Below are 263,281 nucleotides of genomic sequence, written 5' to 3'. Positions count from 1 at the left end.
TCCAGAAATTACAAAGCTTCAAAACAAAAAGTGTCGCATCTCTGCTGTCCTAGGTTCTTGGGCTTAAAGCTAATATAACAGTAAGACATTGCAATAATGCATTTTGCCTGCTAAGGCTAATGAAAAAAAAAACCTTAGACAATATCAGTATATAATCTCCTTTAGGGTAATATTTAACTATGTACATTTCCTAGTATTAAGGCTTCATTTGCTGAAGGAATTTCTGATTTATGTGGGATACTGGCTGGGAACTTCTAGTCTATCTCTCAATTTTGCTACTGTGAACCAAAGCCACATGTCCGAGGAACCATAACTGCCTTCTGTGGTAGCTTCCTGTCTGCAGGGAGTGTGGACCATGAAGTTTGAGACTTCTAGTCTCTAGGCTTCAGTGTTCTCCTCCTTGTTGAGTCTTCTCCATTTCTGCTTCTTTGCATTGGCTCCAACCTATAGAAAGTGAAATCCCAGGCTGGAGAGATGGCTTACCTTTGAAAAGTGGATATTGCCCCCGCAGAGAACCTGAGTTCATTTTCTACCACTCACGTGGAGAGACATACAACCACATGAACTCCATCTGCAAGGGATGCAATGCACTTCTTGGGCTTCTGTGGGCAACTGTCCTCATATCCACATATTCAACTATAGACACATACATACATACATACATACAACTGTTCAAACAATTAAACATTCTTTTTTCATATTTTTATTAATTTATTCATATTACATCTCAATTGTTAGCCCTTCCCTTGTATCCTCCTATTCCTCCCTCCCTCCTACTTCCCCCCTCTTCTCCCCTCCCCTATGTCTGTGATTGAGGGAGACCTCCTCCCCCTATATGTGCTCTTAGAATATTGAGTCTCTTCTTGGTAACTTGCTATCCTTCCTCTGAGTGCCGCCAGGCCTCCCCATCCAGGGGACGTGGTCAGAAAAGGGCACCAGAGTTCGTGTGAGAGTCAGAACTCACTCTCCACTCCACTGTGGAGACCCTAGGTCTGGGTAGGGATTCGAAGTTTACTGCCTATATTCTTCTTGGCTGGTGCCTTAGTTGAGGAGGACCCCAGGACCCAGATCCACCTGCCATAAAGTTCTTCTTGTAGGTTTCCAGGATCCTCTGGATCCTTCTATTTCCCCATTCTTCAGTGTTACTCTCACCTAAAGTCTCAATAGGATGTCCTCTCCTCTGACCCACTTTCCTGGTAAGTAAAGTTTTTCATGGGACGTATCCCTTGGATTAGTGTCTCAATATCAGTGAGTATAAACCGTTTGTCTCTTTTTGCTTCTGTGTGGACTCACTCATTATGATAATTTCTAGTTCAATCCATTTGTCCACAAATTTCAGGAATTCCTTGTTTTTAACAGCTGAGTAGTATTCCATAGTGTAAATGTACCACAGTTTCTTTATCCATTCTTCTACTGAGGGACACATAGGTTGTTTCCATGTTCTGGCTATTATGAATAAAGCAGCTATGAACATGGTTGAGCATATGTCCTTGTTGTGTGGTAGGGCATTTTCTGGGTATATTCCAAGGAGTGGAATAGCTGGGTCTTGAGGAAGCCCTATTCCCAGTTTTCTGAGAAAGCGCCAGATAGCTTTCCAAAGTGGTTGTACTAGTTTGCATTCCCACCAGCAATGAAGGAGTGTTCCTCTCTCTCCACATGCTCGCCAACATGCGATGTCGCTTGAGTTTTTGATCTTAGCCATTCTGATGGACTCTCAGTGTCTCAGTGTCATTTTGATTTGCATTTCCCTGATGAGTAATGAGGACGAGCATTTCTTTAAGTGTTTCTCAGCCATTTGATATTCCTCTGTTGAGAATTCTCTGTTTAGTTCTGAGCCCCATTTCTCAATTGGGTTATTTGGGTTTTGTGGTGTTTAATTTCTTGAGTTCTTTATATATTTTGGATATTAGACCTTTGTCAGATGAAGGGTTGGTGAAGATCTTTTCCCAGTCTGAGGCTGTCGCTTTGTTCTCTTGACAGTGTCTCCTGCCTTACAGAAGCTTCTCAGCCTCATGAGGTCTCATTTATTAACTGCAATTAAACATTCTTTAAAAAGAAAATGAAGTTCTAATGTCAGCTGAAGGAACAGCAGTGAATGAGGTTGCTGTATATATTTGTGTAAATATATGCTGTATGGTTTCATGAAAGAGACATGGTGCACCTCCAAAACTTGGGGATGAGTGATGTGTGAATGTATGACTTCTCTCTCTCTCTCTCTCTCTCTCTGTCTCACACACACACAGGCACCCACAGACATACACACACACACACACTTATTTTGTGACTTACAGTTTTCTCAGTTCATTGTGTCTAAATGAGCTTTTTGTTTTGGGGGGATGTTTCTGTTGTGGTTTTTTTTGGTTTTTTGTTTGTTTGGATGGTTTGGTTTGGTTTAGTTTGGTTTTTCGAGACAAGGTCTCTCTGTGTAGTCTTGGCTGTCCTGGACTCGATTTGTAGACCAGGCTGGCCGCGAACTCACAGAGATCCACCTGCCTCTTCCCACCCAAGTGCCAGGATTAAAGGTGTGTGCCACCATACCTGGCTTCTAAATGAGTTTTTAAAATTATTTTTATTTATTTGTATGTATGTATGTTTGTGTTGAGTATTTGCACATATGACTGAAGCACCCGAGAAGGCCACAAGACTGAACCAGATTCTCTGGAGTGGCAGTTGCAACCCTTAGAAATCACTTGATGTGACTATTCACAATCTAAAACACGGGTTCTCAACCAGTAGGTTGCAACCTCTTTGTGACCAAATGACCACAGGGGTCGCATATCAGATATTTACATTATAATTCATAACAGAGACAAAATTATAATAATGAAGTAGCAATGAAAATATTTTTACTGTTGTGGGGGTCACCACAACGTGAAGAACTGCATAAAAGGCTTGCAACATTAGGAAGATTGAGAATCGCTGCTGTATGTAAATAAATGATTTCATGGGTCTATATAAAATACGTTATTAACAAATGAGAGAAAATATTTAATATTTGTCTTCCTGACTTTGATGTAATAGTCTACAGCTCTGTCACTTTCATGCAAAAGAATTTATTCTTCTCTATGACTGCATAACCTCTAATATATATATCCTATGCAACATTGGCTGCCACCTAGGCTGATTCCATAATATTGCCTATTATAAACAGTGCTGCAATGAGCACAGATGTGCAATGATGATTTAAAGTCCTTCAAGTATGCACCTAGGAATTATAAAGCATGATCATATTGTAGTCCTACCTTTTATATTTCTTTTGAGGAACATTCATGCTGATTGCCATAGTCATGAAGGAGTTTCCTTTTCCACCAAGCACGGATAAAGGTTCAATTTTCCTTGTGCTTTCAACATTTGTCACATGATTTCTTAAGGACAGTCATTCCACCTGGGATGAGAGGGAATGTCAATATAGTTTTGAGTTGCATTTCCATGGTGTCTAAGGATTTTATCATGTGTTTATTGGCCAATTTACCAAGAAATATATTCTGACTTCATTGGCTCATTTATTGGTTGGATTATTTGATTTCTTGGTATTTAGCATTTTGAGTTCATTATATACATCCTAGATATTAATTCTTTGCCAGGTGTATAGCTAGAAAATATTTATCTTCATTCTGTCTCTCTTTACTTAATTGATTCTTTTGATGGTCAGAAGCCAAGGTGGGGCCAAACACTTTTAATTTCATGCAAAGCCATTTGCCTATTTTAAAGATTATTTCCCAAGTTTTTAAAGTGTTTTTCAGAATGTCCTTACCTATGCCTGTATTTTGGAATATTATTCCTATGTTTTCCTGATGCACCTTTAGAGTTACAAGTCTTACATTAAAGGCCTTTGATCTCAGTTGAGCCTTGTGCAGGATGAGAGATGCCTTTTTCCACTCTTCAACATGTGGACCTCTAGTTTTGCTGTTACTATAAATTGAAAATGCTCTCTTCACAGCCTGGTGTGATGGTGCACACCTTTAATCCTAGCACTCTGGAGGCAGAGACAGGTGGTTCTCTGAGTTTAAGGCCAACCTGGGTTACAGAGTGAGATGCAGGACAGCCAGGGCTACACAGAGAAACCCTGTCTTGAAATAGAAAAAAGAAGGAAAGAAAGAAAAAAGGAAAGGAGAAGAAAATGCCCTTTTCTTTAATGTATGTTCTCAGTGTCTTTGTCAAAATTAAGTGACTAAGGCTATGTGAGTTTGTTTCAGGTCCACTGTTTTATTCCATTCAACAACATGTCTGTTTTGTGCAAGTATCATACTGGTTCTGCTACTATTGCTCTGTAGAATATGCTGGCATCATATAAACTTATACCTCCAGTGTTATTCTTTTTTGCTAAAGATTGCTTTTGCTGTTTAGAATCATTTGTGCTTCCATATGCATTTAGGATATTTTTTTATTTCTGTAAAATATCCCAGTGGAATTTTGACTATAATTGTTTTTGGTAATTAAGCCATTTCCAATAGGTAATAGCAATAATCAAACCATGTGAGAAAAAAATTGAATCGAGGAATAGCACTACTTCTCTTAATTGGTCACCATTATTGTCTTAATTAGTCACGATTTTCCTCTTAATGCAAGAGGAAGGAGGCAAGTACAATAAAAAAAATCTGCATTTGTGTCCTTACATGACTACTTAAGAAACTGGAAACAGCTGGGTGTGGTGGCACACATCTGTAATCCCAGCACTTGGGGAGGTAGAGGCAGGAGGATCGTGTGAGTTCAAAGGCAGCCTGGTCTACAAAGCGAGTACAGGACAGCCAATGCTACAGAGAGAAACCCTGCCTCGAAAAAACCAACAACAAAAGAAACTGTAAAGAGTTGTTCAGTTTTCGTGACTTTGTAGGCTTTCTATTGTTTCTGTTGTTTAAATACAGCTTTAGGGGGCTGGAGAGATGGCTGAGAGGTCAAGAGCACTGTCTGCTCTTCCATAGATCCGGAGTTCAATTCCCAACAATCACGTGTTGGCTCACAATCACCTATACTGGGATCTGATGCCTTCTTATGGCATGCAGCTATACATGAAGACAGAGTACTCATATGCATAAAATAAATAAATAAATCTAAAAAGAAATACAGCTTTAATCCATGGTGGTGTGATAGAATACAAGGGATTATTTCAATTTTCTTGTATCTGTTAAGACTAGCTTTGTGACCAACTATGTGGTCAATTTTGGAGATTCCATGAGATGCTGAGACGAAGTTGTACTCTTTTGTGTTTGGGTGAAATGTTCTGTAGATATATGTTAACTCCATTTGATTCATGATGCCTATTAGTTTCAATATTTCTCCATTTAGTTTCTGTCTCGATGATCTGTCTATTGGTGAGATTTGGGTATTGAAGTCTCCCATTATTAACGTGTGTAGTTCAATGTATGATTTAAGCTTTAGTAGTGTTTCTTTTCAAATGTGTGACCCTTGCATTTAGGGCATAGATGTTGAGAACTGACACATCACCTTTGTGGATTTTTCCTTTGATGAGTATCCAGTGTCCTTTCCCATCTCTTTTGATTAATTTTGGTTGAAAGTCTATTTTATTAAATATAATAATGGCTATTTCAGCTTAATCCTTGGGTACATTTGCTTGGAAAATCTTTTTCAACCCTTTACTCTGAGATAATTTCTATGTGTGATGTTGAGGTGTGTTTCTTGTATGCAGTAGTAGGATGGACCCTGTTTTTGCATCCATTCTGTTAGCCTGTGTCTTTTTATTGGGGTATTGAGTTCATTGATATTGAATATACTAATGGCCAATGAGTGTTAATTCTTGTTATTTTATTGTTTTTGGTTTTGTTGTTGTTGTTGGTAGTAGTAGTAGTAGTGGGGGGTGGTGGTGGTGGTGGTGGTGGTGTTCCTCTTCTTTTGGTTTTGCTGGTGTGAGATTACTTATTTCCTGTGTTTTTGTGCCTTGGGTTGGAGTTTTCCTTCTAGTACTGTCTTTAATGCAAATTTGTACAGCCACTTTGGAAATCAATAATGTGGTTTCTCAGAAAACTGAGACTCGATCTACCTCCTCAAACCCACCTATACCATTCCTGGGCATATACCCAAAGGACGCTTGATCCTACCACAAGGACACTTGCTCAACTATGTTCATAGCAGCTTTACTCATACTAGTCAGAAACTGAAAACAACCTAGATGTTCCTTAACCGAAGAATGGATAAAGAAACTGTGGCACATTTACACGATGGAATACTACTCCATTACTAAAAACAAGGAAATCTTGAAATTTGCAGGTAAATGGAAGAAACTAGAAAAGGTCATTCTGAGTGAGGTAACTCAGACCCAGAAAGAGACATGTACTATGTACTTTCTTATAACTGGATACTAGCTGTTACGTAAAAGATATTCACACTATAATCCATAGACCTAGAGAAGCTAAGTAACAAGGAGGCCTCAAGGAGAGGATGCATGGATCTCCCTGGGGAGGGGAAATAGAATAGATATCTCTAGTGGAGTGAGAGTGAGTGGGATGAAACCAGGAAGGATCAGGTAGGGGAGGATGGAGAAAGAGACTACTAGGAAAGACACCTGGGGCTGGGGGGCATTTGAGGGTGAAGTAAAAACCTAGTACAATGGAAATTCCCAGGAATCTACAAGAGTAGCACTAGTGAAGACTCCTAGTAATGGAGCACGTTGAGAATGAACCATGTAACCAGGTTACATCTTCTGTAACCAGGCAAGTCTTCCAGTGGAGGGATTAAGACACCAATCCAGCCACAGAACATTCGACCTACAATTTTTCCTGCCTGCAAGATGTGCTGGGTTAAATTTGGTGCACACATTGAGGCAGTGGACAACCGACTGGTCCAGCTTGAGTCGGCTGTAATTGCAGACACCTGCCTAGTCCAATTGTCATCAGAGAAACTTTCACCTAGCAAATGATGCTGATGGGAGCAGATGCAGAGGCCCATGGCCAAACATAAGGCAGAACACAGGAAGTTCTGCAAGGGAGGGGGAGGAAGGATCAGGAGATAGCAGAGGGGTCAAGAACATAGGCCAGAGAATCAACTGACCAGGGCTTATAGGGGATCACAGAGATCAGGGAGCCTGTAAGTCTTGATAGGTATTCTTCTGCCAACAGAATGAGCCAATTAAATATATATATATGTGTGTGTGTGTGTGTGTGTGTGTGTGTGTGTGTATGTATATATATATATACATACATACATACATATGTTTGTACATATGCAGGTTTATTAGGGCGCAGCTGTCAGACAGGTTCAATGGTCTCACAGATGGAGGTCAATGAAGTCACCATGCAGAGGGAGATGGAAAGTGGTGGTGCCATGTGGGGAATGTGTGCAGGCAGAGGAGGAGAGAGAGAGCAAAAATGTTTGGATTATATAGTGAAGAGCCTCTGGGGGAGAGGAAACCCTGCCCCCGGGTTAGAAAATTCGGAGTAGAGTCGGGTATACCAGCCATGCCCTGTAACAGGTAGGGACTGAGCGATGGTGGGAGAACTGAGGTCCACGTTGGTTAAATATAGGCACCTCAGCTGCTTGTCCCGTGTCTGAATCCCAACATCTAGGCCCTCTGTATATGTTATGATTGTGTAGCTTGGTTTCCTTGGTCTTCCTAGCAGTAATAGTTGGGGCTGTCCCTGACTCTTTTGCCTGCCTTTGGAACCCTTTTCCCCTTACTGGATTACCTCATCCAGCCTTAATATGAGGGGAGGTGCTTAGTCTCGTAAATTGTTATTCCATGTCAGTTGACATCCCTGGGCAGCCTGGCCTTTTCTGAAGAGAAACAGAAAAATGACAAGTGGATCTGGGGAAGAGGGGAGGTGTGGGAGACTTGGAGGAGAGGAGGGAGGAGAAACTGTGGTCAAGTTGTAATTTATTAGAGAAGAATAAGTAAATAAATAAAAAGGAACCATAAAACAAACAGGTAAATAAAAAGCAAGCACACCAGTTTCCTTCAGGGTCTCCAAGGGTGAGCACTAAGGAAGACTGAGTGGTGCTGCTCAGATCAGCTTCTCACAGTTTGGGCCAATGTTTGGGCCCCAGTGTCTGCTTTCACTGGCTGAGGCAGTAGAGAGTGAGTTTGAGTTTTGTTTGTTCTTATCGTTCAAGGACCTTGAGATGCATAATTAAAATATTTTGAGCTATCTGTAATTGTTTTCACATTCAGCTAAATGTATCTGGCGAAAATGAAAACTGACTACAATATTAATATTCAGTGGTAGAAATGCCTCCCCAAGTCTTGTGGAAGAGTGGGAGGAAAGATAGAGGGAGCCAGCCGGAGTGATCAAGGACACCACAAAAAGACCTACAGAGTCAACTGACCTGGGCCTGTGGCAACTCACAGAAACTGAACCACCAACCAAAGAGCTTGCACGGGCCTTACTTAGGACCACTTCACATATGCAGCAGACGTGCAACATAGTAATCACGTGAGTCCCCTAAGAACAGGAGTAGGGGCAGTCTCTGACTCTGTTGCCTGTCTTTGGATCCCTTTATTCTAGCTGGGCTGCCTTGTCTGGCCTCTGTGAAAGAGGATGTGCTTAGCCTTGCTGTGACTTGATGTGCTAGGGTGAATTCATACACACGGGGGTAGGGGGCTCCCCTTCTCTGAGAAGAAGGAAAGGAAGAAAATGGGGGAGGAGATGTGAAGGTGGGACTGGGGACAAAAAAAGAATAGAGGGGAAAAAAAGAGAAATGCATCCCCAATACAATGGCCAATTAATAAACTGAGATTACTCCTGATTCTTTAATAGCATAACATTCCTTCTCTAGTCACAGCAATCAGTGTGGGCCGGGAAAGGAAGCTTAGTAAAATAAATAATCTTTTTTATGATTCTAGAAAGTGATCATACATTCTGATTTTGCCAATTGTCCTTATGGTGAGTATTTATAATATCCCTCATACTCCCAAGTGCATCCCAGTTTCACTCTCTACACTTAATACGGTAATCACAGAAATGAGAAAGTAATATGGGGGCTGCAGAAATGGCTCAGTAGTTAAGAGTACGGGTTGCCTTTCTAAAGGATCAAGGTTCAATTCCAAGTAGCCACAAGGCAGTTCACAACTGTCTGTGGCTCTAGTTTCAGGGGATCTTGTGTCCTCTTCTGACCATTGCAGGCATCAGGTCACCCATGTGGTGCGTGGACATTGCTGTAACAGTTGAATGTTGTTCCCACATATAGAATATTTCACTATAAATCAGATATTATGATCCCACAAGAGTTATGTCAGCACTCTCCTGGGTGCTTAGAAATATTTACTTATTATTTGCCATTATTGAGGGGAAACATATTCAGTGAAAAATTGGAATACCTAGTTATAATCATTACTACTATTATGAAGAATTCACTAAACACTAGTAAGATTACACAGCATACCTAGTCAATGAACCAGAACTTATGGTACCTCTGACCTTGCCATCGTTATCACTTCCTTATCTTTACAACCAGCACTGCTGTGTCGCTTGGTGCTCTTTCAATGAGGTGTGACTATAGGACTAAGAGTAAGCACTGACTGAATGGCAGCTGTGCCTGACACTGTGCTAAGTCCTTTATGGGGAATATCTGAGTGACCTCTCACCTTGCTGTGAAGCAAATGTTATTATTAACATTACTTCTTTTTTTTTTCTGTTTGCCCCTTAGACCCATAGACACTTTGTAGGAAATAGATATTCAAAAAACAGTAACACTGGGCTGGAGAGATGGCTCAGAGGATAAGGGCATTGACTGTTCTCCCAGAGGTCCTGAGTTCAATTCCCAGCAACCGCATGGAGGCTCACAACCATCTATAATATGATATGATGCCCTCTTCTGACATGCAGGCAGAGCAATGTATACATAATAATAAATAAACCTTTAAAAAAAATAGGATTTTGTCAAATGCTTTTTCTGCATCTAAGGAGATGATCATGTGGTTTTTCTCTTTCAGTTGGTTTATATGGTGGATTACATTGATGGATTTCCGTATGTTAAACCATCCCTGCATGCCTGGAATGAAGCCTACCTGGTCATGGTGAATTATGTCTTTGATATGCTGTTGTATTCGTTTTGCGAGTATTTTATTTAGTATTTTTGCATCAATGTTCATAAGAGAGATTGGTCTGAAATTCTCTTTTTTTTGTTGAGTCTTTATGGGGTTTAGGTATTAACGTGACTATGGCATCATAGAAGGAATTTGGTAATGTTCTGTCCATTTCTATCTTTTGGAATAGCTTGAATAGTTTCAGTATTACCTCCTCTTTGAAGGCCTGGTAGAATTCTGCGCTGAAGCCATCTGGCCCTGGGCTTTTTTCTGGTTGGGAGACTATCAATGGTTGCTTCTATTTCTATAGACAAAATAGGGCTATTTAAAGATCAATCTCAAATTCATATGGAGAAATAAAAAGCCCAGAATAGCAAAAACAATCCTACACAATAAAAGATCCTCCGGAGAAATCTCCATACCTGATCTCAAGCTGTACTACACAGCAACAGTAATCAAAACAGCACAGTACTGGCACAGCAATAGGCTGGTGGATCAATGGAATCGAATTGAAGACCAAGAGATGAATCCACACACATTTGTTCTCTTGATTTTTGACAAAGAAGCCAAATCTATTCAATGTAAAAACAATAGTATCTTCAACAAATGGTGCTGATCTAACTGGATGTCTACGTGTAGAAAAATACAATGAGACCCTTATTTGTCACCATGCACAAAACTCAAGTCCAAGTGGATTAAAGACCTCAACTTAAAACCAGAGACATTAATTCAGTTAGAGGAAAAAGTGGGGAAGAGCCTGGAACACATAGGCACAGGAGACAACTTCCTAAATAGTACACCAACAGCCCAGGCCTTAACATCAACAATTAATAAGTGGGACCTCTTGAGGCTGAGAAGCTTCAGTAAGGCCTACAGACACTAAAAAGATCTTCACCAACCCTTCATCTGACAAAGGTCTAATATCCAAAATATATAAAGAACTCAAGAAATTAAACACCACAAAACCAAACAACCTAATTGTGAAATGGGGCTCAGAACTAAACAGAGAATTCTCAACAGAGGAATATCAAATGGCTGAAAAACACTTAAAGAAATGCTCGTCCTCGTGAGTCATCAGGGAAATGCAAATCAAGACGACACTGAGATTCCATCTTACACCCATCAGAATGGCTAAGATCAAAAATTCAGCTCTAGAGCTGGGTGTGGTGGTGCACACCTGTATACCCAGCACTCTGCACAGCACTCTGTGAGTTCAAGGCCAGCCTGGGCTACAAATCAAGTCCAGGACAGCCAAGGCTGCACATAGAAACCATGTCTCCACCCCCACCCCCACCCCAAATATTCAGCTCTAATGCATGTAAAAATAAATCAGAAAATAAAAATTTACCAAATCTAAAGGTCTAAAATATCATGCTTGATGTCTGGTGAACCAACTCTGAGGTTAAGGCCACTATCTGCTCTTCCAAATATCATGCCTGATACTCATCTATGTACCATTCATTCTTTAGAAAACCATTAAAAATTAGAATGTACCATGAAAGCCAGGCGTGGTGGTGCACACCTTTAATCCCAGCACTCGGGAGGCAGAGACAGGTGGACCACTATGAGTTCGAGGCCAGCCTGCTCTACAAAGCGAGTCCAGGACAGCCAAGGCTACACAGAGAGACCCTGTCTCGGAAAAAAAAGTGATGTACTACAGGGAGGAATGGCTTAGTGGTTAAGATACTTGCTTTTCAACCCACAAAGACAAATTTAGATCCCAACACCAATATAATAGGTCAGGTGTGATTGCACACATGCCTGTAACCTGTATTATGGGGAATGCAAATAAAAGTGCTTCTGGTGCGTGACTGTAGAATCAGTGGGGAATGCGATGGGCAAGACAGTGCAGAGGCTCCACCATCTTGTATTCTTGCTGAGGCCATTCCATCTTTAATTAGAATCTGATCTCCTTGGTGGAGAATCCCATGGAAAACTAGCCAATCCAAGTCTAGGAACCTAAGTCAGAATATCCTAGCTAACATAGCGTCTGTTAAACTACCTGTATGTGAGGAACCCCTTCCACCTAACTTAGCTTCTGTTAAACTGCCTGCTTGTATGGAACCCTCCTGATAATTACCTTAATTTCTGTTAAACTGCCTGTTTGTGGAAAATACCCTCCAGCCAAATGCTTATCTTAGCTACTGTTAAACTTGCTTGCTTCAAATGCTTACTTTTGTGAAGGCCTGTGGAACTGCTAAGCAAGATTCCAGGTCACAGGCTCTGCCTTAAAAAAAAAAACAACTCTGTGTCTGGACATTCAGGGCTACACTCAGGTCCCCAAACACTTGTGGTCCAAGGTGGCTGGAATAAAGACTTTCAAGTGGCTATACACTGCCTGAATGGTCATCTCTGGAGAGCTCCTTGTAACGTTTTGGAGGTCACACTCAGAGCCCAGAGACTGGACCCAGACACTTTAGGGGGCTTGGGACCCCCAGGAATGACGAAAAGTGCACCAGGCCAAGAGGAATCTTAGGCGGCATATGACCTGAGATTTCCAGAGCCCCAAGAAAATCAATCCTTTCTGATTGATTGCTGCTGAGAGCTCCAGAGTCACCCCGACACCACCATCCCAAAGAGCAAAACAAATGTCATCTGTTCTGAACGCCTCTGAAGGTAAGTTCACTTTATAGAAGGTGCCACTTGAATAGGACACAACCAGTCTTGTAGATCCTGTGTCCAGGTCTCTGTGAAACGTAAGTTACCAGAGCCCCTTGGTTTGTTAAATAAATAATTGCTTGATGACCATCTGTGATTTGCATGGTCATTTGTTGTCTCTGCCTGTATTCTCTTTAAGTCAGCCTGTCACCTGTCCTTGTGAAGGACTGCAAGCTGCCTGAAAAACTCTAAAGTTTTTTTTAAAGACTTTCAGAGTACAGCATGGTAGTGAATGCCTCTAATCCCAGCACTCAGGAGGCAGACACAGGTGGGTCTCTGTGTGTTCAAGGCCAGCCTGGTCTACAAAGTGAGTCCAGGAAAGCCAAGGCTACACAAAGAAACCTTGTCTCAAACAAAACTAAAACACTTTCAGAAGAACTTCTCAGATGAGGGTGATTGTGGTAATCATTTCTACCCAGGAAGATGCACACTATTTGGAAATGTCGGTGGCCCTCTTTATTTTATTTTATTTTATTTATTTACTTATTGGCTTTTCGAGACAGGGTTTCTCAGTGTAGTCTTGGCTGTCCTGGACTCTTTTTGTAGACCATCCTGGCCTCGAACTCACAGAAATCCACCTGCCTCTGCCTCCCTGGTGCTGGGATTACAGGTGTGTGCCACCATGCCGGGGCTGGTAGCCCTCTTTTTAAGATGGGATGTCCATCTGAGGATCTTTGGATGCCCAGGCAGTTAGGGCAACTCAGGACATTGTGACAGCCCCTTATGGTCTTTGGATAGCCATTGCCCTTCATCCACTCCCATGTCTGAAAACTTGCACTCTTTCTTTGGGAGTCACGGTTCTCCTGGTCCTAGTCCAGGTGGAACACAAGGCTACCACAGGCTCTGCTCAGTCTGTCTGAAGAGATAAGACAGTCTGCCTCCTTATGTTCTGATTGACCCAACAGGAAATCTAAGAGGAGCTGGAGTAAATGGTCCTTTCCAGAGGAAAGGCCAGAAGGCCCGCTCGACTACACCTGATCCCTGCTCTCCCCCATGCATTTGGAGGAGCTCTGCCTCTAGAAGGCCAGACCAGCTTTGTCTGAGGCTGTGAGACCATTGTCCATTCTCCCCTTGAAGGATGTACCAAGGCCCTGCTACAAACAAAAGGAAGAAGAAAGGAAGGGAGGAGGGCCCCTGCCCTCGTTTATTGTATGTTTCCTTCATCACCAGTGATTTACTTCTGCAAGGTCCCCAACAGTTGCTGAACGAGATGCCAGGACATGGTTTCTAACTTAAAACAACCATGTTCTGGACACATGGAACTATACCCAGGCCCCCAAACACTTGAGTGTGGTCACAACTGTCTGGAATAGTTTAAATTAGCTATATACTGTGTCTGAGTGGTCATCTCTGGTGAGTTCTCTTGTAACAATTGTGCACGTGCCTGTAACCTATATTATGATTTCTGGTGCCTTCTGACTGCCAGCTTTACCAAAAGAACACAAGCTTGGGCTCAGGGCATGACTCTGCTTCAAATGAATAAGGAGAGGAGGAATATAGGCCAGCCAACATGGTTCTCTGTCCTCCATGGTGTACAAGTATGCACCACCATCAGATCCCTTACACATATGCATACACTGCATTATTACACACACACACACACACACACACACACACACACACACACACACACACACACAAAGTTCAGCAAGGCCAGGCATGGAAATGCATGCCTTTAATCCCAACATCAGGAGGGTGAGGTGGGAAGACTGCTACAAGTTTGAGGCTGACTGAGGTAGAGAGGATATTTGAAGCTAGATTGAGTTTCACGGTGAGACCTTGTCTCAAAAATCCAAAGCATAAACAAATTAAAACCTTAAAAATCAAATAGAGAGAGGGGGAAGAGAGAGAGAGGGAGAGGGAGGGAGAGAGAGAGAGAGAGAGAGAGAGAGAGAGAGAGAGAGAGAGAGAGAGAGAGGGAGGGAGGGAGAGAGAAGAGAGACAGAGAGAGAGAGAGAGAGAGAGAGAGAGAGAGAGAGAGAGAGAGAGAGGGAGGGGAGAGGGAGAGGGGGAGGGAGAGAGAGAGAGAGAATGGAGTCAACAGTGTGGCTCAAAAAACAAAACAAAACAACCAATGTGGCTCAATGGGTAAACATGTTGGCTGCCAATGTTAAAGTCTATATGATCCCCTAAGTTGGTTCCCTATATCCTGACCCCAGTGGTGGAAGAAGCATCAACTCCTTCAAGCTGTTCTCCAACCTCTACATGGGCACTGTGGCTCCCACACTGACACAAAATAAATAAATTAAGACAAATAAAATTAAGAAAGGATATGCCCTAGGAGTACCAAGATTGCTACATAAGAAATGAAAATAAAGTGTGAGAAGCTGCTAAAGTATACAACTTCAGAATGAGGACAAAGCATTATGGGTTAAAACTGGCTTTCACTGTGAAGGGTACAAGGGCTACAATGCACAATGGTTATTGGAAGGTGAGATTACAATCAGTATATGCCATTTACGGACCAGTGAGGAAATTTAAAAGCAAAGTAAACACTAGGTTCTGATTACTGCTTAACTGGGTGCCGATTAACACTTGTCAGGCCTAACAGGTGATAAGCCATCAACAAGTGTCATAAATCTCTACAAACACAGAGGTTTACAAAAACAAGCCTGAAAACCAAGACTGTTTCACATTGTCGAAGTTTATTCCTTGCAAAAGATCCTCATTTTAGGTTCTTTTTAGCGAACTCCTTCTCTTGCTGGATGGCTAGGAAAAGAAAAATTGAGAAAAAAAAACATTAGAGTAGATTTTCTTTTCTTTTTTTTCTTACTTTCTTTTCTTTTTGCTTTTTCTTAAAATGAAGTTTAATTTCTTCTAAAAGACATTTTTACTAAGTCACTGAAGGCTGATAACCATGCCCTTACATTCAGAATGCAAAAGCACTAAACCATTGCCTCATAGTGGATGTGTGCGTGTGTGTGTGTGTGTGTGTGTGTGTGTGTGTGTGTGTGTGGATGTGTGTGTGGATGTGTGTGTGTTTTGTCATCTGTGTGTTAGAACACCTTAAGATAACTAGGATCTATGTATTCTCTCTATAAATTATATATTTGAGTGACAGATTTTGTTTTGTTTTGTTGTCTGTTTTTGTTTTTGTTTTGTTTTGTTTTGTTTGTTTGGTTTTTGAGACAGGGTTTCTCTATGTAGTCCTAGCTGTCCTAGATTTCCTTTGTAGACCTGGCTGGCCTCGAACTCAGAGATCCACCTGCTTGTGCCTCTGGAGTGCTGGGAGACCAGCCCAGAGTGATGGATTTTAAATGTTATTTTCCACAGAGTGTTCTAGAAAAGTGTAAGCAAAGTAATTCCTTCAGCTTTATCCTTATACAATAAGACATATCTTTTCAGATGATTTTGTTGAACTTTCAGGTTCTCAAAGCTGACAAGGCAAAAGTAACACTGAGCTTTAAAGGTTCACTTTCAGTTTTTCCAGGAGGCTGTTAATCCGAGGAGCAAACTGATCTCTGAAGTCTAGGAAGCTTGAACACACCCAAGCGCTAAACTTATTCTTTCATCTTATTTCGTAGTTATGTATAGATGCCCAAAACTACACTGTTAGTTTTCTTATGGATGAAATTATAGATTCAAATTGTTGTATCATAAAATAATGTTTAACATTTATAGTAACATTTCTAAAAACTGAGCAAAATCGAGATTTTTACAGTGTCACTTTTTAATGTACTTTTAGTAATTTTATAAGTGAGATTAATCCATGTTGCCATTACTACTGGAACCTATCATGCAAACCACTTAACATTACCCCAATAAAAATAAAACTAACTATTTGATATTTTAATTGCTGCATTAATTAATTGAAGCAATTTTAATGGAACATAGGTTTGTTAAATGACTATACAAACTTTCAATACTGTTTCTCTCAACTAGAAACCTCCATTACTTACTTTCCTTCGACGGAAGAGTATTTTTTTCTTCCGTTTGAGTTTTCTTCAGTTTTGAGCGGTCAAAACTTTCCACTTCCGACAAGTCTGGGCGGTCACTCATCTTGACTGGAAGGAAGACCCAAAAAGTAATGTTACCTACTAGAATTATGATCAGACTAAGAATAGCAGTTAAAGCATTCATTTAACTATCAATGTACATTTTGCATCTGCTTTTCAACAGGAAAATGACATATCTTGGAAAGTCATGGTTTTCTTTTTTTAATATATTTTATAAATTTATTCATATCACATCTCAATGGTTATCCCATCCCTTTTATCCTCCCATTCCTCCCTCCCTCCCACTTTCCCCCTACTCCCCTCCCCTATGACTGTGACTGAGGGGGACCTCCTCCCCCTGTATATGCTCATAGGGTATCAAGTCTCTACTTGGTAACCTGCTATCCTTCCTCTGAGTGCCACCAGGCCTCCCTGTCCAGGGGACGTGGTCAACTATGGGGCACTAGAGTTTGTGTGAAAGTATGTTTTTCTTATAGTACTCTGATTGTAAAGCATTATCCCATTTCTGTGGCAGTAAATGACAGCAGATGAAGATGCTCTAGAAACTAAGATACTCTAGAAATCCAGGGTGGCGGTGGGGTGGAGCCCGACTTTTACAACCCCAGCAAAGGTAAAATAGAAGTGAGGAGCATTAGCAGATAGGGAGAGAAGAGCAGATAAAGGACTAGATTTGACTAGGGGTGGTTTTTTTTAAAAAGAGAAGACAGGACTATCTGAGCATCTTCACCTTCTAGACAATTACTTTTCGGGTACGTGGGACTGTTGGTGAGCACACAGTAAGTGTCACACAGCGCTGAGCTAATTCCTATTTGAATGACCAAAGTCAGTATATTAGAGCACTACAGTAGGAGTGGGAGGGGTCTAACCTAGTCAGTGCCAATTACAGGAGGGGTCTAACCTAGTCAGTGCCAATTACAGGAGGGGTCTAACCTAGTCAGTGCCAATTACAGGAGGGGTCTAACCTAGTCAGTGCCAATTACAGGAGGGGTCTAACCTAGTCAGTGCCAATTACAGGAGGGGTCTAACCTAGTCAGTGCCAATTACAGGAGGGGTCTAACCTAGTCAGTGCCAATTACAGGAGGGGTCTAACCTAGTCAGTGCCAATTACAGGAGGGGTCTAACCTAGTCAGTGCCAATTACAGGAGGGATCTAACCTAGTCAGTGCCAATTACAGGAGGGGTCTAACCTAGTCAGTGCCAATTACAGGAGGGGTCTAACCTAGTCAGTGCCAATTACAGGAGGGATCTAACCTAGTCAGTGCCAATTACAGGAGGGGTCTAACCTAGTCAGTGCCAATTACAGGAGGGGTCTAACCTAGTCAGTGCCAATTACAGGAGGGGTCTAACCTAGTCAGTGCCAATTACAGGAGGGGTCTAACCTAGTCAGTGCCAATTACAGGAGGGGTCTAACCTAGTCAGTGCCAATTACAGGAGGGATCTAACCTAGTCAGTGCCAATTACAGGAGGGGTCTAACCTAGTCAGTGCCAATTACAGGAGGGGTCTAACCTAGTCAGTGCCAATTACAGGAGGAGTCTAACCTAGTCAGTGCCAATTACAGGAAGGGTCTAACCTAGTCAGTGCCAATTACAGGAGGGGTCTAACCTAGTCAGTGCCAATTACAGGAGGGATCTAACCTAGTCAGTGCCAATTACAGGAGGGGTCTAACCTAGTCAGTGCCAATTACAGGAGGGGTCTAACCTAGTCAGTGCCAATTACAGGAGGGGTCTAACCTAGTCAGTGCCAATTACAGGAGGGGTCTAACCTAGTCAGTGCCAATTACAGGAGGGATCTAACCTAGTCAGTGCCAATTACAGGAGGGGTCTAACCTAGTCAGTGCCAATTACAGGAGGGGTCTAACCTAGTCAGTGCCAATTACAGGAGGGATCTAACCTAGTCAGTGCCAATTACAGGAGGGGTCTAACCTAGTCAGTGCCAATTACAGGAGGGGTCTAACCTAGTCAGTGCCAATTACAGGAGGGGTCTAACCTAGTCAGTGCCAATTACAGGAGGGGTCTAACCTAGTCAGTGCCAATTACAGGAGGGGTCTAACCTAGTCAGTGCCAATTACAGGAGGGGTCTAACCTAGTCAGTGCCAATTACAGGAGGGGTCTAACCCAGTCAGTGCCAATTACAGGAGGGGTCTAACCCAGTCAGTGCCAATTACAGGAGGGGTCTAACCCAGTCAGTGCCAATTACAGGATGGGTCTAACCCAGTCAGTGCCAATTACAGGAGGGGTCTAACCTAGTCAGTGCCAATTACAGGAGGGGTCTAACCTAGTCAGTGCCAATTACAGGAGGGGTCTAACCTAGTCAGTGCCAATTACAGGAGGGGTCTAACCTAGTCAGTGCCAATTACAGGAGGGATCTAACCTAGTCAGTGCCAATTACAGGAGGGATCTAACCTAGTCAGTGCCAATTACAGGAGGGGTCTAACCTAGTCAGTGCCAATTACAGGAAGGATCTAACCTAGTCAGTGCCAATTACAGGAGGGGTCTAACCTAGTCAGTGCCAATTACAGGAGGGATCTAACCTAGTCAGTGCCAATTACAGGAGGGGTCTAACCTAGTCAGTGCCAATTACAGGAGGGGTCTAACCTAGTCAGTGCCAATTACAGGAGGGGTCTAACCTAGTCAGTGCCAATTACAGGAGGGGTCTAACCTAGTCAGTGCCAATTACAGGAGGGGTCTAACCTAGTCAGTGCCAATTACAGGAGGGGTCTAACCTAGTCAGTGCCAATTACAGGAGGGGTCTAACCTAGTCAGTGCCAATTACAGGAGGGGTCTAACCTAGTCAGTGCCAATTACAGGAGGGGTCTAACCTAGTCAGTGCCAATTACAGGAGGGGTCTAACCTAGTCAGTGCCAATTACAGGAGGGGTCTAACCTAGTCAGTGCCAATTACAGGAGGGGTCTAACCTAGTCAGTGCCAATTACAGGAGGGGTCTAACCTAATCAGTGCCAATTACAGGAGGGATCTAACCTAGTCAGTGCCAATTACAGGAGGGGTCTAACCTAGTCAGTGCCAATTACAGGAGGGGTCTAACCTAGTCAGTGCCAATTACAGGAGGGATCTAACCTAGTCAGTGCCAATTACAGGAGGGGTCTAACCTAGTCAGTGCCAATTACAGGAGGGGTCTAACCTAGTCAGTGCCAATTACAGGAGGGGTCTAACCTAGTCAGTGCCAATTACAGGAGGGGTCTAACCTAGTCAGTGCCAATTATAGGAGGGGTCTTACCTAGTCAGTGCCAATTACAGGAGGGATCTAACCTAGTCAGTGCCAATTACAGGAGGGGTCTAACCTAGTCAGTGCAATTACAAGAGGGATCTAACCTAGTCAGTGCCAATTACAAGTCTCATAACACCTTCTCGTAGCCTTACTAAACAGATCAAAGGAAAGAAACAGCTATTCTAGGATCAAGACTTAAAAACTTTAGTGGAATGAGGAGCACCAAATACAACTGAGTCGTATTTCCAAAGATAAGGCAGCAGAACTCTTCAGCAAGTGTCTGACCCTGCCTTGGTGGGAGTAGGACACAGACTAGCCACCAAAGCCAAATGCAGAGTCCCCACCCCCCACCCCACAGCGAATCTTCCAAAAGTCCCAAACACCTCCTTTCTTTTATTTTCCTTTCTCTAGATAGGCTGTCTCTGTGTGCCCTTGGCTGTCCTGTACACGCTGGCCTCGAATTCACAGAGATTCACCTGCCTCTGGCATACGCCACCTCCTTTCAATCCGAAGGCCCTCCTTTCCGAACAGAACAGCGCCAAACTCAAGCTAAGGAAAGGGATTCACACTTTTGTAACTGCAAAGCGGGACAGAGGCATTTGTGTGGATTGTGACCTTTACAAATAATTTCTCACTGCCCAGTGCCTAGCCTAAGGGGCAGAGAGGCGAGAGTCAAACCTAAAAGGCTATTTCCCACTGCCTCAACTCTTCTCTGAACCTTTGTCACGTCCTCGGACGGAGCTGCCCATCTCCTTGAGCATCCCAAGGTGAGACTCCATCAGGAACGGACTCTGTGAGTGGAGGATCAAGATGGGAAACAAAGCCTCTGTAAACTGGTACTCATTTAGCCCAAAAGAGCCACAGTGCCTTTCCCTGGCAGTCCCCACAAGTTCTCACCTGCTCGCAGCAAGGGTCCTGGCTGATCCACACTTGTGGCTGTTGCTAGCTGGATTACCAGACTGGTATTAACTTGTGCAGGTCCCAAAGTTATAAACGCCAAGGCTGGCTCCACCCTGGGCTCCGCCCATCCCTCTGTGATTGGACAGTTGGTTATGACGTCAGGCCTCTCTGATTGAATGGCAGCCCTGGCTTGCTGCACCCCTCCCAGCTTTTAGTTTTGTGGGTGCCAGTGCTGCATTTTGTTCATATTTAGGACCTCTGTGCTTATACAAGTACTTAGACTGTGTTTGAGAACAAGAATAAAGTCTTTAAAATAGTCCCTACTTCACTGTATAACAGTTGGAAATCATTACCACCTAAAAAGACAAATATTATACCTGGATGTAGTTGCATAAGCTTTTTTTGTTTTGTTTTTGTTTTTTGTTTGTTTGTTTGTTTTTTTAAGACAGGATCTCTCTGTGTAGCCTTGGCTGTCCTGGACTCACTTTGTAGACCAGGCTGGCCTCGAACTCAAAGCAATCCACCTACCTCTGTCTCCCGAGTGCTGGGATTAAAGGTGCGCACCACCATGCCCTGCATGCACAAACCTTTAAAACCCCGTATTTAGAAAGCAGAGTTGAGTCCAACCTGATGGGCAGCTCAGGATTCATGTGAATCCTCTAATAAGGGGGGCATGGGCTGTCTCTGATATGAACTCTGATTTCAGTTTTTTTTTATCACTCCCCTGTTGTTGGACTACCTTGCCAAGGCACAGGGGAAAGGGACATACTCATTCCTGATGCAACTTGATGTGCTGGGGTGAGTGGGAAGGGGGCTCCCCTTTTCTGAGGAATACAGGAAGAGGGAGGACAGGGAGAGAAGGTGGGACTGGGAGGAGAGGAGGGATGGGCCTTTGACCAGGATGTAAAGTGAATAAGAACAATTAAACGAGATTGGTATTTTTGGGAGAGAGAGAGAGAGAGAGAGAGAGAGAGAGAGAGAGAGAGAGAGAGAGAGAGAGAGAGAGAGAGAGAGAGAGAGAGAGAGAGAGAGAGAGAGAGAGAACAGAGCAGAGAGCATAGAACAGAGAGCACAGAGCACAGAGCAGAGAGCACAGAGCACAGAGCACAGAGCAGAGCGCAGAGAGCAGAGAGCAGAGAGAGAAGTGGGGGGAGGGAGTCCAGCCTGGTTTTACATAGTGAGTTCCAGGACAACCAGAGCTATATAGTAAGACTTTGTCTCCAAAAAAAAAAAAAAAAAAAAAAGGAAGAAAGGAAGAAAGAATAAAATGAATATTTTCTACTATATGGGAACTGAGATGAGAGAGGCTCATTGGGCTATTAATATTTTCTCATAACATTTATTCAAACAAAATTTACTATTAATTTAAAATATTTTTTAAAAATAAATTCATTTAAAAATATTTTTTACAAGCTTAATTCAGGGAAGATTGTCCCTGGGGTGATCAAAACTTTGTAATAATAGCAATTTATTATACAAGCATCATGTGTGGCTATACTAAATCTTGTTTTACAAAAATCAGCTGCAAAAGAGCCCCTTTTTTTTACTTCTTATGTAACCTATGTTCCAGAAAATTATGTTTGAAAGTTTATTTCAGGGCATAGCATACGAACTAGAGACAAGACTGCAGACCATACAATTGAACAAAAGTAAAATTCCACATGTGTCTTGCACAGTCCTGTACATTGAACTGTTAAGCTCTCCTACTTCAAAATGGTTTCTACAATGGGATAGGAGCAAAGATTTCAGTAAAAGGTAGAACATTAAAGTGGAGAACCAGGTTGATAAGTATCCAGATTAACTATATTTTTACTTCCATTTGTTTCCTGTTTATATTTTTATTTTCTTATTATGTGTACAAATGTTTTGGCTGCATGTATGTATGTACACCATATGCATGAAGAAGCCTGTGAATACCGGAAGTGTGCACCAGATTCCCTGAAAGTGGAGCCAAACCTGGGGCCTCTGCAAGAGCAGGATGAACTCTTACCCACTGAGGCATCTCTTTACTCTGTTTCATGGATTTAAAATCTTATCACCATTAGACCTGTCAAATTACTCACTAGAGCTACATCAAATAATACAGTGAGTATGAGTTTATGACTATGAATTCAATATAGATAATACATCTTACCTGGGAGTGGTTAAGAAAACTCAAATGAGTATTCTTGAAGTTCTTAATAAATGTAGGTTTTAACAAAAATGAATGAACTGGGAAGGACTTGTGCTTATTTGGATGCCATTATAAGCTAAAATAAACCAGGGGCTTCATGGCTACTATATTCAGTTATATTGAGTACTTCTCTGTATATAAGAAATATTATTGGATGTAGTTTTACATTTCTAGGCACAGATTAGTATAACAGTTTCCCTCTCACCTCAGTATTTTAGGATTTTCAAACCTTGTTTACAATAGCGACTTTAGAAACAAAGGGTTTGGCACTGAAGAACTGGCTTGCTGGCTAAAGGCTTATGCTACTCTTACAGAGGACCCAGATTTGATTGCCAGCGATCAAGTTAGGTAACTTACAGCCACTTGTAACTCCAGCTTCAGGGTATCTGATACCATTTTCTGAACTCTGGTAGGATTTACACTCATACATGGAGAGAGAGAGAGAGAGAGAGAGAGAGAGAGAGAGAGAGAGAGAGAGAGAGAGAGAGAGAGAGAGAGTATTAATGCTGAAAAAGAAATACCATGTTTTAAAATTAAATTCTGACTGTGAAACAGTGATGGGGAGATGGTACTTGGGTAAAGAAAGGTCTGGCTGCTCAAAAATGAGGACTGAATTTGAATACCCAGCATTCACCCAAGAGCCAGATCAGTAACCACATCAATAACCACAGTGTTGCAGGTACAGAGGCAGGTGAATCCCAAAAGATCACTGGCCAGAGAATCTAATAAACAGTTCTTGTTAACCGTAAACATTGGTTTCAGAAGACAGCTGCCTGCACCCTACCTCATCCTATCCCCATCCCACAGTAATTGAGTCCAAATCTCGACTTTCTTAAACTGTAATCTTGGGATATTAATGCACTTACAGTGGCTGGTGAAATGGCTCAGTGAGTAAAGTGTATGCACATGTATGAGGGTCTAGGTTTGGATGACCCAGGTAAAAGCTATATGTCTTGACTTGGATTTGTAACCCTGGCATTAAAAAGGGTGGAGACAGATGAATTCTGGCTAGTATAAGCAGCAATCTCTTCTCACTGTGAGACTTTGTCTCAAATAATAAGGTGGAAAGCAACAGATGAAGATACCCGATGTTGACCTCTGACCTCCACATGTGCCTGATTATGCACACATGCACATAAACATACACACAAATAAAACAAAAGATAAGGGCTGGAGAGATGGCTCAGAGGTTAAGAGCACTGTCTGCTCTTCCAAAGGTCCTGAGTTCAATTCCCAGCAACCATGTGGTGACTCACAACCATCTATAATGATATCTGGTGCCCCCTTCTGGTGTTCAGATGAAACACTGTATACATAATAAATAAATAAACCTTTTTTTAAAAAAAAAACTTACAGCACTATGTGGTATGTTTGGCAATTTTTTTATTCACTCCTAACAGTTTATCTCAAATGAATCACTTTGTAAAGATAACCTCAGCTTTATTCTTTATCCCAGGGTACTTTCTATTTCGGACTTTACTTGCTGAAATCTGTCTCCCTCTGCCTCTTAACAGGTAGAATTCAAAGTATTTGTCTAGGTACTATTTTGGGTTTTGATTTTTGTTTTTCGAGACAGAGTTTCTCTGCGTAGCCTTGTCTGCCCTGGACTCACTTTGTAGGCCAGGCTGGCCTCAAACTCACATCAATCCACCTGCCCCTGCCCTGGACTCACTTTGTAGGCCAGGCTTGCCTCAAACTCACATCGATCCACCTGCCCTTGCCTCCTGAGTGCTGGGATTAAAAGCATACTCCACCATGCCTGACTTTATGTACTATATTTTAAATGTATATGGGTGATTTGTCTGCATGTGTGTCTATGTACTGTGTGCTTGTCTTGTGTTTGTGGGGTCCAGAAGAGAATATCAGATCTCCGAGATGTGCAGTTATGGATGGTTGTGAACTACCACGTGGGTGCTGGGAATTAAACTCAGGTCCTCAGGAGTTCTGTGTTGAAAGAACTGTGTGCTTATAGTGGTACATAAGCCTGAAAAAATAGGAATTTCAATTAAAACTACAACTAAACTTCATAAAAGATTGTATTTCACTCCTTATCCTGAGGTGGTAAAAAAGATTAGGGACTATTTGGTTGGGGAGACAATATCTGTTCATTTATATAGGAACCTAGGTGATGTTGTTCTGCAATATTGAAAACATAAGTAAACTGGATGGTGCTTTAATTCAAGCATTCTGGAGGCAGAGGCAGGGGGATCTGTGAGTTTGATGCTGTCCTGGACAGAATGAGTTCTAGGACAGCAAGGGCTGTACAGAGAAACTCTGCCTTAAAAAAAAAGAGAAAAGAAAAAAAGGAAACACACAAACACAGACACAGACACAGACACACACACACACAGAGAGAGAGAGAGAGAGAGAGAGAGAGAGAGAGAGAGAGAGAGAGAGAGAACATAGGTAAAAGGCATGCTCCTTGTGGAGGAAACATCATAAGGCAGCCAATACTCTCTCATTAGATCTGAGGCCTGCTCTGCAGAGGGGAATAAATGCCTGTTAACATGCATTGTAAAGACAGTCAAAAGACTGGAGAGGCCACGGTTGGGGACTGAGGTGCTTACTACTGTTGTTTTTACTAAATTGAAATATAGTCCTTCTGCCTTGTAAATAGTCATGTTTATACCTAAAGACTAATGCTGTTCCCAGCCTCTGGAAGAGAAACTCTTTTTTCTAGTGACCTGAGATCAATACAGAGTTCCATATTGACCAAAGTGCTAAGAGTAAGTGACTCTTGCATCTCAGCTCTAAACAGGACATCTATACCATCCCTCTCAAGGCAAGAGGAATAGCAAAGAACATGGGGGTAGAAACAAGCCCTGTTATTCCCCAAGTGGCCTTTTGTCAGGATATTTTATCATAGCAACAGAAATAAAATGACATAAGATTGTGACAACATTCTCAAGTTGTTGTCATGATGGCGCATACATGCCTCTAATCCCAGCAGTTGGGAGAATGAGGCGGGAGGTACTTTTGAGACAAGCCTACATTTCATGAAACCGTCTTAAAAACAACAAAACAAATAAGCAAAAAAACAAAACAAAACAAAAAGCAAACAAACAAACAAAAACCAACCCAGTCAGACATAGTGGGCTCAGACATAGTGGCCCACATTAATTACAGCATAGGCATATGGATTTGGGAAAATGAAAAGCCAGTCTGGTCTACATAGTGAGTTCCAGGCCAGCCAGGGCTGCATAGTGAGATACTGTCTCAAAAAAATGTTTAAATGCAAAAAACCAAAACCAAATATTAACATCCAGGCCAAAATCTCTGTCTCCCTCTACATGTATGTGTGTGTGTATACATGAGTTATGTATTAGTTTTATGTACACATATATGTGGCTGTGTTATACCTTGCATGCACATAGGTCAAAAATGGTGGCTAGGTGCCTGGCTCTATTACTCTCTGCCAGACTCTTTAAGACAGGGGTTCTCACTGAACTTGGAACTATGCTGGCTATAGCTGCAAGCCCCAGTGATGTTTGGGTCTCGAATCTCTTCAAACTGCACAGCACAGAAGTTAAAAGGATCTGCATAGTTACACTCTACTTTGTACGTGGATACTAGGATCCAAACTCAAACTTTCAAGGTTGAACAGCAAATGCACTTGACCAAAGAGTCGTCTCTTGAGTCCTCAATTAACAAATCTGTTATGATAAACTCCCAGAAGTGTTCCTGCAAGTGCAGAGGCCTGTAAAACATGTAAAATTGAAATGACGAAATATTTCTCAAATACAATTTATACTGTAAAATTAATACAAGGTAAATGCTTAATTTTATGAAGCAAATAAAAATATGAAAGAAAAACATTAATATCAACAATTTTGTGCTTCTTCTCCCCACCCCTGATATCTTTATTACTGTGCGCATGTGTGTGCGCGTGCAAACACACACACACACACACACACACACACACACACACACACACAGAGAGAGAGAGAGAGAGAGAGAGAGAGAGAGAGAAAATCACTCAGAAAGAGGAAGGTTAGAAGTTAGTATCACTCCTTCTATGGGAGCAAAAGTGGCTTAAATAAAAATGTCTCTCGTTCTCACGGCGACATATTCACATTTATCATTTACTCATCTGAGCATTTAATCAGTTTCTAAAGAAAAAATATAAAAGTACACTCTTTTCTTTGATATGGACAATGTCCCTACAGGGGTTAATAAGGAGCTAAGAAGATGGCTCCCTGGGTAAATGTTTGAAACCTGAGAGTAGTAGCCCCCATCCTTAACTCTCTCCTTGGCAGAGGGACAAAGCCAGGCAGATCCCACAAACTACCTGACAAGCCAGTCTAGCCAAAGCAGCAAGTTTCAGCTTCACTAAGAGACTATGTCTCAAAAACCAAGACAGAGAATGATAGTTAAAGACAGCAGGGGCAAGATGGCCGTGGTGGCGCACGCCTTTAATTCCAGCACTCAGGGAGGCAGAGGCAGGTGGATCGCTGTGAGTTCCAGGCCAGCCTGGTCTACAAAGTGAGTCCAGGACAGCCAAGGCTACACAGAGAGACCCTGTCTTAAAAAAACAAAACAAAACAAAACAAGACGGTAGGGGCAAGCCGGGCAGCAGTGGCACATGCCTTAAATCCCAACACTCAGAAGGCTGAGGCAGGTGGCTCTGAGTTTTAGGCCAGCCTGGTTTGCAGAGTGAGTTCCAGGGCAGCTAGGGCTACACAGAATAACCCTGTCTCAGAAAAACAAGACGACAAAAGAAACAACAAAGATAATAAGGGCTAGAGAGATGGCTCCTCAGTTTAAAAGCACTTGCTGCAGCCAGGCATGTTGGCGCACGCCTTTAATCCCAGCACTGGGGAGGCAGAGGCAGGGGGATCGCTGTGAGTTCGAGGCCAGGCTGGTCTACAAAGTGAGTGCAGGACAGCCAAGGCTACACAGAGAGACCCTATCTCGAAAAGAAAAAAAAAAGAAAAAAAGAAAAAAAGAAAAAAAAAAGAAAGAAAGAAAAAAGAAAAGAAAAAGAAAAAAGAAAGAAAAGCACTTGTTCTTATAGAGAACTTGGGTTCAATCCTCTGCCCACATGGTATCTCACAACAATATGTAACTCCAGTTCTAAAGGATTCACCTTCTTCTGACTTCTGAGGGCACCAGGCATTTCTGACTCAGGCCCAGAAAAACTCCCACAGCTTACTAAACCAACACAATTTTGTGTAGCAAGAGCAGCAAGTGATCCTGTATGTTAGGCTTGAGTTCCTCGAAAGAACAGTATGTAGTCTCCCCCTGCCCCTCCCCCCCCCCCACACACACATACACGGCCAGGCAGAAGTCACGGGCCTATAGATTGTAAAAAATCATCTTTGCAGGCCTCCCGAATGCAACGATCCACTTTTTGTAGTCCTCCTGAATGCAAAGAGAGACCTTTGCAGACCTCCATACTGTAAAGAACTACCTTTGCAGGGCCGCTGAATGTGGCAAACTACCTTTGCTGGCCTCCTGAATGTAACAAACTACAGCTACAGCTGTTATGGAAGGCTAGCCGTACATTCCACTGCTAGCAAACACAGGAGATGCAAGAACCGAAAGTTACGGTTTCTAAGAGCGCCCTCCCCCCATCTTGCGCTCCCCCTTGGGAGAGAAGGCATTTCCTGTACCGGTTGTAGTTTCTGTGGCTCCAAGGAAGTGGTTGGCGCCGCCATTGCTCCCGCCAGTCTCTGAGGCGCCAAGGAGCCCGCCATTACTCACGGCCAGTCTCTAAGGTGCCAGATCCCGTCTACACAGTTTAACCTCATAAAAACGCTGTGAGAAAAATGCAGAAGCGTCGCAGACGTTGGAAGGCAGCCGTGGGTGAGTTGATCAAGCTTGAGGGAGTGAGGATTTCGTTTCTCCCTTCTCTTCCTCACCACGCCTTAGAAAAATGCCGGGCATGGCGGTGCATGCGCATAATCCCGGCACTCCGGAGGCAGAGGCAGGTGGATTGCTGTGAATTTGAGGCCAGCCTGGTCTACAAAGTGAGTCCAGGACAGCCTAGGCTACACAGAGAAACCCTATCCCGAAAAACCGAAAAAAAAAGAAAAAAAAAAGGAGCCCATGTGATTAGGGCCCAGACCTGTTGTTTTCTACTCACATGGAGCGACTGAATTGGACAGAATTATCCTGGGAAAACTTCCCTCCTGCATCTAGGATCATGGTTATAGCCAGAGTCATGCCTGAGCTGAGATATCCCTCGGACATTTTGTTTTCTCAAGTCTGCCATTTTTCCCCGCCAGGAAGCCGAAATATGTTTAGCCGCGCGACCTGGATTCGGAAACGGGAGGGCAGAGGGGGAGGGCGAGAGCGGCGTTGGGGTAGTTGGTGGGTGATAAACTGAAAATTAAAGTTCATTGTACCGCACGGAAACCTCCGGCACCTTTGATCTTTTGAATTTCAAAGCTTTACTGCAGCATACTTGGCTTTCTGTCCCACAGTGCGGCAAAACATACACGTTAAAAAAAATCTATGATATGTTATCTTTTGTTCCTTTTTAAATTTTTTAACAGTTTATCTTGAAATGCTATTTTGACACCATTCTCCTACTTTTTTTGTTGTTGTTTTGTTTTTTTTGGGGGGGTTGGTTTTTGGTTTTTGGTTTGTTTGTTTGTTTTGAGACAGGGTTTCTCTATATAACAGCTCTGGCCGTCCTGGACTCACTTTATAGACCAGGCTGGCCTAGCACTCACGGAGATCCACCTGCCTCTGCCTCCCGAGTGCTGGGATTACAGTTGTGCGCCACCATGCCCAGCTTTTTTTCCTGTCCCTTGGAGGACTGTTGTATTTCCAGATAGGATGTACCTGATTTAATTGATTTTTTGGTGTGGTTTTTGGTAGTAGCACGAGGGCCTCCAGAATGCTAAGGAAGCGTTTTCCCAGGACCTTCAAACATGAGATAGATCTGTGCATTTTGCTCGGTTGGCTTTCCTTGGCCTGCCCAAATCCACACAGAGCACTATGACTCTGTGGACATTTAGCATACACTCACAGCGCTTCAGTTTCTTCCATGTCTCCTCTGGAAATTGACTGCTACTCTTTAAAAAGATAAATGTGTGTAAATCAGGTACGGTGGTATACACCTGTAATCCCAGCATTGGGGGAGACAGAGGCAAGCAGATCTCTGTGAGTTCGAGACCAGCCTGGTCCTACAAAGCGCGTCCAGGACAGCCAAGGCTACACAGAGAGACCCTGTCTCTAAAATAATGAGTGTGTGTATGTGTATGTGTGGGTGTGGGTGTTGCCTGTATGCAAATCTGTGAGCAGTGTGTATGGCTGGTGAAACCCTCAGATATCCCAGAACTGGAGGTGCAGTTAGGAGTGGCATGTGGGTGCTGGGAATTGGACCTGGGCCCTCTCTAAGAATAAGTGCTCTTAACTGTAGCTCCCAAACTGCTGAAATTAAAAAAAAATATTTATTTATTTCTATGAGTGTTCTATTTGCCTGTATGACAGAAGAGGGCATCAAATCCCATTACAGATGGTCATGAGCCACCATGTGGTTGCTGGGAATTGAACTCAGGACCCCTGGAAGAACAGACACTGCCATTAACTTGCTGAGCCATCTCTCCAGGCCTGCTGAAAAAAATTTTAAGGTCACTTTGAGAGTTCGTTTTCCCCCAGTCTTTGGCAGTGTGAGTTCTTTGATATCTTGGAATTGTTGGGTTTGGAGTGGGAGCTGAGAAAACTCAGGGTAGACAAAGAAGCTTAAAAGGAAGGCTTTATTTTCTGAGTGCAGGGAGGTGGCCAGTTCGGGATCTGAACCATGTCACCGAAGGGAGATTGTACAATATTTTTTTAAGGATGGGAAAGCAAAGCGAGGGGGCGTTGTAGCACTGTCCAATCATGTTTTGACTCAAGGGGTTCGGCAACGGGGTTTCCCTCAATCAGGACAGGAGCAGGTGCCTGGGCCTGGGAACCTGAACTTGGTTGACCCTGCCAGGAAGATGGAGAAGTTGTCCTTGAGTACCAGGCCTGCTCAGGATGTGGGCAGAAACGACAGTAAGGAGGGATGCATGTGAAGTGAAGCGTGCCTTCCCCTCAAGGCTGCATTGACAACGTAGTAGCAATTTTTATCTTAACTTCACGGGCCAATGCAGGTTTTTCCTGTAACTAGGGAGAGTGCAGCGTAGGGGGCTTCCAGCAGAATTGGGGTGGCATGGAGATTCTCCAGGCCTTTCATCCCTATGGATGAGGAGACTGTGAAGACAAAATGATAGTACTTAGAATGGAAAAAAAAATTTTTTTTGCTCGTTCCCAAGGGGATAACTTTACTTTTTAAAAATTCTCCCACATTTTCTAGAAACTAGTTTAATTTTTCAAGTCCTTAGTTTGATATACAGGTCTTATCTTTCTCCTTATATTTATAAAACAAAAAAAATACATGAAATTTGCCTTCCAAGATTCTCACACAGACCTGTTTAGTAACATATATTCAGTGCCTCTGTGTTTCTCTTATTTCATTGTATTGCTGTTGTTCATCTGCATTTTATGGCCCATCCTCCACTATTTGCTTCTTGCATATGAGAATCTCACGCCTCTTCCAGCCTACAATCTTTCTGTGATTTCAGCCATATGCATTTCTCCCCCAAAGCTCCTGAGCCCTCCTCGCCTGGCTTTTTACAAGGGGTAATTTTCAAAAATGAATATTGTAGTTTCAAAAGATGTGAATATTTTTTTAATTAATTTCTTTCATGTGTATCGTTCTTTTGCCTGCACATATGTATGTCTACTACAGATGTGCCTGGTGGAGACCAGAAGAAGGCATTAGATTCTCTGGAATTGGAGTTACAAATAGTTGTTAACTGCCATGTGGTAAGAACCGGGGTCCCCTGGATGTGTAACCACAGCTCTTAACTGCTGAGCCAGCACTCCAATCCCAACACATTTGAATATGTTGTTAGTAAACTAACTGATGAAGAAAACTGCACAGCTTATTCACTTTTACTGTGCGAATAGACATAATGTTTATTTTTAAATGCCACTTTTAAAAACCTCTTAAAGTGGAAAATTTAACGTTTAGACCTAAACTCACTCACAGCATTATCGTGTAAACTATAAAAATGTACGTAGAGTTTGTGTATAATCCTGTTCTCAGTAGCATTGTTTATAGGAGGTTTTTTGACCTTTTGGAATATATGAAAAATACTTTTTAATTAATAGTATTTATTCTTCATTAACCTTTAGGGCCAGTGAAGCTCCACCCTTAGTTCGTGCTGTATTAAGCAAGTGATGGTAGCTTTAATTTTTACAATGCCTTTAAAGGAAAAGCATATTAATTTAGTAAAGAATAAAATTCAACTAAACAGTATTTCTGAACATACCATGGTATAAAATTATTAAATAAAAAGGCAGGCCACAGATATTTTGTCATATGACTGTAACTTGAAAATATATGTTTATCTCCATGATACATTCAATACAGTGCAAACATACAGCATATAGTAGTCTTTAAAAGACTAAATCATTTATCATGCATCTGATTCACTGTGTCTCTCTGATGATTGAGATGAATAACAAATTGCTGCTAAAGCTTAATCTAATTCAGGTTTAATGTTTGGGGTACAAACACTTCATAAATGCTACCCATAAAAAAGTCATGATATTGGGGCTTGGAGAGATGGCTCAGAGGTTAAGAGCACTGGCTATTCTTCCAAAGGTCCTGAGTTCAATTCCCGGCAACCACATGGTGGCTCATAACCATCTATACATGAGATCCGGTGTCCTCTTCTGACATTCAGGCAGAATACTGAATAAATATAAATAATTATTTTTAAAAAGTCATGATATTTGTTGTTTTCCTTTTGTAATGTGATTTTTTACTCTTTTATTTTTTTAACTTTTTATTGATTCTTTGTGATTTTGACTTCATGTACCCTAATCCCATTCTTCTCCCTATCCCTTTATATCTGCCTTCCACGTTTTCAACCTCCCCCACAAAAGAAAACATAAAATAAAAATAAACAACAACGGCATGGAGAGATGGCTCAGCGGTTAAGAGCACTGTCTGCTTTTCCGGAGGTCCTAAGTTCAATTCCCAGCAAATGCATCGTGGCTCACAACCATCTATTATGAGATCTGGTGCCCTCTTCTGGTGTGCGAGTGTATATGCAGGCAGAACACTGTATATGCAATAAAAAATAAATCTTTAAAAAATAAATAAACAACAACAACAACAAAAATGTCACCATGGAAGCTGCACGCAGTGTGTCCCCCAGCACACCCTTTTGTCCCCACATCTTTACTTGCATATGTTCATTGCAGTGAGTCATCGGTCTGGTTCGAGGCCTCTGGCTTCTGCTACACCATCACCACTGGATCCTCACCAGGACTCCTCTCACATATCCTGTTGTTGCCCTGTGTCATGGCTGTCCTGCCATTTTGGATCTGCAAGACAGGCCTCTTCATGTGCTCCAGCACTTCATAGATGGGGTAGATGTTGGGGTGGGCCAACTCAGAGCCCTGGATCTGGGCCTGGGTGGAAGCACAAACAGCTTGGCTTCCTTCCTTTCCCATCTTTCTCTGTATCATATACTCCCTCTTTCTTTTTTATCTCTCTATCACATATTTGCTTGGGTTCCAAGGTGGGCACTTGGATATCTCTTATGAATTTTTTAAACCCAGGTATTGCTATCCTTTATTTTTATATATCCTTTAATTATTGATTTTAAATAACTTACCATATTCTATTTTAATTTCTTTATGTATTAGAGGAAATATTCTTTTTTTGTTTTGCTTTGTCTCTGTGTAGCCCCGGCTGTCCTAAAACTTACTCTGTAGACCACATTGGCCTCAAAGTCAGAGATCTGCTTGCCTCTGCCTTCTGAGTGCTGGAATTAAGGCATGCACCACCACCTTTCAGCTTGAGGAGAATTTTTTTTTTTTTTGGTTTTTCAAGACAAGATTTCTCTGTGTAGCCTTGGCTGTCTTAGACTCACTTTGTAGGCCAGGTTGACCTCAAACTCACAGCGATCCACCGGCCTCTGTCTCCCGAGTGCTGGGATTAAAGGCATGTGTTATCATGCCCACCGAGGAAATAATCTTATAGCAAGAAACTCTTACCAACAGTGTATCAATTTTTGTATACAGCCTATACAAGAACGGGGGAGTAAATATTTGATTCTTCTCTTATATTTTTCATAAAAACAAAATGGGTTTCTTGTGTTAAACAAATGTCGCCAATAAGGTTTTTTTGGTCACTTTTTAATATGATTTTGGTCATACAGGTTTTAAGTAATAGTCATGGCCTTCAAGCTTCTGAGTAAGATTTGACTTGCAGTTGTGAAAAAAAGTCTCTGTTGTACTATACTGGGGAAAAGAGAGAGCTGGAACAAGTGTAAAAGCAGGTGTTTCAGGTGGGAGTCCTTATAATCCAGGAGATTAAAAGTGGTGGCTATAATGGAGGAGGTGTGATGAGACTAAAGAGACATCTATTTTGGGGGGAAGGAGGATGTAAATTCTTAGTCAGTGTTTACAGGTTTGTTGAGTCTGAAATGAAAACATGAAAGAATAGCTGTGGCATCACGGGAGAAGCTTGACAATGAGCACAGCTAAGGTAATCCCAACTAATGCGTGCCATTTTCAAGACGTGTAGCTAGTATGTGGAAAATATATACTCATTGCCATGAAATGTTTCCCCCAATCCCTGACCTGCTAGTATAGATTGTTTCACCGTGTACGTTTAGACTCCAGAGACTTATTATGGTCCCATGTGATCCATAAGGGTGTGTGGAAGAGCTGGTATGGAAATGTAAAAAGACTGAACTAGAAATTCTTAGGGCAGAAGAGGAAACATTTGAGTTAAAATTCCCACTTTACTCATAAGAGCCAGCTTGCAGTCCTTCCATCTCCCCATCCTCCCATCCCCCACCTTCCCTCTGCTCCCTCTTCTCTCCTCTCTAACCCTTTCCTTCTCCCCATGCCCTTCTCTCCTTTCCTCCTCCCATTCTCACCTCCACCCCTCCCCACTCTTTTCCCTCCATCACTTTTTTTCACCCAATGCTCTCCCCTTCTTTTCCTCCCTCCTCTTCTTCATTTACTTCCCTTCTTCTTTCTCCTTACTCCCCCCCCCCGCCCCTAAGTTCGTGATTACTTTGAGTTTTTGTTTGTTTGTTTGTTTGTTTGTTTTGAGACAGGGTTTCATTATGTAGAGCTGGACATCCTGGTACTATGGAGATCAAGCTAGTCTGTAACTGTTTTTTAGCTCAAACTAGCCTTGGCCTTCCTCTGTAAGTTGGCTAGCCTCCAATTTTAAGATAAAATAAATTATTTTTAATTCTTTACTTTTGATAATTCTGACTTTGTAAAGGTTTAGCAAATGTCTTTGCATTACAATTTTTTTGGAATGGTTCCAGAAAAATTGAGTACATTTATTCTTTAATTGGCTTGTAGAATTTGGCTGTGAACAATCAGATTCAGAACATTTTTTTTTACATAATGTTTTTGACTCTTGCTAATTACACTTCATTTTTTATTCAAATTTTATAGGTTATATGTGTTCAGAAATATATCATTTTCTTGTAGGTTTTCCAGTTTGGGGGTATATAGTATTTTCTTAAGGATTTTTTTTGTATTTTGTTTCAAATGTCTCACTTTTCCATTTCTATTTTTATTACATTTAGTTATTTTTCAGTTCTTAGGTCTTTTTTCTTTGTTAGTCTGGCTAAATATTTATTGAATGTATTTTTTAACCATTCCCCCCCCCCTCTCTCTCTCTCTCTCTCTCTCTCTCTCTCTTTGTTTTGTTTTTCGAGACAGAGTTTCTCTGCATAGCCTTGGCTGTCTTGGACCAGGCTGGCCTCAAACTCACAGCGATCCTCCTGCCTCTGCCTCTGCCTCCCAAGTACTGGGATTAAAGGTGTGTGCCACCACGCCCGGCCGAAACCTAACTCTTTTTTCATTGATATTCTATCTTTAATTCTTTTTACTTTTATTCCTACTCTATCTTTAATATTTCCTTCTATGATGTTGAGTTGGTTTATTGTTGCTTTGTTTTTAGTTATTGTTTTTTGAAACTCTATTGAGTGTAACTCATCAATGTGTGGCTAAATGTCTGTTTTTCTTCTTAATTCTAGCAAAAAATTATAAGAATATTCCTCTCCAAGAAAAGGAAATGGATGAGAGTGTTTCCCAAGTAGGTTTTGGAAAGAGGAACTTTTATGATGCATATTATGAACGTATTCTTCTACGTCAACAACTCCAGGGCAGTTATGGAAACATGCAGAGAAAAGATACCCATAAGAACCGTCAATTACTATAGTAAGTAAGAGGCAAGATGGCTTGCATGTAGTATCCCTTGGGATTGTACAACTTTCTCGCTCTGTAGTTTTTCTCTCATTTCAAGAAAAAAGTAAGCAGTGATGGAAGTCCTTAGAAAGCTTTGAGGGATGATTATTGGTGAATTAACACTGGTCTTTGAATAGATTATGACAATTCTAAATATTTATAAATCTCTTTCTATCAATTTCTCTATAGCAACCCTTATGCCTTCAGAGTCAAAAAAGAGGGTGATGCACTTTGTGCAAGATTCCAAGATCTAACTCTTTCAGAGGAAGAAACTAACAGTACCATAGACGATGATGCCTTTGGGACCTGGTTCAAGATCACAGTGAGTGTACTCACAGGCGACTAATGTGCGAGAGAGGCAGGTCAATGGTGTGACTTCGATCTCATTTAAGGATAGATTCAGAAAAAGGAATAAAAAGACAACACATTAGGTTCACGAAGGTAAGGTCACAGGAGGAAGGTAGTGGTGTAAATAACTGGAGAGAACATGGAGAAGCTCCCCCCAGGTAGCTCAGCGTGCTTCACACTGGACAGCTCTGAAAGCCTAGTGGGAAGACCGGGTAAGCCTTAGTCGATAATCACCCGAGGGCTTGTAAAAGTAAGCAAGCCTTGAAGATTTTAGTATTTGGAAGAGAAGCATTGAAAGATAAAGAAAGCTTAATTAGGAAAGCCACACACAGAGAGAAGGAAACTTGGGAAGGAAAGAGAGAGAAGAGAAGGACGGGAGGGAAAGAAAATTGTGCCGATTGTCTCCACATTGCCAGTCTTTATGACGAGTAGAGCAGGGTACAATATTACATTTGATTTGTTGTCTTAATGTCATGTATCGTTTCTCTCTTATTCCTTGTTTTTGCCCCCAGATTCCAAATGGGAGACACTACAAGAAGACGTGGTTAATAAGTTTACTCCAAAGCCATTGCACTGTAGCCTTCACGCCAGTTGATGTAAGAGATAACACTGAATCCCAGTGTGTGCACACAGGAGATAGGGAGAGTCCAGGGTCACCACCGGATGCTGGCCTCCGGCATCATTGTTATTGTTTTCATTCCTTATAGTTGAAGTACATCAGAAACCGGGTACAGTTCTTCATCCAAAATCCTCAAAGTGCCTTTGAATTAAGGAATATAAGCTACCAGATAAGAGATGAGGAGAACAGAAAGGTCAGTGTCGGTGGAATTCCTTTTAACTACTTCTTGCAGAGATGTAGCCAGGCCAAGGGTGAGTCTGTGCCTGCGATGGGAAATCCTGATGCTAATCCTCCCCTCCTTTCACACAGATCTTTGTCTATGTGAATGCATCTGCTCAGCCTCCATCTGTGCAGTATAAGTTAACACCAGAACAACTGTTTAAATTAAAGGTAGGCCGGATTCAAGACACATTATTGCCACTTCCCCAGATGACCCTCCCCCCCCCCCACACACACACATACACTCAGTGAAGTTCCTGACACTCTCTCATATCTGTCTCTGCAGTTGATCATGAAGAAGCGATATAATGTGTCCAAGAAATCTCTGTGCCTCAAAAGGTTTCGCTTTGAACGAGGTATGACTTGTAGGTGGTGAGTCCTGTTGGGAGGAAGGCAGCTGTAAGCTGTAAAGGAATCTGCACTGAGGCTGGTCTAGAGAGACCTCACTTGGCCTTGTAATTACTTTCTCTCCATTTCCTGAAGAATTGGTGAATTGTGGGATTGACATGCTTATGAGCAGAAGAAGCTGCATGGATGCCACCCTTAAGATCATTAAGAAGCATTTCTCAGAGGTGAGGTCACAGATACAATGATGGTATTATTTGGATGGAGGTCCTGAAGGGATGGCTTTCAGGGAGATTTGTTTCTGAGGACGTGCATAGTAACGATCATGCTCAATCTTGCTCCCCAAAGCTGCTGTCCTTGAACTTGAGCAACAACAGAATATGTTGGCTAGATGGCCTGTCTGAATTAATAGAGAAGGCCCCACGAGTCAAGAGTCTAAACCTTTCAAAAAATTGGGTAAGAAGATAAGATTTGGGTGGCAGGTGGAAGGCAGTATACGTGTGACTGTAAGAGCCAAGAAAAGTGCCCTGTATGAGGGTAGGGGCTATCGGTACTAGGATATATATATACATATACATATACATATACATATACATATACATATACATAGATAGATAGATCTTTGCCTGAGACACCTTTGTCATTTCTTTCCTGTTTTCTCAGATAAGAACAATGTGTGAATTAGAGAAGGTGAAAGCGCTGAAGCTGAAAGAGCTGTGGCTGGAAGGGAACCCCTTGTGCAACACCTTCCCTGACCACTCTGCCTATGTAAGGTACATACTTGCTAACACCTCCTTGCCTTCCTGGATACCATCGCCCCCTGGTGGCCTGAGCTGCTCTCTGTGGGAGGAGGCAGCCCTGGTCCTCTGGGAGGACCCCAGGGCCTGCTCTCTCCCCTGTCTCTGTACTAGGCTGTGCTCACAGGCCTCCTTGGCTTCTGTCCTGTCTGCCCTGCCTCACCTCACATGGGCTGTGTTTCGCTTGTGTGGGCTTTCAGCCTCTTCCAGCAGGATCGGCGGTGCACCTCAACAGCACCAGGCTCCTTCCCCAGTCCTGAGAGGAGCCTCCCTCCCTATCTTGCTCCAGAATGGTCCCCTCATGTGTCCCAGGCTGCCCTAGAGGTTGCCCTGCCCCAGGCTGAGGGCTGGGATCCTGGGTGTTGCTGACACAGACGTCACTTCTTGTGGACTACTTCTGAGGTCTCTGTCTTCCTTGAGGCAAAGCCTGGGCTCTCCAGATCAGAGGGATCCAGGAGTGGGCCATGACTGGGGAGCTGAAGGCTTCCTGGAAGAGGAGGGGAGGGAAGAGGGCAGAAGAGGGTGAGGAGAAAGAAAGACTGGCCTCCTCGGGGCCTCCACCCCTTCCCTCTCTACCTACGGATGGACCAACCCGCCTTGCTCATCATCCTACCTGGCATATAAGAGGAGCCTTGGGTAGCCTGGGACAGGAACCTTGAGTCCTTGGAGAAGACCCCCACACCCAGGCAGGCCCAGGAGCCCAGGAGTCTTCAGGAGAGAACAAAGTGATCATAACAAGAGCCACATGGCCTCCATCCCATGCTGAGCTGCTGACTCGCCCATGTCACTTCTTCAGCTTCTGGAAAATGGTTCTTGCCTCCAGAGATCGCCTTTATCCCCAGCTCACTCAGGAAAATTATAGGCCTGCATGCCCTGCTAGATTCAGTAGGGTGCATGCCTTGGGCTAGGTTCCTGGGCTAGCCAGGCATGAAGGAAAAGGCAGCAGAGGGCTAGGCAGAGCATACCCCACTGCCTTTGCATTGCTTCTCCTGTCTCTTTTGTGCTTACTCTCCTGTCTCCCCCATATTTCCTTCACCATCTCTCCCTTGCCATCCGTTTCTGTCACCACCTACCATTCCCCTGCCATCTCCTTCTTGCTTCCCTGAGCCCTGTCTCCCTCAAATGGAAACACATTTCCGTTTCTCACCGTTCCCCCAGAATCCTGGACACCTAGTAAGTGTGACAGGGCCCTGGGCTCCAGTCTAAAGCCTCGCTCCTCTACAAGGTCTTCTCTGGAGACTCTGAGAAAGACGAGGGAGGCAGGGACAGAAGGAAGGCCCTGGAGCCTGGGCTCCCCATGTGGCTTCTTGGGGCCCTGGAGAAGCAGGGCCAGGGCAGTGTGGGTGGGAGCTACCCAGGCATGGGAGAAAGGTAAGGAGAGGGAGGAATACAAGAGGGAGAAGCTGGGGCATACAGGAACCGGGGAGAAAAACTACTAAGAGTTGAACTGTCTGTCACTTTTTCTGGCTTTTGACTTTTTCAACAGTGCGGCTCTGAAATATTTTCCCGAGTTGTCACAACTGGTAAGTTCCTGCCTTCGTCATTTGCCTCGTTTTTAAACACAAGAGTCCCATTCCTGCTCCCAAGCCTGTTGTGTCTACGTAGGTAACGTGTGCCTCAGACCAGTATCCATTTAAAATGCTATGGATTCTTGAAAGAAAAAAAAATCATGGAAAATTTTCCCTTGGGGAAAAGTATGCCATAAACAGAGAACGAAGGAAGGAGGGGGAATGAGGAGACATCTTTCAAACACTGTCCTCTCACAGCGTGTGAATTCCCCAGATGATCTCATACCTGAAGGCTGGCTCCAAAGCCTTCAGTCTCTTTAGCTCCTTGGACATCCTCATGGGCCCCTAACTTCTCCCTTCATGCAGGATGGCAGGAAATTGTTCCCAACAATTGATGCGGACAACTTGGAAATAATAAAGCCACGCAAGGTGAGGAGTGACTATACAGATTCAAGGAGTTACGAGGGATGTTTTTGTCAGCCACACAGTTAAAAAAAGTGTCTTTCCTTTCAGGAAACCTATAAAGGACTCGAGAAGCTGAAGAGTCTGGTCATGCAATTTATGCTTCAGTGAGTTAGTTGCCTCAGAAGTGTGTGAAAGTACAGGCCAAGCTGGCTTGGGCGATCATTGCACAAGTTTGCATATAAGTCTCTGGATGGCATTTAGGACTTGTCCCCTTTGCTGCACTTCCCACAGGTATTACTTGATCTATGACTATGGTGATCGGCGCCGTCTCTTCACTGCTTATCATGCAGAGGCCTGCTTCTCCCTGACCATTACTTTCAACCCTAAGAAGCCAGACCTGTGAGTATCACAGCTGAAGCTTTATGCCGGAGCAGCAGGTTCCACGTCTAGCACGCGCGCGCACAGAGGCGAAAGCACCCTTAATGACTGAAAGGTTCTCTTGGTCCTCTTTTTTCTCCTAGGAGGGGCTTGGAAGCATACTTTAAGGATAGCAGGAACATCAAGAGGCTCAAGGATTCCTGTAAGGATATAACGAAGTGGTAAAGAAGGCAGTAAAATAGGACAAGGATCACTGGGGGAGAATAACCGCCATCTTTGCTTCTCTCTACAGTTTTGCGGATGGAGCTGCTGAAGTACAAAAAATACAACATCGTGACCTGCCTCTATGAACTGCCCCAAACGCAGCATGATTTAAATTCCTATGTAGTAGACCTTTGTGCCGAGACAGTGAGTACCTGCTTCTCCCTTTAGGCCTGACCAGAAAGGTATGACTAAGTAGGAAATGGTAGAAGAGGAGTCAAAGTCTTAGTTTACCCTTTTCTTTCTTTTCAGGAAAATATGATTTGCTTTTCTGTCAATGGATTATTCAAGGAAGGTAAACGTAGAATCTCAGTAGCCAAGACCTTTTAAGGGCTTCTTTCTTGTGGCAGAGGTCCTTACCAGAACATTCCCAGCTGTATATTTATTCTCGTTCTCATTCTCTCTCCTCCTTCCCTCCTTCTGTCTCTCCCTCCCCCCTCTCTCTCCCTCCTTCTTCTTCTCCCTCTGTCTCTTCCCCCATGTTCTCTTTTCCTTCTCGTCTCTTCTCTACTGATTCACTGTTCCTCACGTGTTCATCTGAGCCCATGCCTGTCTGCCCTGTAAAGTTCAGGCATCAGGACTATAGACTTTGGTTTATCTCATTTCAAGTTCTAGTTTTCTGAACTATGTCTGCCCTGTTAACCCTTAGTTCCCTCCTTTTCCAAATGTAATTAATAAATAGCCGTCCCTTGAGCAGCTAGGAACTAGGAATAAGGTGGACTAATGTGTCAAGGAAAGTAGTCCACATTGAGAGGCCCTACCATGGAAAAGTGGGTGTTTCTAGTGTTACCATCTATGTCCCTGAACTTCCTCTTGCCGCTTAATGAAAGATTGCCCCACTCTGGCTTCCTTCTGGGTGACACACAGTATCTTGTCAGACTCTCATTGCCGAGTAGTGTGTGAGTTTTTAAATCACGTGCAACTCCAATGGATTTTTGTTTTCCTTTCTTTTGTTTGTTGCCATTGAAGTGGAAGGGAGGTCTGCAGGATGTATTCGTGCCTTCACCCGGATATTCATCTTAACTACTGGCAAGCATTGCAGGTGAATACTTTGGTGTGACTGGCTATAGAGATAGCCATTCAGTGATTGAGCCAGTGGTGCATTAGAATATTCTCAAGAACATTTCAATACTATAGAGTACAAACAGGTAAACTCTAAGAAATAGTCTTGGTAACTGATTATGAGCATGGACTGTTTTTTGTTTGTTTGTTTGTTTGTTTTGCTTCTTGACACTAGTTAGCTGTGTGACCTTGGCTAAGTTATCCATCTTCTCCCTGACTCAGCATTCTCTGGAAATGTGCAAGTGATCACTTCTTTTGTAAAGGGTAAATAAGCTAGAGTTGAAATCTACAATTTAGTCAAACTGGTAGGCAATCGCTCAGAAGGTGATCCTATAGCAGGGGAAATGAAGATCAGCTAATAAAGCACAAAAAGAAAGTAGGGGTCTGCTCTGAAAAGCCACCTTTCTTCCAGGCTGTGCATTGTGAACGATAAGATGATTCTGAGGACTGCCAGCCCCGAAGAGGCCAAGAACGCCTTCTTTACCGCCAGACCCAAAATCTCCTTCACCAATCAGGAGATGAAGGATGCCTCCACTCAGACAGATTTGAAGTGAGTTCTGGCTATAATCTTGATTTGAAAGAAGTAGAGACTTAATGGAAATTTACAGCTATTCAGATATTGTGAAGCCAAGTCATAGACCAATTTTTTACAAATATGCATGAATTTTATAATGACATTATAAGCAATTTTAAAACAATGTAATGTTCATATCAGATATCATGATATTCTGTATGTCAAATCATAAGGAAAACATTAGATGGTATTATAAATAATAAGACATGTCAGTTTTATTTGAGGGTTTAAAGTCTATATGCAAAATTCAATTGCATTACTCTATTCTGGCAGTGAACAATTAAGAGATAAGTTTAGAAATAAATTTTCAATATCATGGAAAACAAGTATCCAGGGATATTCTTAACAAGGATGTGGAAAAGTTTTGCAGAAATAAGTAAAACTTAAACAAATGGATTAGAACACTTACTATTGTTCCTATTATATGCCCATGCAAACCATATAAAAATCTTCACCACTGCCTATGTATGTAGAGATTTATAGATCTGTATTAAAATTCAAATGAAAGTAAAGAAAATAGAAAAATAATGCTGAAAATGAAGTAGTTGGAAAACTCAATACAAAGGTACTATGAAGGTACACTAAAGGATAAACAAAGTAACGCTAGGTGTGATACATAGAATAATAGACATAGATACATAGGATAATAGACAAAGTATGAATCCAAAAATATTAAAAAATGTATTTTCACATTGATAGATTTTCAAACAGAGAGCCAAAGATACCAAGAAGGAAAAATCTTTTTTTCAGCAACTGGTGCAGGAACAAGTGGTTATCCCACTCACAATAGAATCAAATTTTACCTTATCACATATCACATATAAAAATAAATAAAATTGAGGCTGGTACCAAGTGTGGTGGTGCATGCCTTTAAACACAGTACTCAGGAGACAGAGGCACACAGATCCATGAGTTACGTTGGTCTACAATAATGAGTTCCAGGCTAGCCAGAGCCACATAATGAGACCTGGTTTAAAAAACAAAGAAACAAGCAAACACACACACACACACACACACACACACACACACACACACACACACACGAAGCAAACAAACTGCAACAACAAAAACCAGCCCAGGCTTCTGCAGTGAGGGAAAAAATGAGCACAAAACCCTGGCACCAATTTGCAGCAGCACATAAGCTGGGCATAGTTGCACACACCTCAAGTCCTAGTTTATAGAACTTTAGTCTCAACTATATCTGCAGAAAAAGTTCAAGATCTGTCTGACTTACATGAAACCCTGTCTGAAAAATTCATGCATGTGTGCTTACATGCATACAAAATTTATAAATATATCTGAAAAGCCAGGATAAAAATTATAAAAGTCTTATAAGAAAAGAGAGGCTCTGCATTATTAAATTAAACAATGGTTTCTGACACCTAACTACAAAAAAATACAAAAGCTGTTAAAATCAGATAAGGTAGATTTTTTGAATCCAGTTTCAGATCTTTTTGCTTCAAAGACATTATGAATGAAATGAAGAGTGATAAAGAAGCTATCTCCAGTTGACAGCCTCTTGCAAAGAAAAGAAAATCAGCATCGAGTCTCACTGGTTATATAAACCATACTTAAGAGTAGACCCCATTCCCAACAGTACATGATCAATCTGAAATGAATTCAATGATGGTTTTGAAGATTTGTTTTTGTCTCATATTGCTTTGTTTGGGCATTTTTTTTAAAAATCTCACTAGTCTTTTGCTGGTATATTATGCTTTCCAATTTTTATCTTTGTGGAGAGAGAGTGTGTGTGTGTTTATTGTACTTTTTCACTGTTTTTTTAAATTCTGGTTTGTTTTCTTTTAAAATTTACCTTTTTGGCCAGGCATGGTGGCGCACACCTTTAATCCCAGCACTGGGAAGGTAAAGGTAGGGGAATCATTGTGAGTTCCAGGACAGCCTGGTCTACAAAGCAAATCTAGGACAACCAAGGCTACACAGAGAAACCTTGTCTCAAAAAACCAAAAAAATAAAAAAATAAAATTTACCTTTTTGTTTTCTGTATATAGAGAAAGAAGGCATGAAGTGGGATAGGTGGGGAAGATATGGGAGGAGATGGAGGCAGAAAACCATAAGATCATACTTTATGGCCTGGCATGTTGGTGTATGCCTTTTATCCCAGCATTCAGGAGGCAGAGGCAGTTGGATCTCTGTGATTTCAAGGCCAGCCTGGTCTACAGAGTGAGTCCAGGGCAGCCAGGGCTCTTGTTACATAGAGAAACCATGTCTCAAAAAAAAACCCTACTGTGTGAAGGGCTGTGGTGACACACACCTATAATCCCAGCACTCAGGAGACTGAGTTAGGTGGATCTCTTGGATTCGAGGCCAGCCTAGTCTACAGAGTGAGTTTTAGGATGGCCAGGGCTACACAGAGAAACCCTGTCCTGACCACCCCCAAAATAACAAAGAATAAAAATTCTAAAAATGAAATGAGAAGTAAATCCAGTGACTGAGAAACATTTGATAGAGGACTTTATTAAAAAAAAAAAACACATGACAAGTTCTTAGAAGTTGATAACAAAAAGACCTGCACTACTTTTAAGCAATTAACCAAATTCATTTATATTTTGTATATGCATGCTTATGAGGAGTGTATTGGACTTAAAGGACAACTTTCAGAAATTAGTTCCACCAGGGTCCAGGGGAATGGAGTTCCGGTTGTCACACTTGGTAGCCGCACCTTTTACCTGCTATCCTTCTTACATTTTCTCTTCCTCTGATGAAACATCATGACCAAAAGCAACTTGCGGGGAAGGGATGGGTTTGGTTCAGCTTGCAACTATCTGGACATACTAAATCAGTAAAGGAACTCAGGGTTGTGACTCAAAACAGGAACTCTGGATCTGAAGCAGAGGCCGTGGAGGGGTGCTGCCAATTGGCTTACAGCCCATGGCTTCCTCTCCTTGCCTACTTAGCACACCCAAGACCACCAGCCCAGAGGTGGCACCACCCACAATGAGCTGGTCCCTCCTCATCAACTATCAATGAGGAAAATGCAGGCCAGGAGTAGTGGTGCATGCTTTTAATCCTAGTACTTGGGAGGCAGAGACAGGTGGATCTGAGTTCAAAGACAGCCTGATTTACATAGGAAGTTCCAGGCCAGCCTGGAGTAGAGTACACCATGTCTCAAAACAAACAAAGCAAAATGAATAAATAAGTCAGATAAGTCTGAGCTTTGTGATACATGCATATAGTTGTAGCACTTGGTAGGTAGAGATAGGAGGGATGGGAGCTTAACCTGATCCTCGTCGGCTACACAGTGAGTTCAAGGACAGCCTGGACTACATGAGACTATGTTAAACAAAAAGGCAGATCTATAAGAGCAGATTAGTGGTTACTATAGAATCTAGAAATGGAAATATAGGAGTGACTGCTAAAGGGTAAGGAGTTAAGTTTCTCCTTCATCTTCTATTTAAGATGAGGAAAATGTTTTGGAGTTGGATAACTGTGATAGTTGTATAATATTTTTAATATATAGAAAAATCACTGAATTGGACACCTTAAAGTAGTAAGTTCTAGGATATGACTAATATCTTAATTTTAAAACAATGGGATTTTTAAATTTTCCACTTGTCATTTCCTTGAGCTTCTTTTTTAATGAGTAAGATGAAAGGTCTGTTATTCTTAGAAATGCCCCTGTGATTTTGCTTTGAATTCTTCTTGGCATAAGTGGTGACAAACATAAGGAAAACAAAGGCCTTTCTTCACCATTACAATCGGGACAAGTCAGGCACACTTGTCCCAGCAAATGAGTAGTATAGGTTAGGTGGTGGCACTTCGTGGTCAGTGCACCTTTCTTGTAGTAATGGAGAGCACCTGTCCTTCTCCCACACCAGGTATCTTGAGGACGAGTGGAACTGCATTGGAAATGAGGATGCCCACTATCCAGTTGAGGTGAGGCCCAGGAACCAGGCGGGTGAAAGATAAATGGCCCTAGGCCTTCACCAAAACAGAGCCCCAGTGCCTGGGGATGGAACTCAGGATGTGCGGCTATTCTAATACCCCAATTGTTTTCCTCCAGACCAAGGACGGAGCTTCAGATGAGTTCTCCAGACAAAACTTCTAAAAGGAGCTCTAAAAGGAGGTCATCTTCCTCTACATTATTGTTTCTTTCTAACAAACATGACTGAAACTAGAGGCCTAGTGACCAAGAAGCCAAATTAACACAGAGGCCAAGTTTTGTTTGCATAATAAAAAGCATTGTTGCACCTTGTGTCCTGAATTGCACTTTTCCTGTTATAGAGGAGCCAGGACCTAATGGCCCCCGTGTACTCCCATTTGTCCCCACATATATCTACCAGGCTGCCTTCTGTAGAAACTTGTGACTAAATCCTCACAGCAAAGGACATATGGTAATTACCAGTGATGAGCCTTTGGAGACCAGGAAATGTGTGGAGATGCTCTATCTGGAGGCTTGCAAAAACCATGTGTGTGACCTGGTATAACCAGGGCCTCGATGGGGCTGCCACCAGGTTAATGGGTCTGTGACAAAGGGAAAGGTGGCAGGAGTGCACACATTCTACATCTTTCTGATCCTTGGGATGTGTGCCTTGATGCGTTTTAGACTTGCATGTAGGTGAATGGCAAAGGGGGTCTTTTCACAGCTCCCCAGTCTTCTCTCCTGCCTCCTTCCATTCTGGAAGGTGCTGTACAAGGACTGTACAAGGACTGACTGCTGGGGTCCAGGAGAGTCAGCCTGCCTGCGAAAGCATTGCTCCCAGAACATACGTAGGCTAGTCCATGCTCCTGTTTGTTTCTTTGTTTTATTGTTGTTGTTTTGTCTTTTGAGACAGGGTTTCTCTGTGTAGCCTTGGCTGTCCTGGACTCACTTTGTAGACCAGGCTGGCCTCGAACTCACAGCCATTCACCTGCCTCTGCCTCCCCCGAGTGCTAGGATTACAGGCATGTGTCACTACCTCCTGGCTACGTCCATGAGGGAGGGCCTTGAAACACTTATTTTCACAGCAGAGGCACACACTCTCACTTTGGGGCCAGTTCTGTGGCCTTTCACAAAGAGAGGACTTAGTAGTTCTGGATTTGAGGCAGGTGTTAAATGGGAAATCTGCAAACATTGTTTCCCAAAACATGGATTTCCTCTATTTCTGTAATGCATGTAGCTGTCATTTTTTTTTTAAAGAAAATGAACTAATAGTGTCACAGAGTTTTCCAGTTACAAGCATGTAAATGGTGACCCTGATGTTGTCCCATCAGTTGACAAGTTATGTCTGCTTCTGGTTGTGCTTGGCGTGATTTCCTATTAGTTGTCATTTATAGTTCTTTTTTCACTTTTTTTTCTTTTTCCTTTTTTTTTTCTTCTCTTTTTTCACGTTTAAGAGCTTAAAAATATGTGATTTATTTAAACTGAGGAAATGGGTTTCAGTATGGAACTCTCACACTTGTTGTTGGTCCTTTTCCTCCCTAGCCCCTGAACCCCTTGTGCTAGTCCCCTCTTCTCCAAAGCAGCCCCCTCCTGTTTTCATGGCCATGTCGCCTATTACCTTTTCTGTACCGTTTGCTTCCCTCCTTCCTTAAGACCTGTTTTTACCCTCCCTTGGTCTCCTTTCTAGTCTGTAGACATATGCTGACACTTGCACATGCATACTGAAATACGTATTAAAATTGAAAGCTTGAGTCCACCTGTAAGAGAAATTTCTGTATTCTGACCCTCTGAATACAAATTACTTTACTTAATATAACAATAATTTTAAATTCTCCACTGCTACAATTTTTGCTAACTGGTCATGTTATTAAACTGCCTTCTAAATACCCATATTTACTTCTGCATCCTCCTTTCATTAGAGAAACTAATTATGGCCATGGCAGAAGTTAACACAGAAACCCATAACCAGCCAAAAGGCTAAGAATAAGTAAGACCAGGAGAGTAAGATGATGAGGATCTGTACAGCAGAAAGACATCTTCTTGGCCTGACACAGTGGTTACATTAGTGAACTGATAGCAATTGTGATTATAGGCCCAAGACCCATTCAAAGTTATCCTCCACCAACATATCATCACAAGTGGGGGAGGGGCCCTGGAGGCCCCATCCCTCCCTGAAAGATTGTTGGCAGTTAATGGTTGTTGAAAGGTTGGTATTTTATTTACTAATTTCAGTGGGTCGTCCATGAAAAGAAGACATAAAACTAAAGCTCATACACAAGAAGAAGAAATGAAATCAGGATGCTTTTGTTGGAAAGAGGGGTTTCAGTGAGAGAGGGAGGGGTATGAGGAGGGGAGGGAAATGCCTCTAATTATTAAATAAATGTGTAAAAACTGTCAAAGAACAAAAATCACCAAAATTGTTCTTCCACCCATTTTCCAAAAAATATTATGATTATTATGATTTTATTTGTCTTTAGAGATGAATACAACTCTACTGTGTATATGTACTGCAGTTTCTTTACCCAGGAATCTATTAATGAAAATCTAGGCAGGCTCAGTTTTCTACCTATTGTGAGTAGTGCAGCCATGAACATTGTGCAAGAGTCTCTGGGGGTAGTACTGATGAGTCCTTTGCAGTCTATACCCAGATGTGGTATAGCTGGGTCATACAGTTTGGAGCAACTGCATTCCAAAATGGTTTTAGTACTTTACATTACCACCAGCAGTGTATAAGGGCTCTTCCCCGGACTCCCCGCCCACCACCTTACTCCCAGTGCTTGTGGTATTTCTTTTCTTTTCTTTTCTTTTCTTTTTTTGTTTTGTTTTGGTTGTTTGTTTTGTTTTGTTTTGTTTTGTTTTGTTTTGAGACAGGGTTTCTCTTCTAGCCCTGGCTGTCCTGGACTTTGTAGACCTGACTGGCCTCGAACTCAGAGATCTGCCGGCCTCTGCTTTCCAAGTGCTGAGATTAAAGGCGTGTGTCACCATGCCAGGCAGTATTTGTTTTCTTAATGTTAACTATTCTGACTGGGGTAAAAGGAATCCAAAAGAATTTTTAATTTCCATTTCTCTGATGGCTAATGATGTTGAACATATTTTCAAATATTTGTAGGTCATTTGTGCTCCATCCTTTGAGAGCTATCTGTTCAATGTATTAGCCCTATTGATTACAAGACGAAGGGTGTGTGTGTGTGTGTGTGTGTGTGTGTGTGTGTGTGTGTGTGTGTGTATTTAATTTTTGAAATTTGTTTTGTATTCTGAATATTAACCCCTGTGTAAAATGTAGCTGGCAGCATAATTTCTTTAATTCTGAAGGCTATCTCCTCACTCTGCTGAGAGTTTACTTTTTACATTTAGAGATGAGCTGTCAACAGTCAGTCATTTTCAGCATTTTACCCAGTTACACATCTCTGCATTGTCACTCACTTCAAACAGAAATCTCTTCTTTGCTTTTACTCCTTTTTGTTTTTAGAGACAGTGTAGACCAGGCTGGCCTTGAACTCACAAACATCCGCCTGCCTCTGCCTCCCAAGGTGCTGGGATTCAAGGTGTTCAGTCCTACTGCCCAGCTAAACAAAAGGATGAGAGAAACAGTACTCAGTGGGTGTACATGTAAACATTTAGGGAAGATGTGCTAGTTGATATCTTTAATCCCAGCACTCTGGACGGAGAGGAAGGCTCTGTGAGTTTGCAGCCAAGCCTGGTCTGCATATCAAGTTCCAGGCCAACCAGCCAGATCCATACAGCGAGACTCTTGTCCAAAATCAACAACAAAATAAAATCTGCAAATATTTAGAAATCTGCTTAATGATGTTTATTTAGGAAGGCAACAATAGAATTTTCCTCCCTTAAACCCGTGACTTTCCTAACCGTGGGGTGTTGAGCAGTGCTATAGTGCCAGACATGGATTCCCTTCTGTAAAATGGGCTTCAAATGCAATCAAAGTAGTTCATCACCCAAGTAGCTGTCTATTGCAATGTTAGGTAAATGTTTTCTGACATTGATGGCTTTTCCTTCTCCAGTAGCCTGATAGCACCCTTTGGCACTGTGAAAGGTAGCCAGCAGGTAGGAAGCAGTCAGTTCACTGCCAGCCTTATTCCTTTAGGTTATATGACAAAAATAGCGAAATATCAGATGTCTTTAGCAGTAGGGGGTTAATTTCTTGTTCGGGTGGATAACCAAGAGAAATAGAAAATGGTTGTGTTACTTGGGAAACCACTGGGACTTCTTTGACCAACAACTCAGTGAGATACCCAATGTCTGGCACAAAGATGATTATGTGGCAGGGGAGGTGTTACTTATTTCATTTTAAAAAATATTTTTAATTGTATGTGTCTCTGAATGCGTGCGTGCGTGTGTCTGCAGGTACCTGTGGAGGCCAGAGGCATCAGTGCCTCTGGAGCTGGAGTTACTGGCATGTGTGAGCTTCCCATGACAGGTGGTGCTGGGAACCGAACTCGGGTCCTCTATAAGACTAGAATCCACTCTTAGCCACCTGCCCATTTCTCCGGTCCCTGGAGTATTTTGCTTAATAATCTATAGCTTCCATTCATAGCATTACTTGTATTTGTATTCTCTGTAAAGCATTTGAACAGATTGTCTTTGTTAAAATACTTTCAAAAGTTATATTTTTGATTAGCTTATGAAATAGTAGATTTCAACATGGATTTTTAAATGCAACTGTAGTTTTGGCTAACACTCTCTCACAGCCTCTCTCTCTCTCCTACCCCCTTCCAAGCCACAATTAAATTGTTGGACCCCCAGTATTCCATGGCCCCCAACACACACTTCAGTTAAGGTCTTCTCCCTTCCCCTATAGTGGCTTTTCTCTAGCATCCTGGACTCTAGAGACCCTCAAATTTAAATAAACAAATTCACAAATTCAAAGCTAAGTTTCACCTATGAGAGAGGACATGTAGTATATTTTTAGTTGCTTCCATTGTTCTGCAAATTACGTTCTTTAATTTATCTGCACAGCTGAATAAAATTTCTCTCTACAAACATTGATTGTCCATGAACATATCTGGCCTGATTCCATTTCTTAGCTGTTGTGAATACAACCACAATGAACATGGATATGCAAGTATCTCTGTAGTGGAAGATGGAGTTCTTTTGGTATGTACCCAGGGATGGTGTAAGTGAGTCATATGGTACTTCTGGTTTTAGCTTTTTGAGAAACCTCCATGCTGATTTCTATAGTGGCTTCACTAGTTTACATGTCTACCAAGAGTGGATAAGCATTCTTTCCCCCATATCCTCACCTGGATTTGTCAAGAAAAGGACTAGGAACAAAAGCTGTTAGAGGGCTGGAGAGATGGCTCCGCAGCAAGACTGCTCTTCCAAAGGACCCAGGTTCAATTCCCAGCACCCACATGGCAGCTCACAACTGTCTGTAGCTTCAAGATCTGACATCCTCTTACAGACATACATGCAGGCAAAACACTAATGCACATAAAATAAAAATAAATAATTTTTAAAAAATCTGTTGAAGATGTGGGTATATGTTTATGAGTTTAAGGATACTTTAAAGTTAAAGGATGTATTAAGGTGAAAGGTAGCAACACTGTATATGCTCCTTTGGCCAAGAAATCTCTGAATCTCATTCTCATATTCTCGTATTCTCTCTCTCTCTCTCTCTCTCTCTCTCTCTCTCTCTCTCTCTCTCTCTCTCTCTCTCTCTGTCTCTCTGTCTCTCTCTCTCTCTCTCTCTCTCTCTCTCTCTCTCTCTGTCTCTCTCTCTGTCTCTCTCTCTCTCTGTCTCTCTCTCTGTCTCTCTCTCTCTCTGTCTCTCTCTCTCTCTGTCTCTCTCTCTCTCTCTCTCTGTCTCTCTCTCTCTCTCTCGTTTTTAGACCTCAGAGATGGCCCATCTGGAGGAACATTACCGCCTATTTTTACAATTACGTTTTATTGAACATTCCACCAAAAATATTTACATCTTACATCTTGTTTCTTGGGTCATGAAGGTGATCTGTCTGGACTGACGTTCCTATAGGCTGGCCAGCCCCTCCAAAATTTAACCTCCTGCTGTTAGGGCCGTGGATGCACTGAAGAAAAGACCCCAGACTCAAATAGTATGCAAGCAACAAAGAACATTTATTCTGTAGAAATCTAGCATGCTGGGATCACCACTTAGACACAGTGGTGACCCCAGGTGAGCTCCCAGGCTCTCTTTACAAGCTTTTAAAATCCAAAGGGTTTTAAGTAATCATTTTTTAAAAAAAGATTTATTTATTTATTATTTATACCGTGTTCTGCTTGCACGTACCCCTGCAGGCCAGAAGAGGGCACCAGATCTCATTATAGATGGTTGTGAGCCACTATGTGGTTGCTGGAAATTGAACTCAGGACCTTTGGAAGAGCAGACAGTGCTCTTAATCTCTGAGCCATCTCTCCAGCCCTTAAGTAAACATTTAAACTAGAACCCCCAGGCAAACTGAGTAAAAGCAGGCCACTCTGACTAGGTCATGAGTTAATCATAAAGCAGGAAATTTCTAGACAGGCCATCTTACTCCAACCAGGTGGCTAGGCCACTTGTGATTGGCTGTCTACTTTCTGCAGCATTTCCAGTGACTGCTGAACCCACCTCTGAGGAATGGAGGCCCAAGCCTGCTCTGAATCAACAGAAACGGAAGCCTTTTGTGGAGTCAGCTTGGCCCCTAGATCAAGCCTTTTGGGCCCTCAGTGTTCCTCAGGGGTCTTGAATAGGGGTCCAGCTGGGGCCTCACACTGCCTATTATCAGGTTTTCTGGTAATGAAGATTGTGGAATGAGGAGTTAAGGGAGTCTTAGAAATCGTTCAAATACAGAGGGGAAAACCATTTACACATATTAATGCAATTTCAAAATTATAAGGATCCCTAAAACAGGAAAAATGCCTTTCACCATAGTCTACTCCTACGACAGCTCAGCTTAGAGTTGAGGCATATAGGACTGCTGAGCTGGGACATTGCTAGGGAGATATGGTATACACGTTAGAAATACTTTCTCATTCTATGGCTTGTTATAATTACATTTATTTTCAAATAGATAATTCAAACATGGGGCCCCAAATTCAAAATCTAAGAGTTTATATAATCACAGATTTGAAGAGGCAAGAAACATGATGGAACAAGCCTGGAAGGAATCCACAGAGCGGGGACTGGTGTTAGTTCATGGATACAAAGATATTTGTGGTATTACTTTTCTTCAGTAAGAAGATAGTTGTTTTCCCTGCGCTCAGATTAAATCCAGGCCACTGCACCTTTAGGTGGTGAGCTCATCCTGGGAATGCAGCTCATCTGCACAGAGTCAGTCAGGTAACCTCTTTTCCCCACCAGTTTTTCCTATATCCTTACCTCATGTTATCTAAGACTATTTCAAGACAAGAAATATGCCGGACAATGAGAACAAAACATTTCACGCAATCGCAACAGGAAAAAGAAAGAGATTGATAACGATCTGGCAGCAGAGCGGTTTCCCCCAGGCTAGGCCCGGTAAATCACACATTTTATGTAAACAAGCGCTTACAAGTGCATCACTGGAGGATTCGACTTGTAGAAGGAACAGTTTAGAATTTTTGGAATAAATTAGAACTTTTATTCCTAACTCAGTATTGAGAATCCCTCCCCCCAAGCCACCTCAACTTTTTTACTTTGGGCTCCGCCCCTGCCTTGGGCTGTGGAGTTTGTTATCCTTCCGCCCTGCAAGGCCACATTTTTTTTTTCCTGACGCCACAGCGTGAAAAACGTATACATTTCGAAACAGGAAGACGTGGTGAGCTTGGTGAGAGGCACTTCTAAGAGGGAAGCTAATATCGACATTTGGTAACTGTCTGCTCCCTGGTGTTTAGAGTTGTTTTCCCTAATTCAGCCACAGAACCTAGTGTCGCAGCACTGTAAGAGCGGCAGTAATATCACTCCACTTCCCTAAGCCGGATCTCCTTAAACACCTCTAGCTCCTCCCTCTGCGGGCTTCCATAATGACGTAGCCACGCCTAGTGCGTCCCGGCGGATGTAGGTCGAGGGTGTTTAGGCGCTTCGTGATGGTTCCCGGGAAACCTTAAGAAGCGGAGAGAGGAGAGCTTATCAAAAGGTGAGAGTAGTTTGCTAATCACGACCCTTCATTTGATAAAGCAATGTCCGAAGTCCGAAGTGCTCGGCAAGCCCCCGAATATAGTCGCCGCCATTGTCTTTGCTCCCTGTGCCTGCCTGCCGATTGCGTTTGCCTGGCTCCTGCATGGCAAGGCACCTTTGGAGATAACGCAAATGAGAAAACAGCCTCGGACTCAAGCACGTTAGGGAAAAGGAGGACATTGCTTTTGGTTGTGGATGCGGGCGCCGTGATTGGTGCGGGATTCGTGACCTGGTTTTAGGAGGCGAGTGTTGAGACGACAGACTGGCGGCGCGGGGTGCGGGTAGGGTGGGGTTAAAAACTACGTTCCCATAAACTCGCCTCACTTCCGACTGTCTTTGGGAAGGGACATGGATGTAATGGCTGGGGAGATGGCGTACTTTTCAGAGGAAGCAAGACAGCCACACCTGGTGAAGGCAGTTGTCTGAGGAGCCTTGAGAATCAGGGAGGGAACCTACAAAGAGGTTGTAAATGTGGGAACATTAAGTCTTGGATTTGACGACTGTTTAACGTTCTTTCTGGTTACTTCTATGACCATTAATTAACCATATCTTACTCACTGTGTTTTCATTTGATTTGGAGCCATCAAACAGTTACTTGTGTCAGTTCTCCACGTTTCAGGGCATCAGACAGGAAGGGGGAGAAGATAAGTTAAGACTGACCTTATTTCTCTACAGTGAGAAAAACTCCAGTAATAGGTAGGGTTCTGGAACAGTTTCTAAATGTCCTCTTTGCCAGACTTCCAGAAATGGCCTCCACTACCCCAACTATGTTGCAGATTGTTATAGGTGTGTGGGGGGGGGGGGGAGAGAGTGAGTGTGTGTGCTGGGGGGATAATCATAAGAACCTCTAAGAAAATAGAAAATGATACTTTTCATTATTTTCCCAGCTTCCTGTTATTGTCAGGCATTTCATCCCTACTGACACCACTATGACTGACTTTGCAGAGATGATTTAGTTGTCTCTTCATGGAAATTATCAGGCTTTAAGAACATTGAGATGTAATGTGAATAAATTAATAAAATAAAAATTAAAAAAAGAAAAACAAAAATAAATATTACATAAATTAAAAAAAGAACATAGCAGAGGAGCATGGAGATGGGGGGAGGGTGGCAAAAGAAAGGGAAGCAGAGAATTCTTTGCCAAACAAGTGTCTGTGTCCAGGAAGCATTTATTCCTTAGGTGCTGTTTTCTAAAATACTCAGCACTGATGTCCTCCATTGGTGGACATATTTCTAGGTTTGTATAACTGTTGTCAACTTGAAACTAGTAAATAATGAAGAGAAAATTGTCTCGTTTCTCAGGTTGGTGTGAAGATAGAGAGACAAGGATCGCTGAGACTAGAAAATTATATCCTTCAGTTTTATCAGTTTAGCAATGACCCCTCTTTGGCCTATGGCTTCCCTTAGGAGCCTTGGTATTTTGGAGACAGATACAGGATGGCGACATCTTCCTTCTATGCCCTCTTCCTTGTCCTGCTCTAATGCTTCGTTATTATTTATTTTTCAACTAGGGAATTACCAGAACAGTCACTGAAGAGGAAAATGGTGGGCCGTAAGGGGGGAGGAGGAGGAGGAGGAGGAGGAGGAGGAGGAGGAGGAGGAGGAGGAGGAGGAACAACAACAACAGCTTTGGAGCTGGGAAATGGGAGGAGAGGAGACTCAGGAAGGAAAAGCTCGACAGACTGTCTGCAAAGGCAAGAGTAAGGGCCAGGGACCAAGGCCTGAGTCCTGAGAGCTTAGATTCTCTGTCCTTTCAATCTGTCTGCAGGTGTGCCAGATCTGCTGCGGGGTGGCCCCCTATGGAAGCAGTGCGAGGAGGAGAGAATTACTTCACCTAAGTGCAGGTTAGTATGAATGTGGAGGACCTGTATGATGGACTAGTCAAGAGTCGCTTGGCTCCAGCCCGGGTCAGGAGGCAACCTCGAAATGTGGCAGCCTCTCGTGTCCATCCAGGGGTCCTTTTCTCTCTGCCCTTACTAGTGACTGCAAAGATGATTGGTAGCACGTGTGGAGGTAGACAGTGGGTGAGAGGCAGGAAGGACTTTGCTAGCTGACCCCTTCTTCGTCATAGAGCACTGAAGTTCCCTACTTAAATCAATCAATCAATCTCTCTCTCTCTCTCTCTCTCTCTCTCTCTCTCTCTCTCTCTGCTAATCAGCATGAGGAGAAAGAAAACTGGAAGAGACTTAAAGCCCCATTTCCTTCCTCCACCCCTAGGTCCAACTTCAGTGACAGATCTGATGGCCTTGGAGTAGCTGAAGACCACCACCCTCCACAGGCCTGCGCCCAAGCACAGCTACCCCTCTTTATCTTGAGTGTGCTTCCCCAGCATTGTCAGAAACTGTAGTTGGAAAGGGAACTGAGTGACCACTGGACTTTATCTGAAAACACCAACGTGGGGCTGACTTTCAGGCAAGGCTGAGGGAGGTTAAGGGGCGTGTGACTTGGTTTTGCCTTTACCTTGAACCATGATTGGCTCTACAACTAAAGGGAAAGGTAGGAAAGAGTCCGGGGCCTCCTCGAAACCTGGAACCGATAGCCCTGCCAATGCTAAAGCAAAAGCCAAGAGCCAGACCAAGAAAGCAGTTAAGGCAGAACCTAAAGAAGAATTGGGCAATCAGGCTGGGGCACAAACAGTGATTTACACTGAGCCCGAGACTGTGACATGGAAAGTGAAAAAAAAGAAAGATAAGACTAAGACGAGAAGCATGGCTCAGGCTATGACAGAACTGGCAGAGCCAGGGTGCGTGCCTCACACCAAGTCAGGTGCTTTGCCTATGTCTGTGCTCATTACTGTAACCAAGTCTGAAGTTAAGGTTGATGCTAGTATCGGAGCATCTGTCAAGTGCTCTGCCAAGACTAATGATCAGCACAAATCTGAGATAAAGAAAGAGGCCTGTGTCAGATCCATGGCTGGGGACAAAGCTAGTATTGTCATCAACACCGCTGAAGAGGATGAAGACTATGTGTGTTCTTGGTTTTGGACTGGAGAAGAACCTAGCGTAGGGTCCTGGTTCTGGCCCAAAGAAGAAACTCCTCTTCAAGTTTATCAGCCCCCACCTAAGGTTGAGGAAGAGCCTGAACCCGCAGACAATTTCGACTTTACTTTAAAAAAGAAAGCAGCAGCATGGGCAAGGGGCAGGTTTATTGTCCTAGTCCCAGTTGAGGAAGCCAAACAGTCTTTACCTCCTGAAGGGAACTGGACTCTGGTTGCGACCTTAATTGAAACTCCTCTGGGTATTCGACCTTTGACCAAGATTCCACCATATGGTGGACCTTACATCCAGACTTTAGCTGATTTAAAAAACCAAGTCCGGGAAAGAGAAAAGTACGGACCAAATCCAATGGCCTGCCGCTGTAAATCCCGCACCTTTAGTTTAGAGCCTTTGGAGTTTGAGAAACTTGTTGCCGTACTTAAGTTAACTAGGGATCCTTTTATTCATGAGATAGCTACGATGATAATGGGCATCAGTCCCGCTTACCCATTTACTCAAGATATTGTTCATGATGTTGGTATTGCTGTTATGATTGAACATTTTGTCAATAATCCAAACGCTAAAAGATACCCTAAAAATCTAAATGTGAACATCAGCTCTGACGCCTCTGAAGAAGTAAGAGAGAATGAAGCACATGTCAATAAAGTTTGTAGGGACATACTTTGTTGTCCTTTGAACTGCTCTGTACAAGTAGAGGAACTAAAATTGTTAGTAAGTCTGAGTGTAAAGTTTGAGTATCACCATGTGATTGTCAATTACGTTCGATATTTCATCAAATTGCTGAACGAAGGAAGTGTCAAGATTAAGTTTCAGGTTTTAAGAGTTATTCTGTGTTTGTCAAAAAATCAAGCCAATACAAGAGAGCTGATCAGTGCTGAAGTATTGGCGTCACTGATTGCTCACTTTGACAAGAATGAGTCAAAGGCTAATATTCTTCATATTATTGAGATATTCGAAAATATAAACTTCCAGTTCAAAAAAAGGGCAAAGCTATTTACCAAGGAAATGTTCACTAAATCTGAACTTATTTCCATATTCCAGGAGGCAAAAGAGTTTGACCAGAAACTACAAGACCTAGCAGAGCACAGTGACCCTGATGTAAGAGATAAAGTTATTCGATTAATACTCAAACTCTAAATAGCTGTATATTCTCACAATGCCTTGACCCTTTTTGTCTTTCCAATATAAGTCTACTGCTTATTATAGTTGTAAATTTGATACTTACGCTCTCTGTGTTGAGGGAGACAATTTATGGATGCAAGTCATCTTGAGAGATTGAATACTTGCTGGTTTTTTATTGTGCTATATACAATATAAAGCAAAGTATTTTTGGTATTTCTGTAATGTAACCTAGTGCTGAACCTATTCATCCAAAATAAGATATATTTCTGTGCATTATATTGATATATAAGTGTATTTTCGTATTCCGTTTACGTGTTTTTAATAAAGTTGCGTGCTAAACCTGATGAAAACATTGTCCCAGTTCTTTAGTTGAAATATAGTCAGAGATGAACAATGTAAAGGCAGTCATGATCACTGTCTGTCCATTTACTTGGGGTGGGGAGAGGGTGGTACAAACAAACAGGTTACAAACTGGCAGATCTTTTAGTTTCAACGTGCTCGGGGAATGCAGTCAAGCATTCTGTGACCAAGAAGACAGGGCTGTGCTTTTAGCTGTATGTAGGTTGTAGATGGCAGGGTTTCAAGTGAGGAATGGTGCTCTATCCAGACAGTTCTGGAGAAGTGGGTGATAACAGACTTAGAAGGAGGCGAATACAGATGCCTTGATGTCATTCTAAGAACTTGTACTTAGCCCTTTAGCCCTTCACATTGGCTAGGATAGCTCACCAGGATGCCATGGAGTTTTTAATCCCCAGGAGATTTTCTGTTTTCACCCTGTTCAGTTAAGTCACAGACAATGGGACGTGAACTTCTAAAGGGATGCAAACACACTATATCCTTATTAGCACCCTCCCTGTCCAGGACTAGCAGATTTACTACTTCCAATAAGGCTTTCTATACCTGCAGTCCTGGGCCTCAGAGTAGGGCTTGGGATCAGCTATAGAAACTGATAGTATCACCTCCTCTACTTTGGGGGTGCTTTGCTTTCATCCTTGCTTTTGTTTTCTTGCTAATATTTTTTGGCTCTACTCCCCAAATCCTTTACTATTCTCAATTTACTGACCAGAATTGGGACTGATAGAGATTATGGTCTGTGGAAGAAGTGTGTGTGTGTGTGTGTGTGTGTGTGTGTGTGTGTGTGTGTGTGTGTGAGAGAGAGAGAGAGAGAGAGAGAGAGAGAGAGAGAGAGAGAGAGAGAGAGATCTTTCTTTCGAACTACCTTTTCCAAATTTTCCATGTATTCTGGGAAGGTCTAAAGAAACATCAGCATGCTGGAATATATCCCAAGTTTTAACAACTAATCCTTGTTTAGTTTCTATGAAAGTCAAATGTGAACCTATTTTTCCTATTTCTAGGAATAAAAATGGATAATTTTCCATATTTGTAATTTGGGGGGAGCAATGATTTGTTTTTGTTTTTCTTGCAATGTACCACTTAACTTTAGATTTTTGAAGTTCTGTATAACTGTTTTTAATTCACAGATCTCCCCTAGCCTATAATACCAGCTGTGAGTACTTCTCTCAGTGGAGATCTTCCCAGTGCAGTTGGACCAAATCCTTTGGAAACATTCTATATCTCAAATGCCCTGTGGAGTACACACATAATCAGGCGATGGCTTGGAATTATCCAGTATCAGCTAAGAAGGGTGAGTTTGGGATATGTATATATTGGTATCAAACTAGAAATCAGTCTTCCTGCCTGCATGGCAATTTTGAGAGTCAGAATCATCTCCCACAGCTTCTGACCTGTCGGCTATTAATGTACACTTCAGTTGTTCCCAGAGTTGAGCATTATGACCAGTGCAACAATGAACACTGGAGTGTAGCCACCTGTTTGGGTCCCCAGTTTCCTTTGCATATGTATTTAGAAGTAGAATTGCCTGGCAATGTGATGATAATTCTGTTTGGCTTTTGAGGAATTGCCAAACTGATTTTCACACTGGATGTACCGTTTTCATTCCTATCATTTGATTTTGTCTACATCCTTTAAAATACTTGTTATTTTCCTCTACTTTTTAAGCATTCTTTTTTTTTAAGAGATATGTAAAAAACATGAATTTATATTTTAAGGGACCAACATGCTCTATTTTGGTATATGTATTGTTTTTGTACTTTTCAAATGGGGTTAAACACATTCATTTCCTCAAACATTTACCTCTTCTTGATGCTAAAATCTTTGACAGTCTTTTCTTCTAGGTTTTTGAAATACAGTGCATTCTTGTTATGTATAGTTACCTTACTGTATAGGAACATACCAAAACTTCTAATTCCTAGTGAAACTTAGTAACCACTTATTAGCTTCCCCCTCATAAGCTTCCTAGTCTTTTATAACAATAATTCTACTCTCAATTTCTTTGAGAGCAACCTTTTCAGACTGCATATATGTGTAGATGATACTGCATTTGCCTTTCTGTGCCTGGTTTATTTCACTTAACATAGTGATCTCCGGTTCCAGTTCTTGTATTAGGAATGGCAGACTGGCATGCTTTGTGACTGAATAGTATTTTGTCCTGTATGTGAACTAAAACTACCCACCTATCAATTTTTGGATACTTAGGGTTTTTCCCCTATATCTTAACTATTGTGAATTATGGTACTGCATTGAGTATGTGATTACACATGCTCTTTAGCATGCTGATTTAATTTCCTTTAGGAGTATACCTAATAGTGGGATTCCTAGATCATAGGGTAGTTCTATTTATATATTTTTAGGATCCTTCTTACTGTTTTCCATGATGGGTATATTAATTTGGATTCCCATGAACAAAATAAAATATTTTTTCTCCACAGTTTTAACAGCACCTCTTATTTTTATTTTTTATTTTTGTACTAGCTATGCTCATAGGTGTAAGGTGGCATCTCATTGTGCTTGTAATTAATTATTGCTAAAGGTAAATGGGGTAGAAGATTTTTTTTCATGTACCTGTTGTCCATATGAACATTTGTCTTCTTTTGGTAAATGCCTATTCAAGTATATTGTTAATTTTTAAATATAGTTATTTAGATAATTTTCTAATGAGTTTTTTTTTTGCAGTTCCTGATACACTCTGGATATTGAACCCTTGCCAGATGTATGAATTGAAAGTATTTCTAGGGGGCTGGAGAGAAGGCTCAGTGGTTAAGAGCTCTTCCAAAGGACCCGGGTTCAATTCCCAGCACCCATATGGCAGCTCACAACTGTCTGTAACTCCAAGATCTGAAACCAACGCACATAAATTAAAATTAAATAAAAATTATTTTTAAAAAAGAAAGTATTTCTACCATTTAGTAGACTTTCTCTGCACTCTGTGGTTCCCTTTACTGTGCAGAAATGTCAGTTTGATATAACCTCATTTTCTTTTTGCTTTTATTTCTTGTGCTTTTATGACCCTGTCCAAAATTTCCTATCTGTTCCAATGTCCTCAAGAATTTTTTTTTTTTTTAGTTTTCTTCTAGTAGTTTCATAGTTTTAGGTCTTTCATTTAGTTCTTTAAAAAACTTGGAGTTGCTTTTTTATAACTGGTAAGTAATAGTCGATTTTTGTAATTTTCAAAAGATTTTTCTGCCTGTGGCTATCAATTTCTCCAGCATTTTTTATTACAAAGACTATCATTGCTCCATTATGTGTTCTTAGCAACTTTGTTGAAAAACAGTTGATTATAAATGCATAGGCTTATTTCTAGACTATGCGTAATTTTATGTCATACTATACTATTTAAAAATAATCACTTTAGCTTTGCAGTTTGTTTTGAAGTCAAGAAATATAGTAATCCATATTTTGTTCTTTTATTCATCATACAGTCGGTTTCTTTGGGACTTCTGTGGTTCCATGTGATTTTATTACTACATTTTTTTAGCATTATATAAAACATCTTTAGTATTTTGATAGGAATTGAATCAGATTTGTAAATTACTGTTGCCAGTACATTGTTGAATCTTCCAATCAGTTAACACAGGGTGTCTTCTCATATTTTTACATCTTCCTCAATTTATTTTAGCAGTGTTTTATAAATTTTACTATAGAGAGCTTTCACATATTTAGTTAAATTTATTTTTAATATTTTACTTTTGTAGGTGTTGCAAATGGAATTGCTTTCTTGTTTTTTATTTCAGGTAAATTTTGCACATTAATTTTACATTTTTCAACTTCGTAGAATGCACTTTCTCATTCTAGTAGGTGTTTTTGGTGGGCTTTTGGGGGACGGGTATTCCATATAGAAGATCATGTTACCTCCAAATAGTAACAGCTTAACCTCTTTTTCAAGCAGAATGAATTCTTGTTTGTTTCTCTGTCCTTATTGCTCTTGCTAGGACTTCTAGCAGCAAAGAGAACATCTCTCTCTTGTTCTCAGTTTTAGAGAAAATCTTTTCAGCTTGTTTCCTTTGACTTTAATGTGAGCTCTCAGCTTATTATAAAGGTCTTATTATGTCGTAGTGTTTTCCTTCTATTACCAAGTTCCATACTGTTATGAAGGGGCGTTGAATTTTATCAAATGTATTTTCCACATTGATGTGATCATTTGGTTTGCAGTCCTTCATTTTGTTAGTGTGGTGTATCAGTTTATTAATTTGAATGCGTTGGACCATCTTGCATTTGTGGAATGAGTCCAATTTGGTCTTAGAAAATATGCTGTAGCATTTAGTTTGCTGCTCTTTAGATGAGGAATTTTTCATCTGTATTGCTCAAGCATATATTGGCCTGTAGTTTTGTCCATATGTTATTGTTTGGATAATGCAGACCTGACAGACACAGGTTTAAGCCAATAGAAAGTCTTTATTAGCCAGCTGGTAACTACATTGGGTGCTTGGGATCCCAGTATAGCCCTGAGCCTTTTCAGGGTGAGCTTTTAAGCAAAAATCCATGCCCTCCCTGGGTAACCTACTTTAGTTAACCAGAAGTGGAACCGCAGAAGGCAAAAGGCAAGGTTAGTACATGTAGAGACTTTTCCCAGCACTGTGGACTGTGACGGATTGGGCCTTTGTTTTAGTTTTGGCAGGTGGTGCTGTCTGTGTGCTGAGTTTTACAGACTGAGTGACACTTCCATCATGGAGTCACTTGTGCTAAGGTCTGGAGGCCTGCTGAGATCTGGGGCCCTGTTACATTCCCCACAGGTCTTAGTGATTGAGTCAAATCATGGACTCATCCTGCTCTAAAGAGGTGTGGTTGGTCCTCAGGACAGTTAATTTGACTGAGCTGACACATAATTGGCCACATAGTTTAAAATGCAGGGCCCAGCCACTTCTCCATTCAGATAGAGAATGCAAGGTCCAGTCAGTGCTGAGAACAGAGCAGCTAGCCAGAGGGGACCAAGAAAACAGTAGCTTGTGCCAATTACCTGATTTATGTCTTTGTCTCTTTCTCTTTTTAAAGTTTTCCCCAACTCTAGAAGGTTTTCTCTAAATACTCCTGCTCAGTAGGCCTAGAAACAACAGATTTTCCCCAAATTCATGCATAGGTCTCCTTTGTATGCCCAGTCTCAGAATAACAGATCTTGGTCTGAGCGACTCAGAAAGTTTTGTGGACCTCAGAGGAGTAGCCTGGTGAAGGTCAGTTACCAGAGTCCTGCCAGCTCTCTCTAGGAGAATGAGCTTTCCCTCTGGTGTCCTCTATCAACTTATGGATTTGAGCTGTCCAATTCTTCTCTACCATGGAGCCTCAGGCAGTACTGGGGCGAAGTGCGTCATCAGAACATCAGTAGGCCCCTCTGGTCTTAGGGCTGTTTGTAGGACAGGTAGGTCAACCCGGGTAGTGGAGGACCACAATCCATAGGGGAAACCAAATAGCTTCGGGGGGCGGGGGGAGGTGTCCAAGATCCGTATATATGGTGGTGGACTTTCCTTTTCTCCAGCTGAGGGCCTGAGTCAGATCAATGAGTTCTGCTCTCTAGGCTGAGTTACCTGACTTGGACCCAAACCTTTTCAGTTAAAGTAGCTCCTGCAGCTCCCACGGACCTGGTTGTATCATGTTTCATCTTGTTACTGTCATGGACGAGCCCCTTTAGGTTGTCATCAGGCAAGAGGGTAGCAGGAATGAAGGTGGTGGGTTTCTCAAGCCAGACTTAAGGGTGGTCCACGAGTAGGGACTGGTAGTGAGTCACACAGGTGTTCCTCAGAGCAGGGCCTCGACCACATCTAGGGGTGCTAATCCAGAGTAAACTTGTTGCTTTGTTTTTTTTTTCCCTCCATTAGACTAACAGCAGCCACCACAGCTCTTGGACAGGTGGGCCATCCTGTGGCTGCAGTGTTTAATCACTTAGACAGGTGTGTCACAGGGTATTCTCTTGGCCCCAAAGTTTGGGTTAAAATGTCTTTTGACTTTCCTTTTATGTGATAAGCAGATGAAAGGGCTTTGAGACATCTTGACATGTTAGGACTGGAGCCAAAGACCGAATTGTTTTCAAAGCCTCAAATGTCTTTTGTTTAGTCTCAGTCCAGATCAGAGGCTCTATGCCCACCCCTTCCCTCGTTGTGCTCCTGTATAGAGGCCTTACTATTTCCACAAACTCTGCTGTCCAGAGGCAGCAATTCTGAGCTGCACCTAGGAGCTGTCAAACCTGTCTCTTAGCCTTTGGAGTTGGGATCTGAAGGATTTCAGCACCCTACTCTGAAGCAGCTTCACTTTGCCTCCCCTCAGATGGCAGCCAAGATAGGGAGCCTCTGATGTACCAAGCTGAGCTTTCTTAGTGGGCATTCCGTAGTCCTGGCTCTGTAACTCTTGCTGCAGCCCCTCAGGGGCCCTTTTAGAATCTATTGAATTGTAGAGGCTAGGAGCAGGTAATCTATGTGTTGGAAGAATATGGCCCCAGGAAACCTTTGGCAGAAGGGCAGGGCATCAGCAGGTAGTGATTTTAAATCCTTAGGGCAATCTGGTCCAGTTGCCCACTGTAATCTCCCCATGGGTCTCTCCGTTTTAAAACTTAGATGCTTTGACTCACCTCTGTCACTGGGAGGCTGAAGAATGCATCTTTCTGGTCCAAGACCGTGGACACCTGTTTCTCTGGAGGAATCAGCTTCTTGAGAACGTGAGGTCCCAGGTTTCTTCACAGGCAGGGTGACCGGCAGGGAGGCAGCGTCCCTGACTCTGCAAGCCAGGCACTATGGACTGCAATTTGCCTTTTTGTTTCCAGGGCCTGTGGGTATTGTTTAATCTGCGCAGGGTTAGCTGAGCCGGTTAGTTGAAGAATTGTAGGAACTTGGTGTTGGGCCAGTCTTGGGGGGGTTGGTTTCTGCTCATACACCTGAGAATCATCGTTGTCAATCTGAGAGATAGTCCAACTGTATCTTTTGATTGAGGAGAGGACTTTGAGCTAGGAGATCTTCTTCCCACAGAGGGTAAGACTCCTCACTTCTGCTGGGTAGCTGGAAATCTAACTTTGTCTCCTCCCCTGAGAAGTGACAGTGGCTTTTCTCTGTCCCAATCAGTTCTCTCTTGTTAAGTACCCTTTAAGCTACCTCCAGCAACTGGGACCTACTCATACCTTTAAATTTTTCTAACTTTTCTGACTTTTTCTTGATACCTGGGGCCAACTAAATGACAGACAAAAGGAACTCTTTTTTTTTTTTAGCAGCTTTAATCCTTCTAATAAAGACCTAGTGAAATTATTTACTGTCTTCTTGGTCATTATTGGGCAGAAGGGAAAATCTCCTGGCTATATTACCCAGCAGTGATTGCCCCTCACCTGGCTCAGTTTTCAGAGAATGGTGCGTTTGGAGTTTTTCAGTTATACAGATCATTGGTTTAAAAGGTGACGTAACTGTGAAAGAGGAAGGAATGGAACTTGTTCTTTGCCCTTTCCTGGGACTGCTTAGAGCAGGCAGGGGAGTGGAGGGACTGAACAGTGCAGAGAACTACTTCCCCTCCTTGTGTGCATTCTACTTAAATGAGAGGTGCAGCCCCTCTCTGACTCCACACAGGTACTGGGACTCAGCCGGGATGAACTGGGACCATATACAATGAAACAAGTGAGTGCTTGAGGAGTGGGACACATGTTTTTTTTGGGGGGAAGGGACGGTGTGTTCCTTGGGTGACCTGGCAGAGCTAAAAGGATTTGGATCCCAAAAAGTCTTAAGCCCTTAAGCCAGGGGTTAGGGTGCAAGTTATCACACTAGAGAAAGCCACTGCTCAATACAGGGAAACAAAACTGAGAGAAAACACACGGGGACAGACACACACACAAACAACACATACACATCCACACCCCCCCACACACACCCTTAGAGACACACAGTAAAGACAACCAGGGTGGCCAACACACATTCATACACCTGAACAGATAGGGGAGGATCCCATGCTGGATACTGGATCAGACCTCTCCTATGAGCCCAAACGGAAGTCCCCTCAACCAGAATTACCTCTGGAAGTGAGGTGACAGGCCAGACACCTTTCCTTTGCGGGTAGAGGTGTCAGATTCCTCTGTAGTGTTAGGTAGTGGTTGATCAAAGGGAGTCCTAGGTCCTGGAGCATCTCAGGTTATAAACATCCTAGGAACCCCTTGATTACCATATTCTTTCTCACTCTGAGGAGCTTTAAGATCCCTGAGACTTGAGGTCTGGTCTCTGGGGATCTCAGTGGAGCCCCCAGAAATGTTGTAGAAGACTGGGTTTAAGCCAGTAGAAAGTCTTTATTAGTCAGCTGGCAAGTACACTAGGTGTTTGGGATCCCGATGTAGCCCCTGTCCTTTCTCAAGGTGAGCTTTTAAACACAGAAGCCATGCCCTGGGTGCACATAGTTTAGTTAAGAACAGTTAGCCAGAAGTGGAACAGCAGAAGCCAAAAGGCCAGGTTAGTACATGTAGAGACTTCCACATAACTGTGGACTGTGATGGATTGGGCCTTTGTTTTCATTTTAGCAGGTGATGCTGTCTAGTTGCTGAGAGTCACATCCACCATGGAGCCAGTTGTGCCAAGGTCTGGAGGCCTATTACATTAATGCCTTTGCAGTAATCCCTTCTTCTTATACTTTTGAAATAAAAAGTAGAATTGGTATGAGTTGTTGAACTATTTCATGGATTGTAATAATCATCTGATCCTGGCCTTTGCTTTGATGGGAGGCTGTTTGCTAGTAATTCAATCTCTACTAATCTCTTCTTTTCTGTTTCCCATGATTCCTTCACGCAAAGGCGTATATGTCTACAAATTGGTCCATTTATTGTAGATTATCAAATTTGTTGGCATATCTTTGTTTCTAATACTTTTAATGATACATTTTATTTCTTAAAGAGAGAACTCTTCTTCATTGATATTTTCCACTTTAATCCATATTTATTTGTGCTCTAATATTTACTGTTGCTTCCTTGTGCTAATTTGAGCTTTGATTTATTATTTGTCATCTAGCTAAGGTGAGTAGTTAGCTGCCTATTTGCATTCTTTCTGGGTTTTTTTTTTCTTTCTTTCTTTCTTTCTTTTTTTTTTTTTTTTTTTTTTTGGATTTTTGAGACAGTTTCTCTGTGTCACAGCCCTGACTGTCCTAGACTCACTCTGTTCTTTCTGGTTTTTAAGTAGATTTTTAAAAATTGGCTTTGGTTACTACAACCCTCCTTAATACTGCTTTTTCCATGTCTCATAGACATAGTTTCAAGAAATATTTGAATTTCCTTCTTGAAATCTTCCTTGACCTAATGGTTGTTCAGATTGTATTCTGAAATTTCCATATATTTGTATAGTTTCTTTTTTTAATTTTAATTTTATTAATTTATTTAGATTACAACTCAGTTGTTATCCCATCACTTATATGTTTGTATAGTTTCTAAAGTTATTTTGTCATTGATTTAATTTTTTTTCTTTCTTTCTTTCTTTTTTTTTTTTTTTTTTTGGTTTTCGAGACAGGGTTTCTCTATGTCGCCTTGGCTGTCTTGGACTTGATTTGTAGACCAGGCTGGTCTTGAACTGACAGCTGCCACTGCCTCCCGAGTGCTGGGATTAAAGATGTGCACCACCACACCTGGCTTTGATTTCTAATTTTACTAAATATGATTAGAAAAGATACTTCTTACAGCCAAGGCTACACAGAAAAACCCTGTCTCGGGGGGAAAAAAGAAAGAAAGAAAAGATATTTCTTATGTTTTTTTAGCTCCTAAAAATTTGTCATGACTACTTTTTGTATTTTGTGTGTGTGTGTTTTGTTGTTGTTGTTGTTTTGTTTGTTTGTTTTTGGACAGGCCTGATCTGGCCTGAAATTTACTATGTAGCTGTAGATGATCTTGACCTCTTGATCCCTTGTCTTCAATTCATTTCCTGAGTGCTTTCAATTACAGCTTGCACCATGCCTGGTTTATGCAGTGCCAAGGGTCAAACAGGCATGTGCTCTATCCACTCAGCTGCATTTCCATTCCTGAGGCTTGTTATTGTGTCTTATTTATCAATATATCCTGGATAATATTCTATATGCTGTTGAAAATTACATATTCAGAAGCTGTGAGGTGCAAATCTCTAGCAATACTTCTTAGCCCAATCTGGTCTGCTATACAGTTTAACTCTGTTTCATTTTCTTTTACCAGAACCTAAGGTTTGTACTGTTTGTTACTCTACCAAGTTTGCATAAGACAGAGATTGGAGATTTATTGAAGGCCAGTCCTGTGGAAAATACAAGACAATTCTCTGTTTCAAATCTCCATCTTCAGGAGTTTAACCATAGTAACTTCTTTTGTGAAACACAGGAGTTACAATGTGGTATTGAGCAGCAGAAAGCCCAGAGCTAGGCAAGATCTCCACAGGCAGGTTCTCTTCTTAGAATGTAGATCTTGGGGCTGGAGAGTTGGCTAAGTGGTTAAAAATACTTGGTACTCCTGCAGAACCCACTGGGTTCAGTACCCACATGGCCACTCACAGCCCTATGTCACCATCTTCTGGTCTCCGCGGCCATTGGGTGCACCTACATACATGTAGGCACAACACCCTTACACATAGAATTAACAAAATAAAGGGCATCTAAACCTCAGCACTTAGCCTCTTGGAGTCAGCACCTACATCTTCTTTTTGAACAAATGACTTTTCTTCATTTTAATTATTATGAAATGAAGAAAGGATACCTTGTGAACAGGATGGGTGATTGAAGCTTAGGGAAAGGATTAGAGAGGTAAGAGGAAAGTAATAGTTCTTTCTTGGTTTGGCTGTCTGTTTTTGAAAGTAAAAAGTTAAAGTTCCATGTTGTTGTACTGTTTTTTCTCATGTTAGGACCCTAGATATATACTTTATATATTTGGGTACTTAATATTATTTTCTCTTGTGGAATTGACCGTTTTATCATGGTTTAAAGACCTTTCTTGTCCCTTTTGATGTTTTGATTTAAAGTCTTGCTTTTTACAGATTTCGTTTGTGTAGAATATTCTGTTTCATACATTTTCTTTCAGTCCATGTGTATACTTAGAAGGGAAGTGGGTTTGGGGTAAGGAACAACTAGTTGGGCCTGATATTTTAAATCCATATAGTAACCGTTTTTTATTTGGATAATTTAATCTTCCTATGTTCAGAGTAATGCTGGTAAGTCTTTGGTGCAGCCATTTTGTGACTTGTTTTCCGTTTTCATTGTCGTTCCTTTATTCTGTGTCATGGTGTTGCTCTGTAGTTGTGATTTAGTCTAGTGGTATATTTTTGATTCCTTGTTTATTTTTGTTCTGTATGGATTTTTGATTTGTGGTTAGCTTGAGACTTAGAAAATAGTGCTGTCTATTTCAAGAGCTGGTCCTTGAACTGCAATGCCAATGCCTGCTTACTCATCTCATAGTTGATAAACCATCCTCCCTGAACGGGCTGAGCTACTTCATTTGTTATATGGCATGCAAACAGAAGCAAGTTTCAAGGCTGTACCTTATAGGCAAATCTCATGAATGTCAAAGAATAGCAACAGAGGGTGAAATTCATCTGCCCACTGATAATCTCTGGAGAGTTCTTTATGTCATTGATAGCGGCAATGGGGAGACCCATTTGGCAATTGGGCCCCAGAAGTGCGTACTCATGAGACAATCTGCTGCTTTCATGCCATTGGCAGTGAAGCTACTATTCTGACAGATGACCTCAATTTTTTGATACATCATTTTATACCTTGTCTATCTCTAGCCATGTATGTGTTATCTTTTAAGTTAAGAGGAATGGTTTACTTACCATTGTGACAGATTAGAGCATTTTAAGTATAGTTTTATAATTTTATAATGGTTTTTTAAATTTCCAGTTTTTACAATTAAAAACTCATGGGGCTGGAGAGATGGCTCAGAGGTTAAGAGCACTGACTGTTCTTCCAAAGGTCCTGATTTCAATTCCCAGCAACCACATGGTGGCTCACAATCATCTATAATGTGATCTAGTGCCCTCTTCTGTCATGCAGGTGTACATGCAGGCAGAGCACCAGATATATAATAAATAAATCTTTCTTAAAAATTCACATATGTGCTTAATTTATACTAATCACACTCACCCCTACCCTCCTCTGTCTGTCTACTAACGCTGTCTACCCCTCTTTACTTCCTTACAAATCTCTTTCTTACACTCACGTCTAGTATTATTTGCAACTCTCAAGTTAAGCAGCACTATCTGTGTGACCGTGGGTGTGGAGCTATCTGCGGGACCTTAGTGAGCTTATCAGTCACTGTACAACTGAAGACAGTAACTCCCCTTCTCCCAGAGTCTATCAATGAACCTCCACTCATGCATGACTGATTGTTCACAGGCCTAGTCTTATATAGGACCAGTTTAGGTAACCACGGTTGTTTATATTCATGACTGCAATGGTTGTGTTTAGCATAGAGGATGACATTTCACAGTCCTTTACCTTATCTTCCACTTCTTACTGTTACCTGACACATCTTCCAAAATGTTCTCTGAGCCGTAGAAGGTATGGTATAAATGTCTTTCTTATTTTTTTTTAATTTTATTAATTTATTCATATTACATCTCAATGGTTATCCCCTCCCTTGTATTCTCCCATTCCTCCCTCCCATTTTCCCCTTACTCCTCTCCCCTATGACTGTGACTGAGGGGGACCTCCTCCCCCTGTATATGCTCATAGGGTATCAAGTCTCTTCTTGGTAGCCTACTATCCTTCCTCTGAGTGCCACTAGGTCTCCCCATTCAGGGGACATTGTCAAATATGAGGCACCAGAGTATGTCTGAAAGTCAGACCTCACTCTCCACTCAACTGTGGAGAATGTCCTGTCCATTGGCTAGATCTGGGTGGGGGGGTGTTGAAGTTTATGGCCTGTATTGTCCTCGGCTGGTGCCATAGTGTTTGAGCAGGGACCCCTGGGCCCAAATCTGCCTATCATAATTTTCTTCTTGTAGGTTTCTAGGATCCTCTGGATCCTTCTACTTTGCCATTCTCCCATGCTTCTCCCATCCAGAGTCCCAACAGGATGTCCTCCCCTCTGTCCTACTTTCCTGGTAAGTGAAGACTTTCATGGGACATGCCCCTTGGGCTAGTATGCAGATATAAGTGAGTATATACCATTTAACTCTTTCTGCTTCTAGGTTAACTCACTCATAATCATTTCTAGTTCAATCCATTTGTCCACAAATTTCGGGAATTCCTTGTTTTTAATAGCTGAGTAGTATTCCATAGTGTAAATGTACCACAGTTTCTTATGTCTTTCTTGTTTAGGGCTCAATTGTCACATATTCTGCAAAGAGAAGTTTTTGTGATTAAGACTGAGAGGTAGGTATTTTTGGCTCTAGGTATAAACAATCATATTTTGAAGACAGTTCAATTCTATATCAATTTAGCTAGATAACAGTGATAAGTTCCTACCTTGGACATATGACTTCCTCAGGTATGGGTTGTTGATTAAACTTAACATAGTGAGCATGAGTTTCTTCCTATGTAGTTGGCCTCAGATCCAATCTTAAGTAATCATAGTGTTTTATACCTTCTCATGTTTTCTTTTTGCTCATAAATTTTTTTCTATCCAGTTTGAGAAATTTCTGTAGCATTTCTTGTATAGTAGGTCTGATAGAAATATAATTTCTCAATTTTTGTTTGCCTGGACATACCTTTAATCTCTCCTTCATTTCAAAGGATAGCTCAGCCCAGTGAGTAGTCCTGGTTGACGGGTGACAATTTTTCTTTCTTTTTTTAAAATTTATTCTTGTTACATCTCAATGGTTATCCCATCCCTTGTATCCTCCCATTCCTCCCTCCCTCCCATTTTCCCCTTACTCCTCTCCCCTATGACTGTGACTGAGGGGGACTTCTTCCCCCTTTATATGCAATTTTTCAATACTATAAAAATTTGTTCTCACCGTCTGCTTACATGTATGGATTCTTCTTAAGTGTGTGGCTAGACAAATTGGCATACCTCTGTTTTATTTTGTTTCATCTGCAGCATTGAGAATCTTTTGTTTGTCTTTGACTTGCAAGAGCTTGATTTTAAGGTATAATTGGATGATTAACAGAGTTAAGTCTGGAAGGTAGCCTTTGACCATCCTGTATTTGGATATTGTTTCCTTCGATGTAGGTTTGAGAAGTTTCTGATATTGCTTCTTTGAATAAGTTTTATACCCATTTATCATCCTCAGGACCTACTTGAATCTTATTATTCCAAATAATAGCTTTTTAAAATTTCTTAATGTTCCATCATTCCGGTGTTGTTTTCATTCCTCTTTATTGTTTTTCTTCTCAACATTCTCCTTCCAGCTATGTATTTTCAAATAGCCTGTCTTTGAGCTCACCAATTCTTCCTTCCATTTAAGCTGTCTTGCTATTGGTACCTTCTTTCTGATTTTTAATTTCATTAATTGTATTTTAGAACTGAAGAATTTCTCTTCACCATTCTGAATTGATTCCATCTCTTATGTTTCTCAATGGGATATTGACATATTTCTGTATGCTTTCTTTCTGTCACTGAGTTTCCTTAAAGCAGCTCTTTAGAATTCTCCATCTGAGACTTTGCAGCTGCCAGAAACCAACTATCAAGCAGCCAATATCTACATGGTTATTCTGTACTATATGGCTAATATCCACTTATGAATGAGTATATACCATGCGTATCTATCTGGGTCTGGGTTACCTCACTCAGGATGATCATTGTAGTTCTATCCTTGCCTGCAAATTTCAGGATTTCCTTGTTTCTAATAGCTGAGTAATAGTACATTGTGTAAATGTATCATAGTTTCTTTATCCAATCTGTGGTTGAAGGGCATCTAGTTGTTTGCAAATTCTGTCTATTATGAATAAAGCTGCTGTGAACATAGTTGAGCAAATGTCCTTGCTGTATGGTGGAATATCTTTCAGGTATATGCCTAGGAGTGGTATGGCTGGGTCTTAAGATAGTGCTATTCCCAATTTTTTGAGAAAGCTCCAGATTGATTTTCAAAGTGTTTGTACAAGTTTGCATTCCCACCAACAATGAAGGAATGTTCTCCTTTCTCCACATCCTCACCAGCATGTGAGTTTTTTATCTTAGCCATTCTGGTAGGTATAAGATGGAATCTCAGAGTCGTTTTGATTTGTATTGCTCTGATAACTAAGGACCTTCAGCATTTCTTTCTTTCTTTCTTTCTTTCTTTCTTTCTTTCTTTCTTTCTTTCTTTTCTGATTTTTCGAGACAGGGTTTCTCTGCGTAGCTTTAGCTGTCCTGGACTCCCTTTGTCGCCCAGGCTGGCCTCAAACTCACAAAGATCCACCTGCCTCTGCCTCCTGAGTGTTGAGATTAAAGGTGTGTGCCACCATGCCCTGCCCCTTCAGCATTTCTTTAAGTGTTTCTTAGCCATTCAATATTCATCTGATGAGAATTCTCTGTTTATTTCTGTACTTCATTTTTAATTGAGTTATTTGGGGTTTTTTGGTGTTTAATTTCTTGCGTTCTTTATGTATTTTGCATATTAGCCCTCTGCCAGATGGTGAAGATCTTTTTCCATTTCACAGATTGCTGTTTTGTCGTATTGACAGTGTCCTTTGCCTCATAGGATCTTTTCAGTTTCAGGAGTTTCCATTTATTAATTGTTGATGAATGTTTCAGTGTTAATGAGTCAAATTCATCTATTTTTTAATTAGTCACTGGATGGGCATCATATATAAGAATTAAGTGTCAAATCTGAGTTACAATCTGTGTTCTCTTTTAAGAGTTTCATAGTTTGATAACTTAGTTTCAGTTGTTGATCCATATTGAGTTAGTTTTTATATGCTGTGTAGAAAAAGGTATATGATTTCATTCTTTTGTATTTGGAAATCTACTTATTCTGTCACAACATGTTGAGCAGTTTATTCTTTCTCCCTCCTATAGATTTGAGACCCTGACCAAACAAACTGACCATGGACATGTATGTTTGTTTATAGATTCTGAATTTTTCCCATTTGTCTCTGTCTATCCTTACTGCCAATATTGAGTTTTTAGTTACCATAGCCTTATAGTAATTTTTATGGTTGTTTGTTTTTTGAGACAGAGTCTCATGTGGCCCAGGTGATCCTCAAAATTGCTATATAGCTGAGGCCCCCTTTGAACTTCTAAATGCACTTGCATCGACTTCCTAAATGCTGTAATTACCATAATGCACTTTTTATAATAAGTTCTGAAATTAGTAAAGGAACATGCTCCAATTTTGTTCTGTTGCTTCAAGCATAACTTTATTATTCTGAATCAATTTTGTGAAAATTTAATGATCTGACTTTTAAAAAACTTTTATCTTGCAAGCTGCATGGTTGCTTTGGGTCCATATATGCAAGATCAAGCCAAAGTCCCAGCTGGAAAGGGGAATTGGGCATGAAGTCCCATCCCCAGCTGAAGAGGTTTTGGGAATTGATAGCTGCTGGGGTAGATGGGCTTTCTTAGTGGTGTGGTCCCTGATACATGACCAACTTCTAGGGGATGGCCACACACCCAAGAATACATAGGTAGTGGAAATGGGAGTTGACATATTTTTTGTTCTCAACAAGGACATGACATTATGTGGGTATGGAATTGGGAGGGGGTAGGTCTGGGAGGAGTAAGGAGAGAGGTGAATATGATAAAAAATGTAATGTGATGAAATTCTAAAAAATAATATTAAGGAAATATGGCATTTATTTTTTTTGTCAATTTCTTTTAAGGTTATGTATTTTTTTTTTATTGAAATAGATTCTTCTCTCATACAATACATCCCAGCCACAGGTTCTGCTCCCTCTACTCCTCCCAGCTCCTCAGCATCTCCTCTCTCCCAGATCTGCTCCCATTCCGTTTCCCTTAAGAAAAAATCAGGCCTCCAAGAGACAGCAGCCAAAGAGACCAAAACAAGGTACAGTAAGACAAGGCAAAAGCCCTCATATGTGGGCTGCATAAAGCAAGTAAATAGGAGGAAAATAGCCTCAAGAGCAAGAAAAAGAGCCAGAGACACGCCCACTCCCACAGTTAGGATTCTCACAAAAACATCAAGCTAACAGCCCTAACATGTACGCAGAGGGCCGTTGTATACCAGTGCAGGTCCCACGCTTGCCTTGCCAGTCTGTGAGCCCATATGAGCCCTGCTTATTGACTGGCTTGGCATGTTCCCCTGGTATCCTCTATCTTCTCTGACTTTACAATCTCTGCCCTCCCCCCTTTCTGTCTCTGAGCTCTGAGGAGTGGGACCTGATGGAGACCTCTGATTTAGACTCTCTTTCCACATAATGTCTGGCTGTGAGTTTCTGCACCCACTTCCTTCTGTTGCTGAGGGAAGTCTTTTTGATGACAACTGGACAAGGCACTGATATATGAGTATAGCAGAAAATCATTAAAAATCATTCCTCTTCCTCCTCTTCCTCCTCCTCCTTCCTTTTTTTTTTTTTTTTTTTTTTGCCAGTTGTATTTGGTTCTACCCTATGTCTCTGGGCTATCAAGTCTCCTGATCCTGCCTATCCAGGCATTGTAGGAGATGGCCTCCCTTTCGTAGAGTAGGCCTCAAGTTAAACCTACCATTGGTTGGCCATTCCCACATGTTCTGTGCCACTGTTGTGCCAGCACATCTTGTAGGCAGAACAGATTGCAGGGGAGGGTTTTCTGGCTGGGTTGGTGTCCATGTTTATCTTTCAGTAGCCTGTAGAATACCTTTTTGCACCAAAGAGACTGGAATATAGGAGTGAAGGTTTCATGCAGGCACCTACTTCTCTGTGTTCAATGAACTGTGTGGATGTTCTTGGAAGCGGGGCTCCACTATCAGTTCTTATAGAGTGACCCTCTGCCCTGGCATCAGCCTGAGTTGTTGGGGAATCACCAGGGAATCCCCTTCACCAATAATGCAATCCACTCCTGCCACCAGAATCCTTGCCTGACTATAAGAAATGGCCAGCTCAGACTCCGTATTCCCCATTGCTAGGATCAACATCATAGATTCCAGGAAGTTTCCGCTGCACTCGGTTTTCACAGCTTCCCAAATGCCCCCCAGTTCCAGCTATCTCTCCTCATATTCTCACCTTCCACCTTGTCCCCCCTCCAATCCTGCTCCCTCCTGCTCCCATCTTCACCTGCACACAGTCCACCTGCAAAATCACTTCTCTTTCCCTTTCCCAGGGAGATCCATGCATTCCCCCTTTAGCTCTTCTCTTTACCTAAGCTCTCTGGCTCTATGGATTGTAGTTCGATCATCATATGCTTTACAGCTAATATCTACTTATAAGTAAATACATACTATATTTGTCTTACTGGGTCTGGGTTACCTCAGTCAGGATCTTTTCTAGTTCCATCCATTTACCTGCATATTTCACAATGTCATTTTTAATAGCTGAGTTATACTCCATTCTGCAAATGTACCTTATTTTCTTTATCCATTTTTTGGTTGAGGGGCATCTGGGTTATTTCTAGTTTCTGGCTATTATGAATGAAGCCACAATGAACATAGTGGAGGAAGTGTTCTTGTGGTAGGATGGAGTGTCTTTCGGGTTTATGCCCAAGAGTGGTATAACTGGGTCTTTAGGTAGATCGGTTCTCAGTTATCTAAGAAACATCCAGATTGATTTCCACAGCAGTGGAGGAGTGTTTCCCTTGCTCCACATCCTCTCCACCACGTGCTGGTGCGATTGATCTTAGCCATTCTGACTGGTGTAAGATGGAATCGCAGAGTTGTTTTGATTTGCATTTCCATGTTATCTAAGGATGTTGAACATTTCTTTAAGTGTTTCTTGCCTGCTTGAGATTCCTCTATTGAGAAGTCTGTTTAGATCTGTATCCCCTGTTTTTAATTAAAACAAAAAATTTTAAATCATTCTCTCATTTCTCTTCCCTCCTCTCCTTTCCGTTCCCCCTCTACTGGCCCTTCATCCCTCATTCACTTTCCTCCATTTCCCTTCAGAAAAGAGAGAAGATGGCATAAAAAGTTATAGTAAAACTAGGCTCAAACCTTCATATCAGGACTGGGCAAGGCAACCTGGTAGGAGTAAAAGGGTCCCAAGGATAGATAAAAGAGTCAGAGATGTGTCCACTTCCACTGTTAGGAGTCCCACAAAACAACAAGTTAACAACCTTAAATTTTTTTGCAGAGGACCTAACACAGACCCATGCAGGCTCCATGACTGCTGCTTCAGTCTCTATGTGCCCTGCTTAGTTGATTCTGTGGGCTCTGTTCTCCTGGTGTCCTTCACTCCTCTGGCTCCTACAGTTCTTCCCCCCCTTCTTCTGTGGGTTCCGGAGCTCCAAGGACAGGGGCCTGATGCAGATAGGAGTATACAATGTGTCTTGATATTATCCACTGGCAGCTTCCCCTTTCAACGAATACAAGCTCCTCAACCCACTCCTTTCCCATGTTCATGTCCTTTGTCTTTTTAATGTATTTTCCTGAGTCCAGTTAGTGCTGCTTTGCTGGAATGTTGACTGGTTTTCTTGATCTTGTGCAGGTGACCAAAGCTACCATGACCTCATGAGTGTAACAGCCATGTTCTAGCCAGAAGACAGCATCTCACAGTGCTTTTCCCCCCATCAGCTGAGTCTTAAATTCTTTCTGCTCCAGCTTCTGAGATATCCCCTGAGCCTCAGAAGGCGGTTGATGTAGATGTCACATTTAGAGCTGAACACTTAATAGTCACAATTTTTTGATCAGTTATGACCCTGCATGTCCTGCTGCCCACTGCGGAAAGGAGCTTCTTTGGCCAATGTTAAGAGCAGCTCTAATCTATGCTTATAAACTGAAATATTTAGAAGGCAACTTGACATTATCATTTAGTAAAATAATTGCAGGTTCCACCCAGGATCACAGTCAAAGCAGGCATAAAATTGCTTCCTGTGGAGTAGGCTTCCAATTGACTCAGAAAGCAATTGGTTATCCCCATAGCCCTCATGCCATTCTTACCTTATGGGCACAGCTTGCCTGATAGATTGGTGTTGTAATATTTAGGGTTCACTGAAGGATATAATCAGCTTTTTGCTTACACCAGAAAGTCACTGGGAGCTTGTGACATTGTTCAACAGGTAAAAACCCTTCCCTTGAAACCCTAAGGACCCGACATTGGTCCTTGGAACCTATCGTAGAAGGAGAAAATCCATCACCTCCTGAAAAGCTGTCCTCTGACCTCTGTTCATGTGCCATGAATTCCTGCACTCACATACACATATCATACATACATATATCATATATGCATGATAATGATGTTGATAAAATTAAATTTTAAGAAGGAGTCATTAGGATTTTAACACAAATTACATTGAAACTATAGATTGCTTTGGGGATATTACTATCTGTATAATATTAAGTTTCCAGTTGACAAATACAGAATATTTCCTCATTTGGGTTTTGCTTTTTTTATAAATGGAGTTACTTTTATGAGACAGAGTCTCACTAAATAGCCTGATCTGGAGCTCTACATAGCCCAGGCTGATCTAAAGTTGTAGTTCTCCTTTCTCAGTGCCCCAAATGATAGAATTTGTTTACTAATTTTTTTAGTTTTCTTGTGGATTCTTTAAGAATTTGTATTATGTAGAACCATGTCATGTCATCTATAAATGGAAATACTTTTTCTCCTTTCTTCCCCACACCCCACCCTTTTTTTAGAAACAAGGTCTCATGATGTAGCCTAGACTGGCCTGGAACTTTTGATCCTCCTATATTCACCTTCTAAGGGCTGGAATTAGAGGTATGTGCCACTACATGGTGTTACAGATTGAATCCTGGCCTTCCTGAATGCTAAGCAAGCACTGCACCAACTGAGCTACATCCCAGATCTTTCTTCCTTTTGTTTCTTTTCATTTGTGTGTGTGTGTGTGTGTGTGTGTGTGTGTGTGTGTGTGTGTGCGCGCGCACACGCACGCGCGCGCACATGTGTTCATGATCATGCACTGGAGTGTCCTAAGAGGCCAGAAGAAAGGGCATCAGATCCCTTGGAGCTAGAGTTCAAGGTGGATGTGAGTTCTGGGAACCAAACTCTGCTGAGCTATCTCTCCAGTCCTTCCTTCTTTGTTTATTTGGTTTCTTTTTCTTATCTGCTTTCCCTGGCTAGAATTTATAGTACAGTGTTGAAGAACAATGGTGAAAAGAGCATAACTGTCTTGCTTCTGATTTTCCTGTGAATGGTTTTTATGTTTTTTCTTTAACTACTTAATACTGTGTTAGATGTGGGTTTTTTCGTGAATGATGTATCATGTTAATGAAGTTCCTTTCTAGGCCCAAATGTCTAAGTAAGTTTTATTATAAAAGGGTATCTTATATCAAATACCTTTTTAAAACATCAATGGAGTTGATCCAGTGAATGGAGGTCTATTCCTTTGTTTGTTTGTTTGTTTGTTTGTTTGTTTTTTGAGACAGGGTCTCTCTGTGTTAGCCTTGGTTGTCCTGGACTCGCTTTGTAGACCAGGCTGGCCTCGAACTCACAGCAATCCACCTGCCTCTGCCTCCCCAGTGCTGGGATTAAAGGCATGAGCCACCACACCTGGCAGAGGTTTATTACTTTTGTACTTCAAAGTCTGTCCTAGTTTATTCCCTGCTACTAGAAGAGAATGGCACAGATTAAGCATATTTTAAACAATGGAAATTTATATGCCTCATGGTTCTAAAGGTTAGAAAATCCACATGGAAGAAAAATGGATTTGACCATGACTTTCTTGCTTTATAATAACATAGAGGACAGACAAGTTGCCCTGAACCTAGTCTAGCCTCAGACTCCTCTTCAAGCCTCCTGACTACTAGGATTATAGTCGTGTATGCTACCACACACACATTTAAATGTAATGTATTTTTAATTATTTATATGTGGGGGGGTGCATGTGAGTGCAGGTTCCCAAGGAAGCCAGAAGATGGGCGCAGGTATCATCCTAGATTCATCCATTGCCACTGTAGACATTTGGTAAGATTTCAGTCTCTGAAATTAAGTTAATTGAGACTTATTTTAGAAGAATATTTGGGGTGGAGGATTTCTCTCTCTCTTTTTGCTGTTATTTGATACAGTGCTACATATGTATATGTTAAGTCTGATTTTTTTAGAACTTATTTCTATTAATAGGCATATACACATTTATATGCAAGTATAGATAATTTTGTGTGTGTGTATATATATAGTATTCTGTTTCTTTACTGATCTCCTTTATAGATGTTTATTCACTATTGTGTGTGGTATTTGCTGAGAACACCCTGTTGGAGTTGGTTCTCTTCTTCAACCATGTGGGGTTCTCATTAGTTGTCATCCTAACCTGCCGAGCCATTTAACTGGCTCTCCTTCTCTTCCACTTTAACTCCATTCTATCTGTAGTTTCTTCCTTTGCTCTTCAGAAAATTGCCATACTTTTTTCCAAACAGAAGGACAAAATGTGTCTTCCCACCCTGGTACACTTTTTGAGCTTCTCCATAAATCTATAACTTCACAGCAATAACGTTGTCTTTGTTATTTATTTCTTATCATTTAGTCTTCCCACTGTTTTTAATCTAGTTTCTGTTCTACTTGAAATTCATGTTACAACTTTTTTCAGTGCCACAGGAAATTCTGCAATCTTCATACAGTGTGATAACTAGGACATCAGTACCAGCAGCCTTTGTTGTTGAGCAGGGCTTTATACCACTGAGATAACATAGTTGAAGAAACTTCATGTTCTCCAAAGCATCTTAGATGAGAACTTCCTAAGACTAATGAGCCTGTGACCGAATAGAAAGTTCATGTTCCTGGATAAAGGCTCTTTATTCTTAATTTTTCTTTTTTGTTTTTTCTCAAGACAGGGTTTCTCTGTGTGTAGCCTTGGCCATCCTAGACTTGCTTTGTAGACCAGGCTGGCCTTGAACGTACAGAGATCCACCTGCCTCTGCTTCCCAAGTGCTGGGATTAAAGGTGTGCATGACCACACCCAGCTTATTCTTCATTTTTCTAAACATATATTTCTTCTGAATCAAAACTAATCTAGCACAAGAAACAGAATGAGTATGTATGTCATCCATTGGTGTGTAAATCTCAGGGAGATAAAGAAGCAAGACAGAAAGGCTCTAAGATTGTGCCCTTTTCATTTGAGACTCCTGGTAAAAATAATGGTAATTCTCTGATAGGTCAAAAATGACGATTTTCACCATATATATAACATTAGCTGCATGTGATGATGCATGTCTGTAATCCCAGCACCCAGGGAGGCAGAGGCAGGTGGATCTCTATGAGTTTGAGGCCAGCCTGGTCTACAAAGTGAGTCCTGGACAGCCAAGGCTGCACAGAGAAACCGTGTGTCAGAAAAAAATCATATACACACACACACATATATATATGTATATATATGTATATGCATATATATATATGTTAAGGATAAATAATTCACTTTTGCAAAAGCATCTTTACAACTATTTCTCTTTCTTCCCTGTATATCCGTTGACACAGATTTAGAATTGAATCACGGTTTTATTCAACACAAACCAGCTCTATTGTGTAAAAAACTATTTTTCTGTTAGGAATTGTTGTGGTCATCCCATCAGATACAGTAGACCTTCATCCAAATGTTCCTTCAGGTGTCAAGGCAGATTCTATCAGGCCCATTCGAAGAGAGTATGAAAACGTGTTTTTCCTAATGTAACAAGATTTTTCTGGATGAAGCAGAGAAGCTTTCAAACCAGTCAAAAGTGGCTTGAAAGAGTCTTTTGTTGTTTGTTTGTTCGGTTGGTTGGTTTTTTGTTTTTGATTTTGCATTTGGTTTGAACTTCTTATAGATGCCTACGGAAAGAGCACCTTGATTTTCTTCTCAGTGTGACCATATGTGAAAGGGACAGCTATGACTATGTCCATGTGTGAGACAGAGTGCACAAGAGTGATTAAGATCAAAATACATTGTGTGCATGTAAGACATATTAAAAATAAAATAAAATATTATTTTAAAAGAGGGAGTGAACCTTAAAGTCTCTCAGTAGGTAAATATCAAAAGATGGAGTCATAATATTGCAGACTATTTGCCCCATTTGCCACAGTTCATTGTGATTGAGGCAGCATGCTAGGTTCTGTTGATTGCTGTATTCTAGCATCTTTTGGTTTTGGTTTTGGTTTTTGTTTTTTGTTTGTTTGTTTGTTTTGGTTTCGAGACAGGGTTTCTCTGTGTAACTGCTCTAGCTGTCCTGGAACTCGCTCTGTAGACCAGGCTGGCCTCGAACTCACAGTGATCCATCTGCCTCTAGATTCTAGCATCTTGATCTACAAAGCTGAATGTAGCAGAATAGCCAAGATTTGCAAGGATTCTGTAAACCAATAGTACTGAACAATTGCAGTCTTTGTTCCATTACAAAACTAATGTGGCTTGATAACTAAATAAGAGAAAATATACTAATATATATTTCGATATATATTCGTATAGAAGATATGGGTTAGTAGTCAGAATTTTTTTTTTACTTTTTTATTACATTTTTACTTATTTATTTTGAGTGCATGTTTGTATGTTTATGGGTGTGCTCCTGACCCTATATATTTAGAGATTAGAGAATAATTTGTGGGAGTTATTCTCTCCTTTCATCATATGGGTCCCAGAGCTTGAACTCAGGTCATCAGATCTGTTGACAGGCGCCCTTATACACACTGAGCCATCTGGCTGCTCCTACTCTTTTTTCTTTTGAGATAGGGTTTCACTATGCAGCCGTGCCTGGGCTTGCTTTGTAGACATGGCCCAACTCAAACTTGTAGTGATCTTCCTGCCTTGGCCTCTCAAGTGCTGGAACCTCAGCATGTTTACCGTAGGTAGCTAACACAAGGGATGCATTTATTATATACAGTGAACAAGCTAGTGTGTTAGCTAATCTCCACAGGGGTCTCTGTAGGAGCACAGTCTCAGGTTGCAGTCACCTGGGAAGAGGAAGCTTGGTTAATGTTTTCTGCACACACTGTCAACAGTAGCACCTGTTAGTACTTGTCACCCACTCCCCTGAACCTGGTACAGGAAGGCCTTGCCATTCTTATGCGTCGGAGGCACTGGGGTCTGTGACTTGTCAACAGTACATACTGACTCAAGACTTCATGCACTCGCCACCCCGTAAACCACTTCATACCAGTTATACTTCTAGTATTTACCAAATGGGGAAAATGTTAGCAAGCACGTGGAGAAATCAGAACAGTTACACATTACTAGTGGGATATAAAATGGTACAGCAAATATGTAAAATAGCTAATTTCTCTAGTATACTGCTTTCATATCTTTCTCTCTTTCCCTCCCTCTCCCCTTCTCCTTCCCCGCCCCTTCTCCTTCTCTCTCTCTCAATCGCTCTCATTTTCTTTTGGCCTTTGAGACAGGGTCTCATACAGTCTTGTCTGCCTTTGAACTTGCTATATTATCTCTGAACTCCTGATCTTCCTGCCTCTACTTCCCTGGTGCTGGAATTATAAGCCCATGCCACCACACCCAGCTTTACATTCTTGGGGTTTTGTTTTTTCCTCCAGGTTTTTAGTTTTCTTAGATTATTGTTGAAATCTCTTTCTCCTTCTCTTCTCTGCCCCCCCCCCCATCTCTCTTTCTGTTCTTTCCTTCACGCTGGCTGTCCTGGACTCACTTTGTAGACCAGGCTAACCTCAAACTCACAAAGATCCACCTGCTTCTGCCTCTTTGAGTGCTGGGATTAAAGGTGTGCGCCACCACATCCAACTCATTCTGAAGCTTTTAAAATAATATTTTAATTTATTTCTTAAGAATTGTATGTGCTGGGCGTGGTGGCACATGTCTGTCTTTTATTATTAGTTATCCACTTTACATTCCAATAATAGCCCCCATCCCTCCTCTCCCCCAGGTCCCACCCTCCCCTCTTGTTTCCCCTAGCCCCCCTCCCCTACGCCTCAGAGAAAGGGAGCCCCACTCACCCACCCCAGCATATCAAGTCACATCAGTACTAAGTTTATCCTCTTCCCCTGTGGCCTGGTGAAGTAACCCCTCCAGGGGTAAGTGATAAAAAAGCAGACAACAGAGTCCATGTCAGTGTCAGCCCCCATTCCCCTTACTAGGGGGAGCCATATGAGGACAGAGCTGTCCATCGACTCTATCTGTGTAAGGGGCCTAGGTCCAGTGCTTGGTCCTTGGTTGGAGCTTCAGTCTCCACGGGCCCCCCTGAGCCCTGGTTAGTTGGCTCTGTTGTCCTTACGGAGCTCATGTCCCCTCCCTTCTATCCTTCTCCACACTCTTCCACAAGACTCTCTGTCCTCCACCCAATGTTTGGCTGTGAGTCTCTGCATCTGTTTCCATCAGCTGCTTGGTGGAGCCTCTCAGAGGACAGCTATGCTAGGCTCCTGTCTGCAAGCATAGCAGAGTGTCATTAATAGTATCAAGGGTTGGCTCTGTCCCATGGGGTAGGTCTCAGGTTGGGCCAGGCATTAGTTGGACATTTCCTCAACCTCTGCTTTATTTTTGTCCCTGCAAAACTTACCCTGCCTACAATATGTGCAGGGACAAAAATAATGTTAATATCTTAACTATATAACACCAAGCTGTTACAGGACTCTTTGTCCTTTTCCTAGTAGTCTCCTGGTTTATGCTGTACTTGTCATGAGTTCAATCTATAATATAGTGTATAACATACATTCATGAATTTGGTTCGTAAATGTCCAGGGAAAGAAAGCATGAATAGCAAAGCAAAGGTATTGTAAATGCTGGATTAAAAACAAAACAAATAAAAAGAAAAAAATGACTGTATCAGAGAACGAACACTTTTATATTTACAGAAAAAAAAAATGAGCTAAAAGTGCACAGTAAAAGCCACTTATAAGCAGGCTGCTGTGGCCCACACCTGTAATCCCAGCACTTGGAGAGGCAGAGGCAGGCAGATCTCTGTGAGTTCGAGGCCAGTCTGGTGTACAAAGTGAATCCAGGAAAGTCAAGACAAGAGAAACCCTGTCTCGAAAAACCACAAACCAAAAACAAAGCCACATATAGCCTAGTTATGAACACATAACAATGTCTCCTTATAAGACCAATGACATATATGAAAATGGTCAAGAAGGATTCCTTTACTATCCTAGTAGGGGTCTCTATTGCTAACCATAAGCAGCTTGGGAAAGGAAGGATTTATTTTACCTTATAGCTTATAGTCCATCACTGAGGGAAGTCAGGCCAGAAAGGAGGTAGATACTGATGCAGAGGCCATGGAAGAGTGCTCCTTACTGCCTCCCTCCTTATGGATTGCTCAACCTGCTTTCTTATAGAAAGTAAGACCACCTGCCCAGGAGTGGCACCACCCACAGTGACCTGGGCTCTCATACATCAACACAGACCAATCTATTAGGGACATTTTCTCAATTGTCATTCCTAAATGACTCTAGCTTGTGTCCAGTTGTCATATAATTAACCAGCACAATCACCATGTGTGCTTGTATGTATGGAGGTCAGAGTTTGACCTTGGGTGTCATCCTCAGGAGACCATCTACCTCATTTGAGACAGGGTTTCTCACTGACCTGGAGTTCAGCAACCAGGCAAGAATGGACAGTCATGAAGCCCAGAGATCCTTCAAAGCTGTTTCTCGTGAGCTGGGATTACAATGCCACCATGCCTGGCATTTGCCACAAACTCAGATCTTTGAGTCTGCTGGCTAGGCCATTCCTCCAAAATATTCTTTCCAAAATGTAATTCTTTAGATAAAGCATAGACGTACATGTCTATAATCCAAGCACGCAGGAAGATGGCTGAATGTTTGAAGCCAGCCACAGCTTCAAGATGAAACCCTGCCTCAAGTTCCTCCCATAACACACACACACGCGCACACACACACACACACTTTGAACTGGAGAAACTATATAGCCACATGCAAAAGACATTCCAACCCTAGCCATATGCCAAAAAAGAATTGAACACAATCAAACACATCAGAACTAAAATATGGTAAATAAAGTATACTTTATATACAAACTAAGGAATTATGTTGACAAAGAACTACAGATAACCGAAGAAAGCCGGAAGCAGGAGAGGTGGTCTTCTCCAGGGAAGAGCATATAAATTAGCTATCCAGTGCTGAACAATCAGCACTGAAAACATATACCCAAGCCACATTATAAAGATGCAATAGGTTATATTTAGGAGTGAAAAAGAGGCTATGAATTTGAAGGAGAGCAGGGAGTGATGTGTGGAAAGGTTTGGAGGAAGGAAAGGGAAGGAAGAAATATTGTCAGTATATTATAATCTCAAAAATAGAGAGTATATTTTTATTTTTACATAAATTGATAGGTATTTTTGTTTCTTGATTTCTAATAGGTTATATTACATTGGTTTTTGTGTTTTTAATCACCTTTGCACTTGAAGAATAAAACTTATTTGGCCATGGAGTATCATTCTTTAAATAGGCTGATGAATTTTATCTGTTAGTGTTCAGTTGACAAATTTTACACTAGTATTCATAGGATATAGTTTTTTCTTCTTGGGTGTCTGAATTTTTTACCTGGCTAGAAGTAGTAGCCTTATGAAATGAGTCAGGCAGCATTCTTCACCTGCTTTTTAAAAAAATAATATTGTTAATATTTAATATAAATATTAGCAGTCTATCGTTGAACTATTTAGTATAACTAACCAATAAAGAAATTTGGTTCGTCCGTCCTTCCTTCCTTCCTTCCTTCCTTCCTTCCTTCCTTCCTTCCTTCCTTCTGGGGAGGGATACAGAGTTTATACTTGTCCCTGGCTGTTCTGGAATTCCTCACTGGGTAGAGCAGGCTGGCCTTGAACTCATAGATCCACCTACCTCTGCCAAGTGCTGGGATTAAAGGCATGCAGCACCATGCAAAGTCTTGATTAATTTTCTTGTCTGAGTTTGTGGTGACTGATTTGATTTCCTTACTATGTATAGGTCTATGCAAATTTCCTACTACTTCATTATTCTGTCTTCATAAGTTGTATTTCTAGAAACATATATTTCATCTGGGTTGTCTAGTTTGCTTGCATTTAATTGCGCACAGTACTCAATATTTTTATTTCTGTGAAAGTGGTAATTGTTGGGTCAAGAAGAAATTCAGGACAACTGACTATGTGCAGTACCTGCTAGCATACCAAAGTGCATGCTGGCCTCTAGCCCTGCTTAGTACCTGTGGCTCTTCTCAGCCCTTCTCACCCTACTTCCTACAGTAAACTTCTCTGTCTCGTGGGCTTTCCTTCCCCCCAGCTTCTCATTTCTATATAACCCTACCATTTTGGCCAAGTGTTCTATTGGCTCTCTCTTTTGTCTTTCTCTCTTGGTCCTCCTCTCTCTCCTCTTATGGCCTAATCTAATCTGCTGGCTGTGCTTGGTCTACTATTTTCTCTCTCTGCTTTGGATTCTTCCAGATGCCTCTCTGGCTGTTACCCTGCCTCCTCTCTACAATTAAAACAGCAACAACATCAACAACAAAAAAACTTTTCCTCAACCATACCTTGAAGCACTCATGTCCTCACGTTATACAGCAGTGTTAACAATTTGATTTATGACTGTTAAATTTAGTCTTTTTTTTTTCTTGTTTTTAGTGAATCTACCTAAATTTTTTCATTTTTCCCAAGATTGTTTTTCATTGATTTGTTTTCTATTTGGACTCCACCCATCTCCACTGTGATGTTTATCTGTGTCTTTATGTCTGTTAACTGTAGGCTAACTTTATTATTCCCTTTCTAAGACTGTAACATACATAGTTTATTGTTGATTTGAAATATTTTAAAACAAATGCATTTATATTCCTCACTGTCACTGAATTATGTATTTTTAATTGCTTCACAGTTTTATACATGTATATAATGGATTCTGCTTATTTTCACCACCCCATTTTCTTCTCTCCTTACCTCTCTTTTCAGCTGAAATTTTCCTTCTTTCTATCAAATCCCATTCCTGTTTTCATATTTTATTTTTCTTCGTGTTTTAGTTTTCTAGTTCTGCTAAATTTATTCTTGATATGCTTTTTCTAGTTTTCTAAGGTGAAATGTCAGGTGATAATAAATTGTTCCTCTTCTAATATATGCACACAAACCTGTAATTTTACTGTTAAGTGCTGCCTTATTTAATATTCCAAGGTTTTTTTTGTTTTATTTTTTGTTTTTCGAGACAGGGATTCTCTATGTTATCTTGGCTATCCTGGACTCACTTTCCAGACCAGGCTGGCCTTGAACTCACATCGATCCACCTGCCTCTGCCTCTCAAGTGCTGGGATTAAAGGCATGTGCCACCACACCTGGCTTCCAAGTATTTTTGATGCTTTATATTTATTATTATTCTTTTCAAATTTCCTACTTTTAAAAAGTCTCCTAATTCATTTTTTATTAATTTATTTAAAATCTGTATTTGCTTTATTGATTTCTTATTTTATTACATGTTAGTAAATATTTCACATTCCATTTCAAGTGCTTCATAAGTGCTTTATATGCTTTCTGACATTCACATCAAATACTCATGAGCAGTAACTATGGGATACATTGCTTTTCTAGTGTTATTTTTAACAGACTTATCTATCAGCTATTAAAAATATGTTAAAATTTAATTTATCCATTCTTCAACAGTCTTCATTTTCTCATATAGATCTACATTTCTAACTTAAGCAAATTTTCTTTTTTCTGAAGAACTTGTTTTTAACATTTTCCCAGACAGGCTTACCAGCATCAAATTCTTTCAATTTTTTTTCTGAAAATAATACGTCACATCTACACATGCAATATTACTTTTCTGGATACAAGATTTCAAGTTGGAATTGGTGTGTTCTTTTCCTTAGTACTTTATTTTTTAATATATTTTATTAATTCATATTACAACTCAGTTGTTATCCCCTCCCTTGTATCCTCCCATTCCTCCCTCCCTCTCATTTTCCCCTTACTCCCCTCCCTTATGACTGTGACTGAGGGGGACTTCCTCCCCCTTTATATGCTCATTGGGTTTCAAGTCTCTTTTTGGTAGCCTGCTATCCTTCCTCTGAGTGCCACCAGGCCTCCCCATTCAGGGGACAACCTCCTTAGTCATCAGGGAAATGCAAATCAAAACAACTCTGAGATTCCATCTTACACCCATCAGAATGGCTAAGATCAAAAACTCAAGTGACACCATATGCTGGCGAGGATGTGGGGAGAGAGGAACACTCCTTCATTGCTGGTGGGAATGCAAACTAGTACAACCACTTTGGAAATCTATCTGGTGCTATCTCAGAAAACTGGGAATAGGGCTTCCTTAAGACCCAGCTATTCCACTCCTTGGAATATACCCAGAAGATGCTCCAGCACACAATAAGAACATTTGCTCAACCATGTTCATAGCAGCCTTATTCATAATATCCAGAACCTGGAAACAGCCTAAGTGTCCATCAGTAGAAGAATGGATAAAGAAACTGTGGTATATTTACACTATGGAATACTACTCAGCTATGAAAAACAAGGAATTCCCAAAATTTGGGACAAATGGATTGAACTAGAAATGATCATAATGCGTGAGTTAACCCAGAAACAGAAAGAGTCAAATGGTATATACTCACTTATATCTGGACACTAGGCCAAGGGGTATGTCCCATGAAAGCCTTCACTTACCAGGAAAGTGGGACAGAGGGGAGGACATCCTATTTGGACTCTAGGTGAGAGAAGCATGGGAGAATGGGAAATAGAAGGATCCAGAGGCTCCTAGAAACCTACAAGAAGAACATTATGATGGGCGGATCTGGGCCCAGGGGTCCTGCTCAAACTGTAGCACCAGCCAAGGACAATACGTGCAGTAAACTTTGAATCCCTACCCAGATCTAGCCAATGGACAGGACATTCTCCACAATTGAGTGGAGAGTGGGGTCTGACTTTCACATGAACTCTGGTGCCCCATATTTGACCATGTCTTTCGTACTTTATATATTGTACTGTACTTGCTTAATGACTGTAGTTTCCAAACCAAAATCCATGTAATTCTTATTTTTTGTTCCAATAAGTACTTGTTCGTTTACAACTTCCTCACTACCATAAAATCCCCTGAACTATGTATTCACTTTTTCTCCTTTGTCAAGGGCTGGATGACTCATTAGATAAAATGCTTGCTATGCAAGCCTGAGGGCCTGAGTCCAGATCTCCAAACTCCTTGTGATTCTAGAGATGATAGTGTGTGTTTGTAGTCCCAGAACTCCCACAGCAAGATGGGAATCAGGGCCAGGAGAATCCCTGAAAGCTTGCAAACTACATAGCCTGCTGCATGCAGTAGGAAACAAGAAGAGCTTCTGTTCTGAATAAGGGGAGGCAAGCACGGACATTGGAGGTTGTCGTCTGACCTCCACATACATGTCCATGCCTGTGTACACACACACACACACACACACACACACACACACACAGAGAGAGAGAGAGAGAGAGAGAGAGAGAGAGAGAGAGAGGCAGAGACAGAGACAGAGACAGACAGACAGACAGACAGAGAGAGAGAGAGAGACAGAGACAGACAGAGAGAGAGAGAGACAGAGAGAGAGAGACAGAGAAACAGAGAGAGAGAGACAGAGGGGGGAAGAGAGGGAGGGAGGAGGGAGGGAGGAGCAGACGCAGAGGCAGACAGACAAAGACAGAGATGTCTAATTGAGTGGCAGAAAATGTGACGAACCAGAGCGAGAAAGAGAGGAGGAGGCAGTTTTACTGGGACAGAGGTTGCAGAGAAATAACAAGTTAAACACTGGAGAGATAAGCCAGATTAAATAAGTCAGCTGGGAGAGGAGTTTGAGCCAAAACAGCTGAGTTGAACTAGCCATCCAAGAGCTCAGTAAGAACAAGAAAGGGTGAGCTCATTAAGCGGTAAGTCTCAGAGGCTGAAAGCATTCTAGACCTAGGCTAGATTGTATGGAGGCTACAAGGACTAGGCGAAGGTTATCTGACAGAGGCATTAAACCTCTGAGACAAGAATTTTAAACAGGTGAACTAAAATTCCTTTTACAGTGCCAGATTGATTTCCAAAGAGGTTGTACACGTTTTCACTCCCACCAGCAATGGAGGAGCGTTCCACTTTCTCCACATCCTCGCCAGCATGAGCTGTCACCTGAGTTTTTGATCTTAGCCATTCTGATGGGTAGAACATGAGATCTCAGTGTCATTTTGATTTGCATTTCCATGATGACTAGGGACGTTGAGCATTTCTTTAAGTGCTTCTCGGCCATTTCAGATCCTCTGTTGAGAAGTCTGTGCCTCATTTTTAATTGGGTTATTTTGTTTGTTGGTGTTTAATTTTTCTTCTTCTTCTTCTTCTTCTTCTTCTTCTTCTTCTTCTTCTTCTTCTTCTTCTTCTTCTTCTTCTTCTTCTTCTTCTTCTTCTTCTTTTTTAGTGTTTAATTTCTTGAGTTCTTTATATAGTTTGGATATAAGCCCTTTGTCTGATGTAGGTTTTGTGAAGATCTTTTCCCAGTCTGTAGTCTGCCACAGGAGACAGCTTCCTGAACAGAACGCCAACAGCTCAGGCTCTAAGATCAACAATTAATAAATGGGACCTCATGAAACAGAAAAGCTTCCATAAGGCAAAGGACACCATCAGTGGAACGAAACAGAGCCAATTAGTTTTACTGGGCTTATTTTCAGGATTGTGGGTAAGGGATACTTAGAGGATCAGAAGTGACTGAAAGCTGATTCACCAAAGCCCAACCAACATAGATAATGGCTCCCAGAACGTGGAAAGCTGGAGCACAGTACATAGTCTGCCAGCTGAAAAACAGGCTGAAGAGTGTCCCTTCCTGGCCACTCAAGTAGTCTGAGGCTCCTCCAAGTATCTTGGCTGTTCTTTGATTCTTCTATGCAGCTTGGCTGATGAGCCGGCCTCTTGCAGACAGCTCGACTTCTCTCTGTCTCTTTTAAGTGACTTGTCTATCTGAGAGTGTCTCTCAGCAGCCCTTAAGGCTTGTGTATGCTTGCGAATAGGGGCTAGAGCTAGTGGATCTGGTCAGTATCAGGGACTTACCAAGTCCTTTGAATGTTTTTTTTCCTGTGTTCTCAGAGCTTCCCTACCGGATAGAACATTCAGGCACCCACTGTAGAATGTCCTTTATCATCCTGTGTCTGAGGGAGCTTTCCTTCAAGATAGTTTAATCTCAGAGGAATTGTTACAGTATCCAAGGAAATGAAATCAGTATGCTGAAGCGATATCAGCACTTTGATACTTACTCCGGCACTGTGTGCAGTGGCCAATGAATGTAGAAACAAACAGTCTGACAACTCATGAACGAACAAAGAGTATGCTATTCGCCATTTTGTGAGAAGAGAATTCTTCCATTTGAGACAACATGGATGAAGCTGGAGGAAATAAGCAGGCAAAGGAAGATGGAGAATATATGTTCACACTTACATGTAGAGTGTAATAAAGCTGAACTCGCAGAAGGCATTGAATACTGGCTGCAATGCTAAGGTTATAAATATTTGGTTAGATAGGTGAAATAAGTTCAAGGGATCAGCTCTTCACGGTAACTGTATCTAATAACAATATACTATATTCTTGAAAAAATATAAAATAATAAATTTTGAGCCTAGTTCTAATCAGAAAAAGAGAAGGTTTTGAGTTTTTTTGGTTTTGTGTTTTGTTTTGTTTTGCTTTGCTTTGAGTCTTTTTTGTTTGGTTTCATTTTTTTTTTTTGAGACAGGGTTTCTCTGTGTAGCCTTGCCTGTCCTGAACTCACTTTGCAGACCAGGCTAGCTTCGAATTCACAGAGACCTGCCTGCTTCTGCCTCCCGAGTGCTGGGATTAAAGGCGTGTGCCACCACTGCACAGCAAAAGAGAAAATTTTTGAGGTTTACCTTGATTTCACCATTCTACAATGTATACATACCTCAAAGTAAAATGAGACTGAGGCAAGACCATAAGTTTGAAGACAGCCTAAGTTACATAGGTAGACACTGTCAAAAAGAAAAAGAAAAGAAAAAAGAAGCCCCAAACTAAACCCAAACATGAGAATTGAAAATAAACTGAGCTTTCAGTGAATTTAAGTATCTTGTTCTTTTTTGTCCCTTCCATTTTAATTGAAATACTTTTTTTTTTTTTTTTTTTTTTTTTTTTTGGTATTTCAAGATAGGTTTCTCTGTGTAGCCTTGGCTGTCCTGGACTCGCTTTGTAGACCAGGCTGGCCTTGAACTCACAGCAATCCGCCTACCTCTGCCTCAGTTATTTTAAAATAGAGAAAAGCAGGCAGAATGCTCTAAACCAATTTAAAATTAAAAAAGAAAGCATTAGCACAGGCATGGGCCATGCCCTCCCCACGCCCCACCCCCCTGCCCGCCATGAAAGGCTGAGCACAGGAGGCTAGCTAGGGTCAGATTGGACACTGATTAAAGATCCTCATCTTTGGCAGAAGAGGGGTGGGCGAGTACAGCTGCTCTTGAAGTTCACAGATGATACTTTTGGTTCAGAATGTATAGCAACAATAGGTGTTGACGTTAAAGTGAAAAACCATTTCAGTAGATGGAAATAAAGCTAAACCTACAATATGGGAAACTACTGACTATGGGAAGTTTTGAATTAACTGTCAGCTATTATAGTGATACACAGGATGTCATATTAGTTTACGACATCACAACAGATACCTTTGTTAAACTGGGAATAAGCCACACAAGAAATGATATAGTTAACATACTGGTGGAAATAAAGTTGGTAAAGAAAATCTTGAAGTTGATAGAAACGAAGGCCTGAACTCTGCCCGAAAGCATTCCATGTTATTCAGAGGCAAGGCTAAAAACTCAGTGTGTTTTTGAGAAACTTTTTGAAAAGATCCTTTAGACACCCAGATTGTGGAAAAGTGAAGACCAGAACAAAGAAAACAAGCTGTCACACAAGGATGAGGAGCCTGGGCTGATTACTGTTGTGGGTAATGACTCTGGGAATCCCATCTCTCTTGCATATGTAATCAGTAGTGCCATCTCTTTGTATATAGACCCTTAGCTGCTACTTAGAGCCCTTGCAGGATACATGTAATTGTTTTCATCATGTCAGTGAACATTTTCAAGAAAAACCACTATATAGCTTTCCCAGATGAAATGTTATGGTAAGCATGCCATCTGTAATTTTTCTTCTTCTTTGTAACATAAACTAGGTGTACCTTCCTGAGTGCCTTTGGTTTATGATTTACACTTAGCATGCCATTTTTAAAATGTCCATCTGCCTCTTATATGTTGCTAAAGGTCTGTTTTGGTCTTCTTTTTACTTCAATGCCCTGATCAACTACTGAATTACTTGCTAGAACCAGGGGGAGATAAGCATGTCATCAAGCCTGTCTCATTCCCTTTAAGGAACAACAAGGAGCACGATTCACAGCTTTTCTTAGATGCTAGAGATTCTTAGTAGTGTGAGAATCAGCCTAGGCCAATTCATAATTTAATTACTATCTGTTCTGATGATGCTTCCAAAGTAGTATTGATACACTAAAGCAGTTTGGTGTTTTATTTTACTCCAGTTATTAGCTCAGTGAACCAGAGCTTTAATCATGTGATACATACAATGGATTCATTATCCATGATGGTGTGAAGGTTTAGTTACTTGTCATATAACAGAATGACAATAAGGCTTTCCCTCATTTGGGTTTCAGAAGAGCAGGAACGGTGTATTGTAACTCTTGTAATATTTCTACTTCTAAAACCAACATCTTTCCCCACAAGTATTGGTAGTGTTTATCTAGGTGCCTCAGCTGTAGCTTCTGTAATGTTTATGACTATCTATATCTAATGGTTTCTGTAGACAGCTATGTGTTAATAAAAAAATCGGTATATGGAAGGTGAAGGAGAAAAACACTAAATGATCATTTGAGAAAGGGCATGTTGCTTCTAGATTCTGATATGAAGAAAACTGCTATTCCAATGATAATTTACTCTAAAATGTACCTAATGTGTCCTAGTGTTCGATTGCTGTGAAATGACAGCATGGCCATGGAAACTCTTATGGAAGAAAGCACTGAATTAGTGCTTGCTTACAGTTTCAGAGGTTTAGTCCGTGTTCATCTTGGTGGGAACATGGAAACATGCAGGCACATGTGCTGGAGGATTTGCTGGCAACAAGAAGAGTGAGTGCCACTAGGCCTGGCTTGGACTTCTGAAACCTCAAAGCCTACCTCCAGTGATAACACTTCCTCCAACCAGGCCATACCAGATCCAATAAAGCCACACCCTCCTAATCCCTCTGAAGTAGTGCCACTCCCTAATGACCAAGCATTCAAATATAAGCCTATGGAGGCCCTTCCTATTTAAACCACCACATTCCACTCCCTGGCCCCCATAGGCTTGTAGCCATATCATAAAGCAAATATGCATTCAGTGCAACTTCAAAAGTCCCCATAGTCTATTGCTAGGGTCCCGAATGTGCTGTAGAAAAGACCCCAGACACAAATAGTATACAAGCAACAAAGAGCATTTATTTTGCAGAAATCCAGTATCCACTTAGGCACCATGGTGACCCTGAAGTGAGCTCCCAGGCTCTCTTTAAAGACACCTTAGGGCATTCCAAAAGAGGGAGGCAGTTAGGTAATCATTAGCATGCTGGGATCACCACTGAGACACAATGGTGACCCCAGGTGGGCTCCCAGGCTCTTTTACAAGCTTTTAAATTCCAAAGGGTTTTAAGTAATCATTTAAACTAGAACCCCCAGGCAAGCTGAGTAAATGCAGGCCACTCTGACCAGGTCATGAGTTAATCATAAGGCAGGAAATGTCTAGACAGGCCATAAATCATCTTCCTCTGGCCAGGTGGCTAGGCCACCTGTGATTGGTTGTCCAATTTTTTTGCAGCATTTCCAGTGACTGCTGAACCCACCTCTGAGGAATGGAGGCCCAAGCCTGCTCTGAACCAACAGAAACTGAAGCCTGTTGTAGCCCTAGATCAAGCCTATTGGGGCCTCACTGTTCCTCAGGGTCTTGAATAGGGGGTCCCTCTGGGGTCCCACACTTTAACAGTCTCAACACTGTTCAAAGTTTCCTCTGAGAATCAAGATACTCTCTTTACTGTAATCCCCTATGAAATCAAAATCCAAAAAGCAGATCACACCCTTCCAATACACAGTGGCACAGGATATACATTACCATCCCAAAAAGGAGAGAAGCGAACATAGTTATATTTTAGGGGTGGAGGAAACAACAAAAAATACAAATATGTAGTGTTGAATAGTGATAACTGATATAGAGAAATATACAATAGTGTGTGAGGATGGCAAGTGTTAGAATGTAGAAATAATAGTTTAGATAGGATAGTCAGAGAAGGTCTCTTTAAGGAAGTAAAAAACAATTAAATGAAGGAGTGAGCCCTGATGCTATGTGGCAAAGTATTCTAAGCCTGAGAAAGAACAAATGAACTTCTTGGGTTGGTTTTAAAAATAGTAACATTACTGGTATGGCTAAAATAAAGACATCAGTGGCTGATGAGTGGTAGAACTGATTGCTTAGCATGTATAAATCCCTGGACTTGGTCCACTTGGTCCCCAGCACTATGGGAAAAAATGAAGTAGGCAAAGAAACAGTGAACAGAGTTTATTTTAGTGTGTGAGACAAGAGCCAAACCATATAAGATATAAAATCACTGTGAAAATGAGCTTGGCTTTCATTCTGAGATGGGTTGAAAACCATTAGAAGGTTTTGACAAATGGATCACTGCAATCTACAATATTTTGTTTTTTAAGGATGATCGTTTTCACTGTGTAAAAAAAGTATTTGTGGTGACTTGACTATGCCAGGCCATAGGCAGTCCTGATGAGACTTGATAGGCTGGGATCAGATGATGGGGAAAGAAGGTTCCCTCTTTTTGAGGACTAGGGAAGGGGGAGGGGGAGTGAGTGTAGGACCTGGAGGAGATGAGGGAGGGGGCGACAATCAGGATGTAAAGTGAATAAATTAAAAATAAAAAAGTTTTTTAAAAAGAAAGAAAATGCCCCCATAGGCCCATAGGGAGTGGCACTATTAGGAGATGAGGCCTTCTTGGAGTAGATGTAGCCTTGGAAGAAAGCTGGGGGTGCAGCTAAGAGGAAGTGGTCACGGGGGGGGGGGGGGAGCTGTCGGGTGTCTCAGATGTTCCAGCCAGGACCAGTATGGCATTCACTTCCTGCTGCCTGCTGATCTAGATGTAGAACTCTCAACTCCTTCATCAGCACCATGCCTGCCTGCATGCCACCATACTAGCCCAATTATATGCTTTCCTTTACAAGACTGGCTGCTGCAGTCAAGATGTCTCTTCACAGCAATGAACCCCTAACTAAGACAACGTACTTTAGGGAAACATGAATGGAAATTCAGACAATTACTAGTAATTATAAAAATAAAAAAATGCTTCACACATTGATGATTTTGGTTTTGAATGAAATGGTAGTAGTAACCACCTTTCAAATACATTTTGGAGGTAAAGCAAATGGCTTTTGTAAGTGGAGTGAATATAAAGTAGGAAAGTGGAATCAATAATTCAGATGCTGAGTGGCTCTCAATAAGGAGTCACTTAGTGAGATGGATGAAGAGTGGCAGGAACAGACATTGGAGAGAAGATCAAGAGCTCAGTTCAGAACATGCTGAGTTTGAGATGCCTTTTAGCTCTACATAGAAATTGAAAGTAGGCAGTTGGACATGTCTGAACTAGATATAGAAATTTAGGGAGCAGTAAAGTAGATACAGTATATTTAAAGTTCTAAGAATGGGTGTGGGCCTATTTCAACAAGGCCACACCTCCTAGTCCTTTCAAACAGTGCCCCTGCCTAAGCATTCAGATATGAGTTTATGGTGGCCATTCTTACTCAGTGAGGTTAGAGCACAAGTTGTATAGTTGGATTTCAAGTGTGAAACCTAAGTCCTTAACCCCAAGGTCAGTGTCTTTACCTGATGATATTTTTCTTGCCTACATGTTGCCTTTTGAAATTAGATTATTTCAAGACAGTTACTGGTTGTTGTTTTTTTCCAACTGTGTGGATTCCAGATTTAAATTCCTTCATCTGTATGTGTCTATGTTTAGGGAGGATGTGAGTGTAGGAGAAGAAACTAGAAGGGGGCATGAGAAAAATGAAAGGATTAGGGAGAATTAAAAACAGGGTAATATAATATATGTGACATGAAAATGGAAGGGAGAGTACTAGATCCAGTCTGTGGAGTGTGAGTGGAGATACGAGCATTTCCTGACCAAGGATTTTAAGAGAGTTACTTCTGTTTTCCGTTCTTTGCCTGTTTTGCTTGCTGAATACAGGCCACTATGAAGTCTTCTTATGAAGAAGCAGAAAGTCATGGTTAGGTAATAAGAAACACCAGAAAGTAATACAGACCTCTCACACTTTATACCTTGAGAGGTAATTATGACTTTCTTTAATTGTGTACAGTTAGAACTTCCTATCCATACAAAGCTAGTTATGTCACCTCAGTTCCTATATTGTAAACTTTTCGAGGCGTATTTCCCATGTTTGGAATCTCTGTGATTTTTGCCATGATTCTTGCAGCTGCCACTGCCATTCTTAACTTTATTGCCAGGCACTTAAGTGCCTCCATCTGTTCCCTTGTATATTCCACACAACACCCTATACAGTCTAAATAATGTCAGAACTAGTAGTAGTCAAAACTTTAGGCCACATTGGAGACAAGGATCTTTTCCTTTACTTAGGACACACTTTATCCTTATGTCAATAACACAGTAAAGTGCTTTAGAGTTTACTGGGAAGTAGTTGTTTCTGAGAACACTTAGAAATATGCCTTGGTTGTGACAGATGTATAGTTGAGGATTTCTGTTGGAACTAGGACAAAGAAGATTCCTAACTGCAGTGCTGCTATTCGAACAGCTGTATTTCCCAAGGCTAAAGCATTATTCATTGGGTACAGACATTGTTTCTGGCCCTGTTTTCCCTTGTTGTGAAGTGATTCTTCATACCACTTTCCTTCTTTTTCCCCTTCTTCTGTCTTTCTGTTATTGTGAAATAGAGAATCACACTATGTAGCCCTGGCTGGTCTAGCATTTAGTGTGTAAGTCAGCCTGGCCTTGAACATTGAACATGTGCTGATCTTACTGCTTCAAGTGCTGGGATTATAGGTATGTGTCACCACACCCGGTTGTTGAAGCATATAGCTTGAAAAAAATCTGAAAATATTCTTAGATGTGGCCTCTCCAGATTCTGTAACTATATCCTGTTTCACTCAGGTAGTAGAAACAGAATAAAATACTTCTCACAGCATCTTTTTCCTACACTAGATGTAGGTATTCTTTGGGCCTATTTTACTTCATAAAACCCGCCTTTATTTACTTGGTCCTGACTTGGGAGATTCAATTTCCTATGTACAGCATATTAGCTTTTCAGTACTGTAAGAAACTACAAAAAGGCTGGGTGGTGGTGGTGCACACCTTTAATCCCAGCACTTGGGAGGCAGAGACAGGCAGATTGCTGTGAGTTCGAGAACAGCCTAGTCTGCAAAACAAGTCCAGGACAGTCCAGGCTACACAGAGAAACCCTGTCTCAAAAAAATAAAATAAAATAAATAAAATAAAAAGAAAGAAAGGAAAAGGAAAAAAAGAAAGTACAGAAGGTAATCAATTTATAAAGAGAACTGTTTCCTATTGGCTCACAGCTTTGGAGGTTTTAGCCCACCATCCAGTGACTGTAGCAAGACAGCATATCACGGCACACACACAGCAGAAGAAACCTTCCCGCCTGAGAAGCCACCTATCAAAATAAAAAGAAAACGGATACAAAGACGTTTGGGGGATATCACTAATTCAAACTGTAGCATGAAGTTCCTGAACTTGCCTCTCTTCTAGATTAGGCTGGCTAAAGAAAGTTTACTTGAGGAACAAGGAGGTCAGTAGAGAGGCAAGTTAGCCTAAGTCTACAAAAGCAGATCTATGAGGGGGACAAGAGAAGATGTTGCGAGTCGTCATGGCAACAGGCATGCAACCGTGCAAGTTCATGAGCAAACTTAAGGTGAGGTGAGATGAGGAGAAAAGTAAAGCACTGTAAGTGAGCATTCCTGCTGGTTTATCCCAGGTTAATGTTTGTGAGTGATTTCTGAAATTTGTATTGCAGGGACAACTCAAAGTTACACAGATACTAGACGAGATACAGTATAGTATGACAATAGTAGTTGGTTTGTGTTGGCCTAGAATGCATTTTTGGAGGAAGTAAATCATGTCTAGCAGTCATAATATAGGTCAGTATCTTCTGTATAGTATTTGGTCTAATTTCAAGATGATATTTAATTAATAGATCAGTGCATACTAATAAAACACATTAAAAACTCTCCATAAGGCCTTTTTGATTAATGATTGTCAGCCACTCAATGGCTTTACTTTGTAAATGAATTGATAAGAGATCCAACAGATATTTCAACTATTGCTAGCACCACTCCTATCGCATGGTTGCTTACACATATAATGCCAGCCCCTCTGTAGTCTGAAGCAGACTTAGAAGTTTGAGGACAGCTTGGGCTACATGGTAAACCTAAGGTCAGCCTGGTAAACTTGATGAGACCAATTTCCCAATGCATCCGTTAGTGTTGTGGTGATTGCTTGTCAGGTATACTCAAGGGCCTGAGTTCAAGCCTCAGCAGCACTGCTGCAACAAAGAGGGCATTAAACCTCTACAGATGTGAGCAAATGTTATGGTGCTGTTTTAGCTGTACTGTGAAACAGAAGAGTATTATTGATGGTAAAAAACTGAGACACAAGGTGAATCTTGCTGGGCATTGATGTGCAGTAAAGACTGGTGAGGGGAATGTACATTTGGAATAAGGATGGTGTATATATTTTGCTCCTGCTATCACAATTGCTGTGAATTTAGTGGCTTAGAATGTGACAGACTTAATATAACAGCATTGGATGCAGAAAAGTTCTTACTGCACTAAATCTAACAGCTCCTTTCCTTCCGGGATTTCTATGAATCTGTATCTTTTACAGCTTCTGCAGACAGCCAGCATTCTATGGGTGCTGGCTTCTTGCCATCTTCAAACAATGTCTGATCTGGTTTGGTTTTGTTTACCCAATGCTGCGTTCCTGAAATACAAACTCTTATGCCTCCGCCTGTCACACCTAAGTTCCTTTGCAGATACATTGGATAGAATGAGCCAGCATAATTTTGTACAAAATTCCACTATTAACAACCCTGGATCCATCGGAAATATCAATTTTCCTTGGCCAAATAACATGTTTACATATGAGTGTGGACTTAGCGTTGTTATTCTGTGATACACTGGGTAGGCGCATAATACATTTCTAAATAGGCAAGCTCAATAGCTTTACTGCTTGCTTAATGCCACTGCTGTTTTCCCCACAAAGGTATTGCTACTTAGAATCTCAATCTCTCTCTCCTCTCTCTCTCTCTCTCTCTCTCTCTCTCTCTCTCTCTCTCTCTCTCTCACACACACACACACACACACACACAGAGAGAGAGAGAGAGAGAGAGAGAGAGAGAGAGAGAGAGAGAGAGATTGAGATTCTAAGTAGCAATACCTTTGTGGGAAAAACAGCAATCTCTCTCTTTCTCTCTCTCTCTCTCTCTCTCTCTCTCTCTCTCTCTCTCTCTCTCTCTCTCTCACACACACACACACACACACAGAGAGAGAGAGAGATTGAGATTCTCTGTGTGTGTGTGTGTGTGTGTGAGAGAGAGAGAGAGAGAGAGAGAGAGAGAGAGAGAGAGAGAGAGAGAGAGAGAACATGTAAAACACACACACACACAGTGAAAAAATGGCTGTGGGCCCAAACCTGTGGTTGATTTACTATACCAGGGAGGGGTACTTGGTCTACCTTTTGGAAGAGGGACAGTGGTGGGGGATGTAATGGAAGCGCCCACTTCTGGTCCCTTAGAAGTGCCTTGCTCTTCATGTTTGCTTGAACCAGTGAAAGAAAACAGGGGAGAACCAGCAGGAACCTACTGGCTGGCTGTTGCTAGGTCACCTGTCTTCTCTCAGGCTGCAGTACTAACATCCCCCCTCCCCTTCCACTGGCGTCAGAAAAGGAGGGAAGCAGAGAGGGAGTACAGGGAGGGGCAGACACTGTCCACCCTCGTTCTGAAGTGCAGATGTACCAAGGGGCCCACTTAGTATCCCTCCGCTGCTCCCTCCTGCTGCCTAACTCCAGACCTCCTTCTCCCTGTAGACCCCGCCCAAAAGCCCTCTCAGACCCTAACTCATTCCACACACTGTACTGGCGCCAAAAACGTGGTGGTGGTCTCTGGTTAGGATAAACAGGGGTCTGCAGAAGCCCAGTGGTGCAACCCGCCCCTCCCTCCAAGTGGAGTGGGGTTGTCTCTAGCCCCGCCCACTCAGAGTCGGAACTACGGTGGGCCCGGGAGGGGGCGTTGAGCCTAGCGCCATATCCCTCCGCCCTCTTCCCGACACCCTCGAGGCGAGCTCTGCTGCCGCATCCTGCGCAGCCCCTGCCCATTTGGTGCAGAGGTGTGGGGGCGGGACGCATCTCGAACCTTCTGCTCGCGCGCAAAGCAGCGAGAGCCCAGTGAGAGGAGCAGCAGAGGACAGAGCGACAGAGCGCAGCCAGGAGCAGACAGGAGACAGACTCGGGGGCAGCCGGAGCCCGGAGCCCGGAGCCCGGAGCCCTGGGCCGCGCTCCTGGCCAGGCAAGTGGGGGTGTGTCGAGGGCTCTGGGCGGTCACACTGCCTGGCCCTAACAGTCCAGTGTAGGCCAACGGGATCGTGGCTGCTTCCTGGAGCGGTGCCCAGAGACCTCAGGCAGTGAGGAGGAGGCGGGAACCCAGGTCGTGTGGCAGGCGCAGGGGCCGGCTCAGTGGAGGGGTGTGATGGTCTGGATGCTGGCAGAGCAGACAGCTTGGCAGTTGGTTTCCCAAGTGCCTGTGTACCGCCCTGCACAATTTCTGGGTCCTGTGAGGGTTATGAGGTCAGCAGCTGTGGAAGAAATCACAGTGCTGGACTGGGTGGGGGGCGGGGGGGTGTCACCGCGGGAGCCAGCTGGTCTGGGAGAGAAGGCTGCTGGAGAAATGGCGGTGCAGGAGAGGGTGGGGGTGGGGGCTAGGGCTCACGGGTGTGTGGGGGCGGGGTAGTTGTACAGCTCTCGGCCATCTCTGCTGGTGGGTAGTGAGTCGCCGCAGCTATTAGGGCTCTGATCACATTCAAGGGAGGGGTACTGGTACCCTGCGCCCTGGGTGCTGTCACTCCTCACAGGCTCCTGCTTGATGGCAAAGTCTCCTGTCTGCGCGGTAGGTCTGGCGTATTCTGACAGGCCACAGTGAGCATCTGTAGACCAGAGGCTTGAGAAACGAGGAACGGGAAAATGGCGTGGATTTCTGGAGGTGTGTGGCAGTGGGAGTGGGACAGTGAAGTGGAGACGCCAAAGGGGTGGGGTGACAGACCAGAACAGGTGAGGTATCTATTGGTATCTCCTAATCTCATTTCTCACAGCTTTGCAGGTCCTTTTCCCACTTCCCTTCCCCTCCCTCCCGATCCTGGGGTCAGAAAAGGTGGGTTGGGGATGATGACGGAGCCATAAATCCAAGGACCACTTCAGAGCCTGCTTCTAGAATGTACTGCGCCCTTCCCCCATTTTTTGCTGCGCAAGGCAAGGAAATGTGGCCACCTAGTGGTGAATCCTGAGAATTGCAGAAGGGACTAATGAGTATGACATCAAGAGAGGGTGTTACCCCCAGAACCCTGCAGCCAGGCTAAATCAGACAGGAATGTTCCAGCAGTAGGACCCTGAGTGCTGAAGGACGCATGATCCTAGGTGGTGTCGCTCTCAACAAGATCAGCTGCTGCCATCCTTTCCCGATTGTCTTACGTTTTCACCTCTTTGTCCACAGGCCTGCTTTAAGGCTGGTCACTTCTGCAAGAAAGGAAAGAAGGTGTCTCTGGTCCCTGGAGGTTGGTAAGCATCGGTGGCAGAGCAGGAGCCAGCTGCTCAGGAGGCAGATTCTGTAACCAAGAGGGTGCATGACGCCTTACTGTCCCCCCTAAATTTGCCCACACCTGTTGCCATCAATTCCAGATGTCTTGCATTTTCATGTCATTTTGTCCACAGTCCTGCTTTAAGACTGGTCATTTCTGCAGGAAAGGAAAGAAGGCATCGAGGAGACTGTCTCTGGTCTCTGGAGTTGGTGAGCCTTGGGGCCAGTGCAGGGGCCAGCTACTGAGGAGGCAAATTCAGATTGCTGCAACCCAAGAGGGTGCATGATGCCTTACTGTCCCCCCTACATTTGCCCACAGCTGCTGCCATCAGTTCCTGATGTCTTACATTTTCATGTCGTTTTGTCCACAGTCCTGCTTTAAGACTGGTCATTTCTGAAAGAAAGGAAAGAAGGCGTCCAGGAGACTGTCTCTGATCTCTGGAGTTGGTGAGCCTTGGGGCCAGTGCAGGAGCTAGCTACTCAGAAGGCAGATTCAGATTGCTGTAACCAAGAGGCTGCATAGTGTCTTTACTGTCCTCTAAATTTGCGCACAGCTGTTGCCATCAGTTCCCGATGTCTTAAATTTTCATGTCTTTTTGTCCACAGTCCTGCTTTAAGACTGGTCATTTCTGCAGGAAAGGAAAGAAGGCGTTGAGGAGACTGTCTCTGGTCTCTGGAGTTGGTGAGCATCGGTGGCAGTGCAGGGGCCAGCTACTGAGGCGGCAGATTCAGATTGCTGTAACCAAGAGGCTGCATAGTATCTTTAGTGTCCTCTAAATTTGCCCACAGCTGTTGCCATCAATTCCAGATGTCTTACATTTTCATGTCGTTTTGTCCACAGTCCTGCTTTAAGACTTGTCATTTCTGAAAGAAAGGAAAGAAGGCGTCAAGGAGACTGTCTCTGGTCTCTGGAGTTGGTAAGCCTTGGGGCCAGTGCAGGGGCCAGCTATTGAGGAGGCAAATTCAGATTGCTGCAACCCAAGAGGATGCATGACGCCTTACTGTCCCCTAAATTTGCCCACAGCTCCTTTCATCAATTCCCAATGTCTTACATTTTCATGTCGTTTTGTCCACAGTCCTGCTTTAAGACTGGTCATTTCTGTAAGAAAGGAAAGAAGGCGTCAAGGAGACTGTCTCTGATCTCTGGAGTTGGTAAGCCTTGGGGCCAGTGCAGGGGCCAGTGCAACATCAGGCTACTGAGGAGGCAAATTCAGATTGCTGTAACCCATGAGGGTGCAGAGTGTCTGTACTGTCCCCTAAATTTGCCCATAGCTACAGCTTCCTTACCTCCTTTCAGAGGTACTAACAGTGTTTTAGATAGGTGTGAGGTAGACTATGATCCCCAGGCCGAGCCTTGGGTGCTGGAACCAGGGGACAGAACGTTAGACAGATAGCAGGCGTGGTGTTGTTGTTGTTGTTTGGGCTCAGGGATCTGTGCCTGTCTACCCCACACCGAGTCTCTGTTTTGTTTTCTGCGCTTGTAGGCTTCCTTGCAGTGAGCTGTTGTTCTTAACACCACTTGGACACAGGAAAGAGGGAGAATCGCAGCACATCGCTGAAGGTTGGTATGGGGAAGAGGGTAGAGATTGAGGTCACCCTGGAGTGAGTATTGTGAGATTCAGGGATTCCCCTCTGTCTCCATTCCTGGCGGGTGCACTTCCTACTCAAGCCTGTCCCTGCTTTCCAGCAGGCCAAAGGAACATAGGGATTTTTCTCATGGCTGGTCTGTGCCAGTCAGCAGCATGCACCTGTGTCTCTGTGTAAGTTTCTACAGGAGACAACAGAACTGTGTCAGGCTGATGGCCCCCTTCTTTTCTCCTCCTAGATCACCTGCGGTGGCTGTTTGCTGGTGCTGGGCCTGCTGCTGACCGGTGCAATCAACAGGTCTGCGGCCACTTAGGAGCTCTCCAGCTTCCTCCAGCTTGGTGTCACCTCTTCTGCACTGTATCTGTGTTAACTGACTGGGACTGCTTGGGTAGGAGTCTCACTGGTGCTGGATTGTCACTCCAGTCTTACTCCTCTTAGTCTCGTAGCCTGATTTACCAAAGAGTGTCGTGAAGACCAATCCTGTAACAGGTCTAGAGAAGGCTTACTGTTGTTAAGGGGTATACATTGGAGGTTTCTCTAACTTACACTATGACTGGGGCAGAGATTGAGGCTGGTGCTAAGGCAAAGGCTGAAAATAAGCCCAGGGATGAGAATGCGAATGTTGCAGAAGTAGAGAATGAAGTCCCTTTGGTGGTCAGACCCAAGGTTAGGACACAAGTAATGACTGGAGCAAGGCCCAAAGTGAAGCCTAAGGCTACACCTGGAGCAAGACCTAAAAATGAAACCAGCTCAGCAGGTGGGGCATATGGTAAATGTAAGCCCAAGCCAATGCCTGTTTCACGATCGAAGAATGATGGTCAAGCCTGGGCCCCGAGTAAGTTTCGGCCAGAATCCATGTCAAAGATGGGAAAGCAGTGTCAGATCAGTGCTGCAGAGTCTTCTCTGGTCAGTACCAATTCTGGGGTGGTTGCTCAAGCCAAGTGCCCGTCTGTAGATAGAGAACTTGTTACTATGGACACTGAGAGTTTCCCCAAAAAGGCAAATTCTCCAGCAAGATTCCAGCCTTCATTTGGTTCAGAGGAGGGTACCAATATGGGGTCCTGGTACCGTCCCAGGCCTATCCCCAAAGGAGAGGTGTATGAGAATTCTGATTTCAAATGGGCAGATAAGCCCTCAGGAAGTTCGTCCTTCTGGAATAGAGATGAAAGCAGTACAAGGTTTCGTCCTAGGAAAAGCATGAAGGCCAATACCAGGTTCAGGCACATGGCCAAACAGGAGGCAAATGCTATGCCCAGGCCAAAAAACAAACAAGAGTTCTATAATATTTCTAGTTCTGATTCTGAGGATGAGTCTGTTAAGCCTCCCTGGTTCTGGGCCAAAGAAAAGACCAAAGTCTGGTCTAGGCCCAAAGAAGAGCCCAGTAACAGATCCTGGTTTAGGTCTAAGAAAGAAGTCCGTGTTGAATCCACCTCTGGGTCTGAATGCGAAAATCATGCAAAAACTTTGTTTTGGTCTGGAGAAGAGGCCAAATCGAGGCCCAAACCCAGAGCCAGGAAAGGGGTCACTATGAGGGCCAGGCACCAGGCCAAGCGAGAAGCTTATAGTGATGTCATGTCTGGATCTGTAGATACAAATAAGAAAGAGCCCTGGCTCTTGCCTGAAGATAAGGCTACTGCATTTTCAAAGCCTAAGACAAAGAAAGAGCCCAGAACCAGAGCAATGCCAAAGGAAGAAGTCAAAGCTAAGGCCAGAGCAAGTACTAAACAAGAAGCCAGGCCAGAAGAGGAAGTCCTCATTGGACCTTGGTTCTGGGATACCCAGGAGTCCACTATGGTAGATAGGGTAGGCATTAAGTCCAGCCTACATGTAGAGGAAGAGCCCATTGTTGGAGATTGGTTCTGGAGTGAAGAAGAAGCTGCTGTGGACTCTGAGACCTGTCATAAATCCAGACCAAGGGCTAAGGAGCAGCAAGTTAGTTTCTCTTTAGGGTCTGGGAAGAAGACCAGTATGGAAAATGGGCCCAAGACTCCCTCTAAATCTATGCCAGTAGCTAAGGAGGATGAGCTCAGTGTTGGGTCCTGGTTCTGGCCTGATGATGAAGATGTGAGCTTACAAGCTGATGATGAGTCCATTTTTGGATCTTGGTTCTGGGGCACTGGTGAGAAGAGTTTGAGATCTGTTGCAGTCGGTTGTAAGAAGATGCCAAAGCCTGAGGAAAAACAAGTAACCGATTCCTGGTTCTGGTCTGGAGAGGTCAATGCAGAGGCTGAAGAACAGGCTGTGTCAGCATCTACAAAAGGGACAATCTTTGTGCCTTGGTTTTGGTCTGAAAAGCAGGCACATGTGGATTTAGGAACTGAACCTTGCTATGACATCATGGCAGGAGCTGAGGAGGAACCCATAATTGGGCCCTGGTTCTGGGCTAAAGTAGATAATAGTGTGGAGGCTGAAGTTAACAGTAAGTCTAGCCTGGAGGATGAGGACGAGCCCATTATCTCGCCTTGGTTTGGGGCCAGAGAACAACCCAATATGAAGTATGCAGCTGGTGCGAGATGCAAGCCTATGGCAGAAGCTGAGGGTACTAATAAAAGGTCTGACTTTTGGGGAAAAGAACCCTGTCTGTATCCTACCAATCGAGAAAGCTTGAAATCTACTCTGGGAGAGAAAGAGGACACTGTTGATTCATGGCTCTGGTCCAGTAATTATCCGAGGACAGCGGCCATGGTAGGGTCCTCCTGGTTATGGGCTCCGGAAGAGGGAAATATAGATGATGAGACTGGAGAAGAGATCAAACTACCAACTTTAGAGGACAGTGTATTCAATTCTTGGTTCTGGAAGGAAGATGAAGAAACCATTGTAGAGGCTACCAACAGAGCAGAGCCCAAGCCAGAAGCTGATGAGGGAGATGCTATTGGATCTTGGTTTTGGGCTGAGAATGAGGACAGGTTTCAGCCAGCCACTGAGATTAACGACGAAAACAAGGTAGCATCTGAAGAGGAAGATACAGTTGGATCCTGGTTCTGGGGCAAGGAAGAGGCCAGTGTAAAGGCGATGAGAAGGAGCACTTTTGACTCCACTCCCGGAATTAAGGAGAAGAAAGTTACTGGGTCATGGTTCTGGGCTGAAAAGGCCAAAATAGGGCCTGGATCCCAAACAGTCGAAACTGGATCGGAAACTGAAGAGGAGGCAATTTTTGAGTCCTTGATCTGGGCTGCAAAAAAGGACAATATAAAAGCAGGAGTAAAGCGTGTGTCCAAGACAGAGGTTGAGGGTGAAATGATTGTTGAGTCCTGGTTCTGGTCTAGTGACAAGGCCACTGAAGAATCTGAAACTGTGATTACTAGTGAGGCCAGTCCAGGAAAGGAGAAAGGGTCAGTTGTTGAGTTTGGAGCAAGAGCAAAAGATGAGGTGATTAACAAGACGGGCACTGGAGATGATTGTAAATCTAGTCCAGAAGCTGAAACCATAGTGGGATCCTGGTTCTGGGAAGGAGATGAAACTAGTTTTGAATCCAACCCTGTCCCTGTGTGCAAGGCCACCTCTGAGCCTAACTCTTTAAGTGAACAGGAACCTGACCCTTCCCGCAGACCTCAGAGCTGGGATGAGGTCACTGTCCAGTTTAAGCCTGGTCCATGGGGAAAGGCTGGCTTCCCATCCATAAGCCCCTTAAGATTTCCAAAAGAAGCAGCTTCTCTGTTTGCTGAAATGTTTGGAGGAAAACCCAAGCTTGTAGAAGTTGGTCCAGAAGGAGAGCAGGAATCTTCACGTCAGTCTGGACCCGAGTTCCCATTTCAGTATGATCCCTCTTACCGGTCAGTCCAGGAAATCCGAGCACATCTTAAGGCCAGGGAAAGTGCACAGCCTGAGAGTTGGTCTTGCAGCTGTATCCAATGTGAGCTTAAAATTGGTTCTGAGGAGTTTGAGGAACTCCTTTTACTAATGGACAGAAATCGTGATCCTTTTATTCATGAAATATCTAAAATTGCAATGGGCATGAGAAGTGCTTCTCAGTTTACCCGAGATTTCATTAGAAACTCTGGTGTTATCTCACTTATTGAAGCCTTGCTTAACTATCCGTCCTCCCGAGCTAGGACACGATTTTTGGAAAATATGGTTCGCATGGCTCCACCCTATCCAGATCTAAACATGATTGAGACATATGTGTGTCAGGTTTGTGAGGATACCTTTGATTCTAACTTGGATTCCTCTGAGCAGTTGTCTGGATTGACAATGATTACACACCTCAGTACTACTTCTGACTATCACAAAGTGGTTGTCAATTATTTGGCTGGATTTTTCTACTTACTGAATGAAGGCAATACCAAAACAAGGTTTCATGTTCTGAAACTGCTACTGAATTTGTCTGAAAATCTTGTCATGACAAAGCGCCTGCTTGTTTCTGACTCAGTGTCAGAATTTATGGCCCTCTTTAATAGGGAGGAGTCAAATGACAACATTCGACTTATTTTTGGAATATTTGACAATATCAGTAACAATATTCAAAAAGAAGCACTGTTTGCCGATGAGGATGAGGATGAGGATGTGGTGGTGGTGAATTTTGAACCACTTATTTCTGCATTCCGCGAGGCTGAAAAATTTGCTAAAGAGCTGAAGCGCAAAATTGACAATCCAAAATCGCCCTGAAGCAGAACAAAAATACTAAATATGATTAACCATTTGCCTCTGATTGTCCTTGTGCTCCTGAGTCATATGACTCTCAAATGATGCTTTGGTTTCACAGTTGATGGATGCCGTGTTTCAGTGTACCCCCTTTAATGCTGGTGGTAATTTTACCCAACTCTGTGTAATCTGTATCATTGTTCTTATGCCAAATGAATATACAAATGAAAATACATTTGTTGATGACACTTGTTTTGTTGATTGTGATGTTGAGTATGTGAGTTTAAAGTGAACTGAGCCGTTGTAAATAAGATACCCTTCTTGTTGTTCTCATGTATATTTGAGTCTTGTGCTTCAATAAAGTTCTGTGTTAAAGTTGGCAGAAATTTCCCCTTCACTGTAAAATGCAGACACAAAGAGTACACATGAACACACATAGATAATGTGCTTGTTACAAGATTTTTTTTTCAGCATTAAATCTCAAAGGTTGGAATGGACTTCAATTCAGAGCATATATCAGAGAGGACTCACTTTAAGTCATGTTCTAGTACGACCTATAACACGGTAAAAAGAAAAGTACGGGGCAGGGAAAAAATATATATCCCTTCCTGTATTAGGTGAGAGGAGTATAAATTATATTGAGAATGAGGTAAATTTTGAAGAGCAAGTTGGGTTTTGCTGTTCAAAATACTATGTTCAGAATACCATCAGTACAGTGCAAAGGGTAAAAGAAAAGAAAGCACAAAAATTTAATTTAATCAAGCAGATGATTAAGTCATAATGGTTTTGTCATCTCTTGGTAAGAGACTGTGATGCACCAATGGGGCTGGGGAGTGGTTCAGTTTTTAAAGTGCTTGCTTTGCAAGCATAATGGCCTGAGTTAGGACCCTTATCACCCACATAAAGATTCAGAGATGCTCATGTATGCCTTTAATCCTGGTGCTGGGAGGCAGAGACTAGAGGTTCCTAAGGTCTTTCTGCCCAGCTAAGCTAGCCAGTCTGTGAGATTGAGGTTCTGTGAGAGACCCTGTCTCAAAAATGAGGTGGACAGCAATAGAAGAAGAAATTTGATATTAGTCATCTGGCCTCAGCACATGTGCATATACATACACCACACACGTAAAACACATAAACTCAAGTGTTGAACTACTGATTCTAAAACACACCATAATAAGCCAGAATCCTTTCCATAATTTGTAAATTGTGTGCATGGAAAGGACGAGGGGAGGGTCTGGGAGGAATTGGAGAACAAAGAAAATATGATCAAGTTTGTGGTATGAAAAACAAGTGTTTAAAGTTAACAAGAATAATTACATTTTTAAAATGTAGGTGGGACAAATTTAGTCAAATTGTATTACTTGTATATGAAAAATCAAGTTATACATACAAGATATCAAAGGAATAGTGATGTACATCTTCAGAACCGGCTTGTCAAAAGTACAAAATTATCTAAAAACAAAAATTATTGAGCCGGACGTGGTGGTGCATGCCTTTAATCCCTGCCCTCGGGAGGCAGAGGTAGATGGATCTCTGAGTTTCAGGCCAGCCTGGTCTACAGAGTGAATCCAGGCCAGCCAAGGCTACACAGAAACCCTGTCTCGAAAAACCAAAAAATAAAATATTGTTAAAATCCCAAAGCTTATTGATTCATTCCACACTTGTTGTTGTTGTTTCTTGATGTGTATTGTATCCTGGGCTGGCCTCAAACTTAGTATGAAACCAAGACTCACAGTGAACTTCTAAGGCTAGAATTATAGGTGGTTATATACAGTTTCAGGCAGCCCTGGAACTGACAAAGGACTTCCTTCATGCATGATAATCAACTACGGATTTCCCTTCCCAGTCCCACACAATGTAACTTTAATTCGCGAAAGTTACAGCAGAGATTCAGGCAGGTATTATACAGCAAGGTCCAACATAAGAGGAATTTATAACAATTGAAGTATTTTATTAGCATATATGATAATTTGCTTCCTAATGATATTTATACATGCAAATAATGTATTTTGATCATATTCATCTCTGTTACCTCTTCCACTCCCACTCGCAATGATCCCTTTCTTTTAACCAAATAGCCACCCCACCTTTCAAGTTCTTTGTTTTTGGTAATCTGGTGAATTTAATTAAAGTTACTTACAGGAGCATGGGCAACTTTGCGGTGTTTACACCATGCTAAATATGCCTCTTATGGCCCCAGCAACTATTAATTGCCTTTAGAACCTCAGACGGGAGGTGGGGAGTAGGGAGGTGGGGCTGGATCTTGTTAGTTCTTCCCCCAAGGGAACATTAATTAATTAAATCCTCGGGGAAGGACAAGGCCTTAACAGAAACACCCCTCAGAGGCCCACAGCTTCTGAGAATTCCAAAGTGTGGTAGTCCTGTCCTGTCCTGCCCAGAAGGCAGCATTTCACAACACCCCTTCTTCCATCTCTTACATTCTCCTTGTTCCCAGGAATAGTGTCACATAGCACCCATAGATCTTGCGTGTCACGTATCTACTTAGTATTGTATCATGCCAATGTCTGACTATCTTTTACAATACAATTAGGAGGTAATTTGTTGTGATGTAAGCTCTCAGCTATTTCATGAGCAAAACCTATTATTGGCATTTGTGGTCCTGCTGTTTTGCTTTTAGATCCTCTAAAGCACATGTATTGAAAGGATCATTAATCTATACTTAGAGGCACATGATATGTAAGCCATCCATGGCAATAACAGAGAATGAACTAACAGAATTTAAAGAGACAATAGGTGTCAACAGTGGCGTGGTGTTAGGGGAAAAAAGCAAGCCTCCCTGGTAAAGACTGCACTAATTTCTGTCAAACTCTAGAAAAGAGATGAGAACAAAGAGCACCCAAGCCATATTAAAGGCAACAAAATGGTTTTAGCAAAGAATTTTGGTGTTTTTCATGTTATGCAAACCACTACAGCATACTGTGATACCACAAAGAAGGATAGCATAAAAGGCTCCACTTTCAGAATGGAGTTGGGACAAAGGAGTAGGTAGTGTGCCTAATGTTCTGTTGTGTTTGGAAACTGCCCAGAAGACTGTTTTCTCCCTCATCTGACTTGATGCTCCCTCACCTCATGAGTAAGCAGGCCAGAGACAAAAATTGGAAGTTGCTGAAAACTACCACTACACAGATACAGTACTGCAGATAGACACTAGGGGGAGCAAAAGATCACGAAAGGTTCACTAGGCTGATGGGTAAAGATCTTCATTTGCACATTGTCAGAACATAATGACAGTTGATACGTTGTTTTGTTTTGTTAATGAATGTCCAAATCCAAGTTAGAGAATATAAAGTGTACAATGAAATGGCAATATAGCCCAAAGCAAAAGGATAAAACAAAAACAAAACTACAGAAAGCAACCATAAAATATCAGTGATTTATCAGGCAAATTAATTCAAATAACTGCCACAAACATGTTCAAAGAGCTAAGAGAGAACACAAGTAAATTTAATCAGGAAATTGATGAATGAATTAAAAATGTGAATATCAGCAAAGAAATTTAAAAACTACAGAAAAGAACCAAGCAGAAATTGTGGAGCCAATAAATACTATACCTGCAATGAAAGTTCTCAAAAGGAAGTCAGCAGGAGGCTGAAGCAGGCAGAAGGGATAGTCTTCAAACTTGAAGGCAGTTCATTTGAAGAAGTGAAAGAGGCAAAAAGAAAGGTATAGAAAGTGAAGAGGGACTCAGTGGGGCTTTATCAAGGAAATGGATAGATGCACTGTCCGTATCTTATAGACAGGAGAAAAAGAGGGACAAATCACTTCTTTGATAAAATAATGAGTGAAAGGTTGATAATTTCTAGGAAAGAAATCAACATATAAATTCAATAAGCCAAAATGCCAACTACATAAATCAAACAAAAGAGACAGGAGACTTGTGCCTAAACTCAAAGATAAAGACATAAACTGGAAAGCCAAAGGAAAAAAAATGACTTATCATATACTGTAGAGCCTCCATAAGCCTATGGGGGGCTTCTCAACAAGAACTATGTTGGTCATAAGAAAATAGATGACATATTCCAAGTTCTGAAGGAAAAATATTGTCAATCAAGAAATATACCTATCAGAGCTGTATTTGGAAATATGAAGGAGAAAAGGGATTTTCCTAGGTAAATCAGTTTATTTAGTTTATTCCCACTGAGTCTTTTCACAAGAAATTAGAATCCTTAAAGACTAAATGGAAGTATCATATACAGCAACACCAAGCTACAGAAGAAAGAAATGTTCCCTCGCACAAACTTTAAAACTATTCTCCAGTTAGGAACATGCATTTTTGATTGAAGATTTTCTCTCATAGGAATCTGCATTTTTATGATTTTAGAACTGGAATTTAAAGAATAATCAAAGAATATATCTGTTTAGTGCAACATATAAAGGTTTGACTTCTTATGCAAAAGAAAAAAGAAAAGAAAAGAAAGAAAGAAAACAATGGGAAGAAAGTTGCTTTTATATGCTATTGAAGTTAAGTTTTAATTTAACAGGTTTTACATAATTATACTGTTAACTAGAAAGGGCACGTCTAAACACAAAAGGAAGCAAGAAGGAATGAAATGTCAAAGCCTGTTAGGAAAACGTAGAACAAGGGTAAAATAAAGAAAACCTGTAGACCATTAAGGAAACAGGAAAATGAAAACAATATCCTTTCCTATTATCAATTAAATAGATGGAACTCGTAACCAAACCACATAGATTGTCTAGATGGGTTAAAATGGAGTCTAATCATGGTGTGTGTGTGTGTGTGTGTGTGTGTGTGTGTGTGTGTGTGTGTATGAGAGAAAATCTTCAATCAAAAAAGACCCACAAACTAAAACTGAGAGGATGGTGACTACAGAACATGGTTGTCTGTACCAACATTAGAAAATCATTACATCAAGACCAATGAAATATAGAAGGACATTATATAATAGATAGTAGAATAAATTCATCCATAGCATAAACATTAAATGTGTTCTATTACCTATGGCAAGAAGAGCTGTGACACAATCAGGAATTATATAAATGTTGCATTCTTAGTGTTTTGGCTATTTATATTTGACAGCCTTGAAGAAAGCATCTTTCCTATATTGATGCATCTAAAATACTAAATGTAAATCAATCTCCATCACATCTTGTCATTATCAGGCTAAAATGCCTGTCTGGAGCTAAAAAACATCTTAACCCCTAAACAATTAAGTTTCATTGTAAAACTAAGCTACTTGGTCTTCAACTCCCTCAGAGACTTGAGAAAGAATAAACTTGATTACCTGAGTATACCGGGAGTGCAGGTTAATAGCTTTCCAAATAAGGTGACAGAAACAGTTTGCTTCCTGAGTAGTCACCCAAAACTATTATGTTGAAGCATCTTCTCCAGCCTTCTGGCCCAATAGATCTGACAGATCTGACAGACATATTGTGAGGCAGGAACTATTGAGGACTTGCTTACCCTGTCTTGGCAGGGTCTGGCTGTCGACTCTGCCTGCATTGAAGCTTGCCTTTTTTAGTCATGATTCTGTCTGTGGTAGAAATGAGTGGTACATACACAATGGAATACTACTCATCTATTAAAACAAAGAAATCATGAAAAATTCCGGCCAATAGATAGCTAGAAAAGGTTATCCTGAATGAGGTGACCCAGACCCAGAGAGATACACATGGTGTGTACTCATAAGTGGACTTTACCCATATAGTACAGGGTAATGATACTACAATTCACAGACCCAAAGAAGATAGGTAACAAGGGGGATCCAACATAGGATGCTAAATATCATTCAGAAATGGAAAAAGAAAAGACAGAGTTAGTGGTAGAGAAGAGGGAACAAGGTAAGAGAGGGAGCGCAGAGAGATATGAGAATGGAAATGTGAGGGGGAGAGATATGATGGAACAGGGGTGGGAGGAGAGAAAGCCTAAAGGGAAAAGAAAAAGAGTGGGCTGGGGCATCTCTGTGACATGCTGGAGACCTAAGTCAGGGTAAGCTCATGGAAGAATATGAAGGGGACCCTGGCCAAGACTCCTAGTAGCAGGGACCATAGTGTCTGAAGAGGACACCCTCTGACTAGTCAAGACTCCTAATATAGGGAAAGGAACACAAAGCCACCCACAAAAGCTTCAAAAATGTACCATTTACATGATGTGCAGGAATAAAGATAGGACATATAGAGCAGAGATTGAGAGAATGTCCAACCAATGCCTGGTCCAACCCCAGACCCACCCCATTGGAGCGAGTCAATCCCTGATACTATAAAGGATGCCCTGCTATGCCTGCAGAGCAGCCTAGCAGAGTTGTCCTCTGAGAGGCTCCATCCAGCAGAGGTTTGAAACGGATTCTGAGACTCAAATTTAAACATTGGGTAATGCGTCAGGAGACTTATGAAAAGTGGGGGGAAGGAGAAAAGGACCTGGAGATGACGGAAGCTCCACAAGAAGACCAACAGAACAAACTAGCCAGGGCCCAGAGGGGCTTATGGAGACTGAAGCACCAACCAAGTATCACACATAGACTGGGCCTATGCTCTAGCCAGATGTAGCTAATGGGCAGCTCAGGCTTCATGTGGATGCTCTAGTAAGGGGAGCTGGGGCTTTCTCTGATTTGGACTCTGATGCCAGCTTTTCGATCACTCCCCCATGGTGGGACTGCCTTTCCAGGCTACAGGAGAAAAGGACACGCAGTCCTGGTGTGACTTGATGAGTTAGGGTGAATAGGAGGGGTGATAAGGAAGGAGGGTAGCACTGAGAGGAGAAGAGGGATGAGGCTATGACCAGGATGTAAAGCGAATAAAAAAATAAATAGAAAAATGTGTTCTATTTTTAAAGACTCTTTTGTGGTGCATTTTTTTTCAAAGTTGAACTAGTTACATAACAACAATGGTACATTTCAGCCGCAAACTTTCCATTTGTGAATTAAGGAATAAAATTCAGAAAAATAAAAGAATTGGAAAGCAGTATAAAATAATTGAATATGACAGACACATGGCACGTCAGCTTCAGCATTATTACAATATACATTTTCAGCATATTGTAGGAATAAAGTCAGCAAATTCAAGAAGACTGAAGTTGTAAAAAGTATCTTTCTGATCACACTATAATGAAACTAGAAAATGGTAGATATAAACTGAAATATTAACTAACATACTGAAATTAAGTAACACACTCTTAAAACAACAAAAATGAAGGGATATCTCATAGTTAATTAAAGAATATGTAGCAAGACTGAAAACAAAGCATACCAGAAGTTATGGGATGTAGCAAAAGCAGGATTTTTGTTGTTGGTGGTGGTGGTTTGTTTGTTTGTTTTACCCATTGATGCATAGCCTCTCCAAAAGCAATCTTCAATCAACAACTCGACTTTATACCTAAAGAAACTAGAAAAAGAAAAAAATGAATCCCCCAATGGAAAAAAAGAATAAATTACATCACAGATTAACTAGATTATAGAAAAATTAATAGAAGACAAAAGAAAGTTACTTTTGGAAAACATCAACAAAATTGGGAAATAGAACAAAGATTAAAGTAATTAAATAAAAAATAAAGAAGCAGCCAGGTGGTGGTGGCACACTCCTTTAATCCCAGCACTCAGGAGGCAGAGGCAGGCAGATTGCTGTGAGTTCGAGGCCAGCCTGGTCTACAAAGTGAGTCCAGGATAGCCAAGGCTACACAGAGAAAATAAACAAATAAAATAGAATAAAATAAAATAAAGGAGCAACATTACAATGGATGACATAGAGAAAGGATTTTAACACTACTATGAAGAGTTATGCTCTAAAAGAGTAAATGAGCTCTGAGAACTGGATACAAGTGTAGAAACACATAGCCAAAACATAAAAAGAAATAGAAGGGCTGGAGAGATGGAGTGTGTAGTGGTTTGAATAAAAAAAAGTCCCCCATAGGCTCATGTAGTTGGTGGCCTTGTTTGTGGAGGTCTTGGAATGTTTGGGACTTGGAGCTTTGCTGGAGGAAGTACATCACTGGAGGTGGCCTTGGAGAATTTATAGCCTCATACTGACTTCCGGGTCACTCTCTGTTTAGTGCTTGTAGTTGAAGGCTTGATGTCTTAGCTTCCTGCTTTGGCCACCAGCTATGTCTCCCCAAACATTAGGGACTCTCCCTCTGAAATTGTAAGTTTAAATAAACGCTTTCTTCCAAAAGTTGCTTTTGGTCATGGTATTTTAAAAGAGTAACAAAAAGTAACCAATACAGAAGTTGGTACCAGAGAGTAGTGTATTGCTGTGAATAAATTGACTGTGTCATTTTTGGGGGATACTTTGGAATTTTGGACTAGAAAAGCAATTGAATACTTTAAGCACAATTCAAAGGGTTGTTAAGAAATGCACATACTCCTACAACCTGCATGAAGAAATACCCTATTAATGTTGATATCAGAATTTCTGACTATTTTATTACAAAGCAAACAGCTAGTAAAATGGAGGGCTTACAGCTGTCAAAACTATTGCAAACACCGTGTTCCCTAAATAAAAACAGACTGTTAAAGAAAAAAAGAAAAAGAAAAACCATATGTGCACAGCGAGACCTTGGCATGCTGGAGCCCTCACAACGGTGGGATATCCACTTATGAAAGCTGCGCAGTAGAGATAGACTATGCATAGTTCAGGCACCACAACTACAGTGGTGGGACAACACAAGGGAACTGGAGCCCAAATAATGCTACCAGTATCCTCAAATACTGTACATGGATCTGCAGGCTGAGGGAAACACCACAGTCTCTATTAGCGGCTAAACTGAGCTCATCTGTGTGACATTTTGGCAAATAATCTGGCTGACTCCTGCACAGGTTCCAAGAATTGTCCTGATGCCAGGCAACATGTGGTAGTGTTAGAGTCACTGGGAGAAGAAGCCCTTACGAGGCCAATAGACAGTGAGATGTGGTTACATGAAGCTGAAAACGTGTAGCCTCAATTGAAGTTTCTGCCCCAAGACATTGGGGATGACTGAGGCATCTGCCAAAGAGAGCAGCATACAGGGAATGGAAACATCCCTAGAAATGTATGCTGCAGGCACCAGATATGCCTTTGACCCTAGATATGGGGCTACAGGAATCTGGTATTTACCCTGCTGGGTTTCTGTCTTAATTCGGTCCAGCGTTTCCACTTTCTATCTCATTCCTTCCCTTTGAAATGGAAATGCACATCCTGTATCAATGTATGTTGGAAATGTGTTAATGGTTTTAGAGGCATTTAGACTTAAAAGATTTCTTTTAGGGGTTGCGAGGGAGAGAGGAGGAGGAAGGGGGAGAGGGAGAGGGAAAGGGGAGGAGGGAGGGGGAGGGAGGGAGGGAGAGAGAGAGAGAGAGAGAGAGAGAGAGAGAGAGAGAGAGAGAGAGAGAGAGAGAGAGAATGTGTGTGTTAGCAGTGTTGAGACTATAGGGACCTTAATAAAAGTTTGACTGAATGCTTTTTTTTGAATTTTAATATGGCCATGAGCCTGTTGGGACCAGGGACAGAAATGTGGTTGTTTGAATTAAAATATTGCATATAAGCTCAGGCATCTGACATGTGTAAACACTCTTTAAAATGTTCACTATCCTTAGCGATTAGAGAAATGCAAATTAAACCCACTTTGAGATTTCCTCTTATAGGCATCAGAATAGCAAAGATGAATAAAACAAATGAAAGCTCATGCTGTCGAGGATGTAGGGTAAGGGGAATACTCATTCATTGCTGGTGGGAGTACAAACTTGTACAGCCACTATGGAAACCAGTGTGGGGGTTCCTCAAAAAGCTGAAAATAGATTTACCATGAGATCCAGCTATGTTACTCTTGAGCATATGCCCAAAGGACTCAACATTTTACTAGATACTTGCTCATCCATATTCATTGTTGTTCAGTTCCACCAGAAATTGAAACCAGCCTAGATGCCCATTAAGTGATAAATGGGTAATGAAAATGTGGTCAGTGTACAGAATGGACTATTGTTCAACTGTCAAGAAAAATGAAATTGTTTCAAGTATGTCCTTTGAGGTCGCACTCCTAATGATCTAAAGAATACCACATAAGCCATACTCCTTAAAGGTTCATCTCTCTTCAACAATGCCAAATTTTGGAACATACAATTAACACTTCTGTCTTGGAGAGGAGTTAAGCTCCAATGTAATAGGAGTATATATAAAACATACACAATATTCTATAATTTATTACAATTATTCTTCAGTTTTTGATAATGTATTTTGTAAGACTTCACTAATAAAAAATACTACAAACTTATACTTTTTGAAGATTGATGTAAATATAGTCAATAAAATATTTAGCAAAATTATCCTAATGACATATTGAAGGATTATTCAGCATGACAAAGTGATATTTATCACAGAAATTTAAGATCAACAAAATATAAAGTAAAAAATGTAATATGCCACATTATCAAAAAAAGGGGAAAGTACACTTGCTTATCTCAACTGATCGATAAAACATATTTTTAAAAACCCTGAATACTCTTTCATTGTAAAAATCTCAATAAAATATCTATTCAGGAGAACTACCTCAATATAATTATTATTTATGAAAGTTCAAACAATATCACGTGGCAAAACATTTTCACTACTGGTGTGCAGCATTCTACTGAAAGCTTTAGCCAGGGCTTTGAGACAAGAAAAATACAAGCATACAGATTGTTCAGAAAGGGTAAAATGGTATTTATTAGCTGTTGAAATATACTGTATTTTATAATGCTATTAGAAAAGCTGAATTATGAAAAGTTATGGGATAGGTACAGTAATTCTTAAAATCAGTTGTATTTCCTTAAAACCATCAATGAAGAAATAAAAATTAATAGTTGCCCTTCCTAAAATAACTAACTATACAGAAATAGTGTAATCAAGGAGATAAGAGACTTTAAATGTTAAAAGCCACAAACACTCCTGAAATAAAATTTTAAGAGCTAGAGAGAGAGAGATAGACAGGCAATCAGACAGACACAGACAAAGAGACAGAGAGAGTCTGGAGAGATGGCTTAGCAGCAAAGCACATTGTCTGCTCTTACCTGGGTCAATCTCTAGAACCCACATTGTAACTCATTGGCATCTGTTACTTCAGTCCTAGTGCCATTACTCCATAGGTATTTTTACTTCTACTTTCATATATGTATATACATATGTGTGTGATTTTGTGTATCTATATAAAAATCTAGGTTCCCACAAATAGGAGAATGTGTGTATTATGGGTCCCTTTGAGACTGACAGAATTCACTAAATATGATTTTATATAATTTTATCCATTTCCCTGAAATAACATAATTTTAGCAATCTTCTTAGCTAAAAATATTATACTGCACAGATGTAACAGATGTTATTTATCAGTTTCTGTTGATGGAGATCCAGGTTGCTCCCGTGACTTAACTCTTGTGAGTAGTTAATTCTTCTTTAAAGATCTGGTAAAAATGCAGCCGTGAAATCCATGTAGGTCTGCACTTTTTTGTTTTTCTGTTTTTTGGTTTGGGTTGGGTTGGGTTTGGTTTTTGTTTGTTTGTTTTGAGACAGGGTTTCTCTGTGTCACCTTGGCTGTTCTGGAACACTCTCAGATTGGCCTTGAACGCAGAGATCCACCTGCCTCTGTCTTCCAAGTGAGTCCTGGGATTAAAGGTATTTGTTAGCGCTGCCCAGCTAGTGTCAAAAACTTTTCAATCACCCCAACAATTCAGTCTCACTCCTTACCAGAATTCTCTTATTGTTGTTATTGTTGATGATGTGTGCATTAGTTTTATTCAGTGAAAATGAAAACTGAATCTAGTTTAAATGACTATGAACAACGAAATGCATAAGCATCATGTAGTGTATACACACAAAACACTTATCTCCACAATAAGAAAGGACAAACCTAATTTAAGAATCCCAAACTCGTCATAAACAATAATAAATGGCAAGCGGATACATGTTTTTTGACTGTTTTATTTCCACTGCTTACCAAGCCAAAAGTGGCTGTAAGGGGACCACTGACTGAGTCCAGATGCAAAAACAATTTTGCTTATCAAAGGAAAATGATCTTTTACGGGTAATGAAAATTGATTGCTCTCCACAAACTGACAGCAAGGCCCCATTGCTGAACACAACACCTACTCAGCTCATTGAACATGAGGATGTCTAGCTGGTACCTACCATGGTGCTTTCACTCCTATTTTCCAGCATCTCGGCCACAGGAACATATTCTGCACACTACCGAAAGAGAAACAAAAACACCATGCCAGCCATAAACCCTTGGATCTACGATGTGTATTGTCTGTGTTGGCACTTATATCTCCTTGGAGAGCGAAAATCAGGACATGCCTCATGTTAAGGAGCAGTTGACCAACATATACTGTGCCTTGCAGTTCATTTGTATGTGTTTCATTTGGTTACAGTTTAGTGGGTTTGTGGGAAGAGATGGTTTTATTTTCGTTGTTGGTTTTGTGGGGGTTGTCGCTGGATTTTTGTTTTTTGAGAAAGAAGGTAAAGTTGAGTAAGCAGGGAAGGGAGAGGATCTGGAAGGACATGGTGGAGGGGAAGAATATGATTAAAATATATTTAAACTTAAAATTGATTTAAATAATAAAACTACAATAAAAAAAGAAAAAATTTAAAAGAGAAATTCTTAAAGATAATTGTAAAAAAAAAAAAAGGAGAAAAGCTAAATGATCCTCCATTATTTTTAAAGATAGACAACATTCTAATATATATAGTTAGACTATTTCCCATAGTGCTGCGCTAGTGGTGAGTAAGAGTTACAATTTCTTTAACTTGTTCTTTTTTATTTTTGAACATTAGGTGATATTCTGCTCTTGCTTTTATTTTCATTCTGCTAATAATTAAAGACATTCAATGACTTTAAATATGTTTTAGCTAGTTGCATATTATCTTTGTAGGAATGTATATTCAAATCCAGAGGAAGGGGATGAAGGCTACCCAGAGGAGACCTGGTAGGCTGTAGTCAGACGGTGGGGGAGGAGGCTCCCACTTGTCAGAAGTCTAGGGAAGGGGAATAGAGTGGAAGAGGGTGGGAAAGTGTGAACAGGAAGATAAGAGTGAGGGAATTACAATTGGGATGTACTGTAAATAAATTATAATAAAAAGTAAAAATCAGATTAATTTACTTTTACGTTTGAGTTGTAGGATTCCAATTTCTTTGTGTATTATTAAATAGATACTTTTCAAATAAGAAAGTAAAAAACGCTTATTTATCATACTGAGAGAACCTCAAATCAATAGTTAGTACACATTCCAAAGTTATTTCCGTAAGAAAATAAAAGTTATGTTCATGAAAATGTTTCCTAAAGGGATGGTCAGTGCGACTCTACTCAGAAGCAGAAAGGAAGAGGTGGGGGCAGAGAGTGGGGAGAAGAAGAAAGGGAGGAGGGCGAAAAGGGCACAGGACGAATGCAAATCTACACTAACAGGCGGAAACTGGATAAGCTGTATGTGGCATGCTCACACAAAGTTACACTCTCCAATAAAAATAACAGATTTGAAAGCTTCAGACTCATTCTGCTGAACCAAAAAAAGCAAGACACAAACATTATCCCACAATTTCACTTGCATGAATAACAGAGCCAGCACAACTGTTTTCCTTTTTTCTTTTCTTTTTTTCTTTTTCTTTTTCTTTTTTTTTTCCTTTTTTTTTTTTTTTTTTTTGAGACAAGATATCACAATATCTTGGCTGAGTCTGGGGAAGGGATGTGCATGATTAAAAGGCAGAAGGGAAACTGTTTAGTGCAGCAATAGAACTCACCATGCCAATTGAATATGGGCAAATGCCAAGTTGTATAGTTAATATGTAGTAAAATGTGCAAAATTTACTTTATATCATTTAAATGCCAAATAGCTCACAAGAGATTATCCATGAACTTATATTACAAGTTTAAGTGGCAGTTAACAACAACAACAACAACAACAAAATCAACTGTTGGCTGTAGCTCAGTGCTAGAGATCTTGTACAAAGTCCATGCCTGTTGCCCTGATTCAATCCCCACTACTGTTCTTCCAAGAGGATCCAAGTCCATTCCCAGCATTCATGTCCTGGATTTTATAGCTTAGGTGATCCAAACCCTCTGGTTTCTAAAAACACCTGCACCCAATACACATATCCATCCCCAACACAGATAGAGACACACAGACACACACACACACACACACACACACACACACACACACACACACACACACACACACACTGTTAGGAGTTTCATAAGAAGACCAAGCTACACAACTGGAACACATATATAGAGAGTCTATATCAGATCCACGCAGGCTCACTGGTTGTGGTTTCAGTCTCTGTGAGCCTCTGTGAGTCCTGATTAGTTGATTCTGTGAATTTTCTTCTAGTGCCCTTGACTCCTCTGGCTCCTATATTCCTTCCTCCTTGTCCTCTGCTGCATCCCCTGAGCTCTGCCTAATGTTTGGCTGTGGGTCTCTGCATCTGTTTGCATCAGTTGTTGGGTGATGACAGTTGGGCTGGGCACAAATATATAAGTATATCAGAATATCATTAGGAATCATTTCATTGACTTTTCTTTCTTGTCATGTTTAATTCTATCCTAGGTCTCTGGGCTGTCCAGCCTCTGGGTCCTGGCCCTCCAAGCACTGTCAGGGGTGAGCTCCCTCTTGTGGTATGGGTCTCAAGAAGGACCAGTTGTTGGTTGGCCATTCCTACAATTTCTGTGCCACATTTACCCTAGCACATCTCACAAGTGGGACAAATGTAGGTCTAAGGTTTTGTGGCTGGGTTGACGTCCCAATCCCTCCACCGGAAGTCTTGCCTGGTTACAAGAGATGGCCAGCTCAGGCTCCATATCCCATTACTAGGAGTCTTAGTTAGGGTCACCCTCATAGATTCCTGGTAGTTTGCATTGCATTAAGTTTCTAGCTCAACCCAGAGATGTCCCCCATTCGCTCCATCCTCCCCGCCCCTAACCTGATTCCTTGTTTCCATCTCCATTTGCCCTCAGTCCACCTGCAATATCTATTCTATTTACTTTCTCAGGGAGACTCATGTGTTTCCCCTTGAGTGCTTCTTATTACTTAGCCTCTCTGGGTCTGTGGATTGCACCATGAAAATTCCTTAATTTAAAGCTGATACCCACTTATAAGTGAATACATAACATATGTGCCTTTCTGGGTCTGGGTTACCTCACTCAGGATGATTTTTCTAGTTCCATCCATTTGCCAGCAAATGTTATGTCATTTTTAAATAGCTTAGTAATACTCCATTGTATAAAAGTACCACATTTTAAAAAATCCGTTCCTTGGTTGAGGGACATGTAGCTATTATGAACAAAGCTGCTATGAATATAGTTGAACAAGTGTCCTTATGGTATGGTGGATCATCCTTTGGGTATATAGCTAGGTCTTGTGGTATATAGAGTCACAGTATTTTGAGAAACCACCATATAGATTTCCAAAGTAGCTGTATAAGTTTGCACTCCCACCAGCAATGGAGGTTTGCTCCTCTTGCTCCACATCATCACCAACATGTGTATTTGATCTTAGCCATTATGACAGGTGTAACGTAGAATCTCAGAGTCATTTTGATTTGCATTTCCCTGACAGCTAAGGATACTGAACATTTCTGTAAATGATTATTGGCCATTTGAGATTCCTTTATTGAGAATTCTCTGTTTAGACTGTAGCACATTTTAAATTGGATTATTTGGCTTGTTGATGACTAAGTTTCTTGAGATGTGATATATTTTGGAAATCAGCCCTCTGTCAGATATGGAATTGTTGAAGATCTTTTCCCAGTCTGTAGTCTGCCTTTTTTGTCCTACTGATTGTGTTCTTTGCCTTACAGAAGCTCTTTCAGTTTCGTGAGGTTCCATTGATTAATGGTTGATCTTAGAGCCTGAGCTGTTGGTGTTCTGTTCATGAAGGTATGTGCTGTGCCAGTGAGGTCAAGGCTCTTCCCCACATTCTCTTCTAATAAATTTAGTGCATCTGGTTTTATGTTGAGGTCTTTAATCCACTTGGGCTTGAGTTTTGTACAAGATGATAGATATGGATCTATTTGCATTTTACTACATGCAGACATATAGTTAGACCAGCACCATTTGTTGAAGATGCTTTCTTTTTCCATTGTATAATTTTAGCTTCTCTATCAAATATCAAGTGCTCATAGGCATGTGGGTTTACATCTGGGTCTTCGATTCAATTGCACTGAGCAACCTGTCTGTTTTTAATGTTAGTACAGTGCAGTTTCTATTACTATTGCTCTGTAGTACAGCTTGAAATCAGGAATGGTGATACTTCTGGAAGTTCTTTTATTGTATAGAATTATTTTAACCATCCTGGGTTTTCATTTTTCCATATGAATTTGAATATTGTCCTTTCAATATCTGTAAAGAATTATCCTGGATTTTTAATGGGGATTGCATTGAATCTGTAGATTGCTTTTGGTAAGATGGCCATCTTCTGATATCTTCAATTTCTTTCTTCAAAGACTTGAAGTTTTGTCATATGGGTCTTTCACTTACTTAATTAGAGTTAAGGCAAGATATTTTATATTATTTGTGGCTTTTTTCCATATTTCTTTCTCCACCCATTTATCATTTGTATATAGGAAGGGTAATGGTTTTTGTGAGTTAATTTGTCTCCAGGCACTTTGCTGAAAGTATTTATCAGCTGTAGGAAATCTCTTGTGGAATTTTAAGGATCCCTTATGTATAATATCATATCATCTGCAAATAGGGATAATTCGACTACTTCCTACTCAATTTTTATAGCTTTGAGTTCCTTTAGTTGTCTTACTCTTTAGCTAAGACTTCAACTACTACATTGAATAGGTATGTGTGTGGGAAGAGTGGAAAACCTTGTCTTGTTCCCAATTTTAATGGAATTGTTTTATGCTGTAACCTCCCTTTATCATGTTGAAGTGCGTCCCTTTATCCTTAATCTCCAGGACTTTTATCATGAGGCAGTGTTGGATTTTGTCAAAGGCCTTTTCTGCATCTAATGAGATGATCATGTGGTTTTTGTCTTTCATTTTGTTTATATAGTAGATTACATTTGTCTGTTTATTTGTGTTGAACTATTCCTGCCTTGCTGGGATGAAGGACACTTGATGTCAGTGAATGATCTTGTCCATATGTTCTTGGATTCAGTTTATAAATATTTTAAGAATTTTTGTATCTATGTTTATAAGGGAAAAAAATCTGTAATTCCCTTTCTTTGTTGGGTATTTATATGGTGTGGGTATCATGTAACTATGGCCTCATTAAACGAGTTGGGCAATGTTTATTCTGTTTCTCTTTTTTGGAATAATTTGAGTTGGGAGACCTTTAATGACTGCTTCTATTTCACTAGGGGTTATAGGCCTATTTAAATTGCTTATCTGATCTTGATTTAACATGTTAAGTGTATGTATTGAGAAAAGTACTCATTTCCTTTAGATTTTCCAATTCGATGGAGTACAAGTTTATAAATTATGCCCTTATGAGTCTCTGTTATGTTTTCCTTTTGTTTCTAAACTTGTTAATATAGATATTTGCCTTTTACAGAGCTTGGATATGAGTTTGTCTATCTTGTTGATTTTCTCAAAGAACCAACTGTTTGTCTCATTGATTCTTCATAATGTTCTTTGTTTCTATTTTATTGATTTCACCCTCCAGTTTATGTCTTATGATCTTCTCCTCTTGGGTGTGGTCACTTCTTTTTGTTCTAGAACTTTCAGCTGTTGTAATTCTAATATGAGATCTCTCCTTTTTTTAAAAAAAAATGTAGACATTTAAAGATACCAACTTTCCTCTTAGAACCACATTCACTATGACTCATAAGTTTGGGCGTGTTTTGTATCCTTTGTCCTTCAATTATAAAAAGTAATTTATTTCTATCTTGACCCCTTTTTCATTTAGTAAGAGTTGTTCAGTTTCAGTGAATTTGTAAGCTTCTGTTGTTCATACCCAGCTCTAATACATGGTCCTCTGATAGGATGCAGGGAGTTACTTCATCTTTCTTGTATCTGTTGAGTCTTGTTTGTGACCAAGTACACAGTCAATTTTGGAGAAAGTTCCATGAGGTGCTGAGAAGAAGCTATATTCTTTTGTGTCCACCACATCCTCTGGAGACAGGAATTTAAAAGCTGCACTTCTCTCCTGTAGTCAGGACTCTGGCAGAAGCAACTTTCAGGAGAAAGTGCTTGTTTCAGGGATTACAGTCCATAATGGTGGCACAGATATGGTGTGGAGCAGATTGTCTGGGGCCCAGAGAAAGTGATGTCTGCTTTGTTAGCTTTTGGAGGATCAGGAGGCAGAAGCTTGGCCAGTCCATTCAGTTTATAACTTCAGCTAGCTCCCATATTTCTCTGTTCAGTTGTCTGGACGACCTGTCCATCAGAGAGAATGGGGTATTGAAATCTTTCACTTTCAGTGTGTATGCAAGTCATTATGTGATTTCAGCTGTAGTAGTGTTTTTATTACAAACTTGAGTGTCCTTGTGTTTGGGGTTTGGATTCACAGGTGGGAGGAGAGCAGAGTGTTCTACCAGGATCTGCTTGATTCATCTCCTTGGAATAGAGCAGGGGAGATGATGAAGAGAGGTCATCCCTGTACAGCTGCTAGAGATGAGACTGGGTCATCACATTTGGAGGAACAGAAGGAGAGAGGAAGATCTACAGTCCACCTACCTGCTTCCCTGGCAGGGCAGGAGTGGCCTGTGATTAGCAGGGGTTGCCTGCTGGAGTTGGGGGCTGGGATAAAACAATAAGTCTGGAGAAGGAGGTTAGGAGAGGAAGATCTGTGTGATCCATAGGAGATGTGGGTCGAGGTGGGAGGAAGGCTGCAGCAGGTGTTCTGTTGTAGAGATGGGGAGGGGACTGGGGTGGTATGGAGGAGAGGAGAGGTTGGTAAAGCTCTTCAATTAGCTTACCCATTTCCCCGGCCTGTTCAGCTGGTGTGTTCACAGGGACTGTCTGCTGGGATACTGACATGAGTTGCGAGAAGGAAGCTTGGAGGAGAAAGTCCATGTGATCCTTTGGGGATGGGGTCACTATTACACCTTTGGAGATCTATTCCCATGCTGGTCATTGGTATTTATAGGTGTCATCGCTGGGTAAGACTATTGAATTTGTCCTTCCTTTTGCAGATTGCATATCTCCTCATGCTGTGAGAGCTAGTCCTCAGGGAGAAGGCCTCCTGGTCATTTCCAGCATGATTCTGCCAAGTCCTTGTGTCCAGTGTGTAGTGTCTTCAAATTCTCGGAGGCAAGCAAATGCAATGTTAATAGCCTGTAGTGTTTGAGGACAATCTCATGGAATCCCCTGAACAACAACCCTAAAGGAAGTTTCTCATGCTTAGTATTAGGGGTTTTTTGTTAGATAGACTATGGCTCATGTGAGTGTGTTTATGTATACATATGTACTTATCTATGTTATATATGTAACTTTAGGCTAGCATGAACAATATGCTTCTCTATGGATTTTTCAAACATCCATAGTGTCATCTATCTCTCCTAGTTCCCTCTCCTTTTGTATTGCTGAAGAGGGAACAGAAGTCTGGGATCAGGTGAGGCTCAAAGTATGAGAGGCAGGCTAACCAGGTGTGGTGTCATCCACCCTTAATCCCAGCACTCGGGAGGCAGAGGCAGGTGGGTCTCTGAGTTTGTGGCCAAACTGGTCTACAAAGTGACTTCAGGATAGCCAGGGCTACACAGAGAAACCCTGTCTTGAAAACACACACACACGCGCACACACACACACACACACACACACACACACACACACACACCCTAGAGAGAGACTGGGGAAAGAGGGAGGGAGAGGCTGAAAGGGGAGGAAGGGGGTTATCTCAGGCAAGTAGTTGCAGGACTAGGATAACCAGCAGGGAAGAGGAGGTGGGGCAAAGCACTGGTATGCTCAGAAAGAGCATAGAATAAAGCTGTTCTTGGGTCAATAAATGCTCATCACACATAGTCTCTATGTCTCTAAATAAATTCACAACACTTTGTCCAACAAGTTTTTCAGCCTGGCAGTAAAATGTGTCAGCTTTTGGTAGAAGCATTCCTCTGTAGGTAAATATCACAACAAAATGCCAGTGCCCCCAAACCCAGAATTAGAAGAGGAATTGGTTGGTGATAACATCATTTTCAAAGGCCTTTGAACTTGCAGGATTAGGAATTGAAACAAAGGTACCAGTGGCTTTAAATCAACAATAGCATTAAGGAGAACAGTTAGGGGGACACACGCGCGCGCACACACACACACACACACACACACACACACACACACACACACACTTCATCAGAACTTTGATGCCCATCTTTCAAGTGTTATTTATTCACTAATGAGATCATGATGTGCAGAAAAAGAAAAAAAGTACACCAAGGAAGACAATTTACTTACTCATTTCAAATTTTTGTCTGTGTGCACATGTCCATGGATACCTGAAGAGGGCATGAGATTCCCGGCGCTAGAGATACAGCTGGCTCACAAAGGTGGATGCTGGGAACTGATCAGGGGTCCTCTAGAAGAACAATGTGCTTTTAACCACTGAGCTATCTCTCCAGCCCCATATAAGACCATTTCAACATCATATTTAAGGTGTTTTTTCTCTAATAGACAGCATCCATCCATCTCTAGATCTATTATAAGAATCATCTTCAGGCATTCTTTTCTTTTTTTAAACCTCTTTTTAATTGAAAATAGATTTTTTTAAGCCTGGCATGGTGGTGCATGCCTGTAATCCCAGCACTTGGGGAGGAAGAGGCAGGTGGATTTTTGTGAGTTTGAGGCCAGCCTGGTCTACAAAGAGAAACCAGGACAGCCAAGGCTACACAGGGAAACCCTGTCTCAAAAAGCCAACAAACAAAAAAAACAACAACAAAAAAAAAAGGTCATCGAAAGCCTCAGAGTACAGGAGAACTCAGGCTTTATAGGGTGGTTCAGTGATAAGGAATGAGAGAGAAATGGAGGTCCTGAGAAAGCTAATGCATGTAGCTATTGGACATCTTGGAAACATACCTGAGTAGAAGAAACAGCAACTGTCTCTCAACTGATAGATCTGAGCTGAATTCAATAAAGCCAGTATCACCAGAAAAAAAATCATAATCACAAATATTAACACCAGAAAAGAAAAAATTCCACACTTAAGCCAGCATGTTGGTGTCTGCCTGACACCAAAGCACTCTGAAGCTGAGGAGGGAAGTGTCCCGTGTTTTGCTGGTCTCCTACTCCCGGAATGTGGGATCACCCTCACATATTCGATCTCTAGCTGTGCAAATTTGGTATGAGTTTTCTCTATCAATTCAAGGGCTTTGGTTTCTAGTAAGCAAAATTAAGGAGTTATGTGGCATTCTAAGACTTTCTGGAGCTAATAACAATGTATTGTGTAACATTTCCTTTACCTTTTGTTTTCTTTTGCTATAAAATATATTAAACAGTATATGAAAATTTAATTTTAATAAAAATTTAAAACACCTTTTTAACACACACACACACAAAGAAAAACCAAAAAAAGATTACAAAAATAGAATATATTCTGATTACAGTTTTCCCTCCCCCAACTCCTTCCAGATTCTCCAATTTCCCCACTCACTCAAATCCACACCTTTTCTCTTATTCATTAGGATACAAACATGCATTTAAAATCATTATACTAAAAATCAGATAAAACAAACAAACAGAAGAAAAAGCTGAAGAAAAATCAGAAGAAACATATAAAGATGCAGAAACACATACATACACACAGAAATACATAAAAAAAAATAAAGCCAGAATCCATAATATAAATGCAAAGGGCCTTCAAAAAAAACCCTGACAAGGAACCTCCAAAAATGCCACTGAGGTAATATTTGTCTTGGCCTTCTATTGCTGGATGTAAGGTCTGCCCTTAAGTGTGGGTTGTATAATCAGTGAGACTCCCTTGGAGAACACATCTTTTTTTCATTTTCGGGACGTTATTAATTAGAGATAGCATCTGTGTTAAGGATGTTAGCTTTTTTCCACTTCCTCTCTTAGCACTGGGACCCCATTAGTCTCAGACCCTTGTCAGCCCTGTGCATGATGCCACAGCCTCTCTGACTTAGTATGCTTATCAGTCCTGCTATATTTAGAAGGTCCTGCTATGTTTAGAGAGCCAGTTTTCCTTGCCCTTCTCCATTCCCTCCTTCTCTTACCATCTTTCAATCTCCTCTACTGCAGTATTCCCGGAGCCCCGAGGGGAGGGATTTGGTGGAGATATCCCACTTGGATGAGTGTTCCAAAGTCTCCCACTCTGCGCATTGTACAGCTGTGGGTCTTTGTATTTATTCCCACATCTGCTGGAGGAGGAAGCTTCTCTGATAATGGTTGAACAAGACACTGATCTTTGAGTATAGCAGAATGTCATTAGAAGTCATTTTATTGCAGTCTTCCCTTAGCAGTAAGTAGTGTTGGTTTTACACTCGGTCCCCGATCTTTCCAGTCTTGGGTTCTTGGCCACCTGAATAGTGTCAGAGATAGGTTCCATCTCATGGAATGGACCTTAAATCTAATCAGATACTTACTGGTTATTTCCACAAGTTTTGTGCCACTATTTCACTAGCACATCTTGCAAATAGGACAGCATTGTAGATTGGAGATTTTGTACCTTTCTTCTTTGGGAGCATGCAGAATACTTTCCCGTACCATGATTACTAATCAGTATGCATAAAGGATTTCTGTGTGCACCAGGAGATTTCTCCATGTTCAGTGAAATGTGTAAGCATTGTCTTCAGGAATAGGGCCTCACCATCACTTTGGGTAGAGCAGCAACTAGCCTTAGCAACAGCCTGGGTTGTTTGGGGGTTACTTTTTCTTAACATACAAACAATGTATGCTTCACAAAAAATACAGGTATGGAAATACAGAATATTTTACAGTGAAAAAAGGGTTCCCCTTCATATCAGTGATTGGAAAAAACAAAGTAACAGTCTCTAAGTTGACCCTCAAGGACCATCACAAAAGTATTTCTCCTTTAACACAAAGGGAGAAAAGAGGCAGCGGTGGCTAGCAGTGCTGAGAAAAGATTGCAAAGCCAATCTTCCTAGAGACTGAAATGCAGTGAAAGAGAGTGAGTCTAGGACTTCCCAGAATGGGAAAGGGCTTTGTTAATACTTGTGTTAACTAACCACAGTATCCGTCAGTATCCACAACAGAGTGGTTCGGAAATCCCCAGAGACCAAAGCCTGTGGGAACTCAAGGAACTTGCCTGAAACACCAAAGAATTGTCTGTCGTATACGGCATGTACTTTCTCCAGTATAACTTCACCTACTTTTGATTGCTTAAAATGCTGGATACAAGGGGATAGAGAGATGGCTGAACTGCTGAGAGCACTTACTACGCTTGAAGAAGGACATAAGTTTGACCCCAGCACCAAGATATTGGCTCACAGCCATTTGTGCTTCCAGTTACCAGGAGTGCGATAACCTTATGACCTCTGCAGGTACTGAGCAAAACATCCATACACATAAAGTAATAAGTTGTTTTTCAAAAAGGCTTAAAATACTAACCATGGCATACAAACTATGAAGCCCATTAAACTCTATTGCTTGGGGAAAGTTGGTAAGAAAAAATTTGTACAGGGACATATTTTAGGAAAGTTTTCCCCATCCAGGGTTCTTTGAATATACAGAGACTAGACAGAGGCAATGGATTACAAAAGTAGTGGGTTAAGATAATGCATATATATATATAGTTTTGCAATTATGAACGGTAGAAATTATTTTTAAAAGTGACACTTTTAAAAGGTGCTATGAGAGCTCCTTCTAATATTACTGTGGGAGAGTCTTATTTGGTTTTCGTCCCATCTTTTAGAGACAAATTACATCCAATGGTTACTGTACTCTTTCCATCTTCAAAGCGAACAATGGACTTTCTAGCTCTGCACCCCCCACCCATGTTGCTTCCTTCAAACACAGAATCTTATTCCACACCTTGCAATTATACCAGGTACAATTATCCAGCATAATTGTGTGTTAAGTTCCACTATTAACAGCCTTAGTTTCCACCAGGCTAAGAAAAACAACAACAACAACAACAACAAAACAACCCAAAAACCTTAGTTCCACCTGAAACTTTAATTCTCCCTGAGCAAATAATATGTTCACATATCATGGGTATGGACTTGGGGTTGTTATTTTGCTAAACACTGCAGTTGTGTAAATTAATTTCTAAATGGGCAAGCTCAACAGCTTTAGTGGCCACTGCTATTTTTCCCACAAACCAAGAGCAGAAAAGAAAGGTGGAAGAGCAAAGGGAATTTTGTGAATGGGGTAAAAGAAAAGACTCAAAATTAACCAGGTTTTGGTCTTGAGGGAAAAGACGCATGCGTGGAGGTTCCTTTCCCAGAAGATAAGGTGAACCTAGGTATGGCTGAGATCCAAGCTAGCCGATCCCCTCTGCATTCGCATACTGTCAAATTTAGAGCTTGGCCCTGACTGGCAAGAGAAGATTTCAGAGAACCATGGGCAAGGAAACTGAACAGGCCTCGAATGAGTCCTAACACTTGGCTGTAGGAGAGCAGAGAGACAGGACTCTCCAAGACCCCTGCAAAACCAGCCAGGGAAAGGGCAATTGTGGGAAGAGATAATAAATAAGCCAAAGGGTATTGCTACTTCTAATGAGAATCTCTGTCTCTCTGTCGCTGTCTCTGTCTCTCTCCCTCCCTTCTTCTCTCCCTCCCTCTTTCCTTCGCTGCCTTTCTTCCCTTTAGAAGAGGAGCAGTGGGAAGAGGGACAGTGGTGGGAGATGTAATGGAGGCCTCCACTTTGGATCCTCTTCATGGTTGCATGAAACAGTGAAAGAAAAAACATGGGGGAAACAACAGGAACCTATTGGCTGTCTGTTGCTAGGTCACCTGTCCCCTCTCAGGCTGCAGTACTGGCAGCCCCCCTCCTTTTCAACTGGCAAGTGGGGGAGGTGTATGTGTTGGGGGGGGGAGTAGAGAGGGTAGCTATGTCCAGCCTCGTTCTGAAGTGCAAATGAACCTAATGACCACACAGTATCCCTCCGCTGCTCCCTCCTGCTGCCTAACTCCAGACCTCCTTCTCCCTGTAGACCGCCGCCCAAAAGCCCTCACAGACCCTGACTCATTCCACACACTGTACTGGCGCCAAAAATGTGGCGGTGGTCTCTGGTTAGGATAAACAGGGGTCTGCAGAAGCCCAGTGGCGCAACCCGCCCCTCCCTCCAAGTGGAGTGGGGTTGTCTCTAGCCCCGCCCACTCAGAGTCGGAACTACGGTGGGCCCGGGAGGGGGCGTTGAGCCTAGCGCCATATCCCTCCGCCCCCTTCCCGACACCCTCGAGGCGAGCTCTGTTGCCGCATCCTGCGCAGCCCCTGCCCGTTTGGTGCAGAGGCGTGGGGGCGGGACGCATCTCGAACCTTCTGCTCGCGCGCAAAGCAGCGAGAGCCCAGTGAGAGGAGCAGCGGAGGAGGACAGAGCACAGCCAGGAAAAGACAGAGGACGACGGACTCGGGAGCAGCCCGGAGCCGGGAGACCTGGGCCGCGCGCCTGGCCAGGCAAGTGGGGGTGTGTCGAGGGCTCTGGGCGGTCGCTCGCTGCGGACCACTGCCTGGCCCTGACAGTCCAGTACAGGCCAGCGGGATCGTGGCTGCTTCCTGGAGCGGTGCCCAGAGACCTCAGGCAGTGAGGAGGAGGAGGGAGAGGAGGCGGGAACCCAGGTCGTGTGGCAGACGCAGGGGCTGGCTACAGTGGAGGGGTGTGATGGTCTGGATGCTGGCAGAGCAGATGTCTTGGCAATCTCCTGTCAGGTGTTGGTCTGGGACGTGCAAAGATTATGGATAGGCGCCTGTGGGAGAAATGACTGTAGGGGAGTTGGGATGGGGGAGGGGGCAGCGAGCCTGGAGCCCACTGGTTCCTGTATAGGTCGGGTGTCCAGTTCTGGGGGCTGTAGGTTCATTTGCACTTCAGAATTATGCTGATGTGTGGTGAATCGCCTCAGCTTTTAGAGCTATGATCTGGTTTGGCGGGTGGGCCTGGTACCCTGCGCCCTGGGTGCTGTCACTCCTCACAGGCTCCTGCTTGATGGCAAAGTCTCCTGTCTGCGCGGTAGGTCTGGCGTATTCTGACAGGCCACAGTGAGCATCTGTAGACCAGAGGCTTGAGAAAAGAGGAACAGGAAAATGGCGTGGATTTCTGGAGGTGTGTGGCAGTGGGAGTGGGCACCTGACAGTGAGTGGAGACGCCAAAGGGGTGGGGTGACAGACCAGAACAGGTGAGGTATCTATTGGTGTCTCCTAATCTCATTTCTCACAGCTTTGCAGGTCCTTTTCCCACTTCCCTCCCCCTCCCTCCCGATCCTGGGGTCAGAAAAGGTGGGTTGGGGATGATGACGGAGCCATAAATCCAAGGACCACTTCAGAGCCTGCTTCTAGAATGTACTGCGCCCTTCCCCCATTTTTTGCTGCGCAAGGCAAGGAAATGTGGCCACCTAGTGGTGAATCCTGAGAATTGCAGAAGGGACTAATGAGTATGACATCAAGAGAGGGTGTTACCCCCAGAACCCTGCAGCCAGGCTAAATCAGACAGGAATGTTCCAGCAGTAGGACCCTGAGTGCTGAAGGACGCATGATCCTAGGTGGTGTCGCTCTCAACAAGATCAGCTGCTGCCATCCTTTCCCGATTGTCTTACGTTTTCACCTCTTTGTCCACAGGCCTGCTTTAAGGCTGGTCACTTCTGCAAGAAAGGAAAGAAGGTGTCTCTGGTCCCTGGAGGTTGGTAAGCATCGGTGGCAGAGCAGGAGCCAGCTGCTCAGGAGGCAGATTCTGTAACCAAGAGGGTGCATGACGCCTTACTGTCCCCCCTAAATTTGCCCACACCTGTTGCCATCAATTCCAGATGTCTTGCATTTTCATGTCATTTTGTCCACAGTCCTGCTTTAAGACTGGTCATTTCTGCAGGAAAGGAAAGAAGGCGTCGAGGAGACTGTCTCTGGTCTCTGGAGTTGGTGAGCCTTGGGGCCAGTGCAGGGGCCAGCTACTGAGGAGGCAAATTCAGATTGCTGCAACCCAAGAGGGTGCATGATGCCTTACTGTCCCCCCTACATTTGCCCACAGCTGCTGCCATCAGTTCCTGATGTCTTACATTTTCATGTCGTTTTGTCCACAGTCCTGCTTTAAGACTGGTCATTTCTGAAAGAAAGGAAAGAAGGCGTCCAGGAGACTGTCTCTGATCTCTGGAGTTGGTGAGCCTTGGGGCCAGTGCAGGAGCTAGCTACTCAGAAGGCAGATTCAGATTGCTGTAACCAAGAGGCTGCATAGTGTCTTTACTGTCCTCTAAATTTGCGCACAGCTGTTGCCATCAGTTCCCGATGTCTTAAATTTTCATGTCTTTTTGTCCACAGTCCTGCTTTAAGACTGGTCATTTCTGCAGGAAAGGAAAGAAGGCGTTGAGGAGACTGTCTCTGGTCTCTGGAGTTGGTGAGCATCGGTGGCAGTGCAGGGGCCAGCTACTGAGGCGGCAGATTCAGATTGCTGTAACCAAGAGGCTGCATAGTATCTTTAGTGTCCTCTAAATTTGCCCACAGCTGTTGCCATCAATTCCAGATGTCTTACATTTTCATGTCGTTTTGTCCACAGTCCTGCTTTAAGACTTGTCATTTCTGAAAGAAAGCGTCAAGGAGACTGTCTCTGGTCTCTGGAGTTGGTAAGCCTTGGGGCCAGTGCAGGGGCCAGCTATTGAGGAGGCAAATTCAGATTGCTGCAACCCAAGAGGATGCATGACGCCTTACTGTCCCCTAAATTTGCCCACAGCTCCTCTCATCAATTCCCAATGTCTTACATTTTCATGTCGTTTTGTCCACAGTCCTGCTTTAAGACTGGTCATTTCTGTAAGAAAGGAAAGAAGGCGTCAAGGAGACTGTCTCTGGTCTCTGGAGTTGGTAAGCCTTGGGGCCAGTGCAGGGGCCAGTGCAACATCAGGCTACTGAGGAGGCAAATTCAGATTGCTGTAACCCAGGAGGGTGCATAGTGTCTGTACTGTCCCCTAAATTTGCCCATAGCTACAGCTTCCTTACCTCCTTTCAGAGGTACTGTTTTAGATAGGTGTGAGGTAGACTATGATCCCCCGGCCGAGCCTTGGGTGCTGGAACCAGGGGACAGAACGTTAGACAGACAACAGGCGTGGTGTTGTTGTTGTTGTTTGGGCTCAGGGATCTGTGCCTATCTACCCCACACCGAGTCTCTGTTTTGTTTTCTGCGCTTGTAGGCTTCCTTGCAGTGAGCTGTTGTTCTTAACACCACTTGAACACAGGAAAGAGGGAGAATTGCAGCACATCGCTGAAGGTTGGTATGGGGAAGAGGGTAGAGATTGAGGTCACCCTGGAGTGAGTATTGTGAGATTCAGGGATTCCCCTCTGTCTCCATTCCTGGCGGGTGCACTTCCTACTCAAGCCTGTCCCTGTTTTCCAGCAGGCCAAAGGAACATAGGGATTTTTGTCATGGCTGGCCTGTGCCAGTCAGCAGCATGCACCCGTGTCTCTGTGTAAGTTTCTACAGGAGGCAACAGGACTGTGTCAGGCTGATGGCCCCCTTCTTTTCTCCTCCTAGATCACCTGCGGTGGCTGTTTGCTGGTGCTGGGCCTGCTGCTGACCGGTGCAATCAACAGGTCTGCGGCCACTTAGGAGCTCTCCAGCTTCCTCCAGCTTGGTGTCACCTCTTCTGCACTGTATCTGTGTTACTGACTGGGACTGCTTGGGTAGGAGTCTCACTGGTGCTGGATTGGTGATTGACCCCTGCTCCTCACAAAAGATCAGAGTGTGAAGATACCATACTGTGACAGATCTGTTGTTGAGACTGAGGCTTTGGTAGGCATTATTAATTGAGCCTTCTCTCTAATTTGTACCATGACTGGGGCAGAAGTTGAGACTGGTTCCCAGGCCAAGCCTGATAAGAAACCTCAGGAAGAGGCTGTGGGTGGGACTGAACGAGAAAGTGAAGTCCCTATGGTCGTCAGACCCAAAGTCAGGCCCCAGGCTCCAGCAACAAGTGGTGCCAGGCCCAAAACTGAAAGTAAATCTTCCTCTAAGGCCAGGTCTAAAGCTGAAACCCAGTCGGCGTCTGGAGCCAGACCTAAAACTGAGGCCCAGGCAATGACTGGAGCCAGGCTTAGATCTGAGGCCCAGGTAATGACTGGTGCCAGGCCCAAAACTGATGCCAGGGCAGTAGGTGGTGCTCGCCCTAAGACCGAGGCCAAGCCAATCCCGGGAGCAAGGCCTAAGGATGATGCACAGGCATGGGCCCGGAGTGAGTTTGGAGCTGAGGCAATGCCACGTGCTGAGGGAGCACCCTTCTCTAATGCTGTCACATGGCCATTGCTCAATGCAGGGTCTACATCAGTTACTAAATCTAAGAGTCTATCTATGGATAGAGAACTGGTCAATATGGACAGAGATACCTTTCCTGGCACCCAGGGTCAGCCTGGAATCCAGCCCTGGTTTGGACCAGGAGAGGAGGCCAATATGGGTTCTTGGTGCTATCCTAGGCCCAGAGCCAGGGAGGAGACCTCTAATGAGTCTGGGTTTTGGTCAGCAGATGAAAGCTCTACAATGTCTTCTTTCTGGACTGGAGAGGAGCCAAGTATCAGATCATGGCCCAGGGAAGAGGTGAATACTAGGTCCAGGCACAGGGCTAAACATCAGACTAACAGCAGGGCCAGGCCCAGATCCAAACAAGAACCCTATATTGATTCTTGGTCTGGGTCTGAGGATGAGGCGGGTAACCCATTCTGTTTTTGGGCTGGAGAAAATTCTAATGACTTGTTTAGGCCCAGAAGCAGGGAAGAGGCAAATGTCAGAGCCAGGACCAGGACAAAGAGAGAGGACTATTTTGAGTCTGAAGATGAAGATGAGTTCTATAAGGAGTCCTGGTTTTTGCCTGGAGAAGAGACTAATAGATTCAGGCGCAGAGACAAGGAAGAGTCTAATAATACCGTGAAAAATAGGGACCAAAAAGATGTTAAAAATGATGACAAAGTCCAGCAAGAGTCCAGGTTTGAGGAGGAAGTGATTATTGGGTCCTGGTTCTGGGCAGAACAGGAGACTGGTTTGGAGGCTACAGCTTCGGCAGTCTGTGATTCTGAACCAGAGGCTGAAGAGGGAGCCATTGGCGGATCCTTGTTCTGGACAGAAGAAAAGTCCAGTTTGGGGGCTGTGGCCAGAGATGAGGTCAGGCCTGAGTCTGAAGAAGAGGCCATATTTGGGTCCTGGTTTTGGGACAGAGATGAGGTGTGCTTTGATCCCAATCCCACTCCTGTGTACAGGGCTAAGAACAGGTTCAGAGATCTAGCCGAGGAGGAGATTAATGTAGCATCCAGGCCCCAATCCTGGGATGAGGTTACTGTTGAGTTCAAACCTGCTCCTAGCAGCGGGCTTGGCTTCCCTTCCACAAGACCCTTTATAATTGCTGAAGGGCCTTCTGAAAATGCTGAGGCAAAAGCCAAGAATGCGGAGCTTGGCGCAGAAGGGGAAGAGCAGGGTTCTGTTCAGCCTGGTCTTCCGGAACCCGAGTTCCCATTTCAGTATGATCCCTCTTACCGGTCAGTCCAGGAAATCCGAGCACATCTTAAGGCCAGGGAAAGTGCACAGCCTGAGAGTTGGTCTTGCAGCTGCATCCAGTGTGAGCTTAAAATTGGTTCTGCGGAGTTTGAGGAACTGCTTTTACTAATGGAAAGAATTCGTGATCCGTTTATCCACGAAATAGCTAAGATCGTAATGGGCATGAGAACCGCTTCTCAGTTTACCCGAGATTTCATTCGAGATTCTGGGGTTGTCTCACTCATTGAAACCCTGATGAATTATCCTTCATCCAGAGTTAGGACCAATTTTTTGGAAAACATGGTCCACATGGCTCCACCTTATCCAAATCTAAACATGATTGAGACATTTATTTGTCAGGTGTGTGAGGAAACCCTGGCACATAGTGTGGATTCCCTTGAGCAGCTAACTGGCATAAGGATGCTCAGACACCTCACGATAACCACTGACTACCACATACTGATTGCCAATTATGTGTCCGGCTTTCTGGCCTTATTAACCACAGGCAATGCACGAACAAAGTTTCACGTGCTGAAAATGCTGTTGAACTTGTCTGACAATCCTATGGTGGCAAAGAAACTATTCAGTGCCAAAGCTCTGTCTGTATTTGTGGGTCTCTTTAACATAGAGGAGACAAATGATAATATTCAGATTGTTATTAAAATGTTTCAGAACATCAGTAGCATTGTCAAAAGTGGAGCGATGTCTTTAATGGATGATGATTTCAGTCTTGAGCCGCTTGTTTCTGCATTCCATGAGTTTGAAGAGCTAGCTAAACGCCTGCAAATCCAAATTGATAATCAAAATGATCCCGAGGAGGGACAGTAAAGTGAGTGTGAGTAAGCACCTGCCACTGGTCAGCCTTATGTTCCCAAAGAACCCTAAATAGTGCTTTGGTGTTCACAGTCTGGTTCTGTGTTGTGACTTATATTTTTAATGCTAATGTTAACTTGTCAAACTCTTGTTGTGAGCTGGGTCATTTGTGGATGCCAAAATGAATATCAGAAGTGAAAACCCCATTTGTTGATACTTGTCCTACTGTCCAGATTGTGGTATTTTTTAGTGTTGAGCTCTCAATGAACCAAGTCATATGACTAAGCTATCCTGCTATGTGTTGTTGCAACATGTGGTTCTCTACTTGAGTCTGTGTTTTCAATAAAGTTCGATGTTAAAATTGACATAAATGGCCCTTCTTCGCTTTAAAAATCAGGTGCAGATACAGTATGCACATTCAAAAATAGATGATTAGCATTAGAACAAACACATGCTTACTAGAAAGTCCTATTTTAGGAAGGGAGGTTATTCTGGACTTTTGTAATCAAGAAATGTTTCAGAAAAGTGGGACCTAGATAAAGTAGTCACTGAGCATTCTTGGAAATGAACCACCATGCGTGATAGGAAAATATGTCGCAATATCATGAATAATATGTTGAAATAAGTGAGAGGAGCTCAGAAAGTGATACAGCTGCAAAATTGGGATAAGGTAAGTTTTCAGTAACGGGGTAACTCAAACGGCAGTTAGCAATTCAAAGTGTAGATTTGGCTTCAATATTACCTAAAGGGAAAATGAAAATGAGTCTAATTTCACAATTCTCAACCTATAGGTCACGATCCCATCTGCAAACCTCTATAGCCAAAAATAGCCACATTATAGTTCATAACAGGAGCAAAATTACAGTTGAAGTAGAGATAAAATAATTTTGGGAGTGGGGGTCACCACAGCATGAGGAACTATATTAAAGGGTTGAAACATTAAGAAAGTTGGGAACCATTGTGCCTAATTAAATGGTCTCAGAAGTAATATTTCTTGTTGATAGTTCAAGGAAAGTATTAGGGAAACATCATACAACCATTATGTATAACTATATGGATTAATTAATAAAAATGAAACAACATTATTTATTTATTTGGTTTTTTGAGATAGGGTTTCTTTATATAGCCTTGGCTGTACTGGACTTGCCTTGTAGACCAGGCTGGCCTCAAACTCACAGAGATCCATCTGCCTCTGCCTCCCAAGTGCTGGGATTAAAGGTGTGTGCCGCCACTACCAGCTCAACACAGATTTTTTGTTTGTTTGTTTGTTTGTTTGTTTTTTGAGACAGAGTTTCTTTGTGTAGTCCTGGTTGTCCTGGAACTCACTCCATAGACCAAGCTGGCCTTGAACTCAGAGATCTACCTGCTTCTCTGCCTTCCAAGTGCTGTAATTAAAGGTGTGCTTTACCACCATCTGGTGACATTAGTAATTTTATATATAGAAAACTAGAGAAGAATTTGGTGTCATATTTGAAAAATTAGGTCTTCTTTTACAATCTGTGTATACAGAAAATAAAGCCCTTATTTGGATTAAATATATATAAAATGTTAAATTTAGGCAGACATTGAAGAAATACAAAATTTAGCAAACCATACAAAAGTTAATGTTTCCATTATTGACTCTAGTAGGTGGGCATGTCGAGGGGTATGTTTGTATAAACAATTAGCCTAAAGTGTTAAGAAGTTTAAAGATAAGATGACTTAGAAAGGTTATAAGCGAATGAGGCTTCAGAATCAGACTTACTAAGTTTGCATTAGGCTGTTGGTACAAATAAAATGAAATTTCTCATGTAATTATTACACTCAACAATCATAACATTTCCTTTTTAGGTGGCAACACAGTTCTGCAACTAGACAGTGGTGATGGTTGCAACAACCTTGAGAATTTACTTATGTCACTGAATTGTACACTGTAAATTGATTAAAATGGTAAGTTTTATGTTCTGTGTATTTTGCCACAACAAAAAGCCACAAACTGTAGCCGACCTTCATACAGGAGTACTTCACAAGTCAGGAATGAACTTGATTTGGAGATAGATTACAAATTGTGGGAAATACACTGGGTTTCATTATTTTAAAACAGAAGAAAACTTATTTTCTTTGATCTGAGAATGCTATATATTTCCAAACAGGTAAAGTTTTGACTTGTATTAGTTAATTATGAGCATAGTGAAAGGATTTTACCAACACAATGAGCAACTGCTAAGATCAAGAAGCAGTTAAAGGAGATGTGTGTGTTCCATATATACAAGAGAAAGATATAAGTAAGATATATCAAACTTCTTATAGTGAATTAAATGATAGAATAATATTACAGAATTATATAAAAATACTGGTTACCATCTTGTATGCAACACCTTGGAACATTTAATGTTATCCATACTGCTGGGCAAATCTTGTTCTGTATTTAGTGAGAGTAATATATACAAGCTAATATCAGCCTAAGAAAGGATGAAAAGTAGCTCAGTCAACAGAATGGAATCCAATGGCATGCTAAACTAATATCTATGTGGGGTTTGCCCAAACATTGCAGAATATACCTGGCAGGGCAATATTCTCCCACTTTATTTTAGCATATGAAATTTTGAAATAGGGCAAAGTGGCAATTTAGTTTCCCTTTATAGACCACAAACCTTAAATAGGGATCATCCTTACAGTAGGAACTAGAATTCAGATGTTGTGGTATGGATATATTTCAAGTTTTTCTGTGTATGTGTTCGTATGTTTGAACATTATACAAATTAGGGCTAGAGAATCAATTCATGACCCAGCTCCACAGGAAACCTTTTCCTTCCCTCCCCTCCCCCCTCCCCTCCCCTCCCCAGCCCCCTTTCTTTCATGGCCAAGCTGGGCTGGAAGCTTACGGCTCTCTGTCTTCAGGGTAAGGAGGTCCAGGTTCTTCTGTTATTGAGCTCAACTCCAGAGGCAGAATATTCTGTCCCTCATGCTTCAGGGCTGTTAAAACTGCTCTGGTAGTCAGGCTGGTCTGTTGTGGGGGGGAGTTGTATGATGAGGCTTTTGAATACATAGACAGGCAGAGAGGTATGTCTACTAGCATGGAGAAGGAAAGGAAAGACATACCTGACAATTAGGATAGGTAAAACAAGGGGCAGGAGGGTAAGGTGGTTGAGCTGTGTCCATGCTGTATTAGCTTGAAAACCAATTTTTTAATGTGTCCAGAATGACAGCATTGATTGGTGAATGAAATAATCCCTCAGCCAATTAAAGCTGAGTTTGCTAGTTCAAGGAGCTCAAGTTTGCTAGTCATCACAGGCTGGATTCCTGTGGAGAATAGCAGTTGCTGCTGAAGTGTGTAGGAACTGAGAAATGGCTTCCTTTGGGTAGTAGTTCAGACTCGTTGATAGTGCTTGAAATGTACCAACCTTCCCACTCCTTCGTGCCTTCTGAACACTCTCATTCCATCCCCAGGCTCCCACCCCATGCTATGATATTCTCTGTCTCTGTCTATCTCTGTCTGTCTCTGTCTTTTTGTCTATCTGTGTCTTTTTGTCTGTCTGTCTGTCTGTCTGTCTCTCTCTGTCTGTCTGTCTGTCTGTCTGTCTCTCTCTCTCTCTCTCTCTCTCTCTCTCTCTCTCTCTCTCTCTGTCCCCCCCCCCCTCTCTCTCTCTCTCTCTCTCTCTCTCTCTGTGTGTGTGTGTGTGTGTGTGTGTTCCCCCATTCCATTTGTGTGTTTGGGGGAGACTAGTGAGAAATGATGACCTTACAGATAGAATCGGCTCTAGAAACCCAGTGGGAAAAACAGTGCACAGTCACAGTGGCTATACTGTCACACTGTTTCCCATGACGTGGCCTCTTCTCATTCTCTACTTTCCATTTGATGTCCTTAATGGCAGCATACAGCCACTGGAGGTGTCCCAGGTCAGCTAAAAATTGTGGAGGGGGAAAAAGTGGACATGATATCTGTCTTTTCTTCCAGACTTCCAACTGGCCAGGGAAAAATAGAGAATTTAATGCCACCCAGCAAAATCTAGGGACAATGATAGACGTAAACTGAAAGGAAGAAAATTTAGTTGCTTCTTGCTTTACACATAGAATTTCTCATTGGGATTCTCCAACCTTCTTAATCGCCAAAAAGAGTCCTAGATCTCAGTCCCAGGCAGCAGCTTCCTCCAGTTTAAAAATACATGTTACTATAGAAAGTCCTTAATAGAGAACCTCACAGGTTTTATTCTGCACACTATTTTCTATCTTCCTTGTATTTGGCTTATTGTTTGTTTCGTAGTATGTGTATGTTTCCATCCTATATAGAAGCCACTTGATGCATTTTTGTCTTTTCTTAGTATCACCCCCCCATGTCCACTGAGTACCAAGTAAATGAAAACAACTCACACAACGTGTGCACTTTATTTTTACACCAAGGGGTTTTCCCAGTTCTCTGAAAATACCATTTACATTGCCTACAATTTCATTTCAATACAGCACTGACCAAAGCTAATAAAGGCTACACAGTTTGAGGGCTCAGTGTCTCAAGCCTGCCTCCACTGTCAGATGACAATCCTGAGTAGTGAATGTTTGTGTTATAAACACTTCTCTCTGACTTGGCTACTAACCACAAGCTTCCATAGCCATTTTCATATTCAGGAATATGTTACAAATACTCAAAAGAAGCTATGGAAACCCTTTACTGTTACTAGTTTATAATAAAAATGATAAGGTCTGTGAGTGACAAGGTAGATGAGATGGTACTTGGGGCAGTATCTAGAAGGGAATAATATAAAGAAGGTGTTGTCCCCGAGGAGTTGCATTGCCCTACCATTCTAGTGCATGAATGCATTCACCAGTTGGGAAATTTTCCTATTATTATTATTATTATTATTATTATTATTATTATTATTATTATTATTAATTTATCTTTTGGTTTTTCTTTTTTTTTATCTTTTGGTTTTTTAAGACAGGGGTTCTTTGTGTAGCCTTGGTTGTCCTGGAACTCAGTCTGTAGACCAGGCTGGCCCCGAACTCACAGAAATGTCCCTGCATCTGCCCCCTGAGTGCTGCCCAATTGCAATTAAATAGGGTCCTATAGAAGTTCAGTTCTACAGACTTGATTAATTAAATAACTGACGACTTCTGATTAACTCAATATCCGATTCCCATTACTGTCCCTGGAAACTGGGGGACGTGGCTCAACATTCCAGCTTTCCATATCTTCTTCTGTTGTTTGTTTTTTGTTTTCCTGGTAGCCAGCTCTACCTTAATGCTACCTAGGAAGTTTAGTTATTAGCAGCTTGAATACTCGAGAGATTCCAAGACACTTTTACTCTTAGAGTCTCATGTATTATGGAGCAAGGAACTAAGACCAAATGTTTAAACATGCTCATATCGTATCTGTTACTGGGGAAACTATAAGACTTTACGAGTTCTGTGCCAGGAGCTGAGCTGAAGATCCTGCCTCCTCCTGCCCACCCCCTCTCTCTCTCCAGATAATTGTCCATATTTATGGAGTACACTGTGATAATTCAATACATATATTGAATTATACACACACAGAGAGAGAGAGAAAGAGAGAGAGAGAGAGAGAGAGAGAGAGAGAGAGAGAGAGAGAGAGAGAGAGACTGACTGTGTGTCATGGTGAAATCAGAATAATTAGCATTCCCATCGCCTCAAACATTTGTTGTTATTTCCTACCTTCTGCTCAGCAGAATTCCTGTAACATTAGCTTTGGTTTAGTATTGAGATTTTCCTCTCAAGACTTGCTTTCTCTTGTTTATGTCAGTGGGTTTTTGTTTGTTTGTTTGTTTGTTTGAGACAGGGTTTCTCTGTGTAGGCTTGGCTGCCCTGGGCTCACTTTGTAGGCCAGACTGCCCTTGAACTCACCAAGGTCCACCTGCCTCTGTCTCTGCCTCTCCAAGTGCTGGGGCAGCACTGCACATAGAAGAGTAATAAGATGTCTTTGTTGTGCTTTATGATGTGGACAGTCATGAGAAGGAAAGATCCTGTGATTAGAAGTTTGTAATTTGGGGCTACCTCAAGGTTTAAGGAGGAAAGTGGGAGTGATGTATTGAGTTCAAGTGCAGTGATGGTTAATAATACTTATATAGTGAATCCCCCTCAATATATTTAACTTCATAGTGTTAAGAAGTTTGCTTATTGTACTTGATATACAAGTATAAGAATCTGAGTTCAGATTTCTAGCACCTATATAAAAGGCAGGAAATGGTGACACACACTTGTAAACTCAAGGCTGAGAGCCTGAAACCAGGAGCGCAAGACAGAAGGAACCCCAAGGCTTTCTGGCCAAACAGTTTAGCCAATTGGTGAGTTGCAGGTTTAGTGAGATACCTTGTCTCCAGAAATAAGATGGAGAGCAATAGAAGAGGAGTCCCCACACATGCACATTAAAAATAAATTTAAAAAAATTTATTTTCAAGCCTACATGGAGGTCCCTGGTTCATAAGCATACTGTTACATAGGAAAGGGAGAGTCACTCTTGATTCTATATGGAGTGGACATAAAAAGCTGTCCTATGTGAAATATTTCCAGTCAATTATGAGACTCAGTTTTGGAACCCCTACATTTATAACTTGGCAGTCAGACGTACAGAGGACTCTGAGAATTATGACTGGCATCTCATCTAGTGGTGCTGATTATTTGGTGATATATGGGGTCTGATTCCAACTCTTAAGTGATTGATTAAGAAGAATTGATATAAGAACAATTGTGTCATTGTAGTTTTAAAAGGCACCTCCACATTAATATATGTCAAGCTAACTTCTAATCCTATACTATCTCAGATTAAGTTGCAGTGGAAGAAGAGCCTACCTGTGTAGTATGCATAACAATACAGTATGAGATTTCATGTTGTTCACTTGTAATTTCTAAAGTTATTAATCTTAGCTTTTATCAGCCTAGAAATATTGTTGTCAGTATCATATTAATATTTGTGGAACCTAAAATTGTAGCCTGGCAGGGTATGTCTAGGTCCCAGAGCTACTGCTAAACAAATATTTAACCCATTCATGCCTGTAAAAGTTTCAGTTACATAACAGAAGTGTGTATATACATATGTGCATGTTTTAATAAGGAAAATAATCATGATTTGATCACTCCTTAGATATCTGGAGAGGGCAGGATAATCAGGTTTTTTTAAAGATATCATTAGAATAAAAGTCTCTCATTCACAGAGCCTTCTCCTTTCACCTTTTTTTGGGTAAATATTATAGACTATCTCATGTAATATCAGGACCAGTTTAGATATCACATGAGCTAAAATGTTAATCACCAAAGGATATTTGTCATCTTTCCAATTATGAATGAAAGAGGTGTGTTTTCTTTAAGCACAGGTGAAATGTTATTGCCCACCAGTCCTTGGTCCTGCATCAATTTCAAAAGAATAAGCTCTGTGAGATCTCAGTTATAAAATATCAGCAAATTTTTTAAACAAGATGTTAAGGTTTGTTGGCCTTTCTTAAAGCTCAAGCTTTCTAGTACCACACTTTAATGCTTTTTTCCAAGTAAAAGACAGGACCAAAGATAAATGCTTAAGGGAGTGTTCACCTGTCAGTCCATACTGTACTCCAGCTGCTGTTTCAGTCTTCATGCACTCAATCCACAAGCATCTACCTACTGCTTTCCACCTATACTATGCACCTTCGTACTTTGTGCCCTTCCCATATGCTGTTGCCACGGTCAGTAGTCTTCTTACATTTCCCATGCCTATTCACCATTTAGGCTCAGCTCAAATAGCATGGCCAATTTGAAGATTTTCTGTATGCTCATCTTCATCCCTTGTACCGTGGTAGGAGAAATAATGTCAACATCTTATATAGGCATACAATATTTTGTTTGAGCCTATTATAGCAATTTCTTTCCTTCTTTCTGTTCTGTTCTTCTTTGCAGTGTGGCGAATCAAGCTCGTGGTCTTATGTGTGCTAGGCAGACCTTTAGCCACAGGTGTATAGATGGCACAAGACCCTTATTTTAGCATTTGGAATTTTTTGTCATGATTAGTTAGGAGCTAGTGTTGAGAAACAGATAGCATAGAGAAAGAAGCTTGATTAATGGAAGGTGTGAGTCAAATAAACGTGACTGCAAACCTCAAACATTTCAATACTTTAAATAGGAACGAAGCATTGCTAATGTTAAGATTTATTGGACTTTTTTGTTTTTAATAAACAAGGTCATCTTTAAGATTTTTATCTGTCTTTCAAATTCACAGATGAAATTATACTATTTATTGTGTACAATATGACTTAAAGCATATGTTTATTGTAAAATGATTAGATAACAAATATTATCTCATAGCAGCCTTATTAATAATAGCCAGAACATGGAAACAGCCTAAGTGTCCCTCAGTAGAAGAATGGATAAAGAAACTCTGGTACATATACACTATGGAATACTACTCAGCTATAAAAAAAACAAGGACTTCCCGAAATTTGTGGACAAATGGATTGAGCTAGAAATTATCATAATGAATGAGTTAACACAGAAGCAGAAAGACTCAAATGGTATATACTCACTTGTATCTGGACACTAGCCCAAGGGGCATGTCCCATGAAAGTCTTCACTTACCAAGAAACTGGGACAGAGGGAAGGACATCCTATTGGGACTCTAGATGAGAGAAGCATGGGAGAATAGCAAAGTAGAAGGATCCAGAGGGTCCTAGAAACCTACAAGTAGAACATTAGGATAGGCAGATTTGGGCCCAGGGGTCCCGCTCAAACTAAGACACCAGCCAAGGACAATGCAGGCCGTAAACTTCAAACCCCTACCCAGATCTAGCCAATGGACAGGACATTCTCCACACTTGAGTGGAGAGTGGGATATGACTTTCACACGTACTCTGGTGCCTCATATTTGACCATGTCCCCTGGAGGGGGAGAGCTGGTGGCACTCAGAGGAAGGATAGCAGGCTACCAAGAAGAGACTTGATACCCTATGAGCATATACAGGGGGAGGAGGTCCCCCTCAGTCACAGTCATAGGGGAGGGGAGTAAGGGGAAAATGGGAGGATACAAGGGATGGGATAATGATTGAGATGTAACAAGAATAAATTAATAAAAAAAAGAAAAAACCCCAAATATTATCTCATGTTTCCATTCTGTAGGGAGACTACTTAACACTATTTTGTGTTTCGCAAGACTACAGTGTATCACTAATAACTACAGTCCAGCAGCAATTATGTGTCCACTGACCATTCTATCCCAAAACACCTCTCCGTGCTATTTATCTCCAGCTTCCAGTAAGCACCATTGTGCCTTCTATTACTTTTTTTTTCCTTTTGAAACAGGGTTTTTCTGTGTAGCCCTGACTGTCCTGGAAATTACTTTGTGGACCAGGCTGGCCTCGGACCGACAGAGACTGGCCTGCCGCTGCCTCCTGAGTGCTGAGTTTGAAGGCTTGAGCCATTCTTCTGCTTTACGATATACTTTTTAAAAAATACTTTTTAATTAAAACAATTTTTAACTTTAAATATATTTTGACTATATTCTTTCCCTCCTCCAAGTCCTTCCAGATCTTCTCTTCATCCCTACCCAACCCTTTAAATTACTTCCCCGAAAACAAACTAAAACCCAATACAACAACCAAGAAAACAAAATAAAATATCCACCCCCCAAACCTCACCAAACTAAATAAAAGCACACAAAACACTGGGTTGATAAACTACTCCTAACCATGAGGCCTACCCTGGAGTGGTTGGTATATTCAGTGTCACTCCATTGGAGAAAACTGATTTTCCCTCTCTCAGCAGATATAAGTGACAGTTCATTGTTAGTGTTTACCCTAGCGGCTAGGATTTCATTCATTCACTCATCCCTTTATTCATTTTTAAAATCTATAACAATGAAATATAATAAGGTGAAACAAATACTATCACAATGAAGGTGTACAAAACAAACAAAAGGAAAAGAGCCCAAAAGAAGGCACATGAATCAGAGGCCTGCTTATTTACACACTCAGGAACCCCATAAAATGCTAAACTAGAAGCTGAAATATATGCACAGGGGACCTAGTATGGACCCATGCAGGCCCTGTGCGTGCTGCTTCAGTCTCTGTGAGTTCATATGAGCTCTGCTCATGTTGATTCGGAGGGACTTGTTCTGGTGTCCGCCATCCCCTCTGGCTCTTACATTCTTCCTGCCTCTTTGGGAGGGGTTTCCCTTATTTCTGAGAGGAAGGATTTGGCGGAGACATCCCATTTAGAGCTGTGTGTTCCAAGGTCCCTCTATGCGTAATGTCTGGCTGTGGGTCTGTACGTTTGTTCCCATTTGCTGCAGGAGGAAGCATCTCTGATCATTATCAAGCAAGGCACATTTCTTTTTCTTGTCTTAAGATTGGTATTTTTTGGTTTTGACCTATGTCTCTGGGCTATCTGGTCTCTGGTTCTTGGTCAACCAAGCAGTGTCCAGTATACCTTCTGTCTCTTGGAATGGGCCAATCAAATTAGACATTGGTTGTGGGATAGTCACACAAATCTTGTGCCACCACTGCCCTAGCATATCTCATATCTTACAGGCAGTACACTATTATAGATCAAAGAGTTTGTAGCTGGCTTGGTGTTTACATTTCTTCCTCCTCCTCCTCCTCCTCCTTCTCCTCCTCCTCCAATAATGTGCAGAGTATGTTCCTGTACCAAAGACACTGAGAGTTAGGGGTGAAGATTCTATGGTAGGCACCAGCTTGGGACATCTCCATGTTCAGTGACTTGTGTAGGTGTTGTCTTCAGCAGTAGGGCCTTGTTGTCAATTTGTGAAGAACAGCCAATAGCCTTGACAATAGCTTTGGTTGTTTGGGGATTCCTGTGAGGCCATGGTAGCCAACAATTCAGTTAGATGTAATCCAATCCCAGTACTGGAAGCTTCATTTGGTAACAAGAGATGGCCTGTTGGGACTCCCCCCCCCCCCATTGTTTAGCAATCTTGTTTGGATCACTTTCAGTTCATTGTATTACATTTTCATGTTGCCCCTCAAATGCTTCTTAACCTTTTTTTTAACCTCTCTCTCTCATTGTATTTTCTCCCACAAACCCCTCTACCCTCCATGTCCCCACTTGTTCCTCCTATTCCAGCCTCTACTTCCATCCATATCCATCTATTCTGTTTCTTTTTTTCCTAAAGAGATCTGTTCACTCTCGTTCTTTACTCTCTGCCTATCCTCTGTGGTTCTACGGATAAACATTTCTGAACATGGCCCACCAAATCAACTAAGCAGGGCTCACAGGAGCTCAAAAAGACTGAAGCTGCAATCACGGGGCCTGCATGGGTCTCTGCACCAGGTCGCACATCTGCATAAGTGTTGTGACTGTTAGCTTGGTGTTTCTAAGGGACTCCTAACACTGGGAGCAGGAGCTGTCTCTGACTCCCTTGCCTGCTCTTGGGACTCTTTTCCTATTGGGTTGCCTTGTCCAGCCTTGATATGAGGGCTTTCACCTTGTTTTACTGTATCTTGTTTTGTTGTGTTTCACTGTCTTAGAGGCCTGCTCTTTTCTGAAGAGGAAATGAAGAAAGAATGGGTCTGAGGGAGAGGGGAGATGAGGGGTAGTTGAGAGGAGTGGGGGGAGGGGAAACTGTGGTCAGGATATACTGTATGAGAGAAGAATCTATTTTTAAAGAGTCTGCATATAAATGAGATCATATGGTATTTCTGAGCCTTGTTTATTTACCTTAACATAGTGGATATCAGATTATTTTAAAGTATTATAATGGAATTTTTTATCACTGAATAGTATTCCTTTCTGTTTTTTGGGTTTTTTGTTTGTTTGTTTTTTGTTTTTGTTTTGTTTTGTTTTTGTGACCGGGTCTCTCTGTGTAGCCTTGGCTGTCCTAGACTCACTTTGTAGACCAGGCTGGCCTCGAACTCACAGCGATCTGCCTGCCTCTGCCTCACAAGTGCTGGGATTAAAGGCCTGCGCCACCACTGCCCGGCCATATTTTCCTTATCCATTTGTCCATTGATGGACAGTTACTTTGATTTGTTGTATTGGCTGTTGTAAATAATACTGCTGATAAATAATTAACTTATGAACTTAAATGTATACCAGTAGTGGATTTGTTTGATCACATGGTAGTTAAAAAAAATTTTTTTTGAAGAACCTTTATATTGTTCTCTTTAATGCTCTACTAATTTACCTTCCAACTAACAGTATGTAACGATACCCTTTTCACATAATTAGCAACACTTACTATCTTTTGTCATTTTGATAATAGCCATTCTGACTAGAATCATGATTTTTATCAACTCGACACAAACCTAGATGTATTTGGAGAGAGGACCCTCAATTGAGAAAAGACCTCCATTAGATTGCTTGTATGCAAGCTTGTGGACCATTGTCATAGTTAGTGACTGATGTGATCTTTAATCTATTTTGTTTTGTATATGGCAAGAAATGAGGGTCTTCTTTCATTTTTCTGCATGTAGATATCTGATTTTTCCAATACCCAAATTGAAAAGATTATAATTCTTAAAAAGAAATTTTTATTACATTTTCATTTTGTGTGTGTGCTCATGCATATGCACATGTGCATGCATGTGTGCATGTGTGCGTACGTGCGTGCGTGTGTGTATCTTTGAGTGCATGTGGCCAAAGGACAACTTTCAGGAGTTAGTGGGTCCTGGGGCTCATCAGACTTGGCAACAAGTGTCTTTGCCTGCTGAACCATCTTGCCAGGCCCTGTGTTCTTTCTGTAGTGTGTGTGTGTGTGTGTGTGTGTGTGTGTGTGTGTGTGTGTGTGTGTGTGTGTGTTCTTAGCACCTTTGTAAAAATTCAGTTGGCTGTAGATGCATAAATTTCACTCCAGGCTTTTACATTCATTCTATGTATCCGTTTGATGCCACCATCATGTAATTTTGGTAACTGTAGGTTTAGAGTCAGTTTTACTCAGGTAGTGAGATGTCTTTAACTTTGTTCCTTCTGTGCAATTTGGCTTCGGCAAACAAGTTTTTTTTATTGTTGTTTTTAAACATTTATTTTTATGCATTTTAATTAAAACGTTATTGTAAGACTAAGACCTTTAGAGAGATCTCTAGTCTAGACCCAGAGTCCCCAGAGAGAAATGGAGTCCAGTGTCAATGCAATACACACAGGAATGGTATTGAGCTGATGCACATCGAGGTCTGACCAGCTCTTTCAAGCTGCCGACCTTGAAAAGCAGGCGCAAGTGCTTTTAATATCTTTTGCAAAAGCAGAATTTATCAGGCTAGCTAGGAGGAGTAAGTACATTCCAGGGGTAGGGGTAGTGGAATCTTTTTAGATACAACTGGACCCTCAGCATAGGTTGGCTGGCCTTGAGTCAAGCTGGACCCTACAAGGGGGTCAAATAGCTACAGGACACACATAGTGATTTGATATTGATACCTTGGTTCAATAGCAATACTGCTTCCTGGACCCTCCAGTTATTACATCACTTTGCCCCTTTTCTTTATTCCCTTCAGCCCCTTACAAGTTCCCTCCATCCAATTACTTCCCTAAACCCATGCTTTCAGATTGATAGCCTCTTCTTAACTGATTGTTGTTGTTGTTGTTAGTGTGTGGTTGTGTTTGTGTGTGTGTGTGCATGCCCAAATATATAAATATATCTTGCTGGTTATGTTGTTGTTCATTGCGTGTGTATTATTTCAGAGCTGATCCCTTTTTTTGTTTTTCTAGACAGGGTTTCTCTGTCTAGCCTTAGCTGTCCTGGACTCGCTTTGTAGACCAGGCTGGCCTCGAACTCATAGTGATCTGCCTGACTCTGTCTCCTGAGTGCTGGGATTAAAAGCGTGCGCCACCACCACCACCCAGCTAAGATGACCACTTTTTATTGGGCAAACAATTATGGGCCTCATCCCTGGGAGAGGCTAATTTTCCTTCTCAGTAGTCAACGGGTGCCTGTTGTTCCTTGCCCCAGAATGTGACCCCATGAGATTTTTCCCTTTCTGCCATAGCATGTCTATTGATGTTGCCAGTCTTCAGATCTCGTTCATGCATCCATTTCTGTGAGAGACCTCCTGGTAGTCTGGCTTTAAACTTATTTTATCCCCCTCTTCAATGATGTTTCTTGAACAGTAGATGAAGGAGCTGTGGTGTGTGTGTGTGTGTGTGTGTGTGTGTGTGTGTGTGTGTGTGTGTGTGTGTGTATTGGGGTGGGGCTCCCCAGGTTCTCTATGATGGTCTCTACTTGCTATAAAGAGACGCTTCATTGATGAGGGATGAGAACTGCACTTATTTGGTTTCTGTGGTTTCTCCATGTTGCATGCTCACATCTGGAGATTTGGAGCTAGGAACTGCATTTGGGAGAGAACATGTGACATTTGTCTTTTTGGATCTGAGGTAGTTACTTTATTCAATATAACCATTTCTAGGTCCATCCATTTATACACAAATTTCATTTTTTCTAATAGCTGCATTGTGTTCTATTGTGTGCACATCTTCACCGTCCATTCATGTGTTGAAATACATGTAGGTATACATTGCTTTCACTTCTTAGTTTTTGAGAATACGGTGGCAATGAACATGGCTGAGCAGTTATCTGTGGAGTAATATTTTGAATCCTTTGGACATATGCCAAGGAATGATATAGCTAGGTCATATGGTAGACTTATTTGTAGTTTTTAAAGAATTCTCCGTGCTGATTTCCAGAGTGGCTGCACAAATATGCATTTCCATCAACACTGAGTGTGGGTTCCTCTCTTCAAACAGTCCTGCCAGCATTGTTGTCATTTGTTTTGCTTATCTTATCCATTCTGGTTGGGGTATAATTAAATATCAAAGCTGTTTTAATGTGCATTTCCTTAATTTCTAAAGATAATGAATGCTTTTTGAGGTACTTGTTAGCCATTTTTTATTTCTTTCACTAAGACCTCTCTGAATCCCTCGCTCATTGCTTTTAGTTGGGCATTTATTTCGTTAACTTTTTGAGGATATATATATATTCTGGATATTTCATCCTTGGTCAGATGTATACCTGGAAAGAATTCTTTCCCATTCTGTGGATATCTTCTTCACTCTATTGATTCTTTCCCTAGCCGTATAGAAGCTTTTTAGTTTTATGAGTTTCCCACTGGTCAGTTGTTGGCTTTAACTCCTGGGCAAATGGAATCCTATTCAGAAAGTCTTTTCCTAAATTATTCCTAACTTATCTTATAGGATAATGCCTGCATTTTCTTCTAGCAGTTTTAGCATTTCAGGTTTTGGATTCAGGTCTTTGATTCACTTGGTGGTAATTTTTATGCAAGGTGATAGATACAATCTCATTTCATTCTTCTACATGTGGACATCCATTTTACCAGCACCATTTGTTGAAGATGGTATCTTTTCTCCAGTATTTTTATTGCCTCTTTGTCAAATATCAGACAGCTGTAGATATATGCCTCAGACTTTGCACTTCTGTTCTGTTCCATTGCTCTACGTTTTTGTGTCTGTATCATATTATGTTTATTACTATAGTTCTATAATATATCTTGAAATCTAGAATGGCAATCCTTCTAGTACTGTAATTTTTGTGCAGGATTGTTTTGGCTATCTGTGTCTTTTGTGGTTCAGTATAAATTTCAGGATAGTTTTTTTCTATTTCTGTGAGAAATGAGATGGGGATTATTACCAGGATTGCATGGACTCTGTAAATGATTTTTGTTAGAATGGTCCTTTTTACATTTTCTTCCCTTTCCCTGTTCTACCCTCCTGCTAGTTTTCTTGCCTTTTCCAGTTTCATCTCCACTTTCACATCATATATAAAAATGGCCTCATCCAACACATGGTCACCATTTATAGGCTGAAGTCTCTGTTTCAGCTGCAACTCCTGGTGGCCATTTGATGTTTGGAGCAAACCTGTACTTTGACCTTGGCTCCTGTTGCTATTTGAGGTTAAGGATCACGCTCAGTGCTTCAGCCCAACTCTGGTACACCATTTTATATTAGGGGCTGTGCCAATATTTAGGTCCCAACTCTTCACTGCCATTTGAGGTTTGGCAGCCACCATATGAGGCATGAATATGCCTTCATCCCAGGTAATCCTATGAGGTCACAGGATCAGCCAAGAATCTGACCCAGAACCAGTCTCCATCCAGTGCTTCTTTATTTATATAACACCCAAGATCAATGTAGCATCCTATGGCTCGTCCCTTACTATCCATGCCTCCCCTTCCATATCTTATTATCTTTATATTTGTCAAAGAATACAAGGTATTTTAGTTTACAGTCTCTGAGACTTAACCTCCTAAGGGATGAGATGCTTTTACATTATGTGAGTGCAAGTCTTTACTTCTTTCTTTTCAGTGTACCTTTAAACAAAACTCTCATATATTCCCCCTATGTGTTTTTGTTTATATGATTGTTCCTAAATATGTCCCTTTTCTTTATATCCTATCAAGCAATCTAATACAAATCACTAATTCCATTATGATTTCTTTCTTCTTTGTCTCCATTCATATCCACAATAACTAATATTCTACAAACTATTGATGCACTATATATTACATATATGTACTATATATATAACTACATAGTACATGTATAATATATATTATATATATAAATATATTATTACACACTATTTGGTGTACTATTTGTGTGCTTTTATTTTCCCAAACAATTAAGACTTAATAAAAGACTTATGTTTTGTTTGGTTTTTGAAACAGGGTTTCTCTGTGTAGTCTTGGCCATCCTACACTCACTTTGTAGACCAGGCTGGCCTTGAACTCATAGTGATCTGCCTGCCTCTGCCTCCTGAGTGCTGGGATTACAGGTGTGCCCCACTGCTCTTGGCTAAAAGACTGCTTTGCCATTAACTTATTTTTAATGTTCATGGTGCATTTACTACTGGTCAATGAATATAGTTGCAAACAGTACTGAAGTGACACTTGAGTATTCTGAGGATACAACCTAGTTCCAAGAATAACAGTCTAAAAGGGGAAAATATCACCTCAACCCTACTATAACCTAGTGTCTCCTGAACAGTTCAGACTCTTCCACTAAAGGAGAAAGTGATCTGAATTTAAGCAACAGCAACAAAAGTTTAACTAATGTTCGAATCTCAGAGTTGGCAGATCCTAGTGCAAGACCCCAAGACAATATGTCTCCTCTAAAAACAACTTATCCTATAGTAATAGTTCCAGTGAAAATAATCTAAAGAAAATTCCAGACATTTTAAAAAGACAATAATAAATATGTTCAAACAGCTCAAAGAGGAAGCTAAATATATCCCAAGAGAATATAAACAAACAGAGGGGAAGGGACAATCAGTTAAGGATAGGGATATAAGAGATAGAAATACTGAAGGAAAATTAAACTGGACTGAAGATGGAAATAAAAAATATAATAGGTCAAATATTAGGATCTGGGAGGAGGTGGAAATAAGAAGAAGGGGGTGGTGGATATGATGTAAAAATACTGTACTCATGTATGAAATTTCCAAATAAATAAAAATTAAATCTTCAGTAGAAAACCTAACCAATAAAATGGGTCATATGAGGCACAAAGTTTCACAGGTTGAGGATGCAATAGTGGGGTTGGAATTAGACTCAATCAAAGTCAGAGATATATGAATGAAGTACACAGTATCTTTAGAACAAATTAAAAGGCAAAATTTATTAATTCTTGGCCTAGAAGCAGTATAATTTCAAGTCAAAGAAATATTTTCAATAAAATTAAAGAAGATAATTCCCTAAGTCTAGCAAGATGCCCATACAGATACAAAAGGTGCATAGAACACCAAATAGGCAGGACCAGAAGAAAATGACCATGCCATATCATAGCTTTAAAAAACCCTACATATACAGAACAAAGCAAATGTATTGAAAGCTGCAAGAGAAAAGGCCCAAGTAACATATAAAAACAGGCCTGTGATAATAAGTGCTGGCTTTTCAATGGAAACATTAAACGTCAGAAGGCTTTGGAAAGATGTATTTTAACTTCTGAAAGACCAGAACTGCTGATTTGGCTCTTTATACCTAGCAAAACTATCTACTGTAATTGAAGGAGAAAAAAGTTCTGTAAAAATGCATGCTAATGGATTTTATGACCAGAAAGCCAGCCCTGTAGAGGATCCTCAGAAGAATATTTCAGAGAAGCAAGAAAACAGATTTGAATAGTGGTTACACAAAAGAGGACTGGGTGGAGAGATGGCTTATCAGTTAATAGTGCATAGTTGTTCTTACAAAGGACTGGAGTTTAGTTCCCATTACTCGTATCAGGCAGCTCACACCTACCTTTAATTCCAGATCCTGGGGATCCTAGGTAGTCTCTGACTTTTGAGGGCACTGTATTCGTATGCACAAAACCACACAGCAGCATAAATATACACATAATAAATATTTTTTTAAAGAGGACTATGAAAATATCCCAAACTACAAAACCAACAAAGTGACAGGAACCAATATATACCTGTCAATAATGATTGTGCAAATTAGTAGTCCCAACTCTTCCTATCAAAAGAGCACTACCAAATTGTATTACAAAACAAGATCTTTCCTTTTGATGTCTGTTCCTCTAGCACTTAAAATATTTCCACTTCCTCTTCTGAGATTTTGCCTGAGCCCCAAGTCAGGGGTTATACTGTAGATTATCAACTGAGGTTAAATACTCCATGGTCATTTGTTTTCTGCATTTTGACCAGTTTTGGATTTCTTTAATAACTCCATCTGCTGTTAAAATGAAGCTTTTTTTCTTATGAGAGATGAAACCTACACTTAGTGTGGGCATAAGGATAAGTATTTAGAATGCAGTTGGGAATTACACTGACTTAGGAGTTATCCTAAGGAAATACAAATACAGTTTATTAAATAAATACTTCTTTGGTGTTTCCCTTACTATTAAGCAGATACAATCACTTTTCTCTCATGTTCCTAGAGAGTGTGGGCATACTTTTGGTGTAGCACATACTATTTAATACTGTTGTTTGCTTAAATGTGTTGGTTTCTCTCAGGAGCCTAAGAGCTTCCAGAAGGTAGGGGACTGGACTGGTTCTAATTTAGCTAGTGTGTGATATGGAAGGGTCCATTAAACTTCTTTTATTTGAAATACAAAAAGAAATTATGCTGGGTTAGAAAAGTGCTCATAGTAGGTTCTCCTCTTGGCTCCATGACCTCATCAGGGACAGGTTTATAGTACCAGGCATAAGGTACTTCCTTGAGCAGGCAGTATTAAGTCCAATTAGAAAGATGTTGGTGTATGTTCCACTATTGAGGGCTGGAGAGATGGCTCAGCCATTAAAGGCTAGGCTCACAAGCAAAAAATATATGTTCCACTGTTGCACACTTGAGGACATCTTGCCCTGCCAGTCATTGTTGTTCCTAGACTTTATAACTAGGTAGGACTGTTGAATGTTTTCCCTCACTGGCATTGGCAGCTTGCATAGCATCTTTGGATAACTTATGAGAGTTAGTCCTCAGGAAGGAAGCTTCCAGGTCAGATCTAATGCATTTCTTCCAATTCCTGTGTTTGAAGTGTATGGGGCCTTGCCTTCAGGTTCAGAGAAGTACCCAAGGGCAATTGCAATAACATATATTCTTTGGAAATCTCATGTACTCCCATGACTAACAACTCTTGAAGAGAAGTTTTCCATGCTTAGCAGTGAGGTCTTTGTTAGATGGTCTAAGGTTTTGGGGGGAGCCTTATCACTCCAACTGTCATAATTTCATGCGAGCTATGTGTGTGCATGCTTACATATTGCATATATATATGTATATATATATATTGAATAAACGTGGCATTTTCAAACATCCTTAGTGTAATAACACTATTTCTATTTCCCCTCCCTCTTTATTGCCTTCCCTCCCCCTTCCCAGTTAAAGCCCCCCTCATTTTCCCCATTTAACCATTCAGAATACCTGTGTCCTCCCATCCCCCTCTCTAGAGCACCCCTCCCCATGGTCCATTTTCAGTTTCCTGGTTTCTGAAGGTAGTCTACACTGTATATTCATGTCTAAAGATGTTGAGCTAGATACTAAGATTGGTACCTAGTCCATTTGTTATCAGAGAGGCTTCACCCAGCGACTGATGGAGACAGGTACAGAGACTCACAGTCAAACATTAAGCAGAGCTGGGGAAATTGTGTGGAAGATGGGGAAGAAGGATTGTAGGAGCCAGAGGGGTCAAGGACACCACAATAAAACCCACAGAATCAATTAAACTAGGATCATAGGGGTTCACAGAAACTAAACTGACAACCAGGAAGTCTGCATGGGTCTGACCTAGGCCCTCTGCATATATGTTACAGTTATGAAACTTGCTCTTCTTGTGGGACACGGGCTGTCTCTGACTCTTTTGCCTGCTTTTGGGATCCTTTTACTCCTGCTGGGTTGCTTAGTCTTACTGCAACTTGCCACGTTTGGTTGATATCCCTGGGACATGTGCCCTTTTCTGGATAGAAATGGAGTGTGGATATTGGACAAAGGGGAGGTCGGGGAGGGACTTGGAGGAGAAGAGGGAGGGAAACTGTGGTTGGGATGTAACTAGTGATGATGATGATGATGATACAGCAAATCTAGGATCCATAAATAAGAGACAACATTCAGTGTTTATCTTTGAGTAATCTCACTCTATTTAATATTTTATAGTTCCATCTACTTACCTATTAATTATATTATTTCATTTTTCTTTACAATTGAATAGAGTTTCATTGTGTGTATGTGCCATATTTTCTACTTCTAGAAGTTTCAGTGTTTCTGGCTTCACATTGGAGTCTTTAGGACATTTTTACTTAATTTTTGTGCAGGCTGAAAAATATGGTTCTATTTTAATTCTTCTACTTGTGGACATCCAGTGTCCCTAGTACTGTTTGTTGAACATACTGTATTTCCTCCAGTGTGTATTGCTGGTATCTCTGTCAAATATCAGAGGGCTGTAGTTACATATGGTTATGTTTGCGACTTTTACTCTGTTCCATTGATCTATATCTATGTTTTGTGCCATCACAAGCCTATTCTTATTGCTTTAGCTCTGTGACCGATCTTGAAATCTAGTATGGTAATTCCTCCAGCATTGTTCTTTTGAGTGATGGCTGCTTTGACTACTGAAGGTCTTTTGCAGTTCTATATGAGTTTCAGGATTTTTTTTCTATTTCAATGAAGAATACTGTGGCGATTTTGATTGTGGTTGCATATATATGCAAATTGTTATGGTAGGGTGGTCATTCTCACAGAATAATTTCTACCAGTTTATGAGCATGGAAGTTTTTTATTTTCATCCTCTAGTGTCTTCTTCAATCTCTTTCTTTGAGTATTTAAAGATTTCAGTGTAGCGCCCTTCCACCTCCTTGGTTAGGACGTTTGTTGGTCAATTTTGAATGGGAATGTTTTTATGCTTTCTTTCTCATCACATTTGTTATTGGTATATGAAAAAGCTACTGAATTTTTAAGTTGATTTTGTAATCTGCCACTTTTCTGAAAGTATTGATCATTTCTAAAAAGTTTTCAAGTAAAAGTTTTGAGATAGCATATATTATAACACATCATCTGCAAAGAAGGATAATTAAACTTCTTTTCCTATTTGTATGCCTTTAATTTCCTTCTCTTGTCTCACGGTTCTAGTTAGTTCTTCTTCATACAATATATTCAAAAGGAGTGGGCATAGTGGACAGCCCTGTATCATTCTGATTTTAATTGCGTTGTCTTTTTCTTCATTTAGGATAATGTTGACTCTGGCTTTGTCACATCTAGCCTTTTTGTTGGGGTAGGTTTCCTGTAATTGACTCTTTCTAGGATTTTTATTGTGAAGGTATGTTAAAGTTTGCCAAAGGCCTTTTTTTGCAGCTATTGAGATGATCATGTGATTTAAAGTCCATTTATATGTTTTATTCATCTAATGACATGTATGTTGAACCATCCTTTGCTCTCTGAGATAAAGCCAACTTGATTGTGGTGGATGAACTTTTTGTTATGTTTCTCTATTCAGCTTGTACATATTTTATTGAGGATTTTTGTATCTATGTTTATCAGGGATATTGGCTTGTAGTGTCGTTGTGTTGTTTCTTTACCTGGATTTAGCATTGGGTTATTATTGGCTTCAAAGTGGGAACTGTGAAATATGTCTTCTGTTCCCAATTTTTGAATAATTTAAGAAGTATTGTTTGTAGATCTTCTTTGAATGCTGTGAAACCATTTTTGCCTGGGTTTTTTATTTGTTTGATTGTTTGGGAGGCTTTTAAATTATTGTTTCAGTGTTTTCATTTGTTATGTGTCTGTTGAAGTTCTTGATTTCTTCTTGGTTTTACTTCAGTGGTTTGGGTGAATCTAGGAATTCTTCCATTCTTTATGGATTTATGGATTTTCTAACTTAATGAGTATAGTTTTTAGATATCTGTTTGTTGGTTGGTTAGTTGGGTTTTTTGTTTTGGTTTGCTTGTTTGTTTGTTTGACTATTCTCGTACTATGAATTTCTTTGATGCCTGTTAAAATGTTTCCCTGTTTATCTCTTTTTTAATATATATTATTAATTTATTCATATTACATCTCAATTGTTATCCCATCCCTTGTATCCTCCCATTCCTCCCTCCCTCCCGCTTTCACCCTATTCCCCTCCCCTATGTCTGTGACTGAGGGGGACCTCCTCCCCCTGTATATGCTCATAGGGTATCAGGTCTCTTTTTGGTAGCTTGCTATCCTTCCTCTGAGTGACACCAGGCCTCCCCATCCAGGGGGCGTGGTCAAATATGGGGCACCAAAGCCCTGTTTATCTCTTATTCTGTTCATTTGGGTCAGTTTTTTCTTTTGGTTAATAGGACCAGTGGTCTGTAAATCTTGTTTATCTTCTCAAAGATCCAGCTCTTAGATTTTTTGATTCCCTGTATTGTGTTCTTTGTTTCTATTTAATTAATTTATTTTATATTTAAGTATTTCTTGCCATCAACTGGATTTGGATTTGGTTTGTCTTTGTTTTTCCAAGTTTGTGAAATTTTGTCATTAAGTCATTTGTGCTCTTTCTGATTTTTTAATACAAGTGCTTAGAACTATTAATTTCCTTCTTACTTTTAATGTGCCCCAGAAGTTTTGTTGTGTCATTTCTTTTAATCCCAGGAAATTTTAAATTTTTTTCTTGTTTTCTTCTTTGACCTATTCATCATTAACTAATAGGTCACTTAATCTCCCATATTAAAAAATCAGATTCATCTACTACTGATCTTAAACTTCATTGCATTCTGGTCAGATAATATAATGAGTAATTTAAGTTTTTCTGAATTTGATGAGAGTTGTTTTGTGCCCCATGATGTGGTCCTATTTTGGAGCAGTGTTGATGCATTTCTGGGTAGAATGCATATTCTTTGATGTTCAGGTAAAATCTTCTGTTGATACCTGTTAGATTCATTTGATGTATGACATCATTTAATGCTACTATTTATTTTTCCATATGTCTTATTTACAAAAGAAAGTGAGGTACTGGAGGCATCTACTATTACTGAGCTAGACTTAGTATGTGTATTTAATTCCAGTAACAGCATGCTTTTTATGAAATTGAGCATACCAGAATGTGGTGCATATATCTTTAGGATTGTAATATCTTCTTGGCAGATTGTTCCCTTGGTTAGAATGATGCCTGCTACTTTATCTTTTTTAAAAATTAATTTTAGTATGAATTCCATTTTGTCAGATATTAAGATTTGTGATATCAGCTTGCTTCCTGGTTCCATTTGCTTGGAATTCTTTTTACTCCTTTCTCTGTAATGTTGTGTTTATCCTTAAGAGTAAGTTGAATTTCTTATAGGCAACATAAAACTTGGGTTTCTCATAGAAAACAAAAATGATGGGTTTTGTTTCTTAATTCATTTAAGTAACCTGTATTTTTTCATTATTTTTATTTTTTAAATAATTTAATTCAGATTACATCCCAATTTTTACTCCCTCCCCCACTCTTATCTTCCCGTTGCCCACTCCCTCCCTCTTTTACCCTATTCCCCTCCCCTAGGCCTGTGACAGAAGGGGACCTCCTCCCCCATATATGACCACAGGCTATCAGGTCTCATTTGGATAGCATGCTTCCCCTTCCTCAGTATGCCTACCAGGCTTCTCCACCAAGGAGAAAGTAACCTGTATATTTTGATTGGTGAGATGAGGCCATTAATATTTTTAAGTTATTGTTGAAAAGTGTGTGTTGATTGAGTCATTTGTTGTTTTATTTTTGTTGTTGTTTCTTGTTGTTTGTGTCATTAGTCATATGTTGTGTCTCAGTACTTAGAATTAAATTTATTTTCTTTCTATAATCTCTTGGCTATGTTTATTTCTTTCTTCAGTCTGAAGTATTGCTTCCAAGAATCTCTATAGGACTGGTTTGGTGGCAATATTTTTAAAACACATTTATAGCATGGAAAGATTTTCTTTGCCCTTCAGCTATAGCAGATATAATTTTTCTGGGTAAAGTAGTGTAAGTTGACACCAGTGATCTTTTAGAACTTAGAGTACATTGCTGCAAGCTCCTCTGGCTTTCTTTCTTTCTTTCTTTTTAACACTGACAAATTAGCTGTGGTTTTGGATGGATTTTCCTTTATATGTGACTTAGGGCTTTTCTTTTGCAGTTCTCATATCCTCTATTTATTTATTATTTATTAGTGTTTTAACTATAATATGCTATGAAGAATTTATTATCTGGTCCTATCTAGTAGATGCTCTCTCTGCTTCTTTTATCTGTATGGGTATGTCCTTAATTTGGTGAGATTTTCCTATGAACTGATGGAAGATATCTGGTCTATGCCTTTGACCAGAGATTCTTCTCCTTTTCTGCTAATGATTCAGAGATTTTGTTTTTTTTTTTCTAGGTCTCCCACAGTTCCTGTGTGTTTTTCCCCTGTGGGATTTTTTGTTTTTTGTTTTTGTTTTGCATTTTATTTGATCAGTTGGTTGAATTTGAATTCCTCTACTTTTTCTTTAAAGCTTGATATTCCATCTTTTACTTGATTCATCCTGCTTGTATGGCCTTTCCCTGAATTTTGTAATTCAGTTATTGAGGTTTTTCAATCCCACCTTCATTTCAGCCTGAGTTCTCTCCAATATTTCTATCTCCTTACTGAATTTAGTTTTCAAATCCTGAATTTCATCAGTTCATTCAGCTATATTTTCTTCCTTTTTTTATTTAAAGAGGGTGTCAGTTCACATTATAGATGGTTGTGAGCCACTATGAGGCTTCTGGGATTTGAACTCAGGACCTCTGGAAGAGCAGATAGTGCTCTTAACCTCTGAGGCATCTCTCCAGCCCCAGCTATATTTTTTAAAAACACCGTTTAAGCATTTATCCCTGTATTCTTTATTTTTATTGAGGATTTTGTTCATATCTTCTTTAAACTCTTTGAATTCTCTGATGAAATTTATGACGGTTCTTTTCAATTCTGTATCCTGGTGTTTATTGGGGGTAATTCTCACTGGAGAGCATATCTGTACTACTAGTGATTTTGGGCAGTAGGCATAAACAATCTTGGCTTTTTATCTTGTTCGTGTGTTTTCTTTCTGATGTGACCTGGGTATGTGGACTTGCTTCCTTGGTTGGGTGTCTGGTATTAGTTTCTAACTTACCTCAGACTGGGCTGGTGCAGGAGCTGTACATCTGCACCTAGGTCTTAAGAGTATGGGCGTGCCAGTGGCAGGTGAGGTTTTGTGCAGCTCAGCAGGCAAGGCAGGTGCAGGAGCTGTATATCTTAGAGCTAGAGCGAGGCCCAGGAAAGCACAGATGGCTCAGGTGGGGATCAGTCTTGGAGCTCAACAGAGAATGTCAGTCAGAAGCAACACAATTGGAGCTGAGCCTGAGAGTGTGGGGATGGTGCTGGAGGAAGAGGTTCTGGAGAGCCCACTGGGCAAAGTGGAGTATGTCCTGTGCCATTGGCATCAAGGATTAGGCCTGGGGTGTGTGAAGATGGGGTGGGGCAGTCTTGGTTCTCTATCTTGAATTTTAACTGTCTTGGTCTTGTACAGATCTCGTGCAGAGCCTGCAAGTGTTGTGTCCATGACTCCTACCCCTATCCAGAAGACACAGCATTTCACAGTGTTTCTTCCATCCTTTCACCTCATCCATATTTTCTGCCTCCTCTTTTGCAGTGTTCCCACAGCCTCCTGCTAGAGAAAGGTTGATATAGATATCCATTTAGGGTTGAACACTTACACTTTTTCTCACTACTTAACCGATTCTGAGTCTCTGCATTAATCACTGATTATTTCCAAGTGAAATTTCTCTGACCAAGATTAAGAACAGCAAAATTTAGCTGAGTGGTGATGGTGCATGCCTTTAATCCCAGCATGCCTATCTCTGAGTTCAAGGCCAGCATGGTCTATAGAGTGAGGTCCAGAACAGCCAGGGTTACACAGGGAAACCCTGCCTCGAAAAACCAAAAAAGAAAGAAAGAAAAAAAGAACATGGTAATAGCTTATGTTGTTTTGGGTGCCTCTGGGGCAGGGATCTCAACCATCCTAATGCTGTGGTCCTTTAAAACAGTTCCTTGTATTGTGGTGACCCCCCCCCAGCCACAAATTAATCTCATTGCTATGTCATAACTGTAATTTTGCTACTTTTATGAGCCATAATGTAAATATCTGGTATGCAGGATATCTGACATGGGACCCATGTGAAAGAGTTGCTAAACCCATGACCCACAGGTTGAGAACTCTGCTCTGGGGCCTCTTTGCTGCTGGGATTTTTACTTAGTAAATCCTGTCTCCTGAGTGCAGCAGCAAGATCCACCTATGCAGGGTACCTTTGTTCAAACCCCTTTGTTCTAAATGACATTTTCAATTTTGCTTGCATGCTAGTAATTTTCCTTAAGGCTTCTTCATATATCCTTAGACTGAGTCGACCTACTCTCCTCCCCCCATTTCCCATCATCCAAATAACCCTCCAGTTCTTTTATGTCATATGTGACCAAATGACTTTTTATTCCAAGTAAGAAAAAGGAAGCAAAGGTATTTTTGCCTCAGACCTCTGGTTGGTTTCTCAGGGACAGAAGTCTGCTTTACTCTGGGGCAGAGGTGAGGCTTGTAGTCATTTCTGTTTCCCTAGGAACTCCTTGGAGCATTGAGAGAAAAACATGGGAAAGGAACCAAGAGCCCTCTATGCAGACTGTTGCTAGGCTACCTGTCCCCTCTCAAGTCCTCCCCCCTTTCAACTGGCCTCAGGAAAAGAGGGAGAACTGAAGGGTAGCAGAGATGGAGTGCAGGGGAGGATCAGGAGGCAGGCATTGACAAGCTTTCTCCATGAGTGTAGTGAATGGATATTTAGTATCCCTCCGCTGCTCCCTCCTGCTGCTTAACTCCAGACCTCCTTCTCCCTGTAGACCCCGCCCAAAAGCCCTCACAGACCCTAACTCATTCCACACACTGCATTGGCGCCAAAAAACATGGCGGTGGTCTCTGGTTAGGATAAACAGGGATCTGCAGAAGCCCAGTGGCGCAACCCGCCCCTCCCTCCAAGTGGAGTGGGGTTGTCTCTGGCCCCGCCCACTCCGAGTCGGAACTACGGTGGGCCTGGGAGGGGGCGTTGAACCTAGCTCCATATCCCTCCGCCCTCTTCCCGACACCCTCGAGGCGAGCTCTGCCTGCCGCATCCTGCGCAGCCCCTGCCTGTTTGGTGTAGAGACGTCAGGGCGGGACACGTCTCTGCTATTCCGCTTGCGCGCGCAAAGCGGTGGGGGCCCGGTGAGAGGAGCAGCGGAGGAGGACAGATCACAGCCAGTAGCAGACAGGGGACGACGGCCTCAGGGACAACCCGGAGCCCGGAGACCTGGGCCGCGCGCCTGGCCAGGCAAGTGGGGGTGTGTCGAGGGCTCTGGGCGGTCGCTCGCTGCGGACCACTGCCTGGCCCTGACAGTCCAGTGCAGGCCAGCGGGATCGTGGCTGCTTCCTGGAGCGGTGCCCAGAGACCTCAGGCAGTGAGGAGGAGGAGGCGGGAACCCAGGTCGTGTGGCGGACGCAGGGGCCGGCTACAGTGGAGGGGTGTGATGGTCTGGAGGCCTGCGAAGCAGATGTCTTGACAGCAGGCTTCCCCCTCTCTAGGTGTCTGGGCCCTGCGTGGGGGTGAGGGGAAGGCGCCTGTGGGAGAAATGGCGGCCTGGGAGCTGAGGGGTGGTGCCCCTAGGAGGTCGCTGTCTGTAGGTTGGAGGCCAGTGGCCAGCTCTGTGGATAGCTTAGCTCTGGGTGATGAGTTGCATTGCTACCTGGGCCCTTATTCCATAAAGGGCCCTCGTGCCCTTGTGGGTGCTGTCTCTTCCCACAGCCTCCTGTTTGGGTGGCAAAGTCTCCTGTACGGGTGGTAGGAGTGGTGGATTCTGGAGAAGGGGAAACATAATTGGAAGGGTGATCATGAAGGCACCAGAACATAAGATTGAAATGTCCATCTCTCTTCAATACAGGATTGTTTTATGGCCTTCCGTTTAGAATCTTGTGCTTAATTTACTGGAAGCAAATGGTCATGATAAGGAGTTGGTCATATATTCAGAACTCCTGGCTGTAATAAATATTATGACATTATCCTATCTTTTATATTCAGGATCCATTTTCTCCACATTCTGTTTCTCTCTGAACATTTTTTTATGTGTTTGGGAATTAAGGGAGAACTTTTTGTGCACATGGATGTAAATTAATACTGCATTTAAGTACCTGTTTCTGGGACCCCCATATATCATCTCCAGTCACTTTTCCTAGTTCCTCATGTTTTTATGCAGAAGCAGTACCAGAGAAAATGTGCTGTGTCTAAAAGTGGGCACCTGGGTCACGCATGAGAGTTGATAGAGTCCGTTTACTTGGGTCCTGATTCTTTAAAGGGCTGTTTGAACTTGGGTTTTGGAAATATGCCCACAAACCTAATCATTTTATACCACGGTCAACATGCTGCGTTTTCCTCAATATCTTTTGCTTTCTGTAGGTCGACTCTTCTTTAGTGGGAGAGTAGCAACTCTCAAGGATCCTGCTTTGTGGTGAGGCTGACGTTGATAGCACACGAGGTACGATCTTACTACACATAGGGAGGCTGGTATTTCAATTATTGAAATTATTATATTCACTAGCTTCCTTGCCTTCTCACCATCCATCTCTATACCTTGTATCTTCCCTCAGGGAATGAGATTTATTCCTGCATGGGAAGGAAGATGCATGACTTCAGGGTTAGGAGGATGTATATTCAGACAGATTACACGTCTTCAGCACATCTGGGGAATAATTGAGGCAGGGCGGATGACATGTGGGAGACATTTAACAACCGTGAACATACAAGAGCATGTGCTGTCATCTTACTCCTTTTAGTGTTTTCTTTTAGGAGGGGGTGTTTCGCTGTTGCCTTTTGCCTCTGCCTTTTTAATCCATAAGCCTGTTTCTTGGTTCTGTAGAACAATGTTTCTCAATGTGTTTGTTGTGACCCCTTTGCAGGGTAAAGGATCCTTTCACTGGGGTTGTATAGGAGAGATTTACATTACAATGCATAAACGTAGCAAAATTAGTTATGAGGGGGTCACCCTCAGATGAGGAACTGTATGTAAGGGTTGCAGCATTAGGAAGGTTGAGAACTGCTGCTCTAGAGACTTGTAAGTAGCTGTTCACTCATAAGTTAAGAAAGAAAACAAAACTTCATTAGGATTCATGGTGACTATGAACGCATGCGCAGGCCTGTCAATGGGTAGTAGAATGGGTGAACCCAGATCTTACCTTGGACCCATTGTGTTCCAACTTTCCAGACGTTCCTTCCCTCATACTCATTACAGGTGGGAGGCCAGTGAGTGAAGATTTTGTAATAGGTAATTAGCAGATATTGGGCCAGAAAATGTGGAGAGAATCCATAAGAGAGAACAGGGTGTGGGGTAGTATTAAGATTCCTGAGGATACAGGTATAGGTCTGTTTGTCAGCTACTAAAGATTCTAACCCCACATGTATTTTTGTCTCTAGCGCTGCCTTTGAAGTCAGTTGGACGGCTGTTCAACAGTGACAGTGAGGAAGGACTGCATAGTCACATCACTTCAGCGCAGGTCGGTGTGAAGCTTTGCTGAAGTCTCTAAGTCCCTGATGGTGTGTACAGGTGTAGGACCAAAGGGGCTGGGTGCTCCTTCCTCCCTCTCACTCTAAGCAAGCTGAGCTACTCTGCACGGGTATGCTCGAGGGAGAGAAAAGTATGGTAGCACTTGGGCTGGATGCAAATATGCAAGAGGTAAAGGGAGACGGCGGAGTTTTGTACTGATCCACATCTTCTGCCACACACATCAAGTCTCCTTTCCTGTCCTTCTGTGTAGCTGTCAGTACAATGGGCCAAAGTTGGAGGACACTCAGAGGCTGTTTCTTTTTCCCACCTTAGGTCTTTCTCCAGCGGCGACCTTGGGTTGGCAGAAGACTGCTTTCAACGAGTCTGCCTTCGGAAATCATCATCTTCCCCCTAACCTGAGTGTGTCTTTACTTGGTTCCTATCATCGATAGAGACTGTATGTCAAAAAAGGGAGTTTTGTAACGACTAAACTGACAGCTGTCTTTGACTCTTTCTGCCAAGCTTCTCTCTGACCAAGTTAAAAAGTATAAAGATACCAGCCTGGAACAAAGAGAGAACTAAGGATAGGACTGGACAGCTGTGTATAACTGCACTTCAACCATGACAGGTTCAAAGAATAGGGCTAGAGCGCAGGCTAAACTCGAGAGGAAGGCAAATGCACATGCCAGAGCTGTGGCAGAGAGGGAGGCTGCTAATGCAGCCAGAGGTGCCGGCAAAAACCGGGACAAAGGAAAAGGTAAGGCAGGAGCTAAAACAGATGCAGTGGCAGAGATGAAAGCTGGCTCTAAGAACAAGGCGGCTGCTGAGCTGAAAGAAGGAGCAAGGTCAGAATCTAAGGCTCTAGGAAAAGCCGCATCAGATTTCAGCCATAAGGCTGAGAGTAAGGCTGCTAGATCCACGCGTAAGGAGAAGCCTGGTAGTGATACGTGGTTCTGGGCTGGGGAAGATTCTGGTCTTAATTCCTGGTTCTGGAAGGGAGAAGAGGTTAGTCATAATGCTGTTGCTAAGAGTGAAAGTAAAGCTAATACTGGTACCCAGGGCCGTGCCGAGGAGTCGGAGCCTACACCTAGAAGCAGCCACAAGTCCAGGTCAGGGGCCGAGGAGGAGGAGGAAGAGAATGTTATTGGGAACTGGTTTTGGGAAGGAGATGACACTGGTTTTGATTCTGATCCTAAACCGGTGTTCAGAATCATTAAGCCTCAGCCAGTAGATGAAATTAACGAGAAAAATAGGCCAAAGGACTGGTCTGAGGTAACTATCTGGCCTAAAGCTCCTGCCGTAATTCCAGCAGTGTTAGGTTATAGATCCCAGGACTCATCTGAGGCAAGGCCCTCTTCATTTATTGTTCTGGCCTCAAATGAAGAAGAAGAAACTTCATCAGCCTGCACTAAGAATACTCGATCAAGCCTCCAGCCTATCCCTGAGTACCCATTTGGTTCTGATTCTTGCATCCAGACCTTAGATGAAATTAGACAACAAATCAAGATCAGAGAAGAGAATGGCATCAAGCCATTTGCTTGCCCTTGCAAAATGGAGTGCTATTTGGATTCTCCAGAATTTGAAAAGCTTGTTAACATACTTAAGTCAACTACTGATCCTCTCATTCATAAAATAGCACAGATAGCAATGGGTATACATAAAGTCCATCCATTTGCCCAGGAGTTCATTAATGAAGTGGGTGTGGTGACACTTATTGAAAGCTTGCTCAGTTTTTCTTCCCCTGAAGGTATAAAAAAGACCGTTATTACTCTGAATTCTTCTGGGGATGATCGACAACATAAGGTTGAATTTCATGTTAAGCATATGTGTAAAGAAACCGTGTCTTTCCCCTTGAACTCACCTGGCCAGCAATCTGGATTGAAGATAATAGGGCAGCTAACCACTGAGTCTGTCCATCACTACATTGTTGTTAGTTACTTTTCAGAGCTTTTCCATTTGCTGTCTCAGGGGAATCGTAAGACTAGAAACCTTGTTTTGAAAGTATTTCTGAATATGTCTGAAAATCCAAAGGCAGCCAGAGATATGATTAATATGAAGGCATTAACAGCCTTAAAACTCATCTTTAATCAAAAAGAGGCGAAAGCTAATCTTGTTAGTGCTGTGGCCATCTTTATTAACATAAAGGAGCACATCAGAAAGGGCTCAATTGTCGTAGTTGATCACTTGAGTTACAACACTCTTACTGCCATATTCCGTGAAGTTAAAGGGATTATTGAAAGAATGTAAAAAAATGACCCGGAAATGAAAGAGAATGGTGAACTGTCCAAATTCTGATTGGCTGTATATTTCCAAAGAGTTTTGCATAATATTTTGGTAATTACTGCTCACACATTTTGTCTTAACATCTTTTACAAATTATTACCTGTGGCAGGTTCTAACATAAAACTAGAGCATTTGTGATGTATCAAATGAATGTTAAATCTTGAGATAAACAAGTTTGTTGATTTCTGTCTTATTTAGATTAGCAGATTCTTCACATTTAATGAAATTGTGACCCAGCTGAGCCATCAGTGCAGTGTCTTGATGATTAGTGTCTGCTTAGATCTATTTGTGGCTTCAGATAGCAAAAAAGAAACTACTGGCCTTGTAATCTACTTGCAGAAATAAGGCGTATGCAAATAAAGATAACTGATGGTATTTTGTGTGTTTGTGTATGTGCCATATAAATATACATGTCTAGAGTCCCAATAGGATGTCCTCCCCTCTGTCCCAGTTTCCTGGTAAGTGAAGGCTTTCATGGGATATGCCCCTTGGGCTAGTATGCAGATATAAGTGAGTATATACCATTTGAGTCTTTCTGCTTCTGGGTTAACTCACTCATTATGATCATTTCTAGCTCAATCCATTTGTCCACAAATTTCGGGAATTCCTTGTTTTTAATAGCTGAATAGTATTCCATAGTGTATATGTACCACAGTTTCTTTATCCATTCTTCTACTGAGGGACCCTTAGGCTGTTTCCATGTTCTGGCTAAAGGCTTCTATGAACATGGTTGAGCAAATTTTCTTGTTGTGTGCTGGAGCAGAGAAGCATGGGAAAATAGCAAAGTAGAAGGATCCAGAGGGTCCTAGAAACCTACAAGTAGAACATTATGATAGGCAGATTTGGGCCCAGGGGTCCCGCTCAAACTAAGGCACCAGCCAAGTACAATACAGGCGGTAAACTTTAAATCCCTACCCAGATCTAGCCAATGGACAGGACATTCTCCACAGTTGAGTGGAGAGAGGGGTGTGACTTTCACACGTACTCTGGTGCCTCATATTTGACCACGTCCCCTGGAGGGGGAGACCTGGTGGCACTCAGAGGAAGGATAGCAGGTTACCAAGAAGAGACTTGATACCCTATGAGCATATACAGGGGGAGGAAATCCCTCTCAGGAACAGTCATAAGGGAGGGGAGTAAGGGAGAAATGGGAGGTAGGGAAGAATGGGAGGATATAAGGGATGGGATAACCATTGAGATGTAACAATAAATTAATAAAAATTTTTAAAAAAGAAAAAAATAAATATACCTGTCTATTGCCAAATGTGTGCTCTTGAATCAAAAAGAAGGCAGGTTACTCTAAGCTATTAAATATAAGGGAGCTTTCCAACCTTCCTTATTCCAACTGCATCAAACATCCATTACAGAACATGAAATGGCCCCTGAATTACACAAAATCTACTGTGTTCACTTTAAAATTTGCTTTTTTACCTAAAATTTTAAACTATTTCATCTGTCATCTCTGAGAAGAAAAACGCCTGAAAAGTAAGGTTTATTTTTTATTATTAGTTGCCTACTCCCATCAGATGCTTAGATTGGCATACTATTTGGCAAGTTTTATTCCTTTTGTGGTGATCCTGTGAGCTAGTTACCACACAATATTATTAGCTCTCATTCTGAGGACTCCCCAGTCATAATTATAACCAACAAATGCTTTTTCCTAGCTCCTTACAGGTGGCAGGTGGCACAGGTGATTTTTCTCACACTGGGACCCATCACACTATACTACCTTAACATCCATTTCCCCTATTTTAGGTGAATAGCCATCGTGGCGCAGAGACTTGTGGGTTTAGCAGAAGTTTAATTTTGTGATGAATAATGTCCTTACCAGGTTAAGAAGCTTTTGGTTCCTCCAAATGCATGCTGATTAGTCGTTTGCCTGGCTAGATGCCTGGACAAAAGCCTGAAATGAATACAACTTCTTTACCAGGCAGTATCTGGAAAATCGGTATCCAAACCCTTGCTGTGTGACTAAGATGTAGATGTAAGAGTCAACAAGAAAGTGAAGCTTGATCCTACCTGTGTGTACTTTCCCCCAAAGATCCAGAGGCATTCTATACACTGTTTTATATAGCATGCATTAAGAAAGCTGCTCTTATTTTCCTTGCAACGTCATAGCCACAATTTTAAATGAATCATGAATTATTCAGATATTACATGAAAGGCCAACTGTCTCTGATAGGCAAGCCCCAATTCTGTATTTCAACTTTCTAAGATTGAGAATAAGTTTAACCAGAAGGATTTAGACCCAGAACTGCTACATCAGCAATAAAGGTAGGAAATCAAGGGAGAGGTTCCTGTTCCATCATATGGATAGTGTTTTCTACAAATCTGCTTTTTCAGAAAGTTCTCAGCACTTGGAGGTTGTGATGGATTCTCCAACACTCATGATAGGAATTACAATCCCTAGTCGGAAATAATACAGAAAAATTCTTGTGTGAGACCATCGGGTTACTTCAGTCAAGGGGCTAAGGAGATGGCTCAGTGGTTAAGAGCGCTGCCTGCTCTTCCAGAGGTCCTGAGCTCAATTCCCAGCAACCACATGGTGGTTCACAACCATCTATGAGATCTGAAGCCCTCTTTTGGCATGCAGGTGAACACGCAGATAAATAAATCTTTTAAAAAAGGAAAAAATATTAAAAAAAAAATTCTCCACAGTTGAGTGGAGAGTGGGGTATGACTTTCACACGTACTCTGGTGCTTCATATTTGACCATATCCCCTGGAGGGGGAGACCTGGTGGCACTCAGAGGAAGGACAGCAGGTTACCGAGAAGAGACTTGATACCCTATGAGCATATACAGGGGGAGGTAATCCCCCTCAGGAACAGTCATAGGGGAGGGGAATAAGGGGAAAATGGGAGGGAGGGAAGAATGGGATGGGATAACCATTGAGATGTAACAAGAATAAATTAATAAAAAATTTTTAAAAACCAAAGAATAAAATAAAATAAAACTGAAAAAAAAGATTTTTCAGTCAAGAAATAATTCATATTTTAAGTACTATTTGTAACTTCTTGGCACCCAACTATGTTATGAACATTTTCCTGTTAATATCCTAGACAATAATTTTAATTGTTTTATATCTTTCCTCTTATATATATAGTATGGTCACCCATTGTATATTCTTCCATAGTGTACAAATTTATTCATCTCAAAACTTTGAGTAAAGTATTCAGCAATGTGACTTTTCCTCTGATCAGTTGTTATCTCCACAAATTAGTATATAAATCTACCACATGCTCTTATGATAACTTTGTTGACATGTAGTTCATGTATGTTAAACTGAATATGTAAAGTGCATAAGCTTTATGACCCAGCCTTGAATATGTTCCCTACACAATATTATAAAATTTCTCTCAGACATGGAAATGCAAACCGTGTATAACCATGTTTCTCAAATCATCCAGATTTTTGCTCAAGAGCAAAGAAACTTTCACATTAGGCATTCCCTGTCTTTGTAGATTATAACAGAAGTAACCTCGGTTCAGACTTCATATATTGTCATAAAGTACACCATTTAATAAGTTTTGACATATGTGACCATAACGGTACCAAAATACAAAACAATCCCTTTACCCAAGATGCGTCACTGTAAAGCTTTATACCCATCCTGAGGGAATTACTGATTTTCTTTCTGACAACACAATCAAATTCTATAATTATATATCAAAAATCATTGAGCATTTATTCATGGGAAGGATACTAGCTTATTTCATTCAGCATAATTATTTTAGTTTTATCCATGTCATGTGTCTTAATAATTTATTACATTTTAATGCCAAGTAATAGTCCACTATGTCTTTACCATAGTTGGTTTATCCATTCAACTATTCGTTGGCATTGGGTTCTGATTTGAGTTATAGAAAATAAAGCTACTATGAGAATTGATGTGCAAGTTGTTTTTTTTTTGGATATATACTTTTATTGCTTCTGAATTTTTTTTAAAAAATGGGAATGGGATATTAGAATTATACAGTATGCTTTAACTTTTTTTTTACAGTCTATATTACAAATAAAGTTTTATTAGAACATAAACATGCTCATACATACATTTGTTATGTGAGCCCTAACTTCACACTACAGTGACAGAATTTTTGAGACAAAGACTACATGAGGTACAGATGGTGAAGCATTTATTATTTTGACCTTTATATAAGAAGTTTGCTGACTTTCATAACACAAAGGGTTCTCACCTGGCCACAGAAGTAACATTACTAAATTGAGGGGTATATGCTCATAGAACTTCAGTCAATATTTCCCTATGCATTTATGCTAGTGATGTATAAGATTGCCTGCTGCCCAGAATCATCACCAACACAGAACATCAAACTTGTGCAGGTGGAGCTTGATGTGGTGGCACACACCTATAGTCCCAGAACGAAGGAAGCTGAGGCAGGAGGATGCAGAGTTGGAAGTGAGTATGGAAGAGTAGGACTTTGCCTCAGACAAAAAATCAAATGAAGCTTTTGTATGTGCACAGTTTGACAGGTTAAAAGTGGTGTTTTACTATAGCTCTAAAGACATTTACATTAACATTTAGCGTTTCATTGAGTGGTGATGCCACACAGCTTTAATTCCAGTGCTTGGGAGGCAGAGACAGGCAGATCTTTGAGTTTGAGGCCAGCCTGGTCTAGAGTGAGTTCTAGGATAGTCAAACTTACACAGAATGGGAGAGTTACCAGTTTACACTGCAAGAACAGTGCATAAAAGTTGATCCTCTTCATCCTTGCTAGTACTTCTTATGGCCAGCTATTTAAATTTTTCCATACCTCAGAGTAGTTTTAATTTGCATTTGCCAAATGATTATTGATGTTGAATATTTTACATACATACACACACATATTTGCCACCCATATATCTTCAGTGAATTATTTGTAAATATTTTGGTTTTGTCTTTTCTTTTCCTTTCTTTTTATTTTTTATTTTTATTTATTATTTTTTGAGGCAGGTTTCTCTTGTAGTCCTGGAAGTCCTGGACTTGCTTTGTAGACCAGGCTGGCCTTGAACTCGCAGCAATCCACCTGCCTCTGCCTCCCGAGTGCTGGGATTAAAGGCATGCGCCACCATGCCCGGCCTATATTTTGTCTTTTTAAAAAACATTGCTTTTAAAAGATTATTTTTGGTGTTAAAAGGTATTACTTAGATTCAGGGTCTCCCTTTCGGGTGTAGGCCAGCTTCAAACTCACAGCAATCCTCCTGCTTCTGCCTCCCAAATGTTGAGACTACAAGCACATTTTGTAAGAGTTTTTTTTTTAATACAATGGATCCCAGCATGTTGTTAGAGAATTGTATTGAAAATATTTTCTCATAGTGCTAAATCTATTCTCTTATGATTGTTTAGAAAAGCAGCAATTTATTTTATTTAGTATTTGTTACTTGATATTTTCATGCATTAATGTAAATTTTAGTCATTTTCTATCCCCATTCCCCCTCTTTCATTCTTCTCACTCTCAACAAATTTCCTTCCTACTTTTATGTAGTTTTTATTTTTGATTAATAACTATTTTATCAGTTGGAATTTTGTGTTATATGTAAGAAATTTTTGTCTAGCCAAATCACAAATATTTTATACTTGATGTCTCTAAAATTTTATGGTTTTAGGCTTAACAACTAATGTAATGTGAGCTTTTCATAGTACAGTACAAGTTACAGGTCAAAGTTATTATTATTATTCAGGACTGATGGGAATCATTCGGCAGCAAAATGAACTAATTTAAGACAAGTTAAGGTATATAAATGTGAGTTTATTGGGAGCATCTCTCATCGAGAGAGAGAGAGAGAGCCTCTGGGGAAAGCCCCTCGACTGCAGAGTTCTGGGTAGAGGGCGGGATATGCCAGCCATGCCTTACTTGCAGTAGGTAGGGACCAAGGGATGCTGGGAGAACCTGGAAGTCAAGTCTGCCTTGGTTCAAAAGGCACCAAGGATAACATCCAGAAGTTACAGAATTGTTTGTTGAGAAAGTTCTTCTTTCTCCGCTTGACTGCCTTTACATAGTTGTCAAACATCAGTTGTCCCGTATTTTATTTAAGATTCTCCTGCTTGACTGTAAGCACCAAAAATTAAAAATATTTTATACCCACACTATTATTGTTACTGTATAAATGTAACAGTATTTCTGGAATCTACCATGTTCCATTGATACACATGTATATCTTTATCTCAGTGCCACAATGTCATATAATCACTATCTTTTTATTCTTTATGATTTTTCTGTTTCCATTGTATGTATTGGTGTGTAAGATTGTGTATATGTGTGTGTGTGCGTGCGAGAGAGAGAGAGCGCGTGTGCGCACGTACGTGCATGAACAATGGTATGCATGTATGTGCAGGCCTATGTTGGTGTTGGGGGTAATTTTCAATTGCTTTTCCACCATATTCAACAAGTCATGGTGTCTTCATCAAGGCAGAACGTGCTGGTAAGGCTAGTCTTGGTAGCAAGCTTGCTCTGGGAATCACCTGCTTCCACCTTCTAAGGCTGGAATTGGAAGGGGGGCTGCCATGCCTTTAAGTGGGTTCTGAGGACCCAAATGCTGGTCCTTACATTTGAGCAGCAAGTGCTTTAACCACTGATTCATTTCCCACCCCTCAGTTACCCTAGCTTGATAACGTCATGAAATGAAGCAATGGGTTTCTTCTACCACTGTTCTTCAAACTTGGTCTTCTTAATTTTGATTTCTCATATGAGTTTTAGACCCATCTTGTCAATTTATGCAGATGCTCCAGCTGTGATTCAGCTTTGAGTCAATAGGTGAATCTGACAGGAGTTGACATCTAAGAATAGTAAATAGTCTGGCCTGTAAGCAGAATAGTACTCTCGACTTCCTTAAGTTTAACATCTTTCAGCATTATTTTGCAGTTTTTATACAAAAGGCAGTTAACAAATGTTCTCTCATATAGTTTATATCACATGTCACTTAATCAGCCACTTGGTGAACATGTATAGTATTTTTTCTACGAGAATAGAGTACACAGTAAGCATCCTTGCTCTTATCTGTACATTTCAAAGTATTCATGTAAGACAAATTCTTTAAGGTAGAACTGCTTTGCTAAAGATCATGAATGGCAGGGTTTTTTGTTTGTTTGTTTGTTTTATTTTGGTTTGTTTTGGTTTTGGTGCTGAAGAACCCCAGGAACATGCCTGGGTCTGAACTAGCATTTACTATCACACCCAGGAAAAGGCTTTCAGGAGACTTATCTTTAGGTTTGGGGATATATTGGGTGATTCAGAGGAGGGTTGAAGAAAGTGGGACTTTATGGTAGACCAAATGGTGTCAGAAAGTAATTCTCTGATTTAGTATCTAAATTTGTTTTATAAATGGGAAAGACTAGACTAAAACTAATGTTGGTAGTTAAGCAAGCAAGAAGTCCTCTATTAGATAGAATGGAATATTTTGTCCTATTGGTGGTTGGAACAGTATTTTATATGCCCATAAATGATTACAGAGTGGTCTTGGTTTTATCTTGATATATCGCAGATACAGGGCAGCCTGCTCTGATATTAATGTTTTGTAAACAGATATTAATGACAAGAACACCAAGGAGGACTGGATGTGAGTCCCAGACTGTTACTTTGATCTCTGAAGCTCTGTTTAGTCTTGACCTGACATTAGTTTCCAGAGTAGTACATTTCCACATGGGCTTTCTTATTATCTTTAATTAATTTAATCCTCCAATGTCTCCCCTGTTCCCTTATCTACATCCCTGCTTAAACCTTTCCACCCTCAGTCTTCCCTCTCACTACGTTCATATGACTTATGTTCTAATATCCTCCTTTAAGGTATCTCTGGCCTCAGTGATTCCATTCTAACAAAAAAGTAACTGGCCTTACAGATGCCCCACATTAAGCACACAGTTCCAAAGATTTGAAGAAAGGACCCACATGCAGCATTTGTCTTCCAAGAGGATGAATGCTCTTGGCTACCCACCAGAAGTAGCTGATAAGTTCCTATTGCTAAAGACAACACCACACACCTTGAATGAAAGACACAGAAAAACAAAGCTGGAACTGAGATGGGCATTTCTTCCCTTCTGGTTAGCTTTAATAGTACCTGTGCTATACAGTCTTTGGAAAAAGTAAAAGAATTAGTGGTCTTACTCATTTCTGAACTCTGAATTGTAATGCCAACCTTCCAGGTAAGAGATGTTCGTTGATGCAATTGAGTCATGACTATTATAGGAGCTGCCAACTGCTCCTTGATTAGATTTGAGGCCTGCTTCACAAGAGGAAATCCATGCCTAGTACTGTAAATCTAGTCCAAAATTTGTCACTGAGGAGGTCTTAGGCTCTGGGGGATACTTAATACTGATGCTTCATTAAAATTAAAAGCATCAATCTGCTTTCTACATAGTCATGTTCATACCTACAAGTAAAGCCATTCACATTCTTAATCAAAGAAACCTCTCACCACTGTTCCCCAAACCTATGGCTACACAAGATGCTCATGATAAATGATGAGAAGAGGCCAATGAAATACCGTCTTCTGCATATGACAGCAACGGCAATCATGAACTCACAGCAGCTGTGTCTACTAGCACTAGACCCACAAAAGTTGGGCCTTCCTATATAGGTGGGGTAGCTGCTTATAGAGCCCTACCAATTCTGGGAGAGGAGGAGAAACAATATCCAATTGTGTACCCACTTGTGAGCCTAGCAGACTCTACTGGATGATTCCAAATCTGTGGTCACACAGATGGTTTCAGTAAAGTCTGTGGTGTATCAAACAAAAGTTGTGAATGTGGGAACAATATGTATAAAGAAGAAAGGGGCTAGCATGTGTTGGGGAGAAATAAGAGAGGAGGTAGAGGAAGGGAAAATAGAAATTGTCAAAGAATAAAATTTATTAAAATAAAAAAGTATGTCATGTTAACCAATGAGTTGAACCTTCTGTATGACCATGATCTCAGGGGGTCACAAAACCAAACTAAAGTACATAGATGTAGAAAAGAGATGGAGGAATGGGGAGGTCACCAGGGCTGAGGAGATAAGAGAGAAAGTTATGGTAGAGAGATAAGAATGCATTGTACATATATAAAATTATCAAACAAATTTAATTAGCAAAAAAGTAAAATGCATAAAATTTACATGGTTAAAAACAAAACAAACAGAAGAGCCATATCCTGCCTGGCTACATGGTTCCTAAAATCCTTTTGAGTTTTTGTTTAGAAAGACCCCACAGGCCTCCCAAAACAATGTAGGCCTTTATGACTTCTCCTGCCAACCAGAACAAGCTGATAAAATCAGGAAGAGCTAAAAATGTCCACCCTGCTGGCTAGCTTTCAACTTGCCAGAAGATTCTATTCAGCCTGTTAAGGTGAAAAAGTATCAATTGCCATAAGCAGCTCTGAGCCATAGAAATGTCAATGGCAACCTGCCAGGAAAGATGGGCCCACTAATACAATAGTGACACATCTACAAAGAAATAAATCAACTGGTTTCTGAATTTGAGGCCTGCTCCACAGAAGAGAATTAATTCCTGGTACTGTAAATCCAATAAAATCCCATAGCTAAGGAGGTCTTAGTCTTTGGGAGGGAACTTGCAATTGTAAAACCTAAATTGACATGCTTTAAATTACCTTCTAAATATCTATGTTTATGCTCATAGACAAATGTTATATTCATCCTTAATCAGAGATGCTACATGTTGCAGAATGGCAGTGAATGCAGTCACAGTCTCATGGCTGCTCCAGGTCATGAGAATAAGTGACAGTTGAGTTCTCAGCCTGAAATGAGATTTTTATATTATCTCTTCTAAGGCTCAGAGAACAGTGTGGAAAAGAGGACAAAAATATAATAGCTAGAGGACAGGGAGAAGGCCTGGGAAATGGTAACTTCTGGGCATGACACAGCCATAAGAATGGTGCTGCCAGTGATCAATCATGTATTGCAGGGAGGAATATGTGAGGCCAGCTTTCACTCTGCCAAACTATTAGCTACTATTGATTCTGGGAGAGGAGCAACATTGCCTTTAGTTGGATACTCATAGATACATCCACCAAGTTCTAACGAACAGTTCCAAAACCATGTTCATATAGACAGTTCAGGTTAAACTCAGTAAGTGACCATACAAACAAAATGACATGAATGTGAAAAAGACACTTGTAGGGAAGAGAGGGGAGTTGATGATGGTAGAAGAGAAATAAGATGTGAGGGTAAGAGCAGCTAGAATTTATTATATACATGTAAGACATTGTCAAAGAAGTAATCTATCAGGTGGCCTGATGGCGGAGCAGGTGAAAACACTTTGTGTGAAAACCTGATGACTAAACTTGAGTCCCTGGAATTCAACTATTGGGGAAGGAGAGACGTGACTCCCAAAGGTTGTCCTCTCACACATGTGCCCACCCTTACACACACATCTCATCATAACACAGAGACACAAACTAATAGTAATAAGAAGAAAAAGAAACTGCCTTTACTCAGTAATTGGAAAATGGAACTTTCATTATTATAAATATTTAAATGTATTTTTAAAGTATTTTGACCAAAAGATAAAGAACTAGGCCTCAAAGAGAATAAGTAACAAGCAATAAAGAATACTTTTCTAAATAAAACAAATAATTTTGTCTTTATGGGCTTTATATTTTATTTCATTAAATTATATATTCTTCTACTGGTTTTAATTATTTTGCCTTGTAGCTTGCTTTAGTACAAAACAAATCCAAGTACCTCTTCATCATGTGTCTTCTTACTAGCCATCAGGACTATGTGGTATTATTCCTGTATCTCATGGAAGTAACTTACTATATGTCACAAAGTTAAATTGAAGTTGATAATTCTTTTTGTTCTTTATATTGAACACAAGGTCATGAATATAGAGGCAAGCATTCTACCAGCAAGGTACAGATCTAGCCTTTTCTTCTGTAGTGGGATTTTGCTCTGTAACTTGAAGAAAGAAAGATGGACAGAGAGATAGCTGTAGGTGATTTTTGTTCTCCCTTTTCAAAATTATATCATTTAAAACATTCTGCAATACAAGATTGATGTTGAAGGCCATATATAATTTAACTATGAGATTTTCTGTTTTTTATATGTTAGTACAACTCAGCAAAATAAAATTCCGGTTTATTGTTAGACATTGTTTCACACATACATCAAACAGGCCAAAAAATAGTAATAAACAGCAACTTCATAGACCAAAAAAAGGGAGAAGAAATATTTTAATTTTGACCTTTTTTAGGTTAAAAAATTTTAATATATTTTATTAATTTATTCATATTGCATCTCAATTGTTATCCCATCCCTTATATCTTCCCATCCCTCCCTCCCTCCCGCTATCCTCTTACTCCCCTCCCCTATGACTGTGCCTGAGGGAGACTTCCTCCCCCTATATATGCTCATAGGGTATCAAGTCTCTTCTTGGTAGCCTGCTATCCTTCCTCTGAGTGCCATCAGGTCTCCCCCTCCAGGGGACGTGGTCAAATATGAGGCACCAGAGTACGTATGAAAGTCAGTCCCCACTCTCCACTCAACGGTGGAGAATGTCCTGTTTATTGGCTAGATCTGGATAGGGGTTTGAAGTTTACTGTACGTATTGTCTTTGGCTGGTGTATTTTTGGCCTTTTTAACCATCCCATACAAACCAACTACTTATAGCACTACTAAGTACATACACAAAAGAAGTTATTGGAATGCTCGGATAAGATTGTTTTTTTTGTTGTTGTTGTTGTTACTGCTATTTTTGTTGTTTTTCCTTTGTTTTCCCCACAGAGATTTTTTTTCTCCTTAGAGATTATAATGAACATGGTCAACACATGTAAAGTCAGAAGGCTGGCTTGGTCATCTGTTATCATTAAAAATGGCTGACCCCTAATATGTACAAAAATATAAAATGTAAATAAAAATACAAACAAATTTTCCTTTTAAATATTTTTAAGAAAAAAAAAGCAAGACCTAGGAAGTTTTGACTCTTTTTATTCCTCCTCTGCTGCAAATTCATGTTGTGGTTTTGGTGGAGTGGTGCAGAGTGCATGTCATCTGCGGGTGGCACTGCTCACTGTGGGGTGGGTGAGGCCTGCTTCTCTACTCGAAGGTGACCACATTTAAATTCTGAGATGGGAAGAGAAGGGTGAATAGGTCACGGTGGCCTTAAGTTTAGCTTTTACTTTGTGCTGTGTAGTCATCTTCATCTGTCTTCTGCTTCTTGGTGTCAACATAATTATCCTCAGCATCTTCAGCTATCTGCTTGCCCGCAGGAGCCTCAGTTTCCTCATCCTCATCTCCATCCTCTTCCTTCCCATCTTCTTCCTCTTCTTTCTCTACCTCATCATCAGCTTCCTGCTCCCCATTTTGCTCATTAGCATTCCCATTGGCAGGTGCTTCTCTTCCATTTTCTGCCTCCTCCACAACTCCCTTCCTCTCCTTGGTCGTGATCTTAGACCTGGTATCCACTGCCGCGTCTGACATGGTAAGGCATGCTAGCGGTCTGATACAGCGAAAGAGGGTTTTCTCTTCTTGATTTTAAAAACTACCCAATGTGTGGTATAGGAACATGGTCCATGAATGAAAAGATCTCTGACAGCTTTGTGAGAAGAGTCTAAGTAAACAACTGAGAATATTGTAACCTCTCTTCCTCCATAACATGGGTTGCTCCTGGCATGTGTTTTGGTGCCCTGCCCCTCCCAGGTGTAACAAATAGGAGTGCATTTAGCTTCAGATTACCCATCATTTACTATTTTTATTCAGATGATGTTTCCAAGCACCGGTTGTTTTAGTGATTGTTTTTATTTTATTTTTATTTATTTATTTTGGTTTTTCGAGACAGGGTTTCTCTGTGTAGCCTTGGCTGTCCTGGACTCGCTTTGATGACCAGGCTGGCCTCGAACTCACAGCGATCTGTCTGCCTCTGCCTCCCGAGTGCTGGGATTAAAGGCATGCGCCACCACGCCCGGCTGTTTTAGTGATTGTATACAGCCAAAATTCATGTGAACTTTGCTCATGACCTTGCCCCACAATACTCTCAGGATACTGTCTGATGCCCTGAATAAAGTTGTCTATTGCATGAGACTTTAGTCTGTCTCATTTTTAGGCTCCACTCTCCCAGGCTCATGCAGCCAACTACAGCAGTAACAGTATGGAACTAGAGAGATGGCTCCTCAGTTAATAATGTGCACTTACACAGCTTTTATAGAGAACCGGAGTTACTTCCCAGCACCCAGGCCATGTGGCTCATAACCACCTGTGACTCCAGCTTTAGAGCATCCTTTGCCTTCTTCTGGCCTCCTGTAGCTGAACTCAAGTGCATACACCTCCATATCAACACATGCACATACATGCAATTCAAAGATAACAATACATGGTATCTGACAAAGGTCTAATATCCAAAATATATAAAGAACTCAAGAAATTAAACACCACCAAACCAAATAACCCAATTGAGAAATGGGGCTTGGAACTAAACAGAGACTTCTCAACAGAGGAATATCAAATGGCTGAGAAACACTTAAAGAAATGCTCAACCTCCTTAGTCATCAGGGAAATGCAAATCAAAACAACTCTGAGATTCCATCTTACACCCATCAGAACAGCTAAGATAAAAAAATTCAAGCGACACCACATGCTAGCGAGGATGTGGGGAGAGAGGAACACTCCTTCATTGCTGGTGGGAATGCAAACTAGTACAGCCACTTTGGAAATCTATCTGGTGCTATCTCAGAAAACTGAGAATAGGGCTTCCTCAAGACCCAGCTATTCCACTCCTTGGAATATACCCAGAAGATGCTCCAGCACACAACAAGAAAATTTGCTCAACCATGTTCATAGAAGCCTTATTCATAATAGCCTGAACATGGAAAAAGCCTGAGTGTTCATCAGTAGAAGAATGGATAAAGAAACTGTGGTACATTTACACTATGGAATACTACTCAGCTATTAGAAATAAGGAATTCCCAAAATTTGTGGACAAATGGATTGAACTAGAAATGATCATAATGAGTGAGTTAACCCAGAAGCAGAGAGAGTCAAGTGGTATATACTCACTTATATCTGCATACTAGCCCTAGAGGCATGTCCCATGAAGTCTTCACTAACCAGGAAACTGTGACAGAGGGGAGGACATCCTGTTGGGACTCTGGATGGGAGAAGCATGCGAGAATGGCAAAGTAGAGGGATCCAGAGGGTCCTAGAAACCTACAAGAAGAACATTATGATAGGCAGATTTGGGCCCAGGGGTCCTGCTCAAACTATGGCACCAACCAAGGACAATACAGGCCGTAAACTTCAAACCCCAACCCAGATCTAGCCAATGGACAGGACATTCTCCACAGTAGAGTGGAGAGTGGGGTATGACTTTCTCACATACTCTGGTGCCTCACCTTTGACCATGTCCCCTGGAGGGGGAGAACTGGTGGCACTCAGAGGAAGGATGACAGGCTACCAAGAAGAGACTTGATACCCTATGAGCATATACAGGGGGAGGAAGTCCCCCTCAGGCACAGTCATAGGGGAGGGGAGTAAGGGGAAAATGAGAGGGAGGGAAGAATGGGAGGATACAAGGGATGGGATAACCATTGAGATGTAATATGAATAAATTAATAAAAAAAGAATACACGGTATCAAGGACACCAGGAGAACACGGCCCACAGAATCAACTAAGCAGTGCTCATAGGGGCTTACAAGACTAAAGTGGCAATCACAGAACCTGCATAGATCTGTGCTAGGTCTTCTACATAAGTGTTATGGTTGTGTACCTTGGTAGGACTCATGACAGTGTGAGTGCGGGGCTGGGGGTGTCTATAAGTCTTTTGCCTGCTCTTTGGACCCTTCTCTTTCTGCTGAGTTGCCTCATCCAGCATACATACATGGGTTTATACCTAGTGTTATTGCATCTTCTTATCCCATGTTTGGTTGTTATCTCTGGGAGGCCTGCTCTTTTCTGCAGGGAAATGACGAGTACTGGATCTTAGGGAGAGATGTAGTGGGGAGGATTAGGAGGAGTGGAGGGAGGGAAAACTGCAGTCAGAATGTATTGTGTGAGAAAAGAATAAATAAATAGAATAGAAAAGAATAGATTTTTTTAATGCCTGATGTAATTCTTGTTCTCCATACTTGATAGATTGAGAAAGAATGAATACATTCCATAGATTTAGATAATATTACTATATAGTGATAGCATCAGGATTTCCATATTTTTTGTCTCATTTCTCCAATGATTATGCTGTCAACATGCAAGAAAAATGATTTTTTATTTGTAGTCCCCAAATAAAACAATTTCTAAAATAACATCTCTTGGCCAAGTTTAAACAGCTGTAATTGATAGTCTAACTGATACATCACAATTTTCATGACCCTCAAATATTTTGTCCTGGTTTTATCTTTATTTTTCACTGCCCTTATACTTACTGGTTAATTACAGCACAAAGACAGGAGGAGTCATGTTTCACGTTCAAGCAATTTGCTAGAAATGTTATGACACTTTTACAAACCAATAAATTTCCCTCCTGCAGTTCTGTCCAAATCTTTAAAAAAAAAAGCAATCTTTAAAAACAAAAGTTTAATTATATTTCATTTTTACATTAGCATACAAAGCAGTGGGTTTCATTATGACATTTTCATACATAAATGTCATTATGCTTGGTTCTTCTTCATTGCTTCACTCAAGACCCTCTCCCATCTTCCTCACCTGTCTCTTGTTAGTGCCCCTCTCCTCACAAAATAGGACATCCTTTTGCTTTATTTTCATATTCTGTCACTATGTCTTTGTTCTCTCTCCCTCAGCTTCTTTTAAAATCTCTTGCAGTCTCATTATTTTTTTATTTTTTAATATATTTTGTTAACTTATTCATATTACATCTCAATGGTTATCCCATCCCTTGTATCCTCTCATTCCTCCCTCCCTCCCATTCTCCCCTTATTCCCCTCCCCTATGACTGTGACTGAGGGGGACCTCCTCCCCCTGTAGTCTCATTATTTTTGTGACTTGCAAATACATACATACACACACACACACACACACACACACACACACACACACTTAAATCTAGAGTCTCCATATGAAAGAATATATGATATTTGCTTTCCTTAATCTGTAATATTTTGCTGACCATAAAAATCTCCAATTGTATCCATTATCCTGCAAATATCATAATTTGATTTTTGATTAAAGCTAAATAAATGCCATTGGGTGTGTGAACCACGTTTTCGTGATTTATTCATCTATTGGTAGGCAGCTCATACTAGACATGTAAATAAAAGTATTTTTGCAATCATTTCCTTATTAACTTTTCCTCATAACTACAAACAACTTTAATTTTTAAAGTATGTATTTATTCATTGTGGATGTGTGTGCATGTCATAGCACACATGTGCAAGTCGGTGGACAACTTGTAGAGTGGAGGCTAGTTCTCTCTTTCCATTATGTCTTTCTGAAGGATCAGGATCGAACACAGATCCTCGCGTTTGGTGGTAACACTTTACCCACTATGCTATCTCATTGGTCCCAATGCAATTTAGTGATGGGAAGTGATTGAAAATAACCTGATGGTCTTCTCATGGAGCTCCTGTTCCCTCTAGGTCTTTCTATTCCCGCACTTTCTATAACCTGTGGAGACTGATACACCAAATAAGGACCATGCATGAAGAGGACCTAGGCCCTCTGCTCAGACGTAGCCAATAGGCAGCTCAGTCTTCATGTGGGAGTAAAGGGAGCAGGGGCTGTATTTGCCATGGATTCTGTTGTCTTTTCTGGATCACTTCCCCCTGGCTGGGCGGCCTTACCAGGCCACAGGGAAGGTGGGGGCCAGGAGGAGATGAGGGAGGGGGCTATGATCAGGACGTAAAGTGAATAAATTAAAAAAATTAATTTAAGTTTTAAAAAGTGCTTATTTAAAAAAAGGAAGAAAGAAAATAACCTGAGGTAAAGGAAAAGTTTAATCAGCTCAATTATCTTTAAAAGAAGAAACAATCTGGAGATCATCTAAAGTATAACATGTCGCAGGTACAGGATACTTGAGACTTTCATCAGTGCTCTAAAAGAAAGTGTGCTGTGTTATTTTGTTTGTGTGCATCAGTGGATTTAAATAAATGATGTTTTAGCTATTTGGTGTGTCTGTGTCTTGCATTCAACAGAGCTCCTTCCTTCCTTTCTATCAACAAATTAGGATAACTATTCAACTGCAATTTACGTTTTTTAATTTTAGTCTGTGCTGGCATCTGTGGTCTCTTTGAGTCTTCAGAACATCTGTCCAGGTCATTACGGCTTTTAGTGTCTCCGTTGAGAAGTCAGGTGTATTTCTGATAGGTAGGCCTTGATTTGTTACTTGGTCTTTTTCCCCTTGCAGCTTTTAATGTTCTGTCTTCATTCTGTATATGTCGTCTTTGATTGTTATGTACTAAGGGGACTTTTTTTCCTAGTTCAGTTTATTTGGTGCTCTGTATACTTCCTGTATCTTGGCAGGCATCTTCTTCTTTAGGTTAGAGATACTTTCTTCTATGATTTTGTAAACATTTTTCGGCCTTTGACCTGGGTTTCTTCTTCCTCTGCTCCTATTAGCTGAGATTTAGTCTTTCCATAGTGGCTTACATTTCCTGGATGATTTGTGTCAGTAATTTTTTTCTTTGACCAAGGTATACATTATTTCTATCTTCTCTTCAATGTCTGAGAATCCCTCCAATTCAATATCTTTCACCTCCTACTGTATTCTTTTGGTGAGGCTTGCCTCGGAGGTTATTGTTTGAGTTCCTAAATTGTTCCTTTCCAGATTTCCTAGAGTCTTTGTTTTCTTTATTTATTCTATTTCCACTTTCAATTCTTGAACTGTTTTAGTCATTTCCTCCCAATGTTTATTCATGTTTTCATAGATTTTTAAAAGGGATTTACTCGTTTCCTCTTTAAGGACCTCCCCCATCTTCATAAAAGCTATTTTAAGGCCCTTATTTTGTGATTCAGCAATCCCAGGGCTGACTGTATGAGGGTTGCTGGGATTTAGTGGAGACATAGCGTCCTGCTTGTAATTGTTTGTGTCTTTGTGCTGGGATCTAGGCATCTGGGTTTGGAATGATTTTAACTCTAGGTGCTGATATCGGGTCTTGTCTTTTTTGGAGGGGTGGGTATTTGTTTATTAGTTCCTATTGCCCTCACTGGTTCTTAGGAGAGTGTGGTAGCTGCATTTTGCCAGGTAGGGAATTTTTCTGGGATCCTAATAGGAGTGGCCACTGGGTTTTTGGTAAAATGTGTTTCCAGGTGTTGGGACCCGACAGTTAGGAATGGGGATGGACTAGGAGAGGGGGGCTGAGGGGTCCTCCTGAGGGAGTAAATAGAGTGTGCCACCAGGATCCCCCGGGAATTGGAACAAAAAGCACAGAGACCACAACTGGAAGGCTGCTACAGAGCTGAGTTGAATTTGGAGGGGAAGAGAGAAAGTGGATATTTGAAGCTCACCCCTCTGCTTCGTTGGCCTACTTGCTTCTCTGGCAAGCTGGGTTTGGTGGACTCCAAGGCTATACCTGCCAGAGTTGGGGCTTGGAATAACAGGATAAGAGGAGAGGAAGGTCAGAGGAGACCTGCATGGTCTGTCGGAGATTGGAGCAGAGGGAATGGGGTGGCAGCAGCCAGCGGCCTGCTTCAGAGTTGGGGGTGAGACTGGGGAACTAGATTTGGAGGAGAGGAGGGGAGGTGAAGGTCTTCAGTTAACCTGCCTGCTTCCATTCCCAAAGTCCAGATACTTTCATACACTGTTAATAGGTCTACAAACAAATACAATCCTTTTAAAGTTCAAATGAACAATGGTAGTTAACATGTAATAATTGATCTTTTTGAAAACATACACTTGGAGGCCTGGTGACACTCAGAAAAAGGATAGCAGGCTACCAAGAAGAGACTTGATACCCTATGAGCATATAAAGGGGGAAGAAGTTCCCCTCAGTCACAGTCATAGGGGAGAGGAGTAAGGGGAAAATGGGAGGGAGGGAGGAATGGGAGGATACAAGGAATGGGATAGCAATTGAGATGTAATATGAATAAATTAATAAAATATATTTAAAAAACCATACACTTGGCAATTTTTTTCATGTAGAAATACTGTTATATGACCTTAAAATTATTCACAATCAGATGTGAACTGATAAAAATTTCATTAAAAATAATACAAAACAAACGCAGGATATCCAGGAACTTGATAAACAGATCACAAAATATCCACAGAATGGAATACTATCATATTTGATAAAAGAAAAGTTTGAATGTACAAAAACAGAAATTTATCAATTTTAAACTGAAATGAAAATTTATTTGTGAAAATAGTTGATAGATAGGAGATAAGATCATATATATCCTATAGGTTAAACTGAGAGCTGAGCTAGGTCCTTTGCAGTTAGGATGTATTTGGTGGATGGTAAAGATGGATGGCAAACTGGACAGCGGTTCCTCTTGAAGCTTGACTCCCAATAAGATTCAATATCTGATTTGATTCACTGCAAACTTTTTATTCCTATTCTTTCCACATCTGTGACATCCCAATCAGAAGTTCTGTATGTGTGTAAAACTTAGTACTACTTTTTAAAAAGTTATCTGTTTACTTTCCTATTTAAATATAATATACGTGCAGGGAAATAGATTTCACACAGAGACAAGCCGACTTCCTGAGTTGAAGAGGAAGAGATAAGAGTTTAATGAGACAAGGAAATAGGAGAGTGACTGAGGGCAGAAACTTTGGAGACAAGCAGAGTCCCATGGGGAGTCAGTGACGCACTGAGAGCTAACCTTTTGTGATTCTAAGAGTCAGGGAAGAAGTGGCTATGAAGTGCTCTTTAACAATCATAAATCCTTTTTCCACCAGTAAAACCTCAAAATTCATGGTGAAACAATGGCAATGCTCATGAAATCTACTCTCTCTCTCTCTCTCTCTCTCTCTCTCTCTCTCTCTCTCTCTCTCTCGCACGCATACCCACTCATGTGCACGCACACACACAAAAACACATGCACCTTTCAAAGGGGAGAATCCTTTATCATCTGGAGGTATTGGCCTTCTGTACGTAGGGGTCAGGCTTGGAGAATTACCTTGTTAAGCATTATTGAGCCACTTTATGTACAAATGGAACCGCTGGCCAGGCCTCTCTTCACGATTTTCTTCAATTAAATATTTGTGTGTGTGTGTGTGTGTGTGTATGTGTGTGTGTGCATGTGTGTGTGTGTGTGTGTGTGTGTGTGTGTGTGTGTGTGTGTGTGGCATGCTTTGACTATTTATTTTTAAAAACCTGTCACGTCCTCAGTACAAGATTTTGCTTTGTGGTTATTGTGATGTTTACATAAATATCTTTTAGCTGGATCTTGAAATGGTTCAGTGGCTAAGAGCATATGTATCTCACAACCACCTGTAACTCCAGTCCCAAGGGATGTGCTACCTTCTTCTGGCCTCCCTGGACACCAGGCAAGCCCATGGTAAACAGACAGACACACAGGCAAAATACTCAGACACATGAAATAAAAACAAAAATCCTCTGCTTTTATTTTAACCCACACTTAATTTACATTTTGATGTGAAATTTTAATATGTTAGTATTTTGTGCCTCCTAACAAATTATTCCAGTTATCATTAATTTTTAAATAGCTTGGCCTTTTTATATTAAAGGTTTAAGTGACTTAAATACCACTATAGCAGTGTTACAAAGTTCTGATTAAGTACATGTAGCTAATGTTACCAATGGCTTTTATATTTTCATTTTATAGATTAATGCTTTTTCTTTAAAACTGAGAAAATGTCAATATTTCTTACAAATTAGGTCAAGTGGTGATAAACTCATAAGCTTTTGTATGTATAAAAAAACTGTCTTTTCTTTATGACTAACCTTGGCCCTTGCTTGATAAAGAATTTATGGCTTCCTTTTCTTAAACTATGTCCATCTTCTCCATATTTAAACAGAGAATTATCATTAGAGGAATCTTAAATGGCTGAAAAACACTTAAATAAATGTTCTACATCCTTAGCCATTAGAGAAAGGCAAAACAAAACTACTTTGAGATTCCAACTTACACCTGTTATTATGACTAATGACAATAGCACAACAACACAAGTGACAGCATATGCTGGAGCAATAGGAATACTCCTCCATTGCCTGTGGGAGTGCAAAGTTGTACAACCACTATGGAAGCCAATATAGAAGTTCCTCAGAAAGTTGGGAATTGATCTACCTCAACATCCAGCTAAGCCATTCTTGGGCATCTACCCAATGGATGGTCCATCCTACCACAAGGATACTTGCTCAGCCATATTCATAGCAGCTTTATTCATAATAGCCAGAATCTGGAAACAACCTAGATGTCCCTCAACTGAAGAATGGATAAAGAAACTGTGGCAGATTTACACAATGGAATACTATCCAGCTATTAAAACCAAGGAAATCCTGAAATTTTCCGGGAAATGGATGGAACTAGAGAAGAACATCTTGAGTGAGGAAACCAGACCCAGAAAGACACATATGCTCTGTATTCACTTGCAAATGCATATTAGCCATATATGGTACAGGATAACCATGCTACAATCCACAGATCCAGAGAAGTTAGGCAAACAGGGGAGGTCTAGGGGACACACATGGATCTCCCTAGGAAGGGAAAATAGAATAGATCTTGTGGGTGGACTGAGGGCTGGTAGGGATAGGAACAGGAGGGATTAGGTGGGGGCAGGGAGGTATGAAGGGAGAGAGTATGGGGAGTGACAACTAGACTAGGTGGGCATTAAGGGGACAGATGGAAAACCTAGTGCAGTGGAACTTCCTGGAGCCTATGAGGGTGACCCTAGTAATGAAGTATATGAAGCCTGAGCCAGCCACCTTCTGTAACCAGGATAGGCATCCAGTGATGGGGCTGTGATACCTCCCCAGCCACAAAATGTGCAACCTACTATTTGTCCTGCCTGTAAGATATGCTGGAGTAAAGGTGGCACAGAACTTGTAGGAAAGGCCACCCAATGATTGGTTCAACGCCCACACCACTAGAGGGATCTGGAAGCTGGATGCCTTGGAGACCTAGAGTAGCTCCAAACACAACTGGCAACAACAACAACAACAACAACAAAGTCAATGAAATTATTCCTAATGATATTCTGCTATACTCAATAGAATGGTGCCTTGCCCAATTGGTATCGTAGAGGCTTCCACCAGCAGCTGATGGGAACAGACACAGAGACCCACAGCCAGTCATTAGGTGGAACCCCATAGAAGAGGGTAGGACCACAGAGGTCAAGAACAGCAAGAAAACATAGCCCACAGCATCAACTAAGCAGGCCTCATAGGTTCTCACAGAGACTGAAGCGACAACTGTGGAGCCTGCATGGATCTGCTGCTCAGCCCTCTGCATATGCACTGTAATTGTTTAGCTTGGGGATTTTGTTGGACTCCTAACAGTGGGAGTGAGGGGGGTCTCTGACTCATTTGCTTGCTCATGGGACCATTTTCCTTCTAACGGGTTGTTTCTTCTAGCTTTGTTATGAGGGTTTATGCCTAGTCTTATTGCATCTTGTTATGCTATGTTCAGTTGATATTACTCGGAGGCCTGCTGTTTCCGAAAGAAGATGGAGGAACAGTGGTGGTAGATTGGAGACGTGTTGGGGCGGGGCTGGGATGAGATGAGGGAACGGAGACTGACATTGGGGTGTATTGTATAAGCGAATAAAGAAAAAAGAAAACATTAAATATAGCCATAACTGAATCTGTTGAATTGTGGATTTTTCCTTATTAACATACTTCCAATACTTGATTTCAATGAATTCCTAATATTTTAGATAAGAGAGGCCAGGAAATCATAAGATATCACTATGCCATGATAAAAATGGCTAATTTAAAAGACTGATTATACCAAGCATTTTGAAGGCCATAGAAGATAAAACTCCTTTACCTTGCTTGTGGCAAATGTGTGTGCATGCGTGTGTGTGCGGGGGTGTGCGTGTGTGTACAGTAAGTATATGTGTATTAATGAAGCCTTCAGGAATGCATATTTCTGTGAAATATTCAACTGCTTGACATTACTTCCTGTGGTTAATTCAGTCTGATGTAGTCCCTAGCACATATTATAGAAGAAATCGACAGCAATTATTACTTTATTCGAGCCTTTCTTGACTCACATGGTTACCATGGTTACTCTGCTATGGGATTTGGTACAGAATGAGCATCCATTTCTGTTTCTTTTATGCATTCTTTATTACAGATTATAGCTGCCCAGTGTTTTTCCTTTCTTTGCTATTTGAATATAGAGTAGAAATTTCATTTTTGCATCATTTATTTGGAATTAGAATTGCTTTTGTATTTATATCAGTATGACCCAGATAATGACATTTTATACAAAAGCTTACCTTCTATTAAAATATGTATGTTGCTCCATGCCAAACAGCCCTGAAAACATACATACAAGAAATATTATATGTGCTTAACAGGTTATATTTAGGAATATATTTTATATACAAATACATATTTGCACACAATAAAAATTGATGAAAAATGGAAAGGGAAGGGAGGAATGTTGGAAATAAAATACCATGTCAAAAATAAACAAAAATTCATAGTAAGTGTAAGAAAGAAGTGTGTGTGTGTGTGTGTGTGTGTGTGTGTGTGTGTGTGTGTTGACAAATATTTCTCCCAAACTGGCTAGAGAGCACTTCATTTAAGGTGGTCTTGGGATTCATTTTATGCCTAGTTAGAATTTTCTATGAGCAAAGATGGCTATCTCAAATATCTTTTTGAGTGCTTGAATAACAATAAAAATCCCTGCAAATAAAAATTTAGTTATGTGACTTGTAGTAGGCACCTAAAAAATATTTCTCACTCCTCTACCTCCTTTCCTCTATAAGTATGATGCATCTGGCATTAACGTGATCTTCTACCGATAGAAAGAATGTGTGAACAGATAACAACAAGCAAGAATAAGTCTATATTTCTATCATGTGTTTGCAGTCAATGTCATGTCTAGGTATAGTGAGCTATGGAATTATCTGAGGAAGAGGACAAAAGTTATTACACAGCTTCTATTTATCCAAGTTTATACAGGCAAGATGCCACCACTCCTTTCCTAGTGTTTAATATGCTTTCATATCCTCCTTTCATCTCTATTCCAAGTGATTAATTTCTCCTTATGCTTTGAGGGAAAAAATAGCAGTTAAAAAAAGCAAGCTGTCTAAAAAAAAAAGCAAGCTGTTTCAGTGGGGTTGCCAATGCAACTCGCTCTTGAAGTGGCATTTGAGATGACTACTGAATAGCAAGATGAAGCAAGAAAGAAACAGACCATTTTGTCAGTATCCCTCCGGTGTGTGGGTTGTAAAAATCAGCAGACAGGCTCAATGGCCAAAGCCTGATGAACAAACAACACGCAGATCAGTTTGGAATGAGGTGGAAATGGCAGGAAAATCACATGTTTTGGCCATGTGAGGGATTTAAGTTGTATCTAGAGTATAGCGGCGCTAATGTATGAGAAAGAAATGATCTGAGTCTTGTCTTCAGAAGGTGACTGGCAGTGGTGCAGAGGATAGGTTGGAGAGGAAAGGGAAAGGAAATCCTGAGCAGATGGACACGGAGGGGAGACTGGACAGGGATGTCTAGATATGTGTCAGTTGGGATCTGCAGTCGCTATGCATAGCATGTGAGGAATGGATAAAATTAAGTTTCTTTAGGATTGTGATAGTGATTTCTGACATTGGTTTTTTTTCCCCCCAGATGTTTCTGATAGAACCTGGATATTTGGAGATCAATAGTAATCACGGTGAAAACTAATGATTCAATAAAATGTGCCAGATGCTAAAGAAGACTCAGCTATGAATATTACCTTATATGAAATAGAAATGGACTACTTTAAATACTCTACTGACAGTAGAAAGATTAGTCTCCTACCGCGTAGAGGAGAGGGGAGAGAGCTAGGTTGGTAGCTGATGGCTTTAAAAATACAGCATATATACGTGTCTGTCTGTGTGTACTCACACACACAAATATGCACATACATGCATATGCCATAGTGGCATGTAGAAGTCAGAGGACAATTTTGGGGCGTCACTTCTGTTGTTTTAAGGCAGGGTCTCTCTTTTTATTTCTTTCACTGTACTGAAAATGCTACTTCTCCTACCTCTGTCTTCCAGTTCGCTGCTGGCATGCTGAGATTACAGATGTGAGCTACAGAATGAAGCTTTCTATTTTTACAAGAGTCCTGGGGTTTGAACTCAGTTAGTCAGTGTTGTACAGCAAACCTTTCTACCAGATGATCTTCCTTGCCAGCCCCTGAAGGAGGGTTTTTTTTCCCCAAGCAAGAGCCTCTCATTAGTAAATGAAGACTGAGACTGTCAACTGGCTAAGTGAATGCTGGCCTGGAGGTTATGCAACATTTCTACATGCTTTTACAAACTGAAAGTAAACCCCAGGCCTCCGTGTGCTTTCTTCATGAATTACTCTTTATGTAAAGTCAAGTGTGGCTCTTATATCGTTGAAGACATAGTTCTCTGATCTTTCAAAATAGGTGGGATTGATGGCATCCCCTTACAGGGTGGCAATGAAGATGGCATAGCATCCTGCACATGTGGAATACAAGGCCTGTTCAAATACCAGTCTTTTTTGTGAAGCAGCCCCTGGGGAGATTGGAAAGGGTATGCAGATATCAGCAAATGGCACATGTTCCCCGAGCAGTGTCCTAAGCTCACAGGGTTGGGTGCATGGGGCAGGGAGCCTTGGTGAGAAGAGGAATGGGCTGCTTTCCAGACTGACATGGAAGTTTGACTTTATCCACTTAAATTTTTTTTTACATCTTTCTAGTTTACTTATTTTCAACATAACTTTTTATTGAACCTTTGGGAATTTCACATCATGCATCCCAATCCCACTCATTTTGCAATCCTTCCATGTCCACCCTCCACTCTTAATATATCCGTCTCTCAAATAAAATGAAAAATAAAAATTAAGATTAGAAAAGAAAAGAAAACAAAAAATGTCTTGGCGACCCCTCTGAGCAATGACCTGTTCCTCTGGCAACCATAGTTTTCTGTACATGTACCATTCTGGCCCTCCATCTTTTCTGACTCTCCATCACATACTTACTAGTTTGTCATAGTGATATCGGAAGTTGCAATATGTCAAGAAGTATATACTCTTTTGCCCAAACAGCTTTATGTGTGGATGTTCATTGACATGAGTCATTAGTCTGTTTCAAGGCTTCTGACTTCGGCTACACCATTAACACTGGACCCCTGTGGAGTCGTCCCTATCCTGCTGTTGCTCTGGGTTGTGGAGATCCTGTGGCTATGTATCCAGAGGACTGGCCCTTCATGCACTCCAGAAGTTCACAGATGAAGTAGATCTTGGAGTGGGTCAGCTCAAAGTTCTGGATTTGGGCCTGGATGGTAGTTGAGTTAGTCAGCCCACCAGCTCTCTCATGCCTACATCCCCAGAGCCAGCTCTCAGGCCCGTCAAGGGCCAGCTCTCCAGTGCCCACATCACAGCTGGCATCACCATTGGGTGGCCAGCGAGAGGTAAAGCCAGCTCAGTGCAGTTGTCCAACATCAACATGGTTTCAGGCTATAGTATATACACCATGAACATTTGGATAGCCTTTGGTGGTAACACGGGCCACAGACAGCATAAACTCAGAGCCGCCCCCCTGCAGTAGGATCATGGACCTAGACACAGCCCTCAGTGGCAGCACAGCCTAAACATCACCGTGGCCTCCGGTGGCAGCACAGGTCTCTCACATCAGGCTGTTCCTCCCCACCAGCAAGTCTCCAGTTCCACCACCTCTCTTCATAAAGCACAAACCACTCCGTTTCTTTCTCTCCCATCCCTCCACCACATACTTCCTCTACACCAACCAGGCCCTTGTTGTTTCAGCGTGCCACACCTACTCTAGTTTATTTTTTATCTCTTGGTAATTCTCTTTCTGTACCTTTTGTTGCTGTTGTGGTAAATCCGGTGTTTTCTTTTGTATTCCCATGTTCTGTTTAGATAAGCCACTTGGACCAGAGTAAATTACAACAGTGCAGAACTGTGAGTGCAGTAGAGGGGCGATGAAGATTTCCGCGAATTCTTTGGACTTCGCCTAGCTTCTGATTTCTGTCTCCAGTGCATCCCTCCAACTTCAGCACCTACGAACCGGGTAAGCTCACAACCCTTTGTAGTTCCCGTGTCAGGGGATCCAACACCCTCTCCTGGCCTATCTGGGCACATGGTCGCTATTCTTACATTTGGGAGGCTGAGGCAGGAGGATATTGAGTTTGAGGCCAGTCTGGAAAACATTTTTGGCAAAACATTTAAGTGTTTTACTTAGTACAATGTCTGATTGGATTTACATATTTTCACCTGCATTCTCTATGCTGTAGCATGTTGTTTTGGCATAGGTTGATTCCCCTGGCTTTTCCGTGTTGCTACAGGATATATTCACTTGATCTTTCCATGTGATCTCTCAGTCAAGGTTCTGGAACCTTTACACGGAGTTTGCAGGCTTCTTGGGGTTCAGGATGCTGGCTTGGCCTCTGGTGGGGTAGGAAGCTTCCGTCAGAAGTGTGGGCTGAGATATGGTGATTTTTATCCACTTTTCTAATAGCACTTGCATCACACTGAGTATTCTTTCCAGGGGCTCTATTTGGCGCAGAGCCTTGTTGCTATGCAACAGCCTGCCTCTGAGCTCAGAGCATGATTCAGGGAAACTGGTATAAGCATCTGCATTCACAGCATCCTGGACACCGGATATCAGGGAGTGGGTGGGGAGGATGTGTGGGAAGTCTTAAAAAGGATGTTATTTTGTTATATTGGTAGGGCTTCCTAGAAGGGGCCGTGTCTGCAGGTGACACTAGGGTGGACCAAAGTAGAATAGCAGATGGTCAGTAAACAAAATATATGACATCAGTATCAAATGAACTATGTTTAATACATATATAATATTTTGGAAGCAGGACTGCTAGTGCACTCACTCTCCATAGTGTCTTGTGTATTATTTTAAGGAATATGATCTGCTTTCTTTTTCAAAAGTTAGGGTCAGACTAATAAGAAAGTAGAGCTAAAGGAAGAGCTAGAAGTCTCAGGTGGTGACTTAAATAATCCTGGAAGAGAGCTAGAGAACTGGATGATATCAGTCAGAATTTCTTAAAGTTTTCACTCACTGACAGCTATCCTTCTGTATTCATCACGTTTGGGTTCTCTAAGCCCAAAGACAAGAGGCTAAGCCTTTCTCCAATAGGAAAAAGAAACTGAACTTATGTATGTATAGATGGTTATAGAATTTAAGACCCAGAAAATACAGGACATACAATGTCATGTTTCAGTTATAACCAAACATATACATGCATACACACAAGACAAATGTGCACACAAATTACGCTTACTTTATTAGTTTTCTGTGGTTTGGGAGATTGAACCCAGATCCTTATACATTCTAGGCTAGTGCTCTACCACTGTTGTTCATAACTAGTCCTGAAAAAGTTAATTTACTTCTTTTCCTGTGACTAATATGGTTTGCACATATTGCAGAAATAGTAAGTGTATTGGTGTGCCATTACCATGAATCCACACCTCTTTCTTTAACTTATCACTTTATATATCTTCCTGATTACACTCTTTAAAGATAAGGTAATGGATATTTATAAAACAAAAGATATACATACATATGCACAATAATTTATATGTCTATAAGACAGAAATGATCAATAAACTGAAGCAAGGTAACATATTTATCTTCTCAGTTATATGCCATATTTTTGTGTGTGAGAGAACAATTGAAATACATTCTGACTAAATTTCCAAATTATGAAACACTTTTTAAAGATTTTTTTTAAAAACAGGGTCTCACTATGTACCTCTGGCTATCCTGGAACTCTCTATGTAGATCAGGCTATCTTTGAACTCACAAAGTTCTGCCTGCTTCAGCCTCCTGTGTGCTGGGAATAAAGGCATGTGCCACCATGCCTGGCTGAATTATAAAAGTAGTATTAATTATAGTATTATAATTCTATGCATTATCTATCTAGGCAAATCTTGGATATCTGTGCTTTCACTTTGCCTTTATACCACCTCTAGTAATATCCTCTTTACAGTATATTGATTTTTGGCTAATGTATAGTCCACAGAAAAATGAAGTTACACATTGTCTTTACATGACTTATTTCACTTATCACAATGTCCACCACCTCATCTGTGTTTGACAACAAACAACAGAATTTCCTTGAAAGCTAAGTAATTTTTCACTGTACACATACCACAATTCATCCATCTGTCTGTCAGCAGATATTTAGGCCATTTTCATGTCTTAGCTATCATGTTATAAGTACATGCTTTTACTACATATACTTATCATACTAGTGCTATAATAAACATTGGGGTTCAGACATTTCCCTTATTTAGTGATGTTATATCTTTTGGGTGGAGGAATTGGACTGCCAGTAATTCTATATTTAATGTGTGTTGAGCTCTATATTGTTTACACACTGTCCATGTGAATCTCCATTTCCATCAACAGTGTGGGAGGGTTCTATTTTCACCACATCCTTGCAATCATTTATTATACATAATTCTTGGTATTAGCCATAATAACAAGTGAAGTGTTAGTTTATTTTGATTTTGATTGCTAGTGATAATGCATAATTTTTCATGTGTTTGCTGGCCACCTCCATTTCCTTTTTGAAAAATATCTCTTAATGTTCTTTGCTTACCTATTTTTAAATTAGATAGTTTGGCTTTTGTTATTTTTGTTATTATATATATATATATAATGTTTTATGTGTATTAATTAACAGATATAGAATTTACAAGTACAGTCTCTCACTTCAGAGGTTCACTTTTAATTTTATTGGTTGTTACCTTGGTGTGCAAACATTTCCTTGGTATAGTTCTGTTTGATTTTGCCAATGCTTTTAGTGACATTTCTGCCAGCATTAAGGGACAGGCTACATGTTCTATGAGTTTTAAATGATCACATGTATTAAGCTGAAGTCTTCTTTGTTTCTGCTTTGTGTTTCTGTTTTGTGATACCTTCTACATGCTAAACAAGCAATCGACCAGTGAAATATACCCCCCTAGCACTTAAAACCTTAATCTGTTTTAAAATATTTTGGAGGAGTATAGTACAATTTAAGATCCAATTTCATAATTTTGTACGTAGCTATCCAATTTTCTCAGCAACAACTATGAGAAGGCAATTTGTTCTCAATTGTGTTCTTAGCAGCCTTGTCTAACAATAAGGAAAAGGCAGAGCAGAACTACTCTGAGGTTCTATGTCACAGTAATAAGGCTGGCATTCATCAAGACATCAAATAACAAAAAATGGTGGTAAGAAGGTGGTAAAAGGATCTCTGTGAGTTTCAGGACACCCTGATGTACAGAGTGAGTTCTGGGAGAGTTAGGGCTGCACAGAGAAACCCTGTTTCGGAAAAAAAAATAAAGAAAAAGAAAAATCAGTGTGGGGGTTACTCACAAAGCTAGACACAGAACTACTGTATGACTCAGTTATACCACTCCTTGACGTATGCTTGAAGGGTATGACATCCTACTACAGATATACTTTCCCAACAATGTTCACTAACACTATCTGTATAGCTAGGAAACAGAATTGGCCTAGCTGCCCATTAAAAAAAACGGACAATAAAAATATGGTACATAAACACAATGAAATTTTATTCAGTAGTTAAAAATGAATTGCAGTAAGTGGAAAGAGTTCAAATAAATTATACTGAGTGAGAAAAAATATGCCCCCCAAAAAATATACTGTAAGTTCTTTCTCATATGTGGATCCCAGCTTTAAAACTTTACATTTGTGCGCTTAATTTGGAAGTCCTTTAGAAGCAAGGAAAGAAGAAAAGGGCCATATTGGGGTGGGCATGATCTAAAGGGCAGGGGAAGGATATCAGAACATAAGTTACATGAAAGTAGGGGAAGATAATGGGGGTGAAAAGTTTTAAGTGGAGGCAAGGGAAAGTGTGGAGGGTTAACCAACAAGAACCGTGTATGGAAAGCCACATGAAACTTAACACTTTATAAGCTAACGAAATAAAAAGTTAAAATAAGACAAGATGGAGATCCTTCAGGCATGGATAATGCTGTTCTTAAAAGCCGTGAGTTATTAAGCACAATCCCATTGCCAGGTGTGGGGTACTTCCTTATGAGCTGTTGGCCAAGGAGGCCACAGAGGTCTCCTGTCATTCCTCTTGGTTGCCAAGAGAAATAGATGATAAAGGACTATTGCTAAAATGTTGCGTACTTTAGTTGCAAGATACAGAGAAAGCAAACTAGAACTAAACTGAAAGCATCCATCCTGTTAGCTAGGCATCATTATGATGGGATGTGCTATACAGGTTGCCAGGGGAAAAATGCATCAACAGCGTAACCTACCTGTGACCCTTCAGAGCTGTAATCTCAACCTGCTAGGTAGGATGGGCCCACTAGTGTAACAGTAGCACAACTCTAATGATTGGGTTTGAGGCAAGCTCAGCAGGAAGGATTTCAAGTCTGCAACTATAAATTTGGTGAAAACCCCATGGTTAGGGAAGCCATAGGCCCTGGTTGGAAACTTATTACTGTTGTTGGCCAAATTGCCATGTTGTCAAACTGTCTTCTAAACATCTGTGTTTATACCTGCTGATAAATCCTACTTTTAACCTCTATCAGAGAAGCTTCTCTTCACAGTGAACAGTGAGGAGTACAGACAAGCAACCAGGTTTCTGTAAATAGCATTAAGCTTATTTTCACAGACTATAATATTTAAAGTTCTGTATTCATAGACTTCCATTGTTCTCTTTTTCAGCTTGACCCCTGGAAGCCACTGATCTGTGATTACAAATTATTTTGCATTTTTCTAGGATTCTATGTAACTGGAAACTCAGAGGCTGAGTTTTTTTGGTTTTTTGGTTTTGTTTTCATTTTTGTTTGTTTGTTTGTTTTTGTTTTGTTTTGTTGGTTTTTTTTTTTTGAGACAGGTTTTCTCTATGTAGCCTTGGCTGTCCTGAACTTGCTCTGTAGACCAGGCTGGCTTTGAACTCACAGAGATCTGCCTGCCTCTGCTCCTGAGTGCTGGGATTAGAGGTATGCACTACCACACCTGGGTGAGGCTGTGTTTTTTCAACAAGAAACATTTTATAAAATTTCATGCGTCTGTAATATTTTGAGTTTTATGCACATGTACAATTTGTTATGATCCCACTCATTCTTGTTATCCTGTATCATCTCCTTTCTTTTCCTTCTGAACTTCTCAACTCATCCTTCAGGGTTTGTAAGAAAAGGATATCCCATCCTGCTGCAACTACTAACAGGAACGAGTTCCTCAGGAAGTGGTAGGATTCTGTGGACACTTCCTCTACCTCTGACGGAATGTTGAAGGGTTTGGCCTTGTGAAGGCATCTATCTATCAAGTGCTGCTGTTTTCCTGAATGCAATGATTGCTCCGTAGCTGGATAGCAGTATTTCATAGCACCTTTCTCCATCTTCTGGATCTCACTTTTTTTTTCTGCCTCTTCTGATGTTCCCTGGAGTTTGGGGTATATATGATATAGATAGCAGTGTGACTTTTTAACTGGCCTAGCTTCTTTTATAAAGGCTATAGAACTTTAGCCATATATATAGGTGTATGTATCAATTGTTCGTTCTTTTTATGGCAACTTGTTTTAAAGTGTTGTCTCTCAGTAACTGAGGGAGATTGAATCTGGAGCTGTTACTGATGGTAAAATCTGTGGCTGCTCATATGCCTCACATACATATAACATGTTAAAATCCTCTTGTATACTTTAAAAATCATCTCCATATTTCTTATTATATCTGTCATAATGTCAATGCTATGCTAATAATTGCTATATTCTATTGTTTAGTGAATAGTGACAAGAAAAACGAGTGCATGCTCAGCACAGATGGTATGCTTATAAAAATAGTTTGGATTCACAGTTTGTTGAATTCACAGATGTGGAACCTGGACATATGGAGTGTTAACTCTACTACAATTTATTCTCTCATCCATCTGTTGAGGAAATTTTGCCTTATTTTCAATTTATGGTTCTTGTAAATAAAGCTGCTATGAACATTTGGCTTTATATCTTTCTGTGGATGCATGCTTTCTTCCTGTGTGGCAAATACTTAGGGGTCCAAAAGCATGGTCATATGTTCATAAACTATAGACATTATAAGAAACTGCCAAAATGTTTTGCGAAGTGACTCTGAATTTTCATTGCTCACTGGCAATGTATGACAGTTTTGTCTTCTGTAACCTTACAAATCTTTGTTTTGGTCACTTTTTTCACTTGTGACCATTCTCAGAAGAGAGTAGAGGGAATATTTCTATGTTTTTATTTACATTTTCCTGATGACTGATCGTGTAGAACACATATTCATGTGTTTGTCTGGCATTTGTATATCTTCTTTTAAACAGCATAGTTTCAAAACATTTTACCCAGTTACTTATTAGAGTGTTGCTTCTTACTGACTTTTACAATGGTAAAAACACTTAAGACTTACCAACTGTACAGTTTGTTGACATAGAGTGTAATAGTCACTATGTATTTATCATCTTATAAAACTAAACCTTTTACACATAAAACAATTTCCCTTTTACCCTCCTCCCCTAACTTCAGGATAACCAGTCTCCTACATTTTGTTTCTGCATATTTTAACACCCTATATATGTCTCATATGTGGAATAATGCAACATTTGTCTTTCATAACATGCTTATTTCATATAATATTTCCAAATTTTATCCATATTATAATATATGAAAGGATTCCCTATTAATGGTTTAATAACATTTTAGTGTATTGTGATAGTTAATAATATAAAAATTATTGGAATATATTTCTTGGACTACATTATACAAAGTTCAAACCATCATATAAATGAAGAGACATATAAATAGAACCTGCTGAGTCTGTTCAGTGTTATTTTTATGTATATGTCTTTAGAGTTGGCCATTTGATATTAGAAAATCAATTAAGGAACTCATTCTTGGGGGAAACTGATTCTCTAAGAAGTTATTTATAGCACTTAATATAGAACTAGGAGCCCTATGATATTTCCCCCCATCCATGCTGTGCTATCAATTGGTGTTATCATTTTTCAGGGCTTGTTTAGGGAGATACATTGTTTAGATTTCGTGTGTGAGATACCTCTGTCCTGTATAGAATATACAACCTCCCAGCATGCATCCTAGTCCTCCAGCTCTTACCATCTTTTTCCTCCTTGAGCCTTGGGTAGGTATAGGGTTATCCTGTAGATGTATCAGCTACAGCTGGGTGCCCTATGGTCAGTTGTTTTCTGCGTTTAGAGCAGCTGCAGCTTTCTGTAACTGTCTCCATCTGTTGAAAAGGAGAGATCCTTTGATAAAAATCACTTATCTGTGGATACATATTTTAGAATGCAGTTAGGCACTATTCTGGTCTAGTAAAGTTGTGGTAGTAGGTTCTCCCCTAGGATCTATGAGCTCACTAGCCCCAAGTTGCTGGCTAGGTTCCAGTACCAGGCATAGATTTCCTCCTCTTGAATACTCCTTAGGTCTGATTAGAGAACTGTTGGTTACCAACAAGATATACATGCCACCATTGCCCATTTGGGACCATCTTGTCATGCTGGTCATTGATGTTCACAGGCATCACAGCTGGGTAAGACAATTGATTACTTTTCTCCCTTGTTTCTGGTACTATGAAAGCTAGCCCTCCAGGAGGAGGGGGTTGTTTTGTTTTGTTTTGTTTGATCAAATTCAACTTGGATCCTCTGAGTCTTACGTTGGAGTTATGTGTTGTCTTCAGCATCAAGAATTTACCTTGAAATTCTGGGAGGCAACTATGGATAGTAGCAATAGCTTATATTGTTTGGTTTCTTTTGTTTTGCTTTTACTCACCTGACCAAGAATTTGAAGGAACATTTTTTTCTTTCTTTCTTTTCTTTCTTTCTTTTCTTCTTTCTTTCTTTCTTTCCCCCCGAGGCAGGGTTTCTCTGTGTATCCTTGGCTTCCCTGGACTCACTTTGTAGACCAGGCTGGCCTCGAACTCACAGTGATCCACCTGCTTCTGCCTCCCCAGTGCTGGGATTAAAGGCGTGCACCACCATGCCTGGCCTGAAAGAACATTTATATGCCTGTCACTGGGTTGTTTTTGTTTGTTTGTTTGTTGTTGTTGTTGTTGTTTTGTCAGAGTGTCTATGGCCCTTGGGGGTGCACCATCATACCAATCTCATAACTTCGTCTCTCTCTCTCTCTCTCTCTCTCTCTCTCTCTCTCTCTCTCTCTCTCTCTCTCCTCCTTTCTTCTCCTCTCTTCTCCTCTCTCCTATAGGGTGCTGGTTTTGTGGGTTTTTTTGCTAGAAATTTCAGGCTTCACAATTAGGTTTTTGGTCCATTTAGTATTGTGCAAGGTGATAGATAAATGTCTAATTTCCTTCTTCTGGATGTGGTCATTCAGTTTTATCATTTGTTGAAGATGCTTTCTTTTCTCCAGAGTATGTTTTAGTAAACATTAAATGGCTGAAGTTATGTGTACTCATGTTTGGGTCTTTGAATTTATTCAATTGTTCTCCACATCTATTTGTATGCCAATAACAATCAGTTTATATTATCAAAGCTATGTAATATATCTTGAATTCTATAATGGTCTCCAGAGCATTGTTCTTTTTTTCAAGATTGCTTTGGCTATTCAGAATCTTTTGTGGTTCCATATCCATTTTAGAATTTTTTTCTATTTCTGTGATGAATCTTGTGGTGATTGTGATTGGGACTACATTGATTCTGTAATTGCTTTTGTTTAAGTGGCCATTTTCACAGTATTAATTTATACCAATTTAGTTTGCAGTGTATTTTTTAGGATAAAAAACTTGCTGACCATTGTCAAATGGTGGTGGTTAATAAGAAAGACCATATATCTTTTGCTTGAATCTACTTTTCAATCTCTTTGTCGTGAACTAAATGGTATTTACTTAAGAAAATAAAAGGCAATTATTATTTTTAAAGGGTATCTTAGAGTTTTTGCTGTGACAAACACCATGACATAGGTAACTTATGAAATAAAATATTTAATTGGGCTTACAGTTTCAGAGTAGAGTTCGTGATGGCAGAGCAAAAGCATGTTGAGAGTTCACATCTCAAGCCTAAAGTAGAAGAGACAGAGAACATACTGGGAATGGTAGGAGCCTTTTGAAATTGCAAAGTTCACCCCAAGTGAAACACCTCCTTCAAAAAGGCCACAACTCCTAATCCTTCCCAAATAGTCCTACCAACTGGAGACCAAGTATTCAAATGTCAAAGACTTATGGGGGAATCACATTCCAATCATCACAAGGAGCAATAATTACTTAAAAACTAATAATAACATTTCTGTAGATTAGACTACTTAGATGATAAGATATTTTTCATGTTCTGTGGTGATTGTATTCTCTTTTATGACTGACAGTGCTTTTTCAGATGGATATCACACTGCTCAATACTCTAGGCTTGGCTGGAGGCATGGAAATGTGATATGACCTCCCACTGATGTTGTAGAGCAGATGAAGTCTAGAAATGTACTCAAAGTCAACTAGAGTAAGTGGCTTAAAGCTGACACTGTGGCCCAAGTATATTTCCTATTTATTACTCAGTTGATTGTTAGAGATGGCACTAGTGTTGTTTCTGTGTGTCATGATTAATTTACAAGTACAAGAATGCATGTTTTAGATGCCAAGAAGTAATTATGTTTTAAAATCTGTGAAAATTTTGCCATACTTACAATAATGGTCATATTATTATGGTTGTTATTGTAATACATGCTAGGCAAGTGCTTTACATTTATTCAATATAAAAGGGGTCATCATCAAATCTAATAAAATATAATAATAAAAAAGAATGAATGTTTTTCTGAAGTTTTAGATAATGTAAGAAGACCATAAATACCTTAAGATAGCAGAATATATGAATGTTGACTTACCTTTCCCTCCATAAAAATCATTAAACTAAAATGGCTGGACTCATATAAATATTCTTTTTTATGTCTGGTTCTTTTCAATCAGCATTATATATAGGTTCTATTTATGTTTCTGTAGTTGTATAATGCTGTTCACATTGGTGTATAGTATTACAATGTGTATGTATTTAAAGGTATGCATATGTGTTATAAAAGTGTACATATTTTGTCAAATTTGAGTTCATGAATAACAAATGCTACAAACATTCTTGTATACATATTTAGGGTGGCCATTTGTTTTTATCCTCTTAGTGATTACTATTGCACAGATACTTGTTATCCTGCAAGGGTTCTTGCTTGTTACTTACTGAGTCAGTATTCAAAAGCAGTGGGACTTTTAAGATGTGGGGCTTAGTTGGAAATCTTTTAGTCAATGGGAGAGGATTAAAGTAACTCTTAAGGGACTCCTCAGTTCTTGAGAGAGTACATGGTTGAAAGAGCAAGGAACATTCCGGATTCATGGGATCACTTCCTCCCTTCTGCACTGCTGCTGTTGTGGCATCATCTACTGGTAAACCCTCACCAGAGACCATGCCAGTGTTTCACTTCCCATTGAACATCCAGAACTGTGAGCAAAACAACCTTTTTCTGCTCATAAGATTAGCCTGCCTGGAGCATTTATTTCATTATAGAAACAAAACAGACTAATAGAGGAATGGACCAAAGATATACATTTCTGAGTCACAGGATAGGTGTACGCTGAACTCAGTGAATATTGCCTGGCTGTTTTTCACAGACTCTCTAAGAAGAATGCAGAGGAAAGGTGAAGAATATGGAAAAATCTATGAAAAGCATGTCACTATTCAAGGATGGATAGATTTCAATCTGGAGTCCCAGGCCTGTGCTGTCTTTTAGAAGTCTGACACTTCTATTTCCTGTTCCTCTGCAGTCATTCAGGATGTGCAGAAACCCCACATCACCGTCCCCCACCTCCAGAAAGCTAAATGATTAGCTCTTCCTTTCTAGGACTAAGACAGATGAAAACTTTCTAAAACTACCACTCTGGCTCATGAAAACTCAAATAAAACAAATCTCTGTTTCTTGAAAATGAAAAGAAGCAAAGCTAAAACCCCACAAGGGCTACCTCGTAGTTCTCTTTGGGAATGGGATAGCACCAGAAGAAGTACTAACTTCTGTAAGAGGATGAAGGTGCTGACAGCAAGGAACATCAGTTTTTACAAAGTATAACAGCAACATCTATCTACTTAGAGGGATTTGTTTTTATTACCAGGATGCAGGAGGAAACCCCAACTCAATATCGGTTGGAATAGATTTCTCATGAATCAATTATTATATAAGAGCCTTAAGATTCATGTTGAACTTGTCTACATATATTTTCCCCCTTCCTACCTTCCTTCCTACCTTCCTTCCTTCCTTCCTTCCTTTCTTTAAAGATCAAAAGAGTAAAGGTATGAGGTGCCAATATGGAATTGGACAGTTAGTACCTGGCACACAGTAAACATATATATATATATATGAATTAACATAAACTGAGAGAAGTGTGTGTGTGTGTGTGTGTGTGTGTGTGTGTGTGTGTGTGTGCGCGCGTGTGTGTGTTCTTCCCTCCCACAAGGCATGGTTGGCCAGGGGCCCATGAGTACAAAGGGAGCAGAAGCACTGAATAGAATTCAGAGTGCCATGAGTGTGATAGAAAAAACTCCCAGGAGTCAGCTTCAGAGAGGCAGCTCATTTTATTGTTTTGGGGTAAGGTATATAAGAGTCCTTAGGATTAAGGCAGGGAAGGACTGATTGGCCATAACACAGTACCTAATTATCATACAGGCAGGAAGGACTGATTAGTCATAATATAGTACCTAATTATCATATGGACAGGGAGAAAGAGCTGGACTCATGTGCTGAGTTACATAGCAAGTGTTTGCAGGAGGCTCTGTGCAGGGTTATTCTCCAAGGGAGTTCAGGCATCTGTGCCTAGAGATGTTCTACAGATAAGGTCAGACAGAGAAGAGGAAGCCCCACTGAAAAGGGGAGTCCTCCATTTTGCGACGAGCTCAGAATGCTATCTGGATATAGTGGACCTTAATAGCAGGGTCTTCCAACACGTGTGTGTGTGTGTGTGTGTGTGTGTGTGTGTGTGTGTGTGTACGTGTGTGTTATTTCAATATTTTTACAACTATATGAAATTTTGTTAAACACAGCTGAGTTACTTAGTATTTTTTTCTCCATAATCTGTCTTGAGGGAAAAAAATCTCCTTTATAAAACGCATGCATTTTCATTATGAGAAAATAACCTGTTGAAAATCAGTTCTAGATGCCACCTAGTGACCAGAATCATAATTGCAGTAATGAATGGTTCTTGCTAAGTGTAGTTTATTGTATTCATATGTAATAATATAAATGTATATGTAAAAAAAATTTAAAACTCTGCATTCTTGTGGCAATCTTGCTATAGTCATGGTGTTCTAGAATCTTCCATTTTTAGGGGTGGGAGTGAGTTCTTATTGAACTGGGCAGAAACCCATACCACTTGCTCTATGAATAATTATAACAAATAATTTAAAAACAGAAATACATACACATGCAAGATAGTAAAAAATTTTTGTCTGTATGTGTACACGTATGCACATGAGTGTTCACGTGTGTGTTGGGTTATACCTCTCTTGCTTTCTACATTACGTGGAGACAGTGTTTCTCACTGAACCTGGAGCTCACTTATTGGCTAGTAAGTGATGACCCCAGGGACATCCTATGTGCTGCTGGGATTGTCAGCAAATGCCACCATACTTTAGATTTGACAAGGGTTCTAGGGACCCAAACTCTGATCCTCATGCTTATAATGGCAAGCACTTTACCCATGAGCCATCTCTCCAGGCTCTGGATAACATTTGTTTTTAATCTTTTATTGGTCTTCACTTACTAGTCCTTTGAAAGTTTCATGCAATATGTTTTGATCAAATTCATCTGCCTTTCAACTCTGCCCAGACCCATACCCGCTGCCCTACCCACCTAACACTGTATTCTTTCAAAAATTTCTTCAATCACAGAAAAACTGCCTCTCCTTCCAACAGCTAACAATTACTAATAGCTCCACAGCTGGTGGGGGGAATTGTGTGACTGGCTTACCCCCTCATGCTGGGATTTGGTATAGTTGTGGGAGTATACAAGTTTTGTGAATCTTTTTTTAAATTAATTCATTCATATTACATCTCAATATTTATCCCATCTCTTGTATCCTCCCATTCCTCCCTCCCTCTCGCTTTCCCCCTACTCCTTTCCCCTAGGTCTATGACTGAGGGGGACCTCCTCCCCCACGATATGGTCATAGGCTATCAAGTCTCATCCTGGTAGTCTGCTTATTCTTTCTTTGAGTGCCACCAGGCCTCCCCACCAAGGGGAGGTGGTCAAATATGGGGCACCAGAGATTTACATGGTATACTGAGTGAGTTAACCAAGTTTTGTGAATCTTGTTGCAACTACTTTCTCACTCAAGACCTAGCATGCTTTTAATATCTTTTTAAATTAATTTATTCACATTACATCTCAATATTTATCCCATCCCTTGTATCCTCCCATTCCTCCCTCCCTCCCGCTTTCACCCTACTCCCCTTCCCTATGATTGTGACTGAGGGGGACCTCCTCCCTCTGTATATGCTCATAGGGTATCAAGTCTCTTCTTGGTAGTCTAGGTTTAAACATATTATACATATCTTATAATTATTTATCTTCTTTAGAGAGGCTCTCGGTTTTGCACAGGTGTTAATCCCAAAGTACCTCTCACTTAATGAACTAGGCCCTAAAACACAGAAAAGCTGATAATCTCTAATACTGAGTAGCAGTATTATGGAGACTAAAAGGGAAAACACATTATATTGATTCAGTACTATCTGTAGTTTCAGGGATCCAATCTACAGTAGAGGGTCTTGGAACATATTTTTCATAGATACAAAAAGACACACACATAATAGTTGTTGTTGTTGTTACTGGTGGTAGTGGTGGTAGTGGTGATAGTGGTGGTAGTGGTGGGAGAGAGAGAGAGAGAGAGAGAGAGAGAGAGAGAGAGAGAGAGAGAGAGAGAGAGAGAGAGAGAGAGAGCAAATATTACAAAAGCTTATTTTAAAAAAACATGTTCCTCAGTCTATTCCCATGTTGGGCTAATTTACTGAGAAACATTTCCTCAAGGAGGGGCCCTGGTTTACAGTCAAATTTTATGTTATTAATAAATACTCATGGGCTTTCATAGGGGTAATTTAAGGAACTAAAATATGCGGGCCTTTAAGGGGCCACTGGCTCGTGGTTCTGAATTGCACTTGCTTAGAGGAGACCTCCAGAGATCAGATGGCAGTGGAACTGTAGTTAAGGTTCAGTCACACAGTAGTGTGAGTGGGTCAACAAATGCATCTGAGTAAACACACTCAGAATCTCAAATTATTTCTACATGAGTAACTTGCTGAAGATTTTGTAGAGTGAGAGGTATCATAGGAAAGGCCAAGGGAATCCATTAGAGTGACCTTTATCTAAGGAAGTACAACAACAACAAAAAAAATCCTATTGCATGTACTAGAGGGATTGCAGAAATGAATGTCACTAACAAGGACACCCTCTTCTGCAATGTTCCCTGAGCCATTGATGCAGGATCTGTTGAGAGAGATGTGTCTGTTTGAAGGTTGGGCTCTGCACGATCTGTTGATCTCCGCATTGTGTCCAGTTGTGGTTTTCTGCAATGGGCTCCACTTGCTATAAAGAGTGACTTCTTTGATAAGGGGTGGTAGCCACACTTATCTGTGCTATAAGATTTAGAATGTAGTAAGGAATTATGCTGGCCTAGCAAAGTGGCAAAGGGAGATTATTTTCTAAGATTCATGAACTCATTAGCCTCAAGAATCTGGCTATGTTTCCAGTGTACCTTCTATGATTTCTCTCCTCTTGAGTGAGACTTAAGTCCAATTAGACAGCTATTAGTTGTCACTGACAATTGAGAACCACTTATTACATCTTTATGCATATTTTGCCATGCTGGTCATTGTGACTTATGGGTGTTGCAACTGAGCAAAACTGTTTAATTGCTTCCTCCCCTTGGTAGCTTGCATAGTGTCTTCTGGAATCATAGAAGCTACAGCACAGGAAAGATGCTTTCAGATCAGATCCAGCTTGAATCATCCAAGTCCTCTGTCCTAAGGTACGATGTCTTCAGCAATAGGGGCCTAGCCTCAATCTTGAGGACTTCATCAAGAATCTATATTGTTTTGAGAGTCATCTGGACTACCCTGGACAACCATTTGGAAGGAGGTTCCTTGTACCTAGTTCTAGGGTTAGGGTTAGTCTATGGTTCTTGTAGGGCACAATGCCAGCCCAAATAGCTTAACTTCCTGTAAGATAATATATATGTATATATATTATAAGATATACATATATTTCTATATGTGTTATGTATCTATTTTATATGAAATATATATCATATATTCATTCCTTAGGATTTATCAAACAACCTTGGTGTTATTTGTAGAATCTATATTTTAAGAGCACATTTTTATTCTACTTTGTATCTATTTACCATCTAGCCTTAAATTTCCCCTAGGGCAAGTGCAAGGGTTCTCAAGTCTAGCTCCGTGCTTGAAATGTAGGGTTTAATCAAAGGGAAGACAGAGATTAAGCTCCATAACAGCTATCATTCCTGGTCTGTTTGCTCCAGCCGCTCCATACCCAGACTCCTCTCTGGCTGTGGCAAGGGCCCTGGTACCTCGTTGTCAGGCTGTATTTGTCTGAAGCTTAGTCACAGAGAATTCTAAGGGAAACTAAATGGTTATTTGTTAGGGGCATTTTATTAAGTACAAATGGATGCGCAGAACATGTGGCTATGATGAACTTTCCCCTTTTCTGTGATCTGTTAGCAACAAAAATATAGATTTTCTTACCAGCGAAGCCTTGGTTAGGCCTTTTTATACATTTGGCTGCAGATTGTATATGGTTTTTATCATTTTATCAATTCCTTCCTGGAGGAATCTCCAAGAAAAAAAATCCATTCCATATGACTGTTAATTCATTCTTTGATTTTAGATCTTGATTCTAGTTCTCCTTTTGTAGTGGATGTGAACATGTTTTTGTTTTGATCCCAAGTGTGAGATGAGGAACAGACTTGTGAGACAGCAGGTGATGTTTATCCACTTATAAGTCGAGCCACCTTGTGGCAGGGTGGCACTTGGGTTTCGCCAGCTGAAACACATCTGAGCCCAAAAAAGGAGGCTGGGGCTTTTGGGGTCTTGGTATTATTTGACTGTTCATTGCTCCACTTTGAGACACTCCAAAAGAGAACCACTCCAGCAAACGCTTCAGGGCTCCAGGTTCCAGCTGCTGTTCCAGGTTCCAGCAGCAACTCTGGTGGAATTGCATATGTGCCTAGTGCCTGCAGAAGTCAAAAGAGGACATATGATCCCCCAGACCTAGGGTTGCATGTGTGAGCCATCGAACTGGGGCTGGAAAATGAACCCTGATCCTCTGCAAGAGCAACAAGTAGTACTAACAGACAAGCCATCTCTCTAGCCTCAATTAAATGGCCCCAAATTTCTGGCACAGAGAGCAAGTGTTACAACACAGGTTGCTACCAAAGATTTTGAAAGAAGAGGAACTGAGATGTGCCTCCCTATTTTCATTTCAAATTCACCCATTTGCTTAAGTCATTCCTGCTCTTGAGAAAGAGTGACTCTTTAAGAATCTATATGTGTGTTGGTTAGAGATGCTCACATGAGAGGATATACTGATAATCCTCTCATATTATCTCATAATAAAGATAAAAATTCCTCAGGATAAACAATGTATATATACTTAAATGATTAGGTTTTTATGTAGCACTTGATTATATTCTTATAGGCCTGTCTTCTTCCCCTAAAATAACCATGAGATTCCTTAAGTGACATATTTTGTTGTTTCTGCATCAGTCTGGTGATTATTTTAACTTTTTTTTTTTTACCATAAGTGTCTAATGTCATAGTGTAGTGCATTTGTTATATGCTCTTCCTCAGAGTGTTAGAGCAGTGCCAAATGCCCTTGGGTGAAAATTCCCCAGACTCTGCTTACTGGTAAATTCTTACTTTTATAGCAAACAAAATTCCTTACAAGGGCAAGCTTTATTCCCATCCTCTGAGCAGAGTTCTGCCCCTTGCCTGTGCTGGCCTGGTTTCTCTAATGAATATGCTTTTTCAGGTGGCCTGAAGAGTGAGGTGTTTTGTTTTTGAGGACAAGCAAGAGCAAGGAAAGCTTTGTGGCAGCGGTTCATTTTGTAGACCATTTTCTGCAATTTTTGGTTGCCATAGCAACCAATCATCTTTATGGTGACGCTAGCTTTGTAATGGAGATCTGAGGTGATCTGATGAGAAAAACAGGAACAAGGCTTTGTTTATACTCTAAGCAGTGCTTCTCAAATTGCAGACACACTTCCCCTGGATGAGCATGCTTTATCAGGTGACCTGAAGGGTGAAGGTGCTTTGATTTGGGGAATAGGTAGATGCGTCAAAAGCAAGGATTATTTGGAAGCATTTTCAGTTTGTAGAACAGCATGTTCTTCACGGTTGCCATAGAAACCTAATGCTGTCTAGGCAACCATTATGACCAGAGTGACATTTGTTTTTAACCGATGCCTTCCAAAGTAGCCATGGCTGGCTTAGTATTCTCCATGTAGCACAAGTCAGCCTGGAACTCAGTAATCTTACTAAGTGCTGGGACTCTAGACCAGAATGACTATTTAATGGAGAATGTGATGATCTGGTGAGAGTGTTAAATGGCTTATTGGATATTAGAAGATTTGAAGGATGTTATAGCTGTGCCTCTCCTTTATACTTAACATACTACCTTGCTTGTAAAAGCAAGGACTGGAATTGCAGGATTCTAATTATTAGCCAGAAGAACGGGATCTGAGTTATATTTCTGGCCCTAAAAGAGACAAGATGTTCAGATTTGGTTGGATAGTCATTAATGATAGCTGGATAAATATGGTTCTAGAAACCCTAAACCTTATAAGACCACTGTCTCACAAGAGGCTTTCAATGCCATTGCTATGTACTATAAGAGTCAAACCAAATGGAGTTATCAAACATCTGGAGAGGAAAAAGCTCCCAGGAAAGCTGTCTGTTCTGGAGATTTGAGAAATAGTATGAAGTCTACCTGTAAATGTGGATTAACAAAGTGGCCTCTCTGGCTATTATAAACTCCAGCTGTGGTCTGCAATGGTCACTTTGACAATTGCCTACTCTATCCCTTGAGTCAGATTCACTTACTCTCTAACAAACTCCACCTATCTTCTACACTAAGTGTTGTAACACCTCGGAGATGTTTCCTTGGAGATCACAAAGGGTGAGGAAACAAAGGAACACCAGCATGAAATACTGCTCATTTGTAGAGCAGGATCTTGCTTGTGTTTTTTTGTTTGTTTGTTTGTTTGTTTTGGTTTTTTGTTTGTTTGTTTTTTCCCCTCAGTTGAAATTGTGTGGATGTCCTGCGATGGGAGATGAACCCCGACCCTCACCCGTGGAGAGCAGAGAGACAGGCACAGGGAACTCAGACTGGCATTTACTCATTCTTGCCCTGGGCTCTAGTGTCAGCATGTTTCATGAGGAAGAGAAACAAAGACCCTCTTAGCCTCCTGTGTGTGCTGTACTGTTCTGTCCTGTCCTGTAGGCTATAGTTTTCTTTTGGCTTACTGTGGGATCACACATGCTTGTATGGCTTCTAATTAGTTTCAGATTCATGCATGTATGTTAAGATGTAGAACAGAAAAAGAAGAAAGACCTGGTGAAAGGCATATTCAGTTTACCCTTTGGCTTTTATGATCAGAAAATTGCTGTTTCAGTGATAGTAGTCACTTAAGCAATGTCTAACATGATGCCTGGGAAATATGTGCTTCTTAAAATATACTGATTGCTTGGCTCTCTGTCTCATTGTCCCTCTGTCTCTGTCTCTCTTGCTCTCAGTTTGTGTGTGTGTATGTGTTTGTGTGTATATGTATGTGTACCTCTTCACGTGGATTATCGAGGTGCTATGTGGTGGTTTCAATGGTAAATGTCCTTCATAGTCTCTGGCATTTGCACACTTATCTCCAGTTGTTGATGATCTTTGGGGAAGTTTAAGAAGCACAATCTTTCTGGAGAAAACACTTCACTCGAGGAGGGAGCTTTGTTCCTTAAAAAGCCTCGCTTATTAGTAGTTTGCACTCTCTGCTATGTGCTTGCAACTCCAGATGTTAAATCTCAGTTTCCTGATGCTCTGTCATCACGGACTCTTATCCCCGAGGAACGGTAAGCCAAAAATAAATGTATCTTCATTAAGTTGCTTTTCGTCTTGGTGCCCTATCACAGCAACAGAAAAATAACTAATATACTTATTAAGTGGCCAAAACTTGTGCTAGAATCACAGTTGTGAGCATCACAAAATAACCTAAAATTAGAAAGAGGCTTCTTTTCTCATCTTATTAGAGAATACGTGTAGCAGGTGATATTTCTTTCCTTGGCAAAAGAATATAGTAGACCTCTGACCTGTACATATCTGGGTCCTAAATTCTATTTTACTGATCAATTGGTCTGTTTTTTATGACATAATCATGATATTTCTATTGCTATGGCTCTGTAGTATAAGTTGAAATCTGAGATGATGATACCTCCCACCGTTTTTGGTTGTTCTGGATCATTCTGACTATTCTGGGCCTTTTCTGTTTCCATATAAAATTTAAGATCATTATTTTTAATTTCAATAAAGAATGGCTTTGGAACTTTGTAGGGATTGTATTAATGCTTAGATAGGTTTTAATGGTATGGTTATTTTCACAATATTAATTAGTCTATCTTTTTCTTCAAGTTCTTCCTTTGGGGTTTTAAAATTTTCATTGTACAAATTCGGAACTTCCTTGGCTTCCTTTTCCTTCTGTCATTTGCTTTCCTGTTACTGTGATAATACACTCATTAAATGCAAATTTTTGGATGTAGAGGTGTTATTTGGTTTATAGGTTACAATCCATTATTGAGGGAAAACAAGGTAGGAAACTAGAGGCAGGAAATGATGATGGAGACTTTGGAGCAGGGTTGTTTTCTGGCTTGTTTCAGGCTCATTCTTGGCTCTTATATATGGCCCCAGGCTGCCTGCATACTACTCCGAGTAAGCAGAGCCCTCCTACATTAACAAAGAAAACTCTCCCATATACATGACCACAGGCCAACTAATGGAAGCAATTCTCAGTTAACATGCCCTGGCCCTGACCCAGAGACTATTGGGTCTCTTACTCCAGCAGGTAGGGCTGGAATGGGAGGAGACTTGGTCAGGCCTGCTGTTTCCTCTCCCTGTGGCCTGAGCAGGATGGTGAGTGTGACCCAGCCTCTTCCTATGAGACCTGGAGGAAAAATACACTGAGTCGGGAGTCGGGAGTCTCGTTGGAGTAAGGGCTCAACTTTATTATGGCAGGTTTCTCTTATACAGAGTATAAGGAGCGGACGAGGCATAAGGTGTCAGGAGATATGAAGTCTCCCAGGATGTAAAGTGGCCTGATACTGTGGGACCAATTGGTTTCTGTTACGTGGCTGTTGGCAGGCAGGACTCTCATCAGGATGTGCCCGGATGGACCATGCTGAGTCATTCCTATGCTGAAATATTTACCAGAGACTGTTGCTGAAACTCGAGCCAGGCTCGGTTCTGTCCTCAAGGCCTCAGAGGGCTGACAGATTCAGCCATGAGGCCCAACAAGAGACCATATACATGTATCTGTATGTTTGTTTTTATAATCAATTGCTCAAAACAGCAAATAGCAAACAGGCTCAAAATGACTTTATAAAGTAAATATCTGCTGTAAACACTGAAAGCAACATATAGATGTTGCTTGATAGCATTTATCTTTTCTTATCTGGGTAAATTGGGGTCAGTTGGAGTCAATGACTTAATTTCTTATAAAACTCTGCTAAAGATTTCTGTAAAGCATCCCTCTTTCCTTTTCCATATGATACTTTTTGTGCTCCTCAATAAAACAGAGCCAAAGCCCTCTGTCAGACACACAGATACAGACACAGTTATAAGACAAAGCAGACTTTATGCAGGCTCAGATTCAAACTCGTACAACAAACAGATTATAGACAGCCAACACTCATAAGCTACATAATGATAGAAGACATAGGGAGATAATTAGATAATCCAAATTATTTGGCTTTTGATTAAACTACTCAAAGAGGAAATCTTTTACTTCTTTTCTTTAATGATACTGACACATATTGGTGTCTCTGAGTTTGTCGTTAATACACTTAACTGATGCATTTTGGTGTCTCATGTGAGGAATCTCTAATGTGTTTAATGTACGCACCTCTACATCATGGTTGCTATAGAAACCTGGTACCATGGCAACTGTGATATCTCCTTAATGGAGAAGAATGATGTAGTGAGAAGAACACTTCTTCCTAGAGCAATGGACAGGTGTTAATTGTTGTTAAAACCTGTCAAATTTACTATTATTGTTAATGATAATGTTTACTTTCTTATTGTAGTAATTCTGATGTTCATTTTCCTGTAAATAAGATACTGAAGTTGGAATAATTTGCTTCCCTAATCAACAAATGTTGGATTCTCCCATGCCGTTCTGGTTCTGGCCTTGAACAAAGGGCAATCAGTCATATATCTAGTTGTCCTACCCTTACTCTAGCAACAGATATTTTGAATGCTCGGATGACTTGAGCAAACTACACAATGACACATCAGAGTGCCTGAGTTCCTGAAGGCACAGACATAATCAGGGCTGTTTGAAATACTTAGTACCAGACTTTTTCCTATCATAAGCCTTGATAATCACTAGATGACCCGGCAATTACTTTTATATATCTCAGAGGAGGAACACTTTCCCTTGTGGCCTACCAGAGGGACTAGCATGACTGGGACTAGCAGAGGGACTAGCATAAAGAGACAAGGCTGTGATTGGTACTAACACAAAGTCCAATTCGTGCACAAGGTGTAATATGACTGGCACATATCTTCATGTATATCTAGGGTGTGCAGTAATTGACTTGAATGCGTTTCTCTAACAACTTTCTCTGCATCACTTAAGGAGCTGGTTGGGAAGACATGTGCAGGCTCTGTGAGTTGGGTAGGAGATCCGTCTGCCCTGGGATGCCTTTCTGTGTGTTGAAACATGATATCTAATAAAGGGATTCTCTTTCGTCGTCTTTTCTGTACCTCTAGTATCACTAGACTAAATTGATAGCCACTTAAGTGAAACTGCTTTCATGTTGGAACATGAGTAACCTAAGTCTGCATTCTTTGTCCATGCTCATAAAAATGGCTGCAGAATAAACTTTTAATCCCTTAAAGAAAGTTAAAAAGAAAGAAGCATTAGAGACTGAAGAAGGGGCAGTGACAGTAGAGGCCATACAGTGGCAATGTTAGCTTCAGCAGTAGCTGAGTGGTAGGCAAGCCAAGCTGCTGAAATGAAGACAGCTGTCTGGTTGACAGCTGAAAAAGGGCAGCTGGACTGAACAGATCAAGAGAGTAGCCAAGGCAGGAATGAGGGAGCTGGCAGAAGTAGAGAAGACAGAAGGCTGAACAATGTACGGGCCATAAACAGCAATTGTAGACTCTGCTTGTTAGAAGAAGAATTTGATAGAAAAGGCCAAGCCTTAAGGACCAGTGCTCTCAGACATGTCAGGCTGCTGAACTGTAACACTGCTTTCTGTTAAAGGCGGAGGAACCCATGTAGGCGTACACATGAATCTGTGAAGCCAGCTGCTGTTCAGGTCTAAGAAATCCCAATTTTCCAGGCCAGTAGAAGAGCTGTATCACTTACAGAACTGAGTCCTGCTACCTTAAAGCCTACACAAAGATTGATTATACTAATAAAGCTAAGAGTCAAGAAACATGATGCCAGCATGAGAACCGTAACCCTAGATGGTGTCACCTGCTCCTGCTACTCTAGCCTGCCTGCTAATATCATTCACTCATGGCAGGTAGGAATAAAAATGTGCTTGCCAAAGACCAGCACTGAGAGAGCTTCACAGTTCATGCTCATTAATTCTATCTGGATAGAATGAAAGGACTGATTTGTAACCTTGGTAGCCATTGATTCCAGTGTTTGTCTCAGATGGGTATTAGAACACACCATTGATGAGACGGCCTTCTTAGCGACGTGACAGCAAAAAGTAATATTGAGAACACAATGCCCCCATTCCCAGTAGGTGGGGTGTGTGTTTTTGGTGGACTACCAATATTCATTATTGCCTAGGGGGGTTAGTTATAAGTTAATAAAAGTTTCATTTAGGAATTTCTTTCTTCTATCCTATCTAGCGCTAGGGGAAAAGAGGGTGGAGGGAAAGATATAAGGGGAGGATATAGATGTATAGAATAAAAAGTAGATTATTGAATCTACTAGCCTCAAATATTTTACATTGGGATTGTAGATTAATGGAAATTTAAGACTATTTTATTCAACTTTTGCTTTATGTATTGTATGTTGTTTGTTGATAAAAATTCAAACCATACATTATATGTTGGTAGAAATTTAACATCATTTTGTTCAACTTTTACTTAATGTATTATACATGTGCAACTCATTTGAAAAGGTGATGTACAGTTCTGGTCTTATGAAAACTAACTGTTATAACCTGTTCAGGATGGTTGGAGATAAAAATTGGTGGTTAGTCACCAATAAATCTTACTATATACTAAATTACTTAAATACAGAATAAGCTTTATTTAGTTTCTTGTGTATGTTTTCAAAGTTAAGCAGATAGTGCATACCTAAAAACAAGCAATGCTTATCTAATTAGATATACTGAAATAGATAAGTCCATCAATCAATTATTAGACAGATACATAGAATAGATAGATGATAGAGTAAATAGAAAGATGGTCTTCAAACACTTCAGAGATCTATAGGATATGGCATTTAATAATAAAGGGCTTTTCTGACAGAGAGACACACCTGCTCCTGACAACACCTCCAGTCTACTTCAAGGGAGATGATAGGCATAGAAGAAATAAGTGTGGCAGAATGACCACTGGACGGAAGTACTATTCTTGTCTCTACTGGTGATGGCAGACTGACAGCCCAAACTGTGATTATAGCAGAGCACCGGGTAACTGGCTGTGCAGCTTTGTTGAGACTGGCTGGACCAATTCTTTAAAACTCCTGCTTCATGATTATGTCTGTCAGATATACTGTCCAGAAGGCTGAAGACTGGATGCCCCAATGATAGAGAAAAACTTGTGACTGTCCAGGCAGTCAACTCTTTGTCCTGTCTTGCTTTTGGAAGTTGCTTGTCTGTGCTTCCTTCATATTAGATAATATTTCCTTCTTGGATCTCTGATGGGGTTGAAGACTAGATAGCCACAGTGTTATGATAAGCTTTAGTTTAAGAGTTAAAAGCACTTTTATATGTTGATAAATGTAATTTCTAATAAGGAGATTTTAGAAACCTTTGGAGACTAGAAAAGGACTCGCTAAGAGAGGATAGTGGAATGCTTTCTCCAAGATTGTCATGAAAAGGAAAAAATTTTAATTAGCATTAAAGCAACCAGAACAGCAGAGCTCTCTAACTCATAAGTGCAGGTCGACAGGTATTCTAGCCCAAGGTCCCAGATGATAAGTCACAAAGAATGCGGAGATAAGAGACAATGGCCTACTGAGTGTTCCAGGGACCGGATGGCCATAAAAGATAGGGAGGATACACAAGGACAAATTCCTGAGAGAAGCAGGTACCGGACATGATCAAGTGAGTAATGAGCCAAGACCCCTCATCCAATTTTATGGTGTTTGCTTAATCCTCTTTGAGGCCCGCGCACAATGTTCCAGGTTTGAATTTAACCAGATGTGTTGTCAGCTCAGATAAAACATCTACCCTCGGGTTTCAAGGAAAACAGGAACCAAGGACTGTTCCCGTATGATTAAGTCTGAGCTTACCCCAGATCTGCCTACGCAATTTGCTGATGTTCAAATGTTTGAAACAACCAATTGTGTGTGGCCGCGCCGAAACTTCCCACTCCCCCCGACCCTTGCCCATATAAGCCCCTAACCCCTGGGCTTCTGGGTCGACCCCTCTGTCTCCTGAGTGAGATACGTGTTGACCCGGAGCTCCGCCAATAAACTGCCTCATGTGTTTACAGCAAGATGGTCGTTTGTGTGTCTTTGGGTGCGCGCCATCCCGAGGCTTGAGTGAGGGTCTCCCTTCGGGGATCTTTCAGTCAAATACAAAAGGATTGGGCTATGTACATGTAACTTGTACCGGATGATTCTGTATATATGAATATTTATGTATGTTATATATAAAAATTAAAGATGAATGGCAGATGTTAGGATACAAGGTACCAGGCAGATATTATGTTATACAGAGTTTATTAGATGAGCATGGGGGGAGAAGGAAACAGGGAAGGGGTACCCCAGAGAGAGAGAGAAGAGAGAGAGGGAGGTAGAGGTAGAGAAGTAGAGAGAGAACTAGAAAGGTAGAGAGAGAGGTAGAAAAGTAGAAAGAGAGAGCCACATGGAGGGTCTGTTCTTTTATATGGCCCTGGGCAGGGCCACGCCCCCATGGCAGGTAAGCAGTGACATCACAGGTAGGCGGGCTGTAACAGAATCCTAACAATGTTCTTATTGTCCTAAATATTGTCTTAATGTCCTAAAATAGTTCTTATTTTTTGCCTATTTTTTATTTTTTCATAGAAAAGGGGGATGTGTGAAGAGAATGTAACCTTGCCTTAGGCTGGGCCCAAGGTGAAAGTAATCTTGGGTGGCTTGACTCCACTGAGACTTTGTCTCTACAAACTGATAAACATCTTAGACTCTGAGAGAGAGGAAGTTTCAGCCCAAGACAAAAGACAGTCCTCCGCCCAGGGTACTGTCTTGCAAAAAGAATCATTGATTAGAGAAAGGAAGCTGGGAGGTGGAAGCTGGAGAGAAAGAGGACGACTTTGGGGAGCCAGAGGCAGAGCGATCAGAGGTTCCTGCCCACTGAGTTGGAGTATTTGGGCAGAGAGAGTGGTGGATTCTTTCAGGTTCTATCACGGACAATGTGGCTTCTTCTGTCAGATAGAGGATCTGCTAGACTCCTGAGAATTACACCAGGGGGTTTGCCCTGTGGAACGGATGCCAAGAAGGTTTCATTCTTGTTCTCCTTAATCTCCTCTCCCTCCTATTTAGGGTAGTCGGGTTGTAGGGGAGGCACATGCCTTTAATAAATTCCAAATAAAGTAGAATCATTAAGGAATTGGAGCCAACACAACACCAACACATTTTGATGCTTGGGCGATGAGTTTAACTGAAACACAGCACGTTCAAAACTAATGATTAACCTTTGTCAATTTTAAACATGCCCAACTAGGTCCCATTAAAAATAACCAGGTAGGCTTAAATATTATGATCTTTGGGGACTTAACATTTTCAGTTTCATGGAACCTTGTCTTCCTACCCCTCCCACTGTCATGTTCCCACACAATTTTTTTTTATTATTTGTGTGTGTGTGTGTGTGTGTGTGTGTGTGTATGTGTGTGTGTGTGTGTACTCACGTGTACCATGTGGAAGTCAGTGGACAACTTGTAGGACTCAACTCTCTCTTTCCATTTTGTGAGTCTTGGGGATTGATGTTAGATCATTGGGCTTGACAGAAAGTGCTGGTACCCACTGAACCATCTCACAGACCCTCATTCTTTTTAAACTAATATTCGAACACATGAGTATGGAAAATAGTGGTCTAGCATATAGCTATAACATAACTGCTGTTATTGACTTGAATAAACACTTAGGTTATTTCCACTTTTAGGAGAAACATAGCAATTAGAATAGAGACAGTTTATTATTGTTGTTTGATTGTGTGTGTGTTTGTGTGTGTGTGTTTGTGTATGCATCACATGTGTAAATTTCCTCGAAGACATATGATAGCATCCGATACCCTTGAACTGGAGTTTCAGGCGACCCATCTGATGTGAGCACTTGGAGTTGAACTCTGGTCTTTGCATGAGAAGCAAGCTCTGTTAACCACGGGGCCATTTTCTCCAGGCTCTGAGGCAGTATTTTAAGAAAGAGAAAACACTCCTGAGAGAGGGAATGGGCTGGAGCTGAGGGAAAAGCATGTGCTTGATAGAGCTAAGGGAAAACCACGAGCTTGGCCACAAGATGGATGACTCCTTAATTACATAGCACTCTTCTCTCCCACATGTATACATGGTAAGCTCTTAGCATGCTTATTCTATTCATTTCTGGAAGCACAGAGGGGGACCGGCTTCCAGGCTTTCTCTTCTAACTGGCTTCTTTCATGTGTTAATTTTCCCGGGGCTTTCCCTAATCTCTTTTCTTCTGCCACAGACATGTACTTTATTTCTCTCCAGGATACACATCTCAAGAGTTCAAGGGCGGGGCCATCATGGGGTACTTGTAAGAGTGACATTGCAAGAAAGTGCCAAACTGCTTACAAGATGGTTGTACATTTTTTTTATTGCCATCAACTCAGTAGGAGAATTGCATCCTCAACAAACATGCCAGTGCTCACTTAAACTCAGCCTTTTAGATTTTGCGTGGACTTCTAGAGTGTGATAATATATCGTTGCAGGCTGTCTTTTTAACACTTCTTTCATGATTAATGGTGTACAATTTCTTTTCATGTGCTTAGTTCACATATCTGTATGTTTTGCAGTCTGTATTTAAATCTTTCTCTGAGTTTACTTAGGGAAATGTGCATTTGCTCTTATTGCATTTGGTCCAATATACTATATTCTAAATACAAAGCCTCTAGCAAGTATATGATATTCAAACATTTTATCCTAGTTGCAAATATGCCTTTTTACATGTTCAGCTGTCTATTTTGGAGAGTCAAAGTGTCCAGTTTTGAGGAAATTCTTGGCTTGCTTACATATAGATTGTTGTTTTGGTGTCTTATTTGGTGTCTTCACATAGCCCCAAATGAATAGGATTTGCTCCTCTATTTTCTGCTGCATTTCTTAATAGATTTTAGGTAACAAAAAAAACCCTCTGTGTTAAAGTGCCTTTTTTAATTTTAAAGTTTTATTTGTGTGTGTGAGTTTGTGTGTGCACGTGCGCATATGTTTAAGAGAGAGAGAGAGGCATATGTGTTATGTGTATGTGGTTCATGTGCATGTGTACATATATGTGACTGTGCACACTGGTGTCTATGAATGGAGGCCAGAGATGCCTTGCTCTATCACTTTCTGCTTTAGTCTTTTTGAAACGGGGTCTCTGACTAAGCCTATATCTAGGTTGCTGTCATTCAGCAAGCACCGGTGATCCTTTTGTCTTTGTCCATAGGACTGGGATTGCTGGTCAGTGTGTAGCAGTGCTGGTTTTATTTTACATGGATGTGGGGATGGCTATAACCCAATGAGTCTCTTTTTTATTTTTAGGTTAAAGCCTATGATCTGCATTGTGTTGACCTCTGCTTGTGAAATAATATAACAATCTCAATTTATATTTGTGCATATTACTATCTAGTTGTTACGACATCATTTCCTGCAAAGACTATCCTGTCTGTCCTCCAGTGAATTACCTTTGTACATTTTTCAAAAATTGGCGATCTGTTTTTGAATTCTTTATTCTTTACCTTTGATTTCTTTTTTTACTATGATGCCAGTATTAATTTTGGAGTACTTCATGTTTATAAGTATTCCTGAAAGCAGTTTTTCATCTGACTTGATCATTTTCAAAGTTATTACTTAATATAGGCTTTTGCATTTTCACATTAACTTAGGAATTAGCCCAAATTGTTGATTTATTTTTTAAAGACAATGTCTGTTGGTATTTTTGTGGCAGTTACATTATAATCTAGCTGGAGGAGAATAGGTAGCCTAATAATTCTTTCTCGAAACTCATAGATATGCAGTCCTCTGTTGTGATGTTTATTTTCTGTTTTGTAATGTTTAGTGATATGTAAATATCAGAGGCCAGACAATTGCTAACCATTTCATGCTTTCTGGTGCAACTGTAAATAGCAATATTTTTTTCAGCGCTGTGAATCAAATCCAGGGTACTTTACCCCTAGGGTCCATCCACATCCTAGGTACTTTTAAATTACAATTTTAATTATAATTTAAAATTACACCTTATATTACAATATTTTTTTCTTTCATTGAATTTTCAGCTTGATATAGTTATTGAAGAGCATGTGGAGTTGAAAATCTCAGGGTTCTTTGTGATGGAAAGTTAGTTGATAGTTAACAAGCTTGTGCTTCTGTTTTTCTTTTTAGGTTCTTAGCAATGTATAGTAACGAAAAAAAGAAAAAAGGCCTAGAGTCAATCCAACAAATTGTCTCTACAAAAACATTTGTTTTTAGATGACTAATGTTTAATCATATGTGTGCATATGACTGCAGATGCCCAAAGAGACCAGAAGCATCAACAACCTTCCATCTCCACTCCCCACCCCACCCCCTGCCTAGAGCTACCGTTAGAAGCAGTTGTTAGCAAGCTGATTTGAATTCTGGGAATCTGAGTGCTCTGCAAGAACAGTAATTGCTCTTAATTGGGGAGCCATCTGTATAGACCTGTAAAAAATATTTTCTAAAAGTGTTATTTTTAACTTTTAAATATACATGCTTTCAGATTTGAATGTATTGACGGTATGGAGCTTCTTTTTTACCCTTTAGAATTTGTCTCTATGAATTTCTGGGATCCTAGAATGAGAGAGAGGAAGGAGGAAGAGAGGAAGGGAGGGAGTGGAAATAACATGCGGGTTTTTATGTATGCGTTAATATATGTATTACTGAGGTTCCCAGCAGTGTTTACTGTGGAAGGGGATACAGGGGTACATGAGGTTAATTATCGTGCATCATGTCAGTTTGCACAGGTTCCTAGCTCATACAAAAACAAACTAGGGTGGTGAGTTGTTTTTCCCATCTTTTCTGTCTAGCATGGTTACCATGGTAACACAGTGGCTGCTGTGCAGTTTGGTGAAGATATACCAGCGCTTCCATTTTAGGGTTCTTACCTGAATCACTTATTACTAAAACAACTGTCAAATGTTGCATTTTCAGCCCTTCTAGAATAATTAGTGTAAAAGTTTCACTTTTATTTAAAACATATTTATTAATAATACATTTATCCCATTATTATCATTACATATTTTGATGCACAGTTTGTTTCAGATTTGCCTGCTAGAAACCCCTTCAATCTTACCTTAGTGTTTACTTGATATTTTCTTAGAAATAATTGAGAACGCACTTTGTTGTCTGAGCAGGACCCTTACCTAACGTAAGAATGTCTACCTGAGAGCCTAGATGTGAGGCTTTAAAGAACAATTTCATCAAAGTAAAATTTAATGAGACCAATACATGTATTAGGCTTTCTTACAAAGCATAGGTAAGGAGTTAACGTTCTCGGCAAAACCCCACATAATTGGGGATGATGGAAGCTGCGTCATGGAATCCTGCTTGTAACCAGCCTTTTCTTTATCTTAAATACCCTAGGATCTTGTTAGATAATTTGCAACTAGAGCAGGGGGTTTATACCTAGAATTGTGGGCAAGAGGGTCTCCAACCTCCCTAGGGAATGACAATAGCTGCATTACCATTACTAAAGGCCTGGCTAGCAATGTATTGTTCTTTTCTGGTTGCCATGGCTACAGAGACAAAGTCAAAGATGGCATCTTTTTATGATCAGAGAGAAAAAAAATCATCATGCAACATTCACTCCTATCTGTACAGGCCTCTCAGACTGCCTTCCATCCAGTCTCATTCAACCCATCTCTGGGAAACTCTGGACACAGCTACCAAGACCTCACTTTCGACATCCCCCACCCCCACCCCCATCCCACCCCCGGTTCTTTTTCCACCACCTCGCATCTGCACTGCACTGCAGAATCCCTTCCTACATGCTACTGCCAAAGGAGGCTGGAGCTATGTGTTTATCCTCCTTCAGGATATTTTTGAACCGTGATAAAATTATTCTGTATATTGAGCTATAAGCTAGGTCATACTTGAGGTGACGTTTTTTCTTCTTATAGACATACAACTCCAATCTGTGTATGTATGCACTTTATTTTTGTTTTTAAATTAATTTTTAACCACAAAATAATAAATTTCATCAATATGCTTATGTATCATGGTTCCTTGCTTATATTAAACTATTTACTACTTTCCCCTCTTCTCCTCCCCATCTCTCACTGGTTGTTTTTTTCTTTGGCAAATAGTCCTGCTTTCAAGTCATAGATAGTAAAAAACAAGGTAATTTTTTTTTCTGATAACAAGGCTCATTGGTGCCATCTTGTGGCAGAATTCTGAACTACATGAACATCATTAGGTGGAAATGTACGGATGAGGTGGCAGTTTGATCCAAATCCATCCTACAGAGATTTCTTAAAATCTGGGAAGAAGAGAGAAGAGTTCTAGTATAAAGAGTTACTGTCAAGATTATAAACATAAAGCACACCATCATATTATGCAGAAATAAAAGTTCCATGTGGAAGCAGCCAAAAGATAATTAAAAAAATTTTTTTTATTAATTTATTCTTGTTACATCTCAATGGTTATCCCATCCCTTGTATCCTCCCATTCTTCCCTCCCTCCCATTTCCCCTTATTCCCCTCCCCTATGACTGTTCCTGAGGGGGATTACCTCCCCCTGTATATGCTCATAGGGTACCAAGTCTCTTCTTGGTAGCCTGCTGTCCTTCCTCTGAGTGCCACAAGGTCTCCCCCTCCAGGGGGCATGGTCAAATGTGAGGCACCAGAGTACATGAGAAAGTCATATCCCACTCTCCACTCTACTGTGGAGAGTATTCTGTCCATTGGCTAGATCTGGGTAGGGGTTTAAGGTTTACCGCCTGTATTGTCCTTGGCTGGTGCCTTAGTTTGAGCGGGACCCCTGGGCCCAAATCTGCCTATCATAATGTTCTTCTTGTAGGTTTCTAGGACCCTCTGGATCCTTCTATTTTGCCATTCTCCCATGCTTCTCTCATCTAGAGTCCCAATAAGATGTCCTTATTTTGAAGTCTCTAGATTGCTACCTCTGTAAACAAAAATCCATCTTGGTTACTTGTTGTAGCTGATGTTCTAATTCTGTAATTTATTTTATAGTCATTAACTGAACTGCTATAAATTGCTCTATTCATTAGTAATAGATAAGTGTTTTAGCAAAGGAAGGGCAGTATGTATGCTAACTTCTTTTGCAATGTTTTCAAATTTTAAAACAATGAATTTCCAAGTCCACAAAATTAAGTTGGTCTATTACCTTTAAAAAATATCTTTATTAGTTGTTGTTATTTCTACATTGGATATTTTTAAATCTATGTCAGTCAATTCATTTGGCATTGAAATTGTTTGATTTTTCAGACAAGGATTCTTTACCTTAGCTTCTGGTCTTTTTGAGCCCTTATTGTAGTTTAGTTTAGGCATCACACAATCTTTGTCCAGATAGTATGAGCAACCATGTCTTAAAAACTGATTTCCTTTGAGTGGCAAGTGTTTTGCTCAAAGTATTAGAATTGCTTACTACTGCTGCATTGGTAGCTCACCCACCCACCCTTTCACTGCCAGGCTCTAAATGTGCATTATGTTTTTAAGGGGGTATGATAGTTTTAATGGTCACCTTGACACAATCTGAAATCACTTGAGGGTCTCAATGAGCTGTTGTCTAGATAAGGTTAGCCTGCAGGCATACGGGGGGGGGGGAATCATTATTATTTGGAACCCTCACCTAGTGTTGATGTCATCCCTCTCTTGGCTAAGAACCCTGGTTTATATAAGAGTGGGGAAGTGGAGATGAATCCTGGCATACATGTATGAATCCCTTGCTCTCTGCTCTTGGCTACGGATGTAATATGATTAGCTGCTTCAAGTTCCTGCTGCTTTGACTTCCCTACATTGTAAACTGGGCTCGTGAGCCAAATAAACACTTTATTCATTAAATTGCTTTTGTCAGGATATTTTTGTCACAGCAGTAGAGAAATGAACTAAGACAGAGTTATACACGATGGGCTTCCATACAGAGAAGGTCTTCCATCTCATTACTGGTAGCATTGATTGGTTATTGCCTTAATCTTCCAACTTTAAAACATACATAAATATAATACCACTTTTCTCCCATTCAATGGGTGAAAATTGCTGTATTAGATATAAGTTAGTATTATTATCATTTCCACAGAGACTAAAGTCTTCTGTATCTATCTTGTCCAGAAAGTAGTTACTAGCTACCTAGTAATGTTGAATATCTAGAATACGGTGAGCACGACTGAAGACCTAAACTTTTAATTCCATCTAAATCTAATCCGTGTGTTGTTAGTGTTTACCTACTCTGCTGGACAACAAGAGCTCAGCACATTTTTTTCCACACCTTCCTTTTTCACATCTCCATTTAGCCTTGAGGTTACTACTTTGTAGCAGAGAGTTGTTCTTGTTGCTTCTTACACTTGCTAATATGTCAGGATGTAGATGTAGTATCTTTAACCAATAACGTATTGGTGAACGTATACCATTTTGTTAGTTTTCTACTGTTAGAAATTGCTCTGCCGGGAATGCTCTTATGCCACCCCCCCCCCCATTTTTGCACTGTTTCATTGAGATAGATTCTTATAAAAGAAATTGTTTTTTTCTAAGACACAATCCATATATCTCAAAAGACATACATTTTGAAACAGATGACATTTGCAAACAAGCAAGAAGGAGAGTTTGTTCATGTAGTATGCCGCACCAGCATTTTTTGACCCCTGATTTCTTCCTAAGGTGACAAGGTGAAGGAATTTGTGACTGAACGTACAGGAAACAGTGCTGCGGCCAACAGAAGCAGCGGTGATGAATGTATCTGGCAACTCAGATACAATTTTGTTGACACCTATTTTCAAACTAGCTGAACCATTATTAGGCATTGCTCTTCTGTACCTATGCAGAACAATACTCAATACTAAAATAGTGACTAGGAGTATAAAAAGCTGTCCTCTTGATATGGCGCTTGGAATTAGGAACACAAAGCTGCTGGGAACACAAGCTTAAGACCTCAACACAGAAACAAAAGACATGGAAATAGGAGGCGGGCTGGTCTTGAAGAAGACTCAGGTCAGTAGGAATGGGAATGATAAAGGAAGGTGAAAGGCGAGGGGACCACAATGAATTGCTTACAAGCAAAAAACAGTGAAAAGTAAAACATAGTAAAAGGCTGGTGCTGGAGCATCAGGTTTGGGTCCCAGCACCCACACGGTGTCTCATTGCCATCAGAAACTTTGGTTCCAAAGGACCCTATACCCTGTTTTGACCTTTGCAGACATGAGGTAGGCATGTGGTGTGCTCATGTACATGCAAGCAAATCTCATAAACATAAAATAAAATAAAATTATGTAAAAATATATAAGTAGAATAAAATTTCAAATCCTTATTTTTCATTAATTGTTGGCTAATCAGTCACAAATAAATGTTTCATTAACTGAAAAATCAAGGTTACAGTTAAAAAAAAAACCAAAAAAATCCAAAGTTGTACTTTTTACCTCATCGTTTAAACTGATTTATTTATATGTTGGTATTTCAGATAAAGCATAAAGAGCTATGAAATTAATAATTTTAAAGAAAAGTTCATCATTTCCTAATTGCATCTTCTTCATTCTCCCCTGTAAATAGTATTTTTCCAGGGTGATGTGACTAATCTCACAAAAGTTTTTCCTCCCCCACCACACCTCAATAATGAAGGACAGAGAGGATGACAGAGTTCAGTGTAAGCTTGAGATTATTCAATAATTTATTTCATGTCATCTGGCAAAGATTGCAAGCCAAGACAAGTGGGAGCTCTATACAATGAGTGTCCACAATGGCTGCTTGCATTGAGAGCACAATACCAAGAGGATAAAGCATGATACTCTCAAACTGTTGATTAGTATATTTGCTGACTATGTGTCTGAAATTCACTACATTTCTCATAATTTCTAAAATAATATGTGCCATTTGTAAACTAAAAATTGAAACCACATGGACATTGCTCTGTATGAATATTACAAATATAAGCCACTTGAAAAAATGTAATACCTTTAAATTCTCACATTAATATATAAAGCATCACATACAGAGCTGAAACTTATTCTAAGTCTTTGGTGATTATACTAACCTCCCTTCTGTCTGGTAATGATCATTAACAAGGATTTGGGGGTTTTATTCTTAATAAATGTCATTGCTGTCATCATACAAAATACAGATTATTTTGTTGTATGTTTAATCTATTTGGAGGACTAAAGGAGAACAAATGGACATTAACATTTTGACATGTGGTTTGAGCATGTGCCTTCTTAGATATTTTCCATTAGAACTAATAAAATGTGGTTCCTTTCATGTATATTTTCTATTAGAGCTACCAAAACACACCTCCTTTCATGTGTATTTTCTATTAGAGCTACTACAATGGGCCTTTCTGCATGCATATATTCTATTTAGACCTATTAGAATGCACACAGTCATTTTTCCTGTTTTCTATGCTTTAATGAGCAACGGCATATTCTGCGGATGCTCCCAGGGCTCTGGACCAAATGTGCCTGTGACTCTGCTTTTATGCTGAATCCCATTGGAGACTATGGAGCTTGAGTGCTGGGCAATTTCACACCGTCTCTCACTTTCTCTCCACTCTGAAGTCATTGCTAGATTATGTGAAAGACAGAGGGGCCTAATGCCAATTAAATATCCATTGTTTTCTTGTGGAGTTCTTGTCCCCTCACATTCCTTCTACTCGCCACCCCCTCACACTCTTCCGCAGGGCTCCCCTTGCTCCATGCTCCACCTAATATTTGGCTGGGAGTCTCAGCATCTGTTTCGATTTGCTGCTGGGTGGAGCCTCTCAGAGGCCACCCAGCTATGACTGCAAGCATAGCAATGTATCATTAACAGTTTCGGAGGCTGTTTCTCTCCCATGGGGTGGGTCTCTGGTTGGGCCAGGCATTGGTTAGACATTCCTTCCCTCAGTTCTGTCTTTATCCCCCTGCACGTCTTGTAGGCAGGGTAAATTTTGCAGCAAAGTTTTTGCGGGTGGATTAGTGTTCCCCTCCCTCTGTTAGGAGTCTTGTCTGACTAGAAGGTGGCCTCTTTAGTCTCCATGACCCCCACTACTAGGAGTCTTAGCTAGAGCCATCCTCATATCCTCTCAGGAGCCTACTCTGTCGTTGGTCTCTAGTTTGTCCCAGAGATGCCCTGCCCTTGGTTTCACTTCTCTCTCCAAGTTCTGGTCTCCCACCACTGTTCTCCCTACATATGATCCCCATCCTCACTCCCTTCCCCACTCCCTCTCCTGCCCTGTTCCCTCTCTTCATCTACTCCTGCTGTCTATTCTAATTCCCCTTCTGAGTGAGAATTAAGTGTCATCCTTTGGGTCCTCCTTGTTACTTAGCTACTTTGGGTGTGTGAATTGTCGTATTGTTATCCCTGGGCTCAGAAGGGCTTACCTAGACCTAAGCGCCAACCAAGAATCATGCATGGAGTGAGTGGACCTGGATACCTTACACATAAGTACCCAATGGGCAGCATAGTTTTCAGGTGGGTCCCCTCGTAAGGGGAGCGGGGATTGTCTCTGACATGGACTCTGTGGCCTGCGTTTTGATCATGATTCCCTGGTGGGGTAGAAGAAGACATGCTCAGTCCTGATGCAATTTGATGTGCCACGGTGGAGGGTTGGGGGCTCCCCTTTTCTGAGGAGTAGGGGAGAAGAGATAGAGGGAGCATGGGACTGGGAGGAGAGGAGGGAGATGAGTAGTTGGGTATAAAGTGAATAAATAAAATACATAGCCTTTGTTTTGGGAGAGTTCAGAGAGAAACATGCTGGGAAAATCATTTCACTTACTATACTTGAGTAAAACCTAGGAAAGTGAGGATATACTCTGACTGCTAAAAATGAGGGTTTTATCTGAGAGATGTAACTAACCGCTTATCCCTGAGGGTCTTAATGTCGCTGGCTGAAGGTACACATTTTGGGCTATAGATAGAACAATAAACTAATTCTAGGCCGTCTGTTTCCTAGTTTCCTTAGCTTAAATATATTCCCCTGCTAACTTTGTCTTGCTTTTCTATATGAAGGTCTGGGGACCCCGTAGTCTTCTTCTTTTTTCATTTCCCAAACAAAGAACGTTTTTGTTGTAGACAAAAGTGAAAAATACATAAAAGAAATAAAACTGTTAAATATAATTTAAATTCTCTTCCTCCTGGAGAAGCACTCTTTTCATTATTACTTAGAAATATTAGCAGGCAAAATGAATCATAACTTTAGTAATCAAAGTGATATAATAAGTTAATGATGTTTTTATAAAGTATTCTCATACCATTACTGTGGGCAGCATGATATAAATGCTAATGCATGCCAATTAATATTAATCCACATGATGTAGAATGACATCAATGGCCAATTTGGGAATAAAAATGAAAGCTATTAGGACTTACTATGATTTCCTCAGTTCTTGATGCTCTTGGAAGTGTTAAATATGCACATTCTTATTTAATCATAACAACAGCAGCAAGCACGGAGTGACTACTGGCATCTGATTTTAAATAAAAGTGAACTGAGGCACAGTGAGGGTAGATTTGGTGAATAGATGAAACTTAAATTTGAGCATGGGCTTTGTGGTTCCTAAGTAAGCACATCTCTTCAGCATGGCTACTTCTGATTTTATCATAATGCTTACAGCCTTACAGCTAATAGAAGGGGAAAAAAAGAAACCACCACAAACATGTGGCTTAAAACCACTGAAATGTCATCCCTCCTTGATGTAATAATTGAAAGTCAGAAACCCGGGCATTAACTGCCCAGTTCGTTTTAAGTCTCTGAGAAAAATCCTTTGCTTCTTCCTGGGCACTGTTGGTGCTCATGAATTGTTGATCTTTCGTCTTTGCAGGGACATCATTCTAATCTCTTCCCCTACCGTCGCGAAGTTCTAGCTATATATTTCTGTCTCAATGGTATTTCATGTTATAAGGACACAAAACATACTAAACCTAAGTCCCACCATATTGACCTCATCCTAATATGAGCACATCTACTAACATTGCAACTCTTAATGAGACTACATCAATGGGCACTTAGAACAGGGACTTCAACCTGTCTTTGCAGAACAAGACAACTAAAGAACAGTTTCTTCATTTGTTCCAGTTAACAGGAAGTCAATGTAAAGTAATGGCTATTGGTATGGACTGAAACGAAAGGAAAATCCTGTTGTTTCTGGACGCTCTTTCCTTATTTTGACAGCCTTTGTAAGCATCAAGATACTCCCAGTTCTAGGGAATTAGAGATATGGTTCAGTAGTTAAGAGCCCTTGCTGCTCTTGCAGAGGACCATGGTTTGGTTCCCAGCACCTACACAGCAGCTCACAATTGTCTGTAACTCCAGATCCAGGGAATCCAATATCCTCCTCTGACCTCTCTCAGTGCCAGGCACACATGTAGTGTACTTACATACCTAAAGACAAACACTTAGATCTGTAAAATAAAATAAATCCTGCTTAAAAGAATATTTCCCATTCTAAATGACACTGTCTTTTCTGAGGTTGGATGTGAGAGTGCCAGTTTCCCCCATTTGAGTATTTTGTACAAATAACTTAGCATGTAGCCTTGACATGAGGGTTTGTGCTCAGTCCTTTTGTAACTTATTTTGCCATGTTCAGTTGATATCCTTGGGAGGCCTTTTCTGAAGGGAAAGCGAGGAGTAGTGGATATGGGGGGACTGAGAGGAGTGGGTGCAGGAAGGGCTGTGGTTGGGATGTATTGTATGAGTGAAGAATGACTAAAAAGAAAAAAGGAAGCAGACTATGCAAGCATCCTATCTTGAAGTGTCATTGAAGATAAAAAAGTAGTATGCTATTATATTTATATAAATTAGGTGAACTTACTGATTTAAAAAGTAGATGGCTTCTTTGGAGACAATGTTCATTACAATCCTATGGAGAGAGACCAAATGCAGTAGGATAAGAAGTTAGAGTCAGGGCTAAATGAAGAGTAAAAACAGGGACTGTAGAAGCAGCTCTTTGGAATATTTGAAAGAGGAAGAGTGTTAAGGATGGAAGGGAAAGAGAGAAGGAAGAAGAGGAGAAGAGAAGAAAAGGATGAGAAACAGGAGAAAGAATTATTTATAAGCCAATAAAGGAATGAACAACTGTGTGTCCAAAGAAATGCCTGGAACTATCTGGGTTTTGTCTCCCAGGGAAGCATCAGATGTCTGGAGTTATGGTGTGATATAACTGGACAACTCATTATCTGGGAACTTCTGCAGTTGTACTTGTGTTATGGGTTCAACATACTCCTATAACTATATAAACATAAGGAGATGTTCAAGAGCAGATGTTGTGCCAGTACTACACCTTGGTTCTCTCAGGAAATCTCTCCTCCAGCTCTCCAACTGAGTTCAAAGTCACACCTGTCTTCCTAGCAAGACGTTACTCATGTGAGATTTGCTTGTTCAGAGGACTATGGTTGAATAGATCTTACAAGATGCTCAAACATACAAAAGGAAATTCTGCCTTTAAAACTCCAAGATATTCTGCATTGTTAATGAAGATAAGATGGCTGTGTTCTCCTTACAAAACAAAACAAAACAAAAATTATTATATGGTATCTGCCTTAGATGTAATGCTTTGAAAACCCTGCTTCTCTGGTGAGAACAAATACAGAGACTCACAGCGAAAAAATACACAGAAAGAGAGAGAGAGAGAAAGAGAGGGGGACGACCTTGGAGCACTCAGCTCTAAACAGGATGACTCCATCAAAGTCCTGCCCTCAGAGCCCAGGGAACCTCACAGACCCGCAGAAGAGGAGGGAGGCAGAAGGAGTGTGGGGGCCAGAGGGGCTGGAGACCAAGGCCCTCTAGATCCACATAAGCAAAGCTCATATGAACTCACAGAAACTGAAGCAGCAGGTGCACAGCCTGCACTTGGTCCTCTGTAGATATAACTCCCAGTTTAGTATTTTTATGGGATTTCTGGGTGTGTGAACAAGTGGGTCTGTCTCTTGTGCCTTCTCTTGGATTTTGATTTGCCTTGTCCAACTTTGATATGTTTTTTGTTTTATCTTATTTTAATTTACTATGTTTTATTGCTCTCTCTTCGAAGGCTGTTCTTTCTAATGAAAGTCAGAAAAGGAGTTGGTCCAGATAGGAGGAGAGGTGTGGGGAGGGGAGGGGAAGGGGATACTGGGAGGAGTAGAGGGAGGAGAAACTGTAATAAAGGTATATTTTGTGAGAAAAAAACTATTTTTAATAAAAAGGGAGAAAATAAATGCTGCTTCTGAGTAACAACATTTAAGAATCATCAATGTAGCTACACATGGTAGTGCACATGTGGAGGCAGAGAGCGGCAGAGGCAGAGGCAGAGGCAGAGAGAGGAAGAGGCAGAGAGATTTCTGTGATTTTGAAGCCATCTTGGGTTCCATAACAAGTCCTAGGTCAGACAGGGATATGGAGAAAGACTCTGTCTTAAAAATAAACACTTCCCTGCCCTCCAAAACATAAATAAATAAAGAACATTAAAAAAAGCCATAACGTTCTGTTCCATGTCCTGAACATTACATAACATCACATGTCCGTTAGCTGTAAGAGAACACCTGGTCAGCCCTTTTATACAGCTGCCTATTGGGAACAAACGAAAGAAATTTGTTCTAAGTACTGCCATTTTGTTTTCAGACTCCATTTAATCATAGGGACAAACTACGCTCAAGGTCCTGGGATCTAGGGGAGCTGAGGACTTCCCAACAGCTGAACAGCTTTTGTTGTAAGGAGACAGTTGTCTGAGTTCAGACATCTCTGGGACAACTTCTCCATCTCGCTGGCAGGGCCAAACAAGTCTATGTTCCTAAGCCCACGGCCCAGCTCCTATCCTGATTGGTGAGAAACTGTAACAATCACTTGGCACAGATGTTTGTGTTTGGCAAGCTTAGAGTCTGGGATACTCTGGGTCCTTGTTGCAGTTCAGCTCCTGAGCGCGTTCTGTGGCCCTGGTCAATCAGTAGCAGCTTGAGTACAATACATTATTGGCATCTGCATTGACCTGGTGTTTGAGTCGGTGTGTGAGATCCAAGTGCACCCCACAACACTGACTGAGCTCAGACTCACATAACCCAAGTCACTTCTTCAGGTAACTGGCAGAATTGGAAGGGAGCTATCTTTCTCCCTTCCCCCAGCCAGAGGACCCTGAACACTTCCTGTTGCACTTTTATCTTAGTTTGGGTGGGAGGCATGAATCAAGCTCAGCTTTAAATGTCCAGACACTGATAGATACGAAAGTGAATTTTTCACTGTCTTAGCAAATCCAGGAAACTCAGCCTGATACTTTGGTGCCAAGCTCCAAACATGTGTCCCTTTCCTGTTTCCATAATCTTTTGCCTAGACAACATCCACCTCCTTTTTTTTTGTTTTTTGTTTTTTTTTTTTGTTTTTTTTGTTTTTGTTTTTCGAGACAGGGTCTCTCTGTGTTAGCCTTGGCTGGCCTCAAACTCACAGCGATCCGCCCGCCTCTGCCTCCCGAGTGCTGGGATTAAAGGCGTGCGCCACCATGCCCGGCTCATCCACCTCCATTTAACTTTAACTTTTCTCCTCTTTTCACGATGATGACGATGATGATGATGATGATGATGACGATGATGATGATGATGATGATGATGATGATGTAATGGGATTCATTATTATGTATAGTTTTGTAGCTCCTCCTCTATTATTTTCCCACTCTGCACTTGTACTCTTCCTCCTCCCAAAGTAGGGCATTTGTCATTTTCACCTGATGTGCATTCTATTACCCTTAAAATTTTGGGGAGATGGGTGGCCCTGTAAATGATTCTATTAGGTGAAGTACTTCCGATTCAGAAACACAAGGACCTCGTGTTTACTCTTACATGGGAACCTGAGATATGGTAGGGGGTGTGAGGGGTGGGGTGGGGGCGTGCCTTATAGGTCATAAGACTACAAAGAAGACTGTGAAAGGGTTAAAGGAGCATTTTCTTTCTATTTTAAGGAACATCTTTTTTTCACAGAGTAATAAGTGAGACCAAACAATTCATTTACTGTGTTTCTAGGTCTTTCTGAGAACTTCATTTGTATATTAAAGCCATTTCATTTGCTGGTGACCTTAAGCCTCACTCGTTTTTGTTTTTGTCTTTTTGGTTTTTTTTCTCTCTCTTACTCTCTCAGTATAAACTCAAGTGTCCACACTGTGGAGGGGGCCTCCCAGGGACTAGATCCCCACCCTCTATTAGCCTACTGTATGCACGTTTCCTAGAATTCCTCCCACCAACTTTCCAAGGCTCCGTGTTACAGATTCTCATACATATAATAACGTTTTATGTCCTATAAAGAATTGGAATCATTCTCTTTATAAACTGGTTTTAACGGCGACGTCATGTTTTTCTGTACATTGTAGAAGCTTCTTTGCAGACATCTGCTAATGGGGTGCTTTGGTGCCACCTCGTGACAGAATTCTGAACTACAGTGTGAACACCGCCAGGCAGAAGACAAGGCAGCTGCAGCTTCTTTCAGAACTTTCTGGAACTGGAACACTGCTTGGAAAAGGAACCATTTCCAGTGGAAGTACTGAGAGTCTTCAACAAAAGGTTAAGCTTTCCATTATCATGAAGAGAAAAATATATGAGATGAATTATATGATATTGTTTGTTTTTCTTTTTAATTTTTTTATTTAATAAATTTATTCAGATTACATCTCAATTGTTATCCCATCCCTTGTATCCTCCTGTTCCTCCCTCCCTCTCGCTTCCACCCTATTCCCCTCCCCTATGTCTGTGACTGAGGGAGACCTCCTCCCCCTCTATATGAAGAGGAGACTTGATATTGTTTGTTTTTATGCTTAAAGTCTGCTAGAGTTACCGCTGGAGATATATATTAGCAAAAAAGGAATCCTGGCCATGTGTGTTATTTGTAATCTGCTCTTACCTTTATTATGACCATATTTGCACGTAATTACATTTATAAAATAACATAAGATGTTTAACAAGATTTTACACAAAATATTAGTTTTAGCACACAAATGCTAAGAATACCTGTATTCTTTTTTGCTGTTGTTGATTTTTGATTTTTGTTTTTTTGGTTTTTTTTTTGAGACAGGGTTTCTCTGTGTAGCCTTGGCTGTCCTAGACTCGCTTTGTAGACCAGGCTGGCCTCAAACTCACGGTGATCCACCTGCCTCTGCCTCCAGAGTGCTGGTATTAAAGGCGTGCGCCACCACGCTCGGCTACCTGTATTTTTTTTTTTTTGGCTACCTGTATTCTTGTAATAAAAATTAATCAGTGTTTTAAAACACTGTTAAGCATAAGATGATATAAAAATCCAACTGCATTTTATCAAGGCAGACATTAAAATTTTTACACTAAATAATGATATTATTTTAAATATATTAAAACCCATTACACCAATAGTGTAATGTGTTTTAATTAGAAGAAAATACAAATTTCACATTTCTTTTGAAAATTTTAGCTGTATTATGGTTTTTTAATTACAACCTGTAGTTTAATATCTTTGCCATTGTAGATGAAGTTATATTTCTTTGTATATCTTTGTAGTAATTTCTCAAGATATCATTTAAAAGCCATGAAATCTGTACATTAATTAATACATTAATACAACACATCCTGTGTTGCATAGTCGTATGTCAACTTGACATAAGCTAGAGTTATCAGAAAGGAGGGATCCTCAATTGAGAAAATGCCTCTGTAAGGTAGGGCTTTAATTAAACTTGTGGGGCATTTTCTTAAATAGTGATTGATTTGGGAGGGCCCAGCCCACTGTAGGTGGGGCCATTCCAGGGCAGGTGGTCCTGGGTTCTAGAAGAAAGCAGGCTGACCTGACCGAGCCATGAGAAGCAAGCCAAGCTAAGATAGTGCTTTTAGACCTGTTATGAGATATTACATCATGGCGGAAGGGCATTGTTGAGGAAAGCTACTTACTTCATGGCAGCCTCAAATCAGGAGAGGGGGCAGACAGAGACAGAGAGACAGAGGGGGAGTGGGGATTGGGAGAAACAGCATTTACAGTCAACCTTCTTTCAAAGAGGCCTTGGAACCTTTTAGTTACATGTTATGAGGTGAAATTGAATGTGTTTCTCCCAAGAAGAGGTGAGAGCTGTTGAGAGGTTCCCCAGGAACACTTTGTCCATCCATTCAACAGTGCCTCAAATTTCAATAATTTCAGTAACAATGGACTGTGACAATTTAAATGATGACACAACTTTTAGGGAAGATGGGAACTAAAGAACATATACTTAAATTTGTCCTGTTAAAAGTTAATCTATGGCACCAGCCAAGGACAATACATGCGGTAAACTTCAAACCCCTACCCAGATCTAGCCAATGGACAGGATATTTTACACAGTTGAGTGGAGAGTGGGGTCTGACTTTCACACATACTCTGGTGCCTCATATTTGACCATGTCCCCTGGATGGGGAGACCTGGTGGCACTCAGAGGAAGGATAGCAGGCTACCAAGAAGAGACTTGATACCCTATGAGCATATACAGGGGGAGGTAATCCCCCTCAGTAACAGTCATAGGGGAGGGGAATAAGGGGAAAATGGGAGGGAGGGAAGAATGGGAGGATACAAGGGATGGGATAACCATTGAGATGTAACAAGAATAAATTAATAAAAAATATTTTTTTAAAAAGTTAATCTGACTCCCATGCCCACATCCTGAATCAGTACACAAGAGATGGTATGCATTTTACTTCGGAATTAGTTTGTCAGGCACTTGTACACATAATATATTTCCTTTTACACAATATCTCTTTCCTGATTCATCTCTATGCTTTGAATTTCTGTGGAAATTAGTCCCTTTGGAACCATAATGATCACGATACCCAGGGAATGGCCACTCGTGAAGTTACTACTCCAGGAGAGCATCAAAGGAGTCAATGATGCAGCAGAACAAGTCTATGGAAATGGATGACATTTCTCCATCCCACTTTCATGGCCACAAGATTACAGACAGATTCTTTTTTTCTTTTTAAGACTGTATCTCAGGCTGGCCTCCAAATTGTGATCTGCCTGTCTCAACCTCCTCAGTGCTAGGATTACGTGCTCAGAGACTTGCACTACCACCACCAGCATATATACAGATTTCTGCCATAGATAACAATTGTTTACTATGAGGGGTGGCATCCTTGAATCTCAGTGTACTGGTAGTACCCTCCCAAGGTCAATTATATTATATTTTTCAATTGTATCATATCATATTATATTATTTATTTTTAATTTATATTTTCTCTTTGCATCTCTTCTCCTCAGAGGAGGGGAGACTCCCCACCACCAACCCACCCCAGCACATCAAGGCACAGTAAGACTGAGGGAAACCTCTACCACAGTGGCCTAGCAAAAGAGCACTGTCAGGCAGAAATGATAGAAAAGCAGGCAGGAAAGTCCTTGTCAGAGACAATCCCAGCTCCCCTTACTATGGGACCCACATGAAGACATGTATACACGTGTTGTGGGTCTAGGTGCAGTGCATGCATGCTCTTTGGTTGGTGCTTCCTTCTCTGTAAGGTCCCATGGGTCTAGGTTAGTTGGCTCTGTTGGTCTTCTTGCAGCATTCTTGCCCCCTCCAGGTCCTTCTATCCTTCTCTCCCACTCTTCCACAGGGCAGCCTGAGCTCCACCTAATCCCTGGCTATGAGTCTTAGCATCTGATTTGATCAGCTGCTGGGTGGGGGTGGGGCCTCCCAGAGGATGGTTCAATTAGGCTCCTGTCTGCAAGCACAGCGGAGTGTCCTTAATGGTGTCAGGGGTTGACTATCTCCCATGGGGTGGGTCTCAGGTTGGGGCAGGCATTGGTTGGCCAGTCTCTCAATCTCTGCTCTGTCTTTATCTCTGCACATCTTGTAGGCAGGGTAAAATTTGGGCCTAAGGCTTTGTAGATATTTTTATCCTTGAAAAGTTTATGCAAACGAAAGGGTTGACAGTATGGACTTTCTTTCCTTTATTATAATGAGCAGAGTTGGAGGATGCTGCCCAGTCCTAGATGCACTAACTAATGTGATTTCTCAAGTGGTAGCCTGAAGACTGAAGTGTTTTTCCCTCAGTGAAATTCAAAAGGCAGACAGCTGTGTGGAAGGATTTCTAATGTGCAGGACTAGCCTGCGCAGCACAGTTGCCATAGAAACCTGCTGTCTTGCTGGCGACCTTGATTACAATATTGTAACAGAAATTTCCAAGGCTTGCTTGGAAGAGCAGAGGCCACTCTCCCAGGGTTTTAGACTCAGCCGAGATTATGAAAGCCCTGCAATGGGGGCTGACTGTCCTTGAGCAATGGGGAGAGAGAGAGATCCCAGACCCAATTCCCATAGTTCTCCTGCCAGCCTTGGTGCCGGGATGTTTCCTAGGGGAGAGAGATATGGAACCATCACAAACCTGGGGGAGTAGGCTGCCCTGTTTCAGGGTGTCCTGAACCTGCCATCACTGTACAAACAGGGTATTCATGGGAGGATAAGACAAGGAAAGGCTTTTTTTTTAAAGATTTATTTAAAGCTGAAGAATGTAGACAGGAAAAGGCCTAGGGGAGAGTCTCTATGTCCCTTTTATGTGCTGTTATAATTTTATGAAAATACATCTTGTATTCTAAGAGACTGGAACTTTGGATGGACCTCACAGTCAAGTTAATAATACACCTTAAGGTCACTAAAGCCTTAGGCTACTATGTATCTGGCCTGTTTGTTTAACCTGCCTTTAAGAGAACAATGCAACAACCAACCCTCCTTATCTTGGATTTTCCATGAAATCAGCTTTTACAACCTAAGTTGATGCATAGCTGCAATCTTAAACTACATACTCTTCTATGCCCCTGACCCAGAGAGCAATGTGTGTGTGTGTGTGTGTGTGTGTGTGTGTGTGTGTGTGTGTGTATCATAGTTATCAAGTGATGAAAACAGAAAACCTGTCAAAAGTGTCCTTATATAACAAATATATACCCTAAAAGTTGGAAACAACAAGTGGATATTGCATTATAGCAGCATGTTTGCCTTACTGAATGCTTTGGAGTCAGTTGGAGTAAATAACTTAATCCCCCTTGTAAACCTCTGTTAAGGATTTCTGTAAACTGTCCATCATTCCCTTTCCACGTGATATTTTCTGTGCTTTTCGGTAAACACAGAGCAAAGTCCTTTGTTAAGGACATGACATGTGAGAGGTAGGCAATAGGGATAGACCAGATACACACAACAGACAGACTCCAGACAAGCCAGCTGCCACAAATTACAGGCAGGAGGAGGACACGGGCAGAGAAGTGTAAAATTTAATCGTGGGTTTGCTCTCGGTTAAACTAAACCCAGGGGAAGTGCTCGATTTTCTTTCTTTGATGAGAGGCCAATACATTTTGGTGCCTCTGAGGCTATCATTAACACATTTAACTGGAACGCTTTTCCTCAGGACTTGAATGTTTTGTAACCAAATGTAAGGGTTTCAGATCTTGGTAAGTGCAAAGCCAAAATAAACAAAGCTAAGACATAAACAGTCAAAACATGTATTACGTCAAATAGGCCAGGAGAGCACCAAAATTATTTCAAAGCAACATTTGCCCCGAGTAAAGGAAGCACGGTAGTTTTACTCAGGTGAATATGTATACATATATTATATATATGATATGATACATATAATAACAGTATGTTTGCCTTACTGAATGCTTTGGATGTATGTATATGTGTGTGTGTGTGTGTCTGTGCGCGCATGCATGTGCGTGTGTATATACACATGTGTGTGTGTATGTGTGTGTATGAATTACCAGGCTTATTGTAATGTTGATTCAAACATGCTCAGTTAAGGAGTACATGCTTGAGTATAAGAAGATCAGCTAATAATTTAAAAAGAAAAAAATACTAGATGCATTTTGATGCATTCCTAGCTCAAATCAGCACATATTGAAAAAGATAAACGTGATGACTAGAAATACCTAGGGGTGTGCTCAACTTGCACTGTAGAGTTTTCATGGAAAATTTTAAAAAGGATACTCTGAAGGTGCATTAATACAAGAGCCTACCCATGAAGGTTCTTGCCTGGCTTAGTCACTAAGAGTTTCAGTACTGTTCACCACTGGCTAGTAGCTACCATGATGCCTGGCAAGAATTCACTGAATGAATCATGGTGGTTGCTGGGTTCTTTTTCTCTTTAGACTCTTTATTGGCTCATCATCATGTGTGTCTTAAGGAGGTGAGTTCTAAGGATGTCAATAGTGGCAGCTGATGAAGTAATCTCCAGATCCAAAAGGCAGCAGTGCCCAGTCTTTAGTAGAGTCTTATGTTTGTCTCTTGTGATTTCATGGAACTGAACGAAAGCATGTGGCGAGATAACTTCTGCAAGAACATACAAGTTCAAAAGTAGAAAAACTGTTTTGATTTCATGATTTAGAGATTGAGCTGGTGAAATTCCATCTACTTGCAGTGTATACTAGTAGTAGCAGCCCTTGAAGCCCATCTCAGAGAGATCCTCTTTATCTGAAATATATGTATATATGATGTATGTGTGTATTTATACATATGTAATGCCTTATATTATATATTAATATATTATAGTATTTATTATTTATAATATATCTTATATATGTTGTATTAATATTCATATATGTTTAATGGAAGGGCATGATGTTTTACTTGAATTTGCAATATATTTACATGTATATTTCTGGCACTAAATAAAAATCAATGGCTGTATTAGATAGATGCTGGAATATGTAGTTGACACGATGTTATCTTAGTTTGGATTCTTTCCTGGTAGCCATGTTTTTATCCACCCTACGTTGAAATTGTGTAGACTTTACGGGACTTCTTTTTTTGTTGTTTTTTGTTTGTTTGTTTGTTTGTTTTTTTGAGACAGGGTTTCTCTGTGTAGCCTTGGCTGTCCTGGAGTCACTGTGTAGACCAGGCTGGCCTCGAACTCACAGCGATCCACTTGCCTCTGCCTCTTGAGTGCTGGGATTAAAGGCATGCGCCACCACGCCCGGCCCTTTATGGGACTTCTTAACGTAACTAAAAACAATTACCTGTCATGCTTCTTCTTCTTCAGGAAAACACCAAATGATAGATGACCCCTGTGCAAAGGGAAGACACATAAGACTCAGGGGCCCAGGATTTGGAGGCTGCAGTGGCTTCCCTGGAGAATCAGCAGTGATCTTAAAAGCCAGGCCTGGGTCAGAGTGGAGCCCTTGGCCACAGCTCATGGCTAGTGGAGGTAAAGCCGAAGAGAAGGAGTGGATCCCTGTCACCAAGCTGGGCTGCCTGGTTAAGTACATGAAGATTAAGTCCTTGGAAGAGATCTACCCATTCTTCCTGCCCAGTAATCCGAGATTACTGACTTTTTTCTGGGTGCATCCCTAAAGGATGAGGTTCTCAAGATCATGCCAGTGCAGAATCTGACTCAGGGTGCCCACGGGACCAGGTTCAAGGCTTTTGCTGCTATTGGGGACTAAAATGGTCATGCTGGTCTTAGTGTAAAGTGGTCTAGGAGGTAGCCTCTGTCATTTGAGAGGCTCTCATGGTGAGAATAAGATTGGAAAGCCACATACTGTTCTGTGCAAGGTGACAGGCCACTATGGCTCTGTTTTGATGTGTCTCATCCCTGCCTCCAGAGGCACTGGCATCATCTCTGCTCCTGTGCCCAAGAAGCTACTGATAATAGCCAGTATTGATGACTGCTACACATGAGCCAGGGGCTGCACTGCCATCCTGGGCAACATTGCCAAGGCCACCTTTGATGCAAGACCTGACTCCCGATCTCTGGAAAGAGACTGTCTTCACTAAGTCTCCTTATCAGGAATTCACAGATTATCTTGTAAAAACGCACACCAAAGTTTCTCTGTTCAAAGGACCCAGGCTCCAGCTGTGACTACCACATAAGGGCATTTATACAATAAAAACAAAGTGAACTAAGTCTGAAAAAATCTGTTATAAAATTTATTTTGTAAAGGCAGTGATTTCCTCCCAGTTTTATAGTGTTCCTGGAGGGTCATCAGAGAGATGCCGTACATTATCAAACAATGATGAATTGCTCACATGGGGAAGGAAATTGTATTTACCATATTTATAGTACATTTATCTATGTATTTCTGACTGCTTAAACAATGGTCTGTGACTTCCATGTATCCCTATGATGAGTGTTAGGTATAAGTCCTTTCTGGCCATTTAGCGTTATAATATTCAATCTTCCCTAGCTCAGATTTAAAAATCTAGTCTGTAATGAATTTATGAAGACAAAAGGAATTTATTACTTGTTTTAAAATGTCATTAGCAGGTGCAAAAATTTTGCATTATGACAAAAAAATAATTACAATTCATCTTGTCCAACTATACAAATATATACATTATAAGAACCAAACTCTTGTTGTTTTGTTATCATTTTCTAAGACAAACTCGGTTCTGTAGTTCTTGGCCTCCCAGACAAACTCCCTGACTGTCCCCAAGTAAATACAACATTTTAGTCAAGGTTATGGACTATATAAGGAGCTAACACTCCATGCACAGGTATTGAAGGCTTTCTCCTCAATTCATGAGCAGGTAATTGAATCAAGAGGCCTCTAGCCTAGTAAATGAATCTGTACACTGAGGGATTCATAAATTGATGGTATTATTGGGAAGTGATGGAAACTTTTCAAGGGAGTAAATCAATGGGGCATGCCTTGGGAGCTGATTTTTCCCCTAGTAGTCTTTGCTCCCCCATCCCTTCTCTTTTCTTTCTTCCCTCCTCCATCTCTCAACATACTTTCTGCCACTATGCTTTCTTTCTTTTATTCCAGGCCTAGAGATAACAGGAGGAAAATGACTATAGTCTGAATGAAATATCTAAAACTTGCCAGCCAGTATAAACTTTTCTTCCTTTCCAATGTTTCAGGCCATCTGCGGAGCAACAAAGTTTGGCCAATCCAGTCAATACAGATTTCATGTCAATAAATTTAATTGAGACCACAAAGGTGTTTTTTCCTCTGTGATAATATTTAAGAGTTCAATAGCCAGATCATTTGGTAGACACAAAACTGACATTGGAAGAACACTTAGAAGTTTTTCCAAGTGTTTGTCCAATTGTTTTCACCCTCTTTAGCAGTATAAAAAAGTTTCAGAATTAACAAGGTTGCCAGTACTTCAATCTTTTCCATACTAGCTATTTTCTCAGAATGTAATAATATTTAATTGATGATTATTTTAAAATTTTCTTCTTTAATGATTAATTAGGTGGGAAATGTAAACAAATATGCTGTCTTTTCAACTACAGGGCTAAGTAAGACAAGACTCCATTTTTAAAAAATGTTAAAAGAAAAAAAGCCACTTGGCCAAAGTTTAAATTCTCACAGGATGAGCACTTCCTGAAATCTCAATATGTGCTCAAGGTTGCATGGTGTTCTCCAAAGTTGCACTTTGCTTATCAGTTGCCCTGTTTTGAGTTAGGCAGCTGTGTAGGAGTGTGAGGCCAAGATCTGACCACTCAGAATGAGGCACAGGATCATTTTGCATTAGAAATAAAAGCCCAGGGGGACACCCCCCCCATCCCCACCCCCCACTGGGTGTGCTCTCTGGCCTGCTTGATCTGACATGGCTCTGTATGCTTCTGCAGAAGTAAAATTAATGCCTTACCAAATACTGTGGAATGTGTGGTTATCCTCTTGGGATCCCAGACCTTTTTTCTAATACCAATGTTAAGTATCTTTTTATTTACTTGGCTTTAACCTACCGTCATTATTTCTCTATTTAATTATTTTCATTCTATTTTCCCTTCATACATGAATACATTTCATTTTGATCAAATCTGCCCTTCATTTCCTCCTCCTCTATCTCTTTCCAGGGCCTTATAATCACATCTTTCTCCCAACTTCACACACACACACACACACACACACACACACACACACAAACACACACACACACACATTTTTACAAAGAAAATGACACACTTATTAACAAATGTACTGAAAACTCAAAGGACAAAGATTTTTGAAAACAAAATGTAACTGGAGAGCAAACAATGCCCAATTTCAAGATTTCTGATTCTTTTGACATCAAGGTGAGAAACTAAATCAAATGAACTAAATAAAGAAATAGATCCATATCTACAATAATGACTATTTTTTAAAGATCCAGAGATAATCTAGTGGGGAAAGAGATCCATCTCAAGAAATAGTGCTTAGTCAAGAGTGTACTCACACTCTTAGTACCCTGTAATCTCAAATGGATTGAAGACCTGGCTACTCTGAGTAATTATCTCAATAGAGAGCATCCAGTTTTCTAAGATCTCTGCGTGGGTGACACTGAATTAGTGGTACTCAGATGGTCCCTGTTTAGGTCTGGATTTTCCAGGAAGGAAACTTTCATTAAAATTATGAGAAGGAATTTATTAAACTGGAAGATATTTCTTGCCATCCCTATTACTAAATCAAAGCTAGGGACACGACATGTGATGTCTCTGTTTTTAATAGTTTTTTCCAATTATATGCTTTCAGAACAAAAAAACAGGACACTGACGCTGGATCAGACCTGATGGAATTCATTCCTCCTAGCATGCTAGATGCTAACATCCTGCATCCTTCATGTTCCAGCACCAAGTGCTTCAGTTGCTGTTCCTCATTAGAACAGAACAGCTTTGAAGAAAGCTTCTCATCCCAATTGGCCCAGTATTTCAGACTGTCCCACACAGGACTTCTATTAAGCATGGAATTTCTCAATATTTAGAAACTGGACACAAATGCTATTCCTAGATTGTTTAACCACTTTCTCCAATTTTTATTTTTTATTTGGGCCCCTACAAAGGTATTATTTGTCTCAAATCAGCCAGAAGAAACCTTAAGAGAATAATGCCCCATTTCCCTTAAGGGGGCTTGGTTAGTTTTTTGATTGCTTTTTTGGCCTATAGATGTTTATTTTCACTGGGAATTGGTTGTAAGTTGCTATTGGTCTTACTCAGATAAAAAACGAGGTTGGATTCAGGGATTTCTCTCTTTCCTTTATCTTTTTTTTCTTAGGTTGGGAGATAGGGGTTGAAAAGAATAAGGGGAATATAGAAATATATAGGGATTATAGGACAAAAAGTATATTATTGAATCTACTCTTCACCTTAATGCCTTAATTGTTACTCACAAGGTTATTTTTAATTTATTGGTATAGAATTTTGTATATTTATTCAAAACAAGCTTAATTTCAATAGATTGGTATAGAATTCAAATTTAAGATTATTCATACACGATATATATATATATATATATATATATATATATATATATATATATATACTTTAATATGAGGTATTTTGCCCATACAACTCAAGTAGAATACAAGGTTTACTTCTAATACTTTAGAAGTGCTATTGCAAGCTGTTTAAGATAAGTAAGTTATACAAGTTAAGTGTTAGTTGATCAAACCATGGTCATGTCAATTACTAGTCTATTTATATTACAAGAATATACATTCTAGGTTTAACAGATATGATATAGATAGATAAGGTCTTCAAAAATCTCAGAGAAAAACAGAATATAGCATTTAAAGATGCTTTTTTATTATTTTAAAGATTCATTGACAATTAGACAGGTTAACTCCTGGCAACACCCAGCCTACCTCAAAGAAGATGATGAGCATCAAAGAATCTCCTTATGGAGATGGATTCAAATGTGGCAAACAAGCCTGTGGCAACAAGCCACTGGGGAAAAGGTCCTCATTTCTACCACAGACAGAATCCTGCCTAAAAATGGGCAAGCTGGGATGCAGACAGAGTTGATGACCAAACTCTGCCAAGACAGGGTAAACAAGTCCTCAATGGTTCCTACCTCACAAATATGTCTGTGAGATATATTGGGCCAGAAGGCTGAAGATGATGCTCCAACGTTATAGAGAGTTTTGGGTAACTGTTCAGGCAGCAAACTGTCTCTGCAATTTTTTTTTTCACTTTGGAAGCTGCTAACCTGTACTTCCTGTTTGATCAGGTAATTAATTTTATTCCTTCTCAAGTCTCTGATGGGGTTGAAGACCAGGTAGTTTAGTTTTACAATTAAGCTGAGTTGTTTAGGGGTTAAGATGTTTTTAGGTCTTGATAGATGTTTTAAGTTGATAATGGTGAGATATGATAGATATTGATTTACATTCAGAATTTTAGACTCACCAAAATAGGGACTATGTTTTTCTCAAGGCTGCCAAATACAAATAACCAAAACACTATGGGTGTAACATGTATATACTTCCCAATTGTTTTGTGATTCTTCTTGCTGTATGTAGTTTGTTTTATATGTGTGTGTACTAATATAAATGTATATGTAAAAATGTATTAAATTAAAAAAGAAAAAAGAAACATCATCTGGAAACTGAAAAAAAATAATTTCTCCAATTAATTTTAGTATCATCTTGGTTTGAAAAGCAACGTGGGCTTTCTACAAGCTTTTCAAATATTTTGGATGCTTACACAAGTGATTTTATAAATCCTCATCTGTAAGTATCTGATTCTTTTGTCTATTCTGATGTGTTAAATAATACTTCCTTCAATTAAGTAATATTTACTCAGATTTATATACAAGTTTCTGGTTTAAGCACTGGGAAAGAGCAAAAAGAACAGGCTAAACAGGCTCACTGAATTGTCCTTAAAGATTAGTAAACTGGAGCTAAGAAGAGAAATCAATTGGAAGGGCAATTTTGTGTAGTTATTTACAATTAAGAAAATAATAGAGTGAGAAATCAAGGGGCAGGGATTATTACAGAGTTGTCAGTGAAGGCCTCTCCTGGAAGCAGGGGCTTTAGAACTGAGTCCCGAAAACAAGGAGCCAGGCATGGGCAGGCCATGTCTTGGTGTGCTTGCACTGTGTGCTCCAGTTGATCCAGGAGCAGAGGACAAGCCCAGTGGCTGGACCCTGGCAGACACCAAGCAGGCTGGGAGAAGGTGAGGGGGAAAGAGCAGATGCAGGGCACAGTCTGGGCCACATTTGATGCTCAGGCTGTATGTGGGGGAGGGGGCGTGGGGGGAGGGGGTGCTGGCTGGTCTCTGTGTAGAGAATAGAGTGCAGAGAGGCAGGATGGGCTGGAGTGTGGGGGAGGACAGTCACCAGGAGCCTGTTGCAGAAGGCCAGGGGAGGGGCTAGGATGTATGGAAGCCATGATGCAGCCCTGTGCAGAGGAGGGAGAGAGAGGGTCAGGGCTTTGTGTGTGTGTGTGTGTGTGTGTGTGTGTGTGTGTAGAGGGGGGCGAGTGTAGATGGGACCTTCAGTGACTGTGGGTGTGTGGGATGAGGCAGTTCAAGGTTCCCTGGGAGTGTTATTCAGCCCCACTGCTGCTTTCTATCAGATGCTCCAAGCGCCTTGACTGATCAGCAGGCAGTGGTTGTAGGGTTAACCAGCGACTTGGCGGAGGGGAGGGGTTGCGGGGGGCGGGGGCGGGTGTGCGGCGGCGGGAAGGCATCGCGGGAGGTGCGCGCTCCGGGGACGCGTGCGCGCGCGCCCAGCATTCCGCGCGAGCCAGAGGAAGACAGCGGGAAGGCCGGCACACGGCAGCACAGCACGCCTTGCCCAGCCAGCGCCCGCCCGTGGAGCCCGCGTGGAGCGAGCCGCACATTGATCCGGCAAGATGAACACCCTGCTGTCGCGGGCGAACTCGCTGTTCGCCTTCACGCTGAGCGTCATGGCGGCGCTCACCTTGGGCTGCATCCTCACCACCGCCTTCAAAGACAGGAGCGCGCCAGTGCGCCTGCACGTCTCCAGGATCCTGCTCAAAAAAGTGGAAGACTTCACTGGACCCAGAAAGAGAAGCGACCTGGGCTTCATCACGTTCCACATCTCTGCGGACCTGGAGAAGACTTTCGACTGGAACGTCAAGCAGCTCTTCCTTTATCTGTCGGCAGAATATTCCACCAAGAGCAACGCAGTCAACCAGGTGGTCCTCTGGGACAAGATCCTTCTGCGAGGCGAGAACCCCAAGCTGAACCTGAAAGATGTCAAAAGCAAGTATTTCTTCTTTGACGACGGACACGGGCTCAAGGGAAACAGGAATGTCACTTTGACTCTGTCCTGGCAAGTTATTCCCATTGCTGGGATTCTGCCTCTTGTGACTGGATCGGGACGGGTGTCTGTCCCGTTTCCAGATTCCTATGAAATAGCCACGACGTTTTGAAGAACTAACTCTCTCTCTGCATCTGAAAAGGGACATCTGTGTTCTTAGGGAATTGTAGTTCTTTCATCTTTTCCTTCAAGTCTTGCTGACTTTTTTGTTTTGTTAGTTTTTAAAAAGTACTGGTTTTGTGTCTGGGACTTGGTTTCCTCATCCTCAAGCTTCTATGTACCTAACATAGAGACTGAATTCATTCATCTTGGTGTGACAACTGGTTGTTTTCCTTCTTTTTGTGTATGACTTAACATCAAATTGTACAGTTGGAGGGAAAGGCTGGTAGAGTACTGGAACTTTATCTACAAAAAAAAAATTCTCCGGAGTAAATTATTATTGGACAGCTGCATAATAAGGATTGAATATAATACAGTTTTGGCATATCAATTATTTTATTCAGTGGGGAATATAAAATTTGTTTGGAGAGAATTTTAAAATTCGATGTGTTGGTATTGTCATAATAACTGCGTTTTATTCCTGACATTCCTTGTAGGTTCACATTGAATGCCGTTTTCTTATATCTTCTAGGACATGTTTGATTACTAGAAAAAATGTGATTTGTTTCTTAGAAATGTGACATGCAAAATACTAACCAAAATGAGAATTTACCTCCATTTCAAAAATCTGAATGTGTTTTTTTTTGTTTTTTGTTTTGCCAGCAAATATGACCGTTTAAATAAGTGGATGCCCCTTTAGGATGTAAATAATCATAATACATTTCAAGTCTCTCAAGTAAATCAAATGTGTGTCTTACAGTGTTTTCTCCACAAAGATTGCTGTGCATTATATCTTTGTAAAATGTTTTAGCACTGTTACTGAATTTTGAAAATGTTTGCATGCTAAACATGAGGGATGGTATGTTCTAGTATGTTTAATGTCATTAAATAAATGCTAACTGCTTAAAACTATTTTAAGGCCATTATTTAATCATTATTGGGACATTGTGAATAACACATGTGGTTTGATTTTTCACTTACAAATATTCGTATATATTTTCTTTATAACCTAGAAAGTAAGCAGTGCAGGCATTAGCTCTCTTCAAATAAAGAAACCAAAGCTCAGAAGTTTATTACATTAAGCAAACAATAGTTTAAACTTGAAATCTATTCTGATTTTTTGTTATTTTTTTATTTTATAAGATTATAATATAATTACATTACATTATTTTTTCTTCCCTTTCCTCCCTCCAAACCCTCTTATATAACTACATTTTTCTTTCAAATTCATAGCATATATATGTGCATATGTGTACTATATATGTATATATATACACATGTATATACAGATATACACATACATGTATACAAGTATACATACTTGTATGTGTATCCCTGTATGTGTCTACCTATATGTATATGTGTACATATCTACATACATATGTATATATGCATATGTGTGCATATTCCTAAACATCTCCTGCTCAGTCTGTATAACGCATGTGTTTTCAGGGCTGACCATTTGGTATTGAATAATCCATTGTTGTGCTCTTTCCCCAGGGATGACTAATTCATTCAGTGTTCCTTAGTTGTTTGTAGTTCTTTGTCTAGGTTTGATGGCTTGTGAAGTCCCACCACCACCACCACCCTCCACAAGTGCATTTTGAGACTGGGCTCCACAACTCTACTTGTTCCTCAGCTGATATTCAGCTGCAAAAAAAAAAAAAAATCTCTGACATAATAAATTTGCAGGTAAAGGGATGGAACTGGAAAAGATTACATTGAGTGAGGTAACCCAGACCCCAAAAGATAAATGTCTCATCTGAGGTTCCTGCCTCCAAATCTTCAGATGTGAGTACATAACCTGGTGTAACCGTAGAAACTAGGAAAGTAAAAAGGGACCATTGCCAGAGTGGGGGATGGGGAGCAGTTGATGGGGGATTACCTGAATGCAAATGATAAGGAAGAGGAATGGGAAAATGGGGGGCGGGGAATCTAATTACGGAGGGGAAGGAAGGTAAATAGCATAGAGGGAGGGAGAGGGGTAAAATAAAAGGATGTTTGAAAAGTTATAAGGAATCATATTGTGAATTATCTACCTAAAAATATACACAACACAGCCAAGTCTGTGTAGAAATATACACAAATAGTTTAAGTAAAAATTTCCCATCTGGGCTGGCAATGATCATCCTCAAGAGCCATAGACTACCTAACAAACACCTCCAAATCAGACATGAAGGTCCTCCTTTTGAGTTATTGATTAGGATTGTCCAAAAGTTCCCCCCAAAACATTATAGGCTATTGTTGCCCTTGGTTGCCCTCTAGAGGTGGTAGGCAACTCAATGGCTGAAATCACTGTGCACTTCAGAGAAAGCTCTGTGGGCACAATCTGGATCTAACCTGAAAGCTTCCTTCCCCCAGAGGGTTAGCTTTTATGGTACCAAAAGGCACCATGCAAGTATTCAAAGGAGGGAAGTGATCAATAGTCCTAGCCATCTATGGCACCTATGACCCACAATGACCAGCCTGGTACAATAACCACAGGGAGGCTGCAGTAGTGCCACACATACCTTGGCAGTGCCTCACCACTCTCTAATTGTACAAAGACACACTCGACAAGAGAGAAATCATGTCTGATACTGGAAATCTAGCCATCTACCTAGTGCTAGTTATCACATGGGTGTTGGAGGGGAAATTAAACCGCAGCTTTACTAAACCAGCATCTAAATATTTGTCCTTATACCACATATAAGTGTAATCCTCACTCTTTTTCTTAGTTGTGGTTTCGCTGCGATAAAATTCCATGACCAAATTCAACTCTTGTTTCTTTTCTATGTCAGACAACACAGTAATCAAATTTCACTTATAAATCCCCCCAGAAAATATTTTTTATCATTCCTGGAAACAGGTTTCCTACCTTGTGTGAGAAGGCTAAGTTTGATTGTGCTAACAATGTTAGTGGACTTGATTCTCTGCATAAAATCCCTGTTTAGTTGATTCATATTATAAAGAAATTGGAACATTTCTAAAATAACATATTGAATGAATATTCATAATACTACATAATGAAATTTAAAATGGCTTTTCCAAGGTGGGGAAATAAACACTGTCAAAATAGTAACTGCTATTCAGTTGCTCTTAAGACCAAACAACCCAGTTACACTGCTACGGATAACAGAAAGGGCTTGTTTTTTTCTAAGAACAGTTTAAGCTAATGTGTAACGGTTGTTTTAGTCGCATCATGTAACTTTAACACTCCACTCATTTAAACAGCTGGGCATGGAGAAGCATTTGAAAATGAGTGTATCCCACCAGCTGCAATTTCAAGGGGGGAATGCCATACATTCCAAGGTTAGCTCCAGAATTTTCACTTAGTTTGTAAGGAATCTCCATTTCTTTGTCTAGGATATGGCAACAGCTGAAAGAGCTACTTGCAGGGTGATCAGTTTTCCATCACACGTACATAATATTTTTTATCTTCTCAGCAATACAGAACAGAAATACTACAGTAGTTATGTGAAGACAGGACGATAAGTAGAATGCCCAAGCACATCTCTCATTTTCATCTGACTTTGTTTTATAACCAGCAACTTTAACTTCATGTAATTTCAAAAGATGCTGAACATAAAAAACTGCAGATGTCAAAACCTAAAAAAATTATCATGACGTCATTAAGGAAGACATTCACAACAAAGCCTTAACTAGGCCTGGATACCAGGATCCTAGCTCACTGTGCCTAGTGGTGAGTAGCTCTGTTAGTGTGATAAAGAGGAACTGTTATTTTCTTGAGCTGCAATGGATTTATCTGAGAAATATACTTTTGAGGAATTTGCTATGGAATAGAAGTATAAAGATCCAAGAAGTATAGTGTGGATAGCTGTTGTCACTTTTATTAGCAAAGGGAAATTAATAAGAATGCTCGAACAAGCAAAACTTAACCTTCACCTCATGAATTTGGTTTTTGTAGCACACAGCCTTGTCCATTTATCATAGTAATGCATTTAACAAGTTAACTTGGGGGCTGGAGATATAATTCACTGCTGGAGTTTTGTCTCTCATGCTATAGGCCTTAGTTTCAAACCCCAGAACTGGAAAAAGAAATTTCAGACTTGGGCATGTAGTTAAATGGTAGAATGCTTGCCTGGCATATGCATCGCCCTAGGTCTAATCCCCTGTATCTTATCCTATTTTTATCTATCTATCTATCTATCTATCTATCTATCTATCTATCTATCGATCTGGAACTTGGGTTCACTTTGAAAAATATATCCTGTGTTGGGGTTAATTTTTTTCAATTTATTTAAAACATTTTTTGGTTTTTTTTTTTTTTTTTTGAGACAGGATCTCTCTGTGTAGCCTTGGTTGTCCTGGACTCACTTTGTAGACCAGGCTGGCCTTGAACTCACAGCAATCCACCTGCCTCTGCCTCCCGAGTGCTGGGATTTTAATGATTTATTTTTTATATGTAGTGTGTGTGTGTGTGTGTGTGTGTGTGTGTGTGTGTGTGTGTGTTCAGATACCCTAGAACTGGAGTTATAGTTGTGAGCTGCCATGTGGGTGCTGGGAACTGAACCCAGGTCCTCTGGAAGAGCAGCCAGTGCTCTTAACCTCTGAGCTATCTCTTCAGTTTAAAAAACTGTTGTCCTATGTGTGTATGTTGTATATTGAGCATGTTCCCATCCATTGCTCATCAATGATTTAAAAGTATTTGCAAAGACACAAGGGTTTTTGGAAACCAAAAGTATGATTAGAAATATCTGATCCCCAAACTCATGCTCAAAGAGCAATCACCACATAGTTGTTTATACTAGTTACCACTTTAAATTAATTCATTTAAAATATAGTGCTCATATGATTTTTTTCCCTTTGGCACTTACACCTAAACTAAACACAGATAGCTGTGCAAGGGGATTTGTTAGGACTATTTGTGATTTTACCTATAATCTGTGAACGACATGATTTGCATCAATTTCAGAAAAAGTCCTCAGTTCCTCCCTGAGGAGATTTCTAAGTGGAATAGTCACTATGCATGCTCTGTAACCCACTCTTCTATCCGTCCATAATATATGAGACTTGCACCGTAGTCATTCCTACTCAGCCAATGAGAAGCTGTCACTGCAAACTGCAGTCTTAGCCACTCAGAAACTCCTACCGGGAGCAGTTTCCTGGGTGAATTTACATCCAAAAGAAGAATCTTCAGCCCTTTGAGAAAAGTGCTCTCTCAAAGAAAGGATCTTGAAACATTTTCTTGTATTACCAGGATAACCCATGGCATGGAAATAACTTTCTCTTAATAGATGCACATCACAGTCTTAGGCTGTTGTGGCTCTGCAAACACTGCTGAAATGGTAAGGTTTGTCAAATTTGGGGCCTCATTAGTCAAAATCCATTTGCTAGCAAATCTATCACACTCATCAATATCACCTTCTTAGGAATCACTCAATATATCCTTTTATCATATTTTAAAACACCTTTTTGTGGTAAAAATTGTAAATACATCACACACCAAAATTAAACAGACCCAAAGTCTATACAACTTAATGAACTTAGAAAATTAGAACTGGCATTTGAAATGGAACCTCATCTTTTAATAGGTTTATAGCTCAGTGTTAGGATAGTAGGGCATTGGTGGGGGTGGTGGGGCATCTACCAAAATTTGAAAGGAAGAGATGGGAACAGTTCCCAAGACAATGAGAGACAGATGAAGAGCAGCAGCAAGCCTACTAAAATATCTACCACTGAAAGCAGAACTGCCCAAGAGGTTTAAAAGATGAGGATCCAGGATATGTAATCATTGTTTCTCAGTCAAAATTCACCCCAAGGACCTGAAAATGTATAGAAATAATTCTGGTTTCAGACAGCAAGCCTGTATGTTATGGTTGCCATGGGAACCTGGTATAATCATGATAGCCCTGACAACTTAATAACGGAAACTGGCATATTGTGGTGAGAACAGGAGGGTCCCCTCTCCCGGTGTCTGTACTCAGCTAAGGGTGTGGATGTCTCATGAGGGCAAGGATGCTGAACTTTTCTGAAGAGTGAGGAGAACAGATACAGGGAATCCCAGACCCTAATCTGCTCCTTCCTGCTAGAGAGCTCCTTTGGGGGAATGTATCATTTATGAGACTCTTGAGATCTTCCTGTCTCCAAGGACTGTAGTGTTGTGCC

At 41.0% G+C, this 263,281-nt stretch overlaps 6 protein-coding genes and 1 pseudogene across 11 annotated transcripts; 5 read left to right on the top strand and 2 right to left on the bottom strand.

Annotated features, from left to right (window-relative positions):
- The first annotated feature begins 28,558 nt into the window (after positions 1-28,558).
- LOC311602352 (nuclear RNA export factor 2-like) lies at positions 28,559-46,881 on the top strand. Its single transcript, XM_084790300.1, has 21 exons — positions 28,559-28,693; positions 35,947-36,130; positions 36,347-36,479; positions 37,018-37,101; positions 37,213-37,317; positions 37,434-37,514; positions 37,630-37,699; positions 37,827-37,915; positions 38,037-38,144; positions 38,352-38,461; positions 39,972-40,008; positions 40,360-40,422; positions 40,507-40,562; positions 40,690-40,797; positions 40,920-40,978; positions 41,069-41,184; positions 41,290-41,332; positions 42,007-42,079; positions 42,512-42,649; positions 46,510-46,567; positions 46,695-46,881. The coding sequence occupies exons 1-21, from the start codon at positions 28,657-28,659 to the stop codon at positions 46,737-46,739; spliced, it is 1,797 nt and encodes a 598-aa protein (XP_084646426.1). The 5' UTR covers positions 28,559-28,656; the 3' UTR covers positions 46,740-46,881.
- A 7,598-nt stretch (positions 46,882-54,479) lies between these two features.
- Positions 54,480-105,487, top strand: ARMCX5 (armadillo repeat containing X-linked 5). 4 transcript variants are annotated; one of them, XR_014780729.1, is made up of 12 exons: positions 54,480-54,619; positions 56,429-56,504; positions 60,260-60,423; positions 62,831-62,869; positions 67,606-67,663; positions 72,029-72,127; positions 72,345-72,398; positions 74,965-75,001; positions 104,725-104,789; positions 104,972-105,018; positions 105,180-105,255; positions 105,415-105,487. XR_014780729.1 is itself a non-coding variant. In XM_084790301.1 (3 exons), the coding sequence occupies exon 3, from the start codon at positions 57,129-57,131 to the stop codon at positions 58,791-58,793; it is 1,665 nt and encodes a 554-aa protein (XP_084646427.1). In that variant the 5' UTR covers positions 54,480-54,619; positions 56,429-56,504; positions 56,878-57,128; the 3' UTR covers positions 58,794-59,128. The 4 variants fall into 4 exon arrangements, 1 of the variants encoding a protein (XP_084646427.1); XR_014780730.1 differs by having other exon boundaries at positions 104,972-105,087; XR_014780731.1 differs by having other exon boundaries at positions 104,943-105,087; positions 105,415-105,458.
- LOC311602360 (mitochondrial pyruvate carrier 1-like) lies at positions 68,589-71,760 on the bottom strand (annotated as a pseudogene). Its single transcript has one exon. The product of its transcript is annotated as a mitochondrial pyruvate carrier 1-like (transcript).
- A 397-nt stretch (positions 105,488-105,884) lies between the features above and the next one.
- LOC311601164 (G-protein coupled receptor-associated sorting protein 1-like) lies at positions 105,885-142,633 on the top strand. The gene is made up of 9 exons (XM_084788581.1): positions 105,885-105,960; positions 106,293-106,369; positions 106,634-110,998; positions 136,201-136,541; positions 137,570-137,634; positions 137,788-137,863; positions 138,260-138,391; positions 139,464-139,509; positions 139,741-142,633. The coding sequence occupies exons 3-9, from the start codon at positions 106,945-106,947 to the stop codon at positions 142,275-142,277; spliced, it is 7,251 nt and encodes a 2,416-aa protein (XP_084644707.1). The 5' UTR covers positions 105,885-105,960; positions 106,293-106,369; positions 106,634-106,944; the 3' UTR covers positions 142,278-142,633.
- GPRASP3 (G protein-coupled receptor associated sorting protein family member 3) lies at positions 136,165-174,773 on the top strand. Of its 2 annotated transcripts, XM_084790302.1 has the most exons (13): positions 136,165-136,414; positions 137,570-137,634; positions 137,788-137,863; positions 138,025-138,100; positions 138,260-138,335; positions 138,495-138,561; positions 138,721-138,796; positions 139,123-139,199; positions 139,464-139,721; positions 144,093-144,191; positions 171,032-171,110; positions 172,046-172,125; positions 172,449-174,773. In XM_084790302.1, exon 13 carries the CDS (start codon positions 172,737-172,739, stop codon positions 174,360-174,362), a length of 1,626 nt encoding a protein of 541 aa, XP_084646428.1. In that variant the 5' UTR covers positions 136,165-136,414; positions 137,570-137,634; positions 137,788-137,863; positions 138,025-138,100; positions 138,260-138,335; positions 138,495-138,561; positions 138,721-138,796; positions 139,123-139,199; positions 139,464-139,721; positions 144,093-144,191; positions 171,032-171,110; positions 172,046-172,125; positions 172,449-172,736; the 3' UTR covers positions 174,363-174,773. The 2 variants fall into 2 exon arrangements, with proteins under 2 accessions (XP_084646428.1, XP_084646429.1); XM_084790303.1 differs by lacking the exons at positions 136,165-136,414; positions 137,570-137,634; positions 137,788-137,863; ... (5 more) ...; positions 139,464-139,721; positions 144,093-144,191 and adding an exon at positions 169,662-169,912.
- Positions 174,774-186,404: 11,631 nt separating this feature from the next.
- LOC311602361 (prothymosin alpha-like) lies at positions 186,405-186,803 on the bottom strand (the record flags this gene model as incomplete). Its single annotated transcript, XM_084790311.1, has 1 exon — positions 186,405-186,803. One exon carries the CDS (start codon positions 186,801-186,803, stop codon positions 186,492-186,494), a length of 312 nt encoding a protein of 103 aa, XP_084646437.1. The 3' UTR covers positions 186,405-186,491.
- Positions 186,804-256,466: 69,663 nt separating this feature from the next.
- Positions 256,467-258,085, top strand: LOC311602356 (signal peptidase complex subunit 3). The gene has a single exon (XM_084790306.1). The coding sequence runs from the start codon at positions 256,644-256,646 to the stop codon at positions 257,184-257,186; it is 543 nt and encodes a 180-aa protein (XP_084646432.1). The 5' UTR covers positions 256,467-256,643; the 3' UTR covers positions 257,187-258,085.
- Positions 258,086-263,281: the final 5,196 nt, after the last annotated feature.

Source organism: Acomys minous (genome assembly GCF_964271855.1).
Source record: "Acomys minous genome assembly, chromosome: 7".
Classification (NCBI taxonomy): Eukaryota; Metazoa; Chordata; class Mammalia; order Rodentia; family Muridae; genus Acomys; species Acomys minous.
Note: the sequence above shows the minus strand (reverse complement) of the source record. Positions and strands in the feature narration are given on the sequence as shown.

What these genes read in the sequence shown, in the direction of transcription:
- LOC311601164 (XM_084788581.1), top strand. Translation starts at nt 106,945, where the DNA reads ATGACTGGGGCAGAGATTGAGGCTGGTGCTAAGGCAAAGGCTGAAAAT. An exon ending in TCTCTGGTCCCTGGAGGTTG is followed by an intron (nt 137,635 to 137,787) that starts GTAAGCATCGGT and finishes TTTTGTCCACAG; the next exon opens with TCCTGCTTTAAGACTGGTCA. An exon ending in GTCTCTGGTCTCTGGAGTTG is followed by an intron (nt 137,864 to 138,259) that starts GTGAGCCTTGGG and finishes TTTTGTCCACAG; the next exon opens with TCCTGCTTTAAGACTGGTCA.
- LOC311602356 (XM_084790306.1), top strand. Translation starts at nt 256,644, where the DNA reads ATGAACACCCTGCTGTCGCGGGCGAACTCGCTGTTCGCCTTCACGCTG.
- LOC311602352 (XM_084790300.1), top strand. Translation starts at nt 28,657, where the DNA reads ATGCAGAAGCGTCGCAGACGTTGGAAGGCAGCCGTGG. An exon ending in TAGACCTTTGTGCCGAGACA is followed by an intron (nt 41,185 to 41,289) that starts GTGAGTACCTGC and finishes CTTTCTTTTCAG; the next exon opens with GAAAATATGATTTGCTTTTC. An exon ending in TCCACTCAGACAGATTTGAA is followed by an intron (nt 42,650 to 46,509) that starts GTGAGTTCTGGC and finishes CTCCCACACCAG; the next exon opens with GTATCTTGAGGACGAGTGGA.
- ARMCX5 (XM_084790301.1), top strand. Translation starts at nt 57,129, where the DNA reads ATGATTGGCTCTACAACTAAAGGGAAAGGTAGGAAAGAGTCCGGGGCC.
- GPRASP3 (XM_084790302.1), top strand. Translation starts at nt 172,737, where the DNA reads ATGACAGGTTCAAAGAATAGGGCTAGAGCGCAGGCTAAACTCGAGAGG.